The 288,358-nt window shown below is 32.0% G+C and overlaps 28 protein-coding genes, 1 long non-coding RNA gene, 1 other non-coding gene and 1 pseudogene across 49 annotated transcripts; 15 read left to right on the top strand and 16 right to left on the bottom strand.

Moving 5' to 3' along the window:
* Window positions 1-28,453: 28,453 nt before the first annotated feature.
* On the top strand, window positions 28,454-31,713 carry LOC114380470 (transcription factor TCP4-like). Its single transcript, XM_028339546.1, has 3 exons — window positions 28,454-29,025; window positions 29,440-30,884; window positions 31,157-31,713. Exon 2 carries the CDS (start codon window positions 29,807-29,809, stop codon window positions 30,836-30,838), a length of 1,032 nt encoding a protein of 343 aa, XP_028195347.1. The 5' UTR covers window positions 28,454-29,025; window positions 29,440-29,806; the 3' UTR covers window positions 30,839-30,884; window positions 31,157-31,713.
* Window positions 31,714-43,571: 11,858 nt separating this feature from the next.
* LOC114378482 lies at window positions 43,572-45,238 on the bottom strand. The gene is made up of 3 exons (XR_003659341.1): window positions 44,928-45,238; window positions 44,347-44,419; window positions 43,572-44,214 (listed from the first exon to the last, which is right to left on the bottom strand). It is a non-coding gene; the product is annotated as an uncharacterized LOC114378482 (long non-coding RNA).
* A 1,627-nt stretch (window positions 45,239-46,865) lies between these two features.
* Window positions 46,866-48,008, top strand: LOC114379661 (RING-H2 finger protein ATL40-like). Its single transcript, XM_028338353.1, has one exon. The coding sequence runs from the start codon at window positions 46,984-46,986 to the stop codon at window positions 47,701-47,703; it is 720 nt and encodes a 239-aa protein (XP_028194154.1). The 5' UTR covers window positions 46,866-46,983; the 3' UTR covers window positions 47,704-48,008.
* A 7,324-nt stretch (window positions 48,009-55,332) lies between these two features.
* On the bottom strand, window positions 55,333-56,417 carry LOC114378606 (PLASMODESMATA CALLOSE-BINDING PROTEIN 5-like). The gene is made up of 3 exons (XM_028337253.1): window positions 55,945-56,417; window positions 55,779-55,806; window positions 55,333-55,693 (listed from the first exon to the last, which is right to left on the bottom strand). Exons 1-3 carry the CDS (start codon window positions 56,273-56,275, stop codon window positions 55,525-55,527), a joined length of 528 nt encoding a protein of 175 aa, XP_028193054.1. The 5' UTR covers window positions 56,276-56,417; the 3' UTR covers window positions 55,333-55,524.
* Window positions 56,418-63,187: 6,770 nt separating this feature from the next.
* On the bottom strand, window positions 63,188-67,514 carry LOC114379067 (basic leucine zipper 61-like). Its single transcript, XM_028337625.1, has 4 exons — window positions 66,524-67,514; window positions 65,835-65,925; window positions 65,385-65,511; window positions 63,188-64,119 (listed from the first exon to the last, which is right to left on the bottom strand). Exons 1-4 carry the CDS (start codon window positions 67,096-67,098, stop codon window positions 63,959-63,961), a joined length of 954 nt encoding a protein of 317 aa, XP_028193426.1. The 5' UTR covers window positions 67,099-67,514; the 3' UTR covers window positions 63,188-63,958.
* Window positions 67,515-71,697: 4,183 nt separating this feature from the next.
* Window positions 71,698-77,868, bottom strand: LOC114379857 (pentatricopeptide repeat-containing protein At1g06270). 6 transcript variants are annotated; one of them, XR_003659621.1, is made up of 6 exons: window positions 77,489-77,865; window positions 76,301-76,441; window positions 74,364-75,655; window positions 73,883-74,008; window positions 73,341-73,784; window positions 71,698-72,001 (listed from the first exon to the last, which is right to left on the bottom strand). XR_003659621.1 is itself a non-coding variant. In XM_028338638.1 (3 exons), exon 3 carries the CDS (start codon window positions 75,601-75,603, stop codon window positions 74,575-74,577), a length of 1,029 nt encoding a protein of 342 aa, XP_028194439.1. In that variant the 5' UTR covers window positions 75,604-75,655; window positions 76,301-76,441; window positions 77,489-77,865; the 3' UTR covers window positions 74,153-74,574. The 6 variants fall into 6 exon arrangements, 1 of the variants encoding a protein (XP_028194439.1); XR_003659619.1 differs by lacking the exon at window positions 71,698-72,001 and adding an exon at window positions 72,115-72,505; XR_003659622.1 differs by lacking the exons at window positions 71,698-72,001; window positions 74,364-75,655 and adding an exon at window positions 72,115-72,505 and having other exon boundaries at window positions 77,489-77,868.
* Window positions 77,869-82,056: 4,188 nt separating this feature from the next.
* LOC114379858 (rac-like GTP-binding protein RAC2) lies at window positions 82,057-84,627 on the top strand. 3 transcript variants are annotated; one of them, XM_028338641.1, is made up of 8 exons: window positions 82,057-82,201; window positions 82,334-82,531; window positions 82,633-82,720; window positions 82,915-83,024; window positions 83,185-83,248; window positions 83,360-83,424; window positions 83,541-83,606; window positions 84,242-84,627. In XM_028338641.1, exons 2-8 carry the CDS (start codon window positions 82,433-82,435, stop codon window positions 84,338-84,340), a joined length of 591 nt encoding a protein of 196 aa, XP_028194442.1. In that variant the 5' UTR covers window positions 82,057-82,201; window positions 82,334-82,432; the 3' UTR covers window positions 84,341-84,627. The 3 variants fall into 3 exon arrangements, with proteins under 3 accessions (XP_028194442.1, XP_028194441.1, XP_028194443.1); XM_028338640.1 differs by having other exon boundaries at window positions 82,191-82,531; XM_028338642.1 differs by having other exon boundaries at window positions 82,191-82,531; window positions 83,360-83,428.
* A 5,794-nt stretch (window positions 84,628-90,421) lies between these two features.
* On the top strand, window positions 90,422-90,494 carry TRNAR-CCU. Its single transcript has one exon. It is a non-coding gene; the product is annotated as a tRNA-Arg (tRNA).
* A 2,545-nt stretch (window positions 90,495-93,039) lies between these two features.
* LOC114379304 (ras-related protein RABA1f-like) lies at window positions 93,040-95,282 on the top strand. Its single transcript, XM_028337943.1, has 2 exons — window positions 93,040-93,466; window positions 94,644-95,282. Exons 1-2 carry the CDS (start codon window positions 93,255-93,257, stop codon window positions 95,086-95,088), a joined length of 657 nt encoding a protein of 218 aa, XP_028193744.1. The 5' UTR covers window positions 93,040-93,254; the 3' UTR covers window positions 95,089-95,282.
* A 1,245-nt stretch (window positions 95,283-96,527) lies between these two features.
* LOC114379303 (leucine-rich repeat extensin-like protein 3) lies at window positions 96,528-98,781 on the bottom strand. Its single transcript, XM_028337942.1, has 2 exons — window positions 98,071-98,781; window positions 96,528-97,028 (listed from the first exon to the last, which is right to left on the bottom strand). Coding segments are annotated over exons 1-2 (690 nt in total). The 5' UTR covers window positions 98,760-98,781; the 3' UTR covers window positions 96,528-97,027.
* A 4,704-nt stretch (window positions 98,782-103,485) lies between these two features.
* On the top strand, window positions 103,486-104,552 carry LOC114378013 (fasciclin-like arabinogalactan protein 13). The gene has a single exon (XM_028336519.1). The coding sequence runs from the start codon at window positions 103,560-103,562 to the stop codon at window positions 104,310-104,312; it is 753 nt and encodes a 250-aa protein (XP_028192320.1). The 5' UTR covers window positions 103,486-103,559; the 3' UTR covers window positions 104,313-104,552.
* Window positions 104,553-106,338: 1,786 nt separating this feature from the next.
* On the top strand, window positions 106,339-109,987 carry LOC114380562 (prohibitin-1, mitochondrial-like). Its single transcript, XM_028339677.1, has 6 exons — window positions 106,339-106,481; window positions 106,749-106,933; window positions 107,165-107,281; window positions 108,352-108,522; window positions 108,936-109,148; window positions 109,543-109,987. The coding sequence occupies exons 1-6, from the start codon at window positions 106,349-106,351 to the stop codon at window positions 109,732-109,734; spliced, it is 1,011 nt and encodes a 336-aa protein (XP_028195478.1). The 5' UTR covers window positions 106,339-106,348; the 3' UTR covers window positions 109,735-109,987.
* Window positions 109,988-117,346: 7,359 nt separating this feature from the next.
* On the top strand, window positions 117,347-118,270 carry LOC114379156 (glutaredoxin-C9-like). Its single transcript, XM_028337757.1, has one exon. It carries the CDS (start codon window positions 117,430-117,432, stop codon window positions 117,910-117,912), a length of 483 nt encoding a protein of 160 aa, XP_028193558.1. The 5' UTR covers window positions 117,347-117,429; the 3' UTR covers window positions 117,913-118,270.
* A 14,594-nt stretch (window positions 118,271-132,864) lies between these two features.
* Window positions 132,865-136,529, top strand: LOC114378598 (zinc finger protein MAGPIE-like). The gene is made up of 3 exons (XM_028337240.1): window positions 132,865-133,331; window positions 133,512-133,908; window positions 135,043-136,529. Exons 1-3 carry the CDS (start codon window positions 133,202-133,204, stop codon window positions 135,956-135,958), a joined length of 1,443 nt encoding a protein of 480 aa, XP_028193041.1. The 5' UTR covers window positions 132,865-133,201; the 3' UTR covers window positions 135,959-136,529.
* Window positions 136,530-139,873: 3,344 nt separating this feature from the next.
* Window positions 139,874-141,137, top strand: LOC114379142 (annotated as a pseudogene). Its single transcript, XR_003659421.1, has one exon. The product of XR_003659421.1 is annotated as a protein N-lysine methyltransferase METTL21A-like (transcript).
* Window positions 141,138-142,680: 1,543 nt separating this feature from the next.
* LOC114378587 (NAC domain-containing protein 73-like) lies at window positions 142,681-145,685 on the bottom strand. Its single transcript, XM_028337224.1, has 3 exons — window positions 145,190-145,685; window positions 144,628-144,820; window positions 142,681-143,607 (listed from the first exon to the last, which is right to left on the bottom strand). The coding sequence occupies exons 1-3, from the start codon at window positions 145,301-145,303 to the stop codon at window positions 143,075-143,077; spliced, it is 840 nt and encodes a 279-aa protein (XP_028193025.1). The 5' UTR covers window positions 145,304-145,685; the 3' UTR covers window positions 142,681-143,074.
* Window positions 145,686-152,908: 7,223 nt separating this feature from the next.
* On the bottom strand, window positions 152,909-156,601 carry LOC114379987 (receptor-like protein kinase HSL1). Its single transcript, XM_028338853.1, has 2 exons — window positions 153,890-156,601; window positions 152,909-153,553 (listed from the first exon to the last, which is right to left on the bottom strand). The coding sequence occupies exons 1-2, from the start codon at window positions 156,483-156,485 to the stop codon at window positions 153,162-153,164; spliced, it is 2,988 nt and encodes a 995-aa protein (XP_028194654.1). The 5' UTR covers window positions 156,486-156,601; the 3' UTR covers window positions 152,909-153,161.
* Window positions 156,602-169,503: 12,902 nt separating this feature from the next.
* On the bottom strand, window positions 169,504-170,131 carry LOC114379273 (signaling peptide TAXIMIN 2-like). The gene is made up of 2 exons (XM_028337906.1): window positions 169,937-170,131; window positions 169,504-169,776 (listed from the first exon to the last, which is right to left on the bottom strand). Exons 1-2 carry the CDS (start codon window positions 170,047-170,049, stop codon window positions 169,653-169,655), a joined length of 237 nt encoding a protein of 78 aa, XP_028193707.1. The 5' UTR covers window positions 170,050-170,131; the 3' UTR covers window positions 169,504-169,652.
* A 9,361-nt stretch (window positions 170,132-179,492) lies between these two features.
* LOC114378103 (transcription activator GLK1-like) lies at window positions 179,493-183,938 on the top strand. The gene is made up of 6 exons (XM_028336644.1): window positions 179,493-180,354; window positions 180,664-180,804; window positions 181,383-181,721; window positions 182,177-182,233; window positions 182,385-182,507; window positions 183,406-183,938. Exons 1-6 carry the CDS (start codon window positions 179,839-179,841, stop codon window positions 183,553-183,555), a joined length of 1,326 nt encoding a protein of 441 aa, XP_028192445.1. The 5' UTR covers window positions 179,493-179,838; the 3' UTR covers window positions 183,556-183,938.
* A 4,284-nt stretch (window positions 183,939-188,222) lies between these two features.
* Window positions 188,223-189,513, top strand: LOC114378301 (probable ATP-dependent RNA helicase ddx42). The gene has a single exon (XM_028336875.1). It carries the CDS (start codon window positions 188,273-188,275, stop codon window positions 189,170-189,172), a length of 900 nt encoding a protein of 299 aa, XP_028192676.1. The 5' UTR covers window positions 188,223-188,272; the 3' UTR covers window positions 189,173-189,513.
* Window positions 189,514-194,614: 5,101 nt separating this feature from the next.
* On the bottom strand, window positions 194,615-198,373 carry LOC114379214 (nuclear cap-binding protein subunit 2-like). The gene is made up of 8 exons (XM_028337819.1): window positions 198,249-198,373; window positions 197,921-198,144; window positions 197,683-197,821; window positions 197,568-197,601; window positions 197,029-197,139; window positions 195,401-195,454; window positions 195,152-195,258; window positions 194,615-194,951 (listed from the first exon to the last, which is right to left on the bottom strand). Exons 1-8 carry the CDS (start codon window positions 198,264-198,266, stop codon window positions 194,877-194,879), a joined length of 762 nt encoding a protein of 253 aa, XP_028193620.1. The 5' UTR covers window positions 198,267-198,373; the 3' UTR covers window positions 194,615-194,876.
* A 130-nt stretch (window positions 198,374-198,503) lies between these two features.
* LOC114379216 (protein NUCLEAR FUSION DEFECTIVE 6, chloroplastic/mitochondrial-like) lies at window positions 198,504-201,244 on the top strand. Of its 10 annotated transcripts, none has more exons than XM_028337823.1 (4): window positions 198,504-198,723; window positions 199,062-199,183; window positions 199,947-199,981; window positions 200,999-201,244. In XM_028337823.1, the coding sequence occupies exons 1-3, from the start codon at window positions 198,575-198,577 to the stop codon at window positions 199,964-199,966; spliced, it is 291 nt and encodes a 96-aa protein (XP_028193624.1). In that variant the 5' UTR covers window positions 198,504-198,574; the 3' UTR covers window positions 199,967-199,981; window positions 200,999-201,244. The 10 variants fall into 10 exon arrangements, with proteins under 10 accessions (XP_028193624.1, XP_028193632.1, XP_028193627.1 ...); XM_028337831.1 differs by lacking the exon at window positions 199,947-199,981 and adding an exon at window positions 199,620-199,674; XM_028337826.1 differs by lacking the exons at window positions 199,947-199,981; window positions 200,999-201,244 and adding exons at window positions 200,476-200,538; window positions 200,650-200,874.
* Window positions 201,245-201,828: 584 nt separating this feature from the next.
* Window positions 201,829-203,330, bottom strand: LOC114379215 (uncharacterized protein At4g28440-like). The gene is made up of 2 exons (XM_028337820.1): window positions 202,977-203,330; window positions 201,829-202,274 (listed from the first exon to the last, which is right to left on the bottom strand). The coding sequence occupies exons 1-2, from the start codon at window positions 203,209-203,211 to the stop codon at window positions 202,084-202,086; spliced, it is 426 nt and encodes a 141-aa protein (XP_028193621.1). The 5' UTR covers window positions 203,212-203,330; the 3' UTR covers window positions 201,829-202,083.
* Window positions 203,331-207,338: 4,008 nt separating this feature from the next.
* On the bottom strand, window positions 207,339-210,286 carry LOC114379244 (reticulon-like protein B17). Its single transcript, XM_028337870.1, has 8 exons — window positions 209,786-210,286; window positions 209,543-209,696; window positions 209,389-209,463; window positions 209,146-209,287; window positions 208,517-208,586; window positions 208,356-208,421; window positions 208,151-208,273; window positions 207,339-207,743 (listed from the first exon to the last, which is right to left on the bottom strand). The coding sequence occupies exons 1-8, from the start codon at window positions 210,159-210,161 to the stop codon at window positions 207,568-207,570; spliced, it is 1,182 nt and encodes a 393-aa protein (XP_028193671.1). The 5' UTR covers window positions 210,162-210,286; the 3' UTR covers window positions 207,339-207,567.
* Window positions 210,287-213,456: 3,170 nt separating this feature from the next.
* On the bottom strand, window positions 213,457-217,203 carry LOC114378355 (probable aminotransferase TAT2). Of its 2 annotated transcripts, none has more exons than XM_028336935.1 (7): window positions 216,826-217,203; window positions 214,950-215,289; window positions 214,654-214,872; window positions 214,445-214,504; window positions 214,088-214,258; window positions 213,893-213,986; window positions 213,457-213,794 (listed from the first exon to the last, which is right to left on the bottom strand). In XM_028336935.1, the coding sequence occupies exons 1-7, from the start codon at window positions 217,092-217,094 to the stop codon at window positions 213,676-213,678; spliced, it is 1,272 nt and encodes a 423-aa protein (XP_028192736.1). In that variant the 5' UTR covers window positions 217,095-217,203; the 3' UTR covers window positions 213,457-213,675. The 2 variants fall into 2 exon arrangements, with proteins under 2 accessions (XP_028192736.1, XP_028192737.1); XM_028336936.1 differs by having other exon boundaries at window positions 214,088-214,243; window positions 216,826-217,201.
* Window positions 217,204-219,439: 2,236 nt separating this feature from the next.
* On the top strand, window positions 219,440-234,259 carry LOC114379579 (phospholipid-transporting ATPase 2). 2 transcript variants are annotated; one of them, XM_028338260.1, is made up of 25 exons: window positions 219,440-219,612; window positions 220,732-220,956; window positions 221,467-221,680; window positions 223,715-223,831; window positions 223,982-224,074; window positions 224,187-224,361; window positions 224,457-224,623; window positions 225,171-225,275; window positions 225,526-225,623; window positions 225,716-225,858; window positions 226,740-226,836; window positions 226,935-227,044; window positions 227,129-227,293; window positions 228,390-228,544; window positions 228,622-228,702; window positions 228,862-228,982; window positions 230,171-230,277; window positions 230,640-230,771; window positions 231,059-231,212; window positions 231,552-231,669; window positions 231,973-232,146; window positions 232,384-232,435; window positions 232,671-232,798; window positions 233,077-233,227; window positions 233,608-234,259. In XM_028338260.1, exons 2-25 carry the CDS (start codon window positions 220,832-220,834, stop codon window positions 233,947-233,949), a joined length of 3,324 nt encoding a protein of 1,107 aa, XP_028194061.1. In that variant the 5' UTR covers window positions 219,440-219,612; window positions 220,732-220,831; the 3' UTR covers window positions 233,950-234,259. The 2 variants fall into 2 exon arrangements, with proteins under 2 accessions (XP_028194061.1, XP_028194062.1); XM_028338261.1 differs by lacking the exons at window positions 219,440-219,612; window positions 220,732-220,956; window positions 221,467-221,680 and having other exon boundaries at window positions 223,955-224,074.
* A 3,414-nt stretch (window positions 234,260-237,673) lies between these two features.
* On the bottom strand, window positions 237,674-239,214 carry LOC114378306 (zinc finger CCCH domain-containing protein 2-like). Its single transcript, XM_028336877.1, has one exon. It carries the CDS (start codon window positions 239,098-239,100, stop codon window positions 237,922-237,924), a length of 1,179 nt encoding a protein of 392 aa, XP_028192678.1. The 5' UTR covers window positions 239,101-239,214; the 3' UTR covers window positions 237,674-237,921.
* A 7,659-nt stretch (window positions 239,215-246,873) lies between these two features.
* LOC114377939 (putative E3 ubiquitin-protein ligase RING1a) lies at window positions 246,874-258,310 on the bottom strand. The gene is made up of 10 exons (XM_028336418.1): window positions 257,945-258,310; window positions 257,754-257,796; window positions 255,417-255,475; window positions 249,131-249,212; window positions 248,861-248,981; window positions 248,722-248,763; window positions 247,934-248,443; window positions 247,741-247,848; window positions 247,210-247,437; window positions 246,874-247,133 (listed from the first exon to the last, which is right to left on the bottom strand). The coding sequence occupies exons 1-10, from the start codon at window positions 258,219-258,221 to the stop codon at window positions 247,101-247,103; spliced, it is 1,503 nt and encodes a 500-aa protein (XP_028192219.1). The 5' UTR covers window positions 258,222-258,310; the 3' UTR covers window positions 246,874-247,100.
* Window positions 258,311-263,757: 5,447 nt separating this feature from the next.
* Window positions 263,758-266,709, top strand: LOC114379767 (ADP,ATP carrier protein 3, mitochondrial-like). Its single transcript, XM_028338469.1, has 4 exons — window positions 263,758-263,888; window positions 264,505-264,957; window positions 265,426-265,797; window positions 266,099-266,709. The coding sequence occupies exons 2-4, from the start codon at window positions 264,526-264,528 to the stop codon at window positions 266,396-266,398; spliced, it is 1,104 nt and encodes a 367-aa protein (XP_028194270.1). The 5' UTR covers window positions 263,758-263,888; window positions 264,505-264,525; the 3' UTR covers window positions 266,399-266,709.
* A 1,846-nt stretch (window positions 266,710-268,555) lies between these two features.
* On the bottom strand, window positions 268,556-278,053 carry LOC114380391 (transmembrane E3 ubiquitin-protein ligase FLY2-like). The gene is made up of 14 exons (XM_028339413.1): window positions 277,459-278,053; window positions 276,373-276,445; window positions 275,630-275,757; window positions 274,286-274,401; window positions 273,152-273,212; window positions 272,732-272,798; window positions 272,540-272,617; window positions 271,896-272,053; window positions 271,750-271,809; window positions 271,460-271,553; window positions 270,700-270,867; window positions 269,836-270,164; window positions 269,262-269,378; window positions 268,556-268,975 (listed from the first exon to the last, which is right to left on the bottom strand). The coding sequence occupies exons 1-14, from the start codon at window positions 277,618-277,620 to the stop codon at window positions 268,874-268,876; spliced, it is 1,713 nt and encodes a 570-aa protein (XP_028195214.1). The 5' UTR covers window positions 277,621-278,053; the 3' UTR covers window positions 268,556-268,873.
* Window positions 278,054-285,447: 7,394 nt separating this feature from the next.
* LOC114378197 (transcription factor bHLH162-like) lies at window positions 285,448-286,790 on the bottom strand. The gene is made up of 3 exons (XM_028336747.1): window positions 286,639-286,790; window positions 285,952-286,293; window positions 285,448-285,830 (listed from the first exon to the last, which is right to left on the bottom strand). Exons 1-3 carry the CDS (start codon window positions 286,771-286,773, stop codon window positions 285,639-285,641), a joined length of 669 nt encoding a protein of 222 aa, XP_028192548.1. The 5' UTR covers window positions 286,774-286,790; the 3' UTR covers window positions 285,448-285,638.
* Between the last annotated feature and the right edge of the window lie 1,568 nt (window positions 286,791-288,358).

Below are 288,358 nucleotides of genomic sequence, written 5' to 3'. Positions count from 1 at the left end.
TCAACCAGTAAAATAAGAGTTTGAAATTGTGTCCTAAAATTAAAAATGATTATTGTTTTTAAATGTGCGCGTGTTTAATTGTTATATATATATATATATATATATATATATATATATATATATATATATATATGTACTTGTATTTTTCCTTATAAATGGCGTTTGGTGAATTTTTTTTAGTTTGTTAATCATAATTTATGATATGTACACAATTTTAATTTAACACATTAATTTATTTTTAATCTTGTTTTAATTATTAAATTTTCTAATTTGTGTACATTTGTTTTATTTTAATCATAATTCTGGAAAGGCTTTTGCCAGAGTAAAAAAAAAAGTTAGTGTCTTGCGAATTCACATATCCGAAAATGGGTCACTCGTTTTACACCTCACGCCTAATCTTTTTCTCCATCTGTGCCTTCTTTCCTGTACCAGAGTTGTCGATGGTGGCGTTGGATGGTGGTGTTGAGTGGTGGTGTTTGCATGTGGAGGTGGTGTTTGGTGGAGTTTGGGATTTTGGATGTGCAGGAAGCAATTGTCACATATGAGGTATTTTTCCAAGTGACCCTACTTCCAAAGCCCAATAAGCCCAATTTAGGATCTCAACCTTTCTTCTTTTGGGCCTCTCAACTTCAAGTGACTAAGCGAAAACGTTTTTCTTATTCCTATTTATAAATCATGGTCAGGAGATGCTAGCAAAGACAAGAATGTTGTGGAGAGAGAAGCATATGGCATTGCGATTTCACGTACTTTCATTTTGTGCAGCGGTCTAATCTAACCTTAACCTTTGTAAAGCTAGCTACCATTTCACTAGTAAGACAACAGCAACATAATTCATAAGTTATCTCTACCCATAGTATAAACGACTGCTTGGCTTGCCATCTTGACTTTCAATTATTTTTGCAAGTCTAAATATGTAACTTATTCTTTATACTATGTTGAATCTAATGTCTTGGTAATTTCAGTCTAACCTACCTGCTCTAGTGGTGTCTAGCTATGTATTTGTGTAGGCCAGTAAAAGTGCAAAGTGTTTCTTTGTAATTTTATTTCTATATTAGCCAAAGTGAATATCATTAAGATAATGTAACCAAAGTCAACACAAGGTGTATCAAACTATGGTCACAGAAGAAAGTACATAGAGATTGTATTTGATATCTCAGAAAAAAGATATATATATATATATATATATATATATATATATATATATATGTCTGTTGTGTCTGAGATATCAAATACAATCTTTATGTACTTTCTTATGTGACCATAGTTTGATACACTTTGTATTGACTTTGGTTACATTATCTTAATGATATCTATATATACCAGATAAAGACCCCTGCAGCTATTGGTTTCTGTACATCGCTGATCACTTAGGAAGACCCCAACAACACTTGCAAGAAATACCCAAAAACTGACTCACTGACCCAAGGAGATCGAGCATTGTTATATATGTCCAACTCTAAATGTAAATGCCCCATATATGCAGAAAATGTGACATAGTAATTTAGGGACTTAAAGAATACCAACAGCTAATCCAGATTTATCTCGAATCAAGAAATAACACCATCAACTTCCATGAGGTAAATGTTGACTATGCACTTAGCTATAAGCACTTAGAGACACGGCTTAAGATTAAGGACCTTGTTGATCAATCTGAAAACATGACATCAGTATTGTCTCTTCCTCACCAAGGATCAACAATAGTCACTGTCAATATTAATATATATTAATATTTTGCAAGGCCAATCTTGCTGGACTTATTGTTATATAAGATCAGTGTACGGGTTATCCCAAAAATGATCATACCATACAGTTATGGTTCAAAATAAGGATTGTATAAGGTGAACTAATCCTGGAGAAGTGGTCCCTAAAGATTTCAAAAATGTTATAGATACTTAGATCATTTATCCCATTTAATACTTTTTTTTGACAGAATTTAATACTTCTTAGATAATACTACTTTTAAAAAAAATAAAAAATTATTAGTAGGTTAAAATAGGATATCGTTAGTTAGACTATAAAAGTGCGATAAGCGAAAAAGGGTGAGAGGGAAATTAAGAAAAAAACATATACAGTGATTTCTTTTAATACAGTAGTAGTTTAACAATTGAAATTTGTAACCGCATACAAACAACTCAATACAATATTCGTACTGCCCAAACCATGCTACAACGCACATAAACAGCAAGTACGTCATAATTCTTGAACATCTCCCCCAAAACTCTTGAACATCTAATTAGACCCTTTCACAAAATTTACGAGAAACACGTTCTACAAAAAATGTACATATATACTATATATTTTGTGCACGTTTCTTTATTATTGATCGATGTGTAAATAATTAATGATCAACGTGTAAATGCATAATGTGAATAATTAATGATCACATGTCTGCATAGATAGTACACGTTAATTACAAGTTATTAACACATCGACCGGTTTAAAAATATGCACAAAATAACATTTTCTGTACTATTTATCGAGTGATCTCTTTAACGCGTTTACACTATATATTCCCACACTATTTTACACAAACACTGATAATTAATATGTAATTAACTGATAATCAGCATACGTGGTAATTGCCTGATTGGTGATATTGTGCGTATGGTATCTACTGATTCTTAGTTATTTACATTTCAATGACCAGAGCATACAAATAGTGTGTAAATAATAATGTAACGTTAAAAGAAAACTAGAAAAGTGAATTAGTGATGTTTTTGATCAGGTCCTCCAGGGCTTAGTCTTTTGGACACTCTAGGATTTGTAAAACGTGTTGTTGCTTTTGCAAAACTTGCCTTCAGGAGCTGTGATTTTTCAATCAATTCTCGTGAACAACCTTTGGCTAGGGTCTTCTTTCCCTCTATGAATGCCTCAAGAGAACGACTTTCAAGCTTGGAAAATAAAAGCACCAACAAAATTAGGCATAGTACTTGCTTTGCGTTGGCCATTTCCCCCAAGGCTTCAAGCTTAGTGATTCCAAATGAATATACCCTGAGGTGCTTATATAGTATGCACACTCCTTGCCTCTTTTTAATATATTTAAAACAAAGCTCAATTTAAATATAATATTTATGTTCTTGCTTTGGTTATTTCATTTAAAATGTGTTTATCATCAAGAAATCATGTTAATTATCTAGGTGTTCGTTTAATTCAACATTTCATGACCACTTTATCTCTGGCAGAAACCAATCCCTAGAAGAATAAGACGGACATGATTCAAAACGGCAGCATATTTGACTTGTGTAAAATAAATGAAATATTTTTCCACCATTTTTAAGAGAAACAAAATGTATATATAATTTTTAATTTAATTTCTAGCTTGTTCTATTTTATTTCTTAAATATATTTAATACATAAGAAATTATTTATTATGTTTTATTTTATTTTAATATACCATCTTAAGTAAAATTTGGCATGCGAGTAAAAATATTGAAACAAATAATTTTTCTGCTTGTCTTTTTAATTACAATTTTTTATAGAATAAAAATATTTTACTTTTTTCTTAAATGTACTTATGTAATGCTTTGATTGTTCTATCTTTAAAATGTACTGAACCATAGTTTAATAATTTCTTTTAAAACATAAAATTAGTATTATTTCATGTTTAAGACCTAGCTAACATGTGAGGTCCAAACACGAAAAAAAGCATGGGAATAAGATGACGTCGTGATCCAATGTGCATTCAAATTTGTCATCTAGTACTTCCGGCATTGGTATGCATTTTTTTAATCAACTTCTTTTTAAAAAATGCATAATAATATCTCACTTGAATATAAATGTAGATTTGAGCTGTCCACTTTCAATGAGAACTAGGACTAGAAGACCTTTCAAAGTCTAAAAGGTTATATATTCCGATCAAAGCTTTTCCTTATAGGTGTTCCAAAGGCCATTCAACAACTATTTTTTTGGTGTTCTTCTAATTAAATTCCTAGTTCTCAACACACGTGAAAAATTATAAAGAAGTTATAAGACTAATTTAGTAGTTGGAAATGAGAGTTGAAAGATTAAAGGGAGAAGGAGGAAAAAAATCGTTTGGCGTTTGAATTTCTCACTAACATTTTAACAAAAACTAATAATTAATATTGGTGATAAAAAAAATTGGAAAGTTGTGAAAACATAATTGTTCTAACTTACAAAACTATTGAAATAATGATTGAAAAATCGACTAATTCTCATAACTCATTTATATTTTTAGATTTTACTCTTTTAAAGTAAGAGATCCATGTAGTTCAAAATAAAAGTGTAAATTATGATTCATAGAAATTTCATAATTTATTATAAGCACCCATATGTGCGCACGCCCATGTATTCTAAAATATTAATTGTTAGTTTTTTTAACAAATTATTCTTCTTCTTATTATTATTACTTTAAAGGAGTAAGATTATTATTGAAGGTTTATTATTAATTACTATTGCGGATAGTGGCGTTTGTAAGTGCACTAATTATTATTGCGGATAGTGGCGCTTTCCGAATATGAGAGGACGAAAACAGCACGACGTAAGGCTCATCGAAACAAATGTGGCGAACCGAAAAAGAGTCTGACTTCAGATGGAAATTTTCAATATAAACAACTTCGAGATTCATTAAGCCAAAAGTAATCTATGAGAAAATATATTCTGCAAATAATAATGTAAGTGATTGGTAAGCCAAAAAGAGGAAATAATAAATGAAACCGGAATGGTGTTCCACAACCAAAAAAAATGTCATGTCCTAACATTTTTTTATATAAAAAATGTTGATTGTTAAAACTTGCTCTTGTTAATAGTTACAATGCATGTCTTACAAAAAAAAAATAGAGAGACAATTACTAAAGACATTTTTACACTCTAGTTAGTAACAATTTAACTAGAATGGTAATATAGTCCATTAATGTGTGCGGTAAAAAAAAGTTCATTAATTCATATATGATCTTATAATATCGAAAAAAAATTCAATTCATCCATAACTCATTGAATTAAAAGTTAAAACGACCATTCTTATTTTATTTTGGTGGGCAATTCAAATCATTCAACTCATCCACTAATCTTGTTTTGAATATCCAATCAAACCATTTATAAGTGTGGTATACTTTAAAAATATTTTTGGATCAATTTGTAGCATTATTATCACAGTGTGATCGATGGATAAACAACAACTAGAAAAAAAAAACTGGATTTTTTATAGCAATAGGAAGAGGAATCACTAAAACCATTTTTAATAATTTAATAGTCCAATAGGTTAAGAAAAAGAAGAATAATCATCCATTCATTAATCACAATCCAACCCACTTAATTCATTTACGTATCTTTGTTTTTTTATTTTTAAGAAAAAAAATAAATGGATTGGATTGAACTAATTTTACGAGGACCGTGCTTTGTACCTGATGAAATTAACGAAGAAAACAAATTTAATAAGAGAAAAACGTTTTGCATGAAGGAAGACGCATTAGTATAGATGATGATTTATACATATACATGGAAGTCACATCATTGTGAAATGAAATCTGTATTACAGTCAATGAATGGCTGTAGTGATGTCATATTTAGCTTAATCGATAATATTATCATTGACGTACGAAATCATGACTTTGCTGAGTTTTGCTATGATAGTGCAAACTAATATTGTATACCTAATATCTATGTCATCATCGTAATAGTTTATAGGAAGGAAAAACCTTGATGAAGAAAGATGACAGAAACTATATGTTTGCATCACTATGTAACACATATACATCTATATCACTATATGTACGTTAAGTTGCCCCCATTATTGTAATATTAAAGCATGGCTGACTTAATAATTAACCCCCACTTGTCCATGCAAACATTTGATATCGGATAATGAATATCCCGCATCGGCTTTAGCTGACTCATAAAGTTTTTTTTCTCTTTATATTCTTTGTATATATATCCATGAATGAATAACCACCCATCATGGACTAAGATAAATAAAAGGAAATAAATGTGGTTACTTAACCTTTAGTTGATGCTGCCAGCGATGTAACAGAAATGGTGATCATATCCTCTAAACCTTGGCTCCTATAGTCACACTGTTTTCTGGTGGTGATTGGTACGTTCACAGTTTTTATTTTTCAGCTGGTTGTATTCTGCGTTTAATGCCAGGGCAACTTTGATTGAAATTAAGCAATTATTCTTCAGTGGCATAAGCATTAATAATGTTGAATGCAATCTGATGATGTTTTAATCATGTTCTTAATTTGCCACTTACTTGGTGCAAATTAAAGTGGTAGATGCACCTATCAATTTGAATCTTTTGCACATTTATGGAATCTTTGTATCTGTCACACTTATACAGCTGATATATTACGAAAGTTGGGAAAGTCAACGCAATGCATCATTGATCGAAGCCAGGTATATATTCACTTGATTATCTTACAGTGGAAAATTCAAAGTGTCCACATTTTGCACCTAGCTAGCTAAGTGATTTGACGTCGTCATTTCATTTGGTTCATGAATAGAGCAGCATTATGATTTTAAAATCATTGAAAGCCAATCAGTGTGTCTTTTTGTCAGCGCTTGAGACAGCTTCCGGGTCAAACAAATATATATATTTGGTTTTGCGGCAAAGGAATGTGGTAAATATTGTTTTATTCATGGTTTTAAATTATGATTGTGGTTGTGTTACCATAAGTCAAAAAAATCTTTACATTATGAAAAAATATGACTGATGTGATTGTAATTATAATCGTGATGCGATTGCGAAATGTTAAAATACCTTGACCATATGATCACAAACCACAATCAGGATTTTATTAATTAATTATCAACCTTAATATGCTTAGGACAGTAGCATTTCCCTATTCAAATTATATGGTAGATATGGAATCTATGATAGGAGTAGGAGAATTTGAGCAAGCAATTTGAGATTATGTGAGTTATCCTAGTTTTAAATTCATTGGTATATATTTGGCAAAACTTCTGCTTTAGTTATTTGGAGTATAATCATACCTCTTAAGCATGAGGTCTACTTGTATATAGAAGAATATTTATTGAAAAAAATCAATTCCTCAAAAAGATTTTAATATTTTAAGAGATTAATCTATTGATTTTGATCGTGGATAGTCTAAGTTCACAAAAAATATTTAGCTATTAATTAAAACAGTAAAAAAATGTAACTCATGTTAACAAGATATATAATGTTAACATTGATGGATATTAAACTTATCATTTTCAATCACGATTTACATAGATTGTGAGGTGTGAGATTAGAGTTTATTAATTAAGTCGCATGTGAGCTTTTGGAGAATTGCAGCAAGTAGTCTTGTGATATTTGCAGTTTGACTCCTTGGTCTCAACTCTCAATGTTATTTCTGTGTTGCATCTATGTGAAGCTATATATTTTTAAAGCTGAATGCTGCATGCATGGATGGTGGGGAGCTTGGGTGTACATGTGGTTATACTGGTAGCAAGTATGTGTAACCATGACAAAAAGTATGTGTAACCATGACAGCAAATTGGAATGCAGACATGTTGTTGTATACTTGACTTGGTGGTGCAGGTATTAATTAAAATTAAACAAAACTAGATGAAGCTTCACACACACACATTAAAACTCTGGCCAAATTAATCGTAATTGAGTGAATTACTTCAGCCCTTGTTGATAAGCTCATGCTATATGGTTTCCAGTGTAGGAGCACTGCAAGAGGCTGGCCTGGGTGCCTAATATATCTAATCCAAAATCATAAATCCTTTATTAGGATAGTTTTATGTTTCTAACAAATAGCATTCATTGTTTTGTAAAATTAAGTTTGAAAGATTCAAAATTTTGACACACCTCGTGCTCAAAATTTTGCTAATAAAATATTTTTTGTCTTTAAAAAAAACTATGAAAGATTCAAACAAAAGTTGTAAAGAAGACTACTATAGAGTTTAGCCAATTAGTTATTTCAGATTATTTACGGCATTCTTTTCATGGGTAATTTTGATTAAAGTATTTTTTTTAAAGGAAAGATAGTTATATTAAATCAAACTGGATGAAAGAGTCCATACATGAAAGACTATGATAAAAAAAATTATGGACAAACAAAGGGTCTAGATGCCCTAGTAATTTGATTGGCTTGCCTGTTCACAAACTCAACAACACAGTTTTGAAAAGTGACAATTTTGGCAACGTCTCTTTAGTATGTCTCCAACTTCATTATTATGAAACCTTCTAGCTTTGATGCTGTCAATGTTCTGCTTGCAGTCTGACATCAAGATTATATTACTGAGCTCACCGGACGATAACCAATTTAGAGTAAGTTCCAACGATCTCACTTCGATCTGACTCTGATGGAGAAGGGATACCATTAAAGCACGAAGTCACGGCGGAAATAAAATTACCATTTGAATCCCTGCAGGCTGCCACTCCAAGATTGAAGCAAGCATGTTGATGTACCAGATATTTTAATTAATTTGGTAAAACCAATTTATAACAATGAGATTGTTTCTCAAGACTGAGTGTCAATTTTCTTGTGTGTTTGGACGAGGGAAAAATTTTAAATTATAAGAATTTCAAATACTTTTAATTGAAATTTTTTTATTTTTAAAACTTTGTATTTGGATAAAAAAAATTAAAATTGTGAGAATGAAAAAAAATGAGTATAAAAACAAGAGAAGATATGATTGGTGTGTTAGTTATACGTGTCCCTCTACACCATCGATGTTCCACGAGCTCAAACAATATTTCTTCAAGGAAAATATCATCAATGTGAGGGTTGAAAATGGAATTTAGAAAACTTTTGGATTAAAGAGAGGATAAAAGTTATTAAAAAAAATATGCATACGTTTTAAAATATTCTTTCATATGAGAATTTTAATTTCTCACCTTTTAAAAAGAAATTGAAATTTCATATTTTTAGTTATTTAAAATTCTATTTTAAAATTTCAAAAATTTAAATTCTTCAGAAAGAAACATCCAAATAATAAATTTTAGATTACAAAAATTTAATTTAAATTATGTATAAATTACTTTTCTTCAGTTAAAATTATTTATTCAAATTTTGTTTGGATTGTTTTCCAAAACGGATAGTTTTTTCATTGGTTTGGTTATTATATTCATGATAGCAGCGGGCAACATTTATTTTGCAGCGGTGGATCAAAATTTTGTATCTTATTCTTTTTGGGGTGGAATCAATATGGTCATCCTGTTGTCCATTCTCTCTGTTTCCAATTTTTCGAACATCTTGTGCTCAATTGGGATTTAATTTATTAATAAAAAAACCCCTTAGAATCAGATAGGCCAAGATGCTAAAATCACAAATATATCTAGTGAATGGTCTTGTGCTCAATTGGGATTTAATCTATTAACAAAAAAAATAAAACACCCGTCAGAATCGATCATGTTAAAATCACAAATATTAAATGTATGTTTGGTTTTCAATTCTATTGGCCAAAAGTAATTTTTCTTTTATTGTTGAATTTATATAGGAACGGACATTACAACAATTTCAATTGTAAATCAAACATAACATAAGAGGAATATCTGAAGTCTTTGTTCAATTGGGATTTAATTTATTAATATAAAAAAAGAACACCAATTACAATAAGAACTGGGCAACGTGTTAAGATCACAATTGCTAAGAGGGGTATTTAGTAAAGCCAGCATAATGACGCAACATTGTAACATAATTTTACTCATGGTCTTTCCAATCTGTTTAAGAGCAAAATTGCAATGGTCTTTACTTTAATCAATGAAATTACAGAACAACGGGTCTTCAATCTCAATGTGTAGCTTCTAAACATTGCATTTCATTCCAACTATATTCTATATTCCAGTGTTGCTGCTGCCATAAACTATGTAACTAGTGGGGAAAAACAATGAAACTATCTGAATCCCAACCTCAATGACTTAAAACCACGAAGCAGCACCACTGGTGTCGTCCTCCTTCAGCAGAAGAAAGAGCAGAAACCCCAACCCCACTTTGTTGATTTTGTTCGTGGGCAGAGTTATTGACGAGATTGGTGATATCAGCAAGAGGGACCCTCTTCATCTTCCTCTTGAAAGATGGCGCCATGTGAGGAATTGGGTTCTTCTTCTTTTCCAGCATGGTGCAACCTTGAGGGATGTTCTCTTTGTTACTCTCCATTGCTTGTGCTATTGCTAGCTACCACGATGAAATTCTGGGAAGAAGGAAAGGTGGTGAAAGGATAGTGGTGGAATGAGGTATTTAAACATTGTTGTGTGTTTGAAATTGGAGGGAGAATGAAAGAGAAGGAGGGCATGAAAAAAACATAAATTTGAGAAATTTTGGAGCGTGGAGTATGTTTTATTGTTGTTCTTGTTTTGAATTTGGTCACAAGTGTTGGAAAATTTTAGATTTGGCAGTGGCGTTAAACGTGAAAGCAAAACAAGGTGTCGAAGGACAGGTACCAATATGTTTGATTTACAGAATACAAATAGAAAAAAATAAAAATATAAGATAAGATAAATTTTTAGATTAAAGTAAAGTATAAATGTTATAATTTTGACTAAAAAAAGTATTCAAAAGTTTTTCAACATTATTTACATCTTTCCCTTCAAACACATTTGACATGTTTTTCAAGGGAGAGAAAGTCAAAGGAAGTGCCAACGTGGCAGTAAAAATGAGTGAAAAATATTAGCGGGTTTTTACAATTTGGTTTTTGGTTAAAGTGGTAACTGTAACACTTTGAACCGCGGACATGAAGGAGCCAAAAATGATTGGCCGAAACTAGGGTTAGCGACTTTTTTTTTTTTCTTCATCTTTGACATCAGTGAAAAAAATTGCTCTTGAATCCGGAAACAGAGTTTCAACTTTAACTTAAGATCCTTGTTTAAAAGTAAACTCGATTAATTGATATTTTTATCTATCCTTTTAAAAGATATTTCTTGTTTTTTAGCATTTAGTTTGTTAAGATAACACTAATTATTGTATTTTAAATAATCGTTTTATCAAGAAAAAATAAAAAAGAAGATAAAGGCATATTAAAAGGTAAAAAAATGTATAAAAAATTACAAATATTCTTGACATGAATGAATATACAAATTATATTTTTAAGATGAAATGATCCATTTGGTCATTTATTTTTTAAAAAGAATTTGATTCTTTAAATCTTAATTTTAAAATTCAATTTAATCTTTTATCTCTTAAAAAGTTTATTTTATTTATTTATCTTTTTTTTAGTTTAATCATTTAATCCATTTAAGATTAATATTGTTAATTATTTAAGAATAAACTTTTTGTTAAAAATGAAGTGGAAGGAAACATGATAAAACTAAACAAAAAATGTTTATTTTTAAATGATTAACGAATAAATTTTTTAAAAAGAAAAGGAACTAAACTAAAAAATTTTAAAAAATTAAATTAAATTTTTTAAAAGATAAAAAATTAAACTAAAAAAATAAAAATAAAAGAGCAAATAGGTCTTTCGGTCTATTTATAAGCACGTTCTATATTATTAAATAACATAAAATTAAAGAGGTAAATGTAGCATTTACTTACTTTTTGACATTTTTTATTAGTCTTTTTAAAAAAACATTATGTCATTCGAAAAACTAAAATAATAAAAATTTAATTTTTTTAATTTGTTAAGTTCCAAAAAGTTGATCCATGTAGCCGACCCAAAAAGACTATAAGAGAGGTTATCAAAAAGGATATCGAAATTAATGATTTGGATAGAAGTATGGTACTTGATAGAACATTATGGCGGAAGTTGATCCATGTAGCCGATCCCACCTAGTGGGATAAGGCGTTGTTGTTGTTGTTGTTAAGTTCCGCTGACACATTTTCATCTTATTACTTTCATTTCCATGAGATGAATGGAACCTATTTTATGGGATTTCTGTGCAATTTTTTGAATAGATGATTTTTTTAATCTAAAATACATCTAAGCATTTTTAATATGATGGGGAAATTTTCAAAAATAAATTCAACTAAAAAAATAATTATTTAAGTACTTTTTTATAAAAAATTATTTGTTTTTTAATTTTGTATAACAATTTTTTTATAAATAGTTTTTGAAAAGCTAGTTAAAATAAAATATATGTACTGTAATACTAAAAAAAATGTACTAAATATTAGTATAAGATATGGATTAATAAGAATGTTAACAATTTTTTTATTATTAAACAACTTTTTTAAAAAAAAATTAAACAAAATTCATCAATCTTAATATCATAATCTGGATTAAGTAAGCACATGCTGGCCTTCAAACTAAAGTTCTAACAATAAGTTCCTATTCTGGACACTTTATAAGGCCCATAAACAAGAACCTTGTCGGGTCTCAAAGTATCACTCAAAATACTAAGGCCATAGAAAAGGATCTTACTATTTACAGTATTATTCCTAAGTACTCCCATACCGTCCTTTCTACCTCTAAATTATCCATTATACCATTTTTCTTAAAGAAGTACACCTCTTTTGCTACCTAATCCAGAAATGTATCTCTGGAATTATGATTCATAGTTCTGGAGATTTACTTCCAAAATAAGTAATATTTTTCAATAAAATATCACTTAAAAATTAAGATGATTAATGAGAAATAGAAAAAAAAAATGATAAATGCTTATTTTTCACCCATGTTTGTTAGTTTTACTTTCATCCTATCATTAGTATTCTTTAAATCCTATCTAAAATCTTATTTTTATTATTTTTTAAATCCTAATTTTAAACTATTTTCATCATATATTCATTATATAATACTGTATTGTCATCATTATTATACAATTTTTCATGTGACATTGTGTTTCAAGGTACTTTCATCATTAACTTCATATATTATACACCTTAATTACAAAGTAAAGCTTTTGATGTTGGTTTCTTTCCTTTAAGTGCATTCGTTCATTTTCTAATCCAAGTATATGTGAATGATTTAGTGTCACATGAAATTAGTGATGAACGTACCTTGAAACACATTGTCACATGAAAAAAAATACAAAATATTATGAAAACATAGTATTATATAATGAATATATTGTGAAAATAACTTACAATTAGGGTTTAAAGAATAATAAAGATAAGATGAAAATAAGATTTTAGATAGAATTTAAAGAACACTAATGATAGGATGAAAATAAGACTAACAAACATGAGTATAAGATAAAGGTTTATCATGTTTTCTTTTTTATTTCTCATTAATCATCTTAATTCTTAAGAAATATTTTATTTAAAAATATATACCTATTTGGCAAGTATATCTTTGGAACTATATATGAATCATAATTCTAGAGATATATTTTTGGAATAGGTATATGTAATTCTATAAATATATTTCCTAAATAAAAATGGGTGTATTTCTTTAAGAAAATGGTATAATGGATAATTAAGAGGTAGAAAGAGAGTATGAGGTCTACTTAGGACAAAATGGGTGTAAATAGCAAGTGCCCATACAAAATGGGGACATATTCTGTGGACTTCACGCTGGATGGACTAAGCATAAGCTATATATACATCGATAAAGAAGATTTTCAGGACAGAAGTTTTTTTGTGATGGTCAAAATAGGTAGGACCTAATCAATTCGGTAATTAATTGGTTAAACTTTATTTCTTTATAGATCAAATAAGTTAAATTTAATTTAAAAATTAAACTCATTAAATAAACAAGCTGAATTTGAATTATATATAGTTCGATTTGACTGGTTTATGAACCGACTTGATTATATATATATATATATATATATATATTATAAATTTAATGTTATTATTTTTTGTATAAAATAAATAAAAAATACATGTAAAATAATTATAAATTTAATAATATATATAAACACATATATATTAAATAAATATTTTATATCATTAAATTGATAGAATTATTTTTTAATTAATTTCATATTAATTTATTGTACAAAATAAATGAATAAATAAATAAAATTATTTACATTAATTATAATTTTAAATTGAATTGAGTTAAGAACAAGTTTGATTCGAGTCAAGTTAAAATAAAAAATAAATATTTATATTGAACTCAAGTTCAAATACATGCTAAATGATTTTCATTGAGCAGAACCGAGCTCAATTCATTTCCAATCCTAGAAAAAAGGAGGGAAAGAAAAAAAAAATTCTTTAAGGGACATTTTGTGATTGTATATTGATAATTATCAAAATTTTAATTGGTTTTTCTTAGCAAAGTTAATAAACTAATTTTTTAACTTTAATTTAGGTTGATTCTTTAACTTTTTTTATTGCATTTTAATTCTTTATCTCTTTTCATTTAACTTCTTTTTATCAAATTACTAGTTTCATTTAATTACTTAATTCTTTTTTATTTAAGATATAGTATATATAGTCAGTCAATTCTGTATACATCTACCAATTTGTTATAAGTTAATCAATTGCTGTGAATATAGACTTTTCTAATTCTTAGTTGAAGAAAGTTGTGGAATTATAAATATACGTAGATCAAAGGAAGAAAGAGAGAGGCATCTTAACTTTATACTTGCTTCTACAGTAGCTAAACTTTTTTCGTGGTCCTTAAAGTATATCACCCTTTTCCAACTATTGGCAAGTTGTATGTATAATTTCCTTTAGGGTAAAGGATAACTCAAATAAGACCGCACCCAATTAGAACTTCCACTTACTACACTGCCGTTTTCTCACACACACACACACACGAAAAAATGCATTATTCGATTATCTACTTTCTTACCTGCTAGTAATGCTTAACCTTTTACTATTAGATTCATAGTTTATATCTCATTTTTATAAGCAACTTTATTTTCCCAACCTATTTTGAATTGACCAATATGCCCATTATATATATATGTGTGTGTGTTCAATTTTATTAAAAAGCAGTATCTTTTTTTAAATTTTCGAACAGCAAACGGAGGGAAAGAAATTAAAACAATTTCAAATGTATAGAACTATATATCGTAGATTTAACTTTTTTCTTGAATCCCATATTTGGCGCAAGGAAAATGAAGAGCCTTGCTGTATAATTGTTCTTAGTAAATTTTTATACCAATTAATAAAGTAAATTTGGACTTTGTGAATTGACCTTATAATAAATTTGGATCAGTGTGTGTTTGATCGAGTGAGATTGTTTGTTTCATCTCATTGTTATTAATTATACATACAGCTCCATGGACACTGACAGATAGAGATGGAAGGTGAGTGGTGATCCATTTTCATTTATCACATATACTCTCACAATCACAACGAAGATAAAAATCAGACTAAGTGGACGCCTTGATGGTCTAAGCAGTGACCTCACTCATAAAAAATGGGACAAAATAATCAAATATATATATATATATATATATATACACACACACCCCTGGAAGACCAAAATTGACAGGTCTAGCTCACTCGAGACATTATCATCTGTAAAAATCTAGCAAACATCTAAGAAATTAAAAAAAAAAATCTAGCAAACAAAATTTGAGACAAATTTTGTACCAAAAAAGGTTGAGGCAAATTCCAATTGATGCATGATGATCAACTGTCGATTCTTTCCCTCCATGACTACCCATTAGTTTATATAAATTGTGATTGGTGCCTTTTTCCGAAAGGTTTGCTATCTTGCAACAAAAATAAATAAAGCTGTGAAAAGGGCCTGTATTTAAACTTTTTTTTTTTTAAAGAACTATTAATAGTTCCTCCCAAACAGATAAAGTACTAAACCAATTTCATGGTTTAGATTCTTGACAGTGACACCCTCCTTTGATCAACTTGCCAAAGTCATAATCACGACTAAAAAGAAAAGATGTTACTGGACCCGCCGTTCGAATGATTGGGAGCTTAAGGAAAAGATTAATAAAAAAGCCTCGCACTAACGAACCAGAATTCTGCTATTGAACTTGAGGAAAATAATTTAACCATATGTTATCTAGGGTTTGAAAAATTCATGAATTGACTGTAATTTTATCTCCTCACATGGTTTAAATTTTTTCTTTATTCTTTTGTCGTGATTAGTCTTTACCTTTGACCTAATGATAATAGCACATCCCATTTTGTAAGTGTATATATAGTATTTGAAAAATCGTAAATCTCATCATTTGAGACTATCACATGCATATTTATAAGTCTAATTAATCTCTTTGTGACATATGCTTATACTGATATTTTTCATTTACGGAAAAAAGTTAATATAAACCAAACACATAACATGAAATTTAATTGAGACTATACGGTGAATATTAAATCTGACTTGAATCATATAAGAATTTCTCATTACATAAGAGTTTATAAAACTTCAACTCCCATTATCTTATTTTACAAAGTTAATTTTATAAGAATGAATTAAGTTTAAAAATTAGGATGATATTAAAATCTATCCAAATTATTAGGCCGAAAGAAGAAAAAGAAAAAAAAAACTTTTGCAGTGTAATTTCCGCAACAGTGCTTTCTGCCCCTTGCCTTTGTAGAGTAATGTTATGTTACTACCCTTGTCTTGGTTATTTTTAACCATGTCAGATCTGCTACACCTTCCTTTCTCAACAGCTGCTGTTTTTCTTCCCATGAAAAGACAAGTGCGTTTATGTATCTTGATTCTAAAGGAAATGGTGGACCATGTTGTACAATTCAAATTTAATTTAGGTTGGTTTTCAAAGAATACAAATTGGTTTCAAACGCAACTATATATAGTATATTGAAAATGAAGAATGGTGGAATATATGGATGAATGTTGGTTTGAACTGAAGGTCAAGTTGCAATCTTGCTTCCCAGTCCAAGATGAGTACATTTTAAAATTGTCATGGATTTTTATATATACCTAGCTCAATACATTAGTAATTTTACATGTTGTGAATTTGTACAAAAGGCAAAAGTTTTACTTGTGAACAGTGTGGGGGGCCACGGTCACATTTACAAGTGGGACACACCATTTTGATTGTCCTCTGAACCATGCGCAATCAATTAATTATCCATTAGCGTACAACAACGCGTTGCGTTGGGGTGTAGATTGTTAGCACCAATGCATATGTTCTTTGCACCAGTGAGCATTGTAAAGACCAATCATTCTCTCATTGGATTTTGGTTCTGCCCTAGTTGGATTTTTCTTTTTTCTCTGCCTCATTTTCATGTGATGGTAGTAAAAGGGAACAATTAGGACCCAACCAAGTGTCAACCATGCATTTTCTACCATAAAGCTTAGAAATTTTCTATTGGGAAGCCCTAAAAACATGGGAGGAAACGGAGCTCAAACCCCTAATTTGGTATAAATGTAAGGGAAAAAAAACAAGAGAGATTCAACCTGTAATTGTATATTGCGTTTACGTTACCTTCTAAAATAGAAAATGATAGATATGCATATATCGTTTTGTGAGTATTAACATATATTGTGACATAGTTGAGGGATAATTTTATGTATGTATGAAAAAAAATCTATTGAAAGAAGTCAATATGAATTCTCAATGCTTCAAGGAACCAATCCTTGATATATCGTCAAAAAAATTTCCTTGGTTAAAAAATTATTATCATCATTTTGTGAGTGCATTTATTTATTATATTCTGGTATTATCTGTGACTTGTGAGTGTATTTAATTTGATGCTTGATAGATACATGGCAGTTGAGCAATAAATTAGCTGAATGTGTAATCCAAAGTTTATAGGCAATAAAGACTTGGCCCGTGCTGTGAAGAATGGCCTTATCATAAATTGCATTCAAACAAGGTTCATTCCTCACTGTATTTGTCTTTATCTTGGTGTGATGAGATGAGAGAGATACACACACACCAGCTTGTAATGAAGAGTATAATATGATCAGTGGCAGCGGGCCATTAAGTATCTTATCTTGGATCACGCGCCTGTTTGGTGGATTTCATTGTTTTTGACATTACTTTTAGAGTTAGACTCAGAATATGGAGAGGTTGCAGCCTCAGCCTCAGCCTCTATCTATCACTGCCATTGTCCTTGTTTAGGACTGCACATTGTTCTGTACTTTTGTCTCTACCAGCATGCATGCACCATCATCTCACACCAGCCAGTAACACCTCTCTCTCTCTCTCAATAGCTTTCAAATGCCTTCAGTGGAAGATATGCAGCTTAATTAGTTGAGGAGAATTGGAGAAATAGCTTCCACCATCTGAGTTACTTCAATTCTATCAGAAAACAAATTGCAAATCTACGTAACCGTGCTATATTAGATAAATATCTTTTTTGTCTCTAAGAATAAAAAATAATGTAAGTTGATTCAAAACAACTTATGTATCAGGCTGAATTAATTAAGTTAAATTCTCTGATAGAGAAATGCTTATTAGTGTCTTAAAACAAGAGATAAAAATTTAAAAAAAAAATCAAATTTAATTATAATGCAATGAAATACTATCATTCATGTACAAATATTTGTTGCGTACGATCAATTGATTGATTTTTAATAACTAATTTTAAAGTCAATATTAACATAATTTTAGATGATTGACACACTACAAAATCTTTTATATTGTATGGAAATTTAACTCTTAATTTTTTTTACTAAAATGTATTGTTAATATACTTTTATTATGACGTAGTTTTTAAATAAAAATATTTATACATTCCTTAACAAGATTGTATCTATAATAGCTATATATACTAGTAATAAACAATATAATTTTAATTCTTTAATTATTTACCATTCTTTTTAAACCGACTAAGTGTAACTTTTCGAAAGTGTCGTTACCAGCATGGCAAGTTGCGAATTTGATTCTAGACTAGCGAGTTGCATGCGTGAGTGCGACTTGGCTTCTAAAGAAAAAGAGAGGAATGAAGAAATCTTATATAATAAACACTTATATATATATATATATATATATATATATTATTTTATTAATATTTATTATTTATTACTTTGGTCTTTTTATTATATATCTGTATTATCTATATTTTTTCTTTTTTCTCTAAGTGTTATCTAAATGTTGCTTATCCATGAATTATTTTTCAAACTCATTAGGCATGTATATACAAATAGTGTTGGAGGAGTTCACTAGGAGTCCATTCTAGCAGACAACATTGAATTTAATTGCAGCCCAGCATAATCACCACCTTAATTGGCTGTGCTAGAGTCCAAATGTTAACATGGCTTTCGCATCTGTACTTTTTATACTTTTATTTTGCATAAAAGTTTCGATATTTAGGAATACTTTTCTTCATTGAAATGTCAAACTATATATTATAGCAAAAATTTATACCAAGACTATAAATAATTTATTAATGAAAAAAATATAAATTCGAACATAAAATTATACAATTTTATTAACATTAACTCTTGAATTTGATTTTAAATATTTTTTAAAATATCTAAAAGTACTAGAATTTAATAAGAAAAATATCTATTAAAATTTTATATAATAAATAATTTTAATTCAAAAATGTCATTTTAAAGGTTTAAATTAACTATATAGATTGATGTTAACATTTTTTTAATACTATACAGTTATCAAGATAATTACTAAATTAAAATATCTTATAACTTTTTTTACAAAGAAGTGTACATTCAAGAATAAGAATAAGGTATAATCCTTGATGTAACGGTACGATTGTCGTCGCCTTGTGATATAGAGATTACAAGTTTAAATTTCAGAAACAGCCTCTTCACGTGTAATAAAATTGTGCGTGTCAATTTTTTTAACTTGTCACTATGTTGTGTGCTACAAAGGATTGATCCTTTGACTAAGAGTAATGCGTATTTTTGTGTTTTAAATATATAATTAAGTAACATTAGTTTCGTTTTCAATGATAGATATATTATAAAATGATAATTTAGTGGTTTTTTTATATCAAATTATTGGTCCTTATATTTCATGTCAAATTTTGACATGGAATTATTACTCTTTTAAGGATTTGCAGAGTAGCCCAAACTGAAGGTTTCCTAATGAATGACACATTAATAGAGTTTGTACAAATTGGTTTCTTGTTCTTACATTACATCATATACATTTACATTACCTGCGACATGGCCCTGTCAAAACTATGAAGCTGATATTTTTACGTTGGGTACCTAAGTTTTGGTCAATACATTTGAGTAACGTGCAAGTGAGGGTAACTCTTAAAAGTATCTGTACTAACCGACCCCGACCAGAAAAGATAGATACTTTGACCAATATTGTAATGTAATGTAATGCAATAATAATAGAGAAGAAGACCAAAAGTTCAAAATAGTGCAAAATTACAAGCACCACTGTAGTGTTCACAGTTCCACAATAACAAGAGAATATATAGCTAGCCGTAAATATCAAATACAAATCTTATTAGATGCTATAATTGTCACTAATTTAGTGACTCTCGGTAAATATTTCAAAGACGACATGAATTATTTGTAAAAATTCATTTTTAATTTTTATCTATCAGTCTAAATTTGTAAGTCGTCGTTTAGTTTATCAGTAAAAGTTCAAATACGATCAGAAAATAAAGAGGAAAAGAATAATTAAAGCGAAAAGAAAGTAAAGTGTTGATGTCATCCTTAGCTTCTAATCGCTTGTAAAAGAAGAAGAAACACATTGTGTGTTGCTTTCATGGTTTTTAGCAGATGCCTTACTCATTGTTCATTTTTTAGGTGCTTCACTTTAAGTACAAGATACAAGATTCTAGTCATATTTCCGATCAATGTCAGAATTAGCTCTAATAAACATGCATTTACCTTTTTCTTAATGTAATTATATATATATGATGAAAAACAAAAACAACATAGCCTAGGCATCAAGGTTTAAATTATAGTTGCAATGGTAGGTATGGAGACTTGCCAAATCTTAAGATTAGAAACAGTTGTCGACAAAATGCTGTTGATGCAGTTATAATTGCAATTATGACGAGGTCACAAACACTTCATTAACCGTGTTATTGAGGTACCAATTGTGTCACGAACCACAATTTAAAACTTTGTTTCAGATCACAATATAGATTAATGATATACCCACCAACAAACTAGAACAAGTGTCTAAAAGAAAAGTGAAAACAACATGATAAAGCAATAGTAAAACTAGTACTATAATATACCAAATTAGCTTGTAAACTTATGAGTATTGGTCAATTTAATTTATGAAATTATAAAATATGTCATTTAAATTTCTAAAATTAACAAATAATAATATTAGTACTTATAATTATAACTTTGAAAATTAAAATAACTATTATTTAAAACTTTTAAGAACTAGAATAATATTTTTATAATTTTAAGAACTCTGTATATTACTCATTTTTATGCTGACTCACATATAAGAAGAAACATGTGTCATTACTAAAAGATTTGGGCGGCTAGTCTCATCGATCTATATATACATCTTAGAAGCAGCTAGATGAATAAACTTGTACAAATTATTTATGAAACTTGAAAGGGATTTGTGGGCATATCCACCGTATTTAAGTCATCTCATAAGCCCTAGACGCCCTTTTCCGGTAATTACCTTACCCACCTTGGTGTAAACTAGAAGGAATGGAAGTAGTTCAACTTGCTTTTATTTATAAAAAAGAAAATGTGTCATAGATTACGAGTGTTTCTCAACTATTGGATGAGAGACTAATCTCATTTGTGATGTTTGATTGTAGGTGGCCAAGAAAATTTACACACGAACAAAAATAAATACAAATTATTTGACTAAATAGATCATTCATCCACATGCATCTTAACACAACAAAATCTTATATCACCGCATCAGTTCTTTGAATTTTAACTTTCTTCTTTGTACACATGAAGATTAATATCGGGCTTTATATTTGGTCCCTAATAAATTTTTGCTTTGTGATGAGTCCCTAATATTTGAAAATTTTTGTATGAGGTCCCTGCCATTGGAAGGAATTTGCTAATTGCTGATGTGACTTTTAACTCGATACGTCGAAAAGCTACCTGTGATGCCACGTCAGATTAAATGCGACATGTAAGTTGATCATGTGTTGTTTGACATCACATCATATTTTACTTAAATTAAAACAAAAAATAGAAGATTAGGGTTCCTTATATGAAAACGTTGTCGTTTAACACAAGGAGGTTGTGTCTTCTTCCTACACTAGTTGTCAATCGTGATAGAGAAGAGGACTATGACGGTTTAAGATTCGCATTGGTACACCTTGATCTGTATAGTGGTTGGTTGGCTTTGTTGAGGTGTTTTTGTGCGAGTTGAATTTCTTCCAGTTTAGAGAAGAGAATGACATCCATCGGAGCTTCTTCGTCGTCAATTAGGTCCCTTTCTGTTCGTTGTTAACATTTAAATCAGGGTTCTAGAAGTATTGTGGAAGTTAATCCTTATCTTTCACAAGTGGAGGAGTTGAAGCAGAAGCTTATAGCAACTGTACAGAAAACTTGCATCTCGTGAGAAAATAATTTGTTTGTATGATGAACAAATACAAGAATTGAAGAAAATACTTGCAAAAAAAGATGCTCTATCTCGAGGATATGCCACTGGAGTAGAAGAACTACGGAAAAAATTAGCAAAACAACAAATGAAGACAAGCATTGAGAGAAAAAAAAAAAAGGTGAAGGTCCTAGGATGCATTGTGGTCTCCTTTGGGGTTTTTGTGTGCTATCATCGTTGCATTTGCAATTAAGTAGATGTTGTAATTTGTTGTTTTATTTTTTGAGATGTACTAATTCAAATTGTGTTGTGATCAAATTTAAGGTTCTGGGTTTGGTGTTTAGTTATTATAAGCACGAGTTTGTATGAACAAGTTTAGTAATGACATTTTGTGGAAGTAGTAATCCATGTATGAAGTCTATGTATTGTGCAATTACATTGATGAACTATGTTTTAGGCATAATTTTGTATCAAGTTTCTATCAAATTGCACAACATTGTACGAGGTTCTTATTATTAAATTGGAAAATTTTGTATGGGATCTCTATCAAATTATAGAATTATAATCTAATAACGATGACATTAACAAACTTGTGATAATGTAACATAATGCTAGGACATTAACATACTTGTCATAACAATGACATTAACAAACTTGTCATAATGTAATTACTAAGTAAAGAGTATTGAACATGACCTCTGACAGGCAACAAAGCCTACAACATTAAATCAAAGTGCAACTTTGGCTACTGATAAAGCCATGTGGTACAAACAAAAAAGCCAACCAAAATGACATCATTACATGGGTAAAATTAAATTGAAGTCAATCTGAAACAACCAGCAACCAAAAAATAAGTTTTCTTCAATGTTGGTTTCAAAATATCATCTTTACTTCCATACCATTACTACTTCTTAGGTGTTCCTTGCTGCCCAACATGAAGGTTATTAACTTCAGACAGATTATTCCTTCTTTTGACTTTGCTTCTTGTCACTATTGTTGATGGTCTAACAACTTCGGCCTTGTCCCTAACCCTTGTATCTCTTTTTTGTTAAGCAACCTGAAAGTCAAAAGTTTATAAGTATTGAACAATGTTACATCAAAGAGAAGGGTTCAATCAAATTAGAAACAACCTTGTCAAGACTAGCAACAACATTAGATGTTGCTTGTTTTGGAAAAGCCAACCTCTCATTCAATTTAGTCAATCTTGTTGATTGTAATCTTTTCCTTTGAATGACATCATTTATAGATTGACCTTTTGTTAGTTTTGACAACTTTTTCACACTGTCAATTCTAGTAGGGGTTATTCGTGCAACAAGTGTTGATCTTTCAAACCTCTTGACTTTTTTGTTAGGTGTTTCAATTCCCTGCAAATATAAACTAAGAACATTAATAATGTCACATTTGACCAACAACATTGATATTAAACATCACTTGCAATCTCACCAAGTTGGTGGACTTTGTAGTCCCAGAAGACATATGTGTAACAGGTTGTGATTGAGAAGTTGGTTTTGATGTGGACTTTGCACTTTGGATAGACTTTGGTGAATCCTGTTTTTAAGGTCTTGACTTTGCACTTTTGATAGTGTTTGAAGCTTGTGGATTATGTGTTGGTTATGCACTTTTGGTGGACTTTGAAGAAAACTATGGTTGAAGGGTATGTTTTGCCTTTTTATGGGTTTGCAAGCACGCTTAAAGGCCAATTTACTGGCTTCTAAACACATATAAAAGCTCCCAAACCTAGGTTACAACAACCCTGGTGATCTTTCTAATATAAGTTTGTAGTTGTTCCCTTCACATACACGCTTGAGCTCTTCACCATAAGCTTCTAGATAAGAGTATTGTCTGATAGCATCCCCATCCAATATTGCTTTAGCAATCATCCTGGCTTTCCAAGCAATAGCCAAACTTATACCAATACCATACTTGAACCTCATGACATCCATTATTTGTGTCAATTTTACATCATCGCTAGACTTCAACTTCTTTGTAGCAGTTTTTGACACCCATTTAAAGTTAGCATTCTTGTTGCTAAAAACCCTTCCACAATGATATTTTGATCTACAGTCTTAATCCTATAAGTGGAACTCTTCCCAACCTTGCTGTAAAAAATCTCATACCCACATTTGTCTTTACACTTGGCCCTAGCCCTCACTTTGTCATTTGGTCGACACACAACCTTTCTCCCATTCATTATAGAATACTTAACAATTGTTTCTTTGAACTCCTGTAGGCTGCAAAAATCTAAATCAATCTTAAACTGAAAATCTCTATTCAACTCTTTTTTCTAGTATCTGACAAACTTATGTATGTCTTCTTCATCAAATTTGAATCTAGCGTTGTAAAGCTTTTTAATTTCATATCCCTCACTCAATTCATCATTTCCTTCTTCTACATTCAGATGACCACAACTAGATCCAACATGAGAATCTTTTCTGCATTTTTTCTTTAAAATAAGGTCAACTAAAGGTTCATCCTCATTATCAAAACCATCATCAACCCCAGTTGCTCTATCCTCTTCACTATCTTCAAAAAGAACACCTTCATTATCATTCTCAGACCCACTTTAAAAACCACCTTCATCAAACTTAGTATCACTAGAATCAAACTCATTAACAACAGCTTCAACCCCAACAACTTCATTCGCAACACCTCCGTCCCCATCATCAAGTGCTACAACATGACCCTTATTAACAACAACCCTTCCATCATTGATTTTCTCAACATAAACTTTCACTTCATTGTTGTTACTCGATGCAAAATTTGTCAACTCAAAAGCATCACTATCAAAGGCCAATTCCTTTAGACCAGCATCATCAACCCTTGTCCCCCATAGCTTAAAGTCACCTGTGCAATTAATGTCATCCTTCGAAATGCCAACCAATTCAAAGAAAGACCACTTGTCCTCATCTATGTCAAGCAACAATGTTTCGTCTCCACCAACATACTTCAAAACAATTACAAATGAAATTACCCCCATGATTAACCTTTACAAAAAAGGCATCTTTGCCAAACCATAAAAAAAAACCCAAAATAAATATTATTCTAATCAATAACACAACCAAGTGCACCCCACCACATACTAGCAAAATAAACCAACAAAATACAAAATAAACAACAGAAACACAATAAAGAAGACTTAATTATGTACCTTTATGGACCACCTTTTGTAACTTTTGGGACCACAAGCTTCAACACCAAAATCTTCCTCCAATTGCACAAAAACCTAATCTCGAAAATGCATGGACCACAACCATGAAGATGAAGACCAAACATTGCACCCCGCATCGTCTAAACAAACCCTCCACGATAGCAAGGACAAAGCAAATCATTAACCCTAATCCCCTTTTGTGGTGAAAATTGAAGAAGTGTGTGAGAAGAAGAGAGGATCGCGTTTGTGTTTTGAAGCAAAGCACAATGCCCTTTCTGTATTAGGAAAACGACATTGTAACTTCTTTTTCCCTCCCTCTTAATCTTAATTTAAATTTTTATCCTAAATAATATTTACCAATTACTTTTTAGAAATAAAAAAATATTTCCTATGTGGAATCCCAACTCAGACATAGAGTATCTATGGCATCATAGGTAGCTTGTTGATGCATCGAGTTAACAACCACATTAGCAATTAACGGATCCCTTCTAACGACAGGGACTTCACATAAAACTTTTCAAATATTAGGAACCAATCACAAAATAAAAATTTATTAGAGACCAAATACAAAATTCAAGTAAATATTAGAGATCAAAAATATATTTAAGTCTAGCATTATTTATAAACATACCTCCTTGTCAAGTCTAATAAACCTTTTTGAAATCTTAGAAACTTAACCTACTTAACTTGAATGAATTTTTAAAAAGTTTGAACCTAACTTTTATTTTCTAAGACGGGTTGGGCTAAATCTTAAATGAGTTAGGTTGTAAGCCCCAATGTGTGTCCTAGCCTATTTTTACTCATAGATGGTGTTTCGCCTTAGCAAAAACTTGTTTGTTAATATTTTGCAATGCTAATCAGCAAGTGTACTGAGTCGCACAAGTGATATAAAACGGTAAGAACCGAGTATCATATCCACAAGGAACTTGTTTCACTCAGAAGATATATGTTCAATAAGCAAACATTTGTGTAAAGCAAGTAAATGTAGAGTTGGATTTATGTATAAAAATCTAGTTAAACACAAATTAAAATATCTAGAGGTTGAGAAGTAAAAACAGTCAAGTAGAAAGCACGTTGGGTTGCCCTACTGAATTTCCTTTAATGTTGTTAAATATTTTTCTCTATTTAATGTTATCCTAGTGTTCTTATGCTGAAAAATTACTCAAACCAATATCCCTCGAGTGAATGAGCCTAACTCTATTTAAAACTCGTCCTTGATCCCTCAACAAACTTAGTCTAAAAGAGTTGCATTACGATTACAACATAATAAGAACTAGATCGCTGCACTCCATTCCTAGACATATATTTTTCTAGCTTGCTCTATCAAGTTCTAAGGTTTTAAAGCACTTTCCAGTACTAAAAATCCTAACTATACATACAAATGGGTGATCAAGCCACAAGCATGCAAAAATAAGCTTAGATAGAAGCAATAAACACATAAAAACAACATTAAATAAATAGTAAGAGAGTTTTACATCAAAGGTTCAGTAGAACTTCCCAACAAGAGGTTTAGCCTTCCATTACAAGTAATGAAATTTTAACACAAAGGATAGATTTTGAGGCAACAAAATGGCTAAGAATGGTTGAGGATGTCTCCTCCAACCTCTAGAACCCTAATCTCACTCCTCTAACCTAAACTCTCTTGGAGGCTTGTTTCTGTCGCTCTAGCTTCTCTTTTGGCTCTATTTTTCGACTCCTCTTTTTAGTTTCCGCCAACTTCAGTGTTTTAAAGGCTCCTTGACATTTCAGATTTTGAAGGCTCGCTTAGCGAGATTGACTTGCTAAGCGCAAGTTAGTGAAATTCGGCTTAGAGAGCTGAGCGCGAGAAGAGACAAATGACTCACTGGGTGAGCTTGTAGTACGATGAGCGAGCACATCTCTAACTGATCCTCTTTTAGGGTTTCTCATCACGCTAAGCGAGTTGAGTGCCTCGCTTAGCGAGACACCAGTTGCTTGACCTTCTCTTCTTTTAGCCTGAAACTGAAGTGGTTTCAACATTAATTCACAAAATGGGAGTATCTCCTGTATAAAATCAAACTAAACATGAAAATATGTATAATTCCTACAAAAAGAACCATAAATTAAAAAAAAGGCTAATTTCATGTAACTATTTAATGTAAAAGTTAATCGTAAATAACGACTAACAGATGGAAGGGATGATTTTTTTTTAAAAATATTCCTCTTATTTCAAACTTTGTGAAATAAGAGAAATAAAATAATAATGTAATATTTTGATAATTATTTATTATTTTTGTAAGCATCTTATATTTGGTTCTCCTCAATTTTGAAAAATAAAATCCATATTATTCCCATTTTTCCTTAGAAAATCCTCCATTTAAACATATATAAATGGTTGCTATCATAACTAAATACTAGAATATATGCTTTACATTGAGAATAAATTAATGTCAAATCACAATTAAATGAAGAAAATGTACGTACTTTCTCTTTTCATTTTTAAATGTATTATAATTTGACTCAAAATGCAAGAGGAAGAACGGTTAGAAAGTACTACAAGTGAGAGATCATCATCAAATGAAAAACTAAAATCAAAATTGAAGAAAAGAATGTTAGCGTAGCACATACTGATTTGCTAGCAGTAGCACTCTTCAGATGCATTATTCCTTTCCCTTCCCCACAATATTAATTTGCAATGAATGATCTCAATCTCCACCCCACATCCACAGTTGCACTCACCCGACCCCTACACGTTGCCTTTCTTCTTTAATCTCTACAAATGTTTTTTTTTTTGTAAAAAAAAAAACAAATAATTCTAATCCGTATGGTGTTAGGGCTTCCGTGTGGAGATTAGGGATTCACACCTTAATCAATATCTAACAAAATAAATTTTTAAAAAATTCATGTGTACTTTAGCGGATAAAAAAAGTAACTAAATGCTATTGTATAATGTTAGCACCTTCAAGATAATTTAATTTATGCTAAAACTTCTCGTTTACCCCAAACACAGTACAAGAAAAAAGATTTTATATTTTATTGAAGTCGATATACAAGTAGCCCGCATCACCATGTTAAAGTTTTGCATTAAAATCTACCCCCCAAAAATAATAAAAGAGGAGAAAAAGTTAAGCATTAAATTGCAGGTTAATTAATTCATAGAGCAAGTTGCCATAACTTGCCAATACTTGATAAGCAACTAGCTCGTTAGTGCATGTTGCATACCCCTTGTTCAAGTTGAGCAAAAATTCCTCTCTTTTGAATGTCTCATAGGGAGACATGATTATTTTAGTTGGAAGAAAAAGTGTAGGAGAGTAATGAGAATGCACAGTGGTGGATGTTGTTCCTTTAATTTTAGCGAAATCACACATTTTCTTAATAGTGAAGCTGCAAAGTACAGATAGGTAAGAAACCAAAAAAGCTGTTAGATGTCATTATCAAAGGCTTAAAAAGGTGTGGGTAGAAGAAATGGCCATTGAGAGTTACCTCTCTATCATCGATGGCCTTAATCATAGCTCATCACTAGCATCCATCTAGAGTTATTAAACAAAGTTTCGCGAGTGAGTGAGTGAGTGAGTATATACTATATATTAGTGAGGAGAAAGTTGAGGGGTTGGTTAAACTCCAAAGAGAAGAGTTGGGGTTTGTGACCAGGCCTTATTGTTATTTATATATTTGAGTTTTGTGGGGCTAAAAAACGGACCAAAAGATCTTTAATCTCTTCTCCGAGCACACTCTGCCTCTCTTTGCAGAAGCATCAACAAGCTCTCATAGGCCACAGGTACCATTTTTTTTTCTCCCCCTTCCCGTTCTTTCTTGCAACCCCATGTGACATCCCCTTAGCTCAATCAAAAGTTGGATCAGTCAGAGTTCAATGTCTTATTGTAGTTTGTGTTTTTACCCCCCCTCCCAGTACAACAACCAACCACTTCAAGTCATTGAAAGTTGAAATGAATCTGCATATTTTTCACAAATATTTTGGGATGCCCACGTAAACAAAGAAACTCCAACTCCAACAATCTACTAAAACAATTTACTGTGTCCTTTTACTTCCTTGTGTGTAGATAAAAGCCAGACACGTGAGTCAGTCACCAAGATAGCATTTAGTAATTAGCTTTTGTTTGTGTTGTGTGTGTGTGTATCCATTGTGCTAGTGTGTTATTGGATAGGGAATCTTATGAGGTTGCAATTGCAGGTTTTGGTTTTTTGGGATCAGCAGCAGTGACAGAAGCAGAACCCTCAGTAGCTGGCAGATGAAGCCTCAACAAGTAACCACAGTTAATAGTGTCAGGAACTAAGCAAAATCAAAGAGTACTATACTACCATACTACCATACCAAAATACCAACCTCAACAAGACCTACAAGAAACCCTTTAGACAAGTAAAAGAAAAAAAGGAATCTGAATCTCACCCTATAGACACAAGAATCAAAAAAGGAAGAACAATTTATGAGCATATAAAGTGGGGGGGTGTCAATTGTCATCACTCATCAACAAGTTGTGCAAACTGCAAAGGGGAGCAAACTTAAACTATGCAGAAAGCACAATAGAAGAAGCTGAGGAATGGGCATGAAGAGCACTGGGGGAGAGATTGTTCAAGTCCAAGGAGGGCACATTGTTCGGTCCACAGGTAGAAAAGATAGGCACAGCAAGGTTTACACTGCAAAGGGTCCTCGTGATCGAAGGGTTAGGCTCTCAGCACACACTGCTATTGAGTTCTATGATGTTCAAGATCGTTTAGGCTATGACAGACCAAGCAAAGCCGTGGACTGGCTCATCAAGAAGGCCAAGAATGCTATTGATAAGCTTGGTGAGCTTCCTCCATGGCACCCTACTCCTAACACTGCTGCAGATGCTGAGAACAACAACAACAACAACAATGCAGGGTCAAGTGACATGGCCATTGCAGCAGAACAATCTGAGTCTTCTGGTTACAATTTTCAGCTGCAAAGGCAATTAGGTGAGGACCATGATAACCACCATTCGGCTTTCATTCCCTCACCTATTGACACTGATGCAATAGCCTTCTTTCCAACAACCACTGCAACCTCCTCCATCAATTTCCAAACCTACCCTCCTGATATAATCTCAAGAACCAACAACTCCACTGAGGATCTTGGCCTTTCCCTTCACTCCTTCCAAGACCCTGGTTTGATTCATGGCCAGACCCAAGCAGGTGCAAACCAGACACAAACACCTTCCAATGACCAAAGCCTCTTCTCTGGCTCAACTCAAGTGGGGTTTGAGGCCAATTACCCCAGGATTGTCACTTGGAACAGTGATGCAAGCATAGATATGAACAGAACCGGGTTCATGGTCAATTCACCAGCACTTCTAGGCCAAGGTGGTTCTGCTGCATTTTCCCAAAGGGGGACCCTTCAGTCCAGTTTCTCACCATCACTTCGTCCTTGGAGTGAGATTCCAATGGCTTCATCAGAACATCACAAGTCACAGCCAATTCAACAAGCTTCAATCTTTGGCAGCAGGTTTCTGTCTGATGCATTGCCGGGGTTCTGCATTCCTGCTAGAATCCAAGGAGAGGATGGAGTTGGTCCTGACAAGCCATCATCTTCTTCTCCTAATTCTCATCACTGACCACAAACTTGAACTGCACAATGCAGCACTGTTCCTTATCTATCAGGTACTTTGCTGGTTATCCTTTGTTTTTTTTCTTGGACAGTAATGGTAAACAATATTAGAGAAGGAAAAAGGAAAGGGGAAAGGGACCACTTTATGTGATTTGTGCTAACATGTCATCTTTTGGTTTTAATGGAAGAAAGAATGAAAACTGATCAAAGTCATTTCCCATGCAAAGCTGCAAATTAATTAACAAAGTTATTGCAATTTGCCCCCACTGACTATTATTATTATTATTCCTTTTTTTAAATTCCTATCATGGATCTTGCTATGCAGGAGCTTGGAAACGTGGGAGGATTAAGATGGACGCATTTTGATGATCTACACAATTTGTCTGGTTGGATCCATCTTTTTTATGGCCTTCTTTCCCCTCCTTATTGCAGCCATTTACATTGGTGCTTTATATATTTTTTAAGGAAAAAGATATTTATGTATTATGCATTATATTCACATGATACTTTGCTCAATTTATATATGGATTTAAGCTGGATTCCGTGGTTGTATCCCCTACCGTTTCGTTAATGTTGATAATAGCATAGTTCATCCAATATCAAGTGAACAGAAGAGATTCCATGCCAATTCTCGGTGAACACCACTTCAAGAAAAACTTAAATCTAGTATGGTTTTGATTTAGTAGAAAGTGATTTTGCTTTCCTTTTTCCCCAAGTACATTTAAAGGAACACTTTAGTAGTCAAAACCACTTTCTTGAACCATTTGGCTTTGTATTTCTGCATCTGCTTCAATTTCAAGTAACACCATCAAGACGAAACTACAGATGGCTTGTAATGTCTCAAATAATAGGCAAAGTTGTAAATTGTGATTGTGGTTGAAATTTTGCAATGTTTAATAGCTTAAACTATCGCTGACAAAAAAGACCAATACATTGTAAATGTGGTCATATGTAGCTGCAAAAAGTCCAAAAACCTTGATGCTATAACCACAATTATAAATGCCGCTACAAGTGCTAGTACATTGCAATTGTGGGCTATTTTACTTGAGAGTGATGCTATTTGTTCCTTTTACTTAACCTTGGTAATAGGGCAGGTTAATTAACTTCATTTTCATTCCATAAAATTCATGTGTAGGTAATTTATTATATATATCAAAGATCTGTAAAGATTAAGTCTCTTCATTTAAAAAGTCACCACGTTAGAGTTTTTATTATCTTTTATCTCTAAGGAGTAAGGATTTGTTTGCTTTTACATTTGTAGAAATTTCAATAGTCAAATGTACAAACAACTATTTGTTATTTGCCTAAATGAATTTTAGAGTCTTGAGAAACCTAAAAACAAACACACACTACATGCTTATTTAACTTGTGGAACTCCGTCTGAGCATTTACATGGTATACTAGTTGACAGAAAGATTAAAATAACCACATGCGAAAATTTGAGGAATTGAAGAGATAACATAAGACCTTTATAAGGATGAAGGTTGGAATTTAAATCAAATCATGATTTTAGTTGTGATCCCATGTAGTTTCAAGTAATATTATCGTACTGTTATAAATTGTTTGCTTCCTTGGTTTTGTCTTGGTCAGTTGTTGGTTTGTGTTTATTACAAATGCAGACAAATCTATATCCCCTAACAAATTTTCAACAACTTAGATTCCAAACACAACAAAATAAACAAACCTCCAATACAAATCCTACTATAAAGACCCGTATGACCAAAACAACGAACCTTTATCCCCAAAAGCAATTAAGATAGTACCTGTTAAAAGCAAACACAAACACAACGTCTTCTTCAACTTTAACGCCAACATAGTAACATGAAAGCAACCACAAAACTCATGCCTCCTACACATCACATAAAACAGAGAAGCCAAAACCACCCACCTCACAACAATCCCTGCCCCAATCGACATGGTATATCATGTAGCAGTAGCAGATAGTTAACACCATTTTTGTCCCCAAAAAATTCATGTTTCATCTCTTTAATTTCAGATTCACATGTACCTAAAAAAAACTAACGTAGCATTGCTTCAATCCTTCAAATGCCTACCTATTATCACTTCATTTTAAAAAAAAAAAAATTATACGTCACAAAAATAGTCTTTTTGCTAGCCTGTGTACCATAATGGTTAGGTAACGTTGCCGTGTGGATGCATATGAGGCCTTTAATAGGCTTTACATAAGCACTTAATATGCTACGATAGGCTCCATTAAATGGAGTTTTGACAGAGGATAACAATTGCAGTGACATTTTCAATTGTCAAAATAATAACACAACTTTGATAGATGAAAATAATGCCACATGAATATGTGAAATTCCTTTATATTTTGCATGTCATAGTTAGCTTTGTAGCAATGACCAGTATAAAGTGTAAATTATTCATTTGTGGCCTCCAATTGTTTTTTTTAGGCAGGCAGCGGAATGAATAGTATAATTGGATAAACTGAATTTAATAATTATGTACTTGATAATTTAAAATAATTGAGTTTAATGATTATACATCGATAATTTAAAATAATTTTAAATTATCAATTAATTAGAAATTATTGTTGTGATAATTTTACTGTGTAAAACTATTTATATTTCAAGAGCTTTCTAATCAAAGTATGTAAAATTTAATTACAGAAATGTTAAAAGGGTAGAAAAGTGAAATAAATTCGAAAGTAGGGGTTTCAGACTTTAAATAGCTATGCATTGTTTCTGCTGTAGTAATGTATGTTGCTTCCATATAATACGTACCCCAAAAAAGTCAGGGATTGAGTCAGAGCCTTATGATTTAAATGCTGATCCTACCTAGCTACAATCTTAATTATGCTAATTGAACTAACAAAAGGGGCGTGAATTTGTAATATAGGATTATAGAACGGCAGAGGAGAAACAACTTGCTGGCTCATTTGTCTAAATTTTGCACTCCACTGACGTTGATACGTGGAAAATGTGTTATTGCTATTCTATTCTATGTTGTGGTGGCGTCACATAATTCACATAATTGCCTACGGAATTAACACTAATTTTCCATTTCCCTTAAATCTCTCCCAATTAAGTGTCATTATGCCAAGTGGTCAACTCTCTGCAGTTTATCCACAAGCCTCAAAGGGCTAATTGAAAATAGTAGCAGATGGGGAACCAGTAGCTCTAACCGTGTAAGCATTAATTTTGATTCCTGTCAAGCTTCATATATTTACTTAATCAAAATGGGTATTGGGCAGGAATTAAAAACAGAAAAAAAAATATTGTAAAAATTATAGGAAAACACACACAAAAAAAAAAATTATGCAGGACACAATTTTTTTTTATATTTCAATAAAATAATTTCTTTTTTTAAATTCTTAACCTAAAGATTATCATTTGCCTATCAAAATTGATATTGGATCTTGATATTATTCTTAACCTACTTATATTAATCTGTCATTGAGTGCTGAACAGAATATCCTATTTTGAGTCATCATGTTGAGTCGATTAATTGGTTCTTTCCATGATGCTATTGATATCTTTGTGCCCAGTTCATGTGTCCATGAAGGATGCTTAAAGTTAAACATAAGGGTAGCTAAGGACGGTTTGGGTCGGGAGAAATTTAATCCAAATCCAACAAGGTGATAACGATTTGACATTTTTTGGTCTTTAACTCGATGCATAGGGTGATCATAAATATATATACTACTACTATTTTTTATTTAAAAAATAAAATAGAAATAGAAATAGATTTTTTTTAAAAAAGGGCGAGTTCAGGTTAAATTGGGGTGAATGAAATTTATCAAACCAAAACCTAATTCAGACTAATCAGGTGACAACAATTTTTTTATCCAAACAAACCTAATTTTCTATTTTTAGGTTGGTTATGAGTATATATTTAGACCCCTGTCCATTCTTAATTATATGGACTATTAGGAATATTCACAAGTTGAATTAGTTCCAATTTAAGGAAAATAAAAATTAATTAACTATATTTAAATGGATTAATTTAATTTGGTTTTATTTGTTTAACTAATTTGAACCAAGCAACTCAAATTATTTTTGTAGATCACACGTATCTTTCACTTAAATTGAAATAATCTCATTAGTTGATTCACGTGTTTGATAGTCAAATTAATTAATTTGATATGAGTCATTAAGTTAAAATATATATTATTATATTTTGAGATTTTTTCTTCATAGGATTTTCTTTTAATTTTAAATTTTATAGTAATACAAACTATTTTTTTTATTATGTAATGAATTTAGAAAAACTTAAATTAATTCTCTTTTTTGGTGAATAACTTAAATTAATTCTAAACGTTGATAGTATTTTTAATTGATATTTATCTCTTTTTTTCAACTATAACTTGATATATCTCATTAATCTCTTTATACAAAATATGATAAAGAAGTTAGATGACAAAAATAATAAAATGTTTAATAAAATTAAATATAAAAGTCAAATGGATAAAAAAATGATACAAGTAGAGAAAAAAAAATTAATATTCAAATTTAAAACATATAAAATTAATAGTTTATAAATATAAAGAAGGTAAGTGTGTGATGAGATTGGAAAAATAAATTTAAAATTTAAAATAATTATAATTAGTCTGATTCAAATTTAAAATAAAATATACCAATTAATTAAATTGTTCTGCATCAATTCAATTTATTTAGTTATTATAAAATTCATTGAGTGAATCCGATTGAATGAACATTCCCCAGGCAAGAGGTGGGTGAAAGTAAAAGCATTTATTTATTTGTTTATTTATTTCTGTCGTAATTGTTATGCATACAACCTTTGATTTGGGCTTGAGGCCCGTTGTCCGTGTGTTTCTATGTTGGGAGCTGCTATTCCTGCTACCAAATTTGCTGTTCACAAAAACAACATTGGCCAAATTATCTTCCTACCCTCCTAACATTCTTACACCTCCAACCTTTTTCCTTCCTCTCTCACAACACCCCCACCCTTTCCCATCCTCTCTCACACTGTTTTTTCTTTCCTTTTCTTTGTTATCTGAATTTTGATGCACAATAAAATTATGATTCTATTTTATGCTGCAGACCATAACAACAGAATCATAATTTTGCTAAGAATATTTGATTTGTTGTCCTGTTTTTAATTTTCCAAATGGTTTTGTTAGAGTTTATAGGAATTGAAATACTTTTATTTATGATGAAGTGACGATGTCAAGTGGTTGAGGAAATATGATTGATGCAAATTAATCTAGGCCTTTAATGTTAATTACAAAGTTTGTTAATTTTTGTTAACCATGTATATTCTACTATAATTCATGTTTGGTTTATGGTTTATACCAATTATTGTGTTGCTTGTCAAAAAAACCAACAAAAACATAATTCTAAAGGAGAGTTGTACAACAAAATCATATTTTTGTTTAACATATATTTGGGTGGAAAAAAATAAAAAAGAAAACATAATTTTATTGGAGAGTTGTACAATAAAATCATGTTTTTCTTATATTACTTTTTTTACCCTAACATGTTAAACAGAAACACGCTTTCATTAAGTAATTGCATAATTCTACAAAGAAATCATATTTATGTGGGAATGGTATCTTCAAGAAATAATAAAATCACCAACGTGGGCAGTGAGAATAACATTTTTGGCGTGAATAGAAAATCTTTTAATATATATTACTTGAATAAAATTACCTAAAAAAACCTTTAAAGAAAAAAAATATATAACTTTTTTATTTTGTTGAATGCTGTTCATTATAATTAAGAGCAAATTGTATTAACACTTTATATGAGCATTTTTTTTTCTATCCAAATCTTATTAAAGTTTAAAACTATTACACTAATATTATCTTATATATTTGAAAATATTATATTCACTTTTTTTCTTCACTAATATTTTCTTATATATTTGAAAATTTTATATTTACTTTTTTTCTACACTAATTTCATTTAAGTTTCAAAATATTACACTAAAAATCTCTTTCATGTTTAAAAATATTAATCTAACACTCTATTAATATTTTCCTCAAATTTTACACTAATCCTCTGATAAGGGAGGTGAGTCCTTATAAGAGAGGCGGATTTAATTGTTAAAAAAAATGAGAAAGTAGTTATGTAATTATAGAAAATTTGAAGAAGGTGTTGTTGTACTTTATAATTACATGCAGTTCCCATTTTTTTTTTTCGTTTGGTATAAGCTCTCGATTCAATTCTATCATGATTAATATACTTTCCAACCCAACCTAGAAAAGAACAAATTGTGGTACACCGGTCAACTGAGTAAAATAGATTTGGTAGAAAAATGAAGACATTTGGAGAATTGATTTTTCTTAAAAATTAAAATTTCAAACCTTAATAAAACTAAACTTCTCGGTTATTCCATTGGATTAAACAATATATGTGAAGTGAACGCTTAGAATAAGATAAAACTTACAAACAACTAAATGTTTTATTGCTTGGACTTGGCATTTTTTCTATTTCAAACAATTATATCATTCAGGCGTTATATGATAAAATTAAATTAAAAATTACTGAAATAATAACATATGTTAAATTATATTTTTAATTTAATAGAAAAGGTATTATAATTAAAAAAAATTAATGAAACATAAGAAATAACGAGAAATATATTTTAATTAAGAAATTAACTCAAAAAATAATATGATAAAAACTGGTTTTAAAATTTTTAAAAACATTAGTTATATAATTAAAGAGTGTATTAATTCTTATTAAATGAAGCTTTTAAAATGCGAGCAACAAAATATCAGAATCAAGACTAAAACATGTCTAAACAGAAGTCATCTCAACTTATCAATTCAGAGTTACATGGAACTTTCCGTCGTTTGATTATCAACGTAAGCCTTGGAAGTCAATAACAATTACCAATTCCCACTTTCCTTCCATGCATTATCGATTGCAGTCTGCGTTTAAAAGTTTGATTTGTTTAATTAATAGTATTAATTAAAGAAAGAAGTTGTATGGAGTAAATTGCAACCTTTATCCAAAAAATCAATGGCTCAATAAATTGCATTAGTTTGCAATAAAAAAAATCTTGACCTTATGTTTGGATGCAACAAGTAATGTATTTTAACTGAAATATTACGTAATCTGTTTGAATAGGATATTTTGAAAGTAATTGAAATATTATCATTTTTTAAAAGTATTGACAGAATTTTAAATTCTCAACAAAAATAAAGGAATTAAAATTTCTCACTCTCTATAAAACATTATAAGCTCACACTCACTCTCTCCCTCTGAGTACACCTTGGCGTCACGAGCTATCACTTGTTCTACAATCACGATCACCTCCACTTACAAGTAGATTTTTCTTTCTGTTCATCACAATCTTTTCTTTCTCTCACTATAGGTCTCTCTCTCTCTCTCTCGCTGTTTATTTCTTCTCTCAATTTTATGTTTCTTTGATTTTGATTTCATTTTTGTAGCTACAAGATTCGCTTGATTTTATTATGTTTCATTTTCTTTCATTTATTTTGTTTCAATGATTTTGATATGTTAGTGGGTGTGGAATTGAATGAGTTTGGAGTTGAGATAGGTTGTGAACACCATATGTTTGTGAATATGCATCAAAGAGAAATAGAGATATAATCAATAGATTGAGTTTAATTTAAATCACTTTGGTTTGCTTTCACGCGTGTTTAACTGTTTATCATTGTATTGTATGCTTCTTTGAAATTCGTATTTCATTTCTACTGTTGTTTGAATATGAAAGCCCAATTAGGTAAGTTGTGTTATTGTTAACCGATTCGCAAGTATATCAATTTTGTGACAAGTAATAAAGTACTTAGAAGTGCGAGTGTCGAATCCACATGACTTAGATTGAATCAAATCCAATTTAAAAACAAGAGATAAAGAAATAAAATAATAGATAAAGAAATATAGGAGATAAGATAAAGATTTAAAAGAAAAATAAAAGATTTAAAGATAAGAATAGACGATAAAATATTTAAATTAAATGATGATAAAGATAAAAGAAAATAGAAGATAAATAAAGATAAGATAAAAAAGTAAAAGATAAGAAACAAAAGATAAGATAAAGATAGAATTAGAATGCAACGATATTGGGGCCTAATATGTCAAAATTACTTATAATATAATGTAATTGATTTTCTCTATTTTATGAAATCTGTGTTTCCATCCGCATCTACTGAATTACCCTATCTTTGATTTCTCGCATGAAGGGCCTACTTTATTTATTCTCCCCCCAAATTTCTTTGCAGAGATGAAATAACAAACCACATTAAGATAAGAGATGCAAAAACTCATGTGCAAAATAAATGTCAATCTATTTCTAGCAATAAATTTATTAAGATACCATTCCCCAATTCTTTAAAAAATAACCATTTTTAATGCATTACTCTCTAAATAGTATATGGGTGATCAAACCATAAAGCAGAAAAGCATAGAGAAGAAAAGAATTACATTACAAGAGTTTGACCTCCAGGCTCCCAACAAAAGGGGTTTAGCCTCTCATAGCCATGAGAGGCATGGCTTTACACGTCAGGGGATTAATGAAAGAAGGTGATGGATGACTAATAACAAGAAAAAGGAGAATGACTAAAAAGAGAGGATTTTCCCTAAGGGATAAACCCCGTGTGTGGGTTGTGAGACTGTGTGTCTTTTCCTTCTGCTTTCTCCTCCTTATATGATATTTGCTGCTAGGTCGGCAAGTGTACCGATTCACACAAATAGTATATTAAAACGGTAAAATCGAGTATCGTATCCATAGAGAATTTGTTTCACTCAGAACTGTACATTCAATAAGCAAACATTTGTATAAATTGAAAGCTAGTAAATATCAAGTTGGGTTTTTGTTCTAAAATCTATTTAAATACAAAGTAAATATCTAAAGTTTGAGAAGTAAAAACAGACAAGTAAAAAGCGTCGAGTCGTTCTACTAAATTTTCCTCGATATTGTTATGTATTTTTCTCTATTTAATGTTATCCTAGTGTTCTTATGCTGAGAAATTACCCAAACCAAGATCCTTCTAGTGAATGGGCCTAACTCTCTTTAAACCTTGTCTTTGATCCCTCAACAAACTCAGCCTAAAAGAGTTGCATTAAGTCTACAACATAATATGGACTAGATCGCTGCACTCCATTCCTAGACATACAACTTTCTAGCTTGCTCTACCAAGATCTAAGGCTTTAAAGCACTTTCCAATGCAAAAAATCCTATCTATACATACAAATGGGTGATCAAGCCACAAGCATGTAAAAATAAGCATACATAGAAGCAATGAACACAGAAAAATAACATTAAATAGATAGTGAAAGAATGTTACATCAAGGGTTCAGCAAAACATCCCAACCAAGAGGTTTAACCTTCCATTACAAGAAATGAATGTCCAATACAAGGAAGAATAGAGTTTAAGTGGAAGAAAATGGCTAAGAAGGTTGAGGATGTCTCCTTCAACCTCTAGAACCCTAATCTCACCCCTCTAACCTAAACTCTATTGGTGACTTGAATTTTGTCGCTTCAGCTTCTCCTTTGGCTCTGTTTTTCGACTCCTCCTTTAGTTTCCACCAACTTCAGTGTTTTAAAGGCTACTTGGACATTTTAGCTTCTGAATGCCTGCTTAGCAAGATTGGTTCGCTAAGCGAGAGTAAATGAAATTCGGCTTAGCGAGCTGGGCGTGCTGAGCGCGAGAAGAGACACCCTACTCGCTGGGCAAGCTTGCGGCGCGCTGGGTGAGCACATCTCTGATTGATCCTCTTCTAGGGTTTTCCAGCACGCTAAGCGAGCTGCATGCCTCGCTTAGCGGATATCACTCACTAAGCACATATGCCTCGCTTAGCGAGACATCAGCTATTTGAACCTTCTCTTCTTTTAACCTGAAATTAAAGTGGTTTCAACATTAATTCACAAAATGGGAGTATCTACTATATAAAATCAAACTAAACATGAAAATATGTACAATTCCTACAAAAAGAACCATAAATTGGAAGTAAAGCGCTATTTATGTGCAAATATTCAATACAAAACTTAGTCGTAAATAGCGACTAACATGTAGGCACTAGGTAGCTTACTTTTCACGCTGACTTTGTGCTAAGCACGCCTTTGGGGTTCTTCGTGGACCTTATGCGCGTTAAGCCTGCAGTGTGCGCTTAGCCTGTAATGCGGGCTAAGCCTGCAGTGTGCGCTAAGCCTCCATCGCGCGCTTAACGAGCGTCTGATTCTTTCAACTTTTTCTTTAAGGTTTTTTTCTTTTAGTTTTTACATCAATTTTTCCTCAAAACACTTGAAATCTTCTTCTTTTGAATTCTGCTAATCACAAATAACAAAGATGTTAATTTCTTCATTATTTCATTAAAAACAATAATAAAGTAAAGAAATTGCAATCATTCTTAGCCAAAATTGACTATCAAATTAGCTTATATTTCACAGTTATCAGTTACTTGTCTTTGTTTGGTACCTTTAGCTATGTCCTTTGCTATTTCTTATTGTATTGGAGCTTAAGTCAACATATGGGTTGGTAAGCGAGTTCACTGTTTTGTATTTGTATGCCTTATTTACTTTAGTTGATCAAGTTGATTAGGAGAATTGCATACCTCTGATTTGTACTTGTATTTGTGTGTCTTATCTACATAAATTAGATTTCATAAATCCAATTAAAATTTCATCACATTTGTCATCGATCCTTTGAACTCATGACAATTACAAACATTATAACTAATGAAAAAAGTTACAAATACTAGAAAGCATGAACAACATCAACCAATGATAATATCAAGTCCACAAAACAGGTGAAATGCTGAACTTGATGTCTACAAATCATTAGCTGCGAGTAGTATGAATGTAAGTAATATGAAATCTGAGGAAGTTTGAGTTCATCCATTCAAGCTGATCAATTAGCTGGTCAATGGTCAATATTTTGTATTTGTGTGCCTTATTTACATTAGTAGCACTTTGAAGTAGCTTTATGGTTCTCGTGGCTGATATTGTGCTACTATTATGGTTTAGTGATCCATTAAAACTTGAATCACTATGTAAGTTTGTGTCATATAAAGTGGGTGTTCAAAAATATGTTATCATTGGATATGTTATGGATATAACTCTAGTGATCTTTGATGGTCGAGAAAATATACGTGGTTCATTTGTTCAATGTATAAGGACTTGTTGAGCCAAAAGAAGTTGTTTCCTATGTGATCTTGACTATGTATGTGCATATGTGTTGCAATTGCATAAAATGGTAGCTTTTGTTAATTACTTAGGAGTCTTGTTGGACCAAGCATTTACCACTAGACCAAAAACCATAGTTGATGGTAAAGATACAACTTTATTTCCTTGAAGCTTCGAATGCATTGACCTATTTATGAATTGGCCCTATAAATAGTAAATGGCACAATATACTGAAGTCCACACTTAAGCAAATAGTAAACTCATTATAGATCAGAAGTAGCACAAATAAAAGGAAAATTATGAATTTCAAGATCCTTTGTTTTTGACATGATAATATATACAAAAAAAGTTAGTTATACAAGCTCAGACCTATAGCTCAAACAAACAAACAAACAAAAAAAAAAACAGCATCATCAGTAACCTAAGGTGAGTAACCTTTTGTCTACATTTTTAATTTCAACTTTTAAATTAGAAAATTGTGTCTTTTTATGCCTAGTTGAAGTGATATTTTTACTATAATTATTTGTCTTTCCTATTGTGACATATATTGGTTATTGTGAACAAGGAATAGAGAGGAGTTGCGTTCTTACAAAGCAAGAAAAAAAGTTGATTCTTCTAAATTATTTGTTTATGTTGTTTGTTTTAGATCCTCTAATTTGCAAAATAGTTCTTAAATGATTAAGTATTATCGGTGAAATGACATCAATGTGGATGATGTATGATTTTAGGCCTTGATATGGATTGAAGTACTTTCTTTTCTTACGAACAATAAAATTAATATCAATATTTGAATTTTGTATGAGATTATTGTCCTTAAATTACGTAATTGTTTAATTTCAATACGTTTTTTTTAATAAGAAATTAGATTGAACAAGCAATTACATACCATTCATCTTTAAATTTGTAATATTGTTTAATTCAAGTTTTTTTTGTGTTAATACAAGAATATTGTGTAAGATTCAAAATTGTTTAACATTAAAATTATTTTGATTATTTAATTATTAAATATTAAAAAATTGATTATTAAATATTGTTTACCATTAAATTTATTTTGAATATTTAACTATTTTAAAAATGACTAATATTTATTTTTATTCAATATTGAAATTTTAATTTTTAAATTTATTTAAAAATGAAAATTAAAATTTCATTGAAATTGAATTACTTTATCCAAACAAAGAAATTAAAATACAAGAAATTAAATTGTTTCATCCAAACAAAATATTTACAAAATGAAAGAAATTTAAATGAAGACAATTAAAATGTTATGTATTTGAATTTCTTACAAATTTTTAAATCCTTCATCCAAATATAGGGTAAATATATTTTCAGTGTCTTTGGACCTAATTTTTTTTGTCTCTTAAATTTAAAAGCAATTAATTATTTTCCTCTCCTAATTTGAAAATAATTTACTTTTTGTAATTTGTAGTCATTTTAGTCTCTTAATAAGGACTGGAAGTGAGTTATTTTTAAATTATTAGGAGTTGAAAACAATCACTTTTAAATTAAAAAAGCTAAATTTAAATTTAAGAGATAAAAAATATAATTAAGACATAACGAATAATGTATGTTCACTTGCATGGTTTTCTTCTGTCATTATCAAAGACTTTAATTTCTAACTCTAATAAAACAAAAACTTTAATTTCTTCAAATGCCTCAAATATGGCCGGTATTGGTTATTTGGTATTTGGTGGTGTCCGGAATTTCCGATGCCGTACATACGAAAGCCAAAACGAGTTAGTGCAAAGGTAGTTACGTGCATGCCCTCTATTTGACTTTAAGTCAATAATGTATATTTAAATATTGTTAAATTGAATAATTTGTAAGAAATCAAAGTGGTATATCACCAATATTCTAACGCCCCATATTGTTAAATATTGCAAACTCATTAAATTAACAAAACTGACGGGTTTTGTAATCATAGTATTCATTGAGAAATTCTTTTTGGCATTTGAAAACAGGTTCATCGCCCCATATGAAGAAAAAGATATAAAAAAAAACCTTGTAATCAAGTTATTTTTGCACCAACAAAGGCGATTATACAGAGTAATCTCTTTGGAGGCATAAATACAGTCAAAGTGAGTTTTGTCTCAACAAAAACCTTTCTCATAATTAAAACCAACATGCTTTAAAAATTTAGCTATCTATCACATACGTCGGGGGTTTATCGATCGTAATCAAGTTTTTCTACTACAGAAAGAGAAAAGACCATTAAGCGTAAAGTTCTTATAACAATTAGGCAAAGAAAAAACACGATAATTATAAAGTTACCTTGAGTGCATTCAAGATCCTCAGCACTGAGAGCTGCACACAAAAGCAAACACACTCGAATTTAGACCTAGTTTTTAAATCAAGCAATAATAATTCTCAAGTAAATCTATTCACTCGAATCCATGGTCTGGATATAAAATGTAAAAACAGTGAAAAGCTTTTTACCTTGAGATAAAAGATGCCCAATGATTAAAGCCTCATGATTTTTCATTGAATGAGGATGGTCTGGCACCAAAGTCTGAGGATATAAGAGGAAATAGTTATTAAAATGGAAAAAATGATTAAAAAAAACAAAAATGAAATATAGCAAGCATATATATCAATAAAATTTAGAAATTATTTTCAAGTTGTAGGTAGAAGAACCTAAGAGAAAAAAAACAAATCAAGGACCCATGTTGCTTGAGATAAGTTGAAGATAAAGGGAAATAGTTTCTTCCTCCTGGCGACCCATGTTTTCTCTATCGAAATTTGCCATAAAACTATCCCTAAATAATTTCTTTCACTTCCTTTGGACCCCCAAGTCCTTAATTTGTATTCAATATCACGATTTCAGAAAAAGAGACAATGAAACTTCACAAAAGAATCATATTCATCTTCAATCAAGATTTTAGTAACAGAAAGAATAGGAGAATGTGATAGATGTCGGTTGTCAAAAGCTAAAAATCACATACGAATCAAAATTAAAAAAGAATCCATAACTCCAAACACAAAAAACATCTGGAGCATAAATTAGAGAAAACCCTCACACTACTGTAGATCTCGCAACCTACACGACCTGCTAGAGTGAGCGTTGACGGCGACAGCGGCACGACGGAGAGGCGCTAGTGGAGCCGCCAACGAAACTATGAAGGAAAGAAACACAAACGAAAATGTACCTGTGACACAAAGGAATATCTTAGATCTTAAAAGAGTTTGAGAGCTCTGAGAAGCTAAAAGGGAAAGTGTACTTAAGACGCGAAGCATTGTCGCGGAGAGAGAAGCCGCGAAGTGCACGATGGAGTTCACAGGTGTGAGGGTGCGAGATGGATATATAGGAAAAACTTCTTAGGGATCGAGAGCTTTGGGCGACAAATATTGTCATAAGACTGGGTATCATAAACATTGGCAACATCGGTTCCGATGTTAAAAGGAAAAAACACCATCAATTTTATAAAAAATCATGTTGTTTAAATCATGTTGTTTTAAAATAATTAATCTTAATTGAAACTCAACATAGATTATTTTAAAACTGATGTTAATAATGATATCATAAGTTTTATATTATTATCAGTTTTTATGAGAATTGATGTTAAATGATCCTCTTTAAATTCACATTTTCTAATAATGGGGTGAGAAAAATCAATATAAAAATTCTTGTATTTTTGAACTATTCTTTTATTTCTTATTTAACTAACCACCTTGTTTCAAATATCTTGTTTAAGTGGTTTTCATAAAAGTTTGGATAGGAAGTTTTTTTTTAAAAACAGTTTGGTATGACACTTTTGCATAGTCTCACGAACCAATAATACTTAGTCAATTAGTCTTTTAAAGAGATTTGCAAAAATTGTTTGAAATATGATTAACCTTCTTATGTTTTCCTTTGTCTTATACATTTATAGGGATTTGGATTGAGTATATCATGAACAACAAAAGCAAAATTGTCACAAAGGTCAATTACTTTGTTTTTTTTGTTCGATCTTTGTTATGTCGTTCATCCACATCCTTTATACTTTCAAAAAGCAAAAATTCTAGAATGGTGAACACATAAGATATTCAAGTTGTGAGGACAATTTGTGCTGGATGTGGTGCTTTGAATGTTTCAATGAGTAGCATCAACCATGATTGATCCTACGTTCGTGTCGATCATAAGTCGACGCTAATATACACGACTTAAAGCTAATGCTACTTTGCGTTGGTTATTGGAAGACGATATCAACGCCTCTTTTTTTGAGTCAGTGTCAAGTTTAGCAGTGATTTTGTGGCCGACACAACATAACAACTATTTGTTTATGGAACTAATTAACTTCAAGCTTTAGTGTTGCACAAGTGGCCGATGCAAAGCCGATACAAGTACACATTTAGCATGGGCTTTCATGATTTAAATCGATGCTATAATGTGAAATTCTTATAATGCAAAAACATGATTAAAATATGAATAAGTAGCAGTAACAAAATTATTCCTTCGAATATTAATAAAGTTATTCATGTAAGACTAAAATTTGAGACTACTGATGATTAAATTAGAAGAGCCATATGCCAATTAATCCGTACACTTGGTGATGATTTATTTTATTTATTTCTTACCTTTTAAATCTCGATCATCTAATTAAAAATTATATATCTAGTAACTTATTTTTCACTATACACTGGTGTGCCACATTCTTTTTTTGACTTCCCGTGTATAAACAGAGATATACAATCGTCACAATGGCCTTTTATTCTTATAGTAGTAAAACAATAGTTCTTGCTGTCAAACAAATAACAGTACTTCTCTAAACTCCCATTACCACAATTGTTTTACTTTTACCAGATAAAGATGAGTACTGTCAATGTTCAACAGTCAAAAGCCTTGAAAAAACGGGAGTTTCTTGTTAGTTAAGACCAATGACTTTTAAAGCCACAATGGAGGAAGAAAATATCCATTAGAAAAAGACCGTAGACTTTGCCCATTTTTTCACTCCACACGGAGCCAAAGCCAACAACGACAACAACAAAGTCCTCATAAACCCCATAACCCAAACCAAAACCAAAACCCATCTCCTTCTCCTCCCATTGAACTCCTTCTCTTTCCCTCTCTCTCTCTCTCTCACACACAAAGAGGCCATGGATTACTTCGACCATGATCATGATCATGACCCATTCCACGACCACGACGACTTCAACAGAAGGATACTCATCATGGCCATAGTTTCCTTATCAGTGGTCTTGGTTCTTGTCTTTGCACTTCACCTCTACGCAAGGGTTTTCCTCCGCCGCCAAACTCGCCGCAGAGCCGCCATATACCAACTGAGCCTCAACGTGGCACAAGCACACGCCGAGCCACACAACAACACAGGGCTGAACCCTGCCCTCATCACCACCCTTCCCACCTTCCCCTTCAAACAAAACCAACACCATGATTCTGCTGAGTGTGCCGTGTGCTTGAGCGTTCTAGAAGACGGAGAACACGTGAGGCTTCTTCCCAATTGCAAACACAGCTTCCACGTCAGCTGCATCGACACGTGGCTTTCTTCGCACTCCACGTGTCCCATTTGTCGGACCAAGGCCGGACCGGTCCAGCTCGAACCGGTCCGCCTCGAACCTCAGCCCCGTGAGGGCCCCACTGGCTTGGTTCTTGCTGATGTTGTTGCACCCACGGCTCCTCTATTGTTTGAAAACGTGGAAGGAACCTCGGATGGTGCTAATAATAATGGGTCACCTAAGGTTAGTGGTTCGAATTCGAGGTTGAGTTCGTTCAGAAGGATTCTCAGTAGGGAGAGATCGATGAGGAGGATTCTACCTTCTAGCCATGATGATGTTGAACATGACTTAGAGAGGCAGTGAGAACTGAGAAATTAATTATTGAGGTACCAACACCATGTATCTGGTTTTGATTATTTGTGTGAAGTGTCTCTGATTTTTATTTTATTTTATTTAAATTCCATAGTTTGTTTTGTTCTTTGGTTTTATTTACATAGTGAATGAGTTTCGGTGGGAAGTCAAAAATCAGGATCCTGATAGTTGGGATTCTTGTTGACTTGCTCCTATAAATATAAGGTATTAACTGTTGGAGAAAAGAAGAGTGCAACAGAAAAATGCAAAAAATTCTGTTTCTGATTAATAGAAGTTATACAACACTGATTACTCTCTATTTATAACATTCAGTTTTTGTAAAATAGAAAAATACAAGCTGTTATATTGATACTTCGTATTCAACCCCTTAACTATTTTAATCACTTTCTAACACTCCTTTTGATTCAAAAGTTTTATAAGCAAACTACATTGGGTAACTTTCTCAACTCTTTAAATCTTTCAGCCTTCAATGACTTAATCATTATATCAGCCAATTGAATTTTTGACCTGCAATGCCTTAGTTTAATTCTGCCTTTACTTACTTGATCTTGAGGAAATGAAATTTAGTGTCTATATGCTTGCTTCTTTCATGAGCTATTGGATTCTTGGCCAAATCTATAACTGATTTGCTGTCTATAATTAGTTTAACAGTTTCATCTGAAGATACTTTCAATTCATTAATGAGGGATGAAAGCCAAAGTATTGATTATTTGTGTGAAGTGTCTGTGATTTTTATTTTATTTTTTTTAAATTCCGTAGTTTGTTTGTTCTATGGTTTTATTTACATAGTGAATGAGTTTCGGTGGGAAGTCAAAAATCAGGATCCTGATAGTTGGGATTCTTGTTGACTTGCTCCTATAAATATAAGGTATTAACAACAAGGAGCCAAACCTCTGATTGACGATTTAGCTTTCACACAGAATAAAATACTACATATATTATCACATTTTCGAGATTATCACATTATGTCATTTTGAGAGAGAGAAGACAATAAAATTGTATTGAAATGAATTTTTCAGTCCATGCATATGTAGAGCAAGACATGGATTTGAATCTCTTGCTGTCATCCACTGCATTATTATAATCACTTATTAAGCTACTACTTCTTAGGCAAATTTCAAAAGCAACCCTAATATAGCAAATAATAATTGAATACAATTGCAGAAAATTGCGTTTGAAAGATATCACTTGAATTTTTCCTGTTTAGTTGAATTTCGGGTAGAGTGCTATATATGGTTCTGTAAAATGTAGAACAACAATTGATTCCATTGTCACCTCAATTCCTGTTAGGGATATGAAAAATTCATTCCAAACGCCATCCTTGTCAAGGATTGAGAAAACTCGTTTTTACTTTTGCCCCATTTTTTTTGGTTGATTTCATATTTTGAAAAAATAGATGACAACTCAAAATACATTTGGAATTAAATGGTACACATGAAAGTGAATGTTCGGAATTAAAAAAAAAAAGAATCTGACATTTCATTTATTTTTATTAATAGTAAAAATTAAAAACGTAAGTTTAAATTTATAATTCAATTCTTAATGGGTTGAATTCATGGTAATTATTGAGTATCTAATTATGACGTTAGTATAGTCCTTGGAAGGCAGGGATTTTTGTCTCTTCAGTCTTCATTTCTCCTCTCCTCCCTTTCAAGTAAATCAAATACGGTAAAATAATAAAGATCTCTCCAATTTTCATCCTATCGAATACTATCTTAAGTTACTCTTTGGAGAATATAAAAAGTAGACATTAAAAGAACTTTGATTTCTTAATTGGATTAATATATTCGATTTGAATTAGATTAGTTTGAATTTAAGAAATGTTAAAGGTTCAAAAGAAAACAAAAGGCTAAACTTTCAGTTTATACTATAAAAGATTAAACTAAAAATGATTAGTAAGAATTAAAAATATAATTAAATATAAATGTTGTTATACAGAAAAATGTAAAACTTAATCTATATGGAGTTTGACTGTTTGAGACTTTGTGTAATTTATAAGTAGAGCCATGATGATATATTCAAATTTCAAAGCCCATGCCTAAATTGAGAAGTGCATTATATTTTTGACGTAATACTTTGACAAATGGTTGTAATCCCATTTGACTTCTTGGTAAAGTCTTTAAAAATACCCTTAGAATTCCATATATCTCTTTAAAAGATTTTAATCTGAAAAAAATAGATATATTGTATTTCTGTTAAATAAATTATCATTTTAACGATCAATTAAAAAGTAAAAGATCCTTTTTGTATCAAGGTTGAAGATCTTGATTTATAAGGCATGCATAATTATGCATGACATGGCAAAATACATATATATCCAACGACTTCTTTGAAGACTAGCTATAGGGACCACCTGATAAATGCAATATCAGAAATACTTTCTCAAGTGACGGCTATTAATTGAGAGGTTTTTGTCTTTAAAAGTGCTACTATTCTATTAGATTTTGTAGAGGTTTATTTTTTTTTCACCTAATATATATATATATATATATAAGGATGTTTTAATGAATAATCAAAATATAATACTTGTCACAAGAGCTTATACGATTTTAGTTTGCAATCAAAGAGTTCACTTGTTCTTTACATCCCTGGTATTAATATAGGCATCTTGAAAATATGTTCGTTATAAGACCATTGAAGCAAAGCTCAAAAGTGAATGTTAAAATATTTAATATAACATTAATTATTTTTCATCAAACTTATAAGATAAAATATTTTGATTTTTTTTTCCGCACAATTATCATGCTACAAAAGATAATTCTTTTGCACAAATAATGTTATTGTATTCTATTATTAAGTAGTTAAGTATGTAAATTAATTAGTGTGAGATTATTTTAATTTAACTAGTAATTTTAAGTTTGAGTCTTAGAAATGTTAAATATTAAGAAAAATAATTTTATTGCTTATAATAATCATACGTGTGTGGCTCGAATATATATGATTATCTCTTGTGATAAATATGTGATTTTTATAGAAAAAGAAAAGAAAAGAGGTTTGCATATAGTAAAATTATTTCAAACAAATGTTGAAATATTGACAACACTATTATCAAAATCAAGCTAGATTAAAAAAATAAAAACGAATAATTATACAAATAAATTTGTATAAAGTCAAACCTTTTAAAATAATTTATATAGTCTTATGGCTTTCTTATACAATTATACCTCTGTTTACTTTTAATGCCCTTAAATACATTTAAATTCGTCTTACGACCATTTTCAGAACTGAATTGGAAATGTTAAGGGATCTAGTGAGTGGATACTGAATAGAATTGCTGCCTTTTTAAATTAAATAAATAGATATTGAAGCCTCTACCGTAGTTTAGTCTTGCTCCATCTCTCTCAACGGGGGTCAAAGAACACTCTGAAATGCAAGTTCATCATCAATTATGGAAATATAAAATGTATTTAGTAAGTAATTATTTATAGTCCACTTTGTACTGCAAAAAAACTAAGTCCAAATTTATAAGAATTATGTTTCTGAGTCTCCAAAATATTTACAAAGAACATAATTGTTGCAACAACCGTTTTGTTTAGAGTATCGTACATATTGCCCAAAAGGGAGTGCTATAAGTCAATTTTTATCCCTCGTAGCTATATGAATTTCCTCAAAGAACCGAAGGGATTAGAGAAAAGCAGAAGAAATGAAAACCAAACCCACCAAAAATCAATATCAACATCGATTTAAAAATAAAATCAGAGTTGTTCAGAGAATTTTTTACCCAATAATACAGATAAAATATATATTTATCCAAAAGATATAAGTCAATTATCATTTACATCCATAATATAAATTAATATTCGGAGAACCGATTTCTCACCTCTCTATTATTTATTTTTTCAATTTTATGTTATGTGATCGATTTCACGTGTTATTTTTTTTTATTTAGCGTTGTCTAAGTTGACGCTAAATACATGTTTAATTACTAGATTTACAAGCATATTTTTATCCAATTTAACGTCGACTAAGTTGATGCTTAATCTTTTACTATAGATAACTGTGAAATCTGAGCTAAATTGATAGTCATTTTTTGCTAATAATGATAATAGTTTCTTCACTTTAGCATTGTTTTGAATGAAATGACGAAGAAATTAACATTTGTTCAATTTTTTATTAGCAGAAGTCAAAAAAAGAATAATAAAATTGTTTTATAGGTAATTTGACAACAAAAAATGTGGAAGAAAAAGAATTAAAGAAGAGTTGAAAGAATTGGACAGCTCGTTCAGGGCGCAATCCAGGCTCAGCGTGCAATGCTCGCTTAGCGGGTAGTTCCAGACTTAGCGTGATGTCTCACTCAGCGTGCAGGTCCAGCTCAGCACGAGAAGACCCACGAGGAGAAGCCCAGTGCGTGCTTAACGCACCGATAGATGCACGCTCAAGGCGAAATCAATGTGAAAAGTAAGCTACCTCATGCCTATAAAAGACAGACCGAGTCTCAGAGCTCTCTCTAATGTAGAAATCCCCAAAGTTCGAGCCTCTCCCTTAGGGGAAACCCTCTTCCCTTAGTCATTCTCCATTTTCTTGTTATTAGTCATCCATCACCTTCTTCCATTAACCCCTGAACATGAGAGGCTAAACCCTCATTGTTGGGCGCCTCGAGGTCAAAAAGCTTGTAATGTAATTCTCTATTTATTATCTAATTAATGTTATTTTGTTTCCATTATTTTTCTTTGTGCTCATTTATTATTATAGTTTGATCATCCATATAATGTTTAGAGGGTAATGCATTGAAAAATTGTTATTTTCTAAAGAACTGGGAAAGGGTAACTTAATAAATTCATTGCTAGAAATAGATTGATATTTGTTTTGCCCACGAATTTTTGCATCTCTTATCTTTATGGAGTTTGTTATTTGATCTCTGCAAAAAAAATTGAGAAAAAAAGATAAATAAACTAGGCCCTTTGTGTGGGAGACCAAATATAGGGTGATTCAGTAGATGCGGGTGGAAAAAGGGAATTCATTCATTAGAGAGAATCTTGTATATTACATCATAAGTAGTTTTGATATACTAGGCCCCCAACATCATTGCATCCTGATTTCATCTTTTCACATTTAAATTGTTGTTTATTTTTTCCTGTTATCTTTTTCTTTCTTTTACTCTAAATTTCACACTTACAATTTTTTGTCTCTGTATTCTTCCCTTTCTTTTCATTGCTTAATAGTTGAGTTTGTATCATTTAAGTACAATTAAAGTCTCTATTAACAACTAATTTCATTGTAAACTTTGTAATTATAATATACTCTTCATTTTTGTACTTATATTTTATAATCTTAACAAAAAAATTGAAACAAAAATTAAGAAAGTACATATGTATAAAAAAACTACTCATGTTTTTAAAAATATTTTTTTAATAAAATATGAATTTTTTTTATATATTTTTATAATCTTATATAGGTATTTTGTGTCGATTTGACCGACACTAAATTCTTTCGTGCATGATACCACTTTGATATCAAGTTATTTAGCGTCAACTTAGCCGATGCTAAATAATAAAAAAAATAACAGTGTGAAATTAGTTCCTTAGGAACCGATTTTACAACGTAAAAATATAAAAATAAATAAAAGAGAGATGAGAAATCGATTTAGGAGAAACTGATTTCTCACATATAAACAGTAGTTTGTATCATAAATATAAATAATAGTTGACTTGTATCATTTGAATAAATATATATTTTATTTGTATTATCGGGTCAAAAAATTCTTGTTCAAAACTCTTATAAGTCATTGGATATTTTATTTTTAACCAATGATTAAAATGCACTAGCTTTGAAATCTCCTCATTATAGACTTGGCCACTTCTCTGCAATTCATTTAGTTAGTCAAGTAAGTTGATGTAATCCATATGATTGTTGTAGTAGGTTTGATTTGCTCCATACTGATGGTACAAATGAAATAGATGGCGCTAACATTTCCTTGTTTAAAATAATTTATTAATATATACGGATTTGCCGGAGTCACATTTTGCAGAGTGTTGGATGTTAGATTTTTATGCACCTCTCAAAATTCAAGTTTGTCTAAAAAATTATATTAGAATTGATATTATTGCTAAGTACAGAAAGCTAGAAATTTGTAACAGATTAGGTTGAAAAGAAACCTTTGGCAGATGAGTAATCCTTACAAAGGCACACACTCAACAATTCAGCTTTAGGAACAACCAATTATATAATTAGTTAATTACACATGTAACACAATTAAAAATTAAAAAATAACAAGAAAAGTGATCAACCGGTGACAAGCTCACAATTAGTTTGTCTCTTGCGAGAAATCAGAGCTACTGTGGTTGTGTTAGCATGTGGGTGGAGAATTTAATCAGAAGTCTACTTTGTTGTTCTATAATGAGATTTTTTTTTTCTTTTTCATTTTCACTGAGTTCATTTGTGCCTCGTCTCTCTTATTCGTTCTTGTAAATTAACCATGATATGAATTATTCATCTCTTAAGAGATAAAAGGTATGCTAATGAACATAAGAAAAAGGCAATGGTTCCATCTTCAATTTCTAAAATTCTAATACCCTCCGCTGGACTGCTTCAGCCTAAGTGGACTAAACCACATTGTACTTGGTTGAGGCTGTTCATGTCTGTTTAGTAAATTCATATAGGATTATTCAAGGAGGGAAGGCTGGTATGGAATCACAAAGTTTAAGGATTTCTCCAATGCAAGTTTTTTAAGTGGATTTCTTAGCACATGAAAAGTTGATTTTTGTGGTCTTCTTATTTTCATGTTATTTCTAAAATATTCATTGTTCCAATAGTAAAAAATTTTAAGAAACTCACTTTCATATATTTTTTTTATTTTCATGTATTTGTTAATGGAAAGAAAATATTTTTAAAATTTTAAGAAACAGTTCCTTAAATAATAAACTATTCTTATTCTGAAAAACCCACAATGTCTCGTAAACTCTCTCCAATGGTAAGATTTCTTGCAAAAACAGTTTCTTCTCTTAAGAAACCCATCAAGCACCTCCCATTGGAGATGCTTAGGCAGCAACCAGATTTGGGGGTGGTTGCATTGAATAGTGATGGTTCAGTTGTACAAAATGGTCTACATGCATCATATGCAGTGGCTTGGTTAGAGATGAAAACAGCAGGTTCCTTGTTGGATTTGCAGTGAAGTTAGGAGTTTGTTCGATCTTGGAGGCTGAACTTCATGGAATTTATCAGGGGTTGCAAATTGTTTGGAATGGAATCTGACTCCAAAATAACCTTCTTGTACTTTGTTTTTCTCAGAAGTTTCTAGTGTTCTTTTGTTAGAAGCTTAGCCCTTTTTTTAATTTAAAAAATAAAAACACATTGTATTGAATTAAGGATTGGTTAAAAGAGCATTGACATACTAAACTTTTGGACAACACATAGGCTTAAAGAGCAAAGTAGAAGGCTTTACTTACTTCTTTTGGAAAGATTCTAAACTCTAGTAAGACAAGCTAAATATATCTGCACCAATTATAAAGCAAATAATTAGAATCACGAGCACTTCAAGTTCTTTGGATAGGCATATAACAACAACTCACCTGAGTTAAGATTTAGAGCAGACTAGTAATCATATCAGTATGAGAAAAACTTACCTCAGGATGTTGCCATTTCAACAACTGAAGGTCTATGCAATCATAACTCATAAGACCATTTTAGATGAGAACATCACAACCTTCCATTTACTCAAATTCAATTTTAAATGAGGTACAATCTCCTTCAAAGTGGTGATTTTAATCAATACTTTGCTAGCAAAACTACAAATTTGGAAGCAGCTGAGCATAACAATAGATTATAGTACAGAATCACAGACAGATTGGTACTATTTCACAAATATAATTATCCTTAAACAATCCGTGAAATTGAAACTGGCATAAACAAAAAATGTGTAGTGACAATAAATGGCGCAAGCCACCACCTCCAAACAACTCCACCGCACCCACTCGTTTCTTCCCCGGGCATCAATCCCATAGAAGACACCGATCCCGAGAAACTCCCATTGTTCACTAACAAACTGCATCACAAAATTGGACCTTAAACTTTCACAACTCAAAATAAAAGCCCCCAGAAAAAAAAAAAAAAAAAACCTGAACTCTTACCTAGAAGGGAGCTTACAATTACCAAAACCTGAAAAATAATATATATATATATATATATATATATATATATATATAATATATAACAAGAAACATAGCATATTAGCAACAATAAATTTAGGGGAATGAAGAAAAAGAAGAAGAAAAAAGGGGTGGAAGGAACACTGACTGGGGTTGAAGGAGGTAATGGCGGCGTTGTTGCCGAAGTTGCAATTCTCTTCAGAGATAGCGTGTTTGCGGAAATAATCATTGAAAGCATACGACGCCGTATTCTGCATACTGGAAGGGTCGAAGCAGGGTCCTCCTCCCTGAATCGCTCCGCAATCGGCTCCGCCTGCGCCGCAAGCCCACTCCACCGCCGATTGCAGCGCCGTGTCCTCCGCGTTGTTCTTCGCCACGCACCACACCTCCCTCCCCGGCGCGTCGCCGCCGACAAACCCCCATAGAAGAAGAAGAAGAAAAAAGAAGTGCCACAGAGCAAATTCTTCTCTCTTCGACATTGTGTAACCAGTGAACTCAACTCAGTGAGCGAGTAACACCATGTTGTTCTATACAACAAAATCAAAACGTCAAAAGTTGCAACTTGCAGTGGAGTCCGGTACTTCTGGACTTTTGTCCTTTTCTGATTTGTTTGAAAGAAAAGAAAGTGAAATGGAAAAAAAAATAAAGAGAAGAAAATATGAATCACCATGTTATTTTTTTTGCTTGGTTGGATAGAAAATAAAATAAAAGAAAAAAGAGATATAATTGACTTTATTAGGTAATAATTTAAATTTTTCCTTTCATTTAAATTTTACTCCCCAAATTTTCAGAGAAACAACCAAGGGAAATGGTTAAGTAATTCCTAAAAATACAGCCACAACCAACAATGCCAGGGCTTCCTCTAGTGGACGAATTCATAAATTCCTTAGCAGCATTGCCAGAGATTCTGGTTTTACCAAAAACCCATTCCTTAGTATTTTTAGATAAGATATTTTTACCATCGTTCTTAAAAGTCTTGTGGAATATCATAGTAGCAAATGAGGTCCACGTTCTATATTGGTTGATAAAAATTTAATCAACAAATATGTTACATCAATTCTTAGTGCATTTTTTTATTTATAAAGTGCTTTCTAGTTTGGTTACATAGAAACTGATGTAGAATGTTCATCCAAATATCATAAAAATGTTTCTCACATACTGCATCAGCTTTCTTGAAATCTATGTAAATTTCTTGTGTAAAAAGCATTTTTTGGTTCCAATGAACTCTTGATTTTTTTTACAATCACTATATAGAGATAAAAAAAAATTATGAGAGAAGCATGAGGTAAGTGATGTAACATTCAAAGACAAAAAGAAATTGTTATAAAAAAAGTGTTGTAAAAAATTGGCCAATCATAATCATCTATTCCTTTTTCGGATGAAATAAGACACAAATGAAAGAAAGATAAAAAGGAAAGAAAAAAAATAAAAAATATAATAAATGAGATTATGAAAAAGAAAAAAAAAAGATAAAATGAAAGAACATTCAGATAGAAGTGAAAATGAACGAAAGATTATAATTATTTAAAAAATTGTTATATGAATAATATAATTTTTTATTTATGTTTCACATTCAACTGAATTTTATGTAAGATCTTCAGCACTTAACAAAGACTACTAAAGTTTTAGTTAGGATGGTTAACACAATCAACTCTATAAATAAGAGTTTTCACGGTATAATTTTTATCTTTTTCAATCTAATTATATATGTTGTCTTATGAGTATAAATATGCACTTTACTTTTCTTACGAGTTTGATCTTCATACATTTAGTCCTTGAGTTCGTAGGCATTATCGTTCATTCATTTATTTAGGCCAAATAGTATATGAATGACGGTGGAATCATAATTAACATGCTTTGTAATTAACTGGTAAGAGATTAATAATACGGATTTCAGAATAGGCATAGATATGGCAGCTACAGAAAGAAAAAAGCCAATGCTGCATCTGATTTTTCATCATCGAATTTAAGCATGTTGTAGAATTTATTGTTTGTGTGATTTTCTTGCTACCGTTAGAGAAACACTGGATCTCGCTGGGAACCACCATTATTCAAAGTCGTGGAACATGTAAAAGCAATTCTGCTTTTCTGAATTTTCTTAGATATATGAATTGGCAGAAAGAGAAGGGAACAATCGTTGATAATCAATTTTCTTATTCAAAACAAATTAATTTGATCTATTGCTAGCAGATAACTTAAGATATAGGAAATACAAGCAGAGCTAAAGCCTTTTGTGTCTTTCTGATCTATTGCAACTCAAGGTCACAAAATTCCAACTATAAGAGTGGTTCCCTATAGTATCTTTAGTAACATTGCAGTTGATCCATCCAACAGGTCCATCTCAAAACAATAATTATAAATTGTTCTGAAGCATAAGCAATTATAAATTACATTAGGCATTCAATCTTTAGAGAGAAACAGCTAGAGATGTATAAGTACCAAACAAATGAATCTAGAGTGGCTTATGGAAAAGAGTGACAATGAAGTACTCGCCTGTGATGTATAAGGACAAAAACTTATTTCACTTCTTATACTAGATGCCTGTTGAGCTATATTAGCATATGAGCAGCCCCAGTCAAATTATTTCATGATTAAGTCAATTGCTTAGGAAATTTGGTAAACTTTTTGCCGTTCTTCAGTGATCATCAAATATTTGAACACAGTAACGGATGATCCAACTATGTAAATCCATATTTCATCATGATCACAATTCTCTATTAAGTTAGAATAGAACATGCCATATTATGTGTCTACATGATTAAATTTGATTTGAGAAATTCTACAAATTTCTACCCAGGTAAAACACATAGTTCACCCTGAAAGGACATTTTTTTTAAGCAAAAAAGGAATGTGGCAGAAACTAGTGGTTGTTTTCATCCCAACCAGTTTGGCACCAAAACAATCCCCAGCAAAACCTGCACCACCCAATATCATTCATCAAAAGAATAAGAAAAAGCAACAAGGAACCAAGGGGTGACATGGAGCCAAACCCCTGGAAGGCCAAACTAAACTCTACTAAACCTGTAGTAAGGTAGAGCTATTCTGTGCTGTACAAAAAGAAATTTTGAGAATTTTGTAGTTTGGTATTCTTAGGACTTAAAGGAAAATTTAAGATACTGGTTACGACCTGGTATATAAAGCTCTCAAATTCAAAGTGAACTCCATGCAATTGTAAATAGAAGATTATCAAGAATAATTGTTGCATCAGGAAGAGAGCTCAAAACAGGTAGGAAGAATAATTGGTCCAATAATTTGAAGTAAAATCTCACTTCGAGCTGATAAGGACTTGGCTGCCAAGAACATTAAGTACCCATGTACTACAATGAGAAAGACATTGCCTAGAACATTAGTGCACACCACACATGGCAAAATTAAATCCAAACGTTTTTGTGCAGGTATTTGATCAAATTTGCTGGATCAAGTAAATAAAGGATGGTTCACAACGATCATGGACTCCATCATAAATCATCAAAAAGGGTGCCTGACCTGTGATGATCGATCGTAATTAGACTTAGTTTTTTTTTTTTTTTTTTTTGAGAAAGACTTAAATTGTTAATATGAGCAATAAAATGAAAAGGTAAAAGATAGAATGCTTGAAAGTTGAAAGTTATTGTGTTTAGCCCCCTTAATATATATTCATGTCCGAGAATCCTCGTTATTTTTGCGCGAGGAGGAAGGCTAAATGATGATATATTATGATAGAATTATCATGTATTGATTCAAAGTTTATTAAAAATGTTGGGTTAATTAAGTCAGTCCCTCAAATTTTTTAATTTTAATTTTTAGTTTTTTTTTAAAAAAAAATTAGAAGCTAAAAAATTTGAGGGATAAAAACTTAATTAACCCAAAAATGTATTATGATAAAATGTGTATTTAAAAAATGTATTAAGATAACAAAAATATGTTTTCTGAAAATTAATTGACGCTGACATGATAATTTAAATTTTCTTATAACAAGCACTGGCTTTCTCTAGTAGCATATTTACCAGCGGCATTTTTACCAATTTGGGCTACTGAAGAAACTGATAAGCAGAGTTTACCATTTTTTTTCATCAGTTCACATCGAAGTTCAGGGCTGCAAGTTCTCTATTGTAGTAATTTGCAGACTTTATTATTTATTTTTTTCTGAATTTGCAGACATTAATTTAAAACAGGGGGGGCATAACTATGGGTAGCTGTTACCTAGAATTATTTGAGAATCAAATTGCAAATATTGAAATTTACTTTCTCTATTTAATTTTTGTCTTTACTCACATAATTATTCGTCTAATCCAACCTCTATATTTATAGCTCATTCTGTGTGGAGGTCGGAAATTCTGCTGTGACATCGGAAAATGCTTGAGCCTATATTTCCAGACAATGTCTCATTTTTTCCACCGACAACATATGATTCGACATGGATACCCACTAGGACAATTCACCTGGGATATATAGCACGATCAATGATTGGTTCGCTGATCGATTTACAGTTTGTTTGGATACAAAAATAGAAGTACTTTTAACAGCTAAGTAGTTCTCTACAGAAGCTAGAAGTAGAGAAACTCTGATCTTTATTTTGGTATGATTTAAACTAGTAACTACGGTTAATGCAACTAAAGTGTAACCAAATTTTAGTTCGTGGATTGTGTAACTATTACAACTTATTATTAAAATTTCTATGTTGTACTGGTTACGATTGAAGAAAAATATCTTGGTTTAGCCCAAATTTTGCTGCAATCCCCGGGTAAACCGTCCACTTGTCTACAATTTTTGAACTCACTTTGATACAATGATTGGCAGCTCAATGTTTGATATTTCTAGTGGGATTCTACGTCTTGAACTTGCAGACAGCAGGGGTGACATCATCCATGCATGGACCAGGTCATTTCCTTGGCGAGCCAGAGCATAATAGTGAAAAATAAAAGGAGTTTGGGGAGTTTAATGATTATGAAGAATGTTAGTCTAATTTCTTTTTACGGTATCAGAAATTATTATCAATATACTTTTAAAATAATTATTATAAAAATTAATAAATTTATTAATTTGTGATTGTATGATGTTATATAAATATTTTTCATGATATTTTATTTTTTTGATGAAGAATTATATGATTTTTAAGATATTTATTAAAAAGTCAATAAAAAAACGTATTATACATAATAATTTTTTTTAAAATTGCGAGTCTATTTTCTGATGAAATATGTTAATTATATTCACATATGCTATAAATAAAATTAGTGAGACATTAGACAGGATGGATGAACTCATGAAAGCTACACGCATAAGCAACTAAGGCCTAACATTGCCTCCGTTGGTTGCACCAACGATGAACAAAACACAATTCCTTTTTTCTTTTTGCTCTTCTACTTATCCTTTTGGACCATTTGGTCATGTTATGTTCTTCTTCTTCCCATTACTGCTGTTCTCATTGTCTCTTGATGGAGCTGTCATACATCTTGTAACAAATTAATCAAATTATATACAAATTTATAGCTTGATCAGATACCCGTCAAACTCACAAACCTGGACCACCCTATTTAGTTGGCCACCACACCATATAATTGTAAAACTCTTCCTATCCTAAAAACTGTGATAGTGTGGATGGTTTTACCACTTTCAAGGACAACACTGATAGTTGGAGGATTGGGGTTCGTGAGTAAAATTGACCACTCAACCTTTTTACTGCTGTATATAGTTACTTGACTGCATATGATATGACCATCTCTCTTGTTCCACATGCAAATGGGACCAAAAGTTTTAGGATTATGGCAAGCATCATCATCTACAATTACTTCTACTGTAGCAAATTGCACAGAAATGCTCCTCAGTTTAGAGATATCACATCTCTAGCTTTATAAATACCTCATTGTTTTTTGAATTTCATCTGCAGGACTAGGACTAGAAGGGAATATGGGGTAATATAAAATAACTAAGTATTGTAAATTTCAAAATTGGAAGAGAGTGAAGTCTCAAAAAGACCTCAAATAAAAACTAATGAGGTATCTTCCTAAAATATATTGAGCAGTTTTGAGCAAATCTCACGATGGCAAAGCTGCAAAGAATTTGAGAATACTCTTCTCACTTTCCACAAGCCAACTATACAATTTTCCTCAAGTATAAGAAATTATTTCATAATTCATAATCATTATTATAGTCCCAATTAATCCTCAATTATGCATCACATAGAATATATTGAAATCACTAATAGTCCAAAATTATGAAATAATTTCTGCTACAAGTAGCATCATATTGTACTTGTATGATGAGTTGTGGCATGCATATGCCTTTGTCTTGTGCTTGTGGCACTTCAGTACGATCCTTTGCTAGAATATTAAGGTAGATGCTAAAATAGTAAATGATGAGATAAGCAATGAACCGAACTGTAGACTGTAGAGCTCAAAGAACAACAGTAGTTAAGCATGTTCACAGCTACCAAACTGTACCGAAAATTCTAGAACGTTTTAAACATAATATAGCTAAGGTATGGTTTAATTTGAAAAGTTAGCACATGGACTTAAATTCACTGGAGTGGACCATCTGTAAATCTCATGCATGCCAGCCAAAAGGTCACACTTATGCCAGTGTAAATATCATCACTGCCACCCACAACTATAGCCAAAATATCATCACTGCCACACCCACAACTCATGCCAGTGTATATATATATAAGCCAAAAAGAAAATAGTCTATGTCAATTCCTTATAAATATGTACTAAATCTACTTCTAGGGAAGACACTGTCTACATTTACATTTGGACTCCACATCAAGTCCCGTATATGGATGTGGTCGCTTTCCCATTATTGGAAGAAAATATCTTGTTTCAAGTAGACTCGTATTGATGGATTCGCTTAGAATAGCCTCAACTAATGCAATTATACAAATATAATTTCTCATAATTTGTTGCTAAATTGTTTTTTCTTCCTTACTGTTTTCTTAAATTCCACTCGACTAGTTAGGAAAATTAGTAAAGAGGCCATATGTCTCCAGTACTTTTTGGCAAGAAATTTACCCTAGTTTGGATCCTTTCTTGATAAAAAAAAAAAAGTATGTTAGATTTTTACTAATATTTTAAAAAAACGAAGCATAATACTACTTCCACATCAGTTTGTTTTCAATTATTACTAGTAAAGAAAGTAAAAAAAAGAAAAAAAAACTAACCCTTTGCCATGATTTCTTTTACTCTTTTACCCTCACATTATGTATTATTTTTTTTTATAAAGAAAATTCAGTAATAAGCCTTACAAATAGAGAAAAAGAGGTAATAAGAGAATGAGAAAAAGGATAAAACTACATGCACTCTTTTCAATGTAATTTACATCACAATCGTCGTACCCTTTTGTCATCATAGGAAGGTATATGATGTCATTGAGTCCATAACACAAAAAATTGTAAAACAATTAAAACTATAATATATACAGGTAAATTGAGTCAACTGACTATTTACATTTTGCCTTTTTTCAATTAATTATGTCAAATAAAATTGATTACATAATACATAATACAGCAAACCATAAAACCCATCAGGACTCACTGACACCTTCCTTTCATGCGCCATCCATCCCTACACACTTGTGTTTGTTTTCCAACATATATATGCATTGAAAAACATGAAACAAAATAGTAGAAAAAGAATCAAAGACAACAAATAAAGAAGTGAAAGAATCATCAACACCAACAATTGCATATACTACCACCTCCCCTCCACTAACTCCTATCTATCAAGTTAAAGTAGATAGACACAACTGTTTCTTCCACACTCCTCTCTTTTGATGTTGCGGCCACTGCTGCACATGTGGATCCCCCTCCATTCTAATCATGCAAGCTTTGAGTGGTCCCCTTCATGTCTAAAGTAAACAACACATCACGTGCCTGCGCAGTTTCATAGCAGAAGCCAATGGCCTCACCACGCACAACGAACATGACTCTTCTCTCAGTGAATAATATTTTTCCTTCATCAACTGACTAATAAAAATTTTAACCACCCAACAGTGCGTACGTGACACCATTCAATTAATACATTACCAAGCACAAAAAAAAAAATTAATCTCCTTCCAGTTTCTCCCTTCTCTTATCCAAAATTCTGCAATTTCTTTTTTTACATAAAGAATCACAGTGTCATGTAAATTAGCTAATAAATATAGCTACTTGATATATCATATGTTATAGTGTGATGAATGAATCTTCAAGCGTTGAGAAGTTGTGCTTCCTTTTCTGTTTGAGCATCACATATAGGCTTTGGTGATGGTAATGGTGACCCAGCAGCATTTTCCATCTTCTTGAGGCTTTGTTGGTAATAAACTTGCCTAAGTCTCTCTATCTCCCTCTTCAGTGCCTCTTGATGAGCTGCATGTATATGATTTTGATCAATAATATAAATTGCAAGATTAGTTAAACAATTTTAACTACTACTTGGAGACATGGCACATGATGAACAGGCACAAACTTAAATACGCGTGCATGCAAAAGCTTTCACTAAAATCAATATAACTGCACTGCACTTTCATAATTGGTCTGTTTCTTCCTACTAATTAAATTAATGAAATAATTATATAGTACAGTTTCAACTTTCGCGAGAAAAAGGCTAGGAACAGTGCAATTTAATTAGTATTACTCTTTGTTCCACATTGGTTTATCTTTTGATTTATTAATCCTTCGGGAAAAATATATTAATATTAACCAACTTCGAGGAGATGTTAGGTAAATTATCTTCATCTATATTTTGTCATTTCCCGTTTTGTCATGGTCTCGATTAGAAAACCACACAGCATTAATTGTAAAGTATAGTACAGATTTTCTTTTACTTGTCCTAGTAAATACACTAAATCATGCTTTCTTTTTCGCTGAATTTTCTACATAGCATACGGAGAGATGCATGCAAGCATCCCGATTTCAACGTAATATATAACTTCGTTTTCCTTCAAACTTAGCCAATTCAATGAAGTTGATCGATAATGATATAATATATTGGTCCCTAAAAAATTAATGACATTAATTTATTCCATCAATTGTGGAAGGTAGTAATATGAAACTATTATCTTTCTGTCCGTACACATCATAAGATTTAGATTTTAGAGATTAAAATCTCAAATTCATAGCAATATAATTTTTCAGGGAACAGAAATAGTACTTTACTAGTGATAATTCTAAAAGAAAGTTAAACTTCTCGACCACTAATAGATTCTAATCTAAGTCGAAGCCATAAAATAGTAGTATATAAAAAAATTAAAAAATTAAAAAATTAAAAAAAAAAAAAACATGTGCATGCATCAAATAGAAAGACAAGTAGAAAAGCCACGAGGTTAGGTTCACTTGGCAAAGTGAATCGTGAACATGTCACTTTCCCTAACTAGGAGGGATTTATACTTCAGTTAAATGGACTGTAATGAGTAATGATAATTAATCTCAACCAAGAAAAAGGCATTGGATCAGAGAAGTAGGATGGATTCTAAGGGCCATAAAGTACTAATTAATGCATGCACCAACCACATCTTAACAGGATTATTAATTATATATCCGAAATGCTCCACCAAAAAATTAATAATAAGATAATAGAGTTAAGTTTAATTTGGTAATTTTTAATTAGCCAAGTAATAATTGAAGAAAATTACCATCTTTAAAGATCTTGTCTTGAGCAAGGGCAGCGATTCTTTGCTTGAGAGCACTGTTGTCGACATTTAGAAGCAATCGTTGATGATCTAAAAATGCAACCCTTGGAGACAGCACTGAAACTTCGGCCTTCATTGGTCAACAGATTAAAAAAAAGGTCAATATATTTATCTTCAGTAATGTTATTTTAACCACAATCTTTAAAATATTTTTCTAACAAAATAAAAATAACAGAAGAAAAATATGAAATAAAATAAATGATACTAGTATAATGGATAAAACTTAAGAAAAAGTTAATTGCGAAAAAGTATTATAAAAACTTTGGAGAAAATAACGTTACTTTATTATTATGGCATATGAAAATTTACTTAAAAAATAGTAAGATTTATTATGTCCACCGATGAAAGAAAAAACAGAGATTCATCATAGTCACATCAAGTTACGTCCCAAACCTGTAATGAAGTTACACTTCGCTCAAGCTCTGATATGTATTGCAGCTTCCTCACTCGCGATCTTTGTGCAGATTGTCTATTAGCCAAGATTCTGATGCAAAACGACAATTAGAGACAGAACTCAAAGAAAACAAAAATCCTAACTCAGCAATTTAGTATTGTTCATTTTCTGTTGCAGAAAAAATAAATACGAAAAGTATTATGAAACATTGTACAGAAAAAAAAACACCTTAATTTTGAAGAACCAGTTCTCAATTATAAGAGTAATTCATAAACACTAATTAATCATTATACTAGAATAGCAACAGAAATTGTTCAACAAAAAAAAAAGAAAGAATAGCATACATCAAGCCTATTAAATATATAAAAAAAATACATTTAAGCAAGAAGAAACACATTTATCCAATTTTGTATAATGGTTGCAAACTTTACCAGGAAAAAGCATATTGATACATATAAATAATTCATGTAGACATATAAGAAGAAAAAATATAATAATTTTTCATGTAAGCTAAAATTGAGTCTTGTATAAGTTAAAAATCATCGTTCCAAGAAACTAACCCGGTAGAATTTCTATAAATTAGCTTACGGAAGAAACTTATTTTTTTCTAAAAAAGTGTTTCTGAAGAAGCTAATTATCTAAAACTGGAGTTATGTATATGAATGAATGTTTGATGAGTACTACGTACCTTTTGACTCTCTTGGGGTCAGTAATTCTCTCGCTGGAAGAACAAGTATTGGTGTCATTTGGAAGCTGCATAATTTCCTGTTTGCATTGGCTTTCAACCTCATCTGCTTCATTTTTCAATTGGTGGTGGTGGTGGTGCTCCTCCTTCTTCTCCTTCTCATCATTGATGAAGTTCTGATCGTAAGGGCTTGAAGGGTTAGAGGAGGACAAGGTGGTTGGTGGTGGCAAGGGGACCCCAGAGAGCACTACTTCATCCGTGAACATGGACATGAATTGTTCATCATCAAACTTGTCAAACTCGTTCTCATTGTTGTTGTTGTTTTTATTCCCTCCACACTTCACTGGTGAATCCAAGTAGGTGATGGAATCGCTCACCGACCGCCGGTGAACGCCGCGCCGGGCCGAGGAGAAGTCGAGAAACTCATCCACCCAAGAAGGGTTCTGATTGTGCTGATGATAGTTGTTGGTGATGGTGCCGTTGTTATTAAGAGGTGGCAATTGCATCTTCTGTTGGTGTGAAGAGAAATCTGGCCAACTTGGTGACATGTTTGGGATCTTTGGAGGTAATTGCTCCATTTGAATTAATTGAAATACACCAGGAAGTGTAGTTGCAAATTAACCTCAGATGATGTTAATGTTGTTGTTGTTGCAATAGTACATTAACATGTCCCGAACAAATGCTATTATATATATGTATACATGCACACATTATTGTATGTGTAAATATATTGCAAAAGGCATGCAATGAGAGAGAAGAAATGAAACAAATGAGCCTCCAGGCTCTTAACACGACCCTTATATAAATATATATGTATGTTCCCAGCAACCACAGGGGAATGTTGTTAGAAGTAATAAGAAAGCCACACGAACATAAAACAACATAATCATGAACTTTCTTGATTTCTTCTTTTCTCTCTCTTTTTTAAAAAAAAAATTGTGACAAATTTGTAATTGTTGTAGCATTTTTTTGGGGGGTTTAAAATCCCCAAATTAAAAAAAATAAAAATCTCTGGGGTATCTGTATCTATTTGTTTGTGCAGTGGGGTCACATGGGGATGGGGGGATTGGACAGCTATGAACAGCTATGAAGAGGGGTTGGGTTTCAACGGTGTTACTAGAAAGTCGCCAGTGGATTAATAAGTAGTGGGAATCAGCCACCACGTGCCCTTGTGACCTTCTTTTTAGTGGGATGCCCTTATAATAATGTAGTTTCTTTCATACAAATTTGGTCATTATTTCATTTTAGAACATTCTCTCCTCTCTTCCCACTTTATTAGCCCACACTAATTTTAACCCCTTCCATCATATATGATGGCATGCAATTAGCACGTCTATTTGTGTTAGGGTAAATTCAACATCAACAATTTAAGTTCGATTTTTATGGAAAGGAAAAAAGAGTCCAACAATGGCCAAACATATGTAGTTGACCAATTTAGGTGAATTAGAAGTGGTTGGAAAAGTTATCTCAAATTAGACATTTAAAAATTTTGCTTGCCCGTAGAGAATGGAAGGTTTAAAAGGGAAAACAGAAAGTTAAAAAAAATGACATATAGTGGATAGTACCAAAATTAAGAGATGTGACGAAATTAGGTAATTGATTTGATTCGAGTGAATCGTGTCCCCGTTCCTTGATAAATTTTTAAGGATTTTGTCTAAGACATAAGGTAAGACAACCCCACTAGAGGGGGTTAGTGATTGGTTAAACCAAACGGGTCATCGTGATCTTTATCTGAGAGAGAGGAGAACAAAGGCCATGTGCATGAGATTATTTATAATGCTGTAGTGGTTATGCATGGGGTGCAACGTGTCTCATTAATCATTTCATTAAAAGCTAGCTACATACAGTAATTAAGATAAGCATAATTGTTTTTGGACGTGGGATTTGGGGCATGAGCTGTGAAAGAGAAGAAAAAGAGAGGCCTCTTGTGAAGGATCATGTTATGCCCCCATGTGAATTGTTTGCACCACTATGCTTTCCTTGCTTTGTCCCCAAATCATTCCCACATGTAGGGTATATGCCTAATGCCTCTCTCTCTATAAAGATGTACGTATCCGCGTGTCTATGTGTTTCTAGGTACCTTCTTTATTTCATCATCTTATCTTAACTAGAATTAATGTAGTTTTTTAAGGATAAAAGTATTTGACAAAGCTCAGTCATGATTAGTACCATCTTAATCGACGGGCTTTATATTAATTAATAATGGCATTTATCGTAGGCCTTGCCTAGATCCACTCCTACTCCTTAAATTATTCCCATCCTACTATTTTTTTTATGTTGATACTCCCATCCAACAAATTAAAACTATTGAAATACGTACTATATACTTACTATACCTACAAGTTATAATAGACTTCACACATACATTCTTGCCCCTGACAAGCTTGTATAGAATTGGAATTCAAGCTAAGCGATAAACATATATATATATATATATATAATGTTTGGTACTGAATTAGTTTATGTTAGTATAATTTTGTTTGAAAATTAAATTATTAGTATAGACATGTCAGTATGATACATTTCGTGTCAATAAATGATTTTCTTAGTATAAAAAATTGATATATAGTGTAATTTGATTCTTAATTATTAGATAAAACTATACTACTCTAATTTCATATCCTACTAAATCTTTCAAATTTTATTAAAAAAAAATAAATCTTTTATTTTAAAAATTATCTCGCATCCCAAATTAAACATCATAAAGTGAAAAATTGAAGATTTTAAATAAAAAAAAACTAAACAACTAAATTTGTTTTATTTTAAACATAAAGGGACTTGATTTGGTTTAAAAAACAGCACAAGTTAAAGTCTCGCATAATCTAAAATAAAAGAATCAAAATTATAATTAACCACGTGGTATTTATTGTGTTAACTTCATTATGTACTATGCATTGGAAGATACAAGGAGTAGCAGAAAAAGAATCCGAACTAATATCCAAGAGAGGAATCCCAACTAATGCAGAAGAAAAGAATCTCAAACATATTATGCCTTCTCCTTCGTGAAATACCAAAAAGGCATCATCCATACGCTAATTAAAATTTGTCGTCCATTATACATTGATGGGTTCAACAACTTAGAGATTTATAGTGCTTAAATGTTGGTTCAAGAACCCACAATGAGGTTTTAAAAAGTAAAAAGACGTCTAAAGTTAGAAAATAAAGATATATCTAATTTAACATAAAGTGCCTTATAAATTTGAACTATTCTAAATATATATATATATTTTTTTTTACAAATCATGTATATTCTTTACAGAAGTAATCTTATTTGAACGTAATAAAATAATTATAATGGGCAAATGTCTCTCCAACTATTTAATGCAATAATATATACAATACTTGATTTTATATTACTAATTAAGCTGAAATAATTATGTACTATTTGATTCATGCATTTGGTAAGAGAAATATATTATTATTTTATCAGGTTAAACATCTCATTTTAGAAAAGTTAGATCCTTAATTAATATATAAGGTTTCCTGTAATTTATTTTTCTTTTTTTTTTCCTTCTTTTCTTCTAGATTTGGTAATACATTTGAAGCTCAAGCAGTCAAGCCCTTTCTACTGTTGTACTAGTGTATATCGTTGCATAGCTTCAATGAACACCATTCACTATTAACCGGCTTTTTTTCCGACAAGGGGTATTTTTTTTTGGTTTTTCCTGAGTTTGTTTTTGAATTATTTACGGTATGTCGTATCAGGTGGTATGACCTTTTAAGTTAGAAGTCGTAATATTTATTATGAATTTAATTTTTTTAATTGAAGTCGTAAAATTCAATATAATTTTTTTTTATTTTACAACTTTGAAATCATAACTTTTTAAAAAAAACTGAAATCATAAAATTATTTACGATTTTGGTATTTTTTTTTATTTTACAATTTTTTTTTGTATGACGACTTTTGGAAGTGCATGGAGGTGAAGTCGTGATCTTCACTACGACTTCACTGTCTTTTTTTCAAACTTTATAATATTATATATTATTTTATAATATTAAAAAAATTAGGCATTTTTTATTTTATTTTTTTTCAATTTTTTTTAAATTGCTAACAAAATTTATTTATTTAATTATTAAATAAATAATTTTAATTTTACTTATTATTAATTTTATTTATTAAAACTATTTATTTAATAATTAAATAAATAAATTTTGTTAGCAATTTAAAAATATTGAAAACAAAACAAAATAAAAAAATGCCTAAAAAATTAATATTATAAAATAATATATAATATTATAAAGTTTGAAAAAAAGGATACAGTGAATCAAGCTCAAGGCTTCACTTCCAAATTAAAAAATAAGTATTACGAAGTTGTAATACCAAAAAAATCTTTCATAAAATAATACAAAAATACACTGAATAATTTTACGACTTCAATTTTTTTATAAAAAAAAGTTACAATTTCAAAGTCGTAAAATAAAAAAAAAATACACCGAAGTCATAAATAATTTTATGACTTTAGTTAAAAAAAAATTAAAGTCGTAAACTTCTAATTCAAATATCATAACACTTGTTACTACTTACCCCTTTAGGTAAATAATTCAAAAACAACCTCATTTAGAAAAAAAATACCCCTAACCACTTAATGGGTAAGCATGAAGAGCTGGCAAGTTGAGAAGGCTAAGGTTTTACCACTTATGGAGGTGCATCCAGAATTCTCAAGTCAAGGCATTTGCAATTTTTGGAGGAAAGACATCGAAACTTTCAGGGAAACATGGCTGGATGGTTTTTTCTGGAATTTTACCCGCTTGACACCCCACACCCTTAAAGTCATCAGATTGTATTTGAATTAATGGAAAGGGATGAAACCAAATGGAATGATGTTAAATTTCGTTGTCTGAAATATATGATGACATGAAATGAATAACGATAGATTGCATTTCATTTAATACATATTTTATAGCTCTAATTTAAGGTATGAGATGAAATCAATCTCTTCTTCTGCTCTATTATAAATTATAAATGCAAACAAAATGATTAATTAATTCTGTTTGACTTTATTTTATTCCATACCATTCAATTTTATACCAATATCATTGTCGGACACAATACATAAATGAAATAGAATCAAATTACCAATTACCTTATCATTGCTAGAGGGGGTTAGTTAATATCAAATTAGTTTCACTCCACAATCCCAAATTAGGAAAGAAAAAAATTAAGGTATTGGATGAAATGAAATAAAAAAAAAAATAGATTCCATTCCATTGCATAATTTTTTTAAATTCAAACAAGTTAATTAATTACATTTTATTCGGTTCCCTTCAATTCATTCCTCTACAGCAGTGGCTCTGCCTATCTGAGAGTTAGCAATAAATATAGAATAAAGGCTATCAAATATACCCCATGTGCAAAATTCCTTAGCTTCTGCATGAAATTAGCGTGCTTGCTGAGACAGTATCTTAAGATGAACATGATTCCCTGGTTCTTCAATAATCTTTAAATTCAAATACCACAAAGCACTAACTATGAGCGTGGACCTATAATAAAAAAAATTCCTAGTCTTCCATTAAATTGGAATTTATTCGAAACAATGCACTACAACTGCAAGTCTACACAAAAGAACAAACTGTTCACACCAATTGAAACAACATAAGTTGAGGAAATTGCCTATCAAACATGCAAATGTATTAGAATTCAGTAGTTTTGGGCAGGTTAACCTTAAGCAAATTCAAGACCTGCACTGCACGTCTGTATTATGGTCATGCAGAGAAAATGAAACATAGAATTCATGCCTTGTTCAAAGTCACAAGCATGAAATTCATGGATGCAAGATAAACATGTAGCAAAAACGCCTCTAAAATAGTAATGAACATGCATTTTAATGTGTAAAAGAAACAAACATAACATTTTAATAATAAATATCAATGCATGCTGTCATTCTATGCTGCACTAAAAACTAGCCATGAAGACAACAATAACATTAGTTGCTATCATCAATCTTCTTGTCTTGTGCAATCTATGGATAACTGCAAGTGCATGTCCTGCAAAGCACAATGATAATTCGTCTGATTCAGAAGTAATGAGGATGAGGTACGAAAGTTGGCTGAAAAAATATGGACAAAAATACAGGAATAAAGATGAATGGGAATTCCGTTTTGAAATTTACCGAGCAAATGTTCAATTTATAGAGGTCTACAACTCTCAAAACTATTCTTACAAGCTCATGGACAACAAGTTCGTGGATCTCACAAATGAAGAGTTTAGACGTATGTATCTTGTTTATCAACCTAGGTCGCATTTGCAGACAAGATTCATGTACCAAAAACATGGGGATCTACCAAAACGCATAGATTGGAGGACAAGAGGTGCAGTTACACATCAAGGATCAAGGCCATTGTGGTAAAGTTTCTTAAAATATATAAATACGCATATTACATACACACCTGTTGTTAGTCACACTTGCACAACAATTCCAGGTGAATTTTACCTATATTGACTAGCCTCACAGAGTCACACTAATATTTTTAGGGATATTGTATTCTTGAGATTTCATACATCTTAAGGAACTTCTGTACAACGGAACGTATAAAAAGGCTTTTGATATTTATCTAATGCTTAGTTAGGTAAAGATCATGTTTTAACATTTTCCAAATTATGTATGGAGTTGACATTATGGTACCAAACTTTTTATGCAGGAAGTTGTTGGTCATTCTCTGCAGTGGCAACTGTGGAAGACATCAACAAAATAAAAACAGGAAAGCTGGTTTCTCTTTCAGAACAACAACTGATAGATTGTGATAATAGAAATGGGAATGAAGGTTGCAATGGTGGTCACATGGAAACATTCACATTTATCACAAAGCGTGGAGGACTTACCACAGATAAAAACTATCCTTATCAAGGATCAGATGGTGACTAATAAGGCCAAAGTTAGAAACCATGCTGTCGCCATATGCGGCTATGAAAACCTGCCTGCTCACAATGAGAATATGCTAAAAGCTGCAGTTGCTCATCAACCTGCCTCTGTTGCAACTGATGCTGGAGGTTATGCATTTCAACTTTATTCAAAAGGTACCTTCTCTGGTAGCTGTGGAAAGGACCTCAATCACCGCATGACTATAGTTGGATATGGAGAAGAAAATGGTGAAAAGTACTGGCTTGTGAAGAATTCATGGGCAAATGACTGAGGTGTATCTGGCTATATTAGGATGAAGCGAGATCCTAAGGATAAAGATGGTACTTGTGGAATTGCCATGGAGGCTAGCTACCCAGACAAGCATTAAGCAGTATACTAGGCTAACTGACCTGCTGTGTTGTAGACTAGGAAATTTTTATGGGGAGGAAAAAAGAAGTTAGCGCCACAATCATATCAGAACAGTAAGAAAAAATACAAGTGAAGTCAAAAATTAAACAAATACCCTTCAATTCGTTTCTTATCCTCTTCTCCCACTGCCCTTTGTGTCGAACCCCTAGTGATCCCCAAGATCCACCTTAGTAATGAACCCACCTCAAAACCAGTAAACCCAACAAAGGACCACCAAACCCTGGTGATCAAAATAAGTTTATTATCATTTGAGCCAAACGAAAGTGAAGTTAAGCCAAATTGAAGTCATTAATTGATCATTTTGCAAAAACAAACAAAAAGGAAACTGGAACACTGCAGCACAAATTACATGATATCACCCAGCAATTTATAACCAGATGCATTTAATATACTTGCATTTTTTGAGCAATTAATATTATATTTAGACATTTTGTTATTTCATGTGACAAAAAATCTGTTTTATTGCCAAGTTCTGTTGAATGAGTTACAAAATAACTAACAAATTTAAAGTTAGGCTAAGTAGGAACATTAATTCCACAATTCAAATGAAACCAAGTTTCATTGAATATGCTCACCCTTTCTATGCTTTGACGTCATAAATTATACACTCAAATGCTTTGCAAATCCGAGATCTTTGTGCTTCATTACTCTACCTCAAAGCATGAGATAATCTTCCAGTAATGTCATTGAGAAAAGAACAGACACCATAATGCAAAAGTCACACAATATGTAGTCACTTGATTGGCATTAAGCATTGTACTTGGCCCGCTATAAATAATTTAACAGCTAAGATTTAAGTGCTGCAAATCTTTGTCTCACAGCACAAGCTAAATTCCACTCATCGATACTGGCCAAGCCTTCGATAATCTTCTGCCTGACCCTGATATATGGTATAAAACCTCTTTCTGTCATTCCTGTTGCAACCTTCGCAGCCAAAACATACTCACGTTTCTCCAAGCACCCTTCAATGACTAACTCATAACTCTCAAATCCAACAGAGTTACCCTCTTTCTCCAGGAATTCAATCATCTCAACAGCCTTCCATATTTCCCTGTTTGCCCGTAATGCTGCCAGCAATTTCACCAGTGTTCCCTGTCCTGGGGTTAAACCGTATTGGACCACCATTTGCTTCATCAAATCCAGTGCCTTAGCAGTCTTTCTCACTCTGCACATCGCACCAATTACAGCGCCATAACTACTCGAATCTGGAATACATCCTGCCCCACCCATGCCCCTCAGGACTTTAACTGCCTCCTCTAGTTGATCAACCGCACATAGAGATGATAGTAGATAATTACAAGTCCCACAGTCAGGATGATATCCAATTGATTGCATCTGAAGTAAAATATTAGCTACAGAATGAGACAGACAATGCTGGTCCAACCAAGCAGATGAGAGGAGAACATGGGTCTGAGGAACTGGAACGCAACCAGAACGTAAAGTCCGTTGTAGGACAGCTAGTGCAAGGGGGAAGGGATGGGAGCTTTGAAGGGTGTAAGAAAGAAGATACGAATAAGTTAGCTGGGCCTTCGAACGTGGTCTGATAGGTATTAAAGATTGCAGCATTTCATCAACAATTTGCACTCGTATGTTCTGAGGAAATGAAGAAAAGAAAGAAAAGGGATTTGATATTTGGCAGGCATCCGAGGAAATGAGAAGCTCAGGAATTTTAATATAGTTTTTGGCTTCTACTTCCGCTCTAACAGCCTGCTCAAGATTTTGCAATGAAGACACTGAACGACCTAAAGGACATCGGTTCAGAATAGGGCGGAAACAAAGAAGAAATCTATAGTGCATCATTGCTACCATCACCATTCTTGATCAGCTAATATAGTACTGGAGCACCTTGACATAAGAGAAATGAAACCTGTGGACATTTGCCAGAAAAATACTAACTAGATCAATAGGGGCAAAAGAGTATGAGTATTTATGTGTCAAACAGAAGAAAAAATGTTAAGACGCAGCCAAGCATTGATAAAATATCGATATCATTTTTTTCCATGTTATACAAAGAGGCACCTTTACATGGGACAATATGAAACAAGGTATCGCTAGAAACTACAAACTGGACATATTACCAGTGTTTAAAGAGGAAAGTGAAATGATTAAATCACAAAAATGTGAAACGTCAAGCAGCAGATCATCATCAAAAGCCATGACAGCTGCATATCAATGTATAGAATCCATGTTGAAATTAATAATAATAATTAACATACAATGCAATGATTAACAATAAACATATAACTATTTTCACACATTATGATGCAAATAAAGCAAAATATATGACTAGAATCAACATAGCTCTCCTTGGGACATGCACTTGAAATGAATTAGGCAATTAGCCAAATGTAACTACATCAAAGAACAATCAATCAAGTATTTAGAGGTGTTGTCAGATTGGATCGGGTTGGATCCCTGCAAGTATAACAACCTAACCAGTTGTAAAGGGTATGTACAAAGACGCATGTTTAAGGGTATGACTGCACATATATGAAATAATAAAAGCACCTACCATGATTGTAGGCCCACTTGGAGGGACTAAATGGTGATCAATAGACTTCAACTTAGCACCTATTAGAATTCAGAAGCACATTTATTATTTTATTTCTGCTCAAGATCTCCCTTGCTTTATCTCACCAGCACGACATAGAAACTGAATGAAAGTATTTTAGATAATCAGAATATTGTTAGATGAGGAGATGAGACTCCCATTCAGAAGCTGAAACATGTAATGACTGGAAGAACTAAACCTCTCAGCCTAGTTTCTCCTACTAAACTGAATTGTACCAAGGATATAAAACTGTGCAGAAATAAATTTTTTAAATAAATAAATCAGCCAATTTGTAATTGAATGTAGGGAAGATTACATGTTAGATACCAGCTAGTTGAACACAGGAAAGGAATAATTGCAGCTGTAAGGGGACTTCATGGATTAAGTTATCCACAGAGAGTTCAAGAAACTAAAATCAAATCTTGTGTTCACTTTAAGGGATGTGAAAAGGGGTGTGAAAGCTGAAAGGGAATAAGCTGCAGAAGTTAACAATGGAGCCAAGCCAACAACACCACTATTCCATCAGAGTGTAGTTCTTTCGGTGTACTAGTCACTGGGGTCGGTGGGCTTTGTAGCCCAATAAGTTAACTTGGACTCAACCAGGGCTTTATGTATTAGAGCAAATTAAACTCGTCTCTCCTGAATTTAGGACTTATTACACCCACACCCACTCGTTGTAGGATCCCTACCCAGGCACCCCTTAAGTTATCAATTTCATTACGCAGGCACCCCCTTTTCCATTAATTTTAGAACATCATGTGTCGTGCATGTGTGATTTAATGAAATTTTTGTTCCAAAATACCCTTATCTTCTTCGTAGACATTTGCTTTCAACAACAGTTACAAGAACACAAGGAACACTTCAAAAAGTTCCAAATTTAAAAAAACAAAAAAGAAAGCTCTTTCAAGAACACTTCAAACTACTAAACAAGCATAAAAAACACAACTTTCAACACTAACAACCCTAAGCAGTTTCTCTCTAGAGTAGGAACATAAAACAAGATTCAATAGAAACTCATCAAAACAAAACAAAATCACTATCTTATAAACGATCAGAATCAAAACCATTACAAAATCAGTAAAAAGAGGAGAATTTGAGATCAAATTTAACAAAATATAAATAAAATTTCAGATCCGTCTCAGAACATACACTTGCTGCTGCTGCCACCACTTCGGCAACGCCACGCCGTAACCGCACAAGGCACCTCCTCGCCTCTTCAAAGGGAAATTTTTGGTTCAAATCTTGGCTAATCGCAAGCCACCTTCATCTTCTTGGGTTACGCATTAGCGTTGAAGGCTGCACTTGAAGCAGCGGGAGGCGGAGCAGATGTTGTCTGCGTCGATAGAGAAGATCGCGCGGCGTGCCGATGGTGCGTTGGTGGTTTGGTTGGTGACGGTGGTGTTTGATGGTGGTTCGGGTCGCTGGTTGGTGGTGGTTCAGGGTGGTGTTTGTTTGGGTTGGGATGGGATGGTTTTGCGGCAGAAAAGAGAAAGGAGGTGGGCGTCGATGGACATATGGAAGAGAGAAGGTTTTTTTTTCATCTTTGCTATCAGCACCCTAACTTTACTATCAGCACACCCTTTTTTTAAAAAAAAAAAAAAACACCCCATTTAAGAAGGGTTATTTTGACCTTTCACTGGAAATTTAACATAGGGATGAGAAATGTATCTTAATAAAAGGAATACCAGTATAATAAGTACTAAATTGAGAATAAGAAAGTGTAATTTACTTTATGTATTATTTTTTAAAATGATTCTTTAATTTTCTTTACATTGTTTAAAATAATAATAATAATCTATACTATTAAAAAAGGATATATTTCTTTTGGTCTTCACAAATTTATTATAATAATAATAATAATAATAATAATAACTGTCGTGAATAATTTTGTTTGTTTTTCTTATCTGGATTCCCTTATTATATAAGTTGTTGACTGATTAAACTTTTAGTGATGTTACTTTATAATGATAGTCTTGCAAGTAATCATAAAGGCATGTTCTTGACATGAGGCAAATTAGCAAACTTTATTATTTGCTATTGTCTATATAATCATAAAGGAAAGGTTAGTTTAATTATTAGTATGGGCTTTCACTGATGTTTTTTTCACACTAAATTTAATTTAACAGTTTGACTATTATACAATAATTAAATTAATTTTCACGGTTAAGATTAAATTAATAAAACTCTTTTTTTTAAACCCAACCTTTCCATTTATTTTTTTCTTACTTTTTTAAACTATCAAATAATCTTTTTACTTGTTTGTTTTCATTTTTTTAATTTCAACTGCGTTTTTCATTTTAAAGAAATTCATATAAGTGTTGGGTTGAATTTCATTAATTTTAAAAGTGTACGGATTTGATTTGGGCAAGTAAAATCACATATACTAAAAATCCCCTATTCAATAAATCATAAGAACTAAAAATTCAATCAATTTTATGTTAAATTTATTATACTAATAAAAAAATGTAAATTCTATGAATTTTGATCAAATACAACCTCACAAATAATTATATACACATTACTAAAATTTCAAGATAAATGTTATTATATTTTTAAAAAAATATATTAATTTTAATATATTGCTTATATGAATAGTTTTATATTATTATTTAATGATATATTTCATATTTTTATTAAAATTATGATATTTAATTTTTCAAACTTATGTAATGACGTGATAAGTGACAACACATAATTACATAGCATATGAATTTTGATAAAATAACTCGTGTTGATTATTTTAAAAAATATCATTTTATTTAAATTCTTAAAGAATCATTATGGGCATTCTGATCGAATTTGGAAGGAGTATTATTCAGAAATAGTTGCGGCGATGATATCCAGAACAAAACCACTAAAAAGATATGGATCAAGGCTATATGATGAGCTTATCATTGTTGCACTGCCATGCAAGTTTTGTTGATGTTGAATGTTAAATATCACGCTTGATTAATTGATTCATTCTGAGGGTTTTACCCATTTCATATATTATAGTGAAATTTAGTTTAAAAAAATCTTTTAATAAAATAATTTTTTGTCACCATAATTAATTGTGACTTTTGTTAGTAATAAATAAAAGAGTTAATAATGGATAATTGGATCAGATAAAATAAGTCATATATATATATATATATATATATATATATATATATATATATATATATATATATATATATATATATATATATATAATTCGATGAAATTTTGAATTGCATATTTGTTTTATTCTCTTCTCTTCTTTGTTTTCAAACTTACATGAAAATTTGACGCTTGTGAAGGAAAACACCTCCATTCATTCATAAATAGGTTTTTCTTATTATTTTTTTATACATATGTTAAATCATATAATATGAATATATGATCATTGAGAAACTTGACATATATCTCACATTAATAAAATAATAAAAAAATCATATAATATAAAATAAGTAGCATATTGTGACATTAGAGTTAGAAGATAATGTTAATTATCTGTATCTTATTGTATAAAAATATAAGATTGTTATTATTGAATTTAGTAGAACTTCTTTATAGTCATGTTTTTCCACGAATTTTTTCATAAACAATGGTTGGATATATTTGCAAAGACACTCTGATCAAATTAGTGGAATAGAAACATATAAGTATTAGAATAAGTTATTATCTCCTTTTATAAAAGTGAAATAGGATTATAAAATCTCAATTTCCTTTCTAACATAATGTAAATAAGATTTTATCTTTTCTTCCCTTTAATTAAACATAATATCCAATTTAAGGAGATATCTCTATATATATATTTTTTGTAAAAGATAGTTTTTCTCTTATTTTAATTAAATCTACCAGATCTCTAAATTCAAGTAGTCTACATGGTCGACCACCGAATACGAAAGCTTCTTGAATTTGAATAGTACATAAGTCTCCTAAGCTCTGAAGTTGTAGGAGCTTTACAAAAAAACAATCTTAAATCCCCAATTGACTTTGCTATCAATGTTGGGTCTCAATGGTGGAATATTCAAAACACATTGTGTCAATTGTTATATTTGTTTTAAGACGCATTTAATATTTTCACATGTTTTTTAAAAAAAACATAATGATTGTGTTCTTTGAATTTAATACTTCTTTAGAATGATCAAAGATCATGTTTTTGCCCCAACCGTTGATTTGTGACCTTGGGGAACGATCTAATGATCATAAAGGATGCGACCTTTTGACCTCTAGAAATTTCTAGAACTTATAAGATATGAAAAAAATAAAAAATTACTCATTCGTAAATAGTTTTTTTGTTTATCATTATTTTATATATATGTTAAATCATATAATACGAATATATGATCATTGGCAAACTTGATATATATTTGGCACTAATAACATAATAAAAAAAATTATGTAATATAAAATAAGAAATATTGTGACAGTTAGAAGTTAATTATCTGTGTATTATATTGTATAAAAATATAACGTCATGACTAATAACAACTTTGTATTGCTGTTTACCATATAATAGTATATAATAATTCCATATATTGCTTTGCAGATTGATAACTTAAATTTTCAGCTGGGACATAATTTGCCCCTTTTTATTATGGCAGATATATATTCAAAAGTAATCTAGCTACCTTGCAAAACAGGGTTGAAATAAACTTTTTTCATACTAAATCATCATTTTAAAGCCTTTGTTATTGGAGCAGTTGTCTAGATTAAGGAAACTCTTCATTCACATGATGATGCGTTCAACATGTTAAAGCTAACTTTAAGTGAGCTGGTAAGGCGCGCATGGAAATGGAACAAAAGAAGAGCAAAAATCACAAACTCCAAAAGATAGGAGAAAGTGGAAAAGAAGCCAAACCAAGAGGGAGAAAAAAATTGGTAGAATAGAATGGTATAATAATATTTACATTTGGGTTGAACTAATGAAGTTTACAAATTAAAATTGACTAATGTATTCAACAGACACAGCTTTTAGTTGTTGGTGATTGGAATTGTTCTCTTTCTTCCCTATGAAGTGTGTGAACCATAACCCAGAATTCAAGTTTTATCTTTTTGAAAAATACGAAAAAAGAGAAAAAGAAAAAAAAAATCCTTGTTGCTTACAAATTAATGAAATCACAGTTGGTACTCAATAATATTGTACTGCGTTACATATTATTAATGCACATATAAAATGATTAAAAGTCAAAAAGCTTGCTTTACTGATGAAAATAAAAACACATTGGTGGGTCTTCTATAACACTAACCACCCAATAAAGATAGGGATAGATCCACCAAGGCCGAGAACAGAACGTTGATTCCTCATTTGAGCAGTGATATGGTGACTTGGAAAATCAATATTTTTTCCATGAACTATAGTGTCAAATTCATCCTCCCACTTCCACTTGGTCCAATATTTAGAGTCTGTGTCGTTGTACGGCATACTAGTGCAACTTGATACCATGCTTTTGGTTTGGTAATGTCCAAACTTCCAATTAATGATTAATGATTCTTATTGTAGCATTAGTTATTGGGTAGCCATTAGCCAACCAATGTTTATGTTCATTTATTTTACAATGTTTTAAATGTAAAATATTGATTAATTTTGTCGAAGAGTAACTCTATTAGAGATTTGTCTAACCACTTATAAGAGAATCTTTCTTTTCAATCATATTTTTTTTTTTCAAAATATGAGACTTTACTTAAAGTATCTAAGTCCAGCTCAACTCAGACTAAGGTAATGTTGCTAGGGAATGCTTATGTTCTAAATACTAATTATTCACTCACTCCCTTGTACAATACTTAACCAACTAACACCACTACAGCACCAAACGACTCCTTTGCTGCTCTGGCCTTCCCCTTAAAGAAACAGAAAGCCAAATGCAATAATGGTCAAGATAAAAGAGGCACACTAAAGTTGGTGCTGAGGGACTCTGGCTTATTAAATGCTGATCATCCCCTCCATTTCTTTTCAAAATTCAAATTGACCCTTCTGGCCTTCTCCTACTTCTTCTATCCATTGTTTCATTTTTATTTCCAAATTTTCAGGTGAAAGGAACATAGGAACTTGAGGTGATGAAAGCAACAGAATGTTAAAGGAAGCTTTGATGTGAGGTGAGGTGAGGAAATCAGAAGAGGAGTTTGAAAATGAGTACAGCAAGATTCATCAAGTGTGTTACTGTCGGAGATGGAGCCGTGGGAAAGACCTGTATGCTCATCTCTTACACCAGCAACACATTCCCCACGGTACGAAAACACATGATGTTATAGTTGTTTGAATGTGTTAAGTTTTAGTTTCTGTTTGGTCAACAAAAAATTCACTTGTTCTTGTTGGAAAAAAAAAAAAGGATTATGTTCCTACAGTTTTTGACAACTTCAGTGCAAATGTGGTGGTTGATGGAAGCACAGTTAATCTCGGATTATGGGACACTGCTGGTAAGTACTTTCTGTAGATGATAAAGAAAAGTTCTCAGCACTCGCTATTATATTATCAAGCAGTTGTATTATAACGTGCTTAGTATATTGTGGTGAAAAGAGGGCTTCTACACTAAAACTGGATATTCCTTAATTCTTGATATGGCTATTATTCTTCCGTCCTTTACTCATTTATTGTAGCTTCATAAATTCAGGACAGGAGGATTACAACAGGCTTAGGCCCTTGAGCTACAGAGGAGCAGATGTGTTTTTGCTTGCATTTTCCCTCCTCAGCAGAGCCAGCTATGAAAATATCTCTAAGAAGGTTCTTCTGCAAAGTCCCTTAATTCTCCCTCAATCACATGACACAATTACACCTACTAATATTACACAAACATTCAGAACATCTTATATCTGTCTGTGAACTGTGATATGGTTTATAATTCCAGCCAAGCATAACCTGACACTAGGCCCATTTTGTGCAGTGGATTCCTGAACTGAGACATTATGCCCCCACTGTGCCAATTGTACTTGTGGGAACCAAACTTGGTATCAGCTAATACTATAAAAATTACTTTACATTTTGGTATTACTTAAGCTACCTATAAATTCACCTGTAGTGCTACTTCATAGTTATGTGATGTTTATAATTGGCTGCAGATTTGAGGGAAGATAGGCAGTATTTGATTGATCATCCTGGAGCCACACCTATAACTACTGCTCAGGCAGGTCACTTTTATTCTATCTTCTTAACAAAAGACCATTTTCTTGATGGCGGCATAGAAATTTTTTGGTTTTGTTTTCAAATTATCAAATACACTTGAATTTTAATGTTGGGCAGGGAGAAGAGCTGAAGAAGGCAATTGGTGCTGCTGTGTACATAGAATGCAGCTCAAAGACTCAGCAGGTTCTTATTTTTCATTGCTTATAGCTAGACAAGGTTTTAGATACCATCAAAGCAAGTTGCACTAGAAGGGTCTTAATACAATATAAAATGATACCAAACATCTTCAGCTTTTGGAATAGTTGGTTTTAAGTATTACAAGGGAATTGTTATAGCAGGAGATGTGCCAATTATTGTTTAAATATTAACTGCATTAGATTTTACAAAACCGATATGCCCACAGCATTTTTTATGCAACTTTTAACAGATATTTGTACATGCTTAAACGGTAGAATAGCGGTTCATCAAATTTCCTTGATCATTTCACCTAACAAAGTATCAATCAAGAATAAAATATATACAGTTAAAACATCCTGTTTAACGCAAATTGTATAGTAACCATTGCACTTTAGTCATTTTGCTGCAGATGTCAGACCACTCTTGTAAATTATTTGTTTTAGTTTTTAACTTTTGCGTCTGAAGTATCTTTCTTGAAAGACATTGAATGTGGGACATAGCATCATTGTCGTCGTGAAATATATATATATATATTGTATAACCATATATAGAAGTTACTCTATCAACTTGTGCGACAAGCTTGAAAGTAAAGAAGGATTTTAGCCTAAGCCTAATTTTATGTCTATGCTGCAATGTTTCAGAATGTGAAGGCTGTGTTTGATGCTGCAATCAAGGTTGTTTTGCAGCCACCAAAGCCAAAGAAAAAAAGAAAGAAGAACAGGACATGCGTTTTCCTTTAATTGGTGTTCATGAATTTGATTTGCATCTTGTAACATTCGTAACCTTCTCCTAAGTTTTCCTTTCTTCTCTTTTTTCACTTTATTTGATTGCAAGAATCGCCCTTTTGAACATATGTATTCCAAACTCTACCCTCTTTCCGTTTTCTTATATTTTTTGTTGCTGGTGGATCTAAATGATGTTGCAACGTATCTACTGGATATATACAAGGAGAGGATGTACTCAATTAAACATAAATTTTGTGATACGAAAAGCATAATAGCATTAATCATCATTTTTCTGTTGTTCAGCATCTTTGTTTTTCTAAGCACTGTTCTATTCTCCAAGTTATGGTTAAACTTCCTATCATGATTTTTGTCTTTAGTCATTATTCAAATCCTTCACGAGGTGCAATAAGCATAGTTTTGTCATTTGTGTTTAACGGGGACCTAAAGGTGAAGTAGCTAGAATCATTATTGAAGTCTGAATTCACATTAAAAGCAATGACATGATGTCAAGCTATTGCTATGATCGGTTGCTTAAATCTTGTAGGATATTTTTATATATAGCTGCGAGACAGGTGATAGGGAAATTCTTGCGTGGTTCTTGGTCGTGAACTTTATCATTCGGTATTTGTTAGGATGCAACATTCTATACTACTCCTAACATCCTACAACTAAAAAAGATAAACATAAAATTAATATTCTTCCTTCATAATTCGTTACACAGCACATACCCTATATTAATTAGGAGTTTACAGGAAATATCAATCATACAAGGAAATAGCACCAAAAAGAAGTGGGAGGGGTCATGCTCCCCCCAAGATTTTTAAACTTTCATTATGTATGTTCCTCTCTTTTTTCTGTAAGTTATCTTTAACAATATTTTATCTAAAAGTTAAAATTCTCTTCATTTTTTACTTTCTTCTATTTAACAATTATATTTAGTTTATCATCTACTCTTTTGGCTTTGGTAAGATCACACGTTTTTTTTTTCATTGTTGTTGTTCTTTTGACTTTGTGCTATGACTTTTTTTTTACTATGCTTCTAAAATTTTTCATCCTGTATTTATTTATCTTACATGTTATTTTTTTAATTGGGTCTTATAAATAAGAATGCAAGGAAAAATAAAATACTTAAAATAACTTTGTACCTTTTATAAAATGATTAACTTATAGAAAAATTAACTTTGAACAAATAAAAAAAGGTTTCTTTTAGAAATATTTTATTAAATATATAGTTTCTATTTTTGTTAATGATACATCTATACTTAATTATTTTTTCTAAGCATTTATCATGTCTTATTCGTTTAACCAAGTATTTTCTAAGAATTTTTCTAAGAATTTTTCATGTGTTACTCAAGTATGTATTTTTGAAATATTTGAACAATGTGTTTTGAGTATAATGAAATTTTCTTTTCACTTAACTTAAATAAAAAAAATATTTTTTCTTTTGCTACTAGTCTTTGGACACTTATGTGTTTGTTGCATTTGTTGATTAGTATCTCTTATGCTCATATATTTCTTTTTGCTCATTAGAAAATATTGAAGATTGTTGTGCATAAGTATATTTTGTAATTAAGTCACATAGAAATTATCGAATTTTTCTTCTTTTATTGCTTCTTTTTGTGTGAACCATTAGGATTTTGGCATCCTTTGAGTTTTTATCCAATAGGTGCTTAAGCTAGTAAATTTATATTGTTTTTGTGGTGTATTTTTTGTAGAAACACAAAAGAAGGCATGTGAAAGAGCTGAAGGTCTGGAGACCTTACTCAATGTGTCACACTCGCTCAGCGGACAACTCTCGCTTAGCACAAAGAAGCCGCCTAGGGAAGTCAACTGTCACGTGAAGGCGTGCTTAGTGTATAACCACTTACTCCTCACTTAGTGTGCAGTCAGGCTTAGTGCGAGGTCACGAAAAAATAGAACTGAGCTGCGTTTTAAGTGAGAAAAAAGAGAGGAAAAAGGGATTCAACTTCCCACACTGAAGAAAGGCTAGGGCATGTCCAAGAAGAGGAGAATCATTCATTTTGGAGCTATCCTTCCACTTCCTCTCCATTATCTTCCATCACCTTCACCTCTTTTTGTAATTTTAAGTCTCTCAAGGCTAAACCACTCATTGTTTGGAGCTTAATAACCAAACATTCTTGATGTAATGATTTTTACCATCTATTTAATGTTATTTTAATTTCATTGTCTCTTTTCTGTGCTTATTTTCATGCTTGTGGCTTGATCATCCATATTCATGCTATGTTTTAAGGTTTAAGCATTGGAAAATATTTATCTCTTTAGAACTAAAATAGAGCATCTAAATAATTCATTTCTAGGGATAGAATGGTGTTATTTAGCCTGTTTTATGCATCTCTATTTATAATACAATTTAGCTAGTTTATCTCTTAAGATATCAGGGGAGAAATTAGGTAAATTAAGTTCTTTCGTGAGAGGAATCATGGTTAAAGTATACAAGTAGATGTAAGTGATAATTAAAATAATATTAAATAAAGAAAAATCATTAACATTACATAGAGAGTAATTTCGGTAGGCTAAGTCCCAACATATTTGTAATTCTGCATCAACCCTCACATCATCGCTTCGAGTGTTTGTTTTTCTTGCCGTTGCACATGCTAACTAATTAGTTTAATTTTATGTCAATTTACTTTTATTGTTACATGTCACAAATAGTTGAATTAATTCATTAATTGCTTGAAAATTGGATATATATGACTCTAAGTACAATCAAAGTTCTTGTGGATTCGAGACTTAGACTTCTGTTTTACTATACTACTTGAACGAATTGGTATATTTGTTAATGAGTTAACAAATATTAGCTACATATTAATTTTTTATAAATATCATGCATGTTAAATTTTAAATATTTTTTCAAGTCAAGATTTTTTTATATTGACCTTCCTTATATAAAATTACTAGCCCCATCCATGATCAAAAGGATAATATTTAAGTCTTTTAGTCTATTTGGGCCTCTCTAGGCCCATTCATATCACTATTCTTAAAAAACTTAAACAAAATTTCCTACCAAACACATCCTAAAAGTTGTTGGCAAGGATAGAAATTTAATTTTATAATAATAATCCAATATATTCTCTTAAAACTTTATCTAAAATCAGATGAGAATAAAAAGTCTAGTCCAGGTGATTGTTGAACAATCTGTATGAGTTGTGGTAAAAATAATCCAATATATTTTCTTAAAACTTTATCTAAAATCAGATGAGAATAAAAAGTCTAATCCAGGTGATTGTTGAACAATCTGTATGAGTTGTGGTAAAAATTTTGTACTTGAGTTCGACTATTACAGATAAAAAAAGATGACAAAAGTTAATAATCTTAAAAGTGTTTATTTTTCCTATTCTAAAATACAATTAAAATAAATAAATGTAAGAGAATTTTAAATAAAAATAATATATAGAAATTCTTTAGGAGTTGAAAATAAACAAGATAATAATAATAATAATAATTGAATAAATGCAATTTAAATTTTGAGTAAAATGAAAGAAGAAAATAATATATTTATGACAGTTTAATTTTTGCCTGCAGGACAAACTCACTATTTTTAGTGCAACCAATTTTTTTTTGCTGAATAAAAATTTAAACTTATGTCGTTCTTTGAAAAATAATTGTGAGTTAGTAACTTTTTTAAGGCAGTTAATCACTCTTATAATTATTAATTAAAAAAAGGTCTTCGAAAATAATTTTAATTATTTATGAAACAAATCGACTAGTCAACAATTGCATGAATCAAAATTTCCGTAAGTCTAGTTATTAGTAATTTATGCTGTCAAAAAAAGTTATTAGTAATTTATTGAATAATTGCATTAAAAAAGTAATTTATTGAATGATTAAGAGATTTATAATTGTAACAAATTAAAAGAGAGAATAAATCATTATTCATTACAATTCAAACAAAATGTATACTAGTCGGTCATTGTCCTTGATCATCATGTTACGTGAATTAAAATTTATTTTATTTTTTAAGAAAAATAATAAAATGAATAATCAAGAAAAGTAAGTCAATTTTAGCTACGGAAAGAATATTCCTTTTATATATAAAATTTCAAAAGACAAATAAAATTATTAAAGTACATAATTCAAATTTTCAATGATTAGTTATTCAATACCCAAATGTTTCAAAAAAAAAAGTTATTTAATGTCAAAATGATATTGAATATAACGCTATGTTATTCAGACGCCAAATTTGGTCATTTGAATATTTTTTATTTGCTTTTTCATAAAGTATTGATAAAATCAAACAAATTTGCTATCACATATAATTTATGTTGGCATTTGACTATTAAATAAACCCCCAAGATCTGCGTTGCAAAAAGATATCATACATCATTTAATTATCGTCATGATTCATCATTATTATGTGAGTTATTTAAAGGAAATGCTAACTTGAAGAAACAATTTTTACATTATTTATCGAAAAGTAAGCAGCATAAACAAGTAATTAATACTTATGAAATCAACATTAAATCACATCACCGAGCAACTAATCATAAGCATAATCAAATAAAATGTGTGCTCTGGATTGATCGGAGACTGCTTCAACCTAAGGGGCTACTATGACGTCGTAAGTATTAAAACTTAAGCTGTAATTTTGATTTTTTTTTATTTTATTAATTCATAATTTTGATTTCTCATTTTAAAATTGAGATATTTTATTATTTTATTTTAAAAAATTCATAATTTTGATGTTTATATTTTAGAAAATATTTAATTTTGATTTCTGTATTTTAAAAAATCTATAATTTAAATTTAATTTTACCTATGATTTATTTTTTATTTCTTATTTCATATTTAATTAAATTATTTCTTTAATAATACCGAATATGTTAGATTTAATGTTGAATTGAACCAAAAGAAAATAAATAAAATATAGACAAATATGAAGATTTGACCAAAAGTTTAATTTAAAAAAAATAGAGGAATAAATGTTTTTATTTTAAAATGAAAGGATTAAAATTATGTATTTTTTTAAATAAAAAAGATTAAATATCTTAATTTTAAAATAAAAAATCAAAATTACGAATAAAATAAAAATTCATAATTACATTTTAAGCATAAAACTTAAAACGTCTTTTACAAGTATATCGATCTCCCATCATGATTCTTATTGGCGTGAAGAAGCAATCTCGATCACCAATTTACTATTTGTTAATTTGAAACAGATCAAAAGGTAACAGAATAATATAAACAAAGGAACTTTAAATAATTAGGTTTAATATATTAGTAGGTCTTTAATCCATTTAATTTTTTTATTTTGGTATTTAAATTAATATATATATATATATATATATATAACTAAATTCTTAATCTTCCACCATTGTTTATAATTAAGTCCTTAAAATTAGTAAAATGTCACAATTTTTTTCATGGCAGTATAAATTAACTCCAAGGACCTAATTTCAAAAGTTGTAGAAGATCAAGGACTGAATTATAATTTTTTTAATTTAATAACTTAAATAAAAATTTTAAAAAAATTAAGGACCTCCTGATATATTAAATTAAATAATTAAACATTTATTTATCACCATTATTTATAGAGAATGAATCAAATTATACTCGTGTAACTTTGATAATTATTATATTATTTTTATAACTTGATATAGATTATGATTTTTATTGATCAAAATCGTTAAATTATATCTATATATTACTGAGATTATTTGTATCAAATTTTATCAAAATTGAATAAAAAATAATCAAATAATTCATATTTTATTATATTTGAAATGTTTATATCATGACAATTTTAATCTATGTTAATGAGATAGCAATGAATTTGGATTAATATAAAATTTTATATATAGAATCTATATGAAAAAAAATTTCAATCCAATGGTAAGTTTTAAAAATCTAATTGAAAATTAAAAAATAATATAATAAATGATGAAAGTAATTTCATTCCTCCTCTTATTGATAATATTATTATTTATAATCGTTCTTTTTCAGATTGATTCCTTGATTTACTTAGTTGCATTTTTTATTCTGTTAAAAAGTATAATAAGAAAAGAAAAAGTAAAATCATTCATCATATTTGTAGAATAAGTAATTACAAATATTATCTTACCAAAAGCTAACAAAGAGGCGCCTGTAGCTCAGTGGATAGAGCGTCTGTTTCCTAAGCAGAAAGTCGTAGGTTCGACCCCTACCTGGCGCGTTATTATTATTTTTTACATGTCACTATGATTTTAATTCTGTTTAGCTAATCAATTTGATAATAATATCGTTGTTGTTTGTGTAATGTGTATTCACATTCTACGGATAGACTTTGCAATTTGCATACATTACTTTCTTTGATGTAAGATTTTTTCATGTTAAACTCAACATAAAGGAGACAAACTCTATTAAAATGGAATGATAATGTACTGTCAACATCCAAAATTAAGGAATGATAATAGGTAGAATTCAAATACAATTCTACATTATTTGCTCTATACTTATATTTAAAAATAATACTCATATTCAATTTCATATCCATATGGATAATAATTTTTTTTACTCACTTAAATACATGTATACTCATACTTAGTGCCTTCAACCCACACTTAATTTATGTATAAGGTTAATAATAATATATTAATAAAAAATTAATTAAAATGATTACTACAATTATAGGTAAAAATTCATTCTTAAATAATCTAAATATAATGTTAAATGCATTCACACATAATATTAAAAACAAATAAACATAACATTGGTTCATTCAAACTTAAATCATAAATAATCCAGCATAATTATTATTAAAGTTAACATTTTAATCACTTAACAAAGATTTTAATTAATGATTTAAGATTTTTAGCTCTCTAATAATTATATTGTTAGATATTAAAGATTTAGAGTATTAGTCGTAAAAATATAATTATTTTTCCAGAAAATTATATATAAATAATATATATATATATATATATATATATTTAATTATACCTAATTCTAATATTGTGAATAATTATTTATTTTGCTTGTAGATATTTTTGTAAGTATTCATAGGGTTTGGATATATTTGGTCATCCTTATCCAAAATTATTTAATAATAAAAAAAAAACAAGTGATGTTGGATTAATAAGCAGATAGATTGCTCAGGTGTCATGTGCTAGCTCATTCTTTGGCTTAATTAATCGCAACCTTGCGATGGTGACGACCTTGGATTTCAACTTAATTGCAGCTTGTTTCGTGGCACATCAATGACTTAGCTGGGCTTTCTTTTTCGTCTTGAATGTGAAAACGGTGAATTTTGTGATGAATCAGCATATGATAGTAGTATTTGGTATTCAAACTAACTGTATGACCAAACCATAGAAGAATAGTATATTAGTATTTTTATACCAAATGTGGGTGAACTTTCTCTTTTTATCCAAATCGAAAATGAAAACAAAATGTTGCAGTAGTTTATTATGGCTGGTCCTGATATTAGAAGCGTTGGAGGGTAAGATTTGAGTTTAGTATTACAGTACTTTTTTCATATTTAATATATATTTTTAGATTTATATTGTGGATCTGTAAAAAGAAATTATATTGTGGACATAGTAATTTAGTGATTAGTCCAATAAATGAGTATCATGATATTTATATTTAAACTAATCATTTACACTTTATTAGTTAAACAAAAATGTTATTTATATCTTATACAAAAGGTGAAATATTTAACAAAATTTAAATTCAACAAAATATATTAATTAAAAATATAATATATGTATAGTACTTGTAATAAATCATATTTTAAATAAATTCATATCATGCATAACTAATGAAATAACTAGTTTATAAATTACTTTTTAAGAAAAACTCAATTAAACAATAAAATATAGTCATTATATATGAGAAAGAATCTATTTATTTATATATTTGTAAATATTACATTAAATGTTATCTAATTATATATATATATATATATATATATATATATATATATATATATATATATATATATATATATATATATGCATTTGATTTTCTTAAAATATGTTTTATAAAATCTTTTTTTTGACAAAAATGTTTTATAAAAACTAAATTAGGTAAAAAAAATATTGTGACATTCTATATTAGAAAAACCTATTTATTTTATATATTTATTATGTAAATATTTTCAAATTGAATTTAATTTATTTCCAATAAAGGAGTTTAGCTCATGTGATTGAATAGAGTCTATGAATTATTGTATGTACCTATTTAAGTAATGTTTTTTTATGAGACGGAATTAAAATAATTACTCTTTTTATATCTTACCAATACAATCATGTTATTGAACAAATTTCAAAACATAATCGCATCTTTTAAAACTCTCAATGATATATTAGCAAAATAACTATTTTTTAAAATTATAAAGACACACATACACATTTTTGTGTGAAATTGTAAGAAGAAAAATGTATTTTTAGTCTTTGTCTGTACTTATATAGTCAAACATAGTTAAGATTTTTGTTTTTTTATATTGATAAGTTTAGTCTATGTTTTTTTATATTGATAAGTTTGGAAATCAACCTCATTTGATAGTAAAAATATAGGGATATAAATCATGTTTGACAAAAATATATAAACTAAAAACATATTTTTATATGAATATATATATATATATATATATATATATATATATTAAAGTTTATTTTAAAATTGTCAAGTGAATGGCCTTATAGCATGGTTAAACAAAAATGAAAGGGTTAATATTACATTATTATATTGAAGAAAAATGTATGAGAGTAGGAGAAGAGTCATTTTGAATACTTCTCCCTCCAACAGGCAAAGCCTACCTTCCTTCCTCGTACACGCTACACATACACACGTTTCTCTTTATCCGTGTCTGCTTCAACCACAATGCTGAACAATTCGCACGATATAAACCCACCCTTTTCATCCCTTTCACCGTCTTTGGATCTAACAAACACCACCACCCATTGATCGGTTTTTGCTTCATCCAAACTCAATGGGTGCCGACGAAGACTACGATTACTTGTTCAAGCTGGTCCTCATCGGAGATTCGGGTGTTGGCAAGTCCAACCTCTTGTCCCGATTCACCCGAAACGAGTTCAGCTTGGAGACCAAATCCACCATCGGCGTCGAATTCGCCACGCGAAGCGTCCCCGTTGATAGCAAGCTCGTCAAGGCACAAATCTGGGACACTGCAGGCCAAGAAAGGTCACACTTTTTTTTTTCTTCCATTAATACCTTTTTCGATATGCATGTGATTCTGTGATCTTTTTGTTGGATGCTTTGATCTTTATGATAAGGTCACTGATCAATATATAGATTAGTATTTGGTTGCTGGTTAGGGAAGATTTTCAAGAAATGCAAAAAGTTGTAGTCTGTTCAATATGTCAGGATGTTTCTCTGATATGATCTGTTGTTCTACACCTATTCTTGGAAGCTTTCCTTGATTTGGATTTGGATTTGGATTTGGATCACATGTCTCATTTCTCTGTCTTTTCAATTGAAAAATAACACCTTCCCTAGAACTGGATTCGGTACAGTCAATTTTGCACAATCTCACATAATCAAGGCGTATAGTTGGATGAAGAGTAGACTGCTCACATTTCAAATGTGTTTTAAGTCTGATTTACCGAGATAAAATATGAGTAGTCTGATCTTCATTCAACAATTCCGGAATTATCAGATGTGTGAATAAGTGGAAAATTGACTGCAGAGAATCCGGAATGACAATGTTTTCTCAAGTCAAGGAAGAAAAGTGATTTGACTTCTACTTGTTATTAATCTTTGTAAATAAAACATCAATACAGCTATCAGAAAATGGCTGAAGACATGACATCTCAAGCTTTTGGCCCTTATTTGAAATGAAGTGAGGCAGAGCCCTCTGTCATTGACCAGTTACCCTAGAGCATGATTGTTCCAATTTGATAAAATACATAATTAAGTGGATTGCTTAGCTGTGTGGAGTGTAGAATGCTACTATCGTGAAGTGTGATTTAATTGGATGCTTTGGTTTATTTTCATGTGCCAAAAGAATGGTATAGTATAGAACTTGCAGGGACAAACACATTAGAGTGGGAGGGATGGGAGCAAAATCAAATGCAGGCTGTATAAAATATAGTACACAATAAAATAACAAAAATTCCTTTACAATTATCATATTCTCAACCATGCTGCTCTTCTAAAGTCTAGACTTATAAACATGCAATGTAGTATGTTTTTTCATCCAAATGGTACTTGCTTATCAAGACTACATAAATCATATATGATCATTCCTGAATCCTATATTTACAAGTCTCATATTTTTTAAAAAATTTCTGATTTCATTTTATGATAATTCATATATGCATAATGCATAGAAATTAAACTCTCTTTTTGTTTAGCACAGATATCGCGCTATTACAAGTGCATACTACCGAGGAGCCGTAGGTGCTTTGGTTGTGTACGATGTAACCCGACACGTGACATTCGAGAACGTGGAGAGATGGTTGAAGGAGCTTCGAGATCACACAGAAGCATACGTTGTGGTCATGCTGGTGGGAAACAAAGCAGACCTTCGACATTTGCGTGCAGTGTCCACAGAAGAAGCCACAGAATTTGCAGAGAAAGAGAGCATTTACTTCATGGAAACCTCTGCCCTTGAGTCCTTGAACGTTGACAATGCCTTCATAGAAGTGCTGACTCAGATATACAACGTTGTGAGTAGGAAGACTCTTGAGACTGTGGATGATGACCCTTCTACGAAAGCCTTGCCCAAAGGGGAGACCATAGTTATTGGAACCAAAGATGATGATGTCTCAGCTGTTAAAAAGAGTGGATGCTGTTCCACATAGTTTGTTTGAGAGAGATATACAAAAGAGTCTTTTGGTTATGCAGTGTAACAGGATGTTTTTGTGAACTCATTGTTTTATTTTGTTTAGTTCTTTTTTGGTTGGTGATGTATACGATTGATTGGCCTCAGCTGCCCTTTGTCGTGGACTTCTGGTCATAATACAGGTTTTTTTATTCAAATCCCTGCCTTGTTCTCTTCTTTTTATAATGGTTTGCACTATACCCATGACAAGTCAAATCTTGTTCATTTTCAATTATTATGTGACAAAAAAATAACGGTTATATTAATTAACAAACAAATTACAAGATAAAAATAAAAAATAAAGAGCAAATTACACTAGCTTTACTTGAAGATTTGTCAAATTCTTCCTGGCATTCTCTCTCTCACACACACCTTATAAAAAGGTTGGTGTAAATGTTAAAAGAGTAGGGTCATGACTCATGTGAAATCTCAAGAAAATTCAGAAACGGAGTGTAATTTGTTCAAAAATAAAAGATTTAATATTTTTATTTGTCCTTGAAAATATGGTAATTTTAATTTTAGATTTTTAATTTTTTGGTTAGTTTTGAAAGAAAAACTTTCCAGGAGGGGATAATATTTCATGGCCTGGTCCTGAATTAATCAGATGCTAATTTTAGATATCGGAGGTCTCTGGATGAAAATAACATAGCAATTCTTTGGACCCCATTTCTTTTTTGGAACTTAGTGTATATTTGATGATGCTCTACGTTACTCAAGAGGATAAGGTGCATCCATGATCCACGCACCTACGAGTAAAATTTACTTTTAAACAATTGTCATCTCCCATCCCAACCGCCACCAATGTGCTAGTATTTGAGGATAGGTTCATCTATTTCAACCTTTTACTCATCAGATAAAACTATATGCTAAACCTACTAACAGTTTGTACTGAAAAGAAAAACCTACTAACAGAGAGTAAATCAAAATTATTTAATGAGACTAACGTAATATTGCATTCCATAATAAGATAATATTAAGAGTGTGTGAAAAGTGTGTCTTATTCCTGGAGTTGGATAATCATCACGGAATACCTGGCGTCATGATTTTGTTTTAAAGTAAAAAAAAAAAGGTCATCAGGAATCTCAAACAGCACTTCATTGACAAAAATTAAAAATGGTTATGAAGATGGCAGACAATTGGACGGCTACGAAAAATGACAGCGACATCTGACAATGACCCACGTGATTTTACAATATAAAAATTGCTATGACATACTCAAGAAACAATCAACATCATAAAAATAATCGTAGGCATTATCTACATTGTTACTGTTTAATGTATTATTGGTCCCTTCTGATTATTGATCTCTTCAGAAATCTCTTGATGGAGTCTTATTCTGTTGTGAGGTACTACACTTTTCAGTTTTCACCGTATTCGACAACCTTGTGTGCTTGTGTGGACATTTGAATATGTAAAACATTTTTAGGAACTGAAAAGGCCAAGCCAGTGTGTAACTAATGAATGAACGGGTCTTGGCTGAATTAACAAACAAACTGCAACAAGTATAATAAGACAATAAAAACGATTGGATCTCCTCTCAAACTTATGCTCAAAGTACAGAGGGTATGTCTTTCAGAACAGTCAACAGAACAGTTTAGCTAGGAATTAAAAATATGTATATAGATTCTTCTACTCTCTATTGGCACGTGGTTGAAGAGGACCAAACACCAACAGAAGAACTTGGGTGTTAAAGCCTCCTATGAGCACAACAAATTTTGCTATAAATTGGGACGTTAGGTGGTGAAAATCTGCCACCTGGTCAGTTTTCATCTTCTGTGATTTCTTTTGCCATGTGAAAATTGATGTCAGTTCCAGAGGGACAAAGGATACATGCACTGAATTGGTATAGAGAACCCATCTCTGTAGCAAAATGTGTTTGTCTTCGTCCTCGGAAAAGAATTCAACTTCATAGCCACCATTCTGCACAAAGACAATTTTGTCAAAGCCATGCACATACTTAGTAAACACTGAAAAGCTCATTCCATGCATATATGTCGTCCCACAATGTCCATAGTTTTCCGTACTAGGAAGCCCTTTTACACATTTTGGATAAAAAAAACATCAAATGAAAAATTTAACATAGCATGATATTATGAATATATATTTAGAAGATAATCCAGCTACCTACTTCATACTTTCAAGTAAATTATAGATATGGAAAGTTTACCACTTACAAGTACAACAAGACAAGGGTCATTAACAAAATGCCTGGATAAGGATAACTATGCTTAAAATACACAGTGCCTCATCTTAATCAAGTACTCCACCCATGCACTTCTTTAGAAATAAGCCTAACTAAGGAAACAAAAGCAGGACCAAACAATAAAAAGTTATGCAACGTTCTACCATCCAGCCAAGTATTGTTGATGAATCAAAGGTAACACCATACACACCACTCATCCCTTATTTTTTATGGCTTTTGAGTGACACCCATAAATAAATCACCCAGTATGTTTCTTTCAGAAATTATCAATTTTTTGTTGAAAGAACAGTTGTAGTGGATCACAGTACAAATTTCGGCATGCCATGCATCCCCACAACTCTAGTGAACATCAACAAACCGAAGAACCATGAAAAACAACAACCTGGGCTCTTCTTCTAAAGCATGTTGATTACTCTCATCACCTCAAGACATATAACACAAGTTAGATCAGAGAACTTCAATAAAGGCCTAAGTTGATTTTAACTTATGCAAAAAGCTTAATTCATTTCAACCTCCCTAAGTACCTATTGAAAACTTTATCCAAACAGGACCTAAAGCATTTTCATTACTCTGAACCACATCCAAACTCTGAAAGGCCAATCAAAATTCTCATCAAATAAACAATCCAATCCAAATATCCAATCATAATCCACTTAACAGAGAGTTACATATGAATATTGCAAACAACCACGAAACGACAACCCACAACACAAAACCATTGTGATAAACGACACACAAGCTAATTAAAAAAGAACATACCATCCACTGGAACTGGGCCGAGTCCCGCGGCCCAAGACCCCCGCATCCGAGACGCCACCCGGCCCAACCCTTCTCATCCTGTCCGGGCCGCCACCCGACTTGGGCCGGCCGTTGGGCCGAAGTTCGGGCCCGGGCGGGGGAGCCTCCTCCCTGGGAACGAACCCGGGCCGAAGGTGTGGCGGTACGAACTTGTCCGTCTTGGGCGGCTGAGGAGAGAGCAAGGGCAAGTCCTTGTCGGGGCTGGAAACAACGGGGAGCGACAAGAGCGGTGAACCGGTTCCGGTTCGGCCCAGGGGTCGGAGCGAGATCGCGTCCGATCCTGGTTCGGACCGGGGGTGGTTGTGCTGGATCGGGGTCGGCGGTGGTGGTTGTTGCTGTTGCGGTTGCGGGGTGGAGGGCGTGATGGGTTTGGGAGTGGGTCGGGTTAGGACGAGGATGCGGCCATGGGGTTTGTTGGGGGCGGAGACGGCGGAATAGGAAGCGGAAGAAGAAGAGAGAGAAGGATTCTTGTTGTGTGGGTTGGTGGTGTTGGTTTTTTCGTAGATGTGGTTGAAGTTAATAGAGGCGTACTTGTTGTTTTTTGCCATCCACCACCTTTCCAGAAAGCACACCAACAGATCGAAAAATGGCTTCCGCCAGAGGAAAATGAAATCAACAATCAATTGTGTGTGGGAATTTGCGATTCTCATTTCCTACTCAAAAATAAAACAACAACTAGTTTGGGCCTTCGGATTTTAGTGGGCTTTCAATATTTAATGAAGGATAAGGCCCAATGTAAGCCCAATATCAAGATTACAGTTGGGAGTTACTATTGGCACTGCAACAATTTCTAATGGCACTACCCACGTGGGTTCCTTTTTGGAGTATCCCAAGATTGTCCTTTTGATAGAAACACAATGGAATCATATTTCTTATTGCTATATGGGGGTAAAAAAAAAAAAACACAACGGAAACATGATTCTGATCTCCAAATGTGCAACAAAATCGTCTTTTCGTTGTAATTTATTTTACCCCATACAGGCAACTAAATTGTGTTTCCATTGTTGAGTAGGAGTGAAAAAATAATAAAAATATGATTTCATTGCATAGTATACAATAGAATCATATTTCATTATTTTATAATTTTATTTTTCATCCATGTGTATAATGAAAACATGATTCTGTTATACACTATACTATAATGAAATTATATTTTAGTTGTTGACCTAGCATCCCTAACCATCCCAATCACCATCTAAACCCGTTGACAACAATGCAAATTCAACAAGAACAACAACACAAATTCAATAACAAAACCTACAATAAAAAGGGGGCGCAAGATCTTGACATGGCGAGGCAAGGGGTGTGTGGATCTCGGCATGGACGTTGACATTGGTGGATTGCGTGCGGTGGAAGAGGGTGGGGTCATGTGCAGTTGTGGTGGACAAGGTGGGGTCATCCGGTTTGAAGTGGCATAGGGGTGTAGTTTTTTGTGTTACTTGTACCTCATGCATGTGATAGGAGGCCACATAGCAACAATAATGGTACCAAAAACAAATTTGGATTTGGGCTAGGGTGGGGAGACCGTTTTGGATTTGAGGAGAAGAGAAGGGGGTGTAAGAATTTGATAAATGAGCAAAAGAAAATTTTCAGAAGGATTGGTAGCGCTAATAACAAATCTCGTAGTAGGAATAATTGTTCCCCTACAGTTATATGAGCATATTGTTTTTGGTTTTTGTGAAGCCAAGGCCCTGCTGGGGGTGTAGTTTATTGTTGTACTTGTACATCAAACATGTGATGGAAGGCCTAGAGTTTCTCCCAATTCTCTTTTGTACCTATTACATATCTTAAATTAAGTCTCAAGATTACATGTGTTTACTGATTTTTACTTTTTACAACTTAAACAATTATCTTTCAACCAATAATTTTAATTTGTGTTTGATTTAAAAGAAAAAAATATAGAGTAGATGGATATAGAAGAGAGATAATTTTAAAAAAGAGAAATAGAATAAAAATAAAGTGATGTGTTTTGTTGTTTAGTTTAAGAGAAATAGAGAAGAAATAATACTATAAAATTATTTAGTAGAGATAAAATAGGAAATTTAGTGCTTTGGGCCCATAACCTGTCTGTCACTGACTTATTTCTTCTTAAAATCATGCACACCATACCCTGTGATAACATATATCTGCATCATCTCCTTATTTCCGTCTATTGAACCGAACAAAGCCTAAAAGTTTTAATAAATGGGTTTTTTTTTTCTGATATAGGAAATGGATTTTGGTAAACCTAGATTACTCTTAGCTAGAAATCAATGACTACTCTCTTGAGATGTTGATGAAATTTATTTGAGGATTTAACATCTGCTGATCGATATTTTTTCTTATACACAGATATTTCCAAAATGTGTGAGATAACTTGACACTTCCTTTTTTCTTTCCTTCCAGTACCCAAAAACTTGACATTTCCAGTTTGCCTCAATGTGATGAATGAATCTATTAACTAACAAAAAGGAGGGGTGATAGAAGAACATCAGTTAGTAATCAAGCTGACAGCAGTAGAGGAATCAGGTTCCAGAATTATATTCTTAAATCCTCTTCTCCTAGTTAAGTCAACTCTAGGCAACAAGGCCCAAAGTTCAGCATTAGGAACAGTGCACCCTCCCAATTTAATAGCAAGAGTTGCTAAAAAATTCCTCACGTGGTATCTTAAGTCTTAACACCCCACCACAGCCAACTATCTTGTTATAAAAGTACATTATATGACCCACATAGAAGTTTAACCCTAATATTTATATAAGCACATGATGCTTAAGAAAGTTTATAATACAAATTAATTGACTTAAAATTTCAAAAAAAAAAACTCATCTTAATAGACACAATTCTGAATAAGAAAAGAAAAAAGTATAAACACCTCCCGATATGCTTCTTCATCAACAATAAGAATATAGCATTTGTAGACAATATTAATTATTTGAATTAACAGTTCTTGTGGTACTGAAATGTGAATTGATGTAGAATATTGACTGTGGGATACAAGAAAACAATGTTGAGTGGTGGACATGGCCGTATTAAATTGGCTGAAGTGACTCCATAGCTTAATCATATCGTATCACTGTATTTCTGACAATGATACTCAATGATATTGCAGAGCATACATAATAATGTCTTCAAATTGATTATTTATTTATTTAGTGCTTAATGTTAATTCCACATGTTATGTCTACATATGCCAGGCTGCCAACCACCATTTTACAACTGTTGCTTGTCCAAACTCAACTTGTACATCGATACGATGTATATTCTTCAACGGCCATCTTGCACATAATCATTTGATGAAGAATTATTTTCATCCTTCAGAAAATCAACAATTTTGATGAAACAATATACATATACAGGAATTAATTAACTTGTTCCTTCTTAAAAGCAAGAAAAACGTACAAGACATATAAGATGAGTTAGATAATTAAAAGAAAAGAAAAAAAAAAGATTACAAATTTGATCTTTGATCTTTTCTATTCACAAAACTAACGTTCCAACAACTCATATTTATCAATAAAAAAAGTATAAATAAAAAGTCTCATCTCACTTGTTTTTTTAATAAGAATATATTAATTTATTATAATTTGAGATTTATTAAAATACTCTAAAAATTATAAGTTATTGTTAGTGATTTTAATATATTTCTACTTTTTTAACAAGAATATTTTGACAAGTTAGAATTTGAACGTGTAAAAATACGCTTTAAGGTAAGCATTATTGTTGATTATCATACTCCTGAATTATAAAGATGCCACCATTTCTTAGGGTGATCTCAGAGAATAAATAACCAAAAATACCAATAACAATAATATGAGTTCAATTTTTCTCAATTGTTGGTATAATTTTTTTTTTTTACATTATTATATATCTAACACATTTTTTTATTTTTTATTTTTTATACTTCCTATTTCTCAATAGGTACATATATATCCACCTAATGAGTGTATGAATATCAATCAAAACTGCACACCAAAACAAAGGCAGGTGGGAACAAAGAAGATAAGTAACAATAGAAAGAAATTTGGGTTATTAGTGTAAATAGGACAGAACTTAGGATTAACTATATATCTTAAGGGTTTGTGGTGTTATATTGTTATTTAAATTAAAGTTTTACCTTAATAACATTTTGGGTGTCTGGTAAAAATACGTTTCTTTTTTATCGTTGGGACTTTTGAAATTTTTTTGGGAGTGTTACAACTTACAAATGTATTTAGAATATTTAAAAGATTCTTAAAAATATTATCTTAAATCTAGTTAAAACTTTTCGCTTTCATAGAAATCTTAGATGTCTACTTCCTCCATGAAAATGGTTTTAACTAAGCTTTAGAAAACATAGTTAAAATTTTCTACAAATGTATATTTCTTAAAAATCTAGACTAAGCTTGAAAATTTAACATTAACAATCTTAAAGGAGTCCCGTTACCAAATACTCTTTAATTTGCTGATCTTCATATACAGCTAAAATTATAGTTTTGATGGGAAAAAAGATACTACAATTACTTTGCAATTGTAATAATATTAGGTTTGACATGATCTCTGCTTGCATTTCATTTCCGCGACTTTATGCTTGCCCACGTTTTCCTATGGGTGAAACCAACGTTAAGATTCATTTCTTATCGAAAATTTTGATATGCATCGTTTCATTTTCATTCTTTATTCTATCTCTTTCATAACAAATAGAGACTATTCTTCTCTTCTCTCTCCTCCAGGTATATCTCTCCATGTCCTAATATAAATCAAAATTATTTATGGGTCTGCAAAAAAAATTAGATTATACTATTATCTAATAATGAATTGTCATATATGATCAAATTAAATTTATATTCTTGATTGAAAATATCACTAGCACCTAAAGTACTGCTGCATTAAGTTTTGTAATTGGAAATATTAGGTTTCTTAATGTAAAACTTGACAAGAACCGGATTCATTGTCATTCTTTAATACTATTCTTTCTCTTTCCTGGCAAGACGAGACGATTCTTCTCTTGTTGTCTCCTTCATACATCGCTCTCCATGTCCTACTACTCTCTTTAACTTTTTGTTCATTTTCTAGTTCATTATTTCTCAACTATTACAAGCGAATTTTATTTATTTATTTTTTATCAACAGTGGAACAAATCCAGACCTCTCCTCTTTTCTTTTCTCTTCATCCATAAGCCAATCTTATTATTTGTTTAAACCAAAAAAATAACTTTAAAATAAATATTTTTTATATAAGCACTTTTTTTTTAAAAAAAAAAATAAAGATAAATTTTTTTTTCTAAATAAAAACAATTTTAATAAATTAATTGACGCAATAACTTGTATGAGTACAAGCAAATTTTAAGCTACTAGCCAGCTCATGCCAACAAAGTCTCAACCTAACACTAGCACACCCCAACCAAATAAAAACCCCCCTTCCACTCTCCACACCACATCAACAACACACAATAATCTAAAACTAGTACTATATCGAATAATTCTCTAATTAACATGGCTTCCACATGTACACCCTCCACACTCATTCTCCTCACCCTCACCACATTCCTCATTGCCCAAGCCCAAGCCCAAGCCCCGGCACCGTCCCCGTCGGGCGCGGTGAACCTCACCGCGATCCTGGAAAAGGGTGGGCAATACACCACCCTAATGAAACTCCTGAAGGACACACAGCAGCTCACTCAAATCGAGTCCCAGCTCAAATCAAACTCACAAGGCTTCACGCTCTTCGCGCCGACCGACAACGCCTTCCAGAGCCTGAAACCCGGTGCCCTAAACAAGCTCAGCGACGACCAGAAGGTGAAGCTCATTCTCTTCCACGTCACTCCCAAATACTACACCATCTCCGATCTGTTAACCGTGAGCAACCCCGTGAGGACGCAGGCCACGGAGAAAGAAGGGACCTGGGGGCTGAACTTCACCGGCCAAGGCGGTAACCAGGTGAACATCTCCACAGGGGTGGTGCAGACGCAGCTCAACAACCCACTGAGGGAGAAGTTTCCTCTGGCTGTGTACCAGGTTGACAAGGTTCTGTTGCCGTTGGAACTCTTCGGAACCACCAAGACTCGTGCTTCTTCTGCGGCTCCTTCTCCTAAGGGTTCTAAGAGCACTCCTGAGATTCCCAGCGTTGGTAAGGCTGGTTCTGCTCCTTCGGATTCTCCTAAGGATACTAATGCTGCCAATGGGATGAATGTGGGTTTCGGACTTGTTCTTGGACTTGGCTTCATTTGCATGGGAGCTCTCTCTTGATCACCAGAAAATACTTCATTGTCAATGTGTCGTCTTATCTTTTTTCTTTTACTCTGACTTCTTCATTTCCTAATCTTTCTTTTCTTCTACGGGCAAAAGGAACTGTGTTGGGTTTTATTGAGCCTCATTCTTTCTATTTAATGCCCTCTTTTTTATGTATTTAATTTAATCCTTGTCTTGTATTTACTATTTAATTTGGATCACATGATTTTGTTTATGAGGAAAACGAACACCTAGCTACTTTAGCTTTTCTTTTTTCTTTTATTTCTCATCCTAATAAAACATAAATAAATGGATGCTCAACCATTGTGTCATGTATGTCATTCTTCATTTCTTTGCTTTTTTACTTTTTAACTTTAAGGAATGGTCTCTTTTGAATACGAATATAATAATTAGTGTTTTCTAATATATATTAATTAAATGAGATTTTTGGAAAGTAATTAACATTTAGAAAGAAATAAGGTAGATGGCATGGCATAAAATTGGATGAGTACGGACTTAAATACAACTTCGGTAACAATGTATGGTTAGTTACATATGGGAGGTTTAGGAATGAGATAAGATACAAGGACTATAATCTCAAACACCCAACACAAATGATAAGGTTGTTACAGCATTGAATAAATATTGTTAATTATCACCAGTATCTTTTGTTGCCGGTAGTTAGGGTTTTAACTCACGCAAAATGTTTATTAAATAGCCTTTGAGTTGTAAATATTTTGAGAGAGAAAGGAATAGATGAAAGATAAATAATTAATTTAATTGATAATACAGTGTAATAATAACAGAAAAATAAAAAAACTAAGATGGAGTGTTTGAAATTTTTTATTGTAAAAATATAAGCATTGTTTAGTCACTTACTTAGCTTGTACCTTCTTAACTCATCATTTTCTTAATCAGCATTTTGAAAACACTTACAAATATTTTTAGTCAAGATGGTGGAAGGTAAAATTAACATCAAACGGTAATTTACACAACCCACCTCAATAGTCCAGATGCGATGTCCTTATTAGAGAAGGATGGGACCAAAATCCAATTTTATATATGGTTGAAAAATGCACTTTTTTTCAGAGTTGTTTTACCCACCCATCCATGACATTATTTTTAAAAAATAAAATAAAATACGAATCTTGTTCAACTGAGAGAATAGAAAACTCTGATCTCTTAGCTATAAGACGAAGTACTGTGAAAAGGAAGGAACATAATACCAGAGTACCAGCTATTGGATTACCAAGTTTACCACAAAAAACATAATACTAAATTGACAAACACTTACTAGTGCTTATAGCCGTGCTGCTACATGTGAGTACAATTAATTAAATACTATCCGCCCAAAAATCTATGGTCCACGATTCAAGTTGGTTAATAAATAGTCTAATGGTAGTAGTTTCTAGTTTATGTTGAGATTCAAGCAAGGTTAACAAATATTTTGGTCATCCCTAGCAGGTTTGACATTTTTAATGTTTCAGTTCCCTCCTTCAAATAATAAAGTTAAATGTGAATTAGATCGAACTTCTTTATTTTATCTAAAACACTTAAATATATCTTTAATTTCTGTAAGTTGAATTTTTTCAGTTTTGATTCCTATAAGTTAATTTTTTTAATTGTAGTCCATGTAAGTTGATATTTTTTTCAATTTTGATTGCTATACTTTTTTTTTGGGTTCATTTTTAGTCTTTATAAGATTGCGTCTTTTTAAATTTAATTCCTTTAAGATTCTATTTTTTTTTTATTTATAGTCTTCATAAGTTCGTGTTTATAAAGACTAAAATTAAAAAATATATAAATTTACATGACTATAAATGAGAAAAATATCTGATAGAGGCCAAAACTGAAAAAATAAGAACTTACATGAACCAAGGCATATTTAATCTAAAATTTTAAAAAGAAAAGGAGGTGTTAAGAGTAAATAGATAGGTGTAAATAGTAACCCCTTTGATAATGTTTTTATTTTTGTAAATTGGGCTTATAGGCATAAATGACCACGGATATGTTTACTTTTTAGAATTCTTTGACGATTAAATTTTGCAACAGGAATGCATTTATTATCCTTTTCTTTTTCTTGTTGGGAAAGTTTAAACCCTACAGAAAATCGCTACATAAACCCCGCAACAAACAACCAACCCCCAAACCCCTCACTCTTCTCGGCGTCCATCGGAAATTTCCAAGGTACTACATCCCTTTCCATTTTCCCTTTCTTTTCCGGCAAATTCTTCTATTACTAACTAGCACGAGCTATTTCAATTCTATTTTTGTCCTAATTGTTGAGAATTTTCCCCAAAATTCGATTAATATTCTCCCCTCGGTGAACATTTTTTTTCCTTTCTCATTTAAGTTCGTTGATTCTGGATCACGTGCTTGTGTTTTCTTTCCTCTATGCGAAATTTGTAGCTTTACATGACGTTACTTACATCTGCTACATTTCTGTTCAATTAGGTAAAAAGATGAATCTGAAGAACATGAAGATTCCGAACGTTCCAGGTGGCGGTGCGTCCTCTGCGCTGCTGAAGCTTGGGCTTCTTGGTGGAATTGGTTTATATGCAGCTGCTAACAGTCTCTACAACGTTGAAGGAGGTCACCGAGCCATTGTTTTCAACCGTCTAGTTGGTGTCAAAGACAAGGTTATTATATGAAGAAAAAAAAATTGAAAACGGTTTGCTGTTTACTGCATTGGAGTGCTTGATGATTGTTACTCGGTTATGATTGTGGCAGTCTTTGTGTTATGGTTGATGTTTTTCAGAAGAGCTATTTACCTTCTAAATTGATTCGTTATTACTAATAAGTGTGTGTGACCATTGTTTGAGTTCTGTTATGGTGGTTGTAGTAAAATTGATATGTTGGTTAATGTGCAGGTCTATCCTGAAGGAACACACTTTATGATTCCGTGGTTTGAGAGGCCTGTTATCTATGATGTCCGTGCACGACCCCATCTAGTTGAGAGTACATCTGGTAGTCGTGATCTACAGATGGTAAATACATTTTGCTAAGACTTACATGTAGTCACAGAGAAATGGTTTTGTTATCAAATTCGTACAACTGAAAAAAAATCTGACCTTCATATTGTATTCTTGGAAATGAAATTGATTTGAGCATCTTTGACACCTTCCTCTTGATTTGCATGACTTTTTGCATTAGTTTCTCTACTTTGGCCCTTAATTCCTTTTTCGATGGCATGTTTGTGTAGACACTATTGTGTCCTTCTGTTACACACATCATTGTTACTGGGCCAAACTTTAGCTAACTAAGTAATATTCTCACCTGAGATTTGTTCCATTATGCTTCACCACTGAGGCACTGACATGATTGCGACAACTGTGAAACATGATTGTTATCAGATTGTAAACAGTGCATTCATATTAGTTTATTTTAATTTTCTAGACATGCTATTTTATATAGGAATTTTGATACCATTTTTTTACCGGAATCTGGATTGCAGAAGCAATGCTTAAGATTTTGCATGACTGCTATTTGCCTATTTCATTCTTGTTGCCTGAAGTTAATTTTTGGACGACAATGTTTACCTTATGAAGTTCAGATGATAAGATTTAATAGTATAATAATTGAATCTGTTGGAATATTGGTTCTTTCATCTAGTTGAATACATTCCGATCTATCTCAATTTAATATCTAGAACCTGATAGGTGCCCCCTAATCTGAAATGATGTAAACAGATTTACATCACCTCCCATTTGATGTTTTAAAATCATTTATTTATGAATTTTTAAGCTGTTAGACATCTGATATTTGGCTTTGAAGTATAAATATCTTATGCAAATGCTTTATCAGTATCAAATACTCTAATCTCCAATTTACCTTTTCAAGTTTAGCCTTTGTTTTTAATGGGTGAAAGTATCTGCATCCATCACTATCCACATATTGTCCTTTCTCCCACTGTCCTGGGTTGTTCTGTGCCTTTTTTAGCTCTTCTGTGAATGATAGGATGTTTGGTTTCTAGAAACCGATTTAAAAAAAATTTGTTTTAAAGATTTTAACATGTGCAATATTGACCTTTTATTGATTGTACATGCATGTTATACAGGTGAAAATTGGACTTCGAGTTCTTACTCGCCCTTTGCCCAACCAATTACCTACGGTTTATCGGACCCTTGGAGAGAATTATAATGAAAGGGTTTTACCTTCAATCATACATGAAACTTTGAAAGCCGTGGTTGCCCAGTACAATGCCAGCCAGCTTATTACTCAGCGAGAGGTAAGGAGCAAACCTTATCTGTATGATGCATGAAAAGCTCAAATAACCATTTAAAAAAAGATTGCTTGTTGCTGAGATGGTGTCAAAATTTTGATTTTTTTTTTTTTTGCAAAACTTGTTGGAAGCCCAACAGATGCATTAGTGATTCATCCTTGGAAATATTCTGCCGAAATCGGTTTATCATTACTGAATGGTACAATGCGTATGTTATCAAAATCAAATTCTTAAGGATGATTTATTATCTTATGAACTAGAGAAGTATTATTGCTTTTTTGTTTCATTCACATGAATCATGTCCCTCTGAATTTCTTTTTAGTTCCATGCAATGTTTTCTTATTTGAGTTGAAACATTCATTTCTAGCACAAAGAGAGAGTGTTGAACTTTAACATTAAATTGATCTCAATCTTTGTAGGCTGTTAGTCGGGAAATCCGGAAGATTCTAACTGAAAGGGCTGCTAACTTCAATATTGCCCTTGATGATGTGTCAATTACTAGTCTGACTTTTGGCAAGGAGTTTACTGCTGCAATTGAAGCTAAGCAGGTAGCTGCACAAGAAGCTGAGAGGGCTAAATTTGTTGTGGAAAAAGCTGAGCAAGACAAGAGAAGTGCTGTAATTAGAGCACAGGTGATGATAAATTATTAATGCATAGATGCAGTTAACACTGGTGCTTAGTACAAGTTTCTGCAAATTTTACATTTCCAATACAGTTTGTGTATTAAGGAAAAAATGTTATATGCTGCTGGGTTAGACTATACTGCCATTATTCTGACTAGGTCTTGTTCTGAAACACAACACCTGAAACTCATGGGAAAATTTGTGATTTTTCTTTGCTTGATCAGTATGTTGGGTTCTTCTTTGGTAACAAGTGGCCTTTTCATATCTGCCTGTTAAGTTTAGAGTGAGATTTTAAATTTAGCATAGATTGTTTGGTATTGGCTGTTTTGCATATCAGATCACTTTTGCATCCCAAGTGTGTTCAGTTCTCCCTGACCTTTCTTACGAATCTTTTAATGATCAGGGAGAAGCAAAAAGTGCCCAACTGATTGGGCAAGCTATTGCCAACAATCCAGCTTTTATCACACTGAGGAAGATAGAAGCCGCAAGGGAGATTGCACATACTATATCAAATGCGGCAAACAAGGTTTACCTGAATTCAGATGATCTATTGTTGAATCTTCAAGAGATGAAATTGGAGCCAGGCAGAAAGTGAGTGTGTTAGCCTGTTTGTTTCTTTTTGGTTTTAGCTTGTAAACTATCAATTTCAGGATCGATTTTCTTGATATGTTTTTGCAAATTCGGATATAGCTGGCTTGATTAGACAACTGAGCGGCAACCCTTTAAATCTTTGGGAAAGGATTAATTGAGATCCAAACGAATGCTTCACATTACTTGAAATAATTGCTAGAGTTTAGCATCCTGATTTAATTTTGCTGCCTGAAATAAGTTGGATTGTCGGTTTTTTATTTTTTGCTTACCAAACCTTAACGGATGCGTTAGACAATATTTGCCCTATGTTGAATGAGAAGATTTGATTAAAATCTGTACCTCGTTACATCGTCAATGGGTCGTACTTAACCCGTTACTATTTGGTTTAACACTTCCCGTTGATTTTGTTATGGTATGATTATGAGCTGCAAGCGAACCGCAGAGGACATGTTTCAATCATCTGTTAAGTTATGCTCGTTTAAATTAAGAATGTCCTGATTGGAAATTCTAAATACCATTTGCACTACCCACGGTTCGATCCATGGTTTTTGCTTACATTGGTATGTATCTGCTTTTTCAGTGGGACATTAGCAATAGAGCATGAATTGTAGTGTTTTTATTTATACTTTAATGCCTGAATATATTTAAGGGTTAATAATTAGTCTTTCTTTTAAAAAAATTACATTTTGGATTCGTCCTCGAATTTTTAAAACAAGTAATTGTCCATATTTTAAAAAATATATAAATTTTAGCTCTTAAAAGTTAAAGCTCTCACTTTTCTCACTATTGAGGAGCCCGAATTTGGAGTTTGAAGAAACATGCAAGAAATAAACCTGCAAAAGTCGACAACTAAAACCTAAATTTGAAAATCTTTATTAGAAACTAGAAATATAAAGAGTTTAATGCTTATTTACGGACAATGTAATTTTTTTACTGTCATCTAATAATAAATTATCATTTAAATTACTTTGTGATAAATATTTAATTACTACTGAATCAATTATCAATTGATAAATTTAGAATCAACATCTTTATTATTTAATAACCGGTTTAATTTATTTTTTATCGTCAACAAAACAAAGAAGCGAACAAACGGCCCAAACAAGCCATATTGCAAGACTCTTCACATCATTTTCATGGGCCAACTAAACCTTTCGGTCGCCGTAAGCTGAAATTCAACAAGGGTTTTGCTACTGCACTACCACTTTTGCTATTGGTACTATTCAGGTGGGTGCCTTTTAGCTGTATTCCCAAATTCTCCCTTGGAGGGAAACACAACAAAAATGTATTTCTACTAAGTAAATGGGGTGAAAAAACAAAACACAATAAAAATATGATTTTGTCATGCAAGTCTGTAACAAAATCATGTTTTCATTGTTCCTTTTTTTCTTCTTCATTATTTTACAAAACAGATAAGCAAAATACCGTTTGGGCCAAAATTCCCCACACCCTTCCCCTTCCGGTTACCCTACAGACGACAACTCAACCAACACAAACACTCAGATCTATTCTGGTTAAGGAAAAGAAAAATTTCACACAAATTAGTAATGCAATAACAAAGTTGATAGTGAAAAAGTTCCCATTCAACAATAGATCTGACAGAAACAAGGCACAGATTTTCCAAACCACCAAATCTAAAGAACTACCAATAGTTTTTGAAGAAGACCCTGTACTAGCTGCAGCATCCAATGCTAGCTAGCTCAGTCGCCAACAATTAAATTTAAAACCTGTTGACCCTGACCTTATTTTAAGTGGGAAAATTGGATTTAACCATATTTAAGTTTAGATTTGGATTTTTTTTTCAACTTGAGATATTTTCCAATAGACAAATAAATGCAAGGGCACGAACGGATTTGGGGTAACTCATCTTATAATTGCATATATATATCTTGCGCGTTTGTGTGTGAATTAAGATTTTATCTTCACAGTTTCATTTTTTCATAATAATTGAAAATATAAATTATATATTATAATAGTTAAATCACACATTTTATTACAAATAGTATATTTTAGTTTTAATTTTTTATTTAAAAGATTTTTTTAGAATTGTTAGAAATGGTCCGGCCCACTGGCCCAGCCTAATAGCCTACCCGAACAGGCATGGCTCATTATTTTTTTTATATATATATAATCTAAATTAAATTATATGATATTTTAAAAATATATATATTAATAAATTAAATTAAAAATGGGGTTTCATTGAGTGTGACAAAAAATAAAATCAGACTTAAATCTTTTACTATAATTTTTTTTTTTTTACAAAACTGATTCTAAAATATAGCCTCGATGCCCTCCTCCAATGAGATGCAATTCAACTGAGTCAGTGAGCCAGTTTATAAAATATAGCCTTTATCGCTCCATATTATTTAGATATTAATTATGATATTAGGGCTCCGTCATGTCACATGTGCTAATTGCTAAACGATACTTGTAAGTTGTTACTTGTTAATTGATACAGAATCGTTGTCGAGAAGATGATGATAAGCAAAAATACAATTATATAAACCTGATGCCGCTCCTTGATTTGTTGCATTTTCAACCCAAAACGTCACATAAAGAAAGCTTCAATTAACTTTTGTTCCTTTAAGCTGTGTCAATGTATGGGCATATTGGCCAATTGGCACCGCGTCATGCTTTGACGTATTGAATTTGATCATATCAAGTTATGCTAATTATGTGCCATGTGGATTCTAGATATACGTTTTAAATACGTTGCCTAGCCAAAAATGAGTAACTCATGGATAATTAAGCTTAATGAGTTCTGGTACAGCGTCATTGCAATCGTAATGAAAGGTGCCGTGATCTAGTTTATATGAATTTTTCAACCAGTACTTATTAAAGGATAAGTAAATGAAATAAAATAAATTTCTTTTTCGACTTAGATTTCATTTATAGATCTTAAGTAGGTCTTTCATCTAGATTTTCTAAAAGTTAAAGCGTATAACCTACTTCTAATTTTAAAGATATGATTAATATCATCTTTTTATTTCTTTAAATTTTTGTGTGGAAGAATTTATTCAACCTGTCTCTATATGTGATTTGTGACTCTATATTGAAATTTAAACAATGGATGCACAAAATATATATCTTGTGGCATATGAATATAAATCCATAACACAGTCACATATATATATAGAACTGTAATACAATTTTTAAGTATAAAAAACTTGTAAGACAACCTATTATAAAAGGACCAAAAAACTTTAAAATTAAAATAAAATAATATGAATTTAAATATGTGATATTCTTTTTTATCATTTGGCAAATATCCATGTCACATAAATAAATTATACAAACACGTCGTATATAATTTTTTAACAAATTTTCCCATACATATTATCCAAAATTTTCCACCACTAGGTTGATCCTAGTGGATTACTCATTTTGGGTCATTATTATTATTATTATTATTATTATTATTATTTCTAAAATAAAAATTATAGATGTTAGGTAACTTGTGAGGTTCCTTTAATAAGTTTTGTAATACTATTATTATTTTATTTTTTTACGAACGGGATGAGGATATTAAGAAAGAAAATGACCATCAAGCATTACACCATCATGAACAAAATCACCAATATGCATATGAAGAGGAACATCGTCAATTCTATAGGATTCAAAAGCCAAAAAAACTAACTTAGCTAAACCATCACTCGCCCAATTAGCAAATACATCAGTTGCACGATCTTTGATGATATAGATGGGTCAATCTTTATTGGATTTGCCAATTTACAAATCCATATAATATTGTTTGGACCTCATCAGGATTAATAAATCTATAACTTAATTTAAATTATCAATTCATATAAGAATTGACCAATTCATATAAAATTTACGGATTAATAATTGGTACTGGACTTATAAATTCGTCAATCTGATTCAACTTTATAGAAAGATAAAAATGATATTTTATTATTTTACCGGATGTACCGATAATTGTGCTGGACATGCGTAACTAACCATCAATCACAAAATAACGGTTAGAATTTGAGCTTTTAGATGCCCAAAAGAAAATTAAGGGAAGACAATCAGACTAAAAAACTACTGAATTTAGCTTTAAGTAGCGCAGATTCAATAACCCATCTACTACATTACTACAGAGGGAAACTCCTAAGTTTTATAAAACAAAAAGTGATAATTGTTATAATAGGGCCCATAAAATTAAAATAATAATAATAAATTTTAATGGAGTTATCACTGTTGACTTGTTCTTAAAACTTTCTTTTAAAGGAAAGATATTTTTGACTGAATATCAATTATTACTTTTTGGAAAGTCATTTCAACTGATTAATTGTTTATTTGGCTAAAAAATATTTAATGAAAATAGTCTTATATATTTTTTTAAAAATGTAATAGAAATCCTTATTTACTGTCTCATTTAATATTAATTATTTATTTTCATAAATTTTCTCCTTTAATTAATACCCGATTATTTCTTTAATTTCTATTCTAGTTATTCTAAAATTTTAACCATTTTCTACTTTTAAGAAAAAAATATGAGTTATGAAACAAATAGAGATTAATAACTAGGAAAATAAAAAAATAAAAATCGTGGGGAATTAATTTTGCTGGTTATATAAACCGATATTTAAAAAAAAATAGTTTTATTAAATTAAAATAAATATTATGATATTTATTTTTAGTCTTTTGTTTGAATAAAATTTAAAAAATAAATAAAATCCATTTCTATATTATTAGATAACTAAAATCGTTACAGATGTTATAATATCTCTGTAATATATTTTTAATAGAAAATAAATTTTATTTTAATTTTATTCAATAAAAATAAAATAAAAATTATTTTAAAAACAAATATAAATTTATTTAATAAAATATATTTAAAAGATGTATAATTTATATTGAAAATATTTCTCTTGCGTCATATTTCTTTGAAATAAGTTTCTAAGTTATATACTTAGTTTTAAGTATGTTAATTGCTAATTTTATTTTATGAAAGATACATTTATTCTTTTTTAATTAAAGCAGATATATTCATTGAATTGATATCATTATAAATCGCACTTATAAGTTGAAAAAAATAGCTCTTAAATTGCAAAGAATGATATTAAATAGTAGTTTAAAATCGCACTTATAAGAATTTTTAAAACAATTTAAATTTATCATAGTATTAATTGTTAATTAAAATTAACACTTTAATTATTTTTATAAATATAAAAGACACGATAGATGTAAGACTCATGCCAGGGAGAGAAATCTAATTATTAGAGATAATCAAAACCCGAATAAGATAGCATGCAATAATTAGTTTGGATCCTCTCTATTTATTTTGTTATTAAGTTTTTGAGAAAATAAATTTGACTATCTATAAAGTATGTATCATTTTTATTTTATTTATTTAGCTAAAAACTTATGAGAAATAAAAAAAAAATGGAAGAGAAAGAATATAGAGAGATCCATTCGGGCAGTAACGTCAACCAAGACTTAAGTAAGAGGTGGGGCCAGACCCAAAATTCCAACGCAGCCATGACGTGAGGCGATCGTGTAAATTTGTCTGCATACGTGGCGCAACGCTACAGGCTAAGATTTATTGTTAATTATCACACGGTGACGTAAGGACGCGTCACAGCATTATCCTGGCAATGCTGACGTCGTAGTCGTTCATCTCATTCTTAAGTCCACAACGTCTGCCACCTGTCTCTGGGTTAGGATGGAAATAAACCATATTAAACCAGATTTTAAAAGATTTGAATTAATTTATGAAGAATTTTTGAGGTTTGAATTTAGTCTATAGTTTATTAAAAATTTTTATTTTGATTCGGTCTGATCTTTTTAAAAGTCTAATTTAAGTTGATAGTATTTTTAAAAGTCTTTTTCACATTAAATCTTTAATATTCTTGTACTCTAGTTAAATAGGAAACCCAATAGGAAAATCAATAAAAATGATGAGGAATATAAATGGGCACATGACTCACATCTAAATTGTAATTAAAATCTTACTTGATTATAGGAATGAAATTTATGGAACAATAATGTGTAACAAAGTCCGTTAGTTTAAAAAAAATTAATTATACCCAAAAAATAATATAAGTATATATTGGTATCCAAAAAAAATAATATATATAAACCAGCCTACCAGACTTTTTAATAAGTTTAAGTCTGGTCTATTTAATTTAATAGGTTTTTAGAAGACTTAAGTCTAACCTTTTAATTAAATAGGTTAATCCAGACCAAACTTTATATAGATCAAATCGTAGGTCCATGTAAGTCTGTCTGACCTGTTCCCACCCCTAATATGCGTGCATAGTCCATAACAAACTTCATTTGGAATTTCCACTTCTTTCTTTCAAATACTAATTCCTTTCATTAATCATTGCACGCGCTTAGTATTTTACCAACTACTATCAACAATAAATTAATTACATTTTTTAGCTTTTCCTTATTGTTTATTTTCCTACTTGATAAAATAAAAAATTTAAAAATTAAGCTACGATTTCGAAAGTAATATGTAATTTTATATTGTTTAACAAAAAAGTGTTGAAATAAGTGGTTTGATACTTGATTCCTTAGTTAATATATGAAGTTTTATTTTTGAATGGGATGAGAGATTATTAGTTAAATGTCAAATAAAAATTTTAAATACCACAAAAAAAAAAGTTTTCCTACTCTTTTTGTTATGTTCTTTTGGAATCTTTAGTTTTTCAACAAAGCATTAGTTGAATTTACACTAAGAATACCTGTAGTTTGTAGCATTAAAATACGAAAGTCACAAAAATTTGAATTGTATACGAAAGATTAGACGAATATATGCTCTTTTAAAATAAATAAAAAAATTGCTAGAAGTCCAATTCTATAATGTGTATAACGCCGAATACGAAAACGACGTGGATAAATGAGGATGCAAGCAAAGTATCTATGGCCTTTTAAGACTAGAAACAAGTAGATAGAATGTTTAGAACACCAATTGGATTTTATTCTTTTTTGTTATTGTGTTAAAAATACAAAACATTTCTCAGCTTTATTGATAATTAATAACCTTTATTAGAATATTTGACTAACTACTTTTAATTTTTCCAACTATATTTTTTCTTTGTAGAAAACTGAAACCTCAATCTTTACTTAAGAAATTTGAATCCACTCTCACTTAGACAAACATAATATCAGTGGATTTCAAATAAACCACAATTTTGACCATTGAAAGATGATATCATTATCATACTAGTCTATAAAACTAAGAAAATTTTAAATAATTTTCTGAATTTTTTAGTTGTTTCATTTAAATTGATATTGTCACCTTAACCTGTAAGCATATACTGATATTATCACTTTAGTCAAGTATTTTTATATTTTAGTTAGTAGATGAACAATTGGATTGAGATTGAATTAGAAATAGAAATAATAATAAAAAAAGAGATTTACTACTATTTGAGATTAAACATGGAGCAGAACAAGTTGGGCGCGGTCCAAATCAATAGGTACACAAAATGCAAAGCAGAGGAGAGGAAGTGACAAAACCTACAACGTCAGCCACAACAAGGTGACCAAATACGAATACCACGTACACCGCGTGACTTAGAAAATATGTTTTTGTTGACGTAACCAGTTACGAGTTTATGACCCTTTCAATTCTCAATTCTTCACCACCACTACCATTTATATTAATTCCACATCCTCTCTTCCAACCTCCCATAACCACAAACCCACAAACATTTACTAAGATCAATCCACACACTCCATCATCATGCATCAAGCAATTCCCTATAGATCATGGCGCCCTCTCCATAACCTCACCACCCACTTCTCCCCATTGCCATTAATTGCACATTCCCACAACGATGATGATAAAATGAGGAACATTGTTAACAATAATAATAATAATATTCATTCTTCAGCAGGGAGAATGGTGCTCAACATGGTTTCTGAGAACGCGGTTATAGTGATTGGGAGAAGAGGCTGTTGCATGAGCCATGTGGTAAAGCACTTGCTTCTTGGTCTTGGTGTTAACCCTGCGGTTTATGAGGTGGAGGAGAAAGATGAAGAGGGTGTTGCCAAGCAGTTGGAAGAAACAGTTCGTAGTGATGGGAACACACAACAGGGGAAGGTGCAGTTTCCTGCGGTTTTTATAGGGGGGAAGTTGTTTGGAGGATTGGATAGGATCATGGCTACTCATATCTATGGTGAGTTGGTTCCTATCCTCAAAAAAGCTGGGGCTTTATGGCTATGATGTCTTCATCTTCCCTTTTTTTTTTTTTTAATGTACAATAGTTATGCTGAGGTTCAAAACCTATGAACTCGTTCATACTACTTCAATCTCTTGTCACTAGGTCGACTTTGATTTTCTCTTATAAGTCTTTAGTTTTGTGACATTATATTAGATTGTTTTTATCTAATTTTTCAATTTTTATCCTTGGTAGTTTGAGGATGTTTAATTTCTCTTCTTTTTTGTAATTTTCCTTAATGTTGGTTAAGAATCACTTTCTTGAGCCTTCAATTTGGCTGGCTATTTTGATGACATACATGAATTCTGATGTACTGGATCTTCCCGTTAATCACAACATAATATGCAATTGTTCTATTTTTTATTTGTTTAGATTGTTAGTATAATCTGAGTTGATGGGTGAACTCGTTTAAGAAGTTAAAGTTTCCCGAACATCTATTTTTTATTTATTTGCACAAACTTAAATCTGAAACATTACTGCTTTGTTTAAACTTTATTTGGAACCCATAAATTATGGAGGATGGAATGAGTGACGGAAAAAACATAGTTATCAATTCCTTCCTCCATTTAGTTTGTTTCAAGAAGTGAAGGGACGAATAAAAAATCATGTAACTCACATATTTTTACACTTGGTCAGATTTTGCATTGGACGGAAAGAAGGGAATTAAAATTGGATTTTATAAGAGTTTAAGAATCATGCATGCACTGAATAACTTTGATTTTAGTTTCTGTACAATGTTTATCTTTGATTTTTATCCTTCTTAAAATCTACTATTTTTATTCAAAAAATTCATTTTAAAGTAGATAAATAATATTTATTTTAGGATATAATTTTTTTTTATAGATGGCACATTACACTTGTGGGTGCCGCTAGCGGAGAGTCACTTGATTTTCTAATTAAGCATTTAAATAACAATTATCGAATATTACATGAGAATAGGGATAAAAATCAAAATTCGTTCTACTACTAAAAAAAATATTAAGCTGAAAATTAAACTACTCTTATTTTTACACAGTTTACTATTTTATTAGAGATATTTATGAAATTTTAAAACCAACCTTTTCTTTTTTACTTTTGACATTATAAAATAAGAAAAAAGAAATTTTTTATTTTCTTTTTGTATCAAAGGTTGGAATTTTAGAAAATCCTTATAAAATACCAATATAATCACTAGAACTCATTATGTTAGATTATTAAGAAGAATTTTTAAAAATAATTGAATTCATAATGATTGATCAAATAAACGAACACATTAGAATCTAAATTCATAGGTAATTTCTGATCTATTTACTCTTCTTAGGATCTGTTACATATCATATAACTGCTAACAATAACAACAGCGTAATCGGTGACTTCATAGTTCTTTCCTCAACCGAAACTTCTTTATTTCTTAATAGAACTTTCATAACTCTTCATATAGAGAGAAAAGAAGAAATTATATATGACGGCTAATTTTTTTATAATGTGTTAACCTAGTACAGTCTCATTATCTCATAAGAGGCTTATTTATTTTGATCTCATAATTTTTTCATAAGAGACTTATTTATTTTGATCTCATAAAATAAAATTCACTCATGATAAATAATTAATAGAATTATCTTATAATATTAATCGACATTAATTGGGATAAAAAATTTCAACATCAACTATTTTATAAAAGCATCTCATTTTTTCCTACACCTAACCGTAATTATAAATTCCAACCTTCCTAATAATATTTTTGATTATTCGGCTGCGCTGGTTGTAAAATAAACTTTCAATCACGTTTTGCAAACATATCTTCTATGGTGACGCTAACTTTGCCACACTATGAGTTGGAATCCTGTCTGTGAGAGAAAGAAATTAAGAAAATGTAACTTGTTCCGTAAACTCAGCGTATTAATGTTGTGGCGGCTTTGGAATTTACTTTAACATTGGGCTACTTGGAGTAGGAATGGCAACAACACAATGAGTACATTCAGTTGCGTGTCAGCCTTTTTCAGCGATCTGTTCGTCGTCGCTGACAATGGAAAATAAACATTTCAAGTTAGGCAGTAACTGTGATGATAAAAAATAGCTAATTATCGCGTGTACATTATTATTTTCGTGCAACTTGTGCTCGGGGATTGTTTCTCCAGCCTCCCCTTCTCGCAAATCTCTTTAATATATTTTTATTTATTATTGTACTTTCTTCCGACTGACATATAAATAAAAAAAATAATAATGTGTATTAGATTAAAATATAAATTAATTTTAATTAATTTTTTTATATTTAATGATAATATCTCTAAAATATCTTTTATTTTATTTGAATTTTATTTTTGACGATCTTTTTTTGTCCTATGTAATTAATGGAGATGATATTTTAAGAAATGAATTGGCCTTTCTATTAAACTATCAAAACTAAATGATGTTAATTAATTTTCTTGATGAGTGTGATTCAATTTTTTTTCTTATATCTCAATCCGGATGGAGTAATAAAATAAGTTAAAAATTAAGGAGAGAGTGAAAATAAAAGAAATATTTAAAAAATAGGGTTGTTTAATTGAGATGAATGGACAGGAGGAAGAGAACTTAAAAAGTGATATATCTCCAAAGCATTGTCATGTTTCACACAATTAATTAACTTATTAAATAATAAATATTTGATAAAATTAGTTGTTGAGTAGCTTAAAATTGTAAAATGATAAAAAAAGTAATAAATTATGATTTATTTTAAAAGGAAAATTAGGAAATTAGATAAATATATTGATAAAAATGAAAGAAAATATACAAAGTTAGAGGTTAATGTTTTTAAAAAATGCTATAAATTATTAAAAAAACTTGTTTATTGGATTGAAGTAACTGAAAAGTATAAAATGAGAAAAATATAAAATTACAATTTATTTAAAAAGAGTAACTAGAAAACTAGATAAATATATTGAGAATGAAGATGAAAGAAAACATACAAAGTGAAAAGCTAATGTTTCAAAAAAACATTACTTTAAGTACCATTTTAAAAAACTCTAGAAACAACTTAAAAAGTTTGTTTACTAAACGGTCAAATAAAGTTTTCAGTTAATAAAAAAACTAAAAATTATTTGAAATATCTTAGCAAATATAATCATATCATAAAATAAAGATAAATGAAAGAAAAATATTCACAATACACGCTGGTTGTCTTTTTTTATTACAATTAACAACGATTTTTCTAAATATATATTTCTTTTTTATTTTTCTTATATCAAACAATTATTTTTACTATGTTTTTTTATCTATTTATATTCACTATATTTCTCTTTTTATTTATCCTATTTCTTATATATATTTCTTTTCTTCTTATCAAATTCAGCCTAAGCCTTTGTAAGGAAATGATTTCGAGTGTATTTTATCTTTTAAAGTGTATTTTTTCACTTTGGAGGAGTCAAATATTTTAATTTAGAATTTGATTTGTATGAAGTGGGTGGTGGAAGTTTCTTATTTGAACTTGCACATGCATCGCAGCTACATCAGCATGAGCTTGTTTGGAGGAGTAAAATATTTTAGGCTAAATAACCACTTTTGTGTTTGAACGTGTATTTTGTTGATAAATATGTTTCTAAAGGATGAAAATATAAAATTTAGTCATTGAAAGTATAAAAAGTGCGACAAATATATCCAGTCGTTAACTTTCGTCCGTCACCGTTAATAAAATAGTTTATATGACATAGAGAGACAAATTTTTCACTGAAATGATTGTCAATGTGATCGTCTCTAATTACCAGCATAGAGACTGTTTGTCATATATAATATTTTTTTACTTTTCATCTTCCCACTCTGCTGACAAATACGTCCCTGAAAGATGAAAATACAAAAGTTAATCTTCGAAAGTGTAAAAAGTACAACAAATATATCCAAACGTTAATAGTAGAATGTGACTAATTATTATAATTTGAAAAAAATTATAAAGACTACAACAAATTCTTTTTAACAAACTTGTAAATTAAATTGAGTCTAAAAGAAAAAAAGAATGCTCATGTTGACAATCATTCCTGTAAAAAATTTTTCTCTCCCTCTGTGTCACGTAGACTATTTTATTAATCGTGATAGACGGAAGTTAACGGTGAGATATATATATATGTTACACTTTTTACACTTTCGAGGATAAAATTTTGTATTTTCATCCTTCAAGAACACATTTATTATCAAATTATACATTTAGGAACAAAAGTGACTATTTATCCAATATTTTAATTTGCTCATTTTATATAAATGAATAACTTTCCATCTCCCAATACTGGTCTCAATTTCAACTTATGTGTTTGAACATTGAAGGGCGCGCAATAACAAAACTTCCCCTTCTAGAAGCTAGCGAGTGAATTTCATTTGCGTGCCATGTGCTTTAATAATTTTTTCTCAACCCCTTTGGCTCAATTTAATTGGTGAGACAAAGCATGAATCAAACACGACCAATGAATTCTAGTGTCTTAAGGGCTCATGAATTTGGTACACAATGGTTACATAGTTCTATATTATGTATGTTCCTTATATGAATAATCCGAGGAGGATCCACAAATGACTCCTAGCTTCAACAGTAGTTGTCTCAAATGTCAAGTGTTCCCTTTATGTATCTTCAGTAGAATGTAAATTAGGATATCCAACATCAACATGTTCACAATCTCATGAATGAGAAATTATTGGACAAGATATAAATGCAGAAGCAGTTCGGCTATATACTGTGATAGAATTAGGCTTAGAAAGACCCAAATAGTTGACTTTTAAAATACTAGAGGATGACACATGTATGGTTGTCATCTATTAGAATTTTTATATAATATAAGGTTGGTACTCTATTGAGACATCATATAAATGAAATATCTCAGTTTATGTTTATCCTTTGTAGCTCTTTAATGGTAAATTTTTAGGAGTAATGTAGAGATTCTTGAGCCTAACATACTGCAATAGAAACTAAAGGTGAACTGATCAGGAAACCTCATTAATATACCTATATAGTTTGCTAAAACCATAAAAAAATTACATTACTGCAGTGTACATATATATAGTTTCCTGAAAATATGAGACCAAAATTCCTTCTCTTATTCATTTGATTTATGGGGTATCTCTTTGGCTTATACTACTGTGAAATTATGACTCCAAGCTAAATTCCAATTACCAGACACTTTTATTAATTTTATTATTTGTGTTTTGCATCTATCTTAGCTCCTTAAGATAGAAATTGCTCAAGGCTAGAAACTTTCATCTTTCGCCAAAACTTCATAAATAGCTATTATTTTCATCAATGCTTCACTGCAGGATCAAAACTCAATCTCCAAGTTACCATTAACAAAAGCATATAGGCCATGTTGCAATTTGATGTATGTTGTGTTATGGCTCATGCCCTGTCAGCATGTAGCTTAATCTTCTTCTCTGCATGTCTTTCCATGTTTCAAATTAAGAAGATAAGGTGGTTTGACTGGTTTTTGTTTTCATTTTTAAAGAAAACATAAAATAAGGGTAAAAATAGGTTTGTTTAAAATTTAAAAAATAATTTTTTATGAAAATATTTTAAAAAATAGGTCAAACTGAAAATAATAAATCAACGTTTTTAGTATTTTCATAAAAACAAAATAATACCTTAAAATAATTTATTCTCTTGAGAAGTTTTCTAAATCTTAAAAATTTAAAAATGAAAATTATTTTCAAAAAATAAAAACAGAAAATATACTGAAATCAAGCGCTACTCTGTTCTCTAGGCTATAACATTGAATGAACATTAGGAAAATAGTAAAGGATACAACAATATTTCTGACATAAAGCCACATAAGTTTTAGGATCAATTTAGAGAGTAAACATACCACTCGGATTATAACAGGTTAATTAGCCTCAATGAATTATTTTTTATAGATATACTTTTTTTAAGATTTTCAGCCAAAAGGAAAGAAGTGATGCCATCTTGAAAATCAAGTTCACGAATAAGGCAAGACACAACTTAAATAGAAGTTGGAAGACAACGTGAATTGAAGGCAAATGAATTGAGATGATAAAATGTTGCATGGGGAAAACTTTATAATATTTGCTCGCAAAAATGACATAAAACAACACAAATGGTACTATCATTTACATAGCAGAATTATAAAACCCATTGATAATATTTAGCACAAAAAAGTTAGGGATGCAAAAGGGCAAATAAGGGAACATATATAGCAAATTTAGTTGATAGATGGCACCAGCATGTAAATTGAGGTCAAGTCTGATTTGGAGAAGCAGGAGGCAACATGAATAGACACAAACACACACCAAAGCAGATCACCATTCACAAATTCATATTCAGACACCCCAAGACAGAGAGTCTACCATAGTGCCAGTAATTGATAATTTTTCTAATAAGACCTTGATCAAAATTCATCACAAACACATAATTATAGCATGTTCTATATCAACTAAAAGGGGGAATTTTATTAGAATGCGTGTAACTGCTAGAAAGATCATTGGCTTAAACATTTTTTTTCTTCAATATATGAAGTTTTAAATAATGGAAAAAATCAAATTAAAGAACACTATTTTATATTTTTATACTTATTCTGATGTCATTTAATCTAAATAAAATATTATTTATTTATTTTGTTAATTGATTTATTTATATTATTTCTGAATGAAAAATTCTGAGGTTATAAAATTCGAATACAAAATGTTGAACAGTTCAAAAAATAAATCAAATTATGAAAGTTTTATTTATATACTTTTATCATTTTATAGTTTCTAAGAAATTTAAAAAAGTTGATGACATCTTTTATCTTATGTTCTTACCATGAACCATCGAAATTAAGCTCCCATTGAGAACCTACTTTTTATTTCTATTATTTGCATACATATTTATTTCTGAAAGTAAATTAGTCAGGTACATGGAAATAAAATATAATAAATAGCTAAGTTAGAAACACTATTTTGCCACATCAATTAATCGATTACAAATCATGGAACTTTTATGGACCAAAAAACAGTATGTAATTTTCACAAGCTGTAAACAATTTAATATAAATTTGATGCTTTTTTATTATTATATTTAAATAATAGATAGAAAGTTTTAACAACTCATGTGATTAATAATATATATGCCGTAGTTTAACAGATTACGATACACGTTTTTCTTAAATAAATATCACGATGCATGAAACTTTATGGGCCTATTGCATCATGTGACGGGCCATAGGTTAACATGTGGGCCTACTCTCTCGAATGGAAAATAACCCATAGTTTCCATGCCCTCATTTGTTGTTGTTTTTTTTTTTTTTTATGTTTGACTAACGATAAGAAAATAATTATATCATTATTTGGAATATTTTATGGTAAAAAAATATTTTTTTGTTTCATGCTTGGGAAAAAAAGAGATTGATAAAAAAAATTAGTATGGAATATGTTTATTTTATCTTATCTTTCTAAATTGGAACAAGAGTTCTAGATAAAATAAAATGAAATAAATTTCATAAAATTTTATTCTATTTCATTGCATTTTAAATAATTGAAATAATGAAAAATTTATTTCATTTCTTTCTTGTCAATCCAAAAACAATCTTAAGGAATAAAAATTTCAAATAATTGACAAAAATAAAACTAAAATAGAATAAACAATAAACAGCATATTTGGAGCATTAGATAATTTAGCTTGGCTGATATCTTATAGTGTTTTTTTTTATTAACTTTGTGATATTTGAGTGGATACTAGTTATCAGTTTTTTAGTCTCCTTATTTTCAAAACCGTGATTTTGACTAATTTAACAAGTGTTTGATGAAGAGAAACCAAACACAAAGCGTTAATTAACTAGTTTTTTATGCTTGCCTCTTTAAGGCATTTGAGCCATTCCAAGAGATGTCAGAATTAAAATTTGGTATCCAAATGACAAGATTTGATTTGCATATTTATGCAAACTTCTCCTGAATAATTAAGATCAATTTCTAGCTTTATGGACTAGCAGTTATCTTAAAGACAAAGTATATTTTGTGCACCAATAATAATTTATTAAAGGGCACCGTCAATTTAGATGTTAAGGTAGACAACAAAGATCCCTTTTTATACGCATACACTTTATGTACCCAACGTGTGATTGAATATTAATTCTTTCAAATTATCAATCATCGGAGTGGAAGATGGGCCTCCTTGTCTTTGAATTCCTACAAGGAAGGGAGTTTTGAAATTCTGTCTTTTTGCTCTCTTCCCCCATCCAAATTTGCCAATAATTCAATGAACAAAACGAAGGACACACCACGCCATTTGATATATGATTTCTTCTCGTATTAAAACATTGTTCTTTTATCCTTAGTGCAACTTCGTTGTGCTCATATAATTCTTGATGGTGACCTTCCCTGCAAACACATCAGAGAGAACAAGATAGTGACCTTTGTTTACCGTAATAATACTACAACATGAATTGATTTTCTTGACTAAATAATTTCTCGTTTGGGCATTATTTGATCTCTCTCTTTCTCTCTTGCTCTATACGTATGCTTATTGGCCCCTACATTTTCTCAATTAAAGGGGATAGTTAATGGCTAATGCATGCTTGATTCATCTAAAAGAAAAGAGAGAATACTAGTGCTGTGGGGTGCTGCTTTTTAAATTATTTTTTCCTGAATACTTTAGTTTTGCTTTTAGCTAAAATAAAGAATCCTTCTAATCTTGTTATGTTACATGGCAATGCATAGTTGGTTGATTGAGGTTATAGTGGTGGTCAATTTCATATCCATGAGGACAAAGTGCTTGCCTCTTCAGCCTCTAAGCGTGTTCAGAAACACAAATCAATCCCATACAAATACAATAACTGTTGTTCATCAACTAATTCATTTTATTATATTACTATTAAAATTGGTGGAGTAGGGGTACTCTACCTAACTGATTCTATCTTCTATCATAGAGAGGAGATTTTTTTTGGGTACTTTGTGAGGGCCCGGTTTTAATTTAAGAGTCACACCAATATTCTCAATCTCAACCATGATCTATAATGAAATTATATATTATCTATTAATTTGTATTTTTATATTCAAACTTAAAAAATTATGGTATTGCCCTATGAGTGAAAAATTGACTAATTAAGTCAATTATTAATTCCTACGTTCGCATACAATATAGGAGATCTTTTTTGGAGGAATATAGGAGATTTAATTTCCATGGAATTGTGCTTGTGTGTTTCTTCCTCGTGCGTATTTCTTAATGTTACAATCCAAGTGTTTCACCCAATAAGTGATAGCTACTTCATTTTAAATGTTTTTTTTAAAGAAAAAAATTTGACCAAAAAGTTACCAATAATGATACAGAAAACTAGCATGCATACCTCAGCACTCAACATCAACGAGAGAGAGAACCACAATACGGAAGCATTCACACAAAATCGGATTGCATATTTGGATGAAATCTATAACTAAAATGTTTAAACGTGACATTTTGATGTTTAAATATTTATTATCATTTTTTGTATGGTATATTTAATCATTTCAGACATTAATTAGTGAACTTTTAATTTTAAAATTATTCTAATTTTGTATGAAATAATTCATCACAATTTTTTTATGCAGTTTATGAAATTTTAAATATTATTACCATTGTTAATAACATAGTTCGAAATTATATATATATATATATATATATATATATATATATATATATAGATAAAATAAATTGTGATATAATAATAATATAATTATCCATACAAGTAAAAAGGAATACAGTACTTTAAAAATCCTAAAAGTGGATGCATAAAGGATTTCTTGGAGGTAGGATTATAGGAATGTGATAGGATGAACTTCAGGTGCAAAATAAAACGGTTAAAAGATTTTATGGGATATGGAATTATAATATTATAATATTCATACAAGTACACTTGTAGTGTTGTCGTTCATTAGGTTTTACTATTTAAGATATGGTTTGTAATGTATTGAGCATATGTGAACGAGGCAAGCTTTAATTATCTTATTTATCTTTTAGCTTCTCTATTCTATAGTTTTAATTTTAGGTTATTTTCAGTAGTATAGAAGTAGCATCCTAACGGGATGACAACGAGGCAAGCTTGACTTTTTTGCCCCTATGATCTCTATCCCTGCTAAGCATTGTGCAAGTTTAGGGGATGCATGAAAAATTGAAATCCGATTCCATCTTTGTTAGATTGTTATGGGTAAAGGAACCTGCCCACCTTTTATCAAGAAACTTAATTTATTTATATATATATATATTAATTCAAATAATATATATAAAATGTAATTTGAACTTACATTTCCGAACCCAACCCCGATTCTACAAAGTGAGGAACACTTCATCTCGACCTCGGTTAAGGCAAGTTTTCAATTAATACAAGAAAAACATAAATTAGCATCAACTATTTGATATGCTAATATGATTTTCCAGCTTGTGTCAATAATAACAGACACCACTAATGTATTTTTATCATTAGTATTGGCATAGGTGACGCCAGTTTTCCATTTTGACAGCGTCAGGAAGTGAGGATGGAGTGGAAGAGAAGGGTATGTGTATTGTCTTTGATTTTGATGATTAGTGTTGGCTTTAATTTGATGATGCTAGCTATAATATACATACATACATATATATATATATATATATATATATATATATATATATATATATAAAAGTGTTTTTTCCTATCAAATTAAAGTCAGGTTAAGATGAAACAAATACCTGAGTTTGAATTCGGATTTAAGTAATAGCAATCAAACATAAACAGCACACATGTAATGACATCTAAATGGCATGAATCTTAAGAATATAATTTAGAGATAAACTGATGATGGAAAATAAAATAAAAAATCAATTTCCTTCACATTGTTCTTTGTGCATGTTTGTCTATCGGTTTATTTTTATATTTATATCAGGAAAAAACAGATACTTCCTATCTCACTATCTTTTCATGTTTTTTAATAACAAATATAATAAAAGATAATGGATGATTTCAAGTTTGTGAAAGTAATTATAAGAATAAAATAATAATTTATGAATATAGTTATAGACACCAAAACACTTTTAGTCCGTTTATATATGTCTCAATTAAAAATTCTTTTTTTATCATGTCGAGTGTTTGATTAATATTTAAAAAAATTGAAAGGAAATAAACTAATATTCAAGGTCACGTTGAAATAACAGTATATTTTATCTTACAATCTTTTAATGGCATAATAATTGATATTGACAACCACTCCTATTGAATCATTTATCATTTTTTATTGTGACATTTTAGAATTGATTATTGGTTAGTTCTCTCTAAGTCTGACTCTTTTTACCCAACTAAAAGGAAAAGTGAAGAAAAGTTGAAGAACTATCAAATATTGCAAAACACTAGTCTATGATAGTGTTTGTAATCAATCAAATATATTTCATGAAATGATAGTAATATATCTATGGAATTAATTGGAAGTCACAATTGTTAAAAACAGAATACTAATCAGCATAATTTTTTTCTTAATGCGTATACAAAGAGTATGTCATGAAACTGAAAAGAAGGCGAGCAAAATTATTTTTTTTATCCATAAATATTAATTATTAATTTGTAAATTTTTATTAAAAATAAAAATTAAATTTATAATCTTTTTCTCCTTCTTAATCATTTAACCAATCTTATATATCCTTAAGCCGAGCAAAATCAAAAACATTGCATCCATCATATTATTGTAACCACGCTCTTTATGTAGCAAACACATTTGAGACAATCTATAGTGGCTGAGTTGTTTTGCTTTTACTGTAACTTTGTTGTTCCTTTTCTGATATCTGTGATAAGAAAGAAAATGACGAAACTTTGCTATGTACGTATTCATTCAGTCATTCTTGAAGAAGCATATGTACCGGTGCAATTATGCATCTCAAAGAAACCGTGCATATCCTTTGAAAAAGTGAAGTACAATTTGCAAATCCAAAAGGGAATATTCATGTCAAGTGCTGTTCTTTCATTGTGTCCGTAAAGTTGATTTGGTTAAAATGCAGCAAGATCTTGTAGCATATCATGCATTGGTACAGCAATTGATACATAAAATAAAATAACATAATATTAAAGAAAAGAAGTATCAATTGCTCAATGGTAAAAGGCAAATATTCTCCAGCTTTTGATAATCAGAACCATGTGGGTTTCTGTAATGGAATCCCAGATCTAAATATCTTCTACTTTCGGGCAATTATTCCAATTTAATTAAGCTAAATCTACTAGTTGAAAATACTTTAAAATATCACCCTTATAGAGTAATTTGAGCTTAAAACTTATTTTCAAGCTGCTTTTGATTGGAATTTAATTTAAGTCGGTTGTTATAACTTATTTTAATATTGGAGTAATATAGAAATCAAATTGCATAAAAGGATCAAAGTAAAATTTGCCAAAAGGAGAAATAGAGCTATATATTATAACTGTCTTTTCAGGATGAAAAATTGACAGAGTCAGCTGCAACAAATATTGTTGTACATGTGTTCATAATTTGATATTAATACTTTTCTGGTTTTACTTAAATTGGCCAAATGAATTCTGAAGTAACTTGTGGTTTACTTTCAGTTTCTGTGAACAAGAGGACAAAGAAAGAAACGAACACACCCTTGGTGACAACAATTTGCTTTCCCTAAATTCAAATATATATGCTTTAATTTCAAGTTTCAAATGTCTGTTTCCAACCATGTCAAGCTAAAGAGAGAATTGAAGAGAGTAATTTGTGGCAACTGGCTGGGTCGAGTTGTGGAGTTTGAATAGGAATCTTACAAGGCCTTGAAAGTTGCAGCCTTTGGGGGAAGTGTTGGAGGGTAGAGAATATTCTAAGGCCAAAAGAGTTCAACAGCTAAACTCCAAAATTTTATTTTAAACAATGTTAGAAAGGAAAAACATCATTAGATTATGATTAAGGATTAGCAAAGTAGCAGGAAAAGTCAGCCCACAAAGAGACGCCTACTCACATTTCCAAAAATTCACTGCCTTTGTCAGCTGGCTGTCTTCTATCATATTCTCTCTTTCATATTATTCTTAGCATTTCCAATATTATTAACATATAGGATCGATCATATTCAAGTTAGTCTAAGAGAAAATATTAATACTAATATTACCCTAGAAAATCATAGCGTTGAGGTTAAGCAAACTTTTTAATTTCTTTATCTCCTTTCCTTTTTTTTTTCTTTAGTGGTGGTGGGGAAGATTCTGCCTTCATTCTCTTAAGAACTTACACTAGTATATACCTTACTATATATTATTATTACAAGAAAAAAGATAACATTGTTTTTGAGATTTAATCTTCCTATATATTGATATATATGTGTCACATAACATAAACAACATCCTTAGGTTAAACATTTTCACCTAAACAAATCTTTATTTAAAAGAAAAGGAACCTATACACGCAAAAGATGTTGAGAGCAAAAGCTAAAAAGTAAACGACCTACCATCCAAAAACTTGAGGGCGGAAGGTAAAAGGTTCAATTTACCCCTCAAAAATTGACCACCCAATTAGGGTCTTCATAGACCTTCAACTTGAGTTTAAGAAATTAATCAAAAGCATGTTTGACTGCCAGTTGCATCATCATCACGATGTGATGATAGCCTGTAATAATAATATAATTATTATTTATATACTAATAATAAATAAAAAACAAGAACAAGAGTTAGTTTGATGTGTATATATATAAAAGCCAAGTTGGCTAGAAACCCTGTCAATGTACGTGAGACGTGGTCATGTTGTCATCCGGACGATTATTCCCTTTTATGTGTTTTTTCGTCTCTTGCTTTGGATTAACCTTGCTTGACAGTTTGGTGATCTGAGTGTATATGGACACACGTGCATGGCTATTTACTAATAAGAGTAACAACGTCAAAGCAAAATTAACAAGTTACATAGCCAAGCGATGGACCATAATGGCAAACAAGCTAGCTAGTACCGGCATGGAGTTTTGGTCCCCTTTGATAATTGTCTTATAACAATAACAATAAGAGATGGGGTTGGAGTCTGGTGCATAGTTACCTATAATCACAACTAACTAGCTAACCCTTCATCTTTTCTTGTAATTTAACCCGTTGCATTATTGGTATTCAAACATTTTACAAGATTTTGGCATCTATCAATCTTCTTCAGAAAAAATGACCTGCACTTTCACTTTTACTATGCTTCAAAGACTTGAAAGATTTTACTTTTTGTGAAAAATAAAGATTAAGGAAGGCGTTTGGGTTAATTGGCTTTTCTTTAACCAGTCACACTCACACGAGACACAATGATTTTCACTTTTTGAGAGAAACAGCGTTTTGCTTTGATTTAAAATGGTTGCAAGTGGAGTGTTACAAGGTTAAACATTAATCTAGGAAAAGTAAACAGTTTTTTTTCATAGACGCTTTGGTTATGTTTGTAGCAGTACACCAGTAGGGATATTTTCTTCTTTGTTTAATGTTGAATTGGACAATCTATACATGAAGCACGGCTATATACTTACTATAGATGAAGCAAAGGTTTGTGGCAGAAAAGAAAACTACCAAAAATATAACATGTAAACTCAGAACCAGTTGGATGTAATGCCCTAAGGGCAATACATTAATACTAGATCATGTCATACATGTGACAACAAATATATTTCTACTTTCTAATTGAGCATTATTGCTATACCGGATAAACATAAGCTTTATATGTTTTGTAACTTTTGCTGTCTTTAATTAGTGATCTTTATTGACAAAGCTAATAGATTTACCATCAGGTCAGACCATGGTTAGGTAAAGATGTTTCTAAAATTAACGACTCTAACATAATTTCTCTTACAACAAAGTTCTTCTAGTTCATGTTGGGTATAAACTTTATATATATTGGACAACACAAAAGGGCTGGCTCCTCACTATTTAATAATCTATAAACTTAAATAAAAAAAAAGTCATTGAGAGGATTTGAAAAATAAGGAAACAAAAAGTAACAAATTAAATTATGGGATAATCATTTCCAAATGAAGATAACTTTCTTAGGACCTCATCATATGGGTCATCATACACCTTTGCCCTCACCTCCTTCTCTCTATATTTCACTGACTGACCCCCACCTCTTCACTTTCTTTTTTCTTCTCTCTCCTCTTTTGCTTTTTCGGCCTCCCATAGCATCTTAGTTCTTTTATTCCACCTAAAAGTAGATAATTAAATTGACTCCAACATATGAGAGAGAAAGAGAGATCCCATCTAGCATATATCAGTTCATGTTGTTTTAGGGTTGGAACCATATAATTAATAAGGCTACCTAAGCTACCCCATTCCTTCTACTCTTCTCCTAATTCAAACACACTATACTTCCTCCCACCTTAGTCAAGCTTTAACAACTGTTTTCCAACCTGAGTCAAACTTAGGATTGAAGAAACACCTTAGCACTAAGATGTTAGAAAAGATGGATGATGGAGAAATCTCAAATGTTTTCCCCCACCAGAACCCTTCAATTGCTGCATCTAACAATCATGACCAGCCTCCTATCTTGAAGAGGAAGAGAAATCTCCCTGGAAATCCAGGCAAGTTTGTTATTAATTCTTTCATGGCTTAGCATCTTTTGTTTTCTCTCTACTTTTTTTCATCATCATAGTAAGTATATTCAAAGCTAATTGCCTTTTTCACAAAAAAAAAAAAGAGCAATGGTTAATGGTTTATTATTATGTGAATGAATTAATGAATAATCTCTTGTACATGCACAGATCCTGACGCAGAAGTCATAACCCTATCCCCAAAGACTCTGATGGCCACAAACAGATTCGTGTGTGAGATTTGTCTCAAGGGTTTTCAAAGGGACCAAAACCTTCAACTCCATCGCCGAGGTCACAACCTTCCTTGGAAGTTGAAGCAAAGAACAAGCAAAGAAGTAAGGAAGCGAGTTTATGTGTGTCCAGAGAAGACATGTGTCCACCACCACCCTTCAAGAGCTCTGGGGGACCTAACTGGGATAAAGAAGCACTTCTGCAGAAAGCACGGTGAGAAGAAGTGGAGGTGTGAGAAGTGCTCAAAGCGTTATGCTGTGCAGTCAGATTGGAAAGCACACTCAAAAACATGTGGCACCAGAGAATACAAATGTGACTGTGGCACTATCTTCTCACGGTAAGTAGTCATATCTCTCTCTATCTTATCTTGTGGATCACAAACTGTTATGAGTTATATCCATCTCATACTAATCAAAAAATTTGTGTAAAAGTGGTAGCTTGTCTAGCGGTATGTATAAAAAGCAAATTGAAAAAAATAAATAAATGAATCAAGCAATTACTATCCTTATCTTTGTGACAAAAGAGAAAGAGCATCGCTTTCATCATGCAGTAGTGGTGAGATGAAACCCAAAAAGATGTAGATAAAATGAATCATGATGCTGAAGTCTTTAAACTGTAGCTGGGATATCTTTGTCTCCGACTCCTCCTATGTGTGCTTATGCGTGTATGCTGTCTATTTTACTTTTTGGGAGTAGTAAAAGGAGAAATGAGTCTTAGTGCAGTGAAAAGAACTTGAAAGAACCTACACACTTGCAAGTTTTATTACCTTTTTGCAATCATCTTAAACGACAAAACTTACAAGCTAGTTTGGAATTATGATAGATTACCTTATGTGATTATGAAATTGTCTTAATATCCTTGACTAATCTGGGGAGTCGCGTTATGAACCCTATAGGTTGGGATTGAAATTGTCCCTAATTTTTTGTCTCCTTACTCTTGTTCCCATTAAAAAAAGTGAAATGCTTAAAAAATAAAACTCTCTTGCTTGTTAGTATATTTTTATTGACTAATGTTACTTGTTAATTAATTTGTATTAATGAAAGAGATTTTAACTCACTACACGTCAATCTTACAACTTCCTCTGTTGGTTATTAGTGTTTATTACTTGTTAAATGCTGCCATCTTACTAGAGAAAAATTCTTAAGGGCTCACGAGGCAAAAAAATAAAATAAAAATTATAATACCTTATGATCAGGCCCTTAACTTTTTTTTAAAGGTACGCATTAGCTTTCTTGCATGCTTGCTTTTAATTAGTTAAGGAAAATAATTTATGGACACCTAAATCCTAAATAATACCTAGAGAGAGAAAGAGAGAACCATAAGTATATTTGGTAATATAATGTGATAAAAAGGAAAAGATACAGAAAAATGATAGATGTTAATGAAATTTCAATATATAAGAATGTTTATATATATCATTATACTCGGTAGATAATTAATTTACTGTTTGTTATCAATTTTGGTGGAGCAGGAGGGATAGCTTCATCACTCACAGGGCCTTCTGCGATGCCTTAGCAGAACAAACAGCTAGGGTGAACGCAGCATCAAACATTAGCAACTACAGCATCATGCAAAATCCCGTAGGTTCTGACATGGCAACCCATTTTTCATCATTTTTCAAGCCAAATTCATGCCCTGATCAGGAGCCAGCACCAGGTAACCAAACATCTAATAAGGGTCTATCCCTTTGGATGACTCAAACATCTCAGGCTCATCATGAGACAATGGTTAACAACAATAATTTGCATGAATTTTATCAACTTGGGTCTGTTACAAGCCCAACAGCAATTTATGGTACTAGTGGCAATCCACTTGCTTCATGCTCGAATCCACCGCCCTCTAATTACCAGCTAAATTGGGTGCTTGGAAATAAACTCTCCACCAATGGAAGCCATCAAGAGCTAACTAGCACTGCTTCACTTCCACTAGTCAATAACATTGTTAAGGATAACCCAAACCTTCAACTCATAAGTGTCCCTTCCTTGTATAGCTCACAACACCAATCCCACCAAACAACCTCAGCAAACATGTCAGCCACAGCTTTGTTGCAAAAAGCTGCACAAATTGGGACAACTTCATCGGACCCATCATCATTATTCCTTGCGAGCATAGGTTTGAAATGCAACAGTCCAGGCCAAGATGGGAACAAATTTTGTGGCATGTACGGTTCAAGTTCAGTACTCACAAGTCATTGGAGTGAGGCAGAGAATAATAATAATAATAATAATAATCATAATCATTCGGGTGATTTGTCACAAATGCCCCCTACAAAACGACTCCACGTACAGAATGAAGAGAGTGCATGGGGACAGACTAGGGATTTTCTTGGTGTTGGTGCTGCCAACCATTTGCCACCCTTCATCAATCAACGGATGGATTTGAGTTGATATCATGCAATCAAATGTGAAGTTATTTTTCTTTTTATTTCTTTCTTTTTTGTCATCAACGAAAGGGAACATATGATAATAAATGCCAATGGTGGATGAGGTTGGAATTAGTAGGAAAAAATAAGAATATATTTATCTTGAAACTTTGCAAGGAGGAAAAAAGGTGGGAATTGAGTGCTTGATGGAGGCTGAAAAGTTGTTATAAAAACTATTGAAGGGGTGAAATTAAAGAAGAGATACCATGCATATTCTTTTGAATCCTGAAAGCTAAGCCCTTTTTAAAAAATGGGGTGCTTTAATTTTTTGGATAAAGGGGAGGGGGAGGGGTTTGTGGAGTAGTGGGGGCAAAGGATAGGGCCGCTTTTGGACTCCATTATTTGCTCAGTTTCATCTCCGTTGTTGTTGTGGTTGTTGCATGTCAAACTGAACTCAAAAGAGAGAATTTCCAATGACAAAAAAAGCATGATTCTATAGTACGAATAGGCTTTTAACCTGTTGATTATTATAAAATAATAAGATGATGTACCCTTTCATTAATATTCGATCAACAATATGCATATGCATACATGCACCACTAGCTAGCTATCTTCTCTTTTTGTATATCGTCAAAAGAGTTTTTTATTTATTTAAAGAATAGACAAAATGAGACCCTTTTGAGAATGATGTTAAAAGTTAAAACTCATTTTTTTTATACTTTAAAGTTTTGGTAGATTAGGTTATGATAATTTATCAAGATTAAGACAAGCCTCAAGATTAAAAAAATATTTATAGAAATATTTATAAATTATTTATTAATAATGTCCTTACTTATATAAGCAGCGGAAATTAAACTTATATTCTTTTAAAATATGAGTATATTTCTTATCAACTAAATCAATCTTTGATAACATTTAAATCCGTTTATATTTCTTGATCTATGATTTTTTTTATGCAAGAATCAAAATATTAATATATTTTCAAGTTTAAATCTACGACTTTAAACTTGCAAAACATAAAGTGGTTCGTGACATGTTATGAAAGGCTATTTGGTAAAGGATTTTTTTATAGGTAAAATACAAGGCGTATGGGTCAGCCCTACAGTGGGTGTAGTAATTTTCCCCCTCAAAATATTCTCCTAGCCGAAGAGTGAGGAACACCAGTCTTTTAGTAAAATTTCTTTTCATCAGTCTTTAGTAAAATTTCTTTTCAATAGTATTTTATTTTTGTACACATACATTTTAAAATCTAATTCAAAAGTAAATGCTTAAAGAATTCAAAATCCCTTCTGTTCAAATTAATTAGCACATTGATAGTGTCATAGTGATGTAGTGATTATGTTTTAAAAATTATGTTTCTATTTGGTTATGATCGAATATCTAATTATAGACATCATAATTATTCCTTTTGTACGAGACAAATCCTTATATATATATATATATATATATATATATATATTATCAATTAATAGTGTATTGAAAATTATCTCACTTATGAAAGTCCATTATCATCCTTTAGCCTCCAATATGACCGGAAATCCTCCATAGCTCCATGAATAAAAATATAAAACAAAACATGCATATGCACCGGAATACAAGAAAGACGGGCCTCGTCAGTTTTGATGCGGACAAATAACTTTAGTAGTAGTTTATGAACTCACTTGTTCGTTCTTAATTTCACCATTTTGTCTTCTACGGATATATATACTGAATGCCTCTTTTCGTAGCAAATGTTCTATTGCACAATTGCACGAAGCTATGCATATCTATTGTGTTTTGTTTTTTTAAGAAACAACAAGTAAATAGTCTTGATTTCAAAAAGTAACAAATCAATGCCATTCTTTCTTTTCCATCTCTATTATTTTCGTGCTTATTAGCATTTTTGTCTGCCTGGGTAGCAACGAAAAACAAGGGGTACACGTGCACATGGTATCACTATTTTTGCACAAGACTTAACAGTTAATCCTATGCTTGGTTGCATTGTTTGATCAAACGGGATGGGAAAGAAAAAATACGGATCAAAAGAAAAAGAGAGGGAAAAGTGTAAAGAAAAACCATTTTATTGAGTTTTGACTGCAGCACTCACCACGTTATGATTTTGTTTTTACTTTTGGTCACATGATGACGTACGTGGTGTGGTGGGACAAGTTAATTATCAAATATTTTTTCAAGTTTATAAGCACCGCATTTCTTTTTAAGTGAAATATAGGAGATGATTAAAGATTTGACAGCCTTTGATGATGATAAAGTTTAATGTAGGGAAGACATGTTAAATGATAATTGCCATGCATGAAGTCTACTCGTAAGATCTTCACATGGCACGTATCGCGCGTATTTTACTTTCTAGTGATCTGACAACACAGTTGAGATTTAGTCCCTTCAACTCCACATTTTATACTCGAAACGATTTGGGTTAGGTTTAAATTCATGATTTAATTCTATTAAATTTAAATTAAAAAAAATTAATAATTTAACTTAAATCAATCTATTCGTAAACGATTAAAATTTGAGTTATATCAACAGTTAAAACATTTAATTTTTATCATTATTTTAAAAAATCTAACTTTTATAAGCTATTTTTTTTCTGTTAAATGAAATATAAAATACATTACTTATATAATTGTTACTTATAGTTAAATAGTGAAAAGAAAAAAAATCTAGTGAAGAATCGTATTATTATCACATAAGCTAATATATCATTTTAAACATTATTTAAAAACTAAAATATAATAAACAAATACCACACTCACAAAACAAAAAAACTAAGAAAATAAAATTATTAAGGTATAATTTGACAATTCTACTATTTTCAAATAGTCAAATAAATAGTATCAACTTAAATTTCAACTAAATCTAAAATAGTTTAAAATAAATTAAAGAATCAAAGAGTAAGATTAACAAGTTAACAAATTCATATATTAAAACTCATAATCTAACTCAAAATTTAACAGATTTAAATAAGTTGGATCAAATTTTGTCCCAACACAAAAATATCCAATTTAAATTATTTGTATTTGTTCATATGAATTTAGATTTATAAGTGATAAATAACTCGTGCATGTGAGACTCTTACAATATTTTTACTTGACATCACTATAGAAAATTAAGATTTTTGAGTAAACCAAAAATAAACAATCAAGGTTTGTGAGTCAGTATGCAAGTACCAATGAGACACGTATATAGGAGTAAAATTTGATTCAACAAAATTATGGAAAAAGTTCGAGGATAGAAATCCCTACTTAACACGTATATTGTGTTTAATATATGGAAGAGTAACTAATATGATGGATGAAAATGGAGAATAGAAAATCGGTAAAAATAAAATACTATAAAATAAAAAGCATATAAGGCCATGTTGCAATTTGATGTATATTTAATTATTTATTGCAATTTATAAGAAAAAGAATAAATGAAAAGTTTATAAAGCATATCCATTGTGTTTATCAGAAAACAACATAATCTATCTACTGTTAACTTAAAACTAAAGCAATAAATTTGCTAAAATTTAGTTAAAAAGTACCAAAATTGAATAATAGTAAGGTAAAAAAAATGTAGCTTTACATATGAAAATAGAGGGAGAGAAATTGAATAATTCATAGAATTGATTTCTCTCATTCACTCATTGGAATTTGTTCCTGATACAATAGGAGACATCCATTATCCCGGCTGAAAAGGGCGAGAAATTGATCAAATTTTGAAAACAAAACAGGTTGAAGAATTGGATTGATAAAGTCTGGACTTAGTGTCCATCTTTCATTTTAGAAATGGGCACATTAGACTAAGGCCCATAAACGTGAGGCTATTACTTCCTGCACCCTTTCCGGAATGCTTTTGTCTTCCGGATTTGTCATTCTGAACGCAAGAAAAGGGGTGCATTCCGTAATGTAATTTTAGATTCCGGATTTACCATTCCTGAAGCATTAAAGGAGGTGTTGGAGCAACTTGGGAGGTGCAGGAAACAATAGCCTAAAGGTGAACATTCTAGAACCCAAATCGACCTCTTGGCCCACAACCCAAAACAAAGAACAATCGAACATCTTCCGTCTCCAGCGTTGCGTGTTAGAAACTTCGAATCGAAACTTCACACAGCGAGAGAGAGAGAGAGAGAGAGAGAATAGAGAAAGCATGAAGCTCACAGACTCGCCGGGGATCGAACTTCCGGTGAACGACGCCGTTTTGTCCCTTCAGCAAGACAACGGGTCCATGCACGTGGGAACCTCCGTGTGGCCCTGCTCCCTCGTCCTCGTCAAATTCGCGGAGCGCTGGGCCCCACCCTCTGACATCAACAACAACAACCCTTAAGCCCGCGTGCTCGACTTCGAAGGCAAACGGGCCGTGGAACTCGGCACGGGCTGCGGCGTTGCGGGTATGGGCCTCTACCTACTGGGCCTGACGGACCTGCTCCTCACCGTCATCTTTCCCGTCATGCCGGCCCTGAAACGCAACCTGAAAGTCAGCAAGCCCATCCTCCGCAAGACCCTGAAACACTCCGTGCTCTACTGGAACAACCCGCAGCAGATCGCAGCCCTAAACCCTCCCTTCGATTTCGCCGTCGCGACGGACTTCGTTTACATCCGCGAATCCGTTCCTTCGCTTGTTTCTGCTATGGAAACACTCGTCTACGACAACGGCGTCGTTTTGCTCGGGTACCGGCTTAGGTCACCCGAGGCGCACGAGCTTTTCTGGGAACTCTGTGAACGAGTCTTCCACGTTGAGAAAGTCCCGCACGAGCATCTGCATCCCGATTATGCTTACGAGGAAACCGATGTTTATCTTTTGGGGAAGAAAAACAAGAAACAGTGACTGATTTTAGGTAATTTAGAAATTTATGTTACATTACAGTTCAGTGACTCAAAAAAATAATATTTTTACTTTATTGAGATGGTTTTAGAATAAATTAATGCACAAAAAAAAAAAATAGAAATTAGAATAGCTAGCAGCATTTGAAGAATGTTGTGCTGGTTGTTTAAACGTCCGTGTCGTTGTCTGTTTGGTTTGGTGCACAAGAATAAAATTGGGGTCAGTCACCAACCGCAAGTTAAATCCGTGATCTCTGTTGACTGAATTTTGGATATCGGAATCATGGAAAAAGGTTAATTTTGTTTCAGGGTGAAAGATGTTATTTGTGTTCCTATAGACTGTAAACTTATTTGCAAGTTCACAACTCCTTGGATCATTTTATATAAGACGGGAAACTTTTGCAATCAAAGCAATGCCACTAATATTTTTCAAGGGAACAAATTGTATGTATATTCACTCTTTGGTGTTGGTTCCAGCTTGAGTTTGTGTTTTAATGAATCATTTTATTGCTGGGTTTGCTCAAGCACGCTTATGTTTTATACAGGTTTGACTTTTGATTGTTTTGATAGGTTTATTTTTGCTCTTGGTTTCATTCTGATAAGTAAGCATTGAGGTAGAGAATATAGGCCTGCGAATTGGATAGTGGTAAATTAGATGAAACAAGCAATAGTCCTGCAAGATAATATTGGAGTCATATGAAAATACAAAATTAAGTGGTATCTGATTCTGGATATTTTCTAATTTTTCATCTCATTGCTAATTGAGAATGAAATCATTTTTGTCTCTTTTCCAACACTCCCTCAATTGGTTCTTGAAGATTTTGACCTTCGTATGTGTTCCCGATTGAGTAAAATAATATTGTAGAGTTCTTTTCACATCTAATATCACTGAAATACAGTGAAATTAGGGAATGGTTACCTTGATTTATTTGCATTTTTCATATTGATGCTGTTATTTTGACATCTGATAGCAGTTTTTGTTAGAACGCCAATGGATGGTCTAACAATAGCACGTCATATTTAAAGCACACAGCAATTCTGTCATCGGCATTTTATTGTCACTGGTATTCCCATAAAAAGGATGGTTTAATTTGCAGCGATGCATAACAACCTAGAATGAAATTTTTCGTACTTGGAAATTCACGATAATGGCATAAATTGTTAGGTTTAATTACTTATTTGTTTCTTATAGTTTTATCATTTGTATTTTTTAATTTTTTTATATTTTATATTTTAATTTTTTTTTTGTCTTTATAATTTGAAAGTGATTTTTTTTTTAATTTTTATAATTTATATTTTAATTTTTTTTAATCCTTATAATTTAAAAATGATTTTTTTAATTTTTATTCTTTATATTTTAATTTTTTTAATCATTCTTATCAAGATATAAGTAACATTATCCATTATAATTAACTATAAAAATATTAAAAAGTAATTCATAATTAATTTATTGTAAGATAATTTATAATAAAAAAATAATTAATAATTTATAATTAATTTGTAGTTAATTATTTTTATATCTAAAATATCATTTTTAAACTATAGAGATTAAAAGAGAATTAAAATTAAAAATTAAAAAAATCATTTTTAAACGATAGAGATTAAAAGAGAATTAAAATATAAATTATATGAATTAAAAAAATCATATTCAAACTATATGAATTAAAAAGTACGAATCATGAAATTATATTGATCAAATAAATAATTTAATCAAAATTGTTATTTATATATCCCTTTTTTTAAAACACTTTTTATAATTTACTTTCTCTTTATTTCTTTCCATTATATAACTTATTGCGTATCTCTATTTCTTCTCTTCTTATCACTGTTTTAAGAAAAAAACAGTATAAATTTGCAATTAGAATATAATTTCTCTAATCATATGCATAGTCAAAATTAAAAACTCAGTAAAAAAAAAACGCAGACAGAATCTTAAGTTCAAGAGTGCTTTAGATGAAAGTCATGTTGGCACAGATTGATGGTTAGTATTTACCCAAGTAAGGACAATTGAGATATGTTTTCGTGTCACTGTACAAAGCATGATAACAGCTACCATTCAAAAATTTCAAAAGAATAAAAGAAAGAAAACAAAGTTACAAGCCAAATCATTTTGTTTTTTTCTTTACGTTGCCCCCCTCACCCCCTCCTTTTTTTTCCTCAGTTGAAGTATCTGACCACTAGCTTTCAGATGAAGCAGTTTCTCCTTATTCTGTGCCACCTTTTTCCCTCCTAACTATTTCTAGTTGGTTATTAACTTATTTCTTCATTGCAGAATACAATTGCAATGTTCCAATTCCATGCATGACATATATCACCTTTCCTCATACCCTCCACCGCTACTTTCAAGGAATGAAAGTAGCACCACCATGGACTGGGAAATGGGAGACTAATTGTGCAGTGCTGGACCTATGCTGGTCCCCTTGATCAAAGGATACAAAAGAATTATTGTAGTACTCAACATAGCCAGTGTTCTTATGATTAGTTACCTCATGCACGCCTTCACCCTTTAGTTTTGCAGGATATGAGTCTTTCATGAGTGAGCCACATTGTCTAGGCTGTGTTTGATAGAAAACTTTGGAGACCACCAACTCCCCTTCCTTCTCCTCTTCATTGTTGCCAAGGTGGTACTGGTGCATGACCCAGTTTGTTTTCTCGGGCTTCCTTTGTTTTCTGTAGTTAGTGTAAAGCACAAGAATTTTCTTGTACCCTTTCAACTTGCCACTTATGAAGACTGGCCTAGTTTTACCTGTTTTGTGCCACCGTGTCTCACTGCCATCTGCATCTGTGTGCACCTTTCTCCTTTTCCTTGTTCCGGTCGTGTATGCTTTGGAAGGCCTGTGAAAGAAATGTCGGATCAACCCATCTTTGCTAACTCCTGCAGTAAAATTCATTAAAGCATTTAGATGTTAGTTTACATATTAAAACTATCATGAGATATATACTATCAATCAATCAAATATTACTGGAGACATAAATGTTTAATAGTTATTATAAAAATTAATAAACTTACTTTATAATATAATTTATAATTAAATGACACTATAAAATTATTTTATACCCACCTTAGCGAGTGCATGACGTATTTACTTTCAAACTAATATCTTCTTACTATGTGAAGAGCTTTGTTGTGTCAGATCAAGGAAGAGAAACAGTTATAAGCACAACTTTTGGTTGCATGCATTTTCACCCAATAAATATATAATTATATATAAAAGAAATAGAGACGTTTTGTTGGGTATATTTTTATATTTATTTTATTCTTATAATTATATTCATAATTTATTATTTTATCTTTATAATTATCTTATCAAACCTAAAACTATCCACTATTTTCCATTATCTTTTATTTATTAAAAAACATGAAAAAATAGTTAGGCACGGAGTACTTATTTTTTCCTAATTAAAATAAGAATCTTATTCATCAGTATTCTTATTATATTGGTTTAAAGAACTTAAAAGAAAAAATATATATTTATTATAGTAATCATAGAAAAACGTTAAAAAAATCATAAAAAAATATAATTTTAAACATAGCAATGATTTTTTTTTTAATTTTTTAACCAATACGAAAAGGATACCTATTAACCCTCTTCAAATAAAAGATGTTATAAAAATGGATCACATAATGATGCAATGGTCACATCTTCTGTCCAAAAGTATGACTTCAGCAAAGCTCAGGCTTTTTTCGTTTGAAGTTGCTGAAGTTTAAAGGAAACAAACGTCTGACCATATATTTCAAGGAACTATATATATGTATATTATGTTTGGCAAAATATACAAAAATGAAAATTAAAATGTAATTTGTAGGACATGAGATGAGATTCCTTATTAGAAATGTTGAAAGACTAAAAGATAATGGAAATCAATAATCACAAATGGCTTATATTTAATTGACCTGGCAACTTCTCTGGATGGGTACAGCAGATTCCATTCTCGCCTTCAAGAGTAGGGATGAACTCATCAATTAAAGGATGAAGCTTATGAATATCAGAGCGCACCTTCGCTTCCAAATGTTCAAGAATCTCCTGATCAGTAGGATCAAACTTCACTCCAGCAGGAAGTCCAGGCAAGTCATGAATTCCAGCAGCCTAAAAATTAATACCAAAAAAAATATATATATATATATTCTTGAAATGAATGCCCCAAATCTAATAAAATAGAAAAAATAAAGACAAAACTTAGCTATAATTCGTTAGGTTCTGTTGGTGTTATTCTCTCATCAGAAAGTTTCACTTCGGTATACTATGTATTAAAAGATGTATTAAAAGATTATATACGTAGATTGTTGTTATGAAATTCTAATTATGATTAGAGAACAACATCAACAATACTTATGAAACTGTATCTAAGTTTTGTAATAAATAAACATACCCTTAGATCATTAAATTCAAACTACAATAGAAAACAAAAAGGATAATGATAAGCATTCATTGACTTAATAAGGAGTTTATGTGAACCTGCTCCTGGCATTTGACGTGATGACCACATGTAGGACATGTTCTGATCAAGCTATCTTTGTGCCTCTCCACAATGATGCTATGGTTGTTTTCAGGGTAACTGCACTGAGTCATTTCCTTGTTATCCTCTTTAATTTCACCCTCATTCCATTTCTGGATATCTTCTTCTCTAGTGTCCTCTTATGCTGCTATAAAAAAGAAATGGAACAGAAACCGAACAAGATGGACCGGGGAAGACTGAGATATAGGTTGAGCTATATAAGAGATGAATTTAAAGTAGTAATAATTAAATAGAAGTGGAAAAGAAAATGTTGTCTCTTCTAAAGGTTGCTCCCCCTCATGCCAGTTTTTGTTGAAGGGTGGGAAGGAATTAAATTCTCCCTTACTTTTTTTGGTGCTTTCTTTTGCATGAGAGAATATATTGCAGTCTTTCCCAACCTCTCTCTTGCCCTTAGGAGGAAGAGAGGAGAGAATGATACCTAAAAATTCTAAATATAGGGAGTGGGACTCGTGATAAGTGATGGGGTTAGTTGCAGAGAGAAAGAAGAATGAAAAGAAATAAGATATAAGATTGCTTAGATCTCAAGTTTTGCTTTGCTTTGTATATTTGTATGAAAACTTGTAGAGGAATAAATGTAGATTTTTGTCCTTTATAGTCTGACTAAAGGTAGCTTTGAATTTAATTAAAAATTAAAACGAAACCAGTTTTAACATGGAAAGGAACAATTAATATAAGGATAGAAGAGCTAGTAGAGTGGGATTGGGGCAACCTAATGTAAGCACAGAGCCACAAACTTAGGTCCAATGTCACCCTGGAGTACAGATTAAGTTTAAAATATTATTACCAGAAAACTAAGAAGAAAATTGAAGGAAACATTTTTCAGCCTACCATAACTCCATTCCTTCACGTAGACTTCTCATGCATAGCAAGAAACTCTTCTCCTCTCTCTCTCAATGTAACTTGACAGGCTTAGCCTTCAACATCATTGATAGTTGCAGCTCACTATCTTTTGCCACATGGCATGAGCAAATGCGACCGTATGTCAATATTTATGTACTAGGAGAAGGAAAAGGAAAATAGCAAATATATGAAAACACTATATATGTTTACCTGTACGGATTGATTCATATTTTTTTAACACATTTTTTATTATATATTTAAAGTTTATAAAATTATAATATTCATTAAATAAGATGCTGAGACCTATAAAATAATTTTTTCTGTGAATTTCAACCCATAAAAGAAAAGAATATTCCTAATTTTTTTAATATTTATATGACATGTTTATACAAATTGTATCATCTTTATTAATAAAGATGAGAGATATTAATATATTAAAAGAACTAAGTTAAATCATTCAACATGTGAATTAGTTAATGTGAAATCATTTTATTTTAACTAATAGTATTGACTACAAGTCCCAAGTATGCCCAAGTGAACAAAATAATCCCTCGTGAACATATATAGTACATGTTACTTTTTTCAATCATTACTAATTTCCGAAAACCTTTTTTTTTTATATTTTAAATCTCGACAACTTAACTGAACATATATAATACATGTTACTTTTAACAGAATTGTTAGCATATGCTGAAGAGATTAGATTTATTTAAACTACTCAAGGTACGTGTTTAATATATTTAAAAATAAACGACTGATAAATTTTCCCAAAACTCATTGCAAATTGTTCCATAAATAGACGGAACTTTCTGCTTTTTTTAATTTTAAGGAATTTTCTGTATTTAGCAATAGTAATATTTGAACATAAACTTTTTTATTTATTTTACAATAGATAGTATTAATAATCCATATGCAATACAAGAAACTTATTCCGAATGGACGCCATTGCACACTACAGGTACAAGAATCAGAAGAACGTGTATCATGAGAATAGCCAAATAGGACCACGTACGTATTATAAGAAAGAATCTTAATTATCTTATTTAATACTTTTGGCTTTAATTACCAAAGTTCACCATACATGGTGATAAAAAAAAAAAAAAAACAGCATTGCCATGTAATACCAAAAATTTTCATGCAATAATTATTAGAATGGACATATTTATATTTCATTAAATAGATATATATGTAAGTTAAGAAATAAATAAAAATAGAGAATTTGATAAATAAAGTCACCTTAATTCTATAAACTTACATGCAAGTATGTTGAATGTGTGAATCAAATATAAAATTGTTTTTAATTAATTTAATCAGTAATTTAGAATTTGAGCACTTTATATTTAGGAATTTTTTTATATAAAAAATGCCATCCATGAATAAAAGCATAAACTTCCAGCTGTACGGCGGTTCTCTATAATAGGATAACATCATTTATCAAACTGGAAAGGCAAAAGGTTTGGAGGATTAGAATATATACTCATAGTTCAGTTTATATTAGTTGTGGTGTTTTCGATTGCGTTCCTTTTTTCTTTTATCTTTATTTTTTTCTTAATTATTTAGAAGTGAAGTGATATGAGATCTCAATGATTAGCACTTCACTTCGATTTTATTTAATTTCTTCTAACCTTCCAGCTTTTTAGTTACACCAATGATGAGTGAGACTCTAAGCCCAAAGATACTTGGACTTGCTGAAGCAAAAGCTAGCCAGACACCACAAATATTTTGGGTTTGAGGGGGCTCGCGCTTAAGAAAAAAAAATTAAATGTAAGAGTAAGACTTGTGTAGTATAAAAAAAGAAAAATGATCAATGTCACTTATCCGTATCCTAAATTTAGTAGCATATTTTAATCTGATACATTCTTAATATAATTTTTCTTATATTATTATTCAATTACAAATCATTTTAATCAGGGATGAATGTGACTTTTAAAATTTTATGAGTCAATAATTTTATTATAAATAACAATTTAAATACAGTATAAAATAACTTGTACATTATTAATATATTCTAATAAAATTATAAAATGTTGTCAATTCCATTTTTATTTTATGAATTTGTTAATAAAGTTGTCATACTCAGCCAAAAAAAATAGAACAAAAGATTAACAATTCTTTGTTATCGTCATGAATAAAAAATAGTATTGGCTGTAGTGGGAAGTGGATTTGCACAACATTTTTGTTGCGCTTGTATTGTAACTTTGGCGAACCAACCTGGTACAACTTGTACTAGTTTAGTTGGTTACTCACTCTTAGGGAAAGACAAAAAAAAATGCGATTAAGTTACAAACTGAGTATTAGTTTCATAATAAACCTAAAAGGCTAAAGCACTTTCATGTACTAGCTAAAGGATTAGGTTTATTTGGTGGAGATCATGCTCACTCTGCTACCCTAGTAAGTAAACTTGAAGAAAAAAGAAAAATCACTTTAGGTTTTGTTGATATATTACGTGATGATTTTATTGAAAAAGATCAAAGTCATGATATTTATTTCACTTAGGATTTGATTTCTCTACCAGATGTTTTGCTTATTGTTTCATAGGATATTTTAGAATCTCACAAGAAAGTTAAAGATCCTAATTATCGTTATTGGAAAAAAAAAATTTAGTCGGTTACTTAAAATATATTTTGTTGGCTTGTTCAAAAAAAAAGTATTGGTGTTTAAAAAAAGATGGGAGCTATGGTCTCCAAACCCGGGGCATCCACTCTCAAGGATAATGTTAATTCTTTGACAAATGTATCAATTTGTCAAAGTAAGGTAAGATCGAGCGTTGAATCTACAAAAACTTTGATTGTACTCAGAGTTTGTATATACCAAGTTTTAAGCGAATGAATGACTAAAACTAAATATTTTTCAAAGTGATAGTGAAGAAATATAAAACTTCAACCATAATAAAGGATAAAAGAACATAGCAAGATGCAAGAGATAAGAAAAAAAACACTTGGAAGTGGAAATTTATGTTTGGTGTAGATTTTCATAGATGTCGTGGGTGCTTGACCTTTCAAAATTACTCTTGATGCAATGTTAAATATTTTTCATCATTTAAAGTTATTCCAACTATTACCTTCATCAACTAAACTATTTTAACATGATTTCTCATGTGAAATCATCTAATTTCACTCTTAATCCCTTAAGAGCTATACCAAATAATTTACTTTAAGAACAAAGATATATAAATAAGGCTAAATAACATCATTCTATCCTTAGACATGGATTACTTAAAAGCTCATTCAAGTTCTTAGGGTAAAAATATTTTTCAATGATTAAAACCTTATAACATACATGTAAATGGATGATCAAATCATAAAAGGCAATAAAGTTAGAAAGGAAACAATAATATTAAAATAACATTAAATGGATAGTAAAAATCATTACATCAAAGAATGTTTGATATCTAAGCCCCAACAATGGGTAATTTAGCCTCTCATAATTATGAGAGGCTCAAAAACAAAAGATGGAACAAGAAAAATAGAAGAAGAGCTCTCAAGGTGAATGTTTTTGCTTTAGAGCATGCCCTATATGAACTCCCTCCAAAGAGCATGGTATAGCCTTTTATAATCTTCAAAACAATGAACAACCACGCTTTCTGAAAAATGATTATGCGTTAAGCCAGCATGTGCGCGCTAAGTGTACATGCAAAGTACAGCTGACTTCAGTAATCATGCGCTAAGCCTACAAGCGCCCGCTTAGCATTCATGCTTGTTTGATACGCACTGAGCGTGCTACTTTAATTCTTCATACATCTTTCATTCTTCAATTCATATATCCAAAAACTCTATAAAATAAATACTGTAAATTTATTAACTTTAGCATTTTTAAGATAAAATTTTTTAAAAGAAACTAAATTCTTATCTTTTTAAGTCAAAAGAAGCATCCAAAGAGAAGAAATTAAACAATTACTATTTAATTTAAGTGCACAAACTAAATATGTATAACAATTATTAGATCGATACTTGTAATTCATAGCTATAGCAACAAAGTTTTCATGAAGGAGCCATTATATACTGAATAATTATGATAATTGAGGATTTGGAAAATTTTACAGGGTGTTATGATGTTTCAAGTAAGTTATTGGATTCCACACTCTTAAGTCTGTATTAGTATTGGTAACAAATTAAGTCTAAAAAATACCAACCTAGCACAAGAAAATATTGTTGGAAAATAAGAAGCAAAAATGATATGTTATGCCAAAGTAACTACCTTGAAAGCAAATTTTGGGACAGTTTTGGGGTAAATTTGATATCTAATTTGCGTGCTCCTAGATTTGTACAGCAATTAGATGAGTGTATTCAAGATTAGAAACATGTTTAGATGAGTAATATCCAAAAGAACAAAGATGAGTAGAGAAAAACAGGAAATACATGAAAGATAGTGATAGAAAGAGAGAATTTTCGTTGATGTGTCATAAAGTTCAACTTTTCAAACCTTATATAATGTTTCTATGCTTAATCCGTTGGCAAACGTTAACAAATAGCGATCAATTCTCAAATTGATTATAATAAAATCAAAATAGTATTGAAGAATAATAGTAATTCATTTTATTGCAAATGCAATTATATATAACTATCAAATTAACAATAACGGATTGAAAAAAAGAAAAGATTACCCATATGATATGTCATGATTGACGAATAATTTTTTCTCTAAGCATGTGTTTATGAGAAAAAAAATTATTGAAGAACATCAATTATTTAAATAAATCTCAATATCGAAAATGATTAGTTCTTATTTTTAGTCAGATATTTGGGTTTACTAAAAAAAGAAAATAACTGCACTTGAATATATATATTATATAAAAAAAGGGAAAGAATGACATTATTTCTATAATGAAGACTATAAAAAAGAAAATGAAGTATTTATTATAAAATGTAGAAAAGGTAGAATAACATATTTTATAACAAAATAGAAAGAAATAAATGATAATTGAATATCGTGATCTCTACAAATATATTTTGGATTCCTTACATATGCATTTGTCTATTTATGAATGACCATTATTGGATGAAGATCAAATTATTTATATATTGAATATGTATTTTTAAGTTAGATTTATCGTGATAAAATTTGAGTGTTAAATATTTAGAGTAATTTTATTCTGTATAATGATTTTATTGACTCAAACAAGATCTTTCATAAAAAATATTTAATCTTCATTCAATGGATTTGACTTACTGAGCGAATGTGACAAATTCCGATTTATACTATCAAATTTACTGTTATAAACTATAAAGTGAGTATTTCATATTTATTTTCATCTATTTTATTTTTCACTTCTTTTTTTCTTTGTATTATTAAACAGATTTTAAAACATGTTTCAACATTGAATGATGAAAAGTTGTCATCTTTTACTACTTTGGACTGCAATGGATGCAATCTCAATAGTAATGGCCCATTAATTGAAACCGGAAGTTAGACCCAAGATTTATTTGCACAAAAGTATTGAGTCTTTTCAATAAGTAAAAGCCGGACGACAAAAAAAAAAAAACCCATTGTAATTTGAAAATATCATACCCAATGTTAACAGTAATTGCTCTGCACACCAGTCAAAAATTGTTGATATACTCAGTATAAGATAGAAAATTCCAATATTACCCTTCTGTGAAGCTGATATGTATTGCCAATGTAAGAATTGAATTTGTGACTTTGGCGTTATTAGTATGACGTTCTAATTAAATAAACCAATAAACAAATTATGATATAAAATGATTAATGTTGTTATATATAACACTAAAATTTTGAATATATATTTAATATATATGTAAATTTACATAATAAATTTTATAATAATTAATTTTCATTAGGTGTACTAGCAATTTGACTGGTGCCCAAAGTAATTGCCAATGTTAACTATTATGAGGGTAAGTTATCCTCTTTGGTTACCCTTGTTATACCCCCCAAAAAAATGGTTTTGACTGAATGCATTTTCAAAATTAATCGAGTACAAATGGAGAAACGATGTACTAAAACTACGCAATATCTTCCGCTTTAGCATATTAAAATTGGGATTTGATTGGAAGTAATCTCCACTTGGGTAGATGACGTTAATAAAAGGTTGGTCCAATTTTAAATGATTTCATCTACAAAAACTTGTGACAACATCATAATCATTTTTTTATAATCATGATTCATGCGCAATTTTTAATAAGTGAAATTTTTTTTATCGTAGAGTAAAATGTTTTATAAAATCATTTAATTATAACTTATTATATATGATAATTTTTTTATTTTTAAAATAATTATCGTAAAGAAATTAAAATGATAATTTATAATTAAATATCGGTTTAAGATTATTTTACATAACTCTTCTACTCCCTATAAGTATATAAACAAAAATAATTACTTTTACACAAATTAAAAAATAGTTACTTAAAATCATTTAACTTTATTAATTTCGAGTAAAAATAAAATTATTTTTAAAATATCTTTCATTGGAACTTAAAATCATAAATAAAATATTTTTAAAAATAAAATTACAATTAAATGAATGATGTTTTGAGAAAAAAGTTTCATTATAAATATAAATAAATTTAATTAATTTTATCTTTATTTAATAATATTAGTCTTAAAACATCATTGCAATTTTATTTAGGTCAGGAGTCTAGCGTTTTTTCCTTCGCCGTGCTTGTGTGATACTAACACCTTCAGACTCAAGTCACAAATCTATTTAAAATTTTGCCAAAATAATAATATCAACTGTTGACTCAATGCCATAGGCATTTGACTTGGATATTTTGGCCATTCCTATTGCCAAGTGATATTACTATATTAAATGAGTAGCACATCAGAAATAAATAGACAAACCAACTAGATATGGATGGCAATTCTGGATAAAGATTGGCATATTAAAATTTCTAGAGTTTAATGCAAAGTAGAACATAATATATTCTATTGTGAATTTCATTATACCTTTTTTGGCGGAACTAAGAGTCTAAAACACGATTGAAATTGGAAAGTTTCTTGCCATTTCTTACAATTTCTGTTTCAAGTACTATTGCCTAAGCAAATACTAGTTACTTTTAAGTACCAAAGCTGAAGTAAAAATTGAAGCTGGCTATTATGATTTCAGCATCTAGCTCAAACTAAGCTTCCCTGGTGATCAATATCCGAGGTCTCTTCCTGAAAATAAGGAGAAGAGAGTTTTCCACTAAAGGACTTTGGAAGTTCAGTTACTTCCTTCAGCATTTTCACCACACTACGCATTGAAGGGCGGGTTATAGGAAGTGAGTTAGTGCAATGAAGCCCCACGCTTAGTACCTTGCAGATTTCTTCCCTATATTGAATATCCAAAGTGGGATCAATCACCTCATCCTGTCCTTTCTGATCCAATGTGGAGTGAACCCATTTTACTAGATCCTTTTCCCCATACTCTGCATCAAGAGGGGGCTTCCCAGTTACCAACTCCAAAATGACCACACCAAAGCTATAAATGTCACTTTTTTCATTCACCCGAAGAGTATAAGCATATTCTGCATCCACATTGTACCAGAAAATCCAATTAAATCTATGCAGGATGCAGATTAATTAATTATGCACATAACATTAATGAACACAAACAATCTACAAGCTGATTAGGAGCAAGTTTGAGACAAAAGTAATTTTGTTAACAGATCAGGACTTCTGCTTTTACATTCATTTTGTTTTTATTCGTTGGATTTGCATTGGAATGCACATTGCAGCATTTCCAACTGCAAACCAAACATGCACTACTTTCCCTGCCATATGAGGTTTAATATTGGATGAATTTATTAGTTTTCAAAGTAAAATTCAAAAGTAAGTTTGATGATTCAAGTTCAAGGTTGTACCTGGTGCAATGTAACCATAAGAACCCGCAATAATAGACATGGACTCTGCCCCTTGGTTGGCTCCCTTGAAAATTTTTGCAACTCCGAAATCGGCAACTTTTGCTCCAAATTCATCATCTAGCAAGATATTGCTAGATTTGACATCCCTATGAACAATAGAGGGGACACAATCATGATGCAAATATGAGAGCCCCTCAGCAGCATCAATAGCAATTTTATATCTAGTGGGCCAATCCATCAAGCTTTTCTTGCTACTGTGCAACAAATCAGCAAGACTCCCCTTTGGCATGTACTCATAAACCAAGAGCTTGCTATCCTTACTGTTGCAGCAACACCATAATTTCACAATATTCTTGTGCCGAATCTTTCCCAATGTTTCAACCTCAACTTCAAAGCCATCCTTCTCAGAATCAACAGATCCATTTCCCTTCTTAGTTGCTCCCCACAATTTCTTCACTGCCACCACCTCGCTACTCAGCGCAACTTTGTAAACCTTCCCAGATGCTCCACTCCCTATAACATTGTCCTCACTCAGCAATTTAACAATCTCAAACTCACTAAACCCAAGTTTATGAAACGACCTCCACTTTGAGAAGTGAAACCCCTTTTCCATCTTCTTGAAGTCCCGGAATTTGAAGTAAAACCAAGCCATCCCAACAATTAACACAATCCCAGCAAGCACAAACATGAACCGGAAAATCCAGGCATACTTCCTGCTCTTACCCTCACTCTCACCACCCAAGTTTGGACACAATCCAGAGAGAGGCTTGCACAAACCCGGATTCCCAAGAAAACTCTTTCTATAATTCTCATTATCATAAAGAGGAGGAATCACCCCAGAAAGCTGATTGTTCGACAAATTCAACAAATTAAGCTTCAAATTCTGCAGCTTAATTGGAATCTCACCAGAGAACCGATTCCCTGAAAGATCAAGATAATTAAGCACAGGTAAGTCCCCTAACTCCTTAGGAATACTCCCATTTAACCTATTATTATTCGCCAAATCAAGCTCATTGAGCTTCCTCCAACCCCCAACTCCAACGGGAATTTCTCCAAAAAGCTGATTGTCTCTGAGAACAAGCCTATCCAACTGGCTCAACCTAACCACACTTTTTGGAATCCGACCAGTAAGACTATTATGATCAGCAACAAAAGCCTCAAGATTACCCAATTCCCCAACCCCCTCAGGAATCGACCCAGAAAATTTATTCCCCGAAATTAACAATATTGACAAGTTCCAAGCCCCGGAAATCGAATTAGAAATCGACCCAGAAAGAGAATTCTCAACAAATTCAAGCAAATACAAATGGGGCAAACCCCATAACCCCTCAGGCACAACACCGGAAAAGTTATTGTTCCTAAGCCTAACCCTCCTCAAACTCTTGCATTCCCCAAGACTCTCAGAGATCCTCCCGGAAAACGAATTGTATATCAGAATCAGCTCCTCCAACGCTCCGCCGCCGCACAACCTCGCCGGAATCTCGCCGGAGAATCGGTTAAACGAAACGTCGAAAAATTGCAACTTAGAGTTATTACCCAACCCACTAGGCAGCGACCCAGTGAGCGAGTTGTTGAACAGCTTCAACTCGTACAAGTTCTGCGATTTCACTATAGTCTCCGGCAGAGAACCCTCGAATTTATTAGCGTACAAAATCAACGACTCGAGTTTCTTCAACCCACACAACTCTTCCGGAATCGTCCCAGTCAACTCGTTCGTGGAGGCATCGAATCGTTCCAAGTTGGTGAGGTTGGCAAACGCGGCGCGTGGCAACGCGCCGGAGAGAGCGTTCTCGTAGAGTTCGATTTGTACAATGTTGCGCAAACCCGACACGAGTTGTTCGGGTATGTATCCGACGAGGTTGTTCTGCGACAAGTCAAGGTTCAAAAGATTACTTAACTTTCCTAAAGAGGGTGGGATGGGGCCCACAAGGTTGCAACCTGCGAGCCAGAGCTCCTCGAGATTTTTGAGATTTCCGAGATCGTTGGGAATGGGACCGGGGTCGAAGGTGTTGTAAGCGAGGCGAAGCGTTTTGAGGGTTGAGATTTTGCTGAGGGAAGAGGGGATTGTTCCGGTGAGGAGGTTGCTGACGAGGGAGAGAGATTGGAGTCGCCGGAGCTGGCCGAAGCTCGCCGGAATCTTGCCGGAGAAGTTGTTGGAGGAGAGGTCGAGGGTTATGAGGGAGTCGGGGAGGGTGGCGGGGATGGCGCCGGAGAGGAGGTTCTGGGAGAGGTCGAGGTGGCGGAGCGCGGCGCAGGGGGTGAACGCGGCGGCGGGGAGGGTGGCGTTGATATCGTTGTTGGAGAGGTTGAGGGAGGAGAGGGAGGGGAGGCGGCAGAGGGCGGCGGCGGGGACGGGGCCGGAGAGTTGGAGATCGGAGAGGTCGAGGGTGGCGACGCCGCCTCCGGCGTCGCACGTGACGGCGGTCCAGTTGCATGGGGTGGCATCGCGGTGGTTCCAGTTGGAGAGCGCGTTTCTGGGGTCAGAGAGTTGGAGTTTGGCTTCGAGGAGGAAGAGACCATCTTGGTTTAGAGAGAGAGTGGGGGGTAGAGAGAGAAAGGGAAAGAGAATCAGAAACAGCAATAGTTGCTGAACCATGGTGACGTTGAAAGTGAAGGAAGGAAGAAACACAGAAGCTGAGTTCAAATACGTAGTTGTTTTGCCATATTTTCTCGCGCCTAATTTACTTACTGTTCATTACTAACTTTTGTATTCTTCTAAATATTCCTCACCGGTGTAAATCAACCAACCGACGTTAACTGTATCTCCTTAACATAGGTAAATTAATAGATCAAAAAATAGAAATTTTCTGAAAATTATGATAATATTAAATATAACTATTTCTTTTAATCATATCATTATGCACGTTTGACTAGATGAAGCTAGAGACAGACGATCATTAATGTCCAACTGCAAAGTGGACAATGGAGTTTCAATTATTTGCCTGAGATTAGAAGAATGGCAGAGACAAACCTTAATTTGTGCTTGTGCATATAAGATTTGGTCCACAGCAATAAAAAGATATGCAAGAACAATGGTGCAGTTACTTTCATCCATGCACGGAATTCCATCATTGGTAAGAGGACTGAAACTTACGGTTGAATATTTAGATAAACCTGCAAAGAATTTCAACTTCCTAGTAATGCAAACATTTACATACGACACGTTTAAAATCGAATCTATTCTTAGCTTTTTAAGAAAAACAAATTCCTTTCCCCCTCCTTTCTCTTTTTAACTATTAATTATTGGATATATTTCTAATTTGCAAAATACAATATCCATTCACAGATATGCAGAATCATTTCCATGAAATTTTAGGTCGGCTTAGATTTTTTTTTAGCTGATGCACTTTATTAATAAATATATTAATTACTTTTTGCTTATAAAATCTTATAAAGAAATATTAATACAATATTATATTATTCTTGTAATTATTGATAAAAAAAATCTACAGAAATAAACCATAAGTTCATAATGACAAGAAAAATTGATTTATCAAATTTAAAATATCAGTGACATAATAGAGAATATAAAATGAGTTTGATGGTAGAGAGAGAAAAAAAGATAAAAATTATGGGTTTGATTCGTTCTATTTACATAATTAATATTTTAACAACTGCTATTCGTGGATGAAAAAAAAAAGTTACAAGAAATATGTAACTAGGTAAGCAATGATGATACAGTAATCACCGAAAATGATTAGGAAATTTGAAGCAAGCCACACACATACAGTGTCAGACTCTGAGTCAACTTGAAAGCTCAAAGAAACAAAAAAGAGTTGTTGAAAAATGATAAAGACGGGTTCCAAATTCCTAAGAGAGCGATTGACGGTGGTCTCTGTAGTCTGAATGGTTTGAACGCTCTGTATGGAGTAGCTTTCATGGGTCGTGTCGCAAACCAGAATGCCACTTACAATTTAACAACTTTCTGCTTCCCTTTTTGACTCTTTTGGCCAAAATTATTAGTGCTTTTGAAATTTATTATTTTTAAGTCTCAAATCATAATTTAGGCAAAATACAGTATTCATCTTAAATATTTGTATTTGATTATAATTTATTTATAAATAATATTTGTATACATGTTACGTACTTTGTACTGTTAAAGGTAATTACACTCGTCTTACTAAAATTAAAATAATTACACTTAACTTTTCTTGATGCAGACGATGCTTATTATAGTGCTTCAGATGTCATGCTTTGGGTTTCGTTGATGTCAACTACTAGGAAGTAGCACAAATTTTATAGCAAGGGATTCACCTACCCAGATTTCTAAGTTGCGGAAAAAATCCCTCATGAGATTAAGGATATATATATATATATATATATTTTATTTGTAAGAAATGAAGATAAAGGATATGAACATGCATAAACAACAACACAGATAAAGAATATCTAAAGATACAAATTTAATATGATTTGAGGCCTCTTGCTCACGTCTAAATTTTTTTTCAATAAATATTTATTATCTCAAATAAAATAATAATTTATAAGTTTTCTAAGCAAATTGAGAAAGTCTTTCGCTTTAACTAGTAACCCCTTCTCACTTAGGTAGTGACTCGAATAGTGATGTCCCCCCTCTCCACTTGCCCTATCATTACAATAATATACTTCTCTAAGAGTCAAGACATTGTCTCTTGAAATCCATCAATTAATTTTTCACTCAATTGCATTAATATTTAAAAATTTGGAATGATTTTTCCAAAAATCTCTCTCTCAATTAAAATTTACAAATCTCATCTTATCTTTTCAACTATTGTTGTCATGGAAGCTCATCACAACCATATTCACATTTTTCTCCGCGTTGCGCTTCCACTATGCATACTTTGGTGTGCCGCTCTCTATCATACATTTTTTTTTTGTCTTAATTCTTTTTTTAGTAGGAAAAAAATATCCTAACTAATTCAGAATTTGATAAAAAAAAGAGTAAAATTTAACCAAAATTTATTTTCGCCAATGATCATTATTTGAACGATTCAACATTTTATTTTAGTATTCCTCTACAAGTATTAGATGATAACACCCTATATGTCCATGGATATGCACTTGGTTTTTTTCACACTATTTATGTTATGATTTTTTTAATCTATGCACTTGAAGTATATGTTAATAACTTAAAAAAAGTTTTTAATGCAAATGATTGGTTTTAATTTGTAATTTTAATGTAATAATTTTTTTCTTTTATAAAAATTCTTTTACTCCTTAATTAATGTACTTGATGTATAAAATAAAAATTCATTTTATCAAGTTTAATGGAATTTCTCCTTTTAAAAAAACTCATGAAGGGATGCTAATACTCCAGCACAATCCAAAAGAATATATAAAAGCGTTCGTAGACAAAATTTTCCACAAAACATAACAATAATGGATACTATATTAAAACTTAGACGCAGTGGAGTGTGGAGGACCTCTTGCGGGACAACAAATATTGAATTGAGTGACATTGGCATTTGACAAAGTTACTCTGATTAGTTAATTTCCAATCGATGATTTGATTTTATGAATCATTAAGCATCTCCAACAAATTTACAAAAGGTTAGTTGAGTTTGGCGTTCTTCCTTTTTGACTCGACTTGGTTGCCCGAAGTTAAAGTGGCGTTGAAAAATATGGCTGGGGAAAGCCTATAATATTATACGTTAAAACATGGATGCCTCCATGATGCAATGCATATTACAATTCACAGAAGTTACCATCACTGTAGACTGTAGATGAAGATGTAATCATGAAAAGGAATTTGATATACAACAATGCTGGATCCATGCTCATACTGACATCTCCCTAATTAGGTTTCCCATATATCCAATTCCCTTTCAGTGGTGGAGCCCTCCCTTAGAAAAGAAAAAGTGATACCATATAAACATGGTAGAATGACGTGTATATATATACACTTCAAACTCATAGACTATTAGCGTTGTTTTTATTTCTTCTTCTTTTTTCATTAGAAAATTATTGATATTCATTTCACGAACTGATGAAAGTGAAGAAATATCTCAAGTAAGGAGGAAAGGAAGAACTAGGGTGTATTTGATTTTTATTTTTAAAAGTTAATTTTAGTTTTCAAAATGTTACTAAATAAATGAAGTTGCTCATGGAGCTGGGTGCAATGCAAAGAATAGAGTGTGAAGTTGAGAGAGGTATTGAATAAAATGAAAAAAATGAAGAAAAAAAATTAAACATCACAATTATTCCTATTTTTAAGTTTTTAAAACTCTTATTTGAAAATCAAATTTTAGAATTTAATAGATTTTGGATGAGAAATTAATTATTAAATAAAGTAAAATATATTTCAGGAAAAAATTAATAAAAAATGTAAGAAGTAAATCAAACACAACACTCCTAATATATTAATATTTTGTGGGTATTGTTTCCGTAACAAAATTGATATGATAATTATGTCTGTATTGAAAAAGAAAAAAAAACTTAAGTTTCACGCAGATTAAAGATAAAGTTAAATTAGAGTATACAAGTTTCAAAGCATATCCAAAGTTAATTTAACCAAATCTAAAAAATGTTAAGTATAAGAAGATGTATTAAAAAAAATTTAAATCTCACATCGATTAAATATAAGATTTAGACCTAAACTTACATTCTAAAGAATTTAAAAACATTATTTCTCAATTTTAATTAAAAATATAGAGATCTAATTAAGTTTTTCCTACCTAAAATTTATTTTTTTGTGTTTCATTTTAGTATTTTTTGCAAGTCAGCATTAGTTAAGTGATGATGTGATAGATGAAATCTCACAACATCTAATCACATCCACATCATCACTTTTGCCACTTGAAGGCTTATCGGTGGTAGAGATGCTAGCGGAGGGTTCCTTGATCCATGAAATTGTAAACTAGTATCATCTCGTTGTTCTCGTAGCAATAACCAATGAGGGAAACAAGATGGAGATGGCGAAGTTGAGACAACATTTCGATCTCATTCAAGAACTCGTTCAGACCTTGTTGAGAATTGGGTTTGAGCCTTTTGATTGCGACACATGTTGAACCATCGTCGATGTGGCCTTTGTACACGTTGCGGCTCTGATTACTGCGATTGACAACTTACAGCAAAGGTTGGTTGGTAGCGATGATGAGCCACTGCCTCGAGAAGTTCCACCTTTTTTATTGGAACCTTTGTCGATGGCCACGTTCTTCTTGCGTTTGACGAGGAAGAAAGCAACAGTAAGGGATAACATAACAACACTGGAAACTACACCTGCGACGACGGCAATTAGGGTTCTCGTGCTGCCTTTGCTTTTCTTGTTTGAGCTTGGAAGAGGAACCTCAGGTCTTTGGATGAGAGTCTGGGTTAGGTCCAGCGAGATTACCTGTTGTGTCGTTGATTTGGAAAAGTTCAATTGTGTTTATTTGAGTGTCCTTGGCCAAGCTTTTAGGGTTAGGATGCATTTTCAGTGAAAGATATGTCGTTTCCGGCGAATTCCCTGGGATGAAAACTGCATACTGTTTGACCACTGGGACACCCTTCAGTTTATCGCTTCAACCGAGAATATCTGCCCAGTCTTCAACCAACTGATCCTGAACAAAGATGAAGAAGCTTTAGTCACCAGAATGGCTAATATTCCGGTCAAGCTGACAAAAGTGTAACCTAGCTTAGCAAGAGTTATAAAGTGAATGTTTATGCTTACCTTTCAGTGACTAAGCGTGATGATATAATATTTTATTTGTCACATTATGTGAACTAATCACATGTATTAAAATGAAATATAATTTTTTTAAAATATCTAAAAAAATAAGATAATTTTTTAAAAATAGACTATATTCTATATATGAAAAAGTTATTAAACCAAATATAAAAAGGAAGAGCTTTCAGTTAGGTTGGCAAAACAGTTCTACGAACTTTCCACAGGAGCACACGGAAACAAAATGTCATAAAATTACCAGTAATGTAGTATGGTCTACCTAAAAATAAAAGCCTGATTCTGTCTATGCCGACAAACAAATGCTAACTGTTACGAGACTCTGCACATAGATAATGAACTGAAGATCGATACCTATAAAAGGCTTCGAATATTCTAGAATATAGGAGTATTTATCTTCTGCCTTGTTGAGTAATCCATTTCTAGTAGGATTCTTTTAGGATGGATGAATTTGCCCACTTTAAATGAAAGTTTTACTAATAGTTTATAATATGTATGTATATTTTATTACAATACTCAGTTTTCTTAATCAGTAATTATACGTTCATGCCTTTTTTTTTTCTTATGGCGTATTCCTTCCTTTTAATGAACCAATGTTATGCGTAGCTTTTCTTTTGGATTACAGATATTAGTAATTCATGGGGTCAAGCCCAAAATCCAGTGTTGATCAACACTATTCCATATCAGTGTTGTTAAATGGCGGCGTTATAGCAAAATGGCATGGCATTTTTTGCAAATCGTCAAAGGTAATTTGTGAAGGAAAGCATGTGGTGACGCCATAGGCCGCAATGGTGTCTTTATATGACTAAATTTTGGCCTTTGACTCTGTTCTGTTATCCATCATTGATAATAATGCTCCATAATGGGATGGACAGAGGTGGAAACATCGGGGACTGGGAGAGATAAAATAAAAAATAAAGAAAAAAGTGATAGATATGTGATAAAATTAAAAATTAAAGAACAAAATATGAGAAAAAAATGTAGTGAAAATAAAGAAAGAGAAAGTACATTGTACATAGATATAACTTTCCAAAACAATCTACACGACTACACGAGCCATCATTCCTACAGAGTTACTAGCCATTTCTATTGTGCCATGCAACATCTTTCACATTATAAAGAGTTTGGAACGTCTCCTATATCATCCTGCCACTCAAGCAAATGAATTCACCTTTTATAACCAACTACAAAAATATTCATTTTATATTCTAACCTTTTATAACCATTAGATTTCATCTGATGGTGAATAAAATTGCTGCAAAGGTTACACAACTACGTACAAAGAATCCATATGTCAAAAATTGCTTATACCAGGATCGTCTTTAACATTAAGAACACATTGATTCCCCTCCTTCCCCTAAAATGTTATGGCTGATTTTTATCTCCCAGTCCAACTATCCCCCTCAGTTTGGAACGGCTTAAAAGTCTTGGAATGAAAAATACACGAACGAAAACACATTTGGTCGAAAAACATTCCCTTTTTTGTGTAAAAGAAAGCAAAAGAGGAAAGGGGAAAAATAAATAAAAAGTATGAATCCCACACATTCTCTTCAATTTGGATGGTAAGCAGTAGAAGAAATAACGGTGAAGATGAAAATTACTATTATATCTTTATGATTACTGTTCACAAATTCGGCTAGAGAGGCGATCATGCAAGTAAACGATGAGTATAAGAGTATCATGTCCCAAGAGATCTATGTAACATAAAGCAATATTGACACGAATTGTTATCCAAAGCTTAGAGAAATTGATGTTTAAAGTGACTAACAAGTAAAGGAATGCAGAAATTATATTAATGATGCACTTAAATGGTAAAACAATAAGTAAATTTTGTTTAGGAGTTTTATCGAACAGTTGGTGAACATGCGAGAATGAGGTAAAATAATGAGTGAAACGTGCAGCAAATTTTCCACAATAAGAAATTATAGTGAAATTTGTGCATATATTTATGAGAACAAGCAAAATAAATTGCAAAGTGGAGGAAAAAACAATTATAATATTAGTGGGCTAAAAGCATAATATTACGTACCAACCGTATTAAATGTAGATGCAGTTCAAATCGTCTATATTGTTGGTGTGATTTCAATCGTTGGGGTATGACTCACAAGAGAACAGTAGATCATCTAATATACATAGCAATAGGGGTTTGACACAACTCAACATTTTTGCTTTATATTCACCATATTACTTAAAATATGGAGAGTGTATCTGCATTGCGATGATGACATTATTTCATCATCTGAAGGGATATTGTTTGAATGTCTTAATGGCCCTAAAGTTGTTACAATAAGTGAAGATATGTTTCTTAATGCTTTAAGGAAAACAATTATGGATGTCATCGGAAGTTGTAGAATTTTACTTGATCTTTCTTACCGTCAACTTATTTACGTAGGTGATAGTTGTGTTCAATACAAGTGTATGAAGCTTAAACATGATGATGATGTGGGAAAAATATTTTTCATCTTTTCATAATTTAGTAACAAAGGTCTGATTAAGTTGAATGCAACTTTTGGTCGATCTCCAAATGAAATCCTTATCCTATTGCGCAAACCAAGGAAACCAAGATATGTTGATGAGATCATTATTCTTATGTGTGATAAATCTATGTAGTCATATTTTTAGTTTATAAAAATTGTATGCTGATTGTTTTTTATTCAAGAAAAATTTGTATTACCAGTGTTTCTTTAGTTGTTGATGTTTGTTTTACGAATCAAATGAAGTAATAATTGTTGTTACTAGGCACATATTGTTTAAACAATGGATGAACCCAAAACAAAAAGTAATTCAACCACAACATAAACTAAAAAAATGTCAAAACAACAAAAAATGTGCATAATACATCAAAAGTTACTAATAATGATAATAATACAAAAAGTCAACTAGCTCTAGCACCATTGTCACCATCCTTACCAGTCTTATTCTTGGGTCTTTGTGTGTCTAAGCTACACCAAGTTGCTAATCCCTCCTGCAACAATTTTAGAGCTTGTTGCATGAGTTGATGATGAATCGTGCCTTCTAGCATATCTCTGAGATCCAGCAAGCTTCGTATAGCTTTTGACGCTATCCAAAATCAATTCTGCAATAACAATTACTTTACAATTAGTAATTATTTTTTAGTGGGAATTTAGAAAAAAAAATCAACAAAATCCAATTTTGTATTACTGACAAGAGTAGTCTCTACTTGGTACATAGTCTGCTAGTGGCTGCCTAGGCTAGGGTTGTACTTTGATGGGTTGTAAATGTATAGGACCATGTGGTTGTTATTCCTCTTCCAGTGGAATGACATGGATGGGAAAGCTTGTAAAATCAAGGTAGATAGTCATAGGTGCTAGCCCAAAGACCCCCAGGTGGCACAACATCGCCAAGAGGAATGATATGTTGTTGCCACTCCTCCCATGCCCAATCACAAAGCTAATACGTAGGATGGGGAAGTGGCTGGTGTGGAATCTTTTGGACACAACCAAATTGCCTCATCACCTTTTTCTGAATGATAAGGCCTCACATTAGTCTCACATATGATGAAGCTAGAGAAAAGGGACTGTTGTGCCAAAGATCTCACATCCATGTGGTTCTCATATGGACACAACATGAGAACATCCATTTGTAGGTCGTTTGGTCTCTCCTTGACCGGAAGGACACACTCGGTACCTCTTAACGGCTTCCATCTAGTGGTTACTGGGTTCTCCATAACATAATCCCCCGGCTCTAAGTAGTCAATAGTGAGCATATGCACAAACACCCATGATTGTAAAAAAACATTAATTAATTACAGTAATAAAAAATTAAAATACAAAAATAATTTACTTACCATGAGTAATGTCATATAACCTCTACATTTCTTTTTGTTATACTAGCTCACATAAGAGAGATGGTCATAGAGGTATACCAATGCAAGTAGGCAACTACTTCCAATGTGTATTCATGGCAACCATCCAAGTTGTTGACGTACTGGAGGTAGGCGACATGGATGTGAGTCAAGGACTTGTCAATAAATATCGTATTATCGATCAAGTGCAAGAGATTAGTCATCGCAACCCAAACATATGAGTTTGACTTAATGTAGAGGTGGTAAAAGTCTTCTAGCCACGTCAACCTCACCCTAGCACCTACATTTACTGCTGTAAAAGCCTCTATCTCTATCAGAATGTCCAATTGACTCATCAGGAGGATCTTCATTGCCTCTTTGTCAAAGAGTGAGGGGACATGATCAATGAGTTTTCCTGTCACATGCAAGTGTAGCAAACAATACATATCAGCTAGAGTGATGATTATCTTTTCGACATGCAGGTGGAAGGAAGATGTCTCCTTGTGTCACCTCTCCAAAAAGACATCCACCAAGCCTTTATTTGAGGCAGGATATTGTGTCATAACAAGGGCTGCTAACTCCGATCGATCTATGTATGCCCGAACTTGCGGATGAGTAGGGTACGATAGCACCTAGGCACATTGGCTCACAAGCTTCACCTTTGGACGCTCCTAATAGATCTAGATGTGACCAACACAGTGGTCCCTATACGAATGAAGAAGAGACAAATTAACTGAACCTCCTCCAAATGGAGGTCCAATGATCCTACTAACAGGTGGCTTGGTTGTGGTTGTGGCTTTGGCTCTACCTGTTATTGTAGGTGTGCTGATGTAGTTACCCTGTGAAGTCTCTTTGTACCATCTTTCCCTTGCTACAATAGGCCTTCATAGGAAGGGTCATCCCTAACAATATACAACATTTGCTTCATGTGAGTCATCTGAAAAAAAAAAGAGTCAATAATCCTTCATAATAAAAAATTATAATTAACTGAGGCAATAAAATAAAATAAGAACATTAGATTTGTCTAAAAGTAATATAAAATATAAAATATAAATAAAAATAAAATATACAATGAAATTACAATTTTTTTTTGTGTTTCATCATAATGCACAAAAAAATTAGGATTTCGTTGTGACTTTGGAAAACAACACAATGAAATCACAACATCATTGTGTGTTTCATCAAACACACCGAACTTGTGATTCTGTTGTGTTGTTTTCCAGAGACACAACGAAATTATGATTCCATTGCGATTTTGCAAATCCAAAAAAGGTAACAAAATCGTGATTCTGTTACTTATTTTTTTCCATAAAAAAATATAAATAGAATCGAGATTCCACTGTAGCTACATCTACAACGAAATCAGAAATCCATTGACCAGAAACTCGCAAAAAGAAAGAAAAAATAGTACCTCAAAATGAGTTAGGGAAAGAGAGGGAGATGGGTTGGGTTTGGTGCAGTTGGGTTGGGTTGGGAAGTGAAAGAGGAGGGTTGGGAAGGAAAGAAGAGGGAGAAGGAAGAGGTTGAAAGAGAAGGATTGAGAAAGAGAGAAGAGGAAGAGTGCCAAGGTAAGTGGGGGGGGGGGGGGTGAGGAAATTGAAATGGAAAACATAATGGACTTTTTGCCTGCATGTAGGGGCCGATAGCAATCACTAGGGGCCAATGGTAGTCCCAATAGGTTGACTAGGTTCCTAGTCCTAGCACTTCTTATTCATTTTATTCTAAAAAAGCAAGACATTTGAGCAACAACGTGTGTGAAGGCGTGATAGAGTTTTCAACATGTCTTTGAGTTTCGGTTGTTGACGACAACTCTAGAACCAAGCTACTCAAAGAAATCAAATTGTTTTTGTGGTGTTGGTGATTGGATTCTACAATTACTACAATTTGTTTTTTTGTATATTCAGGTTGTGCATTTCAATTTGAGTTTTTTTATTTGCGTTGGTTTTACGTTGTTTTATATAAAGAGCATTGTTATTTGGTACTAGGGATGTCAACGAGGTAGGTTGGGGGTGAGGAGTACTCCCTCGCCCCCAACTGACCCCCTATCCCTTCCTCGATCCTTGTCGTGGGGGATTTTTTTTCCCCTGTCCCCCTCCTCGTGGGTCCCCAAAGTCCCCACAGGCCCCCAAAATAAAAAAATAAAAAACACGACGACAACGACGTCCATTTGATGGCGGCAATTTCCTTCTTTTTCATTTTTGTTCTCTCTCGCTTCCTCACGATTTGTATGTCACCACGGAGAGTTGCTGTGACGATGGTGTCACAACACATATCTCCCCCTCTTTACATTGTGTGTTCCTCAAAATGATGCACACAGATGTCGTGCCGCAATGATGCGATCTTCTTTTGTCACTCCTATTCTGTCCCTATGCTGGGATGAGCCGCCGTGACAACAATGCCTTTGCGTGGCTCTCTTCCCCTTTCCCATCTCAACGTACCTCCATCGCAAGCTTTGTGGTGGTGCTTCCATTTGCAACAATACCTGTCACCGTCCACCACCGTTGTGCCACGACGACACAACTCCTCTCCAAGATCTAGTCACACATATCAGAGAAAGGGAAAGGGTGTTTAGGGTTATCACTCCAAGTTTGTGTGTTGTTGCCCCTTTTGAACGTATAAATTGGCTTGAGCCTATTTTTCTTTTCCTGATGAGAGCAAGAACCTTTTTATGATATTCAATCAAGACTTTTAGGATTTTTTTATAACAACAAAACCTGATAATATTCAATTGAGATTGTTTATAAGTTAAAGAGATTTTTTAGTATTCAAAATCATAAATTCCTTAGATTTCTTTCTTTTTCTATTAATTATCATACTTTCTTTCATCATATATAATTCATTTTCTCTTAGTTGTTTTCCATAACTTTCTCCTCCAAGAATACAATCTCATCAATTTTCAATTCTTGAACCGATATTCATATTATCATACGACAAAGACCCATGTGTGGGCAGCTCTGGCTTATTACCGTTGTAATCATGACAGGGGATGCACGTCAAGTTTGGTTTTGCGTAGGAGAGATAAACATATTCGTGAATTTAAGGGGAGAATAAGAAGCTATATGACGGAGAAGTCAATTCGTTTACAACTATTATTACACAGCAATTCAATTGAAAAATTATATTAGTTTTATTTTTTATTCAAATTTTATTATTATTTTTATTGATTCTTGTAGTTTTGAATGTTTTAAAAATTTATGTAATTTTTTAAAATATGATGAATTTATAAAATCTTTTCAAATTTTTTAAATTCTTATAATATAAATTCATTAAAATTCAAATTAAAATTCTTAATCATAAAAGTTTTTTTAAAAAAAAAATTGATAAGTCATGACATTTTTATAAAATTAAAATTCATAATTTTTTTTACTAAAATAATCTTTTAAAATCCTAATCAAATATATCCTGGAATATGTGTAAGTTTTGAACCCAATAAATTTTGAATAAATTGATAGGATTATTTGTATTTTTAATCATTTAAAAAATTTCACATTATTCTTGACTTTTAAAACTAATAATTTTATTCTTGTATTTTTTTTAAAAAAATCGAAACTTAGTTTTTTAAAGCTAACATCTTTTTTCATATATAGGAACGAACGCTTGAATATTTTTTTTTTAAAAAAAACAAGAACTAAAACTAATGTAAACCTTTGAAAGTAAAGTTTATAAATTTTTAAAAACTAAAAACACAAACCTATGCTAATATCTTAACGATATCAGACACAACTATGCCAATATCAACATATACCTACCACTTGTCTAAAAACTCCATAGTGTATCTGTTCATGAAATCGTGGCACTGGTTCAATAATAATATGTTTGGCTTAAAAATATATAGGTTGAATCTAGCACAAAGCCACAAACACTTCTTTACATTTTTCTTCTTTGAAGTCATTATTATCTCCTCCATTTATGCCCAAATGGTCACAATCATGTTACATTAGTGATAGTTCTATAACCAATACCCTTCTGAATTTCAAGCAACACAATCACCAAGTTTGAATGAATGGACTCATGGGAGGAAAAATTAAAAGTGAGTCAACGGTTGTTTCTGACGTGCTATTCATCATATACATGTAGATTGTCATACATGAATGAAATACCAACATCAAATTTTTTTTTTTAAGACAGAATGAGAGAGAGAGAGAGAGGTATAATTTAGATCACAAGAAAGAATCAAATATAAACGGTTGAAGATCGTAATTAAACCAATGAATCACAACAATAGGCAAATCCGAATAAAGATAAAAGAGAAGAAAAGAAAAGAGCCAATACAAGAGAAAAGAATTGCTACAAAGATCAAAAAGGGGAAAGATTATGCTCTAGCAAGGAATTTGACGAGTGAACCATCTAAGAACTTTTATTGGAAGCTTTACAAGACTCACAGCCAAATTGGCCAATCCAGCACAGCAAATGCAACATGGGCACAAGCAACTCAATATAGATCTGCATAAGAGAATTCCCATAATCACAATTCAGTTCACCATAAAAAATCAGAAAATTGGGGCCAAAGGAAGAAAATTATTGAAATAAAACAAAATAAAAGACACATTGTGAAATAACTGAACAAAGAAAAAGATAGAAAGTTTGATAGAAAAAAGCATACCCAAGAACCCAGATAACAGCACCCACAAGAGATAAAATCAAAGCCAAGAGAGCAAAGGGCAATCCGAGCAAGAAACCCAGTGGCCTGCATTCGCAACCTTCTTCTTCTCCCATCTTGTCTTTGTCTCTATGCTCTCTAGTTTTCTGGCTGCAATTGATTGCGTTCTGAGAATGTGAAGAAATATGAGGAGGGGTAGTGAAAATTGGGCTATATAAGCGATTAACCGTGTTGCGTTGATTTTTCAAATTAATTGCCACCGTGACGCGTACGGCGATTTTTATATTACGATAAGATAAGACAACGTTTGGAACATTCACCTCTGCACAGAAATGCCCTTTCCCATATTGTACTAACGCGTTACCAAGTAGAGTTTTTGGGTTACTTTTGGTAATTCACTTTCTTGGAAGTTTCCTTATGTGTTTCATGAATTTCATTTACATGGGCAGTTGGCTACTTGGCCGTCTTCTTACTTCCTTATTTCTCACGTTGAAAGTTGACCTTTATTATTATTATTATTATTATTATTATTATTATACATAAATATATGTTGTTATTTCTCCTCAGTTAACTTGTTTTTTTCGCTGTTTTAATATTTCCATTTTATCCCCTTGATATTGACCGTGTCAAATTTTATGTCTTGCAAACTGCAAAGTGTAGCAGAAATTGTTGTTTTACTTTTACCATGTCAAGCTATGCTTTGTAGTTTGTACAATCTTTGTCTTATTTTATGCTGAAATTATTGTTATTATTATTCTTTTATCATGTCAAGGTATACTTTTTGTAGTTTAGGTTGGAAAAACCTTATTCTTGAACAGTAATTTAAATATGGGCTAAGGTGACCAAAAAAGCCTATTCAACCATTTATATGAGTTCGGTGGAGGTTGGGCCTAAAGCGCATTAGCCCACAACGAGTTAGGTATTTAGCCTACAGGTGTCTATCCTAATCTTGTGCGACTTGTAACCTGTAAGGTAGCTATTCAGAATTTCTTTTTTAATCGACAAAAGATAAATTATATTGATATATGTAAGACACAAAGGATACCTAACTCTACATACAATAAATATTTAATACAACCCAAAATATTTAATACCTAAAGCAAGGTTACACAATATTTATATGACCACTTATTTACACGGTATTTAGCCAAGAGGCGTCTATCCTAATCTTGTGGGACTTGTAACTTGTAACTTATTCAGAATAATGGGTTGCTTTATGTTTTCTTCACCTATTTATATATTATTAGAGTAAATAAATATTAGTTTTAAACAATTTACTTAGATAATTCATATTAAAACATTTAAAATTAATTATTGCTTTAAAATATGGACACATTTTTGCTTTCTAATAACATTTTTTTGACGTAGCTTACTTATAACATTAAAATATATTTAAGGAAGTAATTTAATCATGAGGTTTTAGGACTTATGGACTAGTTTGTCCTGTGGTCAATCCACGTGTTTGGAAGAAAATATGAAAATAATATTGAATTTTTTTTAATATTTTTTAGTGATATTAATATCTTTTACATTTTACTTTAATTAACTCTTTTTTTTCCATTTTCTAAACCAACACACAATAGGAGAGCAAGTTCATGTCAGGATGGGTCAACTAAGCTAGACTGAGATTTGTTGACCCAAAAAAAAAAGTTAGACTGAGTTTTTTTATTTTTATTCTTTTTTTTAGTGTTTTACTTAAATATTTTGTCCAACTATTTTGATTTTTGATAGAACACCCATGGGCTAGGGGTAACCTTTTTTTTTTTTTTTTTTTTTTTTTTTCTCAAACTAACCTTGTATTGCTTCCTTTTGGGACTAAGAATCAAGTTCTTCACCTTGCAAAAAAATATCAAAATCCACTCATCTACTTACGAATATTTTAATTAAATTTATAATACCCAATGACAATTTTACAATTAGCCCAATATTTAACGTCATCTACAACCTTAATTTGTTCGAGATAAGAGTTAAACAAATAAACGTTAATGAACATATTTGGCTCTGATGCAAATCAAATTTAAATATGATGATGTTAATTAGATAAGGACTATCGAGTGGGGTAACCCTAAAACTAGCACTTGCCTAGCTGGGGAAGGGGAGATGGGATGCATTGGTACGACGAATGGAGGTTATAAAATTAATTACCAAGCTTACTTGAGCAATGATGCCAGTAAACTGAGTTAGATCATCTATTTCAATCGAAAAATTAATGAACCACCAAGAGCATTGATCTCAATTATACGAAAATTGATGGACTATAAATTTGCTTAAATCAGTTCAACTATTAAGAAAAAAATTGGTGGTAGAACGTAGAAATGCTTCAATTAGTATTTTTTTAATAAGTTAGTTATTTTTATTTTACTGTTCATGTTCAGCACCAACCCACTAAGACGGATCGCTCTGTTCCTTGCTCTGATGAATAGCACCTGACTTGACATCTCCTTCTCTTCAAGCAAAAAGGAAGGTATCCACTTACATGCATGGGAGTCCTTTTTTATATATAGAGTCTACCAAACACTCCTTAATTATATGTTTCTTTTGTATTTAGCCTTTTACATGCAAGGTGTTATTGACCAGTAATTAATTTTGTTGGGAAATACATTGGTAAGTAAACATTCCAAAGATTTATATCAATGGAAAATAAACTTAAAGAAAACATTTTAACTCAAAATCTTAAAATTTAAATTTAGAGTCTTTTTTAATCATACAGTACTCAATTTTTTTTATTATTACCCAAGGGCACCTTACTTTTATTTTAACAAATTTAATTGAACTAATAGCAATGACTAAAAAGAACTGAATTAACGGTATAAAATAAAATTTGAATTGAACTGTTTAATAGTTCAATTTAAAAAAATCAACTGCTCTTTTTAGAAAATAATATTCGGAGGTGAACTTTCAGCCATGTTTTTTTTTATTGTTTTTGTCATTATTATTATAGTTTGAAGAACTTACTAGCGATTGATCCAATCAAGATATGAATCAAAGGTTGAAATAATAGATCATTGATTGACTTGTTTGATTCAATTAATACATAATAATGATAAAATAATTATAATATATTATAAATATATTTATTATAATATAATTACAATATTATAAATAAATATATCTATTGTGATAAAATTATAGGTATATATATATTTGTTTGGACATCATATAGCTAAAACATAAATGTAGTTTAGTGGTAAGCATAGATTCTGTTGGCTAAAAGGTCTGGTGCTGGAATTTCATGCAGTGGCATTTTGAAGTTGTTGGAAAGCATGCAAAAAGAAGGTTGAATGACAGGTGCAGGTGCAGGCGTGCAGTTGCTATTGCAAGAGCTCGTGCGAGTTACTTTGTTTCTTACCTCTTTGTTTGGTGTGGTACTGTTAGTAGCAGGCTTTAATTAAAATGTTGAACACTTACCTCAGTGGTTGCTTCTTTGTTTCTTCCAATCTTCAACTGTCCAACCAGCCACCAAGTTAAACCAATTTTCAAGAATTTAACGTTTTTTTTTTTATTTCAGTAAATTTTTTGTTTTATTCTTTTTGTAAAATATGTTTTTTTAAAGTGTTTTATATAACATTTTTTTATTATTTAAAATATTTTTTTACTGTTTAAAGCATTATTTAAAATACTTTATATACAAAATATAAAATAAACATATTTTATAAGAACTTTTACACATATGAAAATAAAATTAACACTAAATTGTTGGGAAAAAATATATTTAAGCCAATAATTAAGATGTAATATTTAAATAAAATGTAATAATTTTTTTAATTTATTGAAATAATTTCTTATTGGTGACTTTAAGCATTTTTCTACTTTATTAATAACATTTTTAGGTTTTGTGTTACTTATTGATACTCTATTTTGCTATAGATTATTTTTGTAGAGAACTTATATGAAAATTATTTTTTTATACAAAATAAAATTAAATTGTATAAGAATATGAAAAAATATGACAATTTTCTATAATATATTTTTTCAATAAATTTAAGAAAATAATAACATTTTTTTTCAAAATTGTAGCAATGTCTGCAGAAAAAATTAGCAGAGAAATCAATAGACTCACAAAGAATTTGTGAGACAACGGAATCCAATTAACCTTGACAATACTTTATACGCATAACATTATCTCAATCATCGCTACCAATAACAATAATTATTTTGTTGAAAAATAAGTTTTTTTAATAATATCTTGAAAAATCATTTTGTATTTCAAATTTTCTTGTAATTAAAATCAATTTTGAAATAATAAAAAATGTTTTAATAATATCTTAAAAATTTATTCTGTACTATTTCAATATTGTACTTGGAGGGTTTTATACATTAATTTATATTGTTTATTTATTGCCAGCAAAAAGTATGTGCATCAATTAGTGGCAGTTGGTTGTGGGAAATTAATATAGTTGTATGTGTTTTCATTTTAACTTTCTTTTTCTTTATTCTCTTGAGTCGCAAAAATGATAATCATAAATGCAATGCAGTGACTTAGTCAGGTATATATCTCCCTTGTTATGTTGGGACAAAAAGTGAAATTAAGCTTAATTAAAATTATGCAGACTTTTCTGAGCATGTACACAATTAACTTGATTTTTTGTTAGCATGAACTTCTAAACATACAAACGAAAATTTATGATAACTAATTAATTATTCCTTGGCAATATATCCTTTAAAAATCTTAATTGAAAATCAAACACATACTAATTCGAGTCTCGCAAGGATAATATAATTAATGAAAAGTACTTCATGCAAAATAAATATTAGATATGTTTCTTCATATTGTGACAATTGGCATGGTGCATATTTTAGACTATCAGAAAAACTTAATTGACAGAAAAAAAAAAACAGCAGTTTTATATACTTGTTTATAAAGTAGTTGTGGATATAATCGCAGGAACCTTGATTATGATTCCATGTCTCGTGCCACATGTCCCACAAATTAACAAGGAAATTGGCTTCATAAAAGTTGATGGTGCCACTATGTCGTTCTTGTTGTATAAACATATAGATTTATACCGATATATATGTACACGCGCATACAAATATACGGATCCAATATCCAAACAAAATACCTGTCACCACAAAACTTGCATTGAATACTTCCATGCATGAAAGACAAAATGTTCATCTCCACATTACCCGCTGAAGCTTCAGGGCCAGATCTTTAAATATCATTCCAAATCACACCAACACATAGATTCAATGTGCTGCACGGCTGTGCCTACTCTGAATATCGTTTTCTATCTATTTTCAAAAGCTTTGTTACTCACTCTATATATCCTACACATCTCTCTCTCTCTCTCTCTGAGGGTGAATGCTCAATTATTTCTGTGCTAGTGTCTCTTCTTAGTTATATGCACTGGATTTCAACAGCTTATTTATGAATTTCCATTGTACATAAATTAATTTGTTTGTCAATTTGCGTGCTGCCAAGCTATAATACCAAATATTTTGTGGCAAAAATATCATTTCAAAATCGAAAGAATGCAAATAAAAGTAAAACATTATGATTATTACAATTGTATACATTATCTATATACAAGGAATGTATGTTAATTTCCAAAAAAAGGAAATGTATGTTAATTCTGATTGACACAAATGATTAAAGATCCTAATATGAATTCCCACCACCTTCCCAATAAATGTGGATTTAAATACTTTTACCGCTTATAGTGAGTAAAGGAATGTATGTTAATTTTGATAGACACAAGTGATGATTAAAGATCTGATATGAATTCTCACCTTTCCCATAAATGTGAGTTTGAATATTCTAACATTATTTTTTCCACTTAGTGAGTAACCCTCTTCAAAGAAATATCCTCCTAATAGTTGAAACTGTTTGCAGTTCTGGTATAGGTGAGTTATGCTTGCCGTTCAGGCTTATAAAGTAATCCTCCTACCACTTTTTGTAACAAAAAAATAAATGTGAAATGCACCCAATTGTGAACGTTTTAAAACTATAATGTAGACTATCCTTACTAAATTGAAATATTATTTCGAATTGTATGGACAATTGTAGAACTTGGACATTAATAACAGCAAGCAAAGCAAGATTTACGTTTTCACCATGCATAGATATAAGGAAAAGTATAGAAACTTCTTGATATATAGTAGGATGTTAATTTCAGTTAGAGAGTGAACATTTTACCGTAACATATATATCTCATGTGGCCATTGCAGAACTATCATTATTGGATCATTCAAAGTTGAAAAGGGAAAGTTGAGGGCTACAAATAATGCCCTAATATATGTCTCAAAATTCAGGGATATATATTGTTTGTGTGAGGATATAATAGACTTCGGAGTTGAATTATTGAGGGTGGGTCTATGTCTGTGCCATGGTTTTTGGATTGTCTTAGTATGTGTGCGAAAATAGGGGGACCTCTTTGAGTACGACACCCTTCAATGGTAGAAAATCATATTCCTGGATATTACATGTAATGACTAACAGGAAATATAAAATTGATTGAGTAGTTTAAAAAAAAGACGGATTTGATTACTTTTATTAATAAAAATTAATGATTAATATTAATTTTTTTAATTATCTACTTTGAGGAGCCAACACAGTTTTTATGTCTACGTCCAATAGTTATCAGGACCAGTAAAGACAGTTGTGTCTTTTTTGTATAGTACTAACGAAGTATGTCAATTAACTGAAGGAAAAATAAATGGTTCCCCGCAATGGTCCCTGCTTCATCCACACATGCTTTCATTTTCAAGTGAATGACCCATCACCTAATTAAATCTCGATGCCATTGAGATATCAGGCATAAACTGGATAAATGATATAAGCAGTTAAATATTTAGTGATATTTAGAAAGAAAAAAAAAGTTGAGACTTACTTTATTTTTTGAGGATATATGACTTACACTAAGATTTATGATTCTTTTTTAATTTTTTTTTATCATATATGTTTATAAAAAAATCCTCGTTTAACAGGTTTTTCCTTGGTAGAAAAAGGTTTTTAAATTACCATACAAGCGTTTAATTTTGTCAATCAAATGTGCTTTAAATAGAGCATAGTTTATTAAATTAGTTGTCATGTTATTCTAGTCTAAATTTTTTTATAGCAGAAGACAACCTGGTTTTAAAGAATGTTTGAAATAATAGAAAGTTGAGAGAAAGCACATATCTCAAAAGCTTTTTTGCCTTCGGGATATATGTAGAAGAAAAGAAAAAGGTGTGAAATTCACCTTCAAGCTTTTTTTTTCTCTAAAATATGAAAATTTTGTATATTTTATACCATACCTCTTAACTTATTTAGTTATACGTTTTTTTTTTAAATTTAGAGATATTTTGGTCCTTTTAAATAATATATATTTACTTCTTCCTCACTTTCTAACTATATAATATTTTCTTTTTTATAGTACCAAATAATTCAAAAAATATACTTATTTTGGTACATTTTTACATTCCATAATTCTCTTTCTTATTATTTTTTTTAATGTATTAATGATGGACTACAAATGGGATCCCTAATTACATGAAGATTAAATAAGTTACTGTAATATTTAAGTACATTAGTTTCCATAAATAATAAAAATAATATGTCATCCTACTAACATAATATTCAATGAGAGAATAAATAAGATATAGGATTTAGCCACTATTCATAATAACTTGTTGAAACATTTGTATATTTTCAACCATACCTCTTAACTTATTTAATTATACGTTTTTTTTTAAAATTTAGAGATATTTTGGTCCTTTTAAATAATATATATTTACTTCTTCCTCACTTTCTAACTATATAAATAGAGAGAAGATATAATATTTTTTTCTATTTATATTTTCTTTTTTATAGTACCAAATAATTCAAAAAATATACTTATTTTGTTACATTTTTACATTCCATAATTCTCTTTCTTATTATTTTTTTAGTTTTTTTAATGTATTAATGATGGACTACAAATGGGATCCCCAATTAGATGAAGATTAAATAAGTTACTGTAATATTTAATTAAGTACATTAGTTTCCGTAAATAAAAAAATAATATGTCATCCTACTTACATAATATTCAATGAGAGAATAAATTAAATAAGATATAGGATCTAGCCACTACTCATAATAACTTGTTGAAACATTTCTAAATCTAGCCCTAATTCATAACCAACTCCAAATGTTGATAATTCCCATGACTTTTTCATAATTTAGAGTACTAAAGTTGAAAGTAATATGGGTTTTGTGCAACCAACCATAGAGTCATACGGCAAATGACCCTTAAGGAAAGCTAAAAAGATAATTATTGAATTTATTTAGTTCAAGAATTAATATAACACGTCATGTGCCAAGATTTGGGAGAAAACGAAGATTTACTAAGAGTAGGCTTTAAAGTTATAAAGTCAATTCTTGCAATTTTTACTATAAATAAATAAATAAATATTTCAATGTAAATATGAAGTTCAAATTAATTTAAACACAAGACTTAGTTACATTTACCGATTCACCATCAATTTCTTTAAATTAATTTTGCGAAATTTCAAGCCAAAACGAACTCTAAAGTCTTGTATATAAGTTGAAAACATTCGTACAGTCAATTTACGAAATTCAGATTCGTGGTGTACATAATTTTCTTCGCAAATTAATCATAAAGTGGCAATAGAAGTTCAATATGGGCCTACCTAACTAGTTAAAGTGGTTAGAGAAGCCATATATAATGGGCAGCTTATCCAACTGTACAGCTTTTCAAATATTTGATTATCATGGAAACAAGATAAACATGATCTGTTAAGAGAAGAAAATATATACAGCGGGTCAATTTGTCCACCAACATCAACATGCCCTACACCCCTTTCATTTCGACTAAACTGTTACATCTTACAACGCAGTGACAGAAATAGCTTCAATTCACTTTCTCTTCATACATATCCATTATTGGACGCTTGAGTAATGTTATTTTTACCACACTTTTTCGTCATATATATGATGTGCAATGTCATAGATAGAGATAGAAAAAAAAATCAACGGTAAAAAGTGTAAGTTTCATGAAAATAATATAATTCTCACTATAATTACCAAAAGTTCTTAACTCCATTTCTATTTTCAAACGAGTAATAATATATGAACATAATCAAAGTTTAGTTCAGTTAATAATGATCAAATTCATATTTCATAAGAATATGAATTTGAATCTTATTATCCTTGAAATGATTATATTAATAAATGATCTATAAATATTCGTTGTAACGCAGAGATATACTCTAGCCTTGATGATGAGGTTACAAAAATTGACTCACTTAAAATTTTCTTTCATTATGAAAAATAATAAATATATATATATATATATATATATATATATATATATATATATATAAACACTTGTTATAGCATAAATACTTCATTGACACTTCGCATTTGTCTTTCATCTTGTAATTTTTTTTATTTCTTTCTTCTTGTAACATCGTATTGCATACCATATTTATACTCTTTTTTCATGTTTATTAATAAACTACTACTAGCTAGGTGTCCATGGATCATTTTTGTTTTTAAAATTCCCTTCGAGACCCAAAAAAGGCCATCCACAAACCAAAAATATACTATATAATATGCTTATAGATGCAGACCAACATTGCAAGTAGCACACGCCCAAACAAAAAACATGAAAGCATTTCTCTTTTGATACTCGACCTAAGTTGTGGTGGAGAGAGATCCCAGCCAGCTCTTTCTTCACACACTCCCTTGCCGCTTCCAAAAAAGGCAACACAGCCATTTTCAAAATTATTTAATAATTAGCCCCCATTCATCTCTTCTTTTACATATCCCTCATCAGCTTTCTGGAATTTCATGCCCCAGCATATTTGACACTAGCTTAATTATCATCTATCATCTTATACAGTACTATATATATATATACTTTATATAAGTGGACTATTTATAAATCCAATACAAGGTTGAAATTCTAGGATTAATATTCATGTTGGCGGTGTCACCTTTGAGGAGCACAAGAGATGAAGGGCAAGGAGAGATGATGGAGAGTTTCTCGATTGGAACCGATGATTTTGCTGACCTTTCAGAAGGGAACTTGCTTGAAAGCATCAACTTCGATGATCTCTTCATGGGAATCAATGACGATGAAGATGTCTTGCCGGATCTGGAGATGGACCCTGAGATGCTTGCTGAGTTCTCCCTCAGTACTGAGGAATCAGATATGGCCTCATCATCAGTTTCAGTGGAAAATAACAACAAATCTGCAGATAACAACAACAACAATGATGGGAATAATATAGTTACTACTGAGAAACAAGATGAGGTTATTGTTATAGCAGCCAATTCTTCTTCTGATTCGGGTTCGAGTCGAGGGGAGGAGATTGTAAGCAAGAGTGATGAATCAGTGGTGATGAATCCATCCCGTAAGGAAAGTGAGAAAGGAAGAAAATCATCAAATCATGCAGCAAGGAATAATAATCCTCAGGGGAAGAGAAAGGTTAAGGTAAGTTGTTGTTGATGCGATATATTACTATCACTTTTTTTTATTATTAATTAGGTTAATTGGAGGAAAGTTCATGTTCAGTTAAGGCTAACCCTTAAGGATATGTCTCTATCTCTATTATGGGTCTTTCTAAAGTTTGCAGAGTGTGTCAAAAGAACTCACGGGTACCGTTTAAGTTAAAGAAAAAGAAAGAGAGAGAGAGAGAGGGGGGGGGAGGGGGGGATGCAGTGAGTGTTAGAACTGGCTTTGTTGTATTGTAGTAATAATAATCGATTTGTTGTGTGCTTGTTTTTCTTGGGTTGTGTGAAGGTGGATTGGACCCCAGAATTACACAGGCGATTCGTGCAAGCAGTGGAGCAGCTTGGAGTGGATAAGGCTGTGCCTTCAAGGATTTTGGAGATTATGGGAATTGACTGTCTCACCCGCCATAACATTGCAAGCCACCTTCAAGTACATATATTCTTCAACTTTGACCCTTACCTAGCTTGCATTGATTTTCAATCTCTTCAATAAATTTCATTCCCCAAGAGTCCAAGACTCATTAAGATCGAGTCAACCCAAAAAACAAAAAAAAAAATAGATTATGCTTTTTATTATTATATTGTTGCTATTTGTTTCAGCTAATTATGAAGTGCTAGCTAGCTATTTTTCTTTTCTTTGATAGACAAACTGAATTCATTGAAAAAAATGAGTACAAGTCATACTCAAATGAAAATTAACAGCAAATTAAGTAACGAGTAATATACCAGAGCTTAACCTTTCCTAAAACCAAGAATAAAGATCTACCTTATAGCTAGCTTGTTACCATGCATCTTTTAAAATGGAAACTTTTTAATTTCCAATTTATGTTATATTATGCATGTAGCAGTAAAAAAATTCTGGGTAAAATTTGGGTTATGCTTGGGCATGCTAATTAGTCTCGGATCTTGTATTATATACATGATTCAAACCCCGTATAAGTTAATAATTGATTTCTTTAGTTTTAGGGAATTAAGAGGGTTCTAAAATATTTAGTTTTGGTGTGGCAGAAATATAGATCGCATAGGAAGCATTTGCTAGCGCGTGAAGCTGAAGCAGCAAGGTGGAGTCAAAGGAAACAATTGTTGGCAGCAGCAGGAGTAGGTAGAGGAGGAGGAAGCAAGAGAGAAGTGAACCCTTGGCTTACACCAACCATGGGTTTCCCTCCCATGACATCAATGCACCATTTTAGACCTTTACATGTATGGGGGCATCAAACCATGGACCAGTCCTTCATGCACATGTGGCCTAAACATCCACCATACTTGCCGTCACCGCCAGTATGGCCGCCACAAACAGCTCCGTCTCCACCGGCACCGGACCCTCTATATTGGCACCAACACCAACGGGTTAACTCTTTTGACTTTTGAAAATTCTCACTTCTCTTTCTTTTACTATATTCAAAACTCATTTAATTATAATTGACTATTGAGTTGGTGGAATAAAAGTATATAGGTATTATAAATTTTTAATATTATATTCGATTTTTCCATATAAAAAATATTAATTGACTCAAAAAATGATTGTAACAAAACTCTTAGATTTCTTTGGATATCATGTTATAATTAAATTTTAGATCATTTAGCCATAAAAACTCTCTTAAAAGCCTTAAGTTGTCACATCTTTTAACTGAACTATATGCAAATTGGTCGTATCCTTGGTTCATTGTATTTGAATGCGTAGGACAAGAAAAGCAACAGTTAATTGACACAAAAAACTTTCTCCAAAACAACCAATCCTATATATACCCGAACTTCTAATGTTTGTCTAACTAAATTAATAGGTATATTCTTGTTTGATACAGGCTCCAAACGCGCCAACCCGAGGAACACCGTGTTTTCCACAACCTCTGACAACCACGGTAACTATTCGCCTTACTCTTTTGGAACCACTCAAGTTGTGTTCTCCTTCCAAATTTGGATCCTTTTGCCAACAACTTTTACTGTATACATTATACAATGTTGCCTAGTTTGGTTCACTAACTATAGAGGAAATACAATAATAATACGCAGAGATTTGGCTCTCAAACTGTTCCCGGAATCCCACCACGCCATGCAATGTACCAAATACTAGATCCAGGCATTGGCATCCCGGCCAGCCAAACGCCACCTCGACCCCTCGTCGACTTTCATCCGGTAAATTTGTATGCATATGTCTGATTAAATTGATGATAGATTTCTTAAATAAAATCTTATATAGATTTAAGTTTTGTAGATGAAAAAATATAAATAAAAGATGAGACTCTTTTTAAAATTACTAGTTAAGTTCTTCAGTAAAAATAATTTATTAATAAGATCAATGAATATTTCGTGTAATAACATGGTTACTTAAAATTAGATGATATATAACCTTTGTAGACTTATATTATTGATAATACCCACATAAAATTAACAAATAATAATGAAAAAAGTGTTATTAGTACTAAAAAAAAATTTGCTTTAATTTTTTTATGATACAACTTTTATATGTTCAAGGGTTTATTTTTTAATTCACCAAAATATTTTTTTTAACCAGATAATATTGTAAACATATTATTAAATTAAAATATTTTTCTTAAAGTAAAATAAACTCGCTCGAGATAATTATTTCATTACTTACTTACGATATATTTCTAAACCCTAGTTTTTTGGATGTGAAAATGTTTGCATGCAAACAAATTAAATCACGGTTTTCGTAAATTTCCTTCTGTGTCTCTTTAATTTATTCTCTCCTGTCATTTTCTTACTTCTCTTTCTATCTCTCTTTCTCAAAATACACCCTGTACACACGCATTAGTGTTTGTCCGTGTCTATAAATACTAAGTTCTATTTGTTGGATTCGCGTCGTTCTCATTGGCAGTTAAATGATCATTTTTCATTTTAACATTTAACAATAAAACAAATTATTTTTCTACGGGAAAAAAAAAATAAGAATTGCTTGAAGAAATACACACACAACACAAGAGAGAGAGATATTTCATGAAAAGTAGCTAGAATTAATATTGCATGGTTAATCTAACTTGTGTGTGTATGTCGTGTGTTGTAATTTTGACAGTCAAAGGAGAGCATAGATGCGGCTATTAGTGATGTTCTATCAAAACCATGGTTGCCACTACCTCTTGGCCTTAAAGCTCCAGCACTTGATGGTGTAATGGGTGAATTACAAAGACAAGGGATTCCAAAAATCCCTCCCTCTTATGCTTGAATGGCAATTCTAAGAGAGAGAAGTTTTTCCTCTTAGGCGCGGTGTGAAGGCCATAAAACCCTAATTTGACGACTTCTCAATTCTCTTCCCTCTTACATGTGAGAATGCGCATGTTTGCTACCTATTTTACCTCTAGCAAAAATTAAAAGGGGAGATAAAACTATATATATATAACTTTTGGAACTTTCTTTTTTCATGTGCTATGTCCAGCCAAGTTGTTTAGCCATTTTGTGTAATATGCGCTATTATAAAGGCTGTGATTTTTGTATTAGTCTTAGGTGATCATGTGAGACTAATAACATAATATGATGAGGAATATATTTGAGTTGTGTAAGTGAAATATTTCTTCTTTCATGTAGAAACTTTACTAAATTAATGACTTATTACTTTTAGCTTTCATATATGCACAAGTACAAGAATATATAACACAAATCTATACTATCCTCTTTTTAACTAAGTAGCTGATAGGAATGGCAAGGCTCCTTTTTCAGTAAGAGTTGGCGAATACCACTATGGAAGACCCCTTCTTTGTTGATAGAGCTATAATTAATATGATTTTATTTCCGGTAGAGAAGCTCATAAAGGTTTCCTCCTTGTTCCATAAGTGATGGATGCATGAAATAAGAGAGTACTTAAAAAGATAAGATTATGGTAGAATTATCATTAGATGTTAAATTTGCAGCTTCAGTCTCATTGTTTAAAAGTCAATGTTGATGCTAAAGTATCTAATTTTTGTAGGGGAAAAAATTGTTTCAGGGTCTCATTCATATCTCGATTGCTAGTAGTCAAAGGCTATAGGTGGTAATATTCCGATAATATATACTAATATGGGCAGTTTCCAAATTCATGAAGTTGGAAAAAAAGTTTAGTTTTTGCTACTTTGCTTCCATTGACATGCCTTGGCTAATATTTATAAAGTATCTCCGAGAAACATTGATGTGGAAACAGAAGATAGCTACTTAGCTAGGCAACCCGAGAGTAAATCTAACTACGTACTTGAATTCGGGCGGTGAGGTGGCGCAATTAAGGGTTAATAATGATAACCTGTTGAAATTTTTAATCATGAAGATAATTCTAAAGAAGCTCTTAAATGTAATTTCATAATGGATGCTTCTAATTTCAACTCAGAACCCTTGGAAAATAATAATTGACATGCTTCAGCCATAAATTGAATAAATCTTTCAAAAGATAGTTGGGGAGGGGGTAATAATAATAATAATCATAAATTGCATTTCTTATGTTCCATCATGTTCTAAGTCTATTATCCAAAATAACATGTGTTCTTATTCAATAATTAATATACTTCAGTTGGTTAAAGGTAATGCTGTGATATTTAGTTTTAAAACGTTAATTTATCCTCAACTTAGCCCATCTATATAATCTGAATGATCTGAATATTTTGTTTGCCAAACTAGAAAAACTCTATTGGATGAGAAGACACTGAGAAGGACGGCAAAGAAACTCTTCAGACGGTGGAGAGAGGGACATATTGAGATTTGAGAAAATAGAGAATGAGAGGATTAGAGAAACTTTGGTGGAGGCATATTTTACTTTCGGTAAGGACTTTGGTGGTGGTCCAACAACACCTTTGGAATATTTGGACTTGGGTTTACGTTAGCCCACTACTCATTCAGCCTTAGGGTTCAACAATAACAAAAGAAAAATGGCTAAACTATTTCTTATTTTTGCTAAATGACCAGATATAATTTTTTTCATTAACTTCATTTTAATACTTTTCTCTTTCATTTCACGAATTTAATGATAAATGTTAAGAACACACTTTATGTCACCTTCTTTTGAAGACATTCTCTTTTATTGGTTAAAATTTATTAAAATTACAAAGTTTTATGGGTCCTACATGATATTTAATGATTTTTTCTCTTGATTTTGTAGCTTTTAATAAATTTTAATCAACTAAAAAAACTATGTTTGAAAGTATGTTCCTATCACTCCTCTTTATCAATTGTCATTTGTTTCCATTTTCATAATGTGAGTTGCTAGTGGCCCCTACAATCATTTTCATTTTTCAAAAATATCCTTCCCCACTTTGTATAGCGGAAACATTTTTTCATGCTCCCATAGCACAAAGGAAGTATAATTTCATTACAAAATTTGTAGTATAATGAAATTATGATTCTGTTGTGTGACAGAGTTTGCAACATAATAAAATCAAGATTTCATTGTGTTATAAATTTGTAACACAAAGGAATTTTTATGGGTCCTACATGATATTTAATGATTTTTTCTCTTGATTTTGTAGCTTTTAATAAATTTTAATCAACTAAAAAAACTATGTTTGAAAGTATGATCCTATCACTCCTCTTTATCAATTGTCATTTGTTTCCATTTTCATAATGTGAGTTGCTAGTGGCCCCTACAATCATTTTCATTTTTAAAAAATATCCTTCCTCACTTTGTATAGCGGAAACATTTTTTCATGCTCCCATAGCACAACGGAAGTATGATTCCATTACAAAATTTGTAGTATAATGAAATTGTGATTCTGTTGTGTGACAGAGTTTACAACATAATAAAATCAAGATTTCATTGTGTTATAAATTTGTAACACAAAGGAATCATGTTTATTGCCTGAAAACAAAAAAAAATAAAAGAATTCCGATTCCATTGTACAGATTGCACAACAGTTTCACGATTCCGTTGAAATATCAAATGCGAAAAAAAAAATACCGTGTAGAGGAGAGAGCTTTGTGAGGCAAGGAAGGAAGAAAGGGGGAAAAAAAAAGAAGAAAAGAAGGAAGAAAGAAAGGTTGATGGGGAAGGGTGGGTGCCAATAATTAGAGGATAGGAGAAAATGGTATTTTGGTATTTTTGCAAATCTGATAGGAAGCAAGAGCAATTGTGGAGGGCTAATATCGACTCCCTTCATAATTTTGAGGGACGGATAAAAGCCTGTGCTTTGGCCCAATAAAACCCGGGCTTTCAATGCCTAAATAACATAGAGCCCGTATTGTGTCTGTCTCTGTCATGACATAGAATTTGTCATGTTATCATAAATTCTCTAATTGATCGGGTCAGACAACAAATCTAAAGTCAAAGTGTTCTCACCAACCTATCCCAAAAGGCATATTCATGTTGGGTACTTCCGGTTCTAGATGTGCACATTCTACCTTTGTTTTTCAATGGCTCTTCCGCTCATCACGCCATAGTTAAAAATAAAAAATAAAAAAACCGTCCCTTCAACATCACTCCAAAGCAAATCGAATATCAAAAGTGCAAAACCTGTTTTCAACTAATCATGCCAGTCATTGAGCTAACTTTATCAATTTTGCTTCCAAAATCAATAGACAACGCTTTCTGTATACCCATTACTTTAATTGATGAGCCAGAGGCCTAGAATCATCGTGGGCAATGAAATTGATTATTCTTTAAGCAAAATGTCATAGCCTGTCTTGCGTTTTCTTAATGACTTTCAGAATCCGTAAAGTCCACTGGGTGGGTGTTACTAAATATGCTTGATTAGAGCATGCTTTGCACTTATATTTTCCATTTAAATAAATATAAGTGTTGGTTTTGTGGAGAAAATTATAAAAAATAGAGGAGAGAAGAGAGACAATAAGTATGCGAAAAAAATATAATTATTTTATTCTAATTCAAATTGATATAATAAATAGCAAAAAATAAACTAATTAAATAACAAGATATTAGCCAAACAAAATATTAAAACTAATTTGCTCCTTAAAGATAGGAATCACTTATTGATTAGGTTAATCTATTGGCTAATCCATTAAAAATAAAATATTATGCGATTACAAAAGTATATCTTCAACAATAAGTAACAAAACTAGAAATAACTTTTCTTTTGGTTTCTATATGTTTTTCAACTCATGTAGTGCTTTGCATGAACGTAGACCATCATTAAATCTAAACTATGTGCTCCACGACCACAATTAATTTGGTTTTTAAAATTGCACCCGTCATTGAATAATTGAAGACATTAGTTTAGTGTTTAATGGTTTAATTGTTGTTGAGTTAGGGTTAAATATGTAATAATCAAATAATACTAAATTTTTCTGAACCAAATTGATTGTAAAAACACTGTAATTTGTTGAGTTAGGATCAGATGTTCAATCCTTAAACTTGTGGATATAGAAAAACATTTATTCAAAGAGATTAATTTCATAAATAAATTAAAGTATTTTGAAAAATTAATCAATTGCACTGAACCTAAGAATAACCTGAGTTTATTAAAAACACACACAATATATAACTATTTCTTTAAGATAATTCATGTTTCAATAGTGATATGGCTTCTCTGTTTCCAAGTTTCACACTTCCCACTTACAATTGTATTCATTTTCTATCCCCTTTTTTTCAAGTACCATTTTTACCATTGTTGCGAAAGGGCCCGCCAATTAATTTTGAAATTCGTATAGCAAAAGGGAACTCATCTTACCTCACCAATGAAAAAGCAACAAAATAAAATGCCCCTTTTTGACTTAGACCATAGTGCTGTCTCAGCACTACACAATGTACACATCTTTGTGTTTCCCATGCTGGCTATCTCATTTCTCAAACCTTGCACATGCAGCATGGAATTGAAGTCATTATCATACCCCACACCCGTTCTTCTTCCCTCCACAATCCTCGCATAATTAGCCGGCCTTTGATATATAGAAACTTTAGTCTCTCTATAAATGACCCTAACAACATCACTTTCTTAACACTTACCTCTCACTATCATTATTCATTCCATACTATGGCTTCTTTTGGGAACCAACTCTCTTTCTTTTTGCTCTTGGTGCTTGTCATCTCCCCCCAAATTCAAGCTAGAGAAGGCAAGCTCTTTAGCTTGTTCTCCCATTTCAGAACCATCTATAATGTCAGAGACCCTCTTGACAAAACAAAAGCTGAATCTCCAGCACTAGCACCAGAACCAGCTCTAGAACCAGCATCAGCAGCACCAACACCAGAACCAGAAACAGCACCAACACCAGCACCTTCAGCTGAACAAGAAATTGGGTCAACAATACCATCTGGACCAGCACCAGAGCCTGAATTTTTTGACAGTGGAGAGGCTTATGGCCTCTATGGTAGAGGCTCTTATAGCCAATACCCTCCCACCAAGGAGACTCCTACCGCCACCACCACCTTTCAAAATGCGCTTCTGAATGAAGACGTCAATGAGGAGAGCTACAAAACTGGCTACCCCAAATCCAATTTCTACAACAACAACAATGAAGAGTACAACAACAATCACAACACTAGGGAAGAGTACAGGAACAGTTACATTGGTGGCTACTCCAACAACAACTACAACGAAAAGGAAAATTACTACAACAACAACAACAACTACAATGGCAAGGAAAATTACTACTACTACAACAACAACAACAACAATAACAACAACAACAATTATAACGGCAATGGCTATGAGGAGAAGAGAGAGGGAATGAGTGACACAAGGTCCTTGGAGAATAGAAATTACTACTATCATGTGAATAGTGTTAATGAGAATTATAACCTTAATGGGTACGAATCAGGGAGAGGGAGGACTGCTGAAAACGAAGGTTACTATGAGAAGAGTCAGTATCCAAATGAGTTTGACACCATGGAAGAGTACGAGAAGCAGCAGGAAGAACAAGGCTACACCCCTTGAGTGTTTTTTGTTTTTTTTTTTTTTTTTTTGCATTTTTGTGTGGTGAAAGAATCAGAGTGAGACACACACACAAGGGTTACACATTGAAAGAAAATACTAAGTTATGAGATAGTAATTGTGATGCTTTACTTTCTAGTTTCATCCTTGGTCTTGCAGTTTCTTATGTTGCTGATCAAAGTGATGGAGAGAGTACGCAGTGTTATCATTTGTGCAGTGTGAGGTTCTATCTATCTTTTTCGGTATTTTGACAATTGGAAACTATATACCTTTCTGTGTTTATGTCACAATTAGATGGCACAAAACTTGATGCCGTATTATATTATATGACAAAATTTCTGCCTTTGATTTCTTCTTTATCCTTATAATCAATTATTAAAATTCAATAACTAAAATGAGCTTGGAATTTATATCACACGAGATATCGAAGACAAGAATTAACGTCAGGATGGTAGAATTTAAGGGGACTCGAACCCAGTTATATCACGTCTTTTCCAGTTGGTGTTATCGTTACGTAATTTAGATTGATTTGGGAGAACGGAAATAATTGCCAAAAATGAAACCAAAAAGCAAAATACCCTGAAAAGGAATATGGAAAAACATGATTTGTGCATGCTTGCTTTCTGAAATTATTATAGTAATATTCATTGATGCTTGAAAGTTACATACTTGCGCTAAAAGCATAAAACTGGCGCGCTCATTATTCGAACAATTGATGCATCCAGAGTGGTCTGTTTAACAAAACATAACTTCATGGACGACGAATATTTACCAAATTAACGATGCAATCTAACTAGGTTGTTCTTACTATAATATGAAACTAAGGCAAGTTATTAATTTCAGATTAAAACCCCTTTATTTACATCTTCATGCTTTCCCTTTTGTTAGTTTGAGCCAAGGACCACGGATGTCGGATGCCGGTTGTCTAAATTCTAATATAAAGCATTCACTTTTTTTTTCTTCCTTTTATTTTACCTTTCCTTTCTTTTTTTTTCTTGTTTCTTTTTCTTTTGTAAGTTGTAACTACTGTTTATGTGAGTATCCAAAGAAAACTCTAATGGAAAAGGGAAAGGTATGGTTAAGTGACTTTTATGATACTACATTGCATTATTAAAGTGGTGCTAACTATCCTCAATTAATTGATAGGAGACTACTTCAACATTACAATATTAAAATTTATAGTTTTGTTAAGATCTATCATTAGAGCAGGATGTTGGAGATTCAGTTCTTGTAGAAGAACTCTCAAGACGGGAAGCAACAACTAGTAACAAAAAAAAAAATGAAGCTTTGAGGAGAAGAAGGATGGGATCTAAGGGAGGAAAGGGGGATGGCACGAGAGAAGAAGGGAGAAAAAAGAGGAGGGAGGAAAGGGGGTTGGGGGAGGAGCACAGATGGAGAATAGAAACTTAAACAAAAATTGACAATTGGCCATTTTAATGAACATTGTTTGTCAACAATAGGTGTCTCAGTGAACATTGGCTAGGTGTTTTAGTGAATATTGGATAGGTCTTTCAATGACTGTTGGTTGAATTTTTAACTGTTTACACACAACACAAATGCATTTGCAAGCCTACTATTAGTTTGACTTTGTGAAGTTACTTTTCACATTAAAATATTTTAGAAATAGAATTATACATGAATCTTATTAAATTGGGTCATTGTGGAGAAGAAAGGAAAACAAAAAAAAAAAAGAGAGGAAGGAGAGGGGGAGGGGTGCGACACAATGCAGGGGAAGAAGGATGGGATTTGAGGGAGGAAAGGGGGGTGGCATGAGAGAAGAAGGGAGAAAATTGAGGAGAAAGGGAGGAGAGGGAGTTGGGGAAGGAGTGCGGATAGGGAATAGAAAATTAAAAAAAAATGGCAATTGGTCATTTTAGTGAACATTGCTTGTGTATCTCAGCGAACATTGGCTAGGTGTTTTAGTGAACATTGGCTGGGTCTTTCAGTGACCGTTGGTTGAATTTTTAACTGTTTACACACAATACAAATGCATTTGCAAGTCTACTATTAGTCTGACTCTGTGAAGTTATTTTTCACATTAAAATATTTTAGGAATATAATTGTACATGAATCTTATTAAATTGGGTCATCGTGGGAAGCAATTTGCACACATTTTTTGCATTCTCATTCTTATTCTCATTGGCATTTTCAAATTTTCCAATTCTAATTTTAAATCTTGTTTTATTTGTTCCTTGTCATATGGATCCAAATCAATTTAATTGGCAAGCTTATATTAATTTGTTAACAAATTACCAACAACCTCCTTCAAATGAAAATTCGCAACATCCTCCTCCATTGTATTCTTTGTTGTCATCACCACTTCCAACAATGAGAAAAAATTCTCAAATTCCTCCTTATTTCATTCCCTACTTGCCACTACAACCACCACCTTAGTAACTCTCCAACAATGAGCAAAAATTCTCGTATTCCTCCTCATTTCATTCCCTACTTGTCATTACAGCCACCACCCTAGTAACTTATAATCAATCCCCTTATACCAAAAGTTCTCAAACCTTTCCTTCAATGCTATAAAACACCTTCATCGCATTCCGTAAGCCTCCCAATAATTGTAGTCGTGCACAAACTCTTTCAAATGAGGAAATTGATACACAATTTCCATAATTTTCTACCAAAATTGGGTTAGAAAATATTATAGTAGAGGAAGGAGGAAGGAGTTCTATAAAGAAGAAAAAGGGCACACAACTATTCTTTTCTATTGAAGAGGATAAACTTCTCATTAGTTAATGGTTTAATGTCTCACTTGATTCAATCATCGGTGATGGTAAAAAATGAGAGGTTTTTTGGAAAAGGATTGTAGAAAATTACAACACATATTGTGACAATCTAAGTGAGAGATCTAGTAATCAACTGAAATTTCGATGGCCAAAAATTCATAATGTTGTTCAAAAGTTCAATAGTTGTTACAAGCAAGTTGTTGTTTTGAAGAAAAGTGGTTACATGGAGCACGATGTGATGGTTAATGCATATGCTATTTGGAAGGAAGATGAAAAAAAAGATTTTGCTTTGGAGGATGCATGGCGGCTATTAAAAGATCAACCTAGATTGTTAGAACAATGCAAAGAAGTTCCTTCAAAAAGAACAAAGTTGAGTGAAAATTGGAATTAACTGTCGTCATCTAATTTGGAGACACCGATTAGTGTTTCTGAAAGTGACACCCCTACACCACTCTCTCACCTAATGGGACTAAATGTGGCTAAAAGAAAGATGAAAGGAAAATGAGCATCTTCTTCTACATCAATTGTGGACTTGTCTGACATTGAATAAGAAATGAAGGAAAGAAATATTGTCGAAAAGCAAATAATAGAGGCATTGGTGTCTAATAGCATCGTGAAGACGTACAATATTCTTATGAAAGACACAGCTGACAAGATTGAAAATTAACTCAAGAAACACAAAATCACTTGTGATTATATTTTAAATAAGTTTATGAGTTAATTTTTATTTCTTAAGTTATCGTTAATTAGTTGTAAGTTTAAGTTTGTTTTTAATTAATTTTTTTGATTAGTTTAATAGTTTGTTTTTTATGTATTAAGTTATCTGTTATGATGTTGTAACACATTTTCAATTAGTTGAATGTTGAAGTTTGTTTTTAACTACACAAGTTATTTGTTAATATGTAACTTTTAAGTAGCCATTAAAAATAGTGGTTACAATAAAATAGCTAGTAAAAACTAGTTGTTTCAAAAACTAGCCATTATATAAACTAGTGGTTATAAAAACTACCCATTACATAAACTAGCTAATAAACTAATTGTTGTTGATGATGTTATTTCATTGTTCAGTTCCCTCTCATTCATGCACACCCCACCTTCTACTTTAAACTTCTTTTGTTATTTTTTCTACCCTTACTCACTTGTAAAATGGCTCGAAATTCTAATTTCGATAGAGTTTGGCAACAAATTATCAATAGAGATACTTACGCCAACTGCAACAAGCAAAGAGCATCAACCAGCCTAAACAAACAAGAAGAAACATAAATAGCAATCGTGAAAATGGATATAGTCGTTTGATGAATGACTACTTATCTAAAAATTGTGTATACACAAAGGAACAATTGTTCCTTCGAATTGTTGGCGCTCTCAGAATTATCCATATATAATGATGAAATTTAATTTTTGTTGCTCAATGTCGATGTTTGTATTTTTTCCTAATCAATGTTATGTATTATTGTAATTTTTAATTATCTTGATGAATAAGTATTTTAATTATTAATAAATTTTCTATTTTTAAATTAATTTTTTTCATAATTAAAAATTATATAATTAATTATTTTAAAATAAATGGTAAATAAATATCAGGTGGTGGATTTGTTTTAGAACCTACAAAAAATTATTTAAGATCTCAATATAAGATCTACTATTAGAGTAAAAAATAAGAAAGATCCTCAGAATGATGTGATATTACTTAATCACAAAAGCTATAATTAAGATCTCAAAGCTTCTATTGAAAATGCTCTATGCTTCATGTTTCAATTATATGCATAAAGTCTTATATTCATGATTATTTGTGAATATATCTTATAAAAAATATAGTGAATACATCACAAGTAAATATTTTATAATTAATTTAAATAAATTCTCATTAAATATAAAACTTTTGCTCTTGTTAGATATATTAATAATGATATACACTATATGATTTTAATATTTATATAATATTAAAAAATATTTTTATTAAATTTTTGTGCGAATTAAAATTAATTATTCTATCACGTTGTCTTGTGAATGTAGTTTATTATTGTGGAATGTTAACGATAATCTTTTTCACATTATATTTCTAACACTTTATATGATTGATTAGAATTTATTCAAAATGATTAATTTTAGTGGGTCTCACGTTTAAATCGAAAGAAAAAATATATTATTACAAATTTTAAAATGGATATTAAAAAGAAAGTGTCAAAAAACGTTACTAGCATTTGTCTTATTAATTAAAATTCATTAAAACTCACATCTTGCAAGTCTCCCTTCTAACTTATTATCACTCATGATTTTACAATTTTTAAAATATTTAATTAAATAATACGTTCAACGTTCTTGTACTCGGCCAGAGGCAGACCTAACTTATAATGAGCATGTTTAAATACACTCCCTCATTTTGAGAAAATTACACTTAAATATCTTAAATGTTTATATTTTACTCTCTAATTTTTTTTAATTTTGAACCCACTAACTCCAGTTTCCTATATGTATAATAATAACTATAACTAATTTTAATTTTTTAATACTGTCCCCACAGTGGATCTGCCACTGTACTCGGCTGATTTCTCAAGCAAATACTATTCATTGTAAATCTAAAAAATTATTTACTTATGATGAATTTTAATTAAGTAAAAAAATATTTATCCTAAAATACTAGTTATTTTTCAAGCAAGCATCTATTGATATTGATAAAATCAAGTAAACCTGATCAAGGTCACATCTCTATCAATAGACAAAGTTAACAAAATCTTATTAATATGTTGGTAGACAAAAGCACAAGAGAAAAATATTGATACAAAACAGTAAATAGCACTGCCATATATATGCAGGCAGCAGATCCAGCCTAGAATTTCAAGAAAGGTTAAACTAACAGTGAGATCTTTGCAATTTGCAATAATATACATTATACAAACAATCATCCACCTTTAATTATGTCAGTAGAAATGTTTAAATTTAAAACAACTTGATCAAGCATGAAATTCTGGTTAAGCCCGTCTTTTTCTATCATCTTCCTCGTCATCATCAGAATCACCACTCTCACGAAACCGTGGATTTTTTTCCTGCCACATCAAATCAAGTAATTGAATTAGACAAATGCACCAATGTGAAAAATAATAATACAAAGGATCATGCCTTCAATTGAAGTATGTTCTACAGCCTAATGCACCAATGTGACACAATACAAGTAAGGCAATTGGAATTATTGTAGAATAATTGATCAAAATTAGCTTGAAGTATCGTTAATGTTTGTAGAGAATACCGGTCTGGATTCGTGGTCAGTGTTCCTCCGAGATTCATGATCAGAATTTCTTTTTGAGGACTCGTGTATGTGGCGGTCATCATCTCGGTGTCTCTTCCTATAGTAATCTATCATGTCAAAGACAAATGAAATTCATGTCAATAGTAAATTCGCAGGTAAAACAGTGAAAACAACACTTCTAAGTTCTTCTAAAAAAAATCACTGGACAAAAGACATTGTCTTTGTCATGAGATGAAAGTATGAAACTACCTCTACCATGTCGATGGGAACCACCATGACCATGACCTCCACCATGTCTACCATCTGCAATAGTAAGATTGCTGATCAGTTTAATTCAAAGGAGTACAAAAAAATCATGGCAAATGATAATTACCACAAATCTTAGAATGTACTGGAAATTAATTAGCAGAAAAATCAATCAACAAAACAAGGGGAGACTGGTTCCCCATGAGACTTAAACACATAATTGTACTCTCACCTGAAGGGTATCTAATAAATTAAAGACAAAATTGAATGTTGAACAAAAAAATGCCGAAGGCCATTAGGATAAAAACTAGCATATTCTGATCAATAAGCACTGAAACTTGGCAAAAATCATTGGGATTTTTTTAATGCATAATAGATTCAACAGGCAAGCCATTATTATGTTGCTTTCTTTGGAGGGACAGTTAGTTGTAACCCAACTTACTGAACTTAGTAATGCACAATGACAATTTGAATTTCTGATTTAGATAACTGAACATACAATGCAGAAGATATTGGCTATTGAAAGTATCAATTTGTGCAATTTCTTCATACTGCAGGTTACTGCACAATTTGAGGATGCAGGAGTGGACAACGGACAGGCTACTCAAAAGAATGCGTACTGTTGGAGCTTCCTCATGTGTTGCATATTTACACAGATCACTATAATGTTAGGCCCAACTAGCAATGTAAACACTGGCATGGCTCACTGAGTCAAAACATTAAACCACGATAGGACACACTTTTCAGTTAGAAATTTAGAATTACTTATTAATTATCTATATACATCGATGTCAATCCCAAATAACGTGAGCAGCCAACCCTGAAAATACTATACTGGGATAGGGGTTAGCAGGATAACCACTATTCTGACCAATTAATAATAAAATAACTAAAGGGAAAAACTTGGAAGAGAGCACACGAAAGTGAGATGAAAGACTAGTTTTAGAGGGATTGACAAACAGAATACAGGGACAGAACAAAGCAAGGAAGCAAAAGTCACAGTTGGCTGAAAACAGTGACAGGTTTGCTAGAAAATGGCCACAGGTCTAAGGAATCAGAAACTATGTAGAGAAGAGGCTGGGGATGGCCAACTGTAACAGCTGGCCAGAAAATGCTGTTAATGTTGCCAAAAATGTTGTTTCATAGTTAAAATAGATTTTTCAGTGACCCACTCCAGCCACGATTTTCCACTGTTTTTGTCAGTTATCGGAGCCATTGTGACACTATTAAACTTTTGTAGCATGCTTCAGCCACTCTGCAATGTGATTCTGCAAATGTGCTACAATTTGGTGCTATTGACGACTATATCTGTATACATATAAAATCTGTCCAATACTTTTTCCATGTGTCAATTGTCATTGTGGATAACTAAGTTTTTTTGGTCATCACTATGCAAAAGAGGGACAATTTTGAATAGATTTTTCATGCAAACTGCACAGTAACATTCTAGTTATATCTTAGGAATCCAGCAGGTTGATAAGTCCCACATAATTTTGCAATCCGAAAATCAAACTAAATGAAAAATAAATATTTGAATTAATTTTAAGTGATCTCAAAACAAGTGAAATGATGAAGCAGAGTTAATCCTAATAGCTGAGGATCTGTTCAAAATATAGTTTGGAGCCACTTACAGGAAGTTGGAATAACTGGTGGAAAAGAACCCAAAGAACCAGTGCCATAATCTACAAGCTGCCTTTGTACTTCTAATTCTTTCTGAACCAGCTTCCCATAGCCACCTCTACGTATGCAGAATTAAGGAAACTAAAAGGAGCCTATTATAATAACTTATCACTGATCCAATAAATCAAAATCATAAAAGAAAGCAGATAAAAACTAGCATATCAAATTCTTTCGGAATAATTTTGCAGTAAAATTTCCAGTTCAAGATCAACTGAAGGTATGAGAGTATTCATAATTCTATATCAATTACAATCCACCAAAAATCTTAGCAGAATTAATATTTTCTCTATTATGTAAGCACACATATCTAGAGAATATCATAATAGCTAGCTAATCAAACTAGATTATATACACTTACTGCCCGGACAAATCATTGATGAACCTCATTATTACATTATTCTAAACTTTAAGGAGAAAATCAAGCAAACAAATCAATCACACAAGAATGCAAATTGAAGACAAAATGTACATTCAACGATTAAAAGGATATCAGGATCATAATCAGTGCGATATTCGTCACGGACCTGCACAAATCCACAGAAGCAGTTGACAATTAGCCAAGAACAAAAACAACCATAGGAATCACAGGTACAAGAGATGCTCACCTGGCCACCACTCCTCCCACGCCCCCATTGTCTACCATCCTGAAATCCCCAATCAAAATCAACTCGAATGGGACGATCATCCAGTATCGTCCCACTTATGTATTTGCAAGCATCCTCAGTATCTTCACGAGAATAATATCTACCAAAAAATACACAAATTCATACAAAATCATCAATTAATACTGAATAACTGCAATTAACAGTGCACACTAATGTTTTCAGAGCAATTGAGACTCACAAAACGAAACAGAAGCCGCAAGGCGTTTTTGTGTTCTTGTCCAAGCCCATGATGATCTTTTTGATTTCCCCAGCACGCGAGAAGAGCTCGTAAACTTGCTCCTCCGTCGTGTAAAACGACATGTTCCCCACGTAAACGGTGGTTGAGGTCAGAAGCGCGTGCTCAAACTCCTCTTGCGTCCCGGGGAACCTTCTATCTCGATACGCCGAAATCTTCGACGGATCCTACACCACTCACCAAACGACAACAAAAAGAAAAATTAGCGAATTAAAGTAAGCACGAAGCTCCTGAATCAGATTATGTAATGGTCACTGTAGTGTAATCGTACCTTGAATAACAGAGCCATGTGTTACCCTGCAACAATAGAATTCAGAAGAAGATGAGTTCAGAAACAGGGTTAGGGCAGAGAAAGAAAACCCAACAAGACCAACGTTTAAACGAATCGGTTCGATCCGATGTGTTGGGTCCGGTTTATTTAACGGGCTTTTCTTATTTTTTGGAGTTATGGAGGCCCAAAGTTTTAAACGCCTATTCAGTTTTTTTTGGGCCCATGATGGAAAGGTGATGCATTCAGGGTTTTAGTTTTGTAGAACCCTACACCAGTCAGTAGTGAGTGTGGAACCTTCACTAACCCTAAAATTTTCCGATAACGAAATGGCATCCACCGCCGGCGCAGCCGCGAGGTCTATTTTCCGTTCATGTTCCGCTCGCCGTGCCGCGTTCCGTCTCGGCTCCGATGCTAAAGCGGCTCGGTCTCCGTTCCGTGTCGCTTCCAACAAACCTCTCTCGCAATCTACACTCAGGTAATTTATTTGTTTATTAGTGGCAAATTTAGTGTTACTTCAATTGAATTATTGTTAAGAATGTAGAGTGTTTAGGATTTTTTCTAACTTTTTTTTACTTGCTTCGAAGTTCGAATCACTTTTGAAATATGTTAACTAGTTAGATTAAGTTTTTTAAAGAAATGTAATTTGGAAGAAGAAAATGCATTTTAGATCATTTTCAGAAGCTATATGTAAGTTAGAACTAACTGGAGCTAGTGTTACCTCGATTGAACTATTTGTTTATAAGTGATGAATTACTTGGATTAGTGTTAATGCTTGAAATGAAATAATGAATTGATGTGATTTTGTATGAGAAGGTGTCCCGTTGAATTGAGCTTTTGTGTGGAATCCATGCTACCGTACCATAGCGCAACTGCTTCTGCTTTGATGACTTCGATGCTATCCGTCTCTCGCCACAGCTATGGTTGGCTTCCTGAAGGTATTGTCTGTGCTCCTACTGCATTGTAATGTATCGTTTTATAACGAAAGATTCTGTTTATTTGCATTTGTATGCTGAATAGTTTTGGTTTGGTTAAGTGGAAATGATTTTGAAGATTTCTGTCTGAGCACTGTATGATTTAGTTTTAGCATTTTAGCTTTTGATTTCCTTTGTTTTGCTTCAGTTTGGTTTTCTTTATAAATTGAAACTGGTCTTATTATTCAAAACTTTCTTCTTTTTATCCTGTTTGCTGGTTGACTTGGGAGTTTATTGAGTGTAGTTAGACGAGAAAGGGACTTGGAAGATATTTTACAGCCTATGTGGAGAAAAAAAATTAGGACTACAAAGAGTATTATATTATGTGGTCCCGCTCTTTGGATTACCTAGTCTGTGATCATTTTAATTACCTGACAATTGGATTTTACTTTTGAATTAGGTAGCTAAAAACATCTGTAGGATTCCTTGTGTTCTTTCTTCAATTTAATTTTCGGGTAAGTTAGTGTTTCTTTTCTGTTCTTGGGTTAAACTTGATAGAGTCTTGTCGGATCTGATAATATAATGCTTTCAAAATACATATGAAATACAGTTCTTCATATTTATGGGGAAAAGGTGGTCCATCTACATGATGCTTGATCATATCTTTATATAAACATTAATCTTCTACCCAAGATTGATGGATTGAGTTATGCCCTGAATCTTCTACTTTCCCCACTCATACAACTGAATCTTTTAGTGAAGCCATACGTACTCCTTTTGTTTGTAGGCAAAGAGAAGACTATTTGAAGATCAAGAAGCAAGGTTGGGATGACATGGACCTCTTTGATGTCGGGCTTTAAACAAAAAAAAGAAAAAAACATTCTTATTAGGAAGATTTGCTAGATATCTATCACCAAAAAGTTTGTTGCTCTTGGATTCTTTTAAGTTGGCATGGTGAATTTTATTAAGCTGGATTCTTCCTATAGGTTTACTTTGTATTTTAGAAAATAATATTGGTCTCTTATTTATGAATCATATTGTTCAAAGTTTATGCATCTTGAGTAGAATTGTCTGGAATAAAAGAATCGGTTGGCATAAATTTTGGTGGGTTCTGTTTATATATAGAAATATAATGACTTTTTCTATACATAAAAAGATTAAGATAAATACCCCTCAACATTCTTGTAAGAGTTTCTCTAGAATGTAGTTTATTTTCTCTTCCTTCTATGTTTAACTGTTTGAAATATTATCACACATCGTACTTACTAGGGTCAATTGATAGTTGAGGTGTTTACTGTTCTCTTTTGTTTAATCAGATTGCAATGATGATGTGTGATAAGTGTTCTGAAGATTGAAGCAATCTTTTATGTACAAATCTGGTTCGTGAGACAGTGTTTTGACTGAGCCATTGGATGGACAAATTGAGTCCCAAAATCTGAAAGGAACTTTAAAAACCTAGATCGCCTGACTTCTGTTCTTTCTTATTTCAGATGCATAAAAGGCTGCCATTTTATTCACCCGGATGTTAAAGTCTAAAGGCAAATAAGTTGAAATTGTATTGTGACATGTTGGATAAAGTTTTGTAATGTCTATCCTTGTTATTTGGAAATTTTGTATGGAATCAACTAGGGATTTTTAATGAATGCAGAATTGATGCTTGTTATGCATCCTTCCCTCTTGACTAGTTTAAATCCAAAATCCATGCTTTCTGTCTATCAATTTCTTATGATATATAAGGTGGTATATTTAGTATAGCGTGCTTGTTTTTTGTATTGTTATAAAGGTGGTCGGTGATTTTTTTTGTTTTCTCATTTAGTTTTTTTTTTTTTTAACTTTCAGAAGGTGAGGGGTCATGATGTGATAACTACAGAATGCAATACCGATTATGCTCAAAATTACTTTGTGGGAATCAAAGTTGGACTTTTATTGTGGCCACTTTATAGAATTTGTGCCGTGGACATTTTAACTCTTATCTGTAGGCTCTCATTCCCCTTCTTTTCGAGTACTGATTTTGTTTTGCTTATCTTGGTCACTGACCTCGTATAAAATTAATAAAGGCATTCAGAATTATATTTTCCTCACAAATTTCAAATCCATTTTGTTTCAATTTAGCGTGCAAGAATAATCTACCGAATTACCTACGCTAAGTTTGTAAAGGTCACGAGCTTGGACATTTTGTTTCAATGTTAAAACTGTACAGATAATGAACCAATGAAGCATCTAATTTTAAAATTAATTGCAGCATTTGAAATGGGTCTTCGAACCAATGACGCCACAAAAATAACTTCATAAACAACTCGGTTTTGAAAGTGAACAATAGTTAAACAAAGTCCACAGTTCATTGTTAGACCATCAAATCAATTCAGTTTTGAAGATAAACCATAATCAAACTGGAGGCAAGTTCACGGTTAGAGAACAATCCCCTACTTAGATCGAATTTGACAAAAATATTTCCCATCACAAAATTAGGTCTTAGAGTGGAGTTTAGCTTAATCCCATTTAATCTCGAAGGGTTGGTAATGAGCATTAAATTGACATAATTCCAAACCAACGCCCGTGACCACCAGGAATCCCATTTTATAAACCAAAAATAAAATGGGCTTAATGGAACAGTTATGTATGCTACCTATGGGTTTTGAAATACATTTGAATGACAAAAGCACAAATGATTCGTTCAGAAAGGACTGAATACAGTATTTATTTGAGGTAACACATAATATTTACGTTTGCATCTTAAGCTTAACCATTGTCACATTTCAAAACTGATCTGAAATATCATTCCTTAAATTAACCACAGCAATCTTAAGACTAAATAAGCAAAGACTGTACCATAAGAAAACTGCACGCAGCCAATTGTTCAATGGTGTCAAAATAAAAATTAAAACCTCCCGTAAACCCCAAAGATTCACTCTCAGAAGACAAAATCACTCTTCAACAACATTCACTAATTCATATTCAACTAACGAAAGGTTGTTATCCTCTTTAACGTCAAAATTTGCGGGGTCTGTGGGCTCAATACGCCCCCATTTATCCACTGCAAGTCTCATAGATCCCTTGAACATGTCAATCTTTGCATTACGCAGAATTACAGTTGCGCCAGCATTCATATGGTCCACTGCACAAAGTAAAAGAGTTATTCACCACTATAACACAAAAGTGAACCAATGAAACATCTAATTCAAAATTAACCACTTCAAAATTATTCACCAATCTGATATCTTCTTCGCAAACAAGCAAGAATGACAACATTTAGATTTGCAGCAAAGCCAAAAGATGTGGCAACAAAATACACATGAAAAAGATTTGCTTGGAAGAGAAAATGTAAGAGTACGACCACAATTTACAACAAACCTTGACCTGACGTTATATTTGAATTAATAACATCGATACCGTTTAATGCACAATCTACATAGCCAACGGGAACCTGGTTTCCGTGTTTCAATCTGAGTTACACTCAAACCAGACAAAATCAATGAGTTCAAAATTAATCTATTCCCAACGTAATCGAACAACTTTTACACTGTCACTGCAGTAACATAATTTTTTTCACACGTAATAAAGACCCTTTACCTAATTATTTTTTCTACACACGTAGAGCAGATACAAAGCGTTATTAAAACTCCAAATTTTCACGTCCCAAGTGGTTGCAATTTGAAGGACTCAAAATAAAGCTACCAAAAAGTCAAAGACTATACATAGTCTTTTAAACACTTTAAATTCAACACATCAAATATATGCAAATTAAAAAAAAAAAAACACACATCACAAAAAAGCGCAACGTTTAACAGAGTCGATACAAAAAGAAACATCATCGTACCCTGTTCGTTGCGAGCGGTGAAGATTATGGTTCCGGTTTCGTCGCCGACGAGGCACTCGGCAATGCGCGACGGGCGCGCGGCTAGCACCGTCGGTCGACCGCCGCGGGTGCTCACCGTCTTCACCGGCTTGGAACTGACCACCTTCACCGTCAGTGTGTGGCCGTTGGTGCCAGGTTTTAACTGATCCACCTTCACGAACACCGGTTTTCGCTTCGTCGTCGCTGGTGTCGCCATGGATTCTGAGTTTCGTGTTTCTACTTCGTGTGAGAGAGAAGAGAATCAATCGAATCGGAATCGATCACGCAATTATAAGTTAAACCCTAACCCTAGTTTCTCTCTGCCTTTGATTTCGGATTTGGTGATTTAATAGGCGTTGGGCCTGATTCATCTTGTGGGAAGCGTTAGGCTTTGTTGGCCCATGTGAGGGCCCAAAAGGTACTTGCAAATTCCAACAGAAAGTAAATAATAATTGGTGAAAGTTTTTTGACAATATTTTTATGATGCCCAAATTGCTAATCAGATATCTTGTAATCATATATATAGGCAATTTGTTAAGCTAATTATTATAGGCTAGAGCACTCTTATAAAATAGACTTGTAACCAATAAAAATGTCTAGTTGGACTTTATATTTTTAATCCAAGTCAGATTTAACCCTATCAAAATAAAATATAATCTGGTATGTTTTATTTTCACATCATCGTTACAATATAGGTATGACACAAGCTCTTGTCTTCTTCGCCCTAAATTCTTATAATTTTTTTTAACATCCACAACTGCTATTCCCTTCGCACCTACATCACATGGATGTATAAGTCATCATCACCTAGTGAGTTCATCGTATAAAATCATTGTACAGCAACACGTACATTACTCTACGTACAACATGATTGCTATCATTACGTTATGAATATATCATTTGATGATAGATTAAAGATTATGAACTTTATATGTTTTGCCTAGTAATCTAAATCTAGAGTTTTCTATTATGTCGAAGGTTTACTATGAGATAATAATAGAAAGACATTTTTACTTTCATTTTCATGCACGATTGATTAATGACCTAATTAAGTGATGGGTACGTTCTAATAAATGTCTTAAAAGTCTAGAATAGTATGTTAGGTGTCATGGCCAACAAAACTATAATTAAGTAATAGATTATATTATTGTTGATTGAATTATTCTTGTTATTTAAAATGTTTATTTTATATTAATTTTAAATCAAATTTACAAATTATATTTATGGCACCTTCATCAAAGCCCTAATCGAGCTCTATTCAGGCATACCTCAAGCTGCAGAAGTTGAAGTTTTCGCTCTCCATCAAGCTACATTGTGGATCTAGCAGCTTAACCTTCACGACATTGTCTTCTAAACAGATTGCAAAATCATAAAGGACAATATGATTTCCACAAAATCTGGCCACAATGTATTCCACTCCTTATTAATCAAATGTAGGGCATCTCTTACCATAGTTCAAAACTCTTGAGTGAGTTTAGTCAGGAGGCAAGCCAATTTTGTTACTAATAATCTAGTAACAGCATCAAATTTTCATGTTAGCTCCCATGATTTTAATTATATATATTCCCACATACGTACAAGCTATCATCCTTAATGAAATGATATAATCTCACTTTGTCTAAAAAAATCATATTTAACTCCAAAAAATTGTTTCAAATTAAGTGTTAATTTATGGGTATTATTTTTTTTATTCAAATATTTTATATATTTTTCTTTCACCATTTTATATAATCAATATCACGCCACACCTTTATTATGTACTTTCCTTTGTTAGATAAAAAAATATACGATCAAAACTTTAATTTTAATTATTGAAAAATTAGAACAACTAACTAAAATTAAAAAAACTAAAATATACAAATTAAAATCTTCATACTAAAATTGAACTTTTGTCACAAATAACTTAAAATAAAACCACTTGTGAACACATTAACTAAAGTTCATAATTCATAGAATTGAGTCAATTGACGCACTGAACGTATATGTGGGTTAATAATCTATTTAACCAAAAAATACGTATTTAATTTTTTCTATATATAAAATTTCATCACAATTCTGTGTCACATAAATAGAATTAGTTTATGATTAACTAGATTGAGGGATGCCTATGAATTCCGATTTAGAGAAGAAAAAAAAAACACTGACTAAAGCTCATGATTTCATGGCTGTAGACATCGAGTGGTATCATAAGCAAATTAATTAAAATTGCTGAGCCGGCCCTTCCAACTATTCTCTCAATATGATTTTTATGTAATTAATTAACTATTCATTTACTTATTTTTCTCTATTTTTCTCTTCTAGCCGGTGATGCTGGTCTAGTATACCCACCTGGATTTTTAGTTGGTTTGTTTATTTCTTTCGTTCTCAAAGAAAGAAAAAAAAAACTAGCAAAAACAGCTCATGTTTCCTGTTTTGGGTTTTTTTTCTTGTTTTTTTATACAGTTTTGGGTAATTTTCATATATGGTTCAAGATGACTCTTTGGATCTCTTGAATCCCCCATTCTTAGGGAACGATGTCTTGTACTTCCCTTCATTGCGGATGCAACGAGAGGACATTGTCATTGCATAGCTATTCATAGAGAATGGTTAAAAAAAGAAAAGAAAACATGGTCTTATTTAAACGCATGCACCCCTCGAAAGCAAAACCAAGTTGATCAAATTAATTTAACTCATCATTAATCAACTTCGCATTGATTAATTAAATAGCGATGGCAATGACAAGGGTGATGCAGGGTCTTGTTCTCTGCACACTTTTGTTGTCGGCGGTTTTGGTCCAAGAAGTTGAGGCAAGAGTAATCAGCAAAGAAGCAATGCAGCGTAACACCATTCCTGGATGCAGCAAAGTACACCCCAATGTCGCCGCTTGTCATCTGCCATTAGTTAACATCAACTATAGAAGAGGTTGTGAGCCAGGAGAAAGATGTCGCCAATAAGATCCAGATCGAGGATGATATAAGCCAGGGACTCGGCCTTTGATCAATTTCTTTTAAAAACCATGTGTACTGGCTACAATATGTAAAAGGACATTACCTTGTACACCAAGTAAAATAATGAAATTTCATCTTTGTCTTTCCGTAAAGTTAATATGGATTGGCGAATCTGTATGCCCAATACGGATTGGCGAATCCTATATTGTAATCTGTACACATGATTTTTAGTGGATCAATGCTAAATAAATTTATTTGTTTAGGGAAAGTCCATTAATAGGTGAAAAGCTTAAATTTTTATTTTCCTTTAAATTACAGTCTATGCACATAATGGTTTTAATTATTATGGCATTTAAATCTGTTAATTTTTTTTATTTATATTAGTATAATAATTGTTATACTAATTCAGAGTAATAAGGTCTGACCCCTACATTTCATGACTCCATGAATCTATGATTTTTGCCTTTTCTTTTTTTGAAATTTCCCTTCTTTTTTTCAAAATCTCAAATGCTTTCATGGTATGTAAAATTGTGTTTTTACAGGCACTGATGTTTCAAAATATACTGATGTGAGTTCTCATTATTGCATTGATGATTTTATCAGATGAAATTCATCAGGGCTAAGGGATTAGAGAGATCTTCAAACTCACAACCCTTGCTATCCAAACTTGATTAAGCTATTCTATACTAATTTGGAAGTTGATGACTCTAGATTGGTTGTTTTAAAGATATTTGGAACAGAGATGAGGGAGATTGCCACGGGATTGGTCGATGAGGGAAGGCAGTTAAATCTCTCCACACTGAAGGAAGCGATGTATACGATGAAGTTGAGGCACTGGTTGAGAGCATAATAAACACTAGGATTCTTAATTTGGAGTGCAAAAGCTGGCAATTAGGTGAAAAGCTTAAATTTTTATTAGGTGAAAAAAAATAATTGGCTGATTCGGAGTAGAAAGTAATCAATCATTCATTTTCTTTAGACTTAAAACTATCGAAAGCCTATTTTTTTTTTTCTCTGTTAATTATACAGACGTATACCTACAAACAAACTTTTCCTAATCTACAATTCTACATGTGATCTTTTTTTTTTTTTTTCATTCCAGTTTCAATTAATCTGCATTGTGATAGGACTGGATTCCAGGGTAGAGAGAAAAGAAAGAATTGGGGAAAGAAACATTAGTGTTTTCTGTGAAAGAACATTCACCATATGAGGTGCAAGATAAGCCCCAAAACTGTTGGACTAAGGAATGATTACAGATAAATACTTCTGAGATCTTCCAATCAAAATCTTAACTACTAGCTGAATGGTCCCATTTACAACCTTTTCCCTCCTTTTGCAGTAATTACTCTAACGAAAGATGGGCTGGACCAACTAATTGTGGGTATCGTGAGCTGATTATTGATAGTCACTAGTATTAGAAAGTACAAATAAACGCCGATTGGTGTGCATTAAGTGAAGAATTCAGTGCTAGCACAGAAACAATGAGTTTCTCACAATTGAATATTGAAAATCAATACTACGTGTTGAAATTGGAAGTCAGATTGTGTGAAAACTTGAATCAGTTTAATCATCTGACTGACTAATGACTCTTGATTATGTATGTTCAACAAATAGGGACAAAGAAGCATCCCATAACAAAGAGCTAACTAGTTTTGGCGCCCTTGTTCCCTAACAACTAATGCCTGTTGTGGTTCCTTCTCCTCTAGTTCTGCCATCACCAAATCTTTTTGCTGTTCCTTCTCTCCTACTTGTGCTTCTCCATCTTCTAATTGCAGTACCACATGCTGCCTTAAATATCTACATAGTACGAGCAATATAAAAACTGCAAGGAAAATTTATTTTACAAGAATCAACCACCGCAAAGTTGCCAAACCCAAATGCAAATTTAAGCAGACAGGATTTACCATCTCAAGGTTCATTGTACAACAGGGAAATATATATCTATTGAGAAGCAAAAAAAATCTATCCTGAGACAAATTTATAGTCTAATTTCCAAGTAATCTGAGACTACCAGCATAATTTTGCAAAAGGCTCTGAAATAGTGCAAATGGTCGGAGCTTATGCTAAAATTGCCTAGAGTGTGTTTGTTTTAGCCAAATCCTACTTTCCAATGCTCATTGAAAGCAATCCTCCTCTCAACTTGGATTGGCGTCCAACAGGATGGAATGTTGATTTGTGCAATTCATGCTATAAAATGCAGCCAATTCTGTTACTAGGGTCTTATCTTACCTGTGAAGATTCGAGTTTTTATTGAAGATAGATTCCAGAAGGCCATGAGTGCTGATGCCATCACTTTCTTCTTGCGAGTGCAAGCACTCCATGTGTCCAACAACCATGATTTCAAGCCCTCAGCTGCATAACAAAAAATTTCTACTATTAAGCACTAAAAAGTGGACAGACATATGAAGTTTCCAGCAATTAGGTGGACTCATGCCTCTCTGGTTTATCTGAGCAGTGTAGCAAGAATAAAGCTTGGGGACACTGAAGCTGACAAGAAATCCTGTCCATATATACAAACATTAGCAATTTAGCAAGATGTATGGAATAAATGAAACTGTAAAGTGGAAAAGAATATAGAGTTAATGGTGTCCTCACCAATGGCACACAGCCTCCAGATAGTAATTAAGTGGCCATACTCCGCTCCTAGTAGAAGAAAAGGAACTACCTGAAACAACAAAAGACCAACCAATTACTTGGGCGGTACAAAAAAAATATTATTGACCTGACCTGACCTGACATATTAAGAATTTAATTCAAAAATTCAATCCTATTGTGGAAGAATATCTTAAACCACTGACTGCACTCAAAGTTTTGAGAATGCTTCTCAAGTCATTATGGTTCTCATGATCTCATAAGAACAGCAACTTAAATAGTCACACCATGAGATACAACAAAAATGCATAGGGCCAAAATCTGAGAGAGCGAGATATGGTGGAGGGGTGTGAGAACAATCTGTATTTTCTGTATTCATATTCATATAGTGAAATCTGTTGCTGACTGTAGACGTAGTCCAAAATCTGTTGCTTTGTTTCTTATGGCTTTCTATCATTCTCAGCTTGTTTCATTTGTTCTTGAACACTTTCCATCATTTCACATAACACCTATAATTACTTCAATAGTTCAATATAAGGTGCTATCTTATTAGTTGAAAAGTACCAAAATGTTAACAATCACATACTATCAAATTAAATTCTATATCTAAAAAGAAGAACTTAGAGGATTACTTTGAGGGTCATGGATGGTTCTCCCGAGAACAGTGCTCTCATCCTTGAAAGAGCAAAATTCAGAGCAGGAAGAATTAATTTCGCAAGACGCGAAATGTCATCCTCTTTCAGCTTGATTTCCCTCTTCTCTTCAACCTCATTTCTGAAACACAAGGACGAAAGTCACAAAAAACATAAGGAAGACTTTGAAGCATAACAACACCACCATCACACCACCTATGAATCTCGAACTAAATATCATACCTTTGACAAATCGAATTCGAGAAAAACGAAACACCCGATAAGAGAATCCCCAATTGCGACAAGGCCGAGAAGATACTGAAATTTTTTTAAAAATCTCAGATTTTCCTCCACGTGGGTGAAAAACAAAAACACAAAAAACGCATAAAGTACAGACCTAAAGTTGAGTCCTTGAGTAAAGCACGAAGATACGAGACAAAGAGAACCAAACCCAAACCAAAAGGTTGACTTTGACGAATTCTTCCACATGATCAAATCACTCACAACCTGCCCAACACGGTCGAAATCACCACCATTTTCTTCTTCGCTCTCTGAACACAAAATCACCCACAAAAAAAAAAATTAAGATCAAACATAGAGAAGCCATAGGGATTCGGGAGAAAATGGTAAAAATGCATACTTGGAGATGGGGTTGAAGGCGGAGCAGAGTTAGGTTTCTCCTTCTTAGTTCGCGCGGTTTGTCTTCTCTTTCTGGGTTTTCCGACCTCTTCGAGAAAGATTGAATCTTTTTCTTCTCGAATCTCGAGCTCGGAGCGCCGCCGCGATTTGCGAGGGTTCCTCGGGGACGCAGTTTGGGGTGCTCTGGTTTTGCAGCGGCGGCGCACCCCCGCGGAATCTGGAAACTCCGGCGGCGGCGAGGTGTTGCGAGGGACGGCGGGGGATGGGGATTTGGTGGGGGTTGCGAGAGGGGACAGGGGAAGAGGGTGGTCTTGGTGTTGGGTTTGTTTGTCTGCAATGAGGAGACAAGGGTTTTGCTGATGGGAAGAAGAATCCATGATTTGAAAGAAGAAGGTTGAGGGAAGGTTGAGGGATTGAGATGATGATTTTTGTGGTGCAAATGGTTTTTGTTTTGTTGAGGGTTTTGTGAGGCGCTTCAGTGCAGTGCTGTGCTACTTGAACCAATTTGAATGTTGACAATTTGGGTAGTAGCCGTTGGAGAAATTATCGGTTTTAAAATCTTATATTAAATAGAAAATATTCTATGCAATGATTTCTCGTTATAAATCATCTTGAGTAACGAATTTGTTGATTTTTTGAATAATTATATTAAAATTCATATAAAGTAATTTTTTTATTAACTGATAGTATAAAAAATTTACATTAATAATATATAATCATTAAATTTAAAAAAAAAATGTTACAAGTTAGAGCTTAATGTCCAAGTAAGTGGTTTTTCTTACTAAGTTAGTGATTTCTTTTACTATTATTCATCTCATAATAATAATAATTTATAAAAAAAATCAAATTAAAGTTGACACTAAAATTTTTGAAAACGATAGATTAAAAAATGATAAATTTATAAAAATGACTAAAATTAATATTTAATATTCAAGAACTTGTTAAAGGAATCAATTCATAGTAAGAGAATATACAAGATGCATTTGAGAAGAGTGAAGTATATCCCTATATGAGAGATAAGTATTAAATGAGAACACATGTGAAAAATAGTGAAGTAACCAAAATACAAATAAATGGAGATGTATTGGATTAAGATTTTAAAAGATTACGTAGAAATATTATGATTTATTAAATTTTTTACAAGATTTTTATGATAGTTTAAATTTTAATGAATTTATATCATAAGAATTTAAAGGATTTGAAAGGATTTTATATATTTATAAAAATTAAAAGGATTTTGTGAGTTTTTTAAAAAATAAAATAAAATTATAAGAGTTAGTAAAAATAATAATAAGAAATGATGAGGTTTGGATAAAAAAAAACAATATAATCTTTTTAATAGTTATATTGATTCTAATTTTATGTCCTCCAATACTAATCTTTCTTGCAATAACATATTTTCATTCTCACCTTTGAATTTGAACAATAGATTTAAAATTATACTTTGATTTCTTGGTTTTTTTAATTACTATAATAATGTCATAATAAATCTAATGACATATTTAAATAAAATACAATAACAAGCATATACTAGGAAGGGGTAGTGAAGTAGTGAGAATGAAATTTTTTTAGAAAGATTATTGAGTTATATGGATAATAAAATTAAGGATAACAATCATAAAAATATTGTGTCAAACAAGTGATGCACATAGTCATTCTAAGAAAAACATTATTAGTCTTAACACATAAGACAAACATTAATTTAATTTAAAAAATAAAATGAAAAGTGCAAAGAGAAATAGTATATTTGACATTTTTTATTCTAAAAGAATAGAAGAAATATATATGACATCTTGAAAAAATATTAAAGAGATAGGAGAATAGGTGTGATTAGAAAAAATAAAGTCCAGTAACGAATAGAAAAAGAAAAAAAATCTACCAAAATTTCAAAGATTTGGATGAGATTGTTTGATAGATATTTTATACTAAAAATATGATGAAATTCATCGAAGTCCTTCTTAAAAAATAATTCATCAAAATTTATGTATTTTTTAATACCAAAAGATTTTTTATAAGTTATAAAAAAATCCTAATGGAATAGCACCGAATTTTGTTGTCTTCCTTAGAAAATCTTAAAAGTCTTAATTGAATATCACACAAGCTATTTATACTATTTAAAAATCTTGATTGAATACCTAAGACTTTTTATATAAAAAAAAAAATCTTTTAAAATCCTAATTCAATACATTCCCTTAGATGTTAACACCTCCCACACCTTATTGTGAACATCACTAACTATGTTCATATATTATTTCACCCAATAAATGTTGGAGATAAATGTGTATGCCTAATATTCAATCAAATTAACAATTTTAATTTTAATAAAGAATTGTTTTTTATTCTATTATCATATTTATTATTTTATTGAATTATTAATTTGAAAATTCCTTGATTAAAATTATATGTTTGTTATCATGATAAAAATTACGATAATGAGAAATTAAATAAGTATTTTATAATTTTAATCTAGGATCATAGGATTATTGTGAAAGAAATATCAATAATCCAAATAAATCAATGTACATGTAATGATCTTTATTGTATAAAAATTAATAGATCGTATTTATTAAATTGCATATATAGATGATAGATATTTGGATGTCATTATTGAAACGACTCAATTAAGAATTACTAATGGTTAATATTTTATCTTAAAATGTCAATAGGAAGTCATTCTCAAGAAGAAATATAATGTTTATAAAAAAATATAATAGTTTTCTTTGACTTGAGATCATCAACCATAGTAATTAATAAATTTTCTTTGACCTAAACATTGTATATGATTAAATATTTGTATAATTAATGATTGATCAAGAAGAAATTCATCAACTCTTGATAATGAGTTTGAGTTTTACGATATAATTAAGACCTTGACTAGACCAATTGAATGATAAAATAAATGAGTCTATTAAGTCATTTGATGATTAAATATAATGTGTCAACTTATTGGAGTTTGAGAGTAATATCAAATGTCAAATATCATACTTTAGAGTTAACTTGACGTCATAAACGTTAAAAAAAATATTACATTATTCTTCTATTGATTTTTGAAGGTAAATGACATTACTTTATTTAGTTGAACGTGTTAAAGAGTATTGTTAGACACTTACCTTGATTAATAAATTAATTATGATCAATTTACTATCATCATAATATTGGACTTAGGTCATACACAAACGAATTTTTCAATCTTTACAAAAGAAAATATTTTTATTTAATAATTAAATTAGAGAATTTAATCAAATAAATATTTTAATAAAATATTATTATATGTTTGATAGCGCCAAAAATACAAATAAAGCAAAGTAATTTGAATTTGGTGAAAATATGATTATCTCGCATTGAAATAGATGGAAACAAATAAAGATGAGAATATATAAAGATATGAACAAATCGGTTTCTTAAAAGAAGACTCGATGATTCTTATTTATAGGAACATTAGTGTCATTTCCAACCTAGATCACTACCATTGCACTCACTAAGTTGCTTTGTTGTTGTTCCATTTCTTAAATGGTTAATATTAAAAATTGGTCTCGGTGTATGAATGTGTAGAGTCTTTACATTAAAAAAAAATAAGGCTTCGAAAATTGATATTTAGGTAGATAATTCTAAATTTTTATATTTATTATTGTTGTAGTATTCTTTTAAACAAAATATATTCTCCGCTAGAAGTGTTATGAACCCTCCTTTATAACTGTCAATAAATGGTCTTGTTAAGATATAAAATGCCTAAAAGAAGATATAACATGCCTCTAAATCAACACCTCCCTCACCCTACCGTGTGAGAAGAAGAAATATCTCCATACATTATAAATTTTGCTAAATAAATGGTCTTTGATAAGATATCCCTAAGAAATCAACATCTTCCACACCCTACCATGTGACATGACTTCATGGCATCTTTGCATATCGAAGGCAAAATGCTTTTATCCTGCTAAGGCCTTCTACAAGATTAGAAGTGTCGACAGCAAAACTAATTCGAAGCCAATTCTTCAGTCCAACCGTGACACCTATTACCATTGATCAATAAAGGGAAATTTTCATCATCACATGACTTTTATTTTATTCATGAAACTAATGAAACTGAGATTCTTGAAAAAATTATTACCTGGAAGAAGAAGGACAGATTCCTCTTCAGCTAGCTTGGCACAGAAATCCATATCATCAACAATGTCCTTAATTTGTGAGAAGTTAATCTCCACCTGCTCCATTCAATTTACTATTAATTTATCATCTGTAATGATGATCCAGTGTTAAAGTACTAATAACATATGAAAACCTTAAAACTCTAAATGCCACGTACCATGACACACATTGCTCCTTCTGGTTTGTGAGGGCATGTTAAGCAAGGGATCTCCTTACATAAATCATAGAATATGTTTGCAGTCTCCCTCAGTATATTAAGATTTTTTGAAAGGAAATCATCTTTTGTTTTGCCAAGGATTTCAGGTATTGCTGCCTGCAAACTTACTAGCTGTAATTTTTGTTTCGAGGGAAAAGAAAATGAAAAAAAGGAAATGGGCATGCAAAGTATGCATATGTTAAAAATTCTGAATGCATGTATACTGATCTATTCAGAAGAAGAAAACAAGGATATAATTTTATAAAAGTAATTTTCTTTTGCTCTTGTATTTTGCTTATGATAGTTTGCATTGGTTACCTGCAAGAAGGTTGGAGGGTCAGTTGTGATCTCCAAATAACTGATGATACTTTTCACAACCTGATAAAGAATGAAAACAATTGCATAAGTCATACAACATAGTGAGTCAAATACCAGGATAATATATATATCTAAGCTAAGAAATTTTTTTATTCCATTTGATCTTCAAAATGAAAAAAAAGAATGATAATGATAAGGAGAAAACTAACCCCAGTTTTCTGAAAAATTCCATGAGGGTCACATGTGGCTATCCAACCAGTTCTCCAACCAGGAACTAACCATCTCTTTGATAAAGATCCAATTGTAATGACCGGAACTATTGAAGAAAACACCCCCATGGGAACAAATGGATTGCTTCCATAAGTTACATGGGCATAAACTTCATCAGAAATGACAAAGATTCCAAGTTTCCTAGCAATTTCAGCAACCTACAAGAGCTCTAAAAAATTATCACGTTTCAATTCCAACTCTTAAATAACGTAAGCACAAGACTATATGTATGTACCCTTTTTAAATGTTGGTATGTGAAGACATTTCCACATGGATTGCTAGGATTGATGAGGACCATGGCCACTGTGTTTTCATCTGCTTGAGATTCAAGGGAATCAAGGTCAACCTCCCAACCTCTCTCGGGCAAAAGATCAAAATGTCGTACTTCGAGGAGACAACAACTAGCACGAGAATCATATTGCGGGTACCCTGGTCTTGGAAGGAGAATGTTGGCATCAGAACGTGCAAGGGCAGGCAAGATTATATCTATAGCTTGTGTGCCACCGATGGTGAGAAAAACATTCTCTGGTGATAATTGGTATGGAAGATCAGAAGAGAGATAATTTGCAATAGCCCTGCTTTTGGGAAATGCTATACATTATTACCAAACCAACATGAAAATCATATATTGATTTTGGTTTGAGAATTACACACATGCATATTCATTTGTTGGATTACCAAATACAATTATGCCACCAGGAAAGAGGTATACTTGTGAACTGAACTAAAAGAACATTGAATGTCACTCATGTTCTATCTCTTCCTTACAAGAGAAATTACAAATATGTAATCATATGACTGAACGCCAAATTCAAATCACAAAATCTAGAAGTTAAGTTTAGATATAATCATTCAATAGATTCGGTACTTCAATCACATTGGCATATATAGCTAAGACCTGGCAAACTTAATCCCTTTATTTAAAGCCGATCCAAGAGTAAGGCTACTAAAGTTAAAGTTTTAAGCCTAGGAATAAAAAATAGTTTATCATAAAGCAAAAAGGTTATATATGCTGACCATAAAACTCAACCGTTCTCTTGTTTAAAGTAAAAAAAAAAAGAAGAAACGACTAAATGATCAAATGTATCTTTTTTTGTCCTTTATCTTTAAAAAACTGAAGTTAATATTGTTAAATATAATCAAATACAGGTGACTAGAAGCCGTCACCAAATGAAAAATGAGAAAGAGTGTATCAATAATTTTATCCTTCACAAACCCTAATCCCCTTTTTCTTAAATTGAAAATCACAAATCTCACACCCAAATTGAAATTTCCAAAATAGCACAACCAATTCAACTTGAAAAGCCACCAAACCTTCAAGTACCAAAGCAAAAAGAGGGATAAAAAGACTCATTTAGGTGGGTGTCGTTAAAAGGATAAGGGAGAATCGCATTAAGATGTCTTGTGGATGATCTCGTTGGAAAATCAAGGTTCTTGTTGAATCTAGCGCGACCTCCTCAGATTGGGGGGGGGGGGGGGGGAGTCGACAATTTTGTGAGTTGAGATGAGAAGGAAGAAGATGCTGAAGTTGAATCATAGTATGATTTGTGAAGGATGAAACTGTTGATGCACTATTGCTTTTTCTTTATTTATTTCGTTTTGTGACAATTTTTAGCCGTCAATATATAATTATCGTTAACTGGGTTAACTTTAAACTAACAAAAAGATCATTTTGAATCTTTTTAAAAAGACAAATGATCATAATGAACTTTATAAAAAGATAAAAGACTAAATATGTCATTTGACATAAAAAACCGTCACTTAAAATTTGCTTTTAAGTCTCATTCACGCTGGACTGGCTCTCTGAGTTTATTACTAATTACTGAAGAGCATCTCCAATGCTGTAACCATGATAGAGTTGCTTAACTTACTTTGCGTGACCTTATATTACCATGAGATTTAAGAACTTTACCAAGCTTTCTCTCTAACAGTATAATTCTTAAGAACTTAAATTAATCCTACAATTGTTAAAGACCATTACTTATATAACCAACTATTCTTATATGAAAATTGTCTAGGCAATTGCTCCAATGGTACTGTATATAAGTCATTCTCATTGGAAATGCTGACACAACAATTTTATTTTGTAGATGAGGCTAGAGTGAACAAACCTCTTTGCATCAGGTAAGCCAACGGTGGGAGGGTAACAGTTGAAGTTATAGGAGTTAACAGCAGTTGAAACAGAATCAGTAGCTTCTGGGGTAGTCCGAAACAATGGGTTCTCGGTGGGATCTACACGACAGAGAGGAACCAAAGGTTTCTTGTCTCGGCTATTGTTGACTCTCTCCATCAACATGTTATAGACCCCTCTCACAGAGATGGATGAAGCATTCAGCTTCTTGTTCCCCTGAAAATTCCATTTCTCACTTCCATCCTCCATTCTCTTCGCCCAGTATATGGTGTTTGAGTTTGGTGAACCAATATAAGTGAATTTAAAGAAAGTGTAGGGAAAAGATAAGATTCCAATTGAGAAAGATAAATGGTACTTGTACTTCATTTTGTACTGTAATAAGAAAAGCTGCAGGTCATGTTCTGGGTTCCATATGAATCTTGTCTTTATATGCTTTTTCTATTCACATGTCATATGACATGGAACAGTGGTCAGAGTGTCCTTAATTAAGATTAGGCTAAACAATGATTATAAATTGTATTGTGTCAATTATTCAAAGATACTTTCAACAGGTAACCTGCACGGAAAATGCGGTCTGAATAGTTAATTATAAGAGCATTGCACCGGTGATCCTAGAAAAAATGAAATAATAATTGAGTGATTTTCATCTCTTAAGTTCTAATCGTGTTGATTTTTTATCGTCAAAATCAATTTCTTCTCACAAGTTGAGTCAAGTAAAGCCAAAAACCATAATAGAACTTATTATCATATTTGGATTCTCATTCATTAAACTCAAATGTGATCGTATTTAAATTCTTATTCAAATAATTTAAATGTGGATCATAAAAACAATTTTTAATTGCTTTTGGTGCATCTTAACGTAAAAATTAGATCAAACATGTATCATGGATGCTAATTGAAACACACAATGATACCCTTGCTAAACACACTAGTAGTACACCCCTTGATATATAAGGTCAAACCAAGCACCCCCTCCTATCTACGCGCTTGTTTACAAATATGATAGTTTCAATACACCTTAAGTAGTACCCTGCCACACACCACATGTCATTTCTAACTTAATATATTTCTGAGTGGACAAACCTTTCTATACACTATTCCTTGACTATTTTCCCGTCCAATATACAAAGAAATTACATGTGATGAGAATTTTTTTATATAGAAACTAAAATTTCATTAATAATAAGAAATGCTTAAATTCAACATAAGGTATGAACAAGACTCCAGTATAAATGGAGACACATCAATAACTTGCAAAACCAAAGTAGCCATGCGCAATATTACATGAGGAAAAAGGTAAGCCAAGATCAAGACACCAAAGAAAGCACAAATTATACAATCGCTGCCACATATGATATGGCAACTCCCCTGCAACCATTAGGCACTCCCCAATATGTTATTGTATCAGCACGTGAATTTATTTAGCCACATAAATATCTTATTGTTACATAACACCTGTGGAGTACGGACATGACCCCAAATAGTGGTGTTCTTATTTCCGACAAAGACATGCGTTGGACCGCACCGAACACGTGTTGGACATGCATTTGTCATGTCCATCTTTTTTTTTTTTACCTTAGACACAGTTCTAGACACGCGAAGCCTATAGACAGGAAATGGTTTTTGTTATTTTTTTTCAAAATCATATTTTTAAAATCTTAAAAGATAAAAGATTAGATTTTAAATTATAATAATAGATTAGATTTTTATTATTTCTTCTTCACGCTTCCTTTCCATGTTGTTTATGCTTCTTATTTTTTTAAAAAAATCTTAAAGATAAAACATTATATTTTAAATTATAATAATAGATTAGAATTCAGATTAAATCAAATTAGAATAACAACATTTCATCTTCACGTCATAGATTAGAATTCAGATTAAATTAAATTAGAATAACAACGCTTCATCTTCATGTCCTGTCACTCATTCATTCACATACGTCTTCTCTCGTTCATATTTATTCGTTACTAGTTTGAGTTTATTGTTGTCACCGTTCATTTAACTTAAGACCTTCGTAACTCTAACTTGATGTTTGTTGTGTTTGTGATTGTTGACCTCTGACTTACTGTTATGGTTCTAGTTGAGTGCATTATAACTTTGTAAGGTTTGCATCTTTGAAACCTTTTCTTTACTTTCCAATTTGTATGATTTTTTCTTCATCTTTTGTAGTTTCGTAAGAATTTTTAGTTTAATATTTTTTTCTTTTCTTTCTTATCTACTAATACATTTAATACTTTATGATTTTTAATTTTATATCCTATTTTGATAATAGTTTTTAAATATAACAGTTAACCATTATTGAACTGTGTCATTATTGATTTAAAATTTCGGGGATTACTCTTTTTTAATTTCCTTCCATTCAAGAACTAATATGACATCACTTCCAAATTCAAGAACTAATGTGACTGACTCATAAAGTAACCAACAAATGAGGAGTGCGAACAGGAATTCAGGAGGTGTGACTAGAAGGACCTTTGCTCCACCGCTCCAATCCAAACCACACCCAAAGGCCAAAGCACATTTCACTGTAATACAGCCCATTAGAAAATTTTGTAATCGGACCGTACGTATTTTTATACGAACCACTCGTATACTGTTTCGTATCGGTGCAGAACAGAAAGGAAAAAGAGGCCATTCGCAGGTTCGGTCTTATGATCATCACAGACCTCAGCTTTCTCTGTATCGTAAGCGAACGCATAGTTTAGGCTCTGCGATTTGGAAATCTGATTTCGATTGCACTCGATTTTCGTGGATTCATAGCTGATTGGTACTTCCTTCAAATTTTCATTGTTATATATTTTTAGGATGAGCAAAACAACTTCAATGTTGATTTCATTTCCATTCGTATAAGAAACTTGTGAGTTTTCCGATTAGGAATTAGTTGAGATTAGCACCGAAAAACTTTCATATCGTATTGCTAGTTGTAGATTCATAGCTGATTAATACTTCCTTCGAATTTCTTTAATATATGTGTAGGATGAGCAAAACTAGTTAATTGTTGATTTGATTTCGTTTGTATTAGGAAGTTTGAGTTTTCCTATTAGGAATTATTTGAAATTAGCACCGAAAAAGTTTGATATCGTTTAACTATAGTAACTATTCTTGTGGACCGAGTTAAAATTGGCGTTTTACGATCTTGCTGAGAGTTAGTCTAGCTGATCCCCGGGGTTAGTTTTGTTTTTGAATTGGTGAAATTAAGTTTTTTTTAGTTTCTGCTAGCATAATTTGTCGGCCTTGTAGGAATTTCTTCCTCAGCGTACAACAGTTGGCACCTTGAAAAAGAATCGATCTTAATTTTTATTTTGCTATAGTAATGGTGCAGATTTTTTTATGTGATGGCCCTTCGAGTGATTTGTTGATTTGTTTCCTCTGGAAAAAAAGATTAAATGTACTTTATATGATATGACATAGCATGCAATGGATTGATATGTGAAATTGTGATTGCTTTTCTTCTGCTATACTTTGGTGCTGTCTTTGTTTATTCACTGCGAGTCATTTCCCTGATCTTTAGTTTATTATAAGATTGTTCAACACCTTTTTCATGTTAAGTTGCCCTGTTGCTTTCAATGAATTTCGTCATTCAGTTGTCCTTGGGTATAATAATTAGATTAAGATAAAGGTATTATACTCAGCACATCTTGATTTGCATGCTGAATATTTATTATGATAGTATTTTTCATTTAGATATGTCAACAATAGCATGATATTTAAGATTTAATATGTTGATGTGGCCTGCATATTGAGATGCTCAATTTATTTTTGAGAATTATGGAAAATGTTTTTTTTAATTGATCTTATTATCTTTGTTTGGTGATATCCTTTCTTGGTTCTATTTCTTGTGATAGCAAGTTTTATGTGCAAATCGGATTTTTTTTCTCTCTTGCAGGATGTGACCGTTTGAGTTTTCTTCAGAATAATTCTATTTGAGCATGGCAATGAAGTTGTAGAAGATAATCTATACGCAAACAGATGCTCAGAATTCAACAATGAAGCGTTATGTCTACATTGATGATGATGAATCATCTCATGATATTTACTGTGATAATCGTATATCAAACAGAAAATATACTGTATTAAACTTTCTTCCAAAAAATTTATGGGAACAGTTCAGGTAATCTTTCTACTGATGCTGCTTATTATGAGCATTAATTTTTTTTTTAATTATGAGTGTCATGATATTTGATGGACATGCATGTGCAATTTGCACACCTTCAGGGTTCTCCAGTTTGATCTCCTCCCCTATCTTTGATATTGAACAAACTTTTGGCTGCAAGGATGGGAATTTCATTTTGTTGGATCTTTTGTGTGATTTCATAGTTTTTAGACTTGCATCAAATAAAGCATTAGTAAGGGAGAGTTCAGAAGATTATAGGATCATGCGATTAATGTGGAGGATCCAAACAGTCATAATTTTGCATTCATGTAACTCATTCTATATTCTAGGGATTCAGCCTTGTTCATTTTTCTTTTATTCTTCAAGCTTCCTTAAGTGTTATGAATGACCGAGGCACTTCTATTTTTATTAAACAAAATGAGTTTGTCCTGTGTGTTAAATTTTCATGTTCATTTTCTAATCGAACATAACTTTCGTTAATCCATCTGATTTTACCCCTTTTTTCAGCCGGTTCATGAATCAGTACTTTTTGCTGATAGCTTGCCTGCAGTTATGGCCTCTCATTACTCCAGTAAATCCTGTCAGTACATGGGGTCCTCTTATCTTTATTTTTGCTGTCTCTGCATCAAAAGAGGCGTGGGATGATTACAATAGATATCTTTCAGACAAGAAAGCAAATGAGAAGGAAGTCTGGGTTGTCAAGAAGGGCATCAAGAAACATGTATGAAGCATATTTAATTTTCTTGAATATATTTATATTGTGTTTTTAAGGAGTTGAGAACAGAATAACCAAACAGTAAAAAATGTAAGGAAGATTTTAACTTACAGTTTCCAGCCATTGATCATCATTTCAATAACTATACATCATTTTGACATTTATCGTTTACACAAGAGTATAATCTGTTGATCTTTTCAAGATATTGTTACTCTTTTATTTCAGTTGATGGTTTTAACTTAAATCAAAATCTTATACATAAGATAAGAGGTATCTGTTAGGGTTTTTTGAAATTTTGAAACATCAGGATATTGTTTATAGGTATATGTTTGTGTCTGTTAACACTTTAATTATGCATACTTGTGTATTTTCTCAAACTTTATGTTCTCCCAGTTCCTGCTTTGTTTTTGGTTTTGTTTTTCCATCCCCATTTTTGTTCAAAAAGGTCAAAGACTAGAGTGCATATTTGGTTGGTCCTTTCTATACATATACTGCACAATAGAACTTAACTTTTTGTTAAAATAGGAGAAATCAGAGGGATAGTTGAGTGAAATACGTGTGTCAGAGTACACAAAGAATGTGTGTTTATATAGGTTAATCACATTAATCACTCTTAAATAGAGGATAATTTCTTTCCTCTAAATCAAATATTATGTTCCTATAAACTGCAATTATTAATAGAATCAGAATGTTAATTCTGATTTTCAACACTTCTATTGTTTAAGAAATACATGGACTATAAAAAGGTTAGTGGTCTAACGTAGATATGGGATGCTTACCATTGTTTCTTCATTCTAATTCGTTGGGCCATAGGCAACAATGAATGACTGTATCTCTCACCCAACTACAGATGATTTGATCTCTAGCATGTATCTTTTAGTCAATGTATATACTTGTTGTCAATCCTGCCAAAAATATTATGTGATGTATGAGCACATTTGCACGCAACAATTTTGTTAGGAGTCCCACATTGAGTAGAGTAAACTACTTGATGTGGTATTAAGCCTTGAGGTTCTCCCACCTTATGTACTAGTCTTTTGGGTTGGGCTCTCCACTTTTGCTTAAGTCCTAACAATTGGTGCTTTCATTGAGAGTCGAGCCATGAAAAGGACTACCTATAGGCTAGATTAAGGTGCAAATCGAATATTGATAGTTGAGTGAAGCCGTCTAAGGGAAAAGGGCTACCACTGGGTCAGTGTTGATAGAGTGAAGGCTGCCATGGACGTCAGTCCTTAAAGGGGTGGCAATGTTAGGAGTCCCACATTGACTAGAATAAACTACTTGATGTGGTACTTAAGCCTTGAGGTTCTCCACCTAATGGACTAGTCTTTTTGGGTTGGGCTCTCCTCTTGTGCGTAAGTCCTACCAAATTTTTATTCACCTAGGAACCAATGGTCATGCTTATCCATAAGAGGAATACTCCTTAGACCACCTGCTTGAAGGATCAATTTATATGGAATTGTGATTCTTTTTTTTTTTTTTTGGAAGGCAGAAAATATATAGTATTATTAATAAGAACTACAGTACCAGGGGTACTGATGATAAGATTATACAAGGCAGCTGTGCTGCCAGCCTCCCAAAAAACATATGGAATTGTGATTCTAGTTAGGCATATGGCCAAAAACCTGTTTGTGCCATTTAAATAATTTAGGGTCTCTTTGTTTAAGCCTATTTAGATAAAAAAAAAAGTGCTTTATCACTTAAAAATTATGTCTAAAATTATGATAATTAGATAAGTTGGAAAAAAGGCAAAAACATAAAAGAAGTTGTTTTGCTACTTTTCTAAGAAGCTAAAAATAGTAGCTTCTGAAAATAAAATCTTTAGAAAAGGCTATATCATAAAAACACTTTTTTTTTTCCAAAGCTGAATAGACTTTGAACTTCTACTTCTTTTCTCACATACAACTTGGTCAGCATTATGTGTTGTAAGTAGGAATAGTTACCTAAGCTTTATCATTTAAAATTATATGGTGTGTTCTTTTATATCTGTAAATCTAATGATTTTTTCTGGTGGGGGTGATTGCCTTGGTGATATTGCAGATCCAAGCCCAGGATGTTCATGTAGGTAACATAGTATGGCTACGTGAAAATGATGAAGTGCCTTGTGACCTTGTTTTGATTGGCACCTCTGATCCTCAAGGAGTTTGCTATATAGAGGTAATTATGTTGTGAAACATGCTAAAACTGGTCTTCTCTCTCTGCAGCATTGCAGGGAAATTGGAATGTCTATACTATTCTTCTCTTTCTCTCTCATTGACATTTCATTATATACATTTTAAGGACCTTATGATATGACATGTTATTCAGACAGCTGCGCTGGATGGTGAAACTGATCTAAAGACACGGGTCATACCTTCTGCTTGCATGGGAATCGATGTTGATCTATTGCACAAAATTAAGGCAAGATCTTTTCTAAAGTATCTATGCTTGGTAGAAATTTAGAAGTTTATTAAGAGTAATTATATAGGACAACTACTTAATTACTCTATTCTGTGATTTTGTGTGTCTCTAGGGTGTAATTGAGTGTCCCTATCCAGATAAAGACATCAGGAGATTTGATGCAAACATGCGGCTGTTTCCCCCATTTATTGATAATGATATATGCCCTTTAACCATTAAAAACACCATTCTTCAGTCATGTTACTTGAGAAACACTGAGTGGGCATGTGGAGTGGCTGTGTATACAGGCAAGCCCATGTATATGATGTATTAAATTCTTGGAACTGTGTATACTTTTTTAGCAACAGTTAAATTGTACCTGGCATGTGATGTAATTCTTCAGGCAATGAAACCAAAATGGGCATGTGTAGAGGTATACCAGAACCAAAGCTCACTGCTATGGATGCTATGATTGACAAGTTGACTGGTGCTATATTTATATTCCAAATTGTTGTTGTTCTGGTTCTTGGGATAGCGGGTAATGTTTGGAAGGATACAGAAGCTAAGAAGGTATGTGACAGTTTCTGAGTATAAGTTTCATATGCACTGATTGTATAAAATTTTATTTTATACCTATCAGGATATGTTTACTCGTCATTATTATTTTTGTTTTTCTATAATGTCCTTTCATTTTCTTGTGTTTCCATGGAAGGAGGATGCACCCTTTGCAGTTTTGATTTTGTTTCTGCCAAGAGCAGGCTGACTTGGCTTGTTGCTTCCTTTGGGCTTCATGTGGACTATTTACTTTTGTACTCTTAATAATAAGCAGACCTTTCATTTATTTTAGGATATAATACTCATGATCCTTTAGTCCCAATTTCAATGGATGCTCAAGCATGCTGTTTTTTTCTTCTTCTTTGGATGGCCACTAGTGTTGTAATTTCTTTTGTGTCATCTTGCTATTTTATCATTTAAGATTTTTTTTCTCAAACTTCTTTTAGACTTTTGCCTTGTTTTGATGCCTTATCTTTTATCATTCTATTGAAGTTTCCATGTTTTGTGATGTGATCTTCAAGATGCATGTAGGTAGATCCTCATGTTTGTTTGTTTTTCACAGCTATGGTATGTTCTTTACCCTCATGAAGGTCCCTGGTATGAACTGTTGGTCATCCCTTTGCGATTCGAGCTTCTTTGTTCCATCATGATACCCATTTCAATTAAGGTGAGCCAGTGTTAAAGGTTTGGCATTATATACATTATATGATACAACATGCTTGTCATTTAATTAACAGTTATAGCATAGAAAGCAGAGTGTTAGTCCTCTGAGAAGAACATTTATGAACTTAAGAACTAAATGAAAATATATCAGTAGAAGTTTATGATTTTGGACTGATAATCATATGTAAATATTTTGGGGGTGACCATTTCTAAAGTTGATACAGCATTATAGCCAACTGTTCCATCTCTGGCAGGTTTCGCTGGATTTGGTGAAGAGCTTGTATGCAAAATTTATTGACTGGGACCATCAAATGATTGACCTAGAGACTAGTATTCCATCCCATGCAACGAAGTGAGTGACCGAAGGATCCTGATTAATAACTACTTTGAGGAACTCGTACATCTGCACACTTTTTTTTTAATGAAGTTTGTTATATTTGACAGTACAGCGATAAGTGAGGACCTGGGACAAGTTGAGTACATTTTGACTGACAAAACAGGCACCCTCACAGAGAATAAGATGATATTTAGAAGATGTTGTATTAGTGGCAATTTCTATGGAAATGAGAATGGAGATGCATTGAAAGGTCTGATTGGTTGGGGGAACTCTTTCTTGTTGCCTTGTTAACATGTAAATTTACAACCTTGCATCTAGATATCAATTTTCTGAGTTGATATATTGAAAATTTCCTGAATAAGTTGGCTTCTTGTGTTGAGTGTGTATTGTATCTTAGGCATGACTCACACCATCGATCTTGTGAACTCGATGATCTGAGAAATCTAAACTGAATTATGATGTTGCGATATGCCAAAAACAGGATTATATATTTTGCTTCCTTCAACAATACTGACGGGCGCAGTTACATAATAAATTGAAATTAAAAAGAATATGTATACAATCAAGCAGCTGCAAAGGCAGTTGACACTTATTTCATTCTAGCATAACAAAATTGTTTTTGATGGGTTTTCTGAAAATCCTTAATCAAGGCAGCCAACTGTCATACTTAAGGTATTCAGAACTCCAGCAGTAAAAGCTCCAATGGTTTCCTTGATTCACTTAGTTTTAGAAATCTTAATTTTCTTTTTTAAGACATGTATGGTTATTTGTTTGAAATAGAAGACTGAGTTTCTCAGCTAATAGGTATTAATAACATTTGACATGAAAATGATGGAACATTGCTTTTCATTGGACAATACCTGTGGTACATAATGTAAATGTATGGGAGAAAGTGTAAATTTTGAAGATTGTCTGAATTAGTACATCAAAAACTTGAAATGATTCATATTAGTTATGAACACGAGGGAATTCACTTTTATTCCTTATTTTCTCCCTTTTACTGTTTATGCATACACTCACCTGACTTTTTTCTTTAATCACACTGATTGTTTTGTGAAGATATATTTTCTTCTGTAATTGTTTTAGATTGCAAGTTGAAGCACCTGTATAATTACATCTTGTGATGTGCAGATGTAGAGCTTCTCAATGCTGTTTCCAGTGGTTCTTCTGACGTTGTACGATTTCTTACAGTTATGGCAATATGTAATACCGTCATACCTACACAAAGGTGATTCTGCCTTTATCCTTGCTAGGACACTGGATATGAAAATTGTTAAGACTAACATATTTCTTAGTATAATTGTTTTCTTGTACTGTCATACTTAGCAAAACTGGAGATATCTTGTATAAGGCACAGTCTCAGGATGAGGATGCCCTTGTCCATGCTGCTTCTCGATTGCATATGGTTTACTTTAATAAGAGTGGAAATATTCTTGGTACCATGCTTGCTGTTACTTTTGAAAGCATAATTGACTAATTGGTTACTTGAGTTCATATAATATTTTTCTTTAATATTTCAGAAGTCAAGTTCAGCACTTCAATACTTCAGTATGAAGTCCTGGAAACCTTAGAGTTTACCTCTGATAGGAAAAGAATGTCAGTAGTGTTAAAAGATTGCCAAAATGGAAAGATCCTTCTCTTGTCAAAAGGAGCAGATGAGGCTATTCTTCCATATGCCCGTGCTGGTAAGATTATTTATGTTTCCTGTTCATTTGTATTTTAGGATGTTAAAAAAATATTTATATAGGGATTTTCTTTCAATTCATGTTGTTCATTTCATGACCGCTTGCACCTTATCTTCCTGATTCCTTGTACTTCTCTTTTCTTCTCTTCAGTTTTGTTTTTTTTTGTTATAATCCTTGAAAATATTGGTGCTAAAATGATGTCCATTCTTTTAGTGTTTTTTTCTTCCTTTTTTAACTGTCCCGTTCTTTTACTCAGACCTATTAACTAACCTTTCAAATTTGATCCAACCAGAATTGATCTACAAGCCCTCGAGCCAAAGACACCCCTCTTGGCTCTCAGTAACTGTACTCTCAAAACATAGTCCTCACTTATTCTTTCCCCCCAATATATCAGATACTATCTCCTTTTCTGTTTCTATAACTAAACTAACTCCTGCCTTCCCCAATAGTAATTCCCATAAGGTGGTGCTAGCCTTTAGGCACTTGGGCCTTGGCCCTCCTAGTGTAGAGTCTGTAGACCTTAAGTGGTTTCTCAATCGTAATCTATCCTAGAACCATAGGAAACGGACATCAATCTCATGAAACTTTTGCTCTTTAATTGAGTTGAATGACATTGCATGATCTATGTAGCCGACCTCACCTAGTGGGATAAGGCTTTGTTGTTGTTGCTGTTTTGTGTGTGTGTAGGGAGTGTATCAAGTGGGAAGTGTCCTCACTTGTTATCATGAGAATGACAAATCTGAAATCTTACGCATACAAACATACATGGATCATGGATGGCAAAAATTGATTTTATTCAATTTTAATCTTGACCATTCATATATAGTTATATGGTTAAGATTTATTGTTCTCATTCAAATAAACACACACACATAATGCTAACCAATATTTAGGTTGGATTATGTTATTGGGTTTTATCATAAAACATTGCTTTGATGAAGTGTGTCCTCTTCAAAGTGATTAGGTTAGTTTGTCTGGTAAAAGGGACAAAACTTAACTGAACCAACTGAAGCACTACCCAGAATTTAAATACTCCCATGCCTGCATTTGTTGAACAGTTATTTAGTTGTATGTTTGACACCATTGCTTACTGCAGGGCAGCAGACCCGACATTTCATTGAAGCTGTGGAGCAATATGCTCACTTGGGATTACGTACATTATGTTTGGCTTGGCGTGAGTTAAAGAGAGATGAATATCGAGAATGGTCTTTGATGTTTAAAGAGGCCAGTAGCACTTTGGTTGATAGGGAGGTAAAGGGCACTCTTATTGCCAATTTTATGTACTTTAACTCAAAAGCTCTCTTTCTCAGTTTATTTATCTTTGACAGTGGAGAGTAGCTGAGGTCTGTCAACGAGTAGAACATGACTTGGAAATTCTTGGTGTAACAGCAATAGAGGATCGTTTACAGGTGAATATTAGCCGTACTTGCAGATAGCAGTCTAACATATAGATATCCCTGTAATTTTACTGAATCGCTGTCTACTTTAGATAGAAGGGAAAAATTAAAGAAATAATTTTGCTTGTGATTTTATATGATGATCATTATCATTTTTTTTATACCTTTTAGGATGGAGTGCCTGAAACGATAGAAACACTAAGAAAAGCTGGAATAAATTTTTGGATGCTAACTGGAGACAAGCAGAATACTGCAATACAAATTGCTCTGTCGTGTAATTTTATTTCACCAGGTGATTCAGATTTTAGACATGTAGAATATTGTAGTTTTCTTCTATGCTGTGTAAATAGTACAATTATTGAATGTGTTCATAATCAAGCAGCATTAGAGTCTCAAAATGATCCATAGTCTTCCATTCTCTATGCTTATGTAGAAAGAGTTAAACTTATGTCTTTGTTTATCCCATGTTTTTCTTCTGTAAATCTCCTATTTATTTGGTGAATAAGTGTATATGTGGTTAAAACTTCCCCAACTGCACATAAGGAGAACACCAGATGGTTGCTCTCAAGTCTCCACTGTACTGCTAGCAGGGGTGGAGCTAAATTGTCCTAGTTGGGGTAGCCAAAGAGAAGTAATGCCATTGAAGGGATTAAGTTAAAAGATATCAACACACACACAACATGAGTTTTGGCAATGCAATGTGGTACGAATCATCCTTTCCACAAAAGTAAATCTTTGCCTGCTAGGCAATAAGATGGCTACTTACAAATTCTGTCTTGGTAGGACATGCATTTTTGCTACTGTTAAATTGAAGTAGTTCACCGTAGGATTACCAGTATCCTTTTTGTAGTGACAAATCTTGTATGTATACGTGTGTATAACTATATGTATGTATGTCATGGAGAATTTCTTTTGGTTGGGGCTGCCCCCTACAAACATGTAACTTTGCCCCGACTGATGTGTTTCTCTCCATTGTTTACCCTGTCTATTTTCACCCATAGGATATGTGCTTTCTACTTCTTGTTGGCAATTCTTATATGTTTTATTTTTTGGAGGGATAATTTTAATGTTAAAAATGGGCAAATACAAAATTTTGAGGCTTTTCTTATTTTTTGGTTTCAAATGTCAGTAAAAAAAATTCCGGTGAGATTTAGAAATTTTGAAGAATCGATTATTATGCTGCATTAAATATTATAAAACATTTTTTTTGAGTCCTATCCAGGATGCTTTGAAATGTGCAGCATCTGGTTCACAGCTTGGGCTACCGACATAAATAGGACTACTTTTTGAACTTTGACCTAACTTTCTGTTGTGCATATAATCCTGTTTTCGAATAGCTTGGATATGTGTGTGTTCACAACTTGCTTTAAATTTTATTGTTTGATTAGTGTTATGCATCCTTCGTTGGAAGGTTTTTAATTTGTTATGGAAATACTGGAGAGCCTTTATTCTTACAATTCCCTCCATCCAAAACTAATAGAACCAAAGGGACAGCTTCTATCAATTGATGGCAAAACAGAGGAGGAGGTTTGTAGGAGTTTAGAGAGAGTGCTCCGTACTATGCGGATAACTACCTCAGAACCCAAGGTACTGCTTATAAATTTCTGTATCATTTTAGAATCCACTGATTTTGTTTATCTTGAACATTCTGGATTTTGCATTTCATGGTTTCAATTTTGGTACTCATTTATCTATATATAAATATTTATCTTTGCTGATAAAAAAAATGGTTTCAATTTTGGATATCTTATTATTTGCTCTTGTACCTTTTTTCCCTTTCTCTTTAATAAATTTCTTTTCATATCTAAAATAAAATAAAATCTAGTGATAGGCCTCTTGTACAGACATATTGGGTGTTTTGACTAGGACATTCTTTTAGCAAACATGTATTGAGATCAAGATAATTTGAAAGGTTTTGAAGTTCATCTGATCATTCTTCTCTCAAACAGGATGTGGCTTTTGTTGTTGATGGCTGGGCACTTGAGATTGCACTTACCCACTATCGTAAAGCTTTCACTGAGCTGGCAGTTTTGTCAAGGACTGCTATATGTTGTCGTGTGACACCATCACAAAAAGCACAGGTATATTTTTTACCATTTTATCTGCATACAGTGACATGTTGCCTTTTGTTGTTTTATGAAGCTATGCTTTACATTCCTTTAATTTTTAGTTGTCATCTTTGTTATATACTAGGCTTGTGCTATCTTAGTTTCTTTTAATTAACTTATTGCAAGAAGAAGGGGGTGATAAGACCAACATCTTGTGTTTTTCTGTAACGGGAACATAATATTGCTGTTTGTATTATTCTGCTCTAATTTATCAGAAAATAATAGCACTGATTTGTCCTGTATACCTTTACTTATTGCAGCTTGTACAGATCTTAAAATCATGTGATTATAGAACATTGGCTATTGGTGATGGTGGGAATGATGTAAGGATGATACAGCAAGCTGATATTGGTGTGGGCATCAGTGGCAGGGAAGGATTACAGGCAGCAAGAGCAGCTGATTATAGTATTGGAAGTAAGCCTTTTTATGCCCTTTGCAGGTGCAATCATGATGTGTATGCGAGTTCTTTTACACTGTTCCCTAAGTACCTTCTGTTTCTCCCATTTGAATTTGTCAGATATTTCTCATATATAGTTCAATTTCTGATGCTATTCTATATCTAAACCTTTATCAATAACTTTTCCTTGTTATTTCTTAGCAACCATAATTTGTTTAAACTCTCTTCTGAAAGTTAAATCTTTTTCAGTGGTTGGAATTATATAAGGCAGATTGGTGTTTCTCATTGTTTCATTAGTTGCTTATGACTGCAAGATTTCATCTCTCTGATGTTATGATTGTTCTGTTAATTTTCAGAGTTTAGATTCCTGAAGAGATTAATTCTGGTCCATGGCCGCTACTCCTACAACCGTACAGCATTTCTTTCTCAATATTCATTCTATAAGTCCCTACTGATATGCTTCATCCAAATCTTGTGAGTTTCATTGAACAATGGCTTTCTCTTTACCTGATAAGCAGCAAATTATTTTGAAAATAGATGCCCCTGCCAGAAAGGATTGGGTAGCTGTTGATAAAAAAAAATAAAATTACACAAAAACACCCACAGGTAGCCCAGAATAGAAAAAAGAAGGAAAAAAATGTCTGTTGCTTTTCCTTTCTCTTTATTCTTCTGTGGTTATTGTTAATGATTATGAATGTTCTAATGCTAGATGGGCATCCAATTTCTTTATATAGATCTATTCTAAATTTTTCAAGGTACTGATGATTGCATTTTCAGTTTTTCATTTATTTCAGGTGTCTCTGGAACTAGCCTCTTCAATTCTGTTAGCTTGATGGCTTATAATGTTTTCTATACTAGTGTTCCTGTTCTAGTTAGTGTGCTTGACAAAGATCTTAGTGAGGAAACTGTGATGCAGCATCCTCAAATTTTATTTTACTGCCAAGCAGGAAGGTTTGTAATTATGCTGCTATTAGCCTTGCTGTTTAAATGCCATAAAGTCTTCTTGTTTTTTTGTAATTGGCAGTTCAGTGCAAGTGAACAATTTTTTTTGTCATAGCAGGACAATAAAGAAGTTCATTTCAACTGAATAACCTTTCATTAAACCAAAAAAGGAAAAAAAATGTTTAACTTTGCACTGAATAGCCACTTCATTGGCAAGCAGTAAATTAACTACAAATATTGAAACAGGCTTCTAAATCCTAGTACATTTGCTGGATGGTTTGGGCGATCTCTCTTCCATGTAAGTGTTGTTTGTTAGTGTAGTTTTGGCATTTATATTGATATTAAACAATTATTTATAAATTACTGAGATGATGAGTTCATAGGAAGCTTATCATCATGAATAATGATTGACTTGTTCCTCCAGAAAAAATAAACATCTTAGTTATTTGGTGTAAATCAATTATTTAGTTCCATTCCATGAACTTTTTATATTTGCCTGTTAATTTCTCATTGGTATTGATTGCAATTTGCAGGCAATAGTTGTATTTGTGATAAGCATACATGCCTACGCTTTTGATAAAAGTGAAATGGAGGAGGTTTCAATGGTTGCACTTTCCGGGTGTATATGGTTGCAGGCTTTTGTAGTAACAATGGAGACCAAGTAAGCTCTAATATTAGTAGCAATTGATGCAACTTCTACTTCGACTTTTAGTTATATATTTAAAGAACTACCTGGTGTATACTGTTTCCATTTTTAATAAAAAAGAGTTTTTATTTATTTATTTGGGGGGGCAGTATTTCTTTTTTTGCTTGGTTGCAATTGTTATTTGGTTGGCTTGGAAAATGGGAAAAGAATCATTTTAGTTTGAAAGCATTTGCATCAACCTGCTGGGGAAGTTTCTCTGGTTTGATTACCTGACTCATTTTTTTTGCCTACAGTTCCTTTACTATATTGCAACATATGGCTATATGGGGTAATTTGGCTGCCTTTTATGTCATCAACTGGATCTTCAGCACGCTTCCTTCATCAGGGATGTATACAATTATGTTTCGGTTGTGTCGACAACCGTCATATTGGATAGCAATTTTTGTAAGTAGCCTTTTAACTTTTGCATCTGATGAAGTTCTTCATTATCAATTTCCTCTCACTTTCTACTTTCATCAGGGGTGCATCCAAGATTTTGTTGTTTTTTATTTTTGTAAATTCTTTAAAATTGGGAATAACATTAAAATAAAAATATGTTTTTGTAATTTCCAGTAAAACAACTGAAATATAAACAAATCAAACACACCCCTGTTATTTCCTTATTTTCCTTTCTATGTTTGATCATGAATTTCACACATTTGCTGTTTGTAAAAAAAAATGAGGCTCACACATTCTACAGGAAACCTTGTACTCAATTTATATACATTTTCTTTTTGCTAAAAATACGTTGACTATGCTTTGATGGAAACTATTATTCCGTACAGCTCATGGTTGCAGCGGGGATGGGTCCAATTCTAGCCATCAAGTACTTCCGATATACATATAGACCGAGCAAAATCAATACACTTCAGCAAGCTGAACGTCTGGGTGGGCCTATTTTGTCTCTTGGCACCATTGAGCCTCAGCCGAGATCTATAGAGAAAGATGTTTCTACCTTGTCAATAACACAACCCAAAAACAGAAATCCTGTGTATGAACCTCTGTTATCAGATTCTCCAAATGCCTCCAGAAGATCTTTTGGAGCAGGAACACCATTTGATTTTTTCCAGTCACAATCAAGATTATCAGTGTCGTCTAGCTACACACGAAATTGCAAGGACAACTGAGATTAAGGAGCAATTGGAAGAGCTCCAGATGCCGCATCTTAGTTGTATATCCCGTTTTATCAAAACTAACAAAGTACAATGTTAATTCCGTGTATACTAATGTTATTTAAAGTGCCATTAGATAACTGGTTATACAAAAAGGCAATAGGAAATGAATTTTCACGATTTTATGTAGATTATCTGATTAACTTGATATTATTTTTGTTTTCCAACTTCTGGTAGGAGACATTTGATTTTTTTCCCCTTTGCAACACCTTCACCTTATAATGTTCTCCACTTAGGGTTATATTGCATTTATTGAAGAGTAATATATCTTATGGCCATTCAAGAAAAAACTGGGCAGGTGAAGGAAAGCCATTTTTTTTGTAGTTTTCTTCCATGGAAGCATCTGGAAAATGATAATTCGTGCAGAGATGTCAACATACCAATCTGCAGATGGCAGAAGCATACAAGTTTGGTGACCATTTTAATGCTGCCCAAGGGGAAAACTTAACCCGCAAGGTGTATGTCCCCCCACCAAACTGTCGTCAGAACTCTGCTGCAAATTTTATGGCAAGGTAGCGTTGATAATAGAGTAAATAATTCTGAAATTGCAATTATGAGTTATTTTAGATTTTTAGTCCTTGAAATTGTGGATTAAATTAACAACGATTGTTAAATTTAATTAAATAGATTTTTTAATGCCAGAAATTAAATTGACTGGTGTTATCATTGGGAACTAAATTGTTTGACAATTATGGAAGTTAGGGGTTAATTTTTTTATCATATTAAAAACCAAATTGATTGATGTTATAGTTTTAAGGATTAATTTGATTAGACGTGTTATTCTAATAAATCAAACTGCATGCCATGGCGAGAATGGAGAATCTGTCAGTAACAATGCAGGCATTTTGCATGCAGTAATAGATCTGCATAAAATTGGCCTATCACCTAAAGCACACCCATTCACATTGTGCCACAGTTCTATCCACTCATTCACGGGGTGAACAACATCACAAACACAACTAAGTATATAAGAGATTGCCACACCTTACAATGGCAGAGGCAGGTAGTCTTTAAACCTTACAATGGTTCGTTTTAGCATGGGTTGCTTTCCTATTACCACACCATTCGGTTCGTTTTACCACACCATTCACCACCTAACCCAAGCTCACAAACCAGCAAATCCCGCCATAAGAGTTATTCCAAACACAACTTTATTATGGGTCATTCCCCACTGCCCAAGCTGTCGAGCTGTCTTTGGGATAAGTCTGCATGATTGCATCCTAAGACGCTATCAACAAATGCTACCTTGTCCAACTTTGCTCTACGAAATAATGTCCTTTTTTAAGGAAGAATAGCGAGTTAACACCGCGTACAATGTACTTTTTTAGCGAGGGATAGCGAGTTAACAACGCGTACCTGCATTAATTGCCTTATGCATTTTGGATCTATAAATTAAACTCATGAAATTAAATTTCATAAGTGGCGTTGTAGGTCCCTCTACTGACCTAAGTTACCGGCTTCAGTCGACTCATCTCATCTGATCATCTCCTATTTTAGGGGGACTTACTTCAGTAGCACAAGCATTTTACTTTTAACTTTTTTTGTCTGCGTCTTTGTCATTATTTTACTTTGAATTAACTCAAGTATTAAAGGGTTTTTAAAGTACCTCTACCATTTCCAACAGCAGGACCACCATGGTTGATCAATCATCAATGTAGAGTTTTCTAGTGTCAAAAAGTAATCCCAGACCACCCCCTTAAATACAGGCATGAATAATAACAATCTTCAAAATATTTTGCAATATATTGCCTTTTTTATCCCTTTTACAATTTTATATTTGAATTAAACTTGAAATGATCTATATTTTAATGTGAAACTTGAATTGGTTTGCCGTTCTTGATTTATTCATCTTGATTTACACACCTCTTTGAAGATGAAATCTGTGGTGCAAAAATTAATCCAATAAAACCTCTTCTTTAAAAGCAAACTTTCCACGCAAACAATAATTAAACGAAATGGTCCATTAGTCATTAAAAAAATGATGTTGGACTTAAACAATTATTAAAGCTCAATTAGATCTTCCATGTCAATAAGGGAACCAATACATCTTAGGTAGCTACAAATGATCTTACGCAAGATCGCCTCCGCTGCATGATCACGTCAAATCATCAGATAATCTTGGAACACGTATTATCTTCTAATGGCAAAGAACCTATTAGACCAAACCCTTAAAAAAATGTCAAATCTGTTAGAGAAGTTTTATTTTTATTTTTTTTTATACTTTTTCTATAATTAAAAGTGAAATAAAAAAAGGAAAAAAAGTACAGAATGAGATAAATAACGTATAATAGAGAGATAAAAGAAAAGGGTAAATGTAAAAAATTGCTATAAAAATATATTGTAAAAATATAATAACTTCCTTTTCACCGAAAAATATAGTCGGATACCGTCCTATTTCAAAATTGTTTTCACCATGAATGTATTAGATACAGCATATAGATGGTATCTCTGTTCCAATTTTATTCGATTGTTTAGTATGTTTATCTAAATGTTTTTTAAATATATTAATGAGTTGTAATTGCGACAAGCTTATCAATGGAAGTTTGAGGTTAATTATTACCATTGACGAAATCAAATAATTTTATTGTTCGAGTTCTAAGTCGTCAGAGTCTCGCAGTTTTTGTCTGTAAAAATACAGATCCAGAGCAAGGAAAAAATGATGTCTATTTACTATTACAATTTACAATTTTACATGAACATTAAAGACCGGAAAACGTTCATAAATTTCATTAAAATAAGACAACAAAAAGTTTTCACTTTCTAATTCAAAGCATATTTTAGAAACACATTTATAAAAAAGATTAAAATAATTATATAAAATATCTTATATTGTTTACCGATTAATTATGATTTCCAGTCTCCACAGATACAGAGCAATTTTTTTTTTTTTGCATCTTCAAGGTACAGATGTACAGTTTTTGCTACTGAATTTTAATTCGATTCACAAATCAGGCGAGGTTTTGAAAGATCAATAGTGATAACGTATCATTTTGGTTATCCATTATAAACAACTTAATTAACCTTTCATACGTTATGGAAGAGTTTGCAGTTTAATAAAACACAATATCTTGTTAGGCAATAGAGCAATAAAACAGCAAAACGTGCTAGATTTTACCTTGTGGTTTTCTTTCAATTTTTTTTTCCTTGCTGAATCAACGACAATGACCGTCAAAGAATTTATAACATCCTTACTAAACAAAGGATGCCAATGTTTAAATTTACACCTGTAAAAATACTTTACTTTCCCTTTCGGGCGTCTCCAATTTAATTCTCAATTGACTTCACCAATTAACAATTTGCGTGCTCACATTGTGGTTCCACAATTAAATGTCCATCGCTTACAAAATTTTCCATATTCGATCTTAACGAAATGATGCTCAAAGAATCTAAAATTTTCGAAATTATCTTTATCCATAGCCGATAAAAGAAATTCTAAAATTGTTTCAATGTGATGATGTGTTGCCACGACAAAGATATTGCATGCTTGCCATGTCTTGGAATCCACTTTCTGTACTTGTAAAGGCCAACACAACACCAAATTATCATTATTTCCCATCCCAAAGAATTTGCTTCTCCAGGGTAGGTTTACCACATTATAGTTTCCACCACCACCACTGAGTACATAAAAATAAAGCCAATATTTTTTTTAAAAAAAAAAAGAGAAAAAAAACACCAACAATGAGTCAAAATATTCCCTTATACATTAAAAACAAGATGAAATCCAAATTACATAAATTGTCTCAAACTTAACAACAAATTCAGAAAGCAATGAAACCTTAATTAAGCAATAGTAATTAACAATGACAATAGATACGCCAGAGACGTTTTTTTTTTTTTTAATGTTTCTCTGCTGTATTTACACTTTCATTCACTGATATGAGTCATCGATCACTACCATTAATTTTCGTCGTCACCATCTTTCACCTATTACATCAGCAACTCGTTCACCCACGCGAGATCTGGGCCATTAACGTCAGCACCACCGACAACCTTGTTGTCGTTGCCCATGAATCTGTTGCGACAGAACTTCCCATTTGTCGGTGTCTGAATGGACGGTGGTGAAAAAATAAACTGGTTCTGTTTATCTTCGCAGCCAAAAGAAGAAACAATGAAAGGATTTTGTTGTTGTTGCTGTTCCTCAAGAGAAACATCAAGCCAAGGAAAGTTCGGTGCTTTAGCACCAGAAACAGGAGAACCCTCGTTGAAACTCAAACCCTCCAAAGAATTCACCAACTCAGCGAACATGTCTTTGTAACTCACCACCCCGTGATGAGGGTTCATATTCACAGCACTGTAACGGGAAATTGGAGAAATAGGAGAAACCACGCTTCGGGGTTTCAATGGAGAAGGAGGTGGTGAAGAGGACGAGGATGGTGATACTGGTGGCGAGAAATGCGACATGCCGAAGAGTGTGGAGGTTGGAGAAACTGAAGAGGAAGCACCACAATGGCAAAACAAACAACAGTTGTTGTTGTTGTTGTTGTTTGATTTTGAAGCATGGTTTAAGAGTTTGTTAAGGTTCTTCTTGCATGGCATGTCATTTGAAGAGGGTGAAGATGTTGTTACCGGCAAAATTCTCAGCTGGCGAGGGGTGTGTGCGAAAAAACACACCTTTCTCTTGCAGTTCCTGCCATCCTTACAGGCCTCCGTTCTGTACCTGGAAGGGTGCAGCCAGCATTCGAACACGCCATGGGCGTATTCGCATGCATCGCCACGGCTGCACCCTCCGCGACGATACTCAGGACAGACTGTTCCTGAGTAGTGATACCGCCGTGGGTCACGGCGGCGTGCCTTTTCACCCGGATGGGCGAAGGGGCAGTCGGTCCAGTCGTGGCTCCGGCTTCGGGTGCACCGGCGGACCTTGAACTCGAACATCCGGAAGTGGTCTGAGGAGTAAGGGTCGTCCTCGTCAGAATCGTTGGAAGGGAGGAACTTTTGCAGCATGGTCTCCTCGGAGGAGTACACGTCGGTGCCGCCGACGCATGCGGCGGCACGGCGAGTGAGGAGCTTCCTTGGAGGGATGTCAATTTCTCTGAGGGTTTTCTTTGGAGAAAGGAGTTGGTGAGAGGGGTAAAACTTGTGCTGCTTGGCACAGACACTGCTCATTTTGGCCACCTTTTGTGTGTGTGTTTTAAGCCAAATGATGAAAGAGAAAGAGAATAACAAGAAAGAAAGAGAGTGTGTCTCAACACAATGGTGAGTGTATGATGTGTTAATGTGGAGGGAAACAAAGGGGTGAGTTATATAGGGTGGTTGAGGAGAGAGAAAGTGAGATGAGAGAGAAAGGGTGTCAAGGATGGGGTGTGGGGACATTGAAGGAGATGGCGTGGCTGCGTAGCATTTGGGATCAGCATGCAAAAGAGGGTATGTGGCAGTTTGATAATTCATTGGGAGCAGGAATTTTGGCTATGTGTAATTCTCTTACAAGCTCTCTGTTTACAAATATCTCTGAAGGGTTTGGATTACATTTTGGGGCATCACAGCTAACTTGAAAATTCTAGATCACGTTAGGGTGTGCCCAAGAGGGCTCCATCTATGGGACTTTCTTCGACTTGACTATAAATTCCATTGTTGGTTCATTGCATTTGCTTCGCTTTATTCTATTTCTTTTTTTTTCCTATCTTCTCCTTTGACTCAAAAGAAGTACTAAAAAAAATTGACCAATTGTCCCTAGCTAAAATCAAAGGAGATAGATTTGTTAACCTTGTATGTATGCGTTTTTATTAGAATTTAGAACTAGTATAACGCGTAATAAAAGCATTATTATGAGACCGACATGATAACAAAACGGATATTAAGATAAATCATGTTCTATTTATAAAATAATGGTTCAACTACTGAAGGAGTGAAGTAGTTGAACCTTAAAAGAGATGTGATAACATATGACGGATAAGAAACCGTGAATTATATACTGGTTAGGCCACGTAGTTAATTGCAGCCATGGAAACTTAAACTGATTGAATAATAAATTATAAGAAAAATTAAGTACTTTGATTTTGATGTTTGATCATCATCATTCATCACATATGCCTATATTATCATGGTTATTATATTTTCATATGATACAGTATTATGTCGTCAACTAAAGTATGAATCGTGAACAAACCAATCATTAGTTCTATTTTTTTATATGGACACACAGGCTTATCTCTTTCATTTCAGACTAATGACCAAAAACCTTAATACAATTAAAGAAGTAATATTATTAACTATATTATTATTTGATTGAGAAATTAACTAATTGGTTACACGGTCCTCAATTAAACACTGAATGGATCTAGAACTCTGCCGACAAAGAAGGAAATACAAGTACATATATCGGAGGTATTAGCCATCTAAAATTGAGTTTATACCATGTCATTATTGACATGTTAATTAAGGTAAAGCCATTTGTCTTTTCTCTTATCTGTATTAGCTAATACTAATGTTTTTATATCAGTTTCACGGGGATCTTTAATAAGTCCAAATCCATTCATTTCAATGAATGCAAATAACGTCAGGTCCATTAAAACAAATTAGTCAATGGTCATCTGGCAGTTACAATTTCTGAATTAGAGGAAAAAAGAACCGAACCAAACTTTAATGCCTATCCCCGATTTACAAAAAAATATGCACTTTCTTTCCCAAGAAAGAATAATCAATCCACATAATAATGGAGGAAACCATAACTGACAATTCTTGAATACAAACCGATAGACAAGCTGAATTTTAGGTAAATACTAGTACATGTAAAGAACTAATTTCATTTCTAGACATGCTACTTTAAGGGGGCTAATTTCATGAATTAATAATTCTTCTTTATTTTGGGATGATTTCAGTAAAAGAGAGTTACGCTTCATAATTTTTTATTTTAATTTACTCAAAAAGGGAGTTATGTTCAAGCACCTTGATTCATTTGGATGATTATTTTTATTTTTATTAGGAAGGTTGTCTATTTCATCAAAGTGTATGATTATTTTTATTTTTATTAGTAAGGTTATGTATTTGAAAGATGACTGTGGTTTTCAATGTTGGCCATAAATCGATATATTCCACTATGTTAGTACATTAGATTGTAATTATAAAATCAATATTAATTTACATATGATGTAATTAAGTGTTCACAAGGATGAGGACGTCATACCCTTGATTAACAAAAGAAACAGAAAGTTCACATTCATAAGGGGTAGAGGATCTCTTTGCCCTGACTTTCTGAAGGCTATTGTTACAGTAACATTGTACCTGCCTGCAAAGGAACAAAAATACTTTTTTTTCTCCGAAACTCTTTACATTCAATTAAGACTTCAGTGCATCCATCACTCAGCAAAATAAGTTAGCCAAGTTACATGATATGCTGCTGCTTATACGTTCATTAAGGTCCAATTTGAATAAATTTATCTACAACTAAACTTTCATTAATTTAAATATTTTTTTTTCTAACAAGAAAGATGTTGCCACGTTATGCATTATGTGTAACAGTGTAACAAGTTAGTGCATGTTTGAGTTAATGTTTGGGAGGCTCAGAATTAGATTTGCAAAACAGTCTCTCACTTGTTACTTATGTGTTAGAAATGCATTAGAATGAAGTTCATGTTCCCTAATGTTATAGACATTTCTGCTGAATTTCCTCCCTTATGTATCAATTATAGATTTATCACATGTAGTAGTTACAAGAACATTTTTTATTTTGAAAATGTCCTATATTCAGAAGTTAAAGAGTAAAAAAGTCTACCTACGATAGAGCAAATTTCTAAACTTCAAAGTGTACCAAAATTACACTCCTTTCAAATATTCGACTAAGTCCCTAACACAATATCAAGGACTCGTTACTGTTGACTAGTTAAGGTAAAGAATATTTGTTTGTATCTGTATTATACATTTATACTATATACTAATCGTTTCAAACTGATCTTATGACAAGTTCAAGTTCATTGATTTCGTTGAATGCAGACAACGTCATGTCAATTAAAACACAACCGAAAGTAGAAACAAAAGTAGAAACTGCTAAATAAAGAAAATCTAAGTAATTAAGATATTGGAAAAGATATTATAGCTATTAATAATATATAATTGTTTAATTTTATAAATAAAATAAATTAAATATTCTTTAACGCATTAAGCCATCTCGATCCAACGCATGTGTTACACTAGTGCATGCCAAGCAATTAACGTACTACTTTTTCACCATCATACAAAAATAAAGCACTGTAGAGAAACAGTGTTTCCTACTTTTAATTAATGACATCCAATTAGATTTATATATTTTAAAATAACTACATTTTGATCATATATGACTTTCTTTTTCTTCACATATTGAAATTATATTGTTAATTTAAAGTTGCCTTTATTTATTTAAATTAATAATACATAGTATTTCTTTATGTATTATAAAAATTATTTAATTAAATATCAGTGTAATTTTATTTAATTTTTTAGGCTTTTTTTCTTCACATTAATTTCAAATTTTGAAATGCAAAAATTATGTAACTAAATTTTTTTATATTTTATTTATTTAAAAAAATTGACATAAAAATATATTAAATTGAAATTAAAATAAATAATAAAATATACAAGGGTGAGCTTGATTGTAGGTCTATTTAATTAAGAAACGCTTTACAATTGAAGAGTTGAAAAAAAAAACTAGTTAAATTGTTTAAAATAATAAAGATGATATGTCATTGTGGAAATGAAAATTTATAAAAAAAAAAATATTAAATATCAGAATTTATATGAGTTGCTTGATGGGAAATGCAATTGCTATCCAGAATATTGAAATATTGTGCTGCTTTAAATTAAGTTTTTTTCACCGTACATTTTTCCCTAAAAATAATATAATCCACATAATAGAGAAAAACCATACGTGACACTTCCTCATTATCAAACTGATAGAAGCTGAAGTTTTTATAATACTTCCTTCGATTCTTTTTTATAAAAAATAAATTTTAGTATAAAATACACAATAAAATTTGTTTCTTATAAAAAAAAAATCAAAAGTAGTAGTATTACAGAGACAGAGTGAGAAGCTTCTGATTTTTGTACACCTCACACCCAAGACAATTAACTCACTTCCCCGATAATAATTTAGCCAGCTATGGTGCTAATTCAATGAATTAATACTACTCCATTATTGGGATAATTTCAATACAAGGGAATTAAGTTTAAGTACGTAGTTTGATTCATTTGTGCGATTATTTTTATTAGTGTTATTATTTATTAGAATAAGGATTGTGGTTAATTCCTCTAAAAAAATGGGGATTGTGGTTAATCGATGATTTTGGCCCATGAAATGTAGTACCTTGATGTATTCCTCTCAACTGTTGCGGTCGGTGTAACCGACCTATGTACTCTTTAGTGTGCCTTTGGATAAGTGTGATTAATATTGATTATGAATAAAAAAATGATAATGAAGCATATGATTTTTGAATATTTTATTATAAAATAAAGTTATGAGTAAAATTTAATATAATTTTTTTTATTTAATGCAGAAATTAATTCTAAATCAAGAATTAATTAAAAATATATTTAAAATTAATTCTGCGACACCAAATCAAACCGTAACAGTATCTGAAAGGTTAAAAGTCAAAGTCTTTTTTCTCTATTTAATTCGCAGAAGAAAATTTAAATAAATTGGCTTTGGCATCACATGAAAATCAGGTTTTCTTAATTACCTGCGACTTATAAATGGAGGATTTCTTTGCCAGTCTGAAAAATATGTGCAGAGCAGAGTTGTTCAGGAATCTAGCCAGAAAAGAAGGCGGCTTTTAGGGTGGGAGAACATAAGATATCCCTCACCATGGAAAACTACTTGTACACCGTTAGATATATCAATTTTTTAAATGAATGGCTGGGATGTTTTGTTATTTTTCCTTTTTTTCTTCATTGTTCCCGATCTATCCCTGGTGAAACCCTAACGCCCCCAACTCTCTCACCGTTGAGCATCTCCTTTCTCTCTCGTGCCACTTCCGTCGCGACTGCGGCAACGACACCAGCGAAACCCTCACCCAAGTGACACTGCGCCGCAACTGCAATCTCGTCTTGTTTCCTGCATACAACAAGATCGACAGCAAACTAACCATGGCCGCCGCCGTCGCCGCCAGCGATGAAGGACGACGGGGTCTTCTACAAGTTGACGGTGGTTCTGACAGTGATGTGCGGCGGTACGACAGAGGTGAACGGTTTATAATTCAATGCAACCAAAACGATTCTCAAATGGTTCCTTTGTTTATGATTCAATTTCAGAAATGCAACCTTGGAACTGATTTTGCCGTTTAGGTCTGATTCTTTGTGACAATTACCACCAGCAAGGCCTTCTTTAATGGGGGTTCGCTTTTTGAACTTTGATTTGAGTGAGAGAAGAGGAGAAAATAGGGGGTAAATTAGTAAAAGAGCAGGAGAAAAAGAAAAAAGTAAAACTAATATCAACCATGCATTTAAAATAAATAAAATCTAACGGTCTACGATATATTTTCTCCTGGTGCAGTAACCAAAAGAGAAGCAAGAAAAGTAGATAGATAAATAATTGATAAGTTAATAATGTAATATGATAAAGAAAAATAAGAAGTCTGCAGTAATTTTTTTTCATATGTATTTTTGAAATAGTCTTACTTTATAGTATATGATCAAATATTATATGTAAATATCTTTTTTAATAAAAATTTAAACTTTTATTAAGTGCAAAGATTTGGAGGACCTTTTTATATAAAAAAAAACAAAAGGAAAAATATTATTATAACCTATTTGTCACAAAATGTGATCCAAAATAACCGAGAGTACAGAATTACTAAAGAAAACGAGCCATTGCTATACTGTTATTTTGCTGCTTGAGTACATTGCATAAATATAAAAACGAACTTTGTCTCAATCAAGCACGTAATTTAGATAAATAAAGAGAATGATAAAAATAAGGTAGAAATCATATGAAAAAGAAAGTAGATACCGTAACAATAACTTGATCCTTGGTGTTGAAGAATGCATTTTTTTTTCCAGATCATAGTATTGATACTAAATAGTTTCTATCGGTAGTGACTAATATTGGTTGAGGACCATAAATATATATAAGACAAGTATTTTCTTTTAATATAATTTATTTTATATTTAAAGATTAGTCAAAATTTCAACCTATACTACTTAATTAAAAAATACAAATGATTATGGTTTATGTCAATCATAGATGACAGGATGTTGGAGAATGCATACAAATTGATATTTGTAGGGACTTTTCTCGTTGATAAATAGATCATATTTTGAGGTGTATAAACAGAAATGAAGAGAGAAATAAAAAGATAATATATATATATATATATATATAATTATAATTATAATAATAATGTGATGAGAAATAAAGAGATTGATATAGGAATAAAAATGAAACGAAAAATCTGTCAAAAAAAAAAGAGATGAAAAATAAAGTAAATTTCCGGTAATAATGACGCAGGGATAATGCCTTTAATCGTTGGTGCTGGAAAACAGGAATAAATGAAAATATTAAATGGATGCATAGCATATAAGGAAAGGAAATAGGAATAAGGAAAATATTAAATGAATGCATAGCATATAAGGGAAGGAAATCAGGAATAAAGAGAAGGAAGAGAAATATTAAATGAAGGGGGGCACAAAGTCTAGAAAATATTTTTGCACAGTAGCTAGAGGAACCGAAGAAGTCCAGAAAATATTTTTATATTACAAAATTAAGAGAAGTTGAAAAGTTTGAGTCAACATAACATCACCCGTCTCTATTCCTACTATGCTGTGTTTAGAAACTATCCCATTTAAATAAAGTTTGTAAATGTAATACAAAAAACTGTAAGATAATGTTATATTTTCCTACAACAAATCCACCAACAATAGTTACATTTGGTACACTAAATAATATACAGTAACTATTTATACTTATAAGAGTCTGAATTTCTGATGTATACTATTAATAAAAAAATTGTAATGTATCTTTTTTTAAATAATTGTTTAATTTCCACTTTTTTTGTCTCGCGTGCTGTTATAATTTGTAAACTGATACATCTTCCGATGATAAAATGAAAGAATAATGATACACGCACATATTTACATAAATGTCATTTTATATAGGGTGCTGTTAGGTGCACCCAGCATTATTTCTAGTGCACCCAGCACTTAACGTGAAAAGGTAAAAATATCCTTGTGTATTTTTAAAAATATTTTTGTGCACCCAACTCATTCAGGTTGATCTGCATATGCAATGAATTGATCCGCATAGGTTTTAGTTGATCTGCAATTGATATAGATAATCCGCAAGTTTCTTACGGATCAACTTGATCCGCAAGTAACTTACGGATAGATCAAGTTGATTTTTAAGACTTACGAATCAAGTTGATCCGTAAGTCTTTTACGGATCAACTTAATCCACAAGCTTCTTACAGATCAAGTTGATTTTTAAGACTTACAGATCAAGTTAATCCGTAAAGGGAGAAAGAAGGCAAGGATAATTTGACCATTTTTAAAGAATATTGGATACACCAGCAATAATGCTATGTGCACCTAGCAACACTCTTTTACATATGATGCACCATTTTCATCTTCTATTTTATAGTAGACGTGATTCAAAACAATATTTTTAGTCAGTTATCTCTGTTGAGTTTTACGAACCAAGTTTAACATATATAATATATTGCACTAAAACAATTGAGGACCGCATAAAACCTCTTTAAACTTCGTTTAGTCTCATTTTGTGAATGTAATTTTTTTCCTTGAAGTTGGAATTTGTATTTCATTTTTGTAGACAAACCAGTTTGTGATGTCTTAATGTTTACTTAACAAAACCAATCCTTTAATTAAAATATTCATTTTCCACTATGAAGACGAAATTTGCCACCATAGTGCTACTCCTTACGACAACGATAATCCTCCCGATGACAAATTGGATACACATTGATAAAAAATACCGTAAATTAAGTAAAACTGAAACCTAACTAGTATTTTTAGAAGGTAAATCTAAAAATAAAGATATTACAATGCTTGCATAACACTAGTATACCATAGGTTGTTTTTTTTTTTCTTTTTTGGGGTTGAGGATGCAAAAGGCAATTGTTCTTTTTATGTACATAACAAAGAAATTTATGGCATAGCCAATGTCAAGATCGCCAATGAAACCAAGACTATGATACCTCCTTCTGCTTGTATGCAATAATCTGAAACAACAGAAAAAGAATGAAATTAAGTTGTTACCTACAGTAATATAAGGGGGTAAAACACCTTAACACTCACCAAATGCCCCATCTTGGATATGCATTTGGATCTAAGCCCTGCCAGAGTCTCATGTCCTTGCAAAATTTCCAGTTCATCTTTGTGTGGATCTATAACCAGCTTTGATAGCTCATCATATGCAAGGGCCGAATTCTCATCAGCTGACTTGTCACAGTTCGTACTGCAGCATCCTTTGACTGCCACTATCTCAATTCCTTCAACCGGCAAAGGTGTCTGACGAGCAACGTGCTATGCAGAAAAAATACACAAATGTTAGACAATCATCATAAAGCAAGAAAACTAACATTGGCTCATCAACAGAAGCATTTTATGCAATCGTTTTTTTTTTTTTTTATAAAGATGGGACAGAAATTAACACGGTCTATATATTAAGTTGACAAAGGAGCAAAAAACCAAGTCAGGTACTGAATTGACAACTATGGGGTAAAACAATACTTGGCCTTCTGGTGGAGGCCTACACTAACTTCGATCAAGTTGAACAAGAACTATCACTGCCACAAGAAACAAGTGATCAAAGATAGTGAATCTTACTTCATAAAGGTGCTTGACAGACAAAGTTGGTCGACAGCAAAGGTAAGGTTGCTGCAAACTTGGTGTACTTAGTTGGTCAAGAGAAACAAGCATGAGATGGACATCAAACTGTGAAAAAATAGCATACGTTTCTTTATTAAATTGAACTGAAATAAGAATAGAATCATATTCAAGAAGTATTCAGTAGTAACACCTCATCAGTGTTTTCATCCAAGTTGCGGAGATGGTCAACAAACTTAGACAATCGACTACTGCGAGAACTTTTGTTATTGCTACCACCACCACTGCCATGCCGAGTGTTACTTCTAAAACCACCCCTTCCCCATGTAAGCTTTCCATGTTTCGACACCTGCCTTGAAATTCCACGATTTTCTTTACTTATATCCATATCACTATCATTGCATCCACCATCAGGACTTGCCATGGATGATGAGGGTTGAGAGGGGCGAACTCTAGCCCATCTCTTTCTCCTTCTCTGCCGGTGTTCTGTACTTCGTTCATCAGCTGAAGATGAGTCCTTTTCATTATTGTCATTTTCCTCCTCATTATCTTCAGATCCTTCAATTGCTTGAGTTTGTCTCCTAGAATGAATGTTTCGCTGATTACGCTGCGGTCTAGTTACAAATGCACCTGGTGTGTCTTTACGTCTCTTAACCAATGCTTCAGATTGCCGTTGAACTACTTTTGCTATTGAAGCTTGAATCTGCCAAAAAAGCTACAATGCTAAGATTTGACAATTGAGATAATGTTGACTGACAAATGATAAGAATCAAAACTAACAAGGCACAAGCATAAACCTCAGTAATAAATAAATAGTCATTGATATGCGTTTAAGAGTTGATATGTCATGGCAGACACGGAGATTGTCAATGACTCAAAATCAATCAGTAAAAGTGTTACAAGTTATCACTAGTGTAAGTATTTTAGACACATCTGAATGCTGAAAGCATGCTTAAATATGTTTACTCAACTAATATTCACCTGCTTATTGCGGTTCTTCTCCTCTTCACGAAATTCAAGCTCCTGTAATAGGATAGTGAATGGTATCCCTAGTTAAATTTTGTGAAAGCTTTACCTTAAACACAATAAAAAATGAAGTAATAAACTGGTCAACTTATACCTCTTGTTCGTACTTCTCAATATCTGGATATAAAGCGGCAATGAGGGCATCATAATTTGGATCGTCTCTCAAGGAACGACGACTGGCACAATGTGTGCGACAAGCAGGGCATTCATTGTTCCTGAGACAATACACAAACAATAAATGTGGCTGCATACAGAGACTATAACGTGTTTTCTAATGAGTACAATAGACATAAAGAACTTAGATAGCAATTATCAGTAGCACATTATATAAATAAAAAGTCTGGAATGGCTTCATGAGGCTTACCCTAGTCGCATTGATTTATCAATGCATTCCCTGCAAAAACGGTGCAAGCATTCCATAACAGTTCTTGTCTTCTTAATAATGCCTGTTCAAGCAGTAGTTAGTTCTTCAGCAAACTAGATATGTGTGCTATAATTCAAGCATGAAGTGAGATGCAAGTTTATAAAACTTCATTCATAATGAAATCCAATACTGCATGGCCAAACCCCAATTAAGATTATAGGTGTCCAAAACAATAGGCAATCAGATCACGGTTAACTTTTAAAAAACACATCTATTTTACGTAAAATATATGAAACATTTTATCTTTACAGTAAATCTTAAGACAGCAATACAGGTTTAGGAGTCGCCAAAATCAGTATACAACTAAGAGCTCAAAGAATCACTTACAAACTAGAGCTGTGAATCTTATATATATTTAAAAACTTAACACAGCTAGAAATTAAGCAAAACTATAAGGATATTATAAAATGTAATTGCATATAATATATCAACTAGAAATTAAGCTCTATTGGAAATCCTACATCAACTAGTGATATGGCCAAAGTAGTATATAAATGAGGAACAGTCCTTATCTTACAAGCCGGTTTTGTGGGGTCGATCCCAAATCCTAAGATAGTATCAGAGCATATTCTAGCAATTGTTGTTGAGCCTATTGGACTACTTGCTATCAAGTCATTATCGAACTGCATATGGATGTTCAGTCCTACAAACTTCATGCTCGAGATGTTCAGTCCTTAACGTGAGGGAGGTGTGTTGAAGATCTCACATTATTAGTTATATGACCAAAGTAGTATATATAAGTAGGGGAAATACTCCCCTTACAAGCCAGTTTTGTGGGATTGAGTTAGACACAAACCCAAATTCTAAGAAACTCCCTTTACCTACAATTAAAGGAGAAGAACAAAGACATGTTGAGGCTGAAACTATGTGTCTGAATACAATGCAGTTCTGAGTTTATATAAGCTTATTGCACTTATTACAAATAAATAGAGGATATTTAATTTCCTCTAAATCAGTGATTATGTGCCTATAAACTATATTTATTACAATGAATGCAGAATATCAATACTGATTCTCAACATTCCCCCACAAGCTGGAGCATATAGGTCATATGCACCAAGCTTGTTATAAATATAACCAATTCTCAGTCCCCTCAGAGACTTAGTAAAGATATCTGCCAACGGATCACTTGAGTTAAAAAAATCTTGTTGTAATATCTCCCGATTCAATCTTCTCTCTGATAAAATGGCAATCCACCTCAATATGTTTGGTCCTCTCATGAAAGACTGCTTGATTGTCACATATTAGCATCATTTGTGTGTCCTCTTCAAACTTGAGCTCTCTGAGAAGTTGTTCCAGCCATATGAGTTCACAAGTTACCAAAGCCATGGCCCTGTATTCTGCTTCAACACTTGATCTGGCTATAACACTTTTCTTCTTACTTTTCCAAGATATCAAGTTTCCTCCAATCAATACACAATATCCTGACGTGGACCATCTATCACTAGGTGACCCCACCCAATCTGCATCTGAATAGCCAATAATTTGAGAATGTCCCTTATCTTCATAAATGAGACCTTTTCCAGGAACACTCTTAATGTATTTCAGGATTCGAATGACTGCATTCCAATGATCCTAGCAAGCAGAGTTCAGGAACTGACTTACCATGCTCACTGCAAAGCAATATCAGGACGAGTGACTGTGAGGTAGTTCAATTTTCCAACCAGTCTTCTATATCTTCCAGGGTCTGAGAATGGTTCCCTCTGATCTGGTGACAATTTGACACTAGGATCTATAGGAGTGTCCACTAGCTTGGCATTTAACAGGCATGTTTCTTCCAGGATGTCAAGGGCATATTTCCTTTAAGAGATTACCACACCATCCTTGGATTGAGCAACTTCGATACCAAGAAAATACCGAAGCTTACCAAGGTCTTTAGTTTGGAATTGACAACAAAGGTACTACTTCAATTATGTAATGCCATGTTGATCACTACCTGTTATTCCAATGTCATCTACATAGACAATGAGGTAGATGCATCCCTGAGGTGAGTGGCAGTAGAAAACAGAGTGGTCGGCTTCATGTGAATCATACCAAATTGCTGCACCACAGTACAAAAACGGCCAGGCTCGAGGGGACTGTTTAAGTCCGTAAAAGGACCTGCAAAGCTGACACACCATGTTCGATGATTCGCCCTGAGCAACAAAACCTAATGGTTGCTCCATATAAACCTCTTCCTCAAGATAGCCATGCAGGAAAGCATTCTTTGCGTCAAGCTAGAAGAGAGGCCAATGGCAGACGACAGCCATAGACCAAAGAAGATGAACATAAGCCATTTTGGCTACTGGAGAGAAAGTACCTGTGTAGTCCTGTCCATACACCTGAGTGTAACTTTTTGCCACCAAACGTGCCTTGAATTGATCAATGGTACCTGAGTATACAACCACCAACACCCAACAATGGATTTCCCAGGCAGAAGAGAGACCAGCTCCCAAGTACCACTACTCTAAAGTGCACACATCTCATCAATCATTGTTTGCCTCCACTCCAGGTGAGATAGTGCTTCACTTGGAAAACTAAGGATAGATACAGAAGACAAACAAGTATAATGCAAGGGAGAGAGCCTATGATAGCTAAGGTTAACATAGTGAGGAGATGGGTTTCGGGTAGAACAAATACCTTTTCTCATAGCAATGGGCCAATTAAGGTCAGAAGACAGGTCTGAATCCTTTATAGGAGATGGCATCAGGAAAGAATCTGGCATGGCCTCTATTATGTCATCATGAGTCGTCGCAGGGCTGATTGAGGAATGTTTGTTGGTTGTTCTCTTCGATGATAGACTTAAAAGGGTTATGCAGCCAGCGGCTTTCTGGGTGGAACATCCTGATGGACAGCAAATTCATTTGCAGTGAGACATCAAAGAATGAGACATCAACAGAAATGAAATACTGTTGAACAGCAGGAGAAAAACAATGATATCCTTTCTACACGTTGTGGTAGCCTAGGAAAATACATTTGAGAGACTTTGCTGATAGTTTGTCAACTTCAGGGCTCAAATTATGAACAAATTAGGTAGAGCCAAAAACTCGAGGAGGAAGTATGTGAAGACATGACTTAGGATATAGGACAGAGTAGGGACAGAAGATGGCATGCGACTAACGAGGTAGCAGGCTGTGAGCACAGCATCACCCCAAAAACGCTAGGGAACATTGCCATGGAGAAGAGTTTGAGTTGTTTCAATAAGGTGCCTATTTTTGCGCTTAGAAACCCCATTTTGTTGAGTGTGGGCACAAGATGTTTGACGAAGGATGCCTTTGGATGCCATAAACGGCTGAAATTGATGAGAGAGGTATTCTCTAGCATTATCACTACGAAAACAACAAATAGGTATACCAAACTGAGTTTTATTTCATTATAAAAAATTTCAAAGATGGAAAACAATTCAGACTTATTTTTCATTAACCAAACCCACATACAACACGAAAAATCATCTATAAAAGTGACAAAATACTTAACACCTATTGGGTTCATAACCCGAGATAGACCCCAAACATCTGAGTGAACCAAAGCAAACGAGGATGTAGCCCTTTTATTCACAATGTAGACTAGACAGCTGATGGAGACTGGGAACCATTTTCTAAAGTGTCGGTAGACCAGGATGTCCAAATTGAGCATGAATCATTAACGGAAAAATGGTGGAAGAGCACACTCGCGGCGAGCCAGAGAGATAATATAGGCCATGTGATTCACATCTGACGCCAATCATCCATCCCAAAATCCATTCCTGCAATATAACAGAATTTTTAGTAAATGTAATGACAAGGTCAAGGTCATGTGTTTGAGTACAACGATGTACAGAGGGTAGGTTAAATGGACAATTAGCTACAAAAAGGACAGACTCAACAGTGAGGGATGGAAGAAAGTGTGTGGTACCAATGCCTTGGGATTGTGTTTGAGACCCATTGGTAGAGGTAATGGTCGGTAAATAGCCAGATGTAGAAAGAGAAGAAAAAAAGAGAACGGCTACTAAAAATAAGATCAATTGCACTAGAGTCAAGTACACAAGGACCTAAGGAAGATGAAGGGAAGATGCAAGCAATAGATTTACCAGTGTGTGCGACAAAATCAACAACACCAGTAATTTGGCGGCTCTCAAACCACTGGAGAAAGTCCTCGTAGGTAGCCAAAGTAACACGGGGCTAATCAGTGGATTGAGTAGTAGGTAGAGTGGAATCATCTGAAGATGTTTGAGCTACATTGGCAAGGCGAGATGGTTTACCATGTAGCTTCCAACACTGATCAGTACTATGGTTATCTCAGTGGCAATGGGTGCACCAAAAACAACCTTTGGGTTTCGATGGCCCCGTGCGAAAGCATCCAGACTTATTGCTCTAGGAAGCAAGAACAGATGTATCAACTATGGTAGATTCAGGAACATTAGATGTGGGCTTTGACAAAATCCGAAGTAATACAGCAGATGTTGATTGCATTGTTGGTGCCATAGGTTACCCAAGAATTTGGTCTCGTGTGGCAAAATATCCTTGAGGCAGACCATAAAAGGCCAAAGTCATAAAGAATGTGCTACGGTTCTCTCTTAGCCTCGGCGGCAATAGAGGCAACGGGGGGTAGAAGCTCATTAAAATCATGGAAAGTCCCATGAACTCGCCCAAGGTACACCGACATGGGCCTGTCAAATCGCTAAGGAATTAGGAGGGTCATCAAGTCTCTACACATGTCGTATAACTGTTGAGCATCATTCGTGTAGAGACCACGCGCCTCACTCCAAACCAATTTACAAATGTTGTGGGGCTTGAAAATCGATTTGAGGGGTGGAGAGTGGACCTGATAACACTACATAATTGGCAATCGATCTTTACCCATTGTCCACGTTCAGCCTCGGGAATAAATTCAGCAGAAGTAGTGAGATGGGATTTGTGGCCAAGCCCACTAATCCACAAAGTGATGTCAGATACCCAAAGTAGAGTAGTTTGAACCATCCAACTTCTCAATAGAGTGGGAGGTTCGAAAAAATTGGATTGTTTGCCTTAGTTGGGGTGGGTGTACCATCAGAAGCCATGGTGAGAGAAAAATACAAACAGCCCCTACAAAAAAAGAACAAACACTATAGAGTTTTCGTCAAAGTGCTCCAATGAAGGCAAAACCCCAGGGATAGAGTCGCCCTAGGGAGGCAAGATCACAATTGGAAACATGGCCGGAAAGGGTCGCGAATGTGTCGTCATGCACCGGGGATAGGTGTTGTTTGGTGCGTCAAAGGAGAGACGCGTGAGAACTCAAATGGAGAGACAAGTCGGACGGTGGGACCATCGGCTGGAAATGTCACCGGAAAAGTGTTTCCGAAGGCGACGACGGTTGTCGGAAAATGAATGAACAGAGTGTGCCGATGAAGAAGGGCGCTTAAGGAGGTCGAACCAGATGCAAGTGGTTCACCGAAAAAAAGAAAACTATCACCAGGGACAGCAGGTCCACTAGACAAGCACAGTTATTCAATCTTAACTTCTTCAACTTCTTCTATAAGATAATGCAATCTTAACTTCTTCAACTTTTCCTTAATAACTGCACTTAGAATTCAACTGCATTGTCCTCTACAACTGAAACTTATTCTTGTCATATTATAGATACATTTCATCATTGTATCTAACTCACTAAAGTCATTCATTAGACTCTGATGCATGAAAGCATTCCTCTTTTACAATACATCTATATTTGTATCTGTATCTCTATCTCCATCTATACACACACGAACACATTAACAGCCTACTTTATAAAGTATTGTAAAAGATGAAAACTCAACAATTATGCTTCCTTCATGTAAACTATTATTGACAGTATGCTCACAAGATAAAAAGCATAAATTGATACCAATTTTTCCAATATGATGAATTTTCTAAATACAAAGTACGTAATAGTATCAGCAACAATAGAGAATATGAAACTACTAAGGACCAGTAATAGTTTCATAATCACCCAATCATCCACTTAAGAAAAGTGACAATTCTACTAGTGTCTTCAATGAAAAATAACACATGTAATACTCCTACTCTATCCTCTCTCCTCCTAACCAAACATAAAAGCATCACACGTCAGGATCCTTTAATAAACATTAACTACTTGCCACTCACTACACATCATTCCATGCAGAGAATTGACAATGGCAAGAAGTATATCCTACTACATATAGGGTCATATTTTGACTGTAGCAAAATTCAAAATCACATCTAATTAGCTTCCCAATTATGTCATCTTGAAAGGGAAAACAAAAACATACCAAGGCAAATTGGGCATTGGACATCTTTACGAATTTCCAGAAGTTCAACATACACGAATCTGCAAACAAAATAAGACAATAAGCATATATTTACATAAACTTGATAGAATCAACAATTTATAGTGAGATGTATGACATAAACCTACAAGTTGGGTAGTTGAAAAAATCTCAAGTCGAGATAGCCAAACAAATAAATAAATTTGGTTGCTTTTTCATGGTTGAGATTTGGGCACAGTTAATACTAGAAAATGGCCACTACCCATCTTAATCATCAAAATTCTCTAAGCTACTGTAATAAAAGAAATTTCACCCTTCGCAGCCACTTTTCACAAAACAGATAATAATGTCAGAAGTGACGTAAATGCAGTTTTCAAACTTGATCGAAGTCTTGTGGATATCCAGTGTCAACTTTTCCGTTTTTGGAAATTTAATATACTTCCCTATAGTGTAAACGACAAGTGACATTCTCAATCTCAACCATTTTCCACCAAAAAAAAAATATGATCCTTTTAAGACTGTTAAAGATTATGACTAAGGAATCACATAGATTAAATGCACTTTTACAATAAGTCACAAATCAAAGTAAATTTTTTTGTATTCAAATGAACTCATCAATGAAATAGTTCTTCCAAGAAAAAAAAATCACAGTACCATTGTATTTTAACACACTTGTATTGGATAATGCTAATGCCATTGCAACTAAGAATTTAACAGTTTAATGTGATAGATAGTATAAACCATAAAGATTTTTATACTATTAACCAATTGAAAATCACCTTAGATATAAAAGTAATTATTACAAAAGTCAAATACACATGTCATCCATCCAAAATTTCATGAAAACTGACAAATACACAAATACTTATATTCTAGACAATGTTGAGAACAAGTTAATCCAAACAAGAATTCATCCTAAAAAGTTCGGTAGACATTATGATAAAGCATCAAACTAATATGAATTTCGATTTTTCAGAAGACAGTGTAATTGAAGGCACATATTACATAATAAAGGTGTGTCTAAGGAACCAAATCAAGGCTACAGAAGGGTCAGCATCTGTTTGATTGACTCACATACTTTGGCAATACCTTTTTGGTTCAGGCAAAGCATGCCTTTAGCACTTTATTGATGACTAACTACAGAGAAAAATCCATATATCCCAGCAATCTAACTTCCTAAATGTTATTCTTAAGGAGTGGCATAACATAGCAAGAATGTTAAAAAATAGCCAGCTGCCTGTCACGTGTCAGTCTCTCGGGCTAATAGGCATTAGCAGCTTACGACTAATCTACATAAAAAAATCATGCAAGATAGTAAAATATGGTGTTTCCTTCTTTTTTTAATCCCTCAAGGCCCCCACCCATGGCTCATTTTGCCATTGACAACCTTGGACAAACATTAACGAAATGCAGAGGACAAGTCAATCAATTTAAGCAGCAACACTAATTATGAAATATGGCTTCAGGGAAGCAACAAACTATCAGGTCTTTATCAGAATCACAGTCACACACCTATGATCAAGATTTTTAAAAAACAGTCCGCGACTGAGATTTCTACCACAACGTCAAGGTTTTGGACTCTCTGCAACCACTATTGTGGTTGCATCCACTGCATTTGTCCGCAATTTTCCACAATGTCAAGGATCACAACAAAATTGCAATAGCAACCACGATTTAAAACCTTGCCTATGATACTCAAAACTTGACCACTGCTACCATGCCAGACGATACATGACAATGCCTCAAACATTTTGGTTTGGTACTCTTGCCAGACAAATCAACATAATAGTAATTTATATATGGCCACCTAGAACATTCTGATGCACATGACTTGAACTGTACTCTACCCTCCCTACGAAAAACAATACAGAGTTGCAACTGTAGCAATAATATCACATAATTGTAGGTGCTGACTGATGTTTAATCCAACGCCATAAAAAATGACACTAAGGATTCATATACTTTGGACTCTTAAAAAAAAAAAAAAAGCTACGCTAAAACAACAACTTCTTTTGAGCAGGCAAGGAGCGAACAAGTTTCAAGCGTAAACAAGACGAAATTCCAAACATGCAAACGAACTACAAATCAAATGGGGGGATTCAGAAAATTCAGACACAACAACTCAAATGGTACGAACAAGCATCACCCCTTTACACAGCCAAAGGGAACCCATCACATCCAGAAACAGAAATGGCGAAATTCACACGCAGCCACGATCCAGAAACAGAGGCATGGAATCAAAACGTAAATCCCAAAAAACTGAACAACAAAACACAAAACAAAAAGTTTGGAAACAATGCACGTTCACGAGAGAGTAAGTAAGAGAGAGAGAGAGAGTACTCGGGTTTTTCTTCAGAGCCAGAAGATGGGGTTTCGTCGGAATCTGCCAAGAGAAAAGAAGAAACCTTGAGCACACGAAGAAACGCAAAGGCAAAACAAAGCCCAACCCAGTTGAGAAAAACCAATTGGGTCACCGAACATAACACGTAATCACGAAGCAACAAAACGAACAAAAAAAAATGATACGTAACCCTGTGGTTTTTCCTTGTCGTTGTTGTCATGTTGCGCCGCTTCTTCTACTTCTTCTTCTTCCTCCTCCTCCTCATCTTCTTCTCCTTCCCCTTCCCCTTCTTCTTCTCCTTCTTCTTCTTCTCCATCTTCTCCTTCTTCGTCTTCGTTCTCATCCTCGTCGTGTTCCTGCGACTGGTCCTGTTGTTGTTGCTTCGCATGTCGAGAATGGAAGAGGTTCTGCTGCGAAGTGTCCCCTTCGTCGAGAGAGTCGGGCAGAGAGCGCTTCTGGGCTGGCATTGCTGCTCAGAGACACAGGGATTCGCGAATGCTATGCTATGTGTGTGTGCTGCGGAAGAACAACAAGAAGAATGAGATTGAGATTTTGGTTGAGCTATTATTATTATTATTATATAGTATTTATGTATTAAATACACCATCAATTTACTCCAAAGTTTTAATTTTTTTTGGTGAATACTCTCTCTATGTAATAGTGCCTGAAATAATAAAATTACTTTAATTACATAAGTAATTTCTCTATTTTTATCTGTTTAATATTTTTAATTGATGTTTTACTAATATTTAGAAATCAATTTAAAGAGTTTTTTAATACTTTTAAAAATTATTTAACATAAAAAACATTGACGTTAACATGATTTTTAATATTTATGAAATTCTTTATATTTTTTTTATTTTGGTGACTGTTTAAGAGAGAGATAATACTTCAGCAAAGATAAAATTAATGGTTTATTCATCTATTTTTTATGTAAACAGTATATACATTAGCAGATAAACGAATGACTATATATAATAACCTGTTAATTTTTATAATAATTGTTTTAAATTTATAATAGTAATAATTTTTTATTGGTTGTGGATATAAAATTTTTAATACGATAGTGCGTAGTGTGTTTATTGTTATGTATAGATAAGATAAGATTACGATTTTAATTAATAATAAGAGTAGAGGGAGAAGGAGCCGGCATGGTTGTCATGTGTGTGTTGCGGGCTTAGAATAATGAGCTTTTTGTTTTTGAAAGTAAAAGTTTAGTTGAGGGGAATGGGAATTATCTTAATTCAATGTTAGAATGATGTAAACGTACTAAGCTAACTCAATAATGATTAATTAACAAAGTCTAACACTGTATCTCCCAAACATGTCCATTGAAATTTAATTCTTAATTGTACGCGTATAAATATTTTATTAAGAAACGTAAAATATCTTTTGATTACACAAGGAAAAAACAAAACACTCAACAGTGATCGGTGGCGTTGAACTACCATCTCAAACTAAAATTACTTTTAACAGCGAATTTATGTTTTAAAGTCATCACTTTAACTCAGCAAAAAAAAAGTCACTAGGACAAAACTTAAATCAAATTTTATTATCAAGTTCCCAAATTATATATTTATTGATTTAAAAATTTAATGAAGATAAATTTGCAATTTAGATCAATTTAATCATGTAAATACATATTATAGCATATTTTATAATATATTAAGGAAAGAAAATAAATTAGAATTCTGTAGTTTTTTTTTTTTTTGCTGAAGATTAGAATTGTGTGGTTAACATTAAAGAGAATTCAACTTTGGTAAATTCTTATTAGATAATGATGAAATAATAAAGAATGTTAATGATACTCTCCTTTTAATATTTTTTTTAATAATTGACTCAAATTTATTAGAAATCATCAATTTTAATTGTCACACTTCTCATTTAACAATTCTTTCTCTTAATTTAAAAGTGAGATTCATCAAAATTAAAAAAATTTAATAAATTTTATTATATCATAAAGAAAACTTCAGAAAAAAAGTATCAAAATAATTGGTAACATTCTTATTTGACCTAGTTGGTCTTGAGAAAATTACCACTAGAAGCCTTGTCAAACTTTATAATACAAACAACTCAATTTAAAACTAAATAAATGAGGACTTATCTAATTGACCCCAAATAAAAAATGGGGTTAAGTAATTTCATGTTCAATGACGAATAAAAATTAAACAAATGTTTTATTTTATTATCATATTTAATACCTCATCCCTTCTCCTTTATGTTATTTATGTATAAAATAAACCTCCATACAGATACATATATAACACATATCATATACCTTTTTTCATCGCACAACCTTTATTATTTTTATTTTATTCATTTTACAACTTATAAGTATAAATATAATACTTTTAAATATTTTTCTAACATTTTCATTATAATTTTTAATTAAAAATCATAGATAAAAGGGTATAATTGTTAATTAAAAATTATACATCTAAATTATAATTACAACATTTTAATTATCGCACACATGCCTTATACTATTTATTACTTTGATATATAAAGAGTGAAATTATAATTGTTGATTAATTTATTTTGTTTTGAGTAAAGAGCTGTTGTTAATTAAAATTTAATACTTAGAATTATACCAAAATACATAAATATAAATCATAAATTATTATAATTATACTAAAATATATAAATATATATCACAAATTATAAAAAATATTAAATTCTTAAAAATTATTTTTTAAGTTAATTATATAAATATATACTCTTTATACACTTAGTTAAATAGTTCTCATTTAAAAATATAAATTAACCACGAGGGTCGATTAATTATAAAGAAGGGGCTACTCGACTTAAAAAATGATAATCACATACATTGATTAAAGAAATTCCCTAAGTGACTAAAAATTTGGTAACTAAGTTTAGATTTAACTAGTAAAATATTATTTGTTAAGTAATTAATTAAAATAAAAAGTAAAATATTATTGAATTCATTTTATAAATATGATAAAGAAGGGGCTACTCGACTTAACGAATGATAATTGCACACATTGACTAAAGAATTATTCTAGGTGGTTGAAAAATTAATGATAACTAAGTTTAGATTTAACTAATAAAATATTAGTTGTTAAGTAATTAATTATAGTAGCAAGCAAAATATTATTGAATTTTTTTATATATTTCAATCACATCGAATAAATAAAATTCATTTCCGTAAACCCTAAATGGAAACTATTCATCTGAAGTGAATAAAAAGTGTAGCATTTTATAAATAATTTAAAATAATTATTAAGATTTTCATATTTTTTATAATTTATTACATATGTATTTTAGTATAACTCTAATTATTAACTTGTAATTATCGAGCAAAAGTTCTTTTGAAGGAAGCTATTCAAGAACAGAAGGAAACTACAGGAGCAGGTAGAAAAAAATTATTATAGTTTTACTCTTTATTTATTCAAGTAATATATATATATATATATATATATATATATATATATATATATATATATATATATATATATATATAGGGCATGTGTGCCATAATCAGAATGTAGTAATTTTACTCTTACGATTATTTATCTATAATTTTTATTTAACAATTATACTCTTTATATCTATAATTTTCAATTAACAATAATAATTAAAATTCTAAAGAAAGATTTAAAATTACTATATTATAACTTGTAGAATGAATAAAATAAAAAATATGAAGGGTCTGTCATAAACAAAGATATATGACACGTGTTTATGTATTATGTATGGAACTTTAACTTTATACATACAATGACATGAGAAAGAAAAGATTACGTATTAAATATGATAATAACTACATTAATGATATAATTTAAAATAAGATAATCATCTAAATCTTATTGGTCAATAGTAAAGATGGATTATTTGATTCCATTCTTTATAATTGATCGACCCTCATTATTAATTTATATTTTTTGCTAAGTACACAGATAAAAAGTAGATATAATCAGAGTTTTTTTTTTCGGGCTGCTAAATCCACTAATGAAAAAATTGATAAAATCATTTAATGATCACATAATTTTACAAACAATAACTCTTATTTACTATATTTTTTACACACAAACATGATATTTGTTACCCATAAATAAAAATCAATTCCTCTAAAGTTAAAATAAATTAGTACTATATAGCTAAGTGTATAAAGAATATAGCTTTACATAATTAATTTTTTTTAAGAATTTAATATTTTTTGTAATTTATTATATATCTATATATTTTAGTATAATTCTAATAATTTATTATATATATTTATTTATTTTAGTATAATTCTAAGTATTAACTTTTAATTAACAATAGCTCTTTACTCCACAAAATAAGTAAATTAATCAACAATTATAATTTCACTTGTTATATATCAAAATAATAAAGAGAATAAGACATGTGTGCGATAATTAAAATGTTGCAATTATAATTTTTATGTATAATTTTTAATTAACAATTATACCCTTTATCTATCATTTTTAATTTTATAATGAAAATGTTTGAAAAATATTTAAAAGTATTGTATTTATACTTATAAGTTGTGTGACGAAAGAAGGTATATGATATGTGTTATATATGTATCATGCATGAATAAAATAAAAATAATAAAGGCTGTGTGACGAAAGAAGGTATATGATATGTGTTATATATGTATCATGCATGAATGTTTATTTTATACATAAATAAAATGAGAGAGAAAGGATGATGTATTAAATATAATAACAAGTGTATTAATAATAATAGAATTTAGAATAAGATATTTGTTTAATTTTTATTCGTCATTGAACATGAGATTACTTAATCCCATTTTATACTTGGGGTTAATTAGATAAATGAAAGGTGTAATAGATAAGAAGAAAGAGATTAAAAAAATGAAAAGCGTCCATGGGTATTTGAAATTTATGGATGTGCACATATAAACACTCACTATTCAAAAGTGTGTATTCATTTATATGTGAATAATGAGATATGAACATATGTTACACTTGAAAGACACTTCTTTAGATAATGAGATAGAAAAATATAAATATTAATGGAAAGTTTATAATTAAAGAATGATTATATATAATTAAGGGTAAAAATAGACAAGCCAGACGCACCATCCATCAAACAAAAGCTCGGAATTTCTATGACTATGTTCAGACGACAGCGCTCCCCCCTCTACACATGGCAAATGGCAGCCACCGTCGACGCCGCCGTGCCGACAACCACCACCAACCTTCATCTAAAAAGAAGAGAGAGAAATAAAAAATAACAAGAACCATATTAAAATGAGGTTTACATGGTGATGATGCTTAATTGGTGCAGAGAAGTTTTGGAAGAGCTATGCCTAACACGATGAGCAAATGTTCTTTCCATCCTCTTTGTTCTTCTTAAAGGAATATAAAGCCAATTAACCAATTAAAATATGCATCATCCATCATAATATTTTTTTCTTTGGCATTGGTCATTCGAGGGAGTTTAGGACTTTAACGGAAGTCATAGTAGGTAGCAATTTTATTCTTTTGTTAGTTTGTGCAAAAACTACAAAATGTAAAATATGAAGCATGCATAACGGTTTGAATTTTGGGAATGCAACTCTAAGACACGGACTGAAAATAATTTCCGAAATGCAAGACTTATGGGTGTGTGCAAAGGGGGTGTATTTTTCAAATATTTTTGAAAAAAAAATCAAAAGTGGAGTGTACTAATAATAAGGGGGAGTTAAAATAGCAAAAACCAAAATTTTAATATTGATGCATCTATACAATATTAAAATCTTCAAAAATGCTAATGACTATTAAAAAAATTATTTATCAAATAATGAAAGTTTTTTAACCAGTAAAAGAAAGCTAAAACTTGTGGAATTTTCTCATCTTGGATAAACTCATAAAAGACCGTGGACTTGACTTGTGATGAGGGTGTAAGAAGGAAGTCTAGTTTTGGTGATCTGATGCGAGATATATTAAAACCTTTTCACAGTACATTGAAATTAATCTAAAAATTAAAAAAAATATTGTTACTGTTGTTTTTTTTTTTGTTACCAAAGGGAGGGAAGGGTAAAATAGTCATTAAATAAAACCCTAGCATCTCTGTGTTGCTCCCATTTATTCGGCGAGTGTCATTTCCTTCCCTTCCCTCACGATCTGAGGAAGACACCAATCTTCTCTCCACGCCCTTCTTGGGTACTACTCTTCCACTTTCACTAACTACGCTACTTCAACTTCTTCTTCCTCTTTAAGATCTGCATTCTTTTATTTTCGATCTGCTGCATGTTTTGCTACCAACCTTACTACATCACTGTTTTTTCTTTCTGTTACTTTCTACAATTTTAGTTAGTTCGTTCATCTTTAGTTACTTATTTATAACTGTTATTTATCATTTCTATTTTAGTTTTGACTTGATTTGAAGTATCAGAGTCTGACAGTGAGCTAAATTGTAAACTGTAATGGATTTTGGATGTATATCAACTGCTGTAGAGATGTAGAATTTATATGTGTGTGTACTATCTATATATCTTAGATGGATGGGTTAAGTGTATGGATCATAGCAAGTGTATTAGAAAGGATAAGAGTGTGTTTGATTTCTATTTTCAAAACTGCTTTTTGGTTTTTAAAACACTTATTTTGGAAGAAAATTTCAAAATTTAATAGAATTTGGATGAGAATTGCTAAGTAGCATAAATTGTATTAGGAAACAGTTTTAAAACTAAAAAGAGGCAAGAACATCACCCAGACCCTAAGTGTTTTTTTTTTTTTTTTGCTGTCACTATCGGTAAGAATTTTGTTTGAATGTTGATAGGTAACCGTCTGAAGTGCAGCAATGGCAGATGGATTGCATTCGCAGCATCCATCGGTAGTTCAGAAGTTATCTGGACAGTCTTATCTTGTGTCCAGGCTTGCTCCTAATCACTCCAGAAACTGTTCTACCACTGGTAGTTACTTCAATGGAGGTTTGCAGTCTTCAGGTTTGGTTCCAGTCACGGCACACGCGCCGGCTGAGAAAGGGGTGTCTGGATTTTTGTTGGATTTCCTGATGGGCGGAGTGTCGGCGGCTGTGTCCAAGACAGCTGCGGCTCCAATCGAACGAGTTAAGTTGCTCATCCAAAACCAGGATGAAATGATCAAGAGTGGTCGGTTGTCTGAACCATACAAAGGAATTGGCGATTGTTTCACTCGAACCATGAAGGATGAAGGGGTGATTGCTCTTTGGAGAGGAAACACTGCTAATGTTATCAGATACTTCCCTACTCAGGTGATTTTTCTTTCCTCTGAAGTTGGAATATAGGTTAACTTGTTTGATGTGATTATTTAATTGTAAGCATGTCATATCTGATTTATTATTCCATTTCCAACTGTATATGCTTGATTATGTTCTTTGGCAATGTCTTTGTTTTCCTTTTACTTCACGTGTACAAAACTCAAACATACTTTTTTGTCATTATATTTACCCTGGAATCGGGTGGGGTTTTTAACTTTTATTATATTATTTCCACAAAGCCACAACAAACCCAATGGCTCTGCATATTTGTTGTCCTGTTTGTGTTTTTGGAGTGTGATTCATAAAACATTCTTTTATTTTAGAGTGTGCGGGGTTTACCCTCTTTTATTTGATTTTGATGTGATGAATGTAAATTTATATTTGGTGTTTGACTGTTTGGTCTGCAGTATCTATATGTTTTTTCTGTATCTTTAATGCTTGCTTTTGTGTTTTTTTTTTCAGGCTCTGAATTTTGCTTTTAAGGATTATTTCAAGAGGCTTTTCAACTTCAAAAAGGATAAAGATGGCTACTGGAAATGGTTTGCTGGGAATTTAGCATCTGGGGGGGCTGCTGGGGCTTCCTCCCTCTTGTTTGTCTATTCTTTGGACTATGCCCGAACACGTTTAGCAAATGATGCAAAGGCTGCAAAGAAGGGTGGTGAGAGGCAGTTCAATGGCTTGATTGATGTTTACAGGAAAACCATTAAGTCTGATGGCATTGCTGGCCTTTATCGTGGTTTCAACATCTCATGTGTTGGAATCATAGTGTACCGTGGTCTTTACTTTGGAATGTATGATTCTCTGAAACCAGTGGTCTTGGTTGGTGGATTGCAGGTAAATACAATTTTGAATTTGAAATCTGGTCTATTTTGTAGTGTGGTGCATACCTGTTCCTAAAAAAAATTGTTGTGTGGAAATAACTATTCTTGATTTCAGTTTCTTTTGGATTTATGTTGTCTTATTTTTTGTTAAGTAACTTAGTTAAATGTACTTCCTATATGAATGCTTATAATTTCCGGGTTACTTGATATTTGTTGATGGGCCTAACTAGATTTAGTTTAAACACAATTCAAAAAACGATGCTATTCAATAAGTTCTTATGTTTACTTACCTTAGTTACTCTTATCATTAACAGGATAGCTTCTTTGCGAGTTTTCTCTTGGGATGGGGGATCACAATAGGTGCCGGCTTGGCCTCTTACCCCATTGATACTGTGCGTAGAAGAATGATGATGACATCTGGAGAAGCTGTAAAATACAAGAGCTCTTTGGAAGCATTCAAGATAATTGTCGCAAAAGAGGGTACTAAGTCACTCTTTAAAGGTGCCGGTGCAAACATATTACGTGCTGTTGCAGGTGCTGGAGTGCTCGCTGGTTATGATAAGCTACAGCTCGTCTTGTTCGGAAAGAAATACGGTTCTGGTGGTGGAGGTTAATATACAGATAATGACGACGACAACTATCTGAGGCAATGATGTTGCTTCCCCTTTGCATTGAATAATTTGGATGAAAAATAGTGGTTTTGAAGTTTCCCCGAATGTAGGGTAGGGGCTTTATAATAAGAAATCATAGTTTTGCAAACTTGAATTTTAGTTGGTTATTACTTGCCTTAAGCTTATAATCGTGTAGTTTGTTAGACCTTTTGGTTGAAGTAATTGAAGACTACTGTTTTATTTGTTCATGTTTGTCTGAAAGGTGTTAATTGTCCAATGATTAATGAAAGTTGCGTCCACCTCGTTCAAATTTATATGCATATTATCTGAAAGTGACTTTGATTCTCTATAAATTGAGTCTTGAATGTAACTGTAAGATTTAACATAAATTGTTGGCCCCATACTTAACAGTCTTGATTCTTATATTTATCTGTCTAATTTTAAAAGATATTTTTATTTTCATTTATTGGCTATCTTTTCAATTATATTTTTAGCTTCCCTTGATTCTTATATATTTTTCATAAATAAGAGAAAAATAATAACTGAAGTCATACTAAGAAATTGAAAATATTCTATTATAAACTAAAATATTAATTATATTTTGACAAATATTAACCAGTATGTAAGGACATTATATTGTGAGAAAAAAAATTTAACTTTTCTTTCTTATTTTCTTATGTAGAAAGTGAAAAGAAATAATATGTATATAAAATAATTTAAATATCTGATAAAAAGTATATAAAAATAAGAGTATTTTAGTTTTTTCATTTTATCACATCAAAACACCTTTCTCTCTTCCTTCTCTCCCAAAATGGGTGGATTATAGAAAGTGTAGATTCTACCTAATTTTTAATCCTTCCTCCTATTTTTTTTTAAACCAAAGATATTTCTAAGTCGAAAGTTAAGGATTAATTCTTCAAGTGACTGAGATTCATTTAAAGATTTGATCTTTTTCAATAGATATTTTTTCTATACACACAAACTAATGATGGAACTCATGATCACATATTTATGAAATAAAATTATTTATGAAGTGTATGTTAATTCCTTCCTCCTATTATAAATACACCAAGCAATAAAAATATGGTACTTATTTCTTGGATAATTATATGTCAACATCTTAATATTATGAATTGTCTATTAGCACTGATCATTTCTATGTATCATATCATATTGCTTGTCATATTTACATTTATTTTTCTTTTACCTCTCCAGATGTTAATAATAAAGGAGTGTCCATGTATTATTTATTCTTTTTCATCGTCCATCATCATCCATGCTCACTGCTCAGTGAGCCTAAGATTCAATCTTGTATCCGAGTGAGTTGTTGTTTGCCCTTCCACCAAGTCATCTCATCACAAGCTAGTTTTTCGTATTTCACAATTGCTGTCCGTAGGGTGCAGGCACGGGTTTTGATTAGTGATTAGAACCCACCATTTCCATTAAGGAAACGATTAGAACAAGCATCCTTAATCCTCAATGCATGTGAATGTGGTCATATCAAAAGTGCCATGTCCGTACAACAGACGTAATGAAAACTATGTGGATGCACATGTAACCCAAGGATGGAATTAAATAGATTCATTATCGGCTGTTATGTTATTTTTGTTTACTAAGTTACTGACAGATAGCAATTAGAAAAAAAAGTATACTGAAATAATCAGCTACAAACTAATGCCGCATGCCTAAGTTACTGTCATTACACTCTGGATTCTATCCAACTTTGAATAGCACAATAATGCAAACTATCATGTACTTGAGTTGAAATTATTTCAATGATAACTATTGGACTAAAAAATGTCGGGACTTAAGTTAAGCGTATGAGAAGAGTTTGCTTTGTCACTTGAGTACCAAGCCAAGTAATTTATTCTACTTATGTAAAACTCCTAACAAGGTAACAATTAATGTAAAAGTTTCTATTCTAAAAATTTAGAAAGCATGCTCTATCAGCTAATCATAAATCATCTTTAACATAATTTTTAAGAAAATTATTATAAAATTTAACAAACTTTCTATACATGATAACAATTTATTATTAAATGATAATATAAAACATTGTTAGTGCATAATAATAATAATAATAATAATAATAATAATAATAATAATAATAATAATAATAATAATAATAAATGAATGAATGATATCTTGGACAATCACAAAGGAAGAATAAAAATAAATTTTGTATTGAGAAAAAAGTACAATTTAATGTTGATTGCCCTTCCAACTTATGTACAAAAATATACCCTCAGCATACGGGGTAAGGTGGCAAAATCAAATTACAAAATTTGTATGAGCAGAAGAAACATTCAGTCCTCACATGAGAAGAAAAGGTTGACCACCAAAGCCCGTGTAATTTCACTTCTCTTGTAAAATTAAAAGCAAAAACAATGTAAAATTTGGTCATTTAAGCATATACTAAAACTATGAAGTTGAGCAGGGTCAGCTGATCCTATTGACATAAACAGAGAAGAAAGATCTTTAAGCGGGGGGTAGCGGGCGCCGGCAAGTTGGGCACTCCATCTTTATATCCATCCATCTTTGCAAACAGCCAGAGTGGAAGAAATGATCACAAGGTGTCACCTGTGTAACAGTCTGTGCATTAGACTTAATTCATATTGTAAACTTCAATTTGAGTTGACAAAACAAAGGTTATATTTAGATTAAATTACATTGACACTCCTTGTAGTTTCATGATTTGCACATGATATTCCTGTCCTTTTGATGTTTACAGTAACCCTTTTAGGGGTACATAGTGTAATGTGTTTCTTGGCAGTATAATGTGTTTTAAACAATTAAAGGAATTACTGTACGGGTTAAAAAGACAGGAGTATCGAGTGCAATCTTAAGAAACTATATATTCACTTACCATGCAATCATTAGATCGCGGGGACAGATCAATGGCTGTCATGCAAATAACACAGTCAGTAGCATGTCGTGTATCCTGATCGACCCTCCTATAATAGCTGTATTTCTCGGGGAGAATCTGCAAATCATGAAGATAAAACATTCATGCTAATTCAGAAAAAATAAAATGTCGGATCATGATTTTAATTCGGTTAGAAAAGCCTAGAACTATAATCCTAAATGATGAGGATAATACAATGTTATTATCCATCTTTGCCAAATAATCATCCTCATGATCAGATGACGAAAACAAAAGAAATCAGTACTATGGAGTAAAATTACTGAAGACGAGTATAGAGCCCATACAAGTATGATGTCTACGAAATGCTTCAAATGATTGATGTAACCTCAGTTACAACTAAAATATACAACAAAAGCCTTTTCCCACTAGAGGGAGCTGACTACATGAAAAAAATGATGCTACTATGCTGTGTCTAAAGTTTAAACTCAGTCTTTCAGAAGTGGAAACTAGGTCCAAGAATTCTGAATGTGTTAATAATGGTTACAAAAGTATCAAGAAAAAAGTTGGGTCCAACCTCACGAGGAATGAACCAACGTGAACCAAGATAGTGCTGAAGTAGGAGAATTGCAGCTTGAAGTCCAATAAATACAGCCAAACACACACACCAACTCTTGTCTGGCTTTATGCGCATGAAGTTGTTTGGGCAACCAAAAATATATAATGGGATTGCAAGCCGAGTAACAGTTATCCCTAAGATATAATGAGGATGCAATGGTTTGCGTGAATCGCGAATAACGTTGGTGATTATCTGAGGTATCCAAAAAGAGTACATAAGAAGAAGAATAGGTCTCAAATAATAATGGAACTCGTACATGAGTAGAATGCCTCCCAACAAGATCCCATCTGCAGAAGGAAGTTAAAATGTTAAACTTGAGTCCCTCTTTTCATATATGCTACACTCAGAGATATTTGCCATTCTGTAGCTCATTTTATCATGGTGCTTGGTGGCCCTCAGCTAAATGCATAGTGAAAGTTCACAGGTTTATGTCGGCCCGAAATATATAGTAAGAAAATACATTAAATTCATTGTTATTATAATGGCATTTTAAAGAGCAATTCAAGAAAATTATGCAGTTATTATAATTTTTAGTCATGCACATAATATTTTCAAGCAAGCATCATAGTTTTCTATTCTGATATAAAAAAAAAAAAAACCTAAAAGCTGGAATTGAATCTTGATCAGTAGTAAAACATCCATAGAAGTAGTTTAACTCAAAGCTGACCGGCTCATAAGTAGAGTGACTATCAACGCTCAACAACTCAGGAAATAACATAACATGATCATGGATCCCAGGGAGCCAATGACTTAAAGGAGAACTCTTGATGAGATCATACAACCATTTAGCAAGACAAAATTTAATTCTAGATGAGTACTTACAGAAACGACTGTATAAAACTGAAAGTTCTCGCCTCATTGTTTCCCAACCTTCCCCATTACTCAAAGGCCTATTTGCCTTCCAGATAGCAAGGAGGTATCTCATCTCAAATATTGAGAAAACTACAAACTTGAAAAATGCAGCTGTTGCAAAAGCATTAAACAAGGATTCTGCAGGGCAAGAAGAAGCAAAAATTATTCAGCCAACAATCTTACCATTATGAAAAGAATTAATCACTTAAGTTCCATCTACTGAAACAATGATAAGCCATATTACAACAATCAATGTAATACAGCACTACATTTTCAACACATCAAAAATCTTCTAAAAAACTCTGGATATAATTTTGTGGTGTGCTCTAGGGATTAGATGTTGTATACTCTAATGTGTATACTACTACTGAGTGTTGTATTAGGGACTGAAAAACAGGTAATAAGATCTGGTTAGAAGGTGCAAACAAGGTATTAAAAAAGTGTAGGCATGCTGTCCAGGTTCTGACCATTCAAGTATAAATTTCCAAAGGCCATCAGATTGGTTCAAACTGAAATCTTCTTTTTATGGGGCATGAACAGTTCTCAGTCATGAGTGTTTGGGAAGCTTACATGAATGAGTACTCACAAGGCAAATTACTTTTAAAGCATGCTGGTTAATTCAACAAAACTGGTACCTCCAAGTCTACAAAAATAATGGAGGTATGTTTGGGAGGGGGGAGAGAGAGAATAGTCTGTAGAGAAACCTCAAGCTGAGAAATTTCTAACTTACCAACTAGTATTCCTGCAGTCAGATGTAAAAGGCAAAGATAGGCATCCATTATTGCTTGCTGGCCAATCATTAATATTGAAACCTTAGCAGCGCCCTGTAAAGGTATATCTAAATCATATTCATCTTCTACAATCATAAGTACATATTCAACAAAGAAACCTATGGCAGGTGAACTTTCAAATACTGTTAGGTACAATCATCCCAACTATTGAATTTTTTATATTAATTCCATTAAATATTAAAACTATGATAAGTGAAATTTCAAATGAAAATCCAAAGTAAATTCTTACAGATTGAGTGCTGCTATGCTCCATTTGACGAATTAATAGAAGGACTTGCAAGAAAGAGACCTGGTATATGTACATTAAGGAGCTCACACCATAATGGATCAAGACAGAGACTTAAAGCTGTAATAACGTTCATGATTGAAGGATACAAAAGTGACCATCAAGGTATAGTTCACTGCTTTGTTATAGTAGACCTCAATTTTGACAGACGTTGCATTTAACAGTAATGGTGAGAAGCAGTCCCCATCATCATCAGCTGAGGGACTCTCCATTAACCCTTCTAGATGAAAATGATCATGTTCACCTTCTGTAAGAAATAAAATAACAATTTGGTAAATGAAAAGGACCAAAATATAATATTTTTTAATCCACAAAAAGAATGCACTGAACAGATACAAAAAAAGGTTAAAAGTCCAAGTATATATAATTTTTCTACAATTCATGTGCCATTCAATATCAGCAATTGGTAATATTATCAAATGTCTCATAATAGTGATGCAATAGCACCATGGACACTAAAAAATAATTATAATGGAAGTCACTTTATTAGAAAAAGAAAAGAGTGCAAGAGAAGAGGATAACCAGTCCTTCTAAACAAGAAGATAAAATAATTCAAAAAATAGAGAGAATTATCAGTGTAGAACAGTTTTCCAATTGTTCATATCTGACAGACTCCTTACTACAACAGAAAGAGCACCAAAAAGAAAACCAAAGAAACATTCAACAGGTTCATTGAGGAAGATAAAAACAAAAATGAACAAAAAGTATTCATATGCTGGGATAACACAAATACCGTTATTTTGTGATGGCAAGTGTGAAATCTGAGCAGCAATTTCAATATTACAATGTTTCTCCATGTCATGAATCAAAGCTGCAGTAACCATTACAGGGAAAATAGCAAGTCAATAGTACAACTATAAGAACAAATAAAAAAAGGAGGGGGCAAGTAGGCATTCAAGGTATTCTAGTATGTTAGAAAAATTACAATGCTTTCTTCTCCACATCTTATCTCGCGAAGAATCTTGCAGTACCTGAGATGAGAAAACTCCAAGCTGTGTACAAAAAGCCATATATGAAGCAAATAAGTATTCTGAATGCTCACTTTTTTTATAATAAAAGAAGAAAATTGTTTAAACAACGGAAAAAAGTACAAATAATTTGAAGGACAAGGGAGTCCTCTGTAGTGAAAAAAGAAAACATAAAATAACAGTGAAAAAGATAAAAAATCAATGGAGAAAAGCTTCCCAATCCCTGTGCATATTTGTTAAGAAAATCCCATTTTAAAAGACCACATTTCTTTACCATCGCATAACCAAAATCAGAAGTGCTGTTAGGATTATTGTAAACTAAATAATCAGATTATAAAATGTAAATGATCAAGAATGCAAGAAAGAAAGATTGTTACCAGATGATATGGATTAGATAAAATATAATCTTCATTCTGATTCAAATCTCCCTCTTTTCCACTGAACAGGAGGAAACAAAAGAAACTCGTCAGCACATTCAGATATTGTAAGCTTTACTCTAAGGACATAAGCATTTCAATTGGACTTGTGGATTGAACACACAGAAAGTTATATTTTACAAGAATAATGTGTTAAGAGTTTTTATTTATTATAATAAAGGGTTTTAGTACTTAGTTGTATATATGTGGGCTTGGCCAGCACGCTTCTATGTACTTAACCTAGATATACAAATATGACGGTCGCTACACATTATAGTGTACTCAGTGAGAAGCGTTATTATAATAAAGGGTGTTAGTGTACTGTTTTCAAACATTAAAAGGGTTAGTGTAGGAATAAAAAAAAAGAGTAGTGTTGTGTGTAATTCGAAAAAAGCTCAAGGGGTTCAAGTGTAATTAGCTCTTTTATTTATAACAAGTTGGAATGTGTTTACAAAGCTTTGAATTGGGTGCACAACATTTTATTAGTAATAATTTGGGCATGATTAATATCTATGCTTCATCATAAGGGGGAGTGTCAAGAGTTATTATAAATACAGGTTTTACTATTTAGTCATATGCATACAGGCTTGGCCCACATGCTTTTATGTACTTAACCTCCTAGTAATTTTAATGAGGGTCACTGCACCTTCTAGTGTATCTCATTACAATTTACCCACATGCCTTATTTTCTTTCTCTCTCTACATTATGGTTTATAGACCAGATTAGAGAACAGTACATCAACTACCTAATGCAGAATTAACACAAACATAACTGCCTAATAACATGAAATCGGCTGCCTAATGCAGATTACTGAATTACTCAGTCTTTTATTTTTTCTAACATAAACCTTCAATAACCTCAAGCCATGTCCCTCAGCAGGCTCACTTAGCATACCAATTTCATTGCAAACAGAAATTTTCTATCAAATAAACAAATTAAACAAGTAAAACAAAGTGTGAAAGCTGATTCAAGATGAAATACCAAATTAGAACAAAAAGAAATTTAAAATTTTAAACACTCGCGACAATATAAGCCAATTTGAGCCCAATATAAACTTGATCTGCTCACCACATTGATGATATCCATGAAATTACCTATTGGTTACCATTCGAAGCTGTCTAAAAGGCCATATATATACACCTTCTATTCTGACTTGAGAACCGCCAACATCATACTCATTGTCAAACACATCATGGAACATAACTACCCCCTGATTAAAAAAACATGAAAAAGAGGAATAAATTGTTATAGAAGAATAAGGATTATTTTATTGAAACAGTAATAAGGACATGATTGAAAGTCTAAAATTTTCCACTTGTATAACATTATTCTATAGTGAGATGAAAGGGTAACTTATTTGGTTTATGATATACGAAATACAGTTTTCATTGCCAGATTATGCTATGCATATATGAAAAAACACTTGATTCAGCATCAGAGACAGACTCAATAAACAACATGATCCCTGAAAGCTTTAGGACTTCTACAGATTATGAGCCTCTCTAACCCTGAAATATGAATGCAGATAATTGTCCAAATATGTACAAAAGCTCACTATAACAACATAACAGAGTCTTATCTAGCAGAAGACGGTTTCATTCAATGGGCAAGGGCCATTAGATGAGTTTGAACTGTTGATGTGCCAAAAAAAAAAATTGAAGCATTTTATTTTATCCAGAGTAACGAGTTCTTTGTTTTTTTAGTATGTGCTTATCAAGTACAATGAAAAAAAGACCACACACATAAATGCTCTCTTTCTATCACACACACATACACACACACGTGCACGGAGAGATGGAGAGAGCAAAAGATGAAAACCTAGAAGGTATAGACAAATCATAGATGTAATGTTTTATTAAAACCATGCACGTGATGCACTTGTGGCATCAATTTTACACATTTTCATTTTCAAACAAACTAGTCTAGAAAGTTATTTATAAATAGAACTTCAGTCATTAAGATTTAAGAAAACAGATAGATTACTCTAATCAAGGTCAGCCTTCTTCAAGTTTGAGTTATTGAGGAAGTGCTTCACATAAATTGTAACCTTCCCTCTCCATTTAATAAAAAATCTAAGTACCAGTAAGGCCAACCCAATACAAAACCAACATGCTGACACCTTAATGGCATAAACTATGGTTTAGAAAACGAAGCTGGAGTGATAACAACTTGAGAAAAAATCTTGAAAAAAAAATGAAAATTAAATAATATATGTAGCAAGGAAAAATAGAGAGAAGTGAGATTTAGTTCCTTAGTATATCAAAAGGACACGTTCCTTAGGAACTTCACTAACTTCAGGCAACAACAAAAGCCAATAATATTTCAAATAAATACATTATAAAAATAAAATTTTAAATAGAACAAATAAAAAATAAGAAAATACATGATATATGAAAGCTGAATTCCTGTGAAATTAGCAATTTAGTTCAACATCTAACCTGAACATAATGTACCCCACTCATCTTTGTGGGCGTACTAACTAATTCAATTACAGAATTTCCATTTGTTTTTCTGATGTCAGGAAATCTGGAAGATCCATTTGTGATATCTAAAAACTTCCAAGTCCCTGCATTTCAAAAGGTCAACATATAAACATCCTCAAACTTCAACAAACTTACAAACTTATCCCACCATAAAACAATGAATGAAGCAAGTTTATTCAAACATAACACACCATGTAGGAATGAAGGATATTTAAGTAAATTGCACAGAAATACTTTTAAAATTACATGATCTGTCCAAATGTCTTAATTTCATTTAGTTAATTTGAGGCGAAATAGTTTTCTCATGGATGCTGCCCCTTTGCCTTTGTTATGCTATGTCCAATGATAGCAGATTAAAAACACATAAAGCATAGGCACAAAGGTAAGCATAGCAATTAGCAACATGTTAGACCTTAAAAAAAAAAGGCAATTATCATACAAACTCATTAACGAAAATCAAGCAGTCACAGAAAATAAACTTGTTTCAAGTGATAATAATCTTCTAAACAGGTAACTTCTTGATAGTTCTGCTTTTAGTTTGTCATCCAATCATAAATCCTCTTAACAGACATCAGTGAAGCATATACTCAACAATACTTCAACAGCTTACACTAAACATCAATAGACCAAAACTATGATTCAAATAAAATAGAAAACTACAGATACACTTATTACTTAAGTTAGTAAAGAATACAAACCTTTGTAAGTTCCTGTTATGTTCCATTGTGAAAAAGGACCTAAGTTGCTCTCCTCCTTTCTTGTAAATAGCCCCTGAGAGAAGTGACATATCAATAACATGCAAATAAGTGAGTTCTCCTTCAGTCAGATTTTGACTCAATCATAACAATCCCAATTTGACAATTCAAATAATTTTAATCATAAATCAGTGTTTAGGAGAGTTATATGGCAGTAAAGTTAAAGGCAAATGCCTTACAATTAAGTGAAAATCTTTTGAAGTACTAATAAATCAGTAAAAGCAACACAACAATATCATGCTGTACTTTACGATAAACCTAATTGCAAATTATAATATATATTTTCCATTTCATGATTCAATGTGCTTTGGCTACTTTTAATACAGGTTCCGAAAAAATTGTTTAACAACAAAACTGGGCAGCAAGGTATTACCTGGACATGCTAAAAAAAATTTACATATGCTCAATACCAATAATGATTGCTGATTATTGATAGCTCAATTAATAGATCTATGATAACATATACATTGATATAATAATGATTGGACTTGCAGTTAATGAAATTTGAGAAAAAATTTCAGCGTTGGACACCTTAAGAGTTACACACGAAAGATAAACTCAAATATATGACTATTTTCTGTTATGAGAGAAACACCATGTAAACCACTCAAAAAAGCAAAACTAAAGTACAAATTAACATAGATTTCTATAAATAAAATGCAGCACTTTCCTAATTCTTCTCTTCTCCTGTTCTCTCCCAACGCCATGAATAAATTCTAAACAAACTAAATGAACGCCTATCACTCTTCTCCCTAGGTTCAAGCATTCTAAACACGTTCGATTAACGTCAGCTCTAACAAAACCAAACTTCAAATTTCCTGCTTCTAGTGTCTAGTCTACTTCCACAAATCACAACTGCACAAAGCAATAGCAGCTAGTGCAATCCCTAACTAACCACAATCAAAATGCAGCCACCAAATCATCAACATTACAACAACAACAAAAAATTCAAATTCATGTGCATCACATTCTTCGATTACCATCACAGTCATCAAAAAACTGAAATTTAAGACAAGTTCCTAAACAAACCTCGTCATCCCAGGACCTAGTCCTTTCTCTCAAGGGTCTGAGACCCGCCACTGGATTAACCAACAGTAGAACCACCCACCACCAAAATGCAACCCGCAACAAAATTCTAAGCCCCCTCCTCCTCTTACACAAAAAAAGCTTCAATCTTTCAGCGGCAACCATATCAAATCCCCAAAATTCAACTCCAATTCAACGACCCACTTCTCAGTTGAGAGTGAATCCAGGGGAACAAGCCAAGACCCACCATAGCAAAATAGCTTAAAAAGGAGGCAATAATAAAAAGGGTTGCTTCGGAAGAAGTCAAAAGGGTCAGGGGGAATTTGATCAGATGCAGAAAGCGAAAGACCAACGACTTAATTGGTCACCAAATGCAATTTTAGAAGCAAAAAAGAATGCCTTCACCAGGTTGGTTTTGCACCAAAATTAACTTAAGTTGTACTAATCAACGATCAGTGATAGCAACAGTAAAAAATTAAAGTCTCGGATTTGGGTTTGGAGCATAAATTTTGCTTCTGAGGGATTGTCGCAGAGGTTGTTGACGTATTTTCTGGGTTTTGGCTTTTTTGGTAAAAATGGGGGGGTCACATCTGCTTGGACAGGAGTAACGCATTGGTCACACTCTCTATTAAGGAGATTTCTTGCACGCGCTAAAAAAATATTACTAGTAGTGATTATTTATTACTACTATTTATTATCTAATAGCTTGAATTTAATTATGAGTTTAATGGTTATGTAGAATATAAAACACGTTTTATACTGTTGTGTAATTATAATTTTTTGTTATTATAATTATCATAAAAATTAATAAATTTAATATAGTGACGTAAAAAATTTATATTATGAATGTATAATTCTTTTTTCTTTTAAGTATTTGTGTTAATATATATTTCTTATCATCAGTCATATTTTTTTATCATCATTCTATTGAAAGTAAAATAAAAATTGAAAGGTGGACGGCTCCCATTTCAATGTAATAGAATAGATTAGATATCATTGAATTAGTCTTTTTTATTTAGTAATATCAAATTCAAATCAGAATTTTGGTACAAAATTATATGTATTTGTGGTGAGAAATAATATTATTTGAGTTATGATTAACAATGATCAAAATCTCTTTTAAGTATTTAATTTAGTTTTATAAGTGAGACTTAAACTTAAATTTATGATTCAATTTTGACATTAATGTATAAAAAGAGTCAAATCTAATTAATTGAATAAGAATGTTTGAGAGTTATTATAGAAATATGATATTATCTTCTATTCCTACAAATAAAAAAATATTAAAATAATATTAGTTATATAAATTTTTTCACTAATAATAATAATAAAGTTATTACATATAAGTCGTAAATCATAATCCACTCATAATGCACTCAATCATTATTTGAATTATGGAATTAGTTATTTGAATATATTTTTTCAAATAAAATACTCGCATTCTCATGGGTCATGGCAATACCTTTGCCTGTGTCTAGTAGCCCATGCTTTATGTGTCTAGTATACATATCTTTTTTGTATAGTTGGTTTTTCTAATAAGATACATTCAAAATATTCAATACAAAGAGTTATATACTTCATTTATCTCTATCTGTGTTTCTTATATAATAATAATAATAATAATAATAATAATAATAATAATGGTTCATTGTTTCAACTTCTCTGGATTGTGCCAATGATTATTCATACCGAAAAGAAAAACACCCGCTTGACCTTATTATAAATAAAATATACACACTTTATACATTTGTATTTGTCAACTTTAAGGTTAAAAAAATCATATCGTGTAAGCAGCCCATCAGATGGTGATGATGTGGTCAGAGCTAATACTGGATGCCACTTACCCCAACAAAATAAAAACAGAGGTGCAACAGAAAGTTTGTTTCTTGTTGAGTATTACGCCAATCAAGAAGTATAAAAATACTATTAGTCTCTTTTATTTATTAAAATACTATTAGTCCCTAACTAACGTAGGTTGGGATATTCTTCAATTCAAAGCTTGACATTTACCTGTTGTTATTGATATTGATAATTCCAAACCAAGCAAACAATAAGGCAAGTAATTTGATTGTTAATATGTCGTTGTCTGATAGCGTTAAGAAGAGAATGAGAATATCTTTATTTATATATTTCTATTTTGATCTGGAAATATGTAAATCTTTCTTTCATTTGTTCCATGAAAGATTTTCCAATCTTTCTTATAATAAGTAAACAATTTCCAATTTTATATTAAAAAAGAAAATATAATAGTAAGAAAGGCCAAATAAATTAGAATAGACTTTTTCTTTTGGTTTTGGATCTATAAATAGATTTATATAAAAAAAAACAAGTAAGTTTATGTTGGATAAAACTAATTAATAGCTAAAAATTAGTTTATTAAAATATAAGTGTGATAAAATTAATTGTAGAAGTAATTAAAAAATATAAAATAATAAAATTATAATTTATTTAAAAAAGATAATCTTAAAATTTAATAAACATATTAAAGATAAAAAAATTATAAACTAACATTTAAAAAAATATAAAAAAGTATAAGCTAACATAAAATTTGATAAATACATAAGCCTAGATGAAGACTCGGGTGCAGAACTAAAACTTGATGTGCATGGTGTGTTTGATTTTTTCTCCTCTCTTTCCCACTTTACCCATGTTCTCCCTTCTCTCTCACAATTCACCACCCTTTTTTCCTTCTCTAGGTCTCCACTCATTGTTTAACTCCTTAGCAAGTATATCAAATTTGTGGCAAGTATACCAACTTATCGTTAGTAGTAAAGTACTCGGAAATCCGAGTGTCGAATCCACAGAGACTTTGTTTATACTTGGATTAATGCAATCCCAAATTACAAACAATAGATAAAGAATTTAAAATAATAGATAAAGAAAGATAGTAAATAAGATCAAGATTTACAGGTAAAAATAGAAGATAAAAAAAGATAAAAGATTTAAATTAAAAGATAATAAATAAAAAATAGAAGATAGAAAAGATAAACTCAATATGTGATAATGTTGAGACCTAACATATTTAGGATGTATGATTTTATGATTTTTCTTTACTAATTCAGGTGATTCTATCCTACATCTATACTTGCCCTTGATGTCTCGGGATCACAAGTCTATTTTATATATCTATCTCCCAAATGCATTTGTAAAAACTAATAGATAAAATGCATGAAGTTCTAATTCTAGATGTTTGCTTTGACGCATGAGCATAATGTAATCACTCTATTTCTAGCAATAATTTTATTATGATATATTTTTTACTTGTTTTATTAGAAGTTATTCTCCCCCAAATGTCTAACCCCTAAAACTAATACATGCATACCTTCTTTAAATCTTATTTAGAAGTTACTCTCTCCCGAGCATCTAACCCCTAACAAAATATAAAGATTTGTATGCAAGATAAAAATCAAAAAGAAAATAGGAAAGAAAACACCTGGTATTGCATTGATAAATAGTGAAGAGTACATCATACATCGCGTTGACTTTTAGGTCTGTCAAACCCTAAATAAAGGTTTAGCCCCTCATGGCCATGAGGATTTTACAATGAGAGGGGGTGAAAAAAAGAATGGATAAAATTTGCCCTACTAGATGGGTTTTGTCGTGTTCACCTAAGGGATAAACCGAGTGTGTGGGTTGTTTTTTTTTCCTTCTTGACTTGACTCCCTTCTTATAGTTGCTGGAGTGGACTTGGATCTCATGATGAAAATCTTTCTTATCCATATTTTTGAATCTTTTTCTCTTTTAATCCATCATTTTCATACCTACAAATCATAAATAACAAAAATATCAATTCTTATTATTTGAACCAAAGATAACTGTTAAATAAATATTTTTAAAGACATTTTCAATATATTTTTATTATTAAAATAACTCATATTTAGTCGTTATCACTCATCCATCGGCTCCAATCCGAAGACCCCACTACCACAAACACCTCTATCTATCGTGCTCCTCTTCTCGCCAACAACCTCGGTTGTCGTATGCCATGGTGCCACCAAGAAACTCGTCACTTCTGATTTGGGTAAATCAACGGATTTGTTCGCAAATCTGGTTTAGATGAAGGGGAGCATGGTTGTATCAAACCTCGTTTGTGGTTGTGCGCAGTGGTGTCATGGCTGTCTTTTGGCGGCTCCATGGTTGTTTGCAACGACATTAATTCGTCTGTGTCAACATGGTGGGTTTCACTATGATTTGTGGTGATGTTGCAGGGGTTCGTCAGGGGAGAGGGTGGAGAGCTTGTCGAAGGAGAAAAGGACGAGGGTTGAAAAGTCACCGGTGAGAGAGAAGATTGAATCAAGGGAAAATAGGGAAAAGAAAAAAGAATAGGGAAAAAAAGCAAAAAAAAAATCTCAACTATCTCCTTTTTTAACAATTAATCTAATTAACGATCTACAACACCCTATCTACATTTTTTGCAAACTCAAGCATGGTGTATACAATGAGTTTTGTTTTTGCATCCTAGTCTTTGTCCATAGCCTAACTCGTATCCTCTCTACCCACTCTGTTGCAAAATCTGAATAGTTGATTGATTATTGAAATAATAGTTAAAAAGGGAGGGGATATGAGTTATGCTATGTTCCGCAATAATAAATTTATAGTAATTAAGAAATTCTCTACCAGCATGTCTAATAATAATTTTCCTCATAAAAATGTGATTAGAAAAAATGCATTATTTTTTAAGGAAATAAAAAGGCCTAGTTGGTCTCTAACTAAGGAAAAAAAAAAGTCACTTGTCTAAAAAGAAAGCCTAAAACATTAAGTGTATGTTTGTTTTACAAGTGAATTTGTTGTCGCACGAAGTCCAATGTTCTTTCACCATAAAAGTATGTCTTTAATTGCTTTTGAAAATGTAAGTTGCATTATGGCAATGGTAATCCAAACACATGTTAAGCACATGATTGTAGTAGGGTAAAATTATTTTTGAATTAAGTACTATAGATAGCGTAGTTATTTTTGAATTACACAGGAAGTCTGATCGATCGATCACTTCACACAAGAAGCGCTGCTTTGTTTTTTTTGCTTTTGCTCCATGCATTCCTTCATTTCCTAAGGCCACTATTTATATTGGTTGAAAAGTAATGTGAAGGCATGCAAAAAATTGCTGCCGCACATTTTCAATTCCGTGAAACCTTTTTCAACATCTACATGGACATGCGTGGGTGACCAATGACCATATTGCATTTAATATTTATAGTTCTGGTTGGATCCAACATGACCCTCTCCATGGATCTAGCTTCTTGACTAATTCAAAAGTCACTCCTTGGTTGCTTGAGTGCGTATTTGCTTTTACGATGTCTTTTTAATAATTATGAAGACACTGGTAACTGTGGCTGGCTGTTGGAGGTGTTTGCTACAGTGGCTAGAATTTGTAGGGGAGTTTCTGATTAATTACGGTACCTATAAAAACTCTGATGTCAAAGTCAGTTAGTGAAAGAGACTAGTGAAATTATGACAGTCAGTTACGGTCCACAGGCTCCAATTTTGATACCATTATAAAATAGTGTCTTTATATATAAATATATATATATATAGATATATATATATATATATATATATATATATATATATATAAGTAATAAATAGTATTTTTATGATTAGTTTCTAAATTTATTTAAAGTTAAATATTTTTCATATCTTTAATTTATTATTAATTTTATTTATTAGACACTAAGTTTTAACAATGAGATTATTACTTATAACATTTAAATTTAAGGATATTTTTAAAATAAAATTTAAATTTATAGTAATATTAAATGTGATTAACACTTTTTTTGGTCTTAATGATTTATACTATGTTACTTATATATAGAATTGGAAATAGTATTTTTGTCTGTCTCTATTGTAAATAAAAAAAAATATTATTTTATGCTTATTATTAAAATTAGTGAAATTTATTAGATTGGGTCATTTTTAATTAAAAATAAATACTTTTCTTTTAAACTATCTTTTATTGGAATGTAGTATTGAGTCTTATTAAATGAAGAGTACTTTGGAATAGATAATTGAGATTTATTTATATTTAAGACAATAAAATAAAATACTTTTGATTATATTCAAGATCAAAATATGTTTAAAATAAAAATACTACATTTGTTCATATTTATAAGAAAAGTTATGTTTGTTAAAATTCATTGGAAGCTGGAAAATGAGTTGAAAGCTAAAAATATTATATTTTCAAATTATAAATATTCAATAAAATGAGTTTTTAAAATAGTTAAAAAATATAAAATGATAGAAAAATAATAATATTCTGATTGATTTAAAAAAAGGTAACTAAGAAATTATATAAATAAAGAGGATCAAAATGAAAGAAAATATAAAAAGTTAAAGACTAAAAATTAATGTTTTTAAAAAATACTACTTCAATTAATATTTGAAAAAAATGTTAAAAACTATTAAAATAATTCTGTTTACAGAATAATCAAACAAATTTTATAGCTGATAAAAAAAATTAAAAAACTAACCAAAATATCTTATCAAACATAATCATGTTCAACAATTTTTTTTTTGTCCCTTATTATTATAAGGCTTCACGGCTTCACTTTGATTATCTCTCTTCTTTGACTAAAATATCTTAAATTATCTCTTTTTCTCTCTCATCCAAGATTAAAGAAGATAAATAGTTTCTCAATAAAATTACAGATAAATTATAAAAAATATTATAATTTTAATATTAATAACTAAGTTTATTAACTTTTTTTAATAAACAACGTAACTTTATCAACTAGCTATGAAATACTATACATCTAGCATTGCTCATCAGTCATCCCGTCTTCCCTCACCCCATACCATTTTGGCAGAAAAAAATATGTATTCTTTAAGTAGGTTTCACTTAACATTATTCTTTCCTGTACGTCCCTCTCATTTTAATCAACCCAAACAAACAATCTATACCCCATCCTTGCCCCCCTCAATTCTTTTCCACCAAACAATAACACGCTTGATCATCTTTTCAAGTGAACCACAAATTATTGAATGTCAGGACAAATGTATGATAGGCATCCCTTTGAATGTAGACACGGAGATAGAGAAAGAAAAGAGAGTAATAGGAATAGAAATGTGAATGAAATCATATAACAGAAAAGAAAAAGGGTAAACAAATGAAGTATATCAAATAGTTAATCATATTGTTAGAGGTATCTATAAATCATTATCGTTAAATATTAACGTAAGCTTATAATGATATATACTCCAATTTATGTACAAAATAATTCTTGATAAACCACTAATTGTGCACTCATTTGATACACTGATAAGGACAAAAACGATAACCAGAAAATGAAAAGCTGATAACCTACTATATATGTGCGCATATCACGAATAGAGAATTTTCCTCTCTTAATTCCTTCGTCCACAATTAATGATTTATATCACTTGATGGGAAAATATAAATAAATATGAATAGCCATAATTAATTTGTGTTTGGGGAGCAAAGCTCAACTGCTTGCCAATACAGAAGGTTTTTTTAAATTCTTTTAATCATAATCTTAAAATATGATTTCTTAACCAGTTTTCTTAACAAGTGAAATTAACCAGTGGAAGTCCAAATTTGACAAAACTCTAGCATGTATGACATAACTTGTGATTATATATAGAGAGATTGTAATAACTTGAGCATAGAGAAACACTAACAATATATTTTTTAACAATTTTTTTATTATTGACTGAGATTTACTAAAAAATATATAATTTTATAGGTTTCATATCCTCAAGTATACAATTTGATGCTCAAGATTTGAGAATATATAGTTATGTATAGAGATGATATAATTGACATTATATGCCACGGACATATATAGCAGCTCTATATTAGCTAGCAAGAGAGACCTAGCAGCTATATTAATATTATTTTCAGGTTGGGGGATTGTTCTGAAATAGCACCAATTGAAGTTAAAAACCAAAGAAAAAACAAACGAGAACTGAGTAGTTAAGTACAGGTTAATGCACTTTGAAAAGCTGATCACAGCAATTGATAATAATAAAGAAGTTTGAATCAGAGGAAAAAAGGATGTCGTGGATACGATTTTGTTGGGAAACTAATTATATATGTCCAATACTGCTATATATGCAGTTATGCACCTTTATTCTTACAATATATCAGAGCCTGAAATCGCCAAATATCTAGATATTAATACGCGCGCGCGCGCACATATATATATATATATGCTTCTTCTTAATTATATTTACAAAGTATTTGGTGGTAAGACATTGTCCAGTGTAAGATCATCTAGAAGCCCCCACGGCTCAGTAGCATCAATTTTAAAATTCCACATTAATTCAGGCTCCATTTCCACATCACTGAAGGATCCGTTCATAAACCATTTCAGCTTCTCACTCACTTTGGTCGCTCCGAATTGATAGATAGATGGCTCAACCTACATAAAATAGTAGTCAGCAAAGAGATCAAAACACTTGAAAATTTCTTCATATTTTAGGGCTAATTGAGTTTTATTTTATTTTTTTATTGAAAAGCTTATTATTAATAATTTAACATACCTCCCCGTGCACAACATGAATCACTAAATCTCCGACCATTGAAGAATTGGCATTGATGACCTCGACGTTCTCTTCATGCAAAATTCGAATAATTTCACAGAACATGAACTGGCTATCGACCCCACATGTTAGAATGACTTCAAGCAAATTTCCCGTTTCGTGAATCTGGATATTTGGCGATTTCAGGCTTCCTTGTGCTTCAGAAGAACTCGAACAGCCACCACGAGTTCTCTTCCTTTCCTTTAACCTTTCTTTCTTCTCCTGCTCCAGCTTCACTTTTGTCTCTAGGCTTTTGATATAGTTGATTGCTTCATCTATTTGATCAGGCAGTGACATCGCTTCCTGAATTAAACAAAAAAATTGCATCTTTTCAACATATATTCATGGTTTTAAATTGCAATCCGTTATCAAGATAACTTTTTAGGTTTTAGGTTTTAGGTCTTATGGCTCCATCTCAAGTAGTTAATTTACACCCACGTTAATTAATTTGTCCACAAATTTTCACATCATCACTTCAATTGTGACTCACTGACTTGTAGTTTTAAACTGTGTTTATATAAATTCAATTGTCTCTTTATATATACACATCATTTTCAGACACACAAAAGAGAGAGAGAAAAAAAGTTATGCATGATTTCCTTCCATGCATGAGATGTATATATATGGAGGGAGAGAAAGAGAGCAGACCTTGGGATTACGGGTAGGGAGAAGAGAGTTGAGTTCGGAATAGAGGTTCTTCATCTGGCTTCTCCTGTTTTTCTCTACAATCTTTCTTTCGACTTTGGTTGGAGAAGGTTGACTTCCCTGTTGTTGTTGACCCATTTTTAGATATGATTAAGATCGGAACTAGGGTTTTTTGAGAAGATGGTTTTTGTGAGTTATGTATTTATAGTAACTCATATTATATTATTACTGTTGACACTGGCACTTCACTCACTAGTGACGGCACTAGTGACGCGAGTCACTGTGACGTTAGAAGACATCATATGATTAGACTTTTTTCCTATTTCTTTCCAATTTAAGAACACATAAGAAATAAGTATGAATTATTATAAATTTTGGAATTTTATCTTTAATACTTATTGATAAAAAATGTTTTTATGTTTTGAGTAATAATATCTAAACACCTCATTTGTTTTATTTAACTAGAAAGTATTTCAGATTCTTTATTTTATTCTTCTAATTCTTTTATCATCTGATCAACAATTTTGAGATAAAATGATATTTTTTATTTTATTTTAATATTTAAGTTAAAAATTCAAATTTTAGTTAAGAGATTTAGTACGTAATTGCTTGTTCCACCAATCCTATCAACACTTATTATTATTTTCTTCTAATTTTTTTTTTCACATCATATCATTTGTTATATTTATATTTTTCTTGTTTTCTTATTTGGTAGATAGCATTTTAGGTGTTTATGAATAATTTTCCTTCTTAATGTGAGACTCATTTGGCGGCCGAGTACGAAGTTCAAATTCACACTCGATCGCGTTCAATGTTGTTCCGCTCATTGCCTACTGTTGGTCCTCCGTCATCGTACCGTGTTCGTCACATCGCTCCTTCCTCAATATAATGTTTCTCTTTTCAACGCAAGGCATCAATATAATAATGTTTTTCTTTTCTTTCTCATTATTTTCTGTAACGTGACACATCATTCATCATTCATCATTCATCATTCATCATTCATCATTCATCATTCGCCGTCTTGAAGATACTACTGTTGAACAACCTCGGCTTCCAAGCAATTCGACAACATGTTAGTTATAACATAAATATTATCTTTTTAGAAGCGTAACTTTGATGGTTACTGTTATATCACGAATTCAATTTTTTTGGGAAGGCCAAAAGAAGATATATATTATAAAAATATGAGAGACCGAAATGTAAGATACAATGGAATAGTGCGATTAGTTGGATTTGGTAAAAAAGAATAGTAGGAGTTATTAATCTGCAACAAGTTTATCAGGACATTCTTCAGCTAGAAGGGAGCTTTCAACGAAGATACACACTGTTTGAAGGTTGATTCAACATTCAAAAAAACTAATTCAAAGTTCAAACTTTCAGACAAAACAACCGTGGTCAAATCCTCTCTATCAGTACCATTCTTAAAATTAAGTGTAAGGATTAATTTTGTTCTTACGTACACCTAGCCTTCTTTACAATAGTCATGCATGCATGCCGGGTAAATATCCAACCACATTGCTCACCGGCCAAATGTGGATATCGACGGCATTCTAGTTCGAACTACAAACGTGGGCGGCTTCAACTCATGCAGTATTTCAATTTCAAATCACTCGATCGAGTACGTCTCTAACAATCTTATAAATTTATTGAAGGCACCAGAAGTAGAAACGAAGGACAATATTTAGCAGTTACAATAAGAAGTCCACTCCTACTTTACAACTTG

The sequence above is a fragment of the Glycine soja genome, chromosome 12 (assembly GCF_004193775.1).
Source record: "Glycine soja cultivar W05 chromosome 12, ASM419377v2, whole genome shotgun sequence".
Lineage (NCBI taxonomy): Eukaryota > Viridiplantae > Streptophyta > Magnoliopsida > Fabales > Fabaceae > Glycine > Glycine soja.
Note: the sequence above shows the minus strand (reverse complement) of the source record. Positions and strands in the feature narration are given on the sequence as shown.

Coding starts and splice junctions, on each gene's coding strand:
- LOC114378598 (XM_028337240.1), top strand. CDS start 133,202: ATGTTAGAAAAGATGGATGATGGAGAAATCTCAAATGTTTTCCCCCAC. Junction 133,332..133,511: donor AAATCTCCCTGGAAATCCAG/GCAAGTTTGTTA, acceptor GTACATGCACAG/ATCCTGACGCAGAAGTCATA. Junction 133,909..135,042: donor TGTGGCACTATCTTCTCACG/GTAAGTAGTCAT, acceptor TTGGTGGAGCAG/GAGGGATAGCTTCATCACTC.
- LOC114378103 (XM_028336644.1), top strand. CDS start 179,839: ATGTTGGCGGTGTCACCTTTGAGGAGCACAAGAGATGAAGGGCAAGGA. Junction 181,722..182,176: donor ATTGGCACCAACACCAACGG/GTTAACTCTTTT, acceptor TGTTTGATACAG/GCTCCAAACGCGCCAACCCG. Junction 182,508..183,405: donor CCCTCGTCGACTTTCATCCG/GTAAATTTGTAT, acceptor TAATTTTGACAG/TCAAAGGAGAGCATAGATGC.
- LOC114379303 (XM_028337942.1), bottom strand. CDS start 98,759: ATGAGAATCGCAAATTCCCACACACAATTGATTGTTGATTTCATTTTC.
- LOC114378355 (XM_028336935.1), bottom strand. CDS start 217,094: ATGGAGGATGGAAGTGAGAAATGGAATTTTCAGGGGAACAAGAAGCTG. Junction 214,505..214,653: donor GAATTTTTCAGAAAACTGGG/GTTAGTTTTCTC, acceptor ATTCTTTATCAG/GTTGTGAAAAGTATCATCAG. Junction 213,987..214,087: donor AAGGAGCAATGTGTGTCATG/GTACGTGGCATT, acceptor TGAATGGAGCAG/GTGGAGATTAACTTCTCACA.
- LOC114379214 (XM_028337819.1), bottom strand. Junction 197,822..197,920: donor TGCGGCTTCTGTTTCGTTTT/GTGAGTCTCAAT, acceptor ATTTTTTGGTAG/ATATTATTCTCGTGAAGATA. Junction 197,602..197,682: donor GTGGGAGGAGTGGTGGCCAG/GTGAGCATCTCT, acceptor GGATTTGTGCAG/GTCCGTGACGAATATCGCAC.
- LOC114379858 (XM_028338641.1), top strand. CDS start 82,433: ATGAGTACAGCAAGATTCATCAAGTGTGTTACTGTCGGAGATGGAGCC. Junction 83,249..83,359: donor ACTTGTGGGAACCAAACTTG/GTATCAGCTAAT, acceptor AATTGGCTGCAG/ATTTGAGGGAAGATAGGCAG. Junction 83,607..84,241: donor GCAGCTCAAAGACTCAGCAG/GTTCTTATTTTT, acceptor GCAATGTTTCAG/AATGTGAAGGCTGTGTTTGA.
- LOC114379987 (XM_028338853.1), bottom strand. CDS start 156,485: ATGGTTCAGCAACTATTGCTGTTTCTGATTCTCTTTCCCTTTCTCTCT. Junction 153,554..153,889: donor TTATGGTTACATTGCACCAG/GTACAACCTTGA, acceptor ATGTGGATGCAG/AATATGCTTATACTCTTCGG.
- LOC114377939 (XM_028336418.1), bottom strand. CDS start 258,221: ATGCCAGCCCAGAAGCGCTCTCTGCCCGACTCTCTCGACGAAGGGGAC. Junction 248,764..248,860: donor TTGAGAAGTACGAACAAGAG/GTATAAGTTGAC, acceptor ATCCTATTACAG/GAGCTTGAATTTCGTGAAGA. Junction 247,438..247,740: donor CTGTCAAGCACCTTTATGAA/GTAAGATTCACT, acceptor TTTTCTGCATAG/CACGTTGCTCGTCAGACACC.
- LOC114379579 (XM_028338260.1), top strand. CDS start 220,832: ATGAAGCGTTATGTCTACATTGATGATGATGAATCATCTCATGATATT. Junction 224,362..224,456: donor TGGAGTGGCTGTGTATACAG/GCAAGCCCATGT, acceptor GTAATTCTTCAG/GCAATGAAACCAAAATGGGC. Junction 232,799..233,076: donor GTAGTAACAATGGAGACCAA/GTAAGCTCTAAT, acceptor TTTTGCCTACAG/TTCCTTTACTATATTGCAAC.
- LOC114380470 (XM_028339546.1), top strand. CDS start 29,807: ATGGGCATGAAGAGCACTGGGGGAGAGATTGTTCAAGTCCAAGGAGGG.
- LOC114379067 (XM_028337625.1), bottom strand. CDS start 67,098: ATGGAGCAATTACCTCCAAAGATCCCAAACATGTCACCAAGTTGGCCA. Junction 65,512..65,834: donor GAAGTGTAACTTCATTACAG/GTTTGGGACGTA, acceptor TGACCAATGAAG/GCCGAAGTTTCAGTGCTGTC. Junction 64,120..65,384: donor AGACAAGATCTTTAAAGATG/GTAATTTTCTTC, acceptor ATATACATGCAG/CTCATCAAGAGGCACTGAAG.
- LOC114379215 (XM_028337820.1), bottom strand. CDS start 203,211: ATGGCGACACCAGCGACGACGAAGCGAAAACCGGTGTTCGTGAAGGTG. Junction 202,275..202,976: donor CACCGCTCGCAACGAACAGG/GTACGATGATGT, acceptor TACTTTGTGCAG/TGGACCATATGAATGCTGGC.
- LOC114380562 (XM_028339677.1), top strand. CDS start 106,349: ATGCATTTATTATCCTTTTCTTTTTCTTGTTGGGAAAGTTTAAACCCT. Junction 106,934..107,164: donor TAGTTGGTGTCAAAGACAAG/GTTATTATATGA, acceptor GTTAATGTGCAG/GTCTATCCTGAAGGAACACA. Junction 107,282..108,351: donor GTAGTCGTGATCTACAGATG/GTAAATACATTT, acceptor CATGTTATACAG/GTGAAAATTGGACTTCGAGT.
- LOC114379661 (XM_028338353.1), top strand. CDS start 46,984: ATGGATTACTTCGACCATGATCATGATCATGACCCATTCCACGACCAC.
- LOC114379216 (XM_028337823.1), top strand. CDS start 198,575: ATGGCATCCACCGCCGGCGCAGCCGCGAGGTCTATTTTCCGTTCATGT. Junction 198,724..199,061: donor CTCTCGCAATCTACACTCAG/GTAATTTATTTG, acceptor TTGTATGAGAAG/GTGTCCCGTTGAATTGAGCT. Junction 199,184..199,946: donor CTATGGTTGGCTTCCTGAAG/GTATTGTCTGTG, acceptor TTTTGTTTGTAG/GCAAAGAGAAGACTATTTGA.
- LOC114379244 (XM_028337870.1), bottom strand. CDS start 210,161: ATGGATTCTTCTTCCCATCAGCAAAACCCTTGTCTCCTCATTGCAGAC. Junction 208,587..209,145: donor AACCATCCATGACCCTCAAA/GTAATCCTCTAA, acceptor TTGTTGTTTCAG/GTAGTTCCTTTTCTTCTACT. Junction 208,274..208,355: donor TGCTCAGATAAACCAGAGAG/GCATGAGTCCAC, acceptor TTTGTTATGCAG/CTGAGGGCTTGAAATCATGG.
- LOC114379156 (XM_028337757.1), top strand. CDS start 117,430: ATGCATCAAGCAATTCCCTATAGATCATGGCGCCCTCTCCATAACCTC.
- LOC114379857 (XM_028338638.1), bottom strand. CDS start 75,603: ATGGTGATGGTAGCAATGATGCACTATAGATTTCTTCTTTGTTTCCGC.
- LOC114380391 (XM_028339413.1), bottom strand. CDS start 277,620: ATGGTTGCCGCTGAAAGATTGAAGCTTTTTTTGTGTAAGAGGAGGAGG. Junction 274,402..275,629: donor GTGGGGTACATTATGTTCAG/GTTAGATGTTGA, acceptor TTTTTTAATCAG/GGGGTAGTTATGTTCCATGA. Junction 273,213..274,285: donor CTTCGAATGGTAACCAATAG/GTAATTTCATGG, acceptor CCTCCTGTTCAG/TGGAAAAGAGGGAGATTTGA.
- LOC114379767 (XM_028338469.1), top strand. CDS start 264,526: ATGGCAGATGGATTGCATTCGCAGCATCCATCGGTAGTTCAGAAGTTA. Junction 264,958..265,425: donor TCAGATACTTCCCTACTCAG/GTGATTTTTCTT, acceptor TTTTTTTTTCAG/GCTCTGAATTTTGCTTTTAA. Junction 265,798..266,098: donor TCTTGGTTGGTGGATTGCAG/GTAAATACAATT, acceptor TATCATTAACAG/GATAGCTTCTTTGCGAGTTT.
- LOC114378587 (XM_028337224.1), bottom strand. CDS start 145,303: ATGACTCAGTGCAGTTACCCTGAAAACAACCATAGCATCATTGTGGAG. Junction 144,821..145,189: donor ACGTCAAATGCCAGGAGCAG/GTTCACATAAAC, acceptor ATTAATTTTTAG/GCTGCTGGAATTCATGACTT. Junction 143,608..144,627: donor CCATCCAGAGAAGTTGCCAG/GTCAATTAAATA, acceptor ATTTTACTGCAG/GAGTTAGCAAAGATGGGTTG.
- LOC114378606 (XM_028337253.1), bottom strand. CDS start 56,275: ATGTCGAAGAGAGAAGAATTTGCTCTGTGGCACTTCTTTTTTCTTCTT. Junction 55,807..55,944: donor CATTACCTCCTTCAACCCCA/GTCAGTGTTCCT, acceptor ATTATTTTTCAG/GTTTTGGTAATTGTAAGCTC. Junction 55,694..55,778: donor AATTGTAAGCTCCCTTCTAG/GTAAGAGTTCAG, acceptor TTTGTGATGCAG/TTTGTTAGTGAACAATGGGA.
- LOC114379304 (XM_028337943.1), top strand. CDS start 93,255: ATGGGTGCCGACGAAGACTACGATTACTTGTTCAAGCTGGTCCTCATC. Junction 93,467..94,643: donor GACACTGCAGGCCAAGAAAG/GTCACACTTTTT, acceptor TGTTTAGCACAG/ATATCGCGCTATTACAAGTG.
- LOC114378197 (XM_028336747.1), bottom strand. CDS start 286,773: ATGGGTCAACAACAACAGGGAAGTCAACCTTCTCCAACCAAAGTCGAA. Junction 286,294..286,638: donor TCCCTACCCGTAATCCCAAG/GTCTGCTCTCTT, acceptor TGTTTAATTCAG/GAAGCGATGTCACTGCCTGA. Junction 285,831..285,951: donor TTCATGTTGTGCACGGGGAG/GTATGTTAAATT, acceptor TATTTTATGTAG/GTTGAGCCATCTATCTATCA.
- LOC114378306 (XM_028336877.1), bottom strand. CDS start 239,100: ATGAGCAGTGTCTGTGCCAAGCAGCACAAGTTTTACCCCTCTCACCAA.
- LOC114379273 (XM_028337906.1), bottom strand. CDS start 170,049: ATGGGAGAAGAAGAAGGTTGCGAATGCAGGCCACTGGGTTTCTTGCTC. Junction 169,777..169,936: donor GCTGTTATCTGGGTTCTTGG/GTATGCTTTTTT, acceptor TCTCTTATGCAG/ATCTATATTGAGTTGCTTGT.
- LOC114378301 (XM_028336875.1), top strand. CDS start 188,273: ATGGCTTCTTTTGGGAACCAACTCTCTTTCTTTTTGCTCTTGGTGCTT.
- LOC114378013 (XM_028336519.1), top strand. CDS start 103,560: ATGGCTTCCACATGTACACCCTCCACACTCATTCTCCTCACCCTCACC.